This window comes from Narcine bancroftii, chromosome 3, assembly GCF_036971445.1.
Source record: "Narcine bancroftii isolate sNarBan1 chromosome 3, sNarBan1.hap1, whole genome shotgun sequence".
Taxonomy (NCBI): Eukaryota; Metazoa; Chordata; class Chondrichthyes; order Torpediniformes; family Narcinidae; genus Narcine; species Narcine bancroftii.
Window position 1 is genome coordinate 143,574,404 of NC_091471.1, and position 288,358 is coordinate 143,862,761.

The 288,358-nt window shown below is 41.0% G+C and overlaps 2 protein-coding genes and 2 long non-coding RNA genes across 20 annotated transcripts in view; 2 read left to right on the forward strand and 2 right to left on the reverse strand.

Annotated features, from left to right (window-relative positions):
* The first annotated feature begins 7,341 nt into the window (after positions 1 to 7,341).
* LOC138757652 (alpha-1,3-mannosyl-glycoprotein 4-beta-N-acetylglucosaminyltransferase B-like) lies at positions 7,342 to 187,834 on the forward strand. 7 transcript variants are annotated; one of them, XM_069925322.1, is made up of 16 exons: positions 18,484 to 18,568; positions 19,188 to 19,388; positions 61,595 to 61,777; positions 86,121 to 86,261; positions 104,810 to 104,943; positions 112,396 to 112,442; positions 114,349 to 114,462; positions 118,209 to 118,284; positions 133,121 to 133,235; positions 139,523 to 139,653; positions 162,051 to 162,158; positions 165,970 to 166,163; positions 170,258 to 170,336; positions 176,231 to 176,318; positions 182,942 to 183,054; positions 186,650 to 187,238. In XM_069925322.1, exons 3-16 carry the CDS (start codon positions 61,738 to 61,740, stop codon positions 186,671 to 186,673), a joined length of 1,404 nt encoding a protein of 467 aa, XP_069781423.1. In that variant the 5' UTR covers positions 18,484 to 18,568; positions 19,188 to 19,388; positions 61,595 to 61,737; the 3' UTR covers positions 186,674 to 187,238. The 7 variants fall into 7 exon arrangements, with proteins under 7 accessions (XP_069781420.1, XP_069781419.1, XP_069781418.1 ...); XM_069925321.1 differs by having other exon boundaries at positions 18,513 to 18,758; XM_069925319.1 differs by lacking the exons at positions 18,484 to 18,568; positions 19,188 to 19,388; positions 186,650 to 187,238 and adding exons at positions 7,342 to 8,402; positions 177,413 to 177,453 and having other exon boundaries at positions 182,942 to 183,014.
* Positions 187,835 to 198,874: 11,040 nt separating this feature from the next.
* Positions 198,875 to 207,984, reverse strand: LOC138757657 (uncharacterized). Of its 4 annotated transcripts, none has more exons than XR_011353792.1 (4): positions 207,809 to 207,984; positions 206,470 to 206,601; positions 204,193 to 204,265; positions 198,875 to 203,295 (listed from the first exon to the last, which is right to left on the reverse strand). It is a non-coding gene; the product is annotated as an uncharacterized lncRNA (long non-coding RNA). The 4 variants fall into 4 exon arrangements; XR_011353789.1 differs by having other exon boundaries at positions 206,474 to 206,601; positions 207,809 to 207,981; XR_011353791.1 differs by having other exon boundaries at positions 206,474 to 206,563; positions 207,809 to 207,980.
* The window catches only part of LOC138757654 (calnexin-like), an 87,010-nt gene continuing 6,576 nt past the window's right edge, over positions 207,925 to 288,358 (forward strand). Inside the window, exons 1-15 of one of the 8 annotated variants that reach the window (XM_069925328.1) lie at positions 208,056 to 208,071; positions 209,282 to 209,545; positions 209,842 to 209,939; positions 212,291 to 212,429; positions 213,562 to 213,635; positions 217,138 to 217,196; positions 229,185 to 229,326; positions 231,251 to 231,332; positions 253,769 to 253,961; positions 260,867 to 261,056; positions 261,229 to 261,342; positions 262,863 to 263,019; positions 276,350 to 276,565; positions 279,037 to 279,156; positions 280,241 to 280,361. In XM_069925328.1, coding sequence (XP_069781429.1) covers positions 212,304 to 212,429; positions 213,562 to 213,635; positions 217,138 to 217,196; positions 229,185 to 229,326; positions 231,251 to 231,332; positions 253,769 to 253,961; positions 260,867 to 261,056; positions 261,229 to 261,342; positions 262,863 to 263,019; positions 276,350 to 276,565; positions 279,037 to 279,156; positions 280,241 to 280,361 — 1,594 coding nt within the window. In that variant the 5' untranslated portion in view covers positions 208,056 to 208,071; positions 209,282 to 209,545; positions 209,842 to 209,939; positions 212,291 to 212,303. Of the gene's footprint in view, positions 208,072 to 208,428; positions 208,467 to 208,504; positions 208,622 to 209,083; positions 209,154 to 209,281; positions 209,546 to 209,841; positions 209,940 to 210,140; positions 210,230 to 212,290; positions 212,430 to 213,561; positions 213,636 to 217,137; positions 217,197 to 229,184; positions 229,327 to 231,250; positions 231,333 to 253,768; positions 253,962 to 260,866; positions 261,057 to 261,228; positions 261,343 to 262,862; positions 263,020 to 276,349; positions 276,566 to 279,036; positions 279,157 to 280,240; positions 280,362 to 288,358 lie in introns of those variants that run through there. The other 7 variants (XM_069925330.1, XM_069925325.1, XM_069925327.1 and 4 more) reach the window with 7 other exon arrangements.
* LOC138757656 (uncharacterized) lies at positions 227,807 to 232,249 on the reverse strand. Its single transcript, XR_011353788.1, has 3 exons — positions 232,107 to 232,249; positions 230,348 to 230,552; positions 227,807 to 228,056 (listed from the first exon to the last, which is right to left on the reverse strand). It is a non-coding gene; the product is annotated as an uncharacterized lncRNA (long non-coding RNA).

Genomic DNA, 288,358 nt, shown 5'->3' on the forward strand with positions numbered 1-288,358 from the left:
TGCAATCAGGTGGCTATAAACTTGAGTTCCGTTCATTTCTTCTGTCACATTGGCTCCAATGAGGAGACATTTTGCTCACTCTCTTTCAATAAAGGATGCCTATTTGAATTGTAGACTGATCATTTCACTCAATGAATACAACATGATCCACTGAGTGCCACCAACCTCTCTTTGTTTACGTAGGGGCAGCATGGTTGGCATTGCGGTTACCTCAATCCCTTGACAGCGCCAGCGATCGGGACCAGGGTTCGAATGTAAGGACTTTGTATGTTCTCCGTGTCTGCTTAAGTTTCCCCAGTGGCTCCGGTTTCCTCCCACCATTCAAAACATACCAGGGGTGTAGGTTAATTTGGTGGCATGGACTGCTGGGCTGATATGGCCTGTTACTGTTCTGTACATCTAAATCTATAAATTTAAAAAATCTATTCCAGCATCTACAGCAGCCAATCTCAACCTGTTTTTTGGTTATGCCCCTTAGGACTCTGCTCAAATTTTATGGCTCCTCTTGCCTGTGAAGCAGTAGTTTAGATATTTTCTACTGTACTTCTCTCCTGACTACAGGTACATAAATAATGTAAAGAAAATTTTATGATTTTAGTCTGTGACCCCCCCCCACCCCCAAATGTGTTTTGGCTCCCAGGGGAGTGGTATGGCCCCCAATGAGAATGATTGAATTTCACTACTTGTGCAAATAGTTTTTGCAGGAGCTTAGCAGGTCAAGATTTCAAGGCTCCTTTATTGTCATAAATGCTGGAGGAACTTGGTGTCCATTGGAGGTAAAGATTTATTACCGACGTTTTGGGTCTGAGACATTTTTCAAGGTATAAACCAAAAGCAGGCAGGAGCCTGAATTATAGAAGGGAGAGAAGAATAGGAGGTGTGGGAGTCCAGACCAACAGCCAGAAAGTGTTTATTGGAAATTATATGAGGAAAGGGGAGAATTGATTTTGGCTCTGTGAAGGGAGATAGAGGGAAAAGGGGAGAGAGACAAAACTAGAGGAAAGGTTTTAACAAAATCCAGAATGCTATTGTTCACGGTCACTTGGTAATTTCACACCCCTATATAATACATTGATTTAAATTTAGACATACAACACGGTAACGGGCCATTTTGGCCTATAAGTTCGTGCCGCCCAATTTACACCCAATTAATCTGGACCCCAGCATGTTTTGAACAGTGGGAGGAAACCAGAGCCCCCCATGGAAGACCCATGCAGACATGGGAAAAATGCACAAACTCCTTACAGGATTCAAACCCTGGTCCTGACAGCTGGCACTGTAACTGTGTTGTGCTAATGGCTAAGTCAATTGTGTCATCCTAATCTCCCTTATTCTGATCTCATGAGTGTGCCATGGCTTGGTATTTCAATGTCTCTCAAAGAGTTGAGTAGAGTACAACATCGTTCTTTGTCAGAGCTGTCTCCATCTGACCCTGATAGCAAGAACACCACTCTCAGAGGTGCATTGATTGACTGTCAATCTGCATTGAACATCATATTCCCAAATAAACCCATTTTCGAGCTTTAATACCCAATTTTCATATAATCAGTGATGATTGGCAACAGCACCTTTTCCACAACAATCTTTAACACCAGTGCCCTGCCAGGCTAAAGATTCAGCCTCCTACTGTACTTCCTATACACCAATGACTGTGGGGCCAAATATATCTTAATTCCATTTATATGTTTGCTGATGACACTACTTTCACGGGCCAGATCTTAAACAATGATTAACTAGGCTGCAGGAATAAGATAGCACCATGTCTCGACAAACTCACTCTCAATATCATCAAAATAAAGGAGCTGGTCATTAACTTCAGGAAACAGGGTTGGGTAATGAGGGGCTATGTGTGCCTGGCTATATCAGATGGAGATGGCGGACAGCTTAAAGTTCTGGTGAGTGAATATCATCATCAACCATGCCATGACCGGAGGAGGAGTCACGTGATGGAGTAGTGGCCGGACGGTGAACTCCAGCCCTTTCCAGAAAAGTCGGGAAAAACAAAGGAAAACACAAAGGCACAGAAATAAAAGTTACAGAAAAGTGAGTATAAAGGTGGAAAGAAGATGGCGACAAAAAAAGAAAAATCGAAAGCAACGGTAAGAAGAGAGGAAGAGAAGACAAAGGAGGAAAAAGGTGAAGGCCTTACCTGTCCGAAGAGGCCCGCTGTGGACAGAGAAACCCGCTCCCTCAGGTCAGTAAATAATGGACTACAAAAATGGCTCGCAGAGCCGAGTAAAAGTGCGCAATCGCGCATGCGCGAAGAATCGCGCATGCGCGATGCGAATGAAAAAAAACACACCGACGGGAGGGGGGACCAGCTGGGGAGTCGATCTCCACAGCCGGCAACGACAGCTGCAGAACACCTGCAGCAAGAAGAGACCACAGAAGACAATAGAAACAAGAAAGAAGAGGAGGAAAGGGCACCAAAGAAACAACAGATGGCCAACCCAGAGGAAGAGGAAGAGGAAGAGTACAGTGAAATAGAAGAAGAAAAGAAAGGCAAGATAAAGGATATACTTTCTCTTATTAAAGGATACATGGAGTCATTTAAAGAATGGCAAACACAGGAATTTAAGGATTTAAGAAAAAGAATAAACAACACAGAAGAGAAAATAAATAAAATAGAGATGACCTTAACAGAAATGGGAAAGAAAATGGACAAGATGGAAGAGCGGGCAGTAGCAGCAGAAATGGAGGTAGAAGACTTAAAAAAGAAATTGGAGGAATCTAATAAAAAAACTAAAGAGACACAAGAACTACTAGCTCAAAAAATAGATACAATGGAAAACCATAACAGAAGAAATAACATAAAGATAGTGGGCCTTAAGGAAGATGAAGAAGGCAAGAATATGAGGGAGTTTATAAAAGAGTGGATCCCTAAGACCCTAGGATGTCCAGAACTACAGCAAGAAATGGAAATAGAAAGGGCACATAGAGTATTGGCCTCTAAACCTCAACCACAACAAAAACCAAGATCTATTGTAGTAAAATTCCTAAGATATACTACAAGAGAAAAGGTACTGGAGAAGACAATGGAAAAAGTAAGAGAGGGCAACAAACCACTGGAGTATAAAGGGCAAAAAATCTTCATTTATCCAGATATAAGTTTTGAACTCCTAAAGAAGAGAAAAGAGTTCAATACAGCAAAGGCGATTTTATGGAAGAAAGGGTATAAATTTATACTAAAGCATTCAGCGGTATTGAAAATATTCATTCCAGGACAACAAAACAGACTATTCTCGAATCCAGAAGAAGCACGAAAATTTGCAGAACAATTACAAAAATAGACTGAGGGAGGAAGACGGGTAATGAGAGTTAAAATGATCACGATGGATATGTATGTGGGTAAAGACAAAAATAGACTGAGGGATGAAGACGGGTAATGAGAGTAAAAATGATCACGATTGATATGTATGCGGGTAAAGAGGTATAAGAGTGAATAGAGATAATGTGCATACGTGAATGTATCTGTACTTAGAGGAAAATATAGATAGTATAGACAAGAATTAATAAGGGAAGGTAATGGAATAGAGAGAATAAGGAGGGAATTAAAAGAGTGACCTTTGTGACATATGAAAAGTGAAATCTTTTCTGGGGGGCGGGGTGGGGGGAAATAGCGGTCACTGCAAAATCAGTTGACGCTTGCGAGTGGAATCGCAAATCCAAATGGAGAGGGGAGATGTGGTTGTCCGACAAGGGATAAAGGACAACTCAGGAGGGGAAGGGGAGATTGGGGATAAATAAGATAGAAATAGGAGAATAAGGAAAATGTTGGATGTTGTAGGAATGTTGTCTTATAAAGAGTTGAAAATATAAAAGGGCTACGCTGAACTATATGACTTTAAATATTAATGGAATACATAACCAAATTAAAAGGAAGAAACTACTAAACTTAAATGAATAAATGTATTCCATTAGAAAAAAATAACATATAGGTTAAGAAATAATATTGAAATATTCGAACAAGTATAGGAGCCTTACATTAAATACAATAGCGAAAACCTACCGGGGACAAACATTACCTAAGTTGATGGAAGGAGAAGGAAAGAAAAGAATGGACTCAGTAGAATTTCTGGTGTATTTTTGTTGAATGACAACATTGTCTGACTGGCTTAATGCAACCTAGATTGTATACCTAAAATGGATGAGAGGGGGGTGGGGGGGGGTGGCATGGGAGGAGGGGGGGGGGGGAGAAAAAGTCACTGTATATGTGTGAAAAAGAAATAGTGTATATCATGGCTAATGTGATTTATGGTGTGAAAAATAAAAAATTAAAAAAAAACCAAAAAAAAAAACCATGCCATGACCGTATAAGCTCACAAACAACTCTACTTCATGAGGAAGCCTCAGGAAATTCAGCATGCCCCTGTCTGGATGCATTACAACTTGGTACGGAAGCTGCTCTGTCGAAGACTTTAAGAAACTGCAGAGAGTTATGAACACAGCTCGGTCATCCTCATGAAAACTATCCTCTCCTATTGACTCTCTCAATACCTTCCTGCATGTCAGGAAAGCTGATGATATATTAAAGGACTTGTCCCATCCTGATCTTGATCTCTTTCCCCTTTAGTTGTGCAGAAAACACATGAGCTTGAAAACATTAACTTCCAGATTCAAGATATCGGACTCTTGAATGCAATCTGTCTTTAAATAAAGTGCACATGATTCAAAGTGAATGTTCATTGCTTCACATTGTAAACAATGCACTACGTGCTAACAACCACCAAGTGGCTCCATAACTCTTTCCAATATAAATATAATTAAGAACAAATTTCACGTCAGTTAACATCCCTAACAGTGTTAAATGTACCAAGCTGCATGGCACAGAGGTATTATGCACCTACATTTGATGAAAAAATTGTACTTACACAGACAGCCAAAAGCTTGGTTTAAAAAAAAAGGCATTTCAGGAGCTTCTCAGGAAAGAAGCAGAGAGGTTTGAGGAAGGAATTCACATACAACCTTGGTAACCATGTCACAATCACTAAAGCTGGAGTATTTACATACTAGAAAAGGTAAAGGTTCCATTATTGTCATGTAATACAACATTTAGAGTGTAACATACATGAAATTCTTTAACTTTTGTTCACTGTTAGTGAATCGCCTGACCAAGCAATCAACATTAGGGGACAACAAAATATCTTAGAGGATTGTAGGGCTGGAGGAAGTTACAAGGGTAGGATATCAAGATAAGCAAGGAAGACAATTCCTTGCAATGCTTAACCAGGAATCAATGTACATAAGAAGGTATGAGGCATTGACTAAATTGTAGGAGTTTCAAAATTATGAGGAGTTCAAATTGATTTAAGAGCTCTGGGGTCCATTAGGATAATCAAATCTAGAGGTATCATAGGGTGTGGATTATATAAGCAGCTGTTAAGATGGACCAAGGTAACAAAAAAAAATCTACTCACCCAAAACCTGAATCCAGATAAACATTCTGACAATATAAACACTGAAGGAAGGGATCAAGAAGGGTGAGAACAAGCTGAAACTGGATGACACCATTAAGTTAGTTAAATTTGAACTATTTGATGATCATGCTGGGACAGCCTGTAAATGAAAAATAAATGAAGCTAAATTTGTCATCTCTTCAATTACTTCAGATTCCCTGAACCAGACCACCTCATCATCATGATCCAATCCCTTTATACCTCTATCCCCCACACAGAAGATCTTAGACCTGACCAGTTACCCTCTACCATCATCCTCCACTGCCTGGCAGAACTTGTCCTCTCTCTAAACAACTCCTTTAATTCATCCTCTTTCCTCCAAATTTAAGGAGTAGCCACAAGTACCCACATGGGTCCCAACTACACTTGTCTGTTTGTAGGCTTTGTTGTAAGACCCTTCAATTCTTCCTCCATTATATTGATGACTACATTGGGGCTGCCTCATGCCGCTGTCAATTTCATCCACTTTGTGGCCAACTTTTACCCCAATCTCAAACTCACCTGCTCAATCTCTGATAACACTCTTCCCTTCCTGGATCTCTCTGTCTCCATCTCAGGAGACAAGCTTTCCACTGAATACACTACAAATGCATCAACTCCCACAACTACCTGGACTACACTTCCTCTCACCCTGACCCCTGCAAGGATTCCATCCCCTTCTCTCAATTTCTCCATCTCCACTGCATCTGTTCCCAAGATGTGGTCTTCCAGTCCAGATCTTCTTTCACAAACGTGACTTTCCCTCCACCACCATCAATTCAACCCTCACTCGCATCTCTATTTCCCGCTCATCTGCCCTGGCCCCTTCTACCCTCAGATTCAAGAAACATAGAATCCCCCTCATCCTCACCGACCACCCTCTGCCAGAATTTCCGGCACTTACTACAGGATCCCACGACCAGACACATTTTTCCTTCTCTCCTCATGACCTTCCACAGAGATTGCTCCCTCCGTGGTTCCCTTGTTCACTCATCCCTCCCCACCCATTGCACCCCCGGCACCTTCCTCTGTGCCCACAGGAGGTGCAATACTTGCGCCCACACCTCCCTCACCATGGACCAGGGCCCCAAACAGCCCTTTCAGATGACTTATATACTGCATCCAGTGCTCCCTTTGTAGCCTTCTCTACATCGGAGAGTCTAGTCACAGATTGAGAGATCACTTCGCTCAGCATCTCCTCTCTGTTCGCAAGAACAGCAACCTCCCAGTAGCCAACAATTTCAATTCCAGGTCACACTCCCGTGCTCACATGTCTGTCCATAGCCTTGTGTACTATCCCTCCCTGACCACCCACTGTTTGGAGGATTGCCACCTTATTTTCCAGTTGGGCACTCTCCAGTCAGATGGCATTGACCTTGACTTTACTGCTTTCCATTAAACCTGCTTGCCTTTTCTTTTCCCTCCCCTTTCCAGTTCTTCCACCTGCCCAGCCATCCCTCTTCCCCATCATTGCTGTTGACCCCTCCCTCCTTTCTCCACCTATCATCTCCTGCCTTTCTCCACCCCCCCCCCCCACTCTTTCGTTCAGGTGCCTGCCAGCATTTTCTCATACTTTGATGAAGGGCTCAAGCCCAAAACGTTGGTTCTGTATCTTTACCTTTGCTGCAGAAAGGACACTGTTTGACCTGCTGAGCTTTCCCAGCAATTTGTGTTTTTACTTCAGATGCTCTCTGGTTACAACTGGGTGAAGAATTAAAGTAAATTAAAGTACATTTGTATCACCTTCTTTCAAGGTCTCCACCCCATCGCAGTCATTCCCTTGTACTCTGCTTCTTCCCCTCCTCTTTCTCTGCAATTTAAAACTTGTTTCATGTTCAACTTTTCCCAGTTCGAAAGGTTTTCACGAAATTTTAACTAGCTCTCTTTCCATCCTTCAGGACTGTCCTGTGTTTTTTGAACGTTATTAATTTAAGGTGTCCAGCATTGGCAGACGGTGGTTGCTGGATTCCTCTATTATGAAGTGCGGCCCCGGACCAGCTTCCAGTATATTCAACAGGAAAAGGTAGCATACAAACAGGTAATAACCACATTCAAGACACTGCAGGTGTTGTAACGTTGGGTAGGAAACAAACGGATGCAAGGTTTCAACCTGAAACGACGATTACCCACAGATGTTACATGGCCCACTGACTTCCGCCAACAGTTGGATTTTTATTCATCACAGCATCGAACAAACTGAAATGCAACAGTAAGAATTCCCTCATCATTAGCCTCAAGCAAAGCCAGGAAGGCAAAGTGTTACAATTAACAAGGGAAGGCAGAGACAGAGGAACGGACAGGAAACATTATCTGAGAGACAACCCCATTGATTAACACCTCGGAGAGAAAGACACGTGGGCCAACAGACGAGAGAGGTATCGAGGCTGCCGAGGAGAGAGGGAGAGAAGACGAGAGGCGGCGTGTGTGTCCAGGACAGCGTATCGTTCAAGGAGCACTATACTGAAGGAAGGACGGAAGAAACAGGCTCGTCGAAAGATTGAGCAGTGGCGGAGGTGAGCCGACAGCACCAGGCGAACCCTGGAGGGAACGTCGTGTGTCAACTAACTGGAGAGAACAATAGTTAAAACTAAAGGGAACTGTCGGAGGAGAAAGAAATTGAGACATCTGGGAATCACCAAAAAAAAACTGGAAATGAATTGAAAAGAGCATAGAACTGAACCAACACCTGAAAGAGAAAAGGAGTGTGAGAAAATCTGGGTCACTATCTCTGTAGCATTCTTTTAACAGCTCGACGTGTCCGAAGAGTTAGTTGAGAGTAAAACTATAAGAGAGAGGACACTGCCTATCTCACCATCCCACCAGGACGATCATCCGCAGATATCTGTCTGATGTGCCCGCTTCTGGGATGGCATGAAATGAGGCTCAGGAAAGCAAGTGTCTTATCGGTGCTCTGCCTGGGTGCTTTTCTTTCCGTGTCCTGGCTCCTTTCTTGGCAGAATGTGAAAGGTAGGAGAGCCATTTCTAATTTGACCCATTTCCTCCTCGCTGTGATCGAGGTAACATCAAACCAATTTGCTGTTCATCCAACTCAGAGCAAACGAGCAATTTTGCACACACACGTCTGTTTATCTGTATGGAATGGCTTCTCATTGTTCTCCTAGTAGTAAGTTGAAAATCAATCCTTAAAACAATTGGCTTGAAAATAACACCACAAGATGGTTTAAATTGTGTGGCAATTATTAGAGGCATGGAATATGCAGAAGATGAGATATTAGGTCTTCAGTGCTTTTCTTAATCTTGTGCAGTTTTTAATTGTTAGCTTAAATATTTATTTTGTCATAATATTCTGGTTAAAAATCTCCAAATATCAACAGAAGCCAAATAAACCCTTGAATGCCATTCCCCTCTGTCCCAGAAGGCTTATATTGGGTGTCTGGCTATAATAGCCTCATCTTTGCCTGCCTCCCCATCCAATGAATTCTGAGTTGGACTTGCAGTCAAAATCTTCTTCTGTAACCCTGCCTCCATTTCAGTTCTTTGGCCAGGAACTCAAATGGTGGAACCTTCACCTCCTCTACTCCACCCCCTCAGGTCAACTAAAGAGTTTTAATCAAGTGAAATCTGCTTTATTTGTTTTACTTCTGTAATTTTTCTTATATGAAGATGATTTGTACCTTACAATTCAATATATAATGCACTAAATTGAGCAATATGGTAGTATTGAGTCTACTGCAATTGTTACGGAATAAGTTAATGATTTAACATATCTTAAAAGGGTAAGATTGTGAAGTTTAGTTATCAGGTCACATTTCACAAACAAATAACTTATTTGCCACGCAAAAGCTATGCAAGTGTAGACTTTGTAACTACAGTTGGCTTTGCAGAGACAATAAAATGCTTGTGACAGTTTCACAAGTGGGTGCTCATGGACCAGCATGTTTGAACCAGGTCCAGGCTTAAGAACTGATAACTCTTTTGCTTTTAAACTGGTGCCAGAGTTTTAAAGGTCTGGTTGAAGTTTGTTGTCCTAAGAGGGGCCATGTGGTTTTGCAAACCGAGAAAAAACAACCATTGTTTGTCAAGGTATTCTGCAACAGTTTGTGGTGAAGGCTGCAAGTTGGCAGGCCTGCTGCAAGACATCATTTCAAGACGTGTTTTGAGTTCTGCCTATTCTAAATCTCTGCAGTCAATTGCAGAGGTTGTGGCTTGTTATTGTATTTCTCCTGGAATAGGGGAAAAAGAAGAACTTCTTAACCTGGAAGAAGAGGAGGGCAAGTTTCTTTGGTAAGAAATTTCAGTTACTGATTGAAGGAGGTCAGTTTGTGTGTCCAACGAACAATGAATATCTCTCTGAAACCAACAAAGACTTTCCTGATCAGTAACAATTTAAATTAAAGCACCAGAGCCTGGTGAATATAATATCTGTTCAATTCTGCACACAGTATGGAAAATTGCCTGATACCAGTAAACTTGGAGAAGTGAAAAATGAATGATTGGACAGTGAACAATAACATTACTGAACACATAAACATGACATACATGTGTGCTTAGAAGGGGGTTAAGTTAATAGTAATAAATTAAGTATTGATCTCATTGTTATGTCTTCTTTCTTTGGCTTGGCTTCGCGGACGAAGATTTATGGAGGGGGTAAAAAGTCCACGTCAGCTGCAGGCTCGTTTGTGGCTGACAAGTCCGATGCGGGACAGGCATTGTTATGTATTAAGAAAATAAAACCAGTTTTGTTTAAGTAGCCAGTGTCTTGGTGAATTTCTGTTGCTGCTTGTTTTCGAGTCCTTTGTGCTTGTAACACAATTAATATTGGTTCTGATGTGGTGTGAGCTGTATGTGCCTACTTTCAATGAAAATTGCCCAGGACATAATTTTGATGAGACGGTTTGAATTTAATACCTGATTGCTGCAAACAAAGCAACAAGTTAATATTGTTAATCAATAGAGAGTGCTGATTTCTCACCACAGTTGTTATGCTCTTGCTGAGTGAATATCAAGGTTGCATGTAGAAAAACAGTGCCTTTGTGAAAGAGGCAGAAAGGGACAGAGGGTAGAAAGAAACCATGCTTTCGTGCTGTCCTTTGAGTTCATGAATTGTAGCAGTAATCACAACCATTCGGCCATTCAACAATAACCTCGCTCTCTTCTTTCCTCTTTTATTAAACATGACATCTTACATCATCCTCTTCCTGACAGCACAGAAGCAAAAAACACACACTAGAAAATGAAAATGTAATTTTAATTTTAGAACGTGCAGTGGTTGAAATATAAGCGTAGGTGAGAACTTCAATGTAATCACTAGCACTCAAGAGGCAGTGCTGAGAAAACTGATAGGTCTAAAGGCAGATAAGTCTCCAGGTCATGATAGAATACATCCCAGGGAACTGAAAGAAATTGGAAGAAGTTATAATAGAGACACTTGTGGTAACTTACTAAAATTATCTGAACTCTAGGCAGGTCCTGGCGTATTGAAAAACAGTAAATGTCACACCAGTGTTTAAAAAAAAAAAGAATGTGGACAAAGAGCAGGGAGCTAGAGGTCAGTTAGCATCTTTAGTCAGGTAATCTGATGAGTAAGTTTGCAAATGACACAAAATTGATGACATTTCGGGTAGTGTGAAAGGTTGTCCACAGGGCACCAGTTGGATATTTGGGTGGAGGAACGGCAGATGGAGTTAAATACAGACCGAACCTTCAATCGTACTGTGGGGGTGTAGGTCAATTGGGTGTAATTGGGCAACATGGGCTCGTGGGCATGTTGCAGTGCTGTATGTCTATATTTTAAAAAAATAAATGAGGTCATACATTTTGGAGGTTAAATGCAAGAGAAAAGTATACAATAAAGGGTAGGGCCCTTAGGAGCATTGACGTACAGAGGGATCTTGGGGTTCATGACCATATCTCTCTGAAAGTGGCAACACAAGTGGATGAGGGGCTAAAGAAGGGATATGGTATTAATTTTTAGTTTAGAGATACAACATGGTAACAGACCCTTCTGGCTCATGAGCTCATGCTGCCCAAATGCACTCATATGACCTATAAACATACAAACTCATACATTTTGGAATGTAGGAGGAAACTGGAGCACCTAGAGGAAACCCAAACTAACACAGGGAGAAGATACAAACTCCTTACAGACACCAGCTATGTTAGCTGTGCCACCTTGCTGTTTATCTTCATCATTTGGAGCATAAAGGTTAGGAAGTCATGTTGCAATTGCATAAAACTTTGGTTAGGCCACATTTTGAGCATTGAAAGCAGTTCTGGTCCATATTATAAGAGGGATATGGAGGCTTTGGAGAGGATGCAGAAGCGACTTTACAAAAATATTGCCTGGATTGGAGTGTATTAGCTATAGGGAATGATTGGAAAATTTGGTTATTTTTCCCAGAACATTGGAGGTTGAAGGATGACCTGATAGAAGAATAAAATTATAAATGACAGATGGGGTAGATAGTCTTTTCCCAGGGTGGAAATGCCAAATATCAAAAGGCATAGGTTTAAGGTGAGAGAGGGAAAATGGAAAGGAGAATTTTAAGCAGAGAGAGGAAAGTGTCTCGAAGGGACTCCCAGGGGAGATAGAAGAACCAGATTCCATAGCAATGTTTGAGACATATTTAAACAGACAGATGAACAGGCAGGGAATATAGGGAATGGGCCACGTGCAAGCATATGGGATTAGTTAAGGTTGGTGCAGACATGGTGGACTGAAGGATCTGCTTCTGTCCTGAATTGTTGTACATTTTATGTTCTAAGCTGATAAGATGCAGCCCATTGTTTCCTGTCAACGATATTTCATCAAAGTGGAAAAAAGTGAAATGAAACAAGTCTTGAATATCAAAGTCAAGTAGTTGAGCAAAGGTTTAATTAATGCAAGACAAGAGAGGGTGACGGAGAACATCATAAAGGAGACTTTCCTGGGTGAAATAAGCTATCTAATGTATCTTCCTTTTGAGCTATTATTTAATTCACTGCCACTTTCTGTCAGAAAGAGGGAAAAGGCTGGGAAGCTTAACAAATACTGTATCAGATGCAAATGCCTGGAATCATGACAGACCTGATTAAATTTAATCACAGAAAAGGTCAAGGAAAATATAAAGCAAGCAGTCCAGTGTATATCTTTATAAAACTTTGATTAGAGAACAGCTGGAGTATTGTGTACAGTTCAGGTCAGCATATTATAGGATGAGCATTATTACATAAGAGACCCAAATTCCACTTGGGATGATATGACCATATAACCACTTACAGCACAGAACAGGCCAGTTTGGCCCTACTAGTCCATGCCGTAGCAAATCCCCACCCTCCTAGTCCCACTGACCAGCACCCGGTCCATACCCCTCTAGTCCCCTCCTATCCATGTAACGGTCCAGTCTTTCCTTAAATGTAACCAATGATCCCGCCTCGACCACGTCTGCCGGAAGCTCATTCCACATCACCACCACCCTCTGCGTAAAGAAATTTCCCCTCATGTTCCCCTTATAATTTTCCCCCTTCAATCTTAAACCATGTCCTCTAGTTTGAATCTCCCCCTTTCTTAATTGATGTATTTTGGTGTTGAGGAGAGCCTGGATTTCTTTAGAGAGGAGGCAGAGAGAAAAAAATGAATGAGTTACACTAGATGGGCTAGATCAGTGATTGCTTAAGGTGGTATGTGAGTGGGAAGGGAAGGTTGAGAACCACTGTTCTAGACCCAATTGTTACTGAAATATTTTGCTTAAGAAAAATTGTCATTGGCCCATTTCCTTTGGAATTATAAAACTGTGCCTATCTCATTGTCGATCCTTGCAATAGCGCCTTTGGAAGACTACACAAAAGAGTCTGGAAAAACAACCAACTGAAAAACCTCACAAAGATAAGCGTATACAGAGCCGTTGTCATACCCACACTCCTGTTCGGCTCCGAATCATGGGTCCTCTACCGGCATCACCTACGGCTCCTAGAACGCTTCCACCAGCGTTGTCTCCGCTCCATCCTCAACATCCATTGGAGCGCTTTCATCCCTAACGTCGAAGTACTCGAGATGGCAGAGGTCGACAGCATCGAGTCCACGCTGCTGAAGATCCAGCTGCGCTGGATGGGTCACGTCTCCAGAATGGAGGACCATCGCCTTCCCAAGATCGTGTTATATGGCGAGCTCTCCACTGGCCACCGTGACAGAGGTGCACCAAAGAAAAGGTACAAGGACTGCCTAAAGAAATCTCTTGGTGCCTGCCACATTGACCACCGCCAGTGGGCTGATAACGCCTCAAACCGTGCATCTTGGCGCCTCACAGTTTGGCGGGCAGCAACCTCCTTTGAAGAAGACCGCAGAGCCCACCTCACTGACAAAAAGGCAAAGGAGGAAAAACCCAACACCCAACCCCAACCAACCAATTTTCCCTTGCAACCGCTGCAATCGTGTCTGCCTGTCCCGCATCGGACTTGTCAGCCACAAACGAGCCTGCAGCTGACGTGGACTTTTTACCCCCTCCATAAATCTTCGTCCGCGAAGCCAAGCCAAAGAAAAGATAAAACTGTGCACATAGCAAGTCAATTAGGTTCGATTAAAACAGTGGTTTTCAAACCTTTTTCATTCCACCACCTTCAGCAACCCCTGACTAATCACAGAGCACTACTGCATAGGGATTGCTGAAGGTGGAATGTGAGTTTAGGGGGGCAGTTTAAAAAGCACTGGGCTAGATACTAAGAATAGCAGAAGTGTATAAAACTAGAGGGAATATGTTTGAGAAAGAAGGCAGAGGGTTTTGAGGAAGGAATTCACTGTGGAAAAGAATCTCAGTGATTGTAGTGATGACTTGCAGCAAACTGAAAAGCTTGAGCACTTAGATATTAAGAGAAAGGATATGCTGGAGCTTTTGGAAAGCATCGTTGGATAAGTCGCTGGGACCGGATGAGATGTATACCAGGCTATTGTGTGAGGCGAGGGAGGAGATTGCTGAACCTCTGGTCAGGGCTGGTGCTAGGAATTGCGGGGCCCAATTAGAAAATTGATAGCGGGGCCTCTACAAAAGTCTAAATTGATGTTTTATATTTCGTGTAGTATGCAAGTCTTAGCCAAAAAGCATCAAATGCTTGATATACTAAATATTGAAAGACAATATAAAAGTTTTAATTTTTTAATACAAGTTAAGACAATTACAGATATACTGTTAATGCACAAGTCTTTTAGAAACAGATTTTTCTGGCTTTTTTATTTGCAAAATCTTTCAACATAATTTCAAAGTCAATGGTTTTAGTAATGTCATTTTCTATAGATAGCATCGCCAAATTGTTTAGTCTCTCTTGTGAAATTGTTGACCGTAAGTATGTTTTAATCAGTTTTAGTTTTGAAAAACTTCTTTCGCCCAATGCGACTGTTATGGACATTGTTAAGTAAATCCTCAAACCAATAAAAACTTTAGGAAATACTGTGAATCGATTGTTTACTACCAGGTATTCAAACAGAGCTTGAGGCTTAACGACACTGAAGGGAAGAAAAGTTTTCAGAGCTTCAAGTTATTTGGCCAACAGATAACCATCCACGTCTTTAGTCGTTTCAGTAACTACCCCTCCATCAGTGCTCTGTTTTAGTATGGTGTCAGTTAAAGCTGCTTCAAGGTCTGCTGTGTGTTTCCTTATTTCTGCCTTTTGTAAGCTCTGAAAGTTATTTAAAAATCCAAATAATTTTACATGGCTTTTAAGCTGCTTAAATCTAGACTCTAAAGATTGAATAGCTTTGTCTAGCACTAAGCTGAAGCACTGAACTCTGTATGCTTCTTTTGGATCATCTAAAGCTTGATCTTTTGCCTCACATGAAAAAATTCTCCTCCTTCTACGTAGTTTTTTTTTCTTGAAATTGTCTAAACTCCAATAGTAATTCAACAGCTTCAGCCAATTCATTTGCGCCTATTAGGACATCATTAAAACCGCCCTCTCTATAAATTCTTAGCCATGATAATAGCTTTTCAAATGACTCTATGCCTTCATCAATATCCTTTGTTTCACCTTGTAGTTCCTTGCTTACATAGTTAACTTTAAAAAGTACTTCATCCCAAAATATCAAAGAAACTAAAAATTTGTAGTCTTTTAGCAGGTTTGCTAAAGATTCAGCTTCTGCTTTTACCTTGGGGTCATCTGTTATTTCTGATATTTCCACGTGCATCATATACTTCTCCAACCTGATAACGAATAGCTTTAACACTATCTATCCGACACTCCCACCTTGTGTTGCTCAAGGGTTTCACTGATAACCTGGGTACATGTTTGTTAAAAACTTCCCACCTCTTAGTTGATGCTGAGAACAATATGTAGATCCTTTGCAAGATCCCAAAAAATGTTATAGCATCTGGACAACACTTGGCTACATCTCCAAGTAAAAGGTTATAATTGTGACATGCACTGGTGTAATGAAAGATTTAAACCGTGTTTTTTACTTTTGCATCCTTTGCTTCTGCAAGGCTGAGAACCTGTTTGTTTTTAAGAATCAGCAGACATGGAAAATTTGGGAGATTGTTTTAAAGAAGGTAAATTGTTATCTTTTGATCAGATGAGGGACAATTATGGTATTGATAAAAATTTTTTGTTTCTTTATTATCAAATTTGATCTTTGGTAAAGCATGTGTTTGGTAGAGATATGTCTTTACCTGAAATGACTAAATTTGAGACTTTTCTTATGAAGGTACCAGAGAAGAGTTATATTTCATCTATGTATCAAATATTACAGGATGGTATGGATAAAAAGGGTTGGGATAAATCTAAAGGTAAATGGGAAGCGGATATTGGTTTTATTTTTTCCGAGCATGATTGGTTAGATATCTGTTGTGATAGTGTAACTAGATTGATAAATGCACGTTATGCAATGATTAACTATAATTTTTTACATCATTTATACTTAACACCTGAAAAGCTAAAAAAATATGGTTTTCATGAATCAGATTTGTGTTTAAGATGTGGTAACACTGTTGGAACTTTTTTTCATGCGGTTTGGTCATACAATCTTTTTGGAAGAAAGTACAATTGTTTTTAGAATACCTGTATAAGATTAAAATACCTTTAGATCCGACAGTATTTTTATTGGGTAGTTTGCAACCTCTGAAAGGTCTGGGATTAGATAAATTTCAACTTGCTTTTGTATATTTAGCATTATCTGTAGCGAAAAAATGTATTGCTAGTACGTGGAAAGATACGAATATGATTGATATTAATAGATGGCATAATGAGATGAAATATTGTTTAATAATGGAAAAAAATCAGATATGTTTCACGTGATAACTATAGTTTTTTTATTAATAAGTGGTTGTTATATTCAGAATATTTCCATTTTGATTTACATTGATTAGATCTTAATACGTATGCATAATTTTTCTTTAATTTTTTTTTCTCTTTATGGCTCTCCTTAGGAGAGTTGGCTGAAAGGGGGGTTTCCTTTTTTTTCTCTTTTTCTTTTTTCTTTTTTTTTCTTTCTTTTTTTATATATATATAAAATATATCATTCATGCTTAGTTTATTGTTATATATGTTACTTATTATCTGTATTTTGAACAAATAAATAAAGTTTAAAAAAAAATCAGCAGACATAAGCTAAATTCCATCAAGGGGCCAGAGATGCTGTTATCTGACAAAAGGACATCTGTGTAACAAGAACATTTAATCTTCCTGCTTGTTTTGGTCACAGACTGTCAGAGGCTTAGCCTTGATGCAGAATAAACCATTGTATTCAAAGTGATAAGCTGAAAATTACGTTATTCGATAGAAGTCTAGGCATGCTAGCTTGCTCGCTTATCTTTCTTACTGTGCTGGGAATAGGTGCTTGGGTAAGCAGTTTTTGGGTAATATAAGCCATGGTCCCGCTGCTGAAGTTTGAGACTCTCCGAGAGGTGGCAACATCTCTCAGCAAGAAGAACATCGCATGTAAATAAGAAGAGTCCAGCCAATGTCCCCTTCGGAGGAGGTGGAGAAGCTGCTACTGGCGCCCTGACAACCTACTACAAGTGTGCGGTCATTGCCCCGCTTTGGCAGTTGGGACCAGTCCAGGCGTTGATAAGTATAATTGGGAAGGGCTTGCATATTGTAGTTTGATATCAGCTTTAGAATTTGAAATAAAAATTTGTATAAACTGAAGTGCTCTCAGTGTGTGTGTCTATTTTCTTTCGGTAGCTCAAACACTGTGACCAATCTAAAACGAACAAAGTGAGAGGTACAAGTTTACCCAGGACAACAGGGCACAAAGAAAGCTCTTGAATTATCCTTCAACAGTTGTGCTTGTACTCCTGATGTGTGACTTTTCATGTTGCTACCGTTGTCAATAGCCTTGGCCTTGAATGTCTTTCACCTCTAAATTTAATTCCTTCAGTGTGTTTAATAATGTTTTATATAAATCTTCTCCTGTGCTTTCAACCTCCTTAAACTTTATGAAATGTCCATAGACACCTGTAGGAGCCAAGTTACCATCAGACACATACCTGATTGTTAGAGACATTTGCTCTTGGTGACTCATATCAGGTATGCAGTCTAAAATTATGGCATAGTTACTTAGCTGCTTTTATGCGTTTCAGTATCTCTTTTAAACAGCTGTAGCCATAATGTCTAGTAGTTCATTCTGAGTATCTTTTCCTAAATAGCGATTATGAATTTTGTGGGTTTTGACTTTTTGCAAATGTTCTTCAAGAACAGGGTCAAACTTTCCAAACAGCTAAAACGTTTCCATTGTGTACATTCTCATTACCAACTTTTTCCTCTGTTCCTCTAAATGCTAGATTTTTCTCAGCAATAAACTGTGCTATTGCTACTAGCCTTTTGAATACTTGCTGCCAGTGCTTTGCATGTTCATTGATGATTATTTCAAGTTCTTTTTCAATTGTCTGTCCACTACAAAGTCTTTGGTGTAACTTCCAAAAACTCCATGTGGCTTCCATATGGTTTTTAGAATTTTCATGCTCACACAACCTTGTATGAAGATTAGACGTTGTTGAATGCACTTGTTGATAATGCACTGGTTGTGTTCTTACTAAAAAGTTTACAATAAAAGCAATAAATTCTATTAGAAGACTGAGAGTATATAATCCAAGGTCTTTCAACACACTCCCCATTTGGAAGTTTCCTCTTACAGTGAAACTTTGAAAAACACAATCCCTTTTCATTTCGTGGAAAGTTGTTCACTGGAATAGGAGGACCTTTCATTGGTAAATAATCTCTTATATTTTGATTTATGTATGCTGGCCAGTTAACTGGGTCATCATAAATGTTAATTACAACTCATGGATGATCCATCATTGCGTGATGTTTGGGCTTGGTCTTTTTTGGCTATAAGTGGACTTTCTGCTTTGGCATTGTCTTCTGGTGTATTGAGATCGTCTTCAATTTGATTGACAGGTGCGTCATCCTTTTCTAACTTGTTATCAATTTCATAATTGTATTCATCAATTGTAATTGGGCTCAAAGCTGTATTATCATTTTCTGAATTGTTTTTGTTTTCTTCATCCTCAATACATGGGCGCTTCAAAGATGGAGTGACAAGGAATTTTATGATGGCACCTCTATGTTTTTCATTTTCAGTTACCTTAGCCTTGGCCAGTGCTCGTTTCTGGTTGCCTTAAATATATCTACTTGTGCTTGCCATGTAAAATGACATACAAATTTTAAGCTGTTAATTCTCTGGGCTATATTTTTAAGGTAAAAAAGGGTAAAAAAAGTATATTTTAAAATGTTTAGATTTAAAATTACACAAAAAACTTGACGTTAGCAATTTATTATAAAATTGGACTCGACATCCCTGATAACATGTCTACATTGTTCCAACAGTGGAACAATGTTGCATCGTCGTTGGTACAACATAAGAAACCAACATCAATTCCTTGGCATTTTGCTCATTAGCTTTACATTGTTCCAACGTCAGCTGCTGACCTTGGAACAACGCACCCAATTCTCAACTTGTGAACACCACCGAACTGCAAAACAAGCGACTGATTCTGGATTTGTTGAATGACGACAACTTCGAATAAGGTAAGAATTGCTTTTTTTTAGTAATGGTTGGGTTAGTTAGGTTAGGTTAGTTAGGTTGGGTTATGTTAGTTAAGGTTACATTCCAGAACAGGGGGACGCACTTTAATTTTTCCAGGTTTTTTTAGCTGATTTTCTAGTCAAATGTCCAGTGCTAGTTTGTCGCTAGATATTTGGCTAGAAAATCAACGGAACCACTGATGCGTGTAATGTACGAAATTCGCCCCTGAAGAAAACAATTTCCGCATGGTCAAGCTAAACTGCACCTGTTCCAAATCACCAAAAACATGAAATAGGCTATATTAAGCTCTGGCAGTGCAATAGCATAGTTAGTAACAGTAGCCTAGTACTATTTTGATACATAATCAAACCACTGCAAAATTATGAAACAATGACAGAGGCAGCCTTGCTAAGAATATCCGGATCTTGTAAAGATGAATAACCCCGAGATGTACAGTACATGGCCCTATAACTGAATAACCTTGTAAACCAGCTCATAAAGATGTAGGCTATAACCACCGCACCCCCCCCCCCCCACCCACAGCGACCTAGCCTAGTAAAGATCAACTTAAACTAACCTAACTTTGGGGTTATTCATCTTTACAAGACCCGAATATCCTCACCAATTCCATCTACAATTGCTAACATTGTCAGAAATTCTACGCTTAGGCCTAGGCTATTTACGTGCAGGCTAACTGCTTAAGCCTAGGCTATAGGGTAGGCCCTAGGCTAGCATGACACTATCTCAATCTCATATTAAAGTACGTTCTCTTATTGATTAGCCTATAGCCTGTTTTGATCTTGATAATAATAAGAGATGCTTCATCAGCTCCGGAATACATCTATCTTACTGGGTCAAATGAATACGAAACATGAAACTTTTGGCTAGGGAGACAAAGGAGGCCTATAGCCTATATTTCCTAAAAATATTTCACTGAGATAATACAATCAATTAAGGGCAATAACTTGATGAGTTCACTGACAAATCCCTCAGTTTATAAGGCCTATAGTATTATTATTTTCTTACCAGTTTAAACGAAGTCCGTCACAATGTTCTCTGCTCAAGGCTTGGGCTCAAACACGTGCATGGGGCCCCTTTGAGGCGTGGGGCCCAAATTGATCAAATCGGTCAAATGGGCTCTGATGATGATCTTTGAATCATCAATGGGGATGGGAGAGGTACCAGCGGATTGGACGGTTGCCTTTTAAGAAAGGGAGTAGAGATAGCCCAGGAAATTATAGACCCTTGAGTCTTACTTCAGTGGTTGGTAGTTGATGGAGAAGATCCTGACAGGCAAGATTTATGAACATTTGGAGAGGTATAGTATGATTAGGAATAGTCAACATGGCTTTGTCAAGGGCAGGTCGTGCCTTACAAACCTGATTGAATTTTTTGAAGATGTGACTAAACACATTGATGAAGGATGAGTAGTAAATGTAATGTATGTGGATTTTAGCTCCTTCCAATTGATTTATAATCAAATCCCTTAACTGTTCTTTTTGGAGTTTTAGGAGCCAATGTATTTCATTGTCTGGTTTTTGCTCATCGGGTGATAGCTTTTACTACCCTGATGGCTTGGATAGCAATTTTTCTTTAATGAAAGGTCCCAAGTCCACCTACTATAGTTCAATGGTTTTCTCAAACCACGGCCTGTTTGAACTTGGAGAAAATTAGAAGTGCTACATTTGCGAAGAAACTTGGCACTCATTCATACAATATTTTTGTTTGATGTAATTTCTAATGTTTTCTTTGATTGTCCCTTCCTGATACTATTAAGTTTCTCTTTTAGGTGAAGACCAGGCACTTTGGCACTATCTTTTTGATGAACGCTGATGAACGTTTGATGAACGCTGATCCAAGGCTTTCCAGTTTTTTTTTGTTTTCTCTTCTTCATTAGAGTAGTACAAGGATTTTACTATAATGTGAAATCTTTCTTTGCTTTTTTTCTCTTTGAGTATGGGGAGATGAAGATACTATTATTATATACTGATTGTTGTATATTGTAATCTTTTAAATTATGTATCCTTATTCTCTGCATCTATTGTTTATATATATTAAAATCAATAAAAAGATTGAAAAAGAAAGAAAAGATTTCAGCAAGACATTTGATAAGGTTCCCCATGCAAGGCTTATTGAGAAAGTAAGGAGGCATGGGATCCAAGGGGACATTGCTTTGTGGATCTGGAACTGGCTTGCCCACAGAAAGGTAGTGGTGTTCCTCAGGGATCTGTTCTGCAACCCTTACTCTTTGTGACTTTTATAAATGACCTGGATGAGGAAGTGGAGGGCTGAGTTAGTACATTTGCTGATGACACAAAGGTTGAGGGTATTGTGGATTGTGTGGAAGGCTGTCAGAGGTTACAGAGGGACATTGATAGGATGCAAAACTGGGCTGAGAAGAGGAGTTCAACCGAGATAAATGTGAAGTGGTTCACTTTGGTAGGACATATGATGACAAAATATAGTATTAAATGGTAAGACTACTGCCAGTGTGGAGGATCAGAGGGATCTTGGGGTCTGAGTCCATAGGACACTCAAAGCAGTTGCGCAGGTTGATTCTGTGGTTAAGAAGGCCTATGGTTTATTGGCCTTTATTAACTGCAGAATTGAATTTAGGAGCCGAGAGGTAATGTTGCAGATATATAGGCCCCTGGTTAGACCCCACTTGGAGTATTGTGTGCAGTTTTGGTCACCTCACTACTGGAAGGATGTGGAAGCCATAGAAAAGGTGCAGAGGAGATTTACAAGGATGTTGTCTAGTTTAGGGAGAATGCCTTATGAAAACAGATTGAGTGAACTTGGCGTTTTCTCCTTGGAGCAGCAGAGGATGAGAGGTGACCCGATAGAGGTGTTTAAGATGATGAGAGGCATTGATCATGTAAATACTCAGAGGCTTTTCCCCAGGGCTGAAATGGTTGCCACAAGAGGACACCGGTTTAGGGTGCTGGGAAGTAGGTACAGAGGAGATGTCAGGAGTAAGTTTTTTACGCAGAGAGTGGTATATGTGTGGAATGGGCTACCACCAACAGTAGTGGAGGCAAATACCTAATAATGTTTAAGCTAGGGACAAGATCAGCCCAACCTTGTGGGCTAAAAGGCCTGTATTGTGCTGTAAGTTTTCTATGTTCTAAATTTGGAACATAGACTCTGAGCAAATGGGAAAGCAGACTCTCATCACATTAAGAAGTATTTGTATGAATACTTGAAATATTGTGACAGAAGGCTACAGATCAAGTGCTGCAAAAATGGCTGAATATAGTTGGGTATTTGATGGTGTCTTGGGTAAACTTATACCTCTCATTTTGTTCATTTTAGATTGGTCACAGTGTTTGAGCTACCGAAAGAAAATAGACACACACACCGAGAGCAGTTCAGTTTATACAAAAGTTTATTACTAATTTAAAAGCTGATTTCACACTACAATATGCAAGCCCTTTCCAACTATACTTATCAACGCTTGGACTGGTCCCAACTGCCAAAGCGAGGCAACGACTGCACACTTGTAGTAGGTTGTCAGGGCGCCGGTAGCAGCTTCTCCACCTCCCCCGACCGGGACGTTGCTCAGACTCTGGCTGTTCTTCCTTCTTGACAAGGGGTGTTCCCACCCCTCGGAGAGTCTAAACTTCAGCAGCAGGACCACAGGCTTATATACCCCAAAAACAATTAATCATGCGCCTACTCCTTCTAATATTTGTCAGCCAAAATCAAAACTGAACATTACATTCTACAATTTAGAAGATTAATTATTATGGAACCAGGATGTTATAATTTCCTGGTTTATCTCGTAGATACAAAGACTTATTAAAACTTCTCGAGCAAGACAGGTTGTGACCAATTCGTCAATTTCAGAGTGTTGCATTTGACAACTGCCTTCCCTGGGCCTCACAGTGGAATTCCATTTCAAAGTGTATCTTCAGATAAGTCCCCATGGCTGAGTTTAATTACATCTGCTAGTTCTGAAAGTAAGGTGACCTGCTTGTGGACCCAGTGTCGTCAGTTCCACATAAGCAAAAAGCATCTGGGTACATGGTTTTAATCCTCCATTACAGATGGTTACATGGGAATAATGACATCTTCTATGTTAAATAATTTTATTCACTGTCGAGTGAACTGTCTTTGTCCAAATGATGAATATTTGGCTTCAAGTGACTGCAACAATGAGTTTCATGCAAACCAAATGATAATTTTTGGAACAGCCTAACACAAGATTGGCTAAGCGAAAGACATTGCAATGAAGAAAATAATATTAGCCTTTTATACTGCACTAATTTATTTAATAATTCCATAAAATACTCAAGTAGGTGCAGACATCTCCAAATTGTACAGTCCCATGGAATACATTATCTTGCAGTGGTGTTTCATTAAATGATATAGTTGTGGTGGATGAGCAGTGTAAGAAGCACAGCCACCACCCTGAGGGTCGTTAACGACTGTTTTATTTGAATTTTGGGCATGCCGTTTAAGCATTGGTTCAGACACCACGTGCCTGATGGCATCACAATCGTTGCCTGGGGTGTGCGCCATGCGTGAGGTTTGAGTGAAGAAGAAACCCCCGACAGTGCCATCTTCCCAGGGCTGCCCGCCACATGGTTTTACAAGCAGGGCCGGTACACCCTGAGCGAGTGCACTGCCACAAAGTGGTCAATTTTACTGATTATTTTTTCTCTCCATGCTAATAATAATGGCTTGATTTTGCAGTTAGTGTTTCCCTTTCATATAGGATTAAACATTTTGCAAGTTTATGTTTTTAGCTGCATTGTGTTAAAAGAATGTGGCACTGAGCACTAATAAAGCTGCTGATGTGATCCTTGTGGTTCAGTTCTTTGTATGTCTCAGTTAGAAAATTAGACTTTGAAGTTAATAAGTTACAGCATACGTACTGTATTTGATGACATATAGGACCCACCTTTTTTTCCCCAAAAAATATTCCTGGGTCTTAAATGGCTTTGAGTTATCCAGTAGGCTAATGTTTTCCCAGATGCTGTAGACTACCAGTACTTGTACCTTGCTTAACTCCATAATACAATGATATTATTTACTCAGATATCATCATAATCCTTTTGTGGGTGTTTTAATTAAAAATGGAATTATTGTAAAAATTAAAGCTGGATATTCTGAGATGAATATCTTTGTTGAGCACCCAATTCTAAAAAGTTAAGCAGTAACTGTTCTCTGAACTTGTATGCGTGTTACTATCTACTTATGTCATACCTGCCACATATATCTTATTTTTTTACATTGAAACATCTTTAGTTTTTAAAAAATATTTGAAATTAAAATGATAATGGTGAGTAACGCTGACAGTGATCATCGTATCTGCACGCCTCACTGCCATCACTGCCATCACTGCCATCACTGCCATCACTGCCATCACTGCCATCACTGCCATCACTGCCATCACTACCATCACTGCCATCACTGACAACACTGCCATCACTGACAACACTGCCATCACTGACAACACTGCCATCACTGACAACACTGCCATCACTGACAACACTGCCATCACTGACAGCACTGCCATCACTGACAACACTGCCATCACTGACAACACTGCCATCACTGACAACACTGCCATCACTGCCATTACTGCCATCACTGCCATCACTACCATCACTGCCTTCACTGCCATCACTGACAACACTGCCTTCACTGCCATCACTGCCATCACTGCCATCACTGACAACACTGCCATCACTGACAACACTGCCATCACTGACAGCACTGCCATCACTGACAACACTGCCATCACTGACAACACTGCCATCACTGACAACACTGCCATCACTGACAGCACTGCCATCACTGACAACACTGCCATCACTGCCATCACTGCCATCACTGCCATCACTGACAACACTGCCATCACTGACATCACTGACAACACTGCCCTCACTGACAACACTGCCATCAATACCATCACTGCCATCACTGCCATCACTGCCATCACTGACATCACTGACATCACTGCCATCACTGCCATCACTGCCATCACTGCCATCACTGACATCACTGAAAACACTGCCATCACTGACAATACTGCCATCAGTACCATCACTGATAACACTGCCATCACTGACAACACTGCCATCACTGACAACACTGCCATCACTGACAACACTGCCATCACTGACAACACTGCCATCACTGACAACACTGCCATCACTGACAAAACTGCCATCACTGCCAACATTGCCATCACTGCCATCACTGCCATCACTGCCATGACTGCCATGACTGCCATGACTGCCATGACTGCCATGACTGCCATGACTGCCATCACTGCCATGACTGCCATCACTGACAACACTGCCATCACTGACAACACTGCCATCACTGACAACACTGCCAACACTGACAACACTGCCATCACTGACAACACTGCCATCACTGACAACACTGCCATCACTGACAACACTGCCATCACTGCCATCAATGCCATCTCTGACATCACGGCCATCACTGCCATCACTGATATCACGGACATCACTATCATCACTGCCTTCACTGCCATCACTGCCATCACTGCCATCACTGCCATCACTGCCATCACTGCCATGACTGCCATGACTGCCATCACTGCCATCACTGCCATCACTGCCATCACTGACAACACTGCCATCACTGACATCACTCACATCACTGCCATCACTGCCATCACTGCCATCACTGCCATCACTGCCTTCACTGCCATCACTGACAACACTGCCATCACTGCTATCACTGACAACACTGCCATCACTTCCATCACTGACAACACTGCCATCACTGCCATCACTGCCATCACTGCCATCACTGCCATCACTGCCATCACTGACAACACTGCCATGACTGCCATCACTGCCATGACTGCCATCACTGCCATGACTGCCATCACTGACAACACTGCCATCACTGACAACACTGCCATCACTGACAACACTGACAACACTGCCATCACTGACAACACTGCCATCACTGACAACACTGCCATCACTGACAACACTGCAATCACTGACAACACTGCCATCACTGCCATCACTGCCATCACTGCCATCTCTGACATCACTGCCATCACTGCCATCACGGACATCACTATCATCGCTGCCTTCACTGCCTTCACTGCCATCACTGCCATCACTGCCATGACTGCCATCACTGCCATGACTGCCATCACTGCCATCACTGCCATCACTGCCATCATTGACAACACTGCCATCACTGCCATCACTGACATCACTGCCATCACTGCCATCATTGACAACACTGCCATCACTGCCTTCACTGCCATCACTGCCTTCACTGCCATCACTGCCTTCACTGCCATCACTGAAAACACTGCCATCACTGCCATCACTGACAACACTGCCAACACTTCCATCACTGACAACACTGCCATCACTGCCATCACTGCCATCACTGCCATCACTGCCATCACTGCCATCACTGACAACACTGACAACACTGCCAACACTGCCATCACTGCCATCACTGACAACACTGACAACACTGACAACACTGACAACACTGACAACACTGCCATCACTGCCATCACTGCCATCACTTCCATCACTTCCATCACTGACAACACTGCCATCACTGCCATCACTGCCATCACTGCCATCACTGCCATCACAGACAACACTGCCATCACTGCCATCACTGCCATCACTGCCATCACTGCCATCACTGACAACACTGCCATCACTGACAACACTGCCATCACTGCCATCACTGACAACACTGCCATCACTGACAACACTGCCATCACTGCCATCACTGCCATCACTGCCATCACTGCCATCACTGCCAACACTGACAACACTGACAACACTGCCATCACTGCCATCACTGACAACACTGCCATCACTGCCATCACTGCCATCACTGCCATCACTGACAACACTGCCATCACTGCCATCACTGCCATCACTGCCATCACTGCCAACACTGACAACACTGACAACACTGCCATCACTGCCATCACTGACAACACTGACAACACTGACAACACTGACAACACTGACAACACTGCCATCACTGCCATCACTGCCATCACTGCCATCACTGCCATCACTGCCTTCACTGCCATCACTGACAACACTGCCATCACTGCTATCACTGACAACACTGCCATCACTTCCATCACTGACAACACTGCCATCACTGCCATCACTGCCATCACTGCCATCACTGCCATCACTGCCATCACTGACAACACTGCCATGACTGCCATCACTGCCATGACTGCCATCACTGCCATGACTGCCATCACTGACAACACTGCCATCACTGACAACACTGCCATCACTGACAACACTGACAACACTGCCATCACTGACAACACTGCCATCACTGACAACACTGCCATCACTGACAACACTGCAATCACTGACAACACTGCCATCACTGCCATCATTGCCATCACTGCCATCTCTGACATCACTGCCATCACTGCCATCACGGACATCACTATCATCGCTGCCTTCACTGCCTTCACTGCCATGACTGCCATCACTGCCATCACTGCCATCACTGCCATGACTGCCATCACTGCCATGACTGCCATCACTGCCATCACTGCCATCACTGCCATCATTGACAACACTGCCATCACTGCCATCACTGCCATCACTGCCATCACTGCCATCACTGCCATCACTGCCATCACTGCCATCACTGACAACACTGCCATCACTGACATCACTGACATCACTGCCATCACTGCCATCACTGCCATCACTGCCATCACTGCCATCACTGCCATCACTGCCTTCACTGCCATCACTGACAACACTGCCATCACTGCTATCACTGACAACACTGCCATCACTTCCATCACTGACAACACTGCCATCACTGCCATCACTGCCATCACTGCCATCACTGCCATCACTGCCATCACTGACAACACTGCCATGACTGCCATCACTGCCATGACTGCCATCACTGCCATGACTGCCATCACTGACAACACTGCCATCACTGACAACACTGCCATCACTGACAACACTGACAACACTGCCATCACTGACAACACTGCCATCACTGACAACACTGCCATCACTGACAACACTGCAATCACTGACAACACTGCCATCACTGCCATCACTGCCATCACTGCCATCTCTGACATCACTGCCATCACTGCCATCACGGACATCACTATCATCGCTGCCTTCACTGCCTTCACTGCCATCACTGCCATCACTGCCATCACTGCCATGACTGCCATCACTGCCATGACTGCCATCACTGCCATCACTGCCATCACTGCCATCATTGACAACACTGCCATCACTGCCATCACTGACATCACTGCCATCACTGCCATCATTGACAACACTGCCTTCACTGCCTTCACTGCCATCACTGCCTTCACTGCCATCACTGCCTTCACTGCCATCACTGAAAACACTGCCATCACTGCCATCACTGACAACACTGCCATCACTTCCATCACTGACAACACTGCCATCACTGCCATCACTGCCATCACTGCCATCACTGCCATCACTGCCATCACTGACAACACTGACAACACTGCCAACACTGCCATCACTGCCATCACTGACAACACTGACAACACTGACAACACTGACAACACTGACAACACTGCCATCACTGCCATCACTGCCATCACTTCCATCACTTCCATCACTGACAACACTGCCATCACTGCCATCACTGCCATCACTGCCATCACTGCCATCACAGACAACACTGCCATCACTGCCATCACTGCCATCACTGCCATCACTGCCATCACTGACAACACTGCCATCACTGACAACACTGCCATCACTGCCATCACTGACAACACTGCCATCACTGACAACACTGCCATCACTGCCATCACTGCCATCACTGCCATCACTGCCATCACTGCCAACACTGACAACACTGACAACACTGCCATCACTGCCATCACTGACAACACTGCCATCACTGCCATCACTGCCATCACTGCCATCACTGACAACACTGCCATCACTGCCATCACTGCCATCACTGCCATCACTGCCAACACTGACAACACTGACAACACTGCCATCACTGACAACACTGACAACACTGACAACACTGACAACACTGCCATCACTGCCATCACTGCCATCACTGCCATCACTGCCATCACTGCCTTCACTGCCATCACTGACAACACTGCCATCACTGCTATCACTGACAACACTGCCATCACTTCCATCACTGACAACACTGCCATCACTGCCATCACTGCCATCACTGCCATCACTGCCATCACTGCCATCACTGACAATACTGCCATGACTGCCATCACTGCCATGACTGCCATCACTGCCATGACTGCCATCACTGACAACACTGCCATCACTGACAACACTGCCATCACTGACAACACTGACAACACTGCCATCACTGACAACACTGCCATCACTGACAACACTGCCATCACTGACAACACTGCAATCACTGACAACACTGCCATCACTGCCATCATTGCCATCACTGCCATCTCTGACATCACTGCCATCACTGCCATCACGGACATCACTATCATCGCTGCCTTCACTGCCTTCACTGCCATGACTGCCATCACTGCCATCACTGCCATCACTGCCATGACTGCCATCACTGCCATGACTGCCATCACTGCCATCACTGCCATCACTGCCATCATTGACAACACTGCCATCACTGCCATCACTGCCATCACTGCCATCACTGCCATCACTGCCTTCACTGCCATCACTGCCTTCACTGCCATCACTGCCTTCACTGCCATCACTGCCTTCACTGCCATCACTGAAAACACTGCCATCACTGCCATCACTGACAACACTGCCATCACTTCCATCACTGACAACACTGCCATCACTGCCATCACTGCCATCACTGCCATCACTGCCATCACTGACAACACTGACAACACTGACAACACTGCCATCACTGCCATCACTGACAACACTGACAACACTGCCATCACTGCCATCACTGACAACACTGACAACACTGACAACACTGACAACACTGCCATCACTGCCATCACTGCCATCACTGACAACACTGCCATCACTGACAACACTGCAATCACTGACAACACTGCCATCACTGCCATCACTGCCATCACTGCCATCTCTGACATCACTGCCATCACTGCCATCACGGACATCACTATCATCGCTGCCTTCACTGCCTTCACTGCCATGACTGCCATCACTGCCATCACTGCCATCACTGCCATGACTGCCATCACTGCCATGACTGCCATCACTGCCATCACTGCCATCACTGCCATCATTGACAACACTGCCATCACTGCCATCACTGCCATCACTGCCATCACTGCCATCACTGCCTTCACTGCCATGACTGCCTTCACTGCCATCACTGCCTTCACTGCCATCACTGAAAACACTGCCATCACTGCCATCACTGACAACACTGCCATCACTTCCATCACTGACAACTCTGCCATCACTGCCATCACTGCCATCACTGCCATCACTGCCATCACTGACAACACTGACAACACTGACAACACTGCCATCACTGCCATCACTGACAACACTGACAACACTGCCATCACTGCCATCACTGACAACACTGACAACACTGACAACACTGACAACACTGCCATCACTGCCATCACTGCCATCACTGCCATCACTGCCATCACTGACAACGCTGCCATCACTGACAACACTGCCATCACTGCCATCACTGACAACACTGCCATCACTGACAACACTGCCATCACTGCCATCACTGCCATCACTGCTATCACTGCCATCACTGCCAACACTGACAACACTGACAACACTGCCATCACTGCCATCACTGACAACACTGCCATCACTGCCATCACTGCCATCACTGCCATCACTGACAACACTGCCATCACTGCTATCACTGCCATCACTGCCATCACTGCCAACACTGACAACACTGACAACACTGCCATCACTGCCATCACTGACAACACTGACAACACTGACAACACTGCCATCACTGACAACACTGCCATCACTGCCATCACTGCCATCACTGCCAACACTGACAACACTGACAACACTGCCATCACTGCCATCACTGACAACACTGCCATCACTGCCATCACTGCCATCACTGCCATCACTGCCATCACTGCCAACACTGACAACACTGACAACACTGCCATCACTGCCATCACTGACAACACTGACAACACTGACAACACTGCCATCACTGCCATCACTGTCAACACTGACAACACTGACAACACTGCCATCACTGCCATCACTGACATCACTTCTATCACTTCTATCACTGCCATCACTGCCATCACTGACATCACTTCTATCACTTCTATCACTGCCATCACTGCCAACACTGCCATCACTGCCATCACTGCCATCACTGCCATCACTTCCATCACTTCCATCACTTCTATCACTGCCATCACTGCCATCACTGCCATCACAGACAACACTGCCATCACTGCCATCACTGCCATCACTGCCATCACTGACAACACTGCCATCACTGACAACACTGCCATCACTGCCATCACTGACAACACTGCCATCACTGACAACACTGCCATCACTGCCATCACTGCCATCACTGCCATCACTGCCATCACTGCCAACACTGACAACACTGACAACACTGCCATCACTGCCATCACTGACAACACTGCCATCACTGCCATCACTGCCATCACTGACAACACTGCCATCACTGCCATCACTGCCATCACTGCCATCACTGCCAACACTGCCAACACTGACAACACTGCCATCACTGCCATCACTGCCATCACTGACAACACTGACAACACTGACAACACTGCCATCACTGACAACACTGCCATCACTGCCATCACTGCCATCACTGCCAACACTGCCAACACTGACAACACTGCCATCACTGCCATCACTGACAACACTGACAACACTGACAACACTGCCATCACTGACAACACTGCCATCACTGCCATCACTGCCATCACTGCCATCACTGCCAACACTGACAACACTGCCATCACTTCCATCACTGACAACACTGACAACACTGACAACACTGCCATCACTGCCATCACTGCCATCACTGCCATCACTGCCAACACTGACAACACTGACAACACTGCCATCACTGCCATCACTGACAACACTGACAACACTGACAACACTGCCATCACTGCCATCACTGACAACACTGCCATCACTGCCATCACTGCCATCACTGCCATCACTGCCATCACTGCCATCACTGCCATCACTGCCAACACTGACAACACTGACAACACTGCCATCACTGCCATCACTGCCATCACTGCCATCACTGCCATCACTGCCAACACTGACAACACTGACAACACTGCCATCACTGCCATCACTGACAACACTGACAACACTGACAACACTGCCATCACTGCCATCACTGCCATCACTGCCATCACTGCCATCACTGCCAACACTGCCATCACTGCCATCACTGCCATCACTGCCATCACTGCCATCACTGCCAACACTGACAACACTGCCATCACTGCCATCACTGCCATCACTGCCATCACTGCCATCACTGCCAACACTGACAACACTGCCATCACTGCCATCACTGCCATCACTGCCATCACTGCCATCACTGCCAACACTGACAACACTGACAACACTGCCATCACTGCCATCACTGACAACACTGACAACACTGACAACACTGCCATCACTGCCATCACTGCCATCACTGCCATCACTGCCAACACTGACAACACTGACAACACTGCCATCACTGCCATCACTGCCATCACTGCCATCACTGCCATCACTGCCATCACTGACAACACTGCCATCACTGCCATCACTGCCATCACTGACATCACTGCCATCTATCGTTGAGCACCAAAAACTCCTCCTCATGTTCACGAGCAATTGACATTTTGTGTATATTACAATAAGGGTATCCTAGAACAACGAGTATTGTCCATAACAACAACAGAAATACAAATGCATGGTGATAGCAGTGGAATATTCTACCCTCATGATGGGTACAGGAGGAATGCGCTTAAGCTCCACTATTGGAAACAAACTAAAAGTGGTAAACGATGCTAAGGAGTATGGTAATAGACTTGTATCTGACAGATTATGTTATATTTTATATTTTATATAGATATGTTTTAAAGGAGATAAATTGTGGGAGGGTTTTTTTTAGTATAGGTGACATACAAGCACTTCAAAACAGATTTCATTTAAAATGTCAGTGCTCTGCTCAAGCCAGGCTCCGAGTGCCTTTGAAGAATGCCTATAAGGACTTCAGAAGTAGGTGTTATTTGGACATGCTGTGGAGTAATGGATTATTGTTTTGGAAAGCAACAGGTGAACGAACTCAGACGATTAGGTCCGGAGCCATAGTTTGTCTGAGTGCAGAATGCTGTTCTAAGAGGATCATGTGGTTTTGTCTGAGTGACGGGGGGAGGGGGGGAGGTTAATTCAGTTCTACAGTTCAACAGCGACAGCTGGGACTGGAGCATGACAAGCTGGCATTTTTTTTTTCACATATGAACCATACTAACCAAAATACACACAAACATTTCCCTCTTGAATATACACAGAATCATTTTCTCCCCTTTTCCCCCCTCCCTTCCCTCCCTCCTCCTTTCCCTTCCCTCCCACCCACTCAACTTTCAACATATATGATACATTAAACCCATTAAACAATGAAAATAACCAAGAAATTTGTGTCTTCTACTTTTACATACTGGGTCAGTTCATTTAGTCTTCTTCTCCTTCTGTCATTTTAGGCGGTGGAGGTCTGCAGTAGGACTGTTGTGTTCCATGTACGGTTCCCAAATTTGTTCGAATACTGTGATGTTATTTCTTAAATTATATGTTATTTTTTCCAATAGAATACATTTATTCATTTCTATGTACCATTGCTGTATTCTCAGGCTATCTTCTAATTTCCAGGTTACAAGCTGGCATGTTGATGACGGGTTAAAGACGGGTTATGAGTTCTTAGTTCAGCCTGGTCAAAGTCCTTGTGGTCCATACAAGAGGAGATGGCTGGCTGTATAATGTTTCACTTGAAATAAGGGGAACAAAAATGAACTCTGTGGTGACCTGAAAGGAAAAGGTTATCATCTGGAAAACCCTGATAGGGCAAGTTTCTTCAGCAAAGACACTGAAGTGACTGATCAGAAGAAATCAGTTGTTGATCTCCAATGAGCAGCAAATCTATCTCTTAAAACCAACAAGAACCTTCCTGAGCAGTAACCATTTACCTTTCAAGCACCAAAGCCTGGTGATGATTCATAAATGTTAAATTCTATGCATAGTATACGAATTGCCTGATACGGGTGAACTTGGAGAAGTGAGAAGTGAGATTGGACTGTGAATCAAAGAACTTTACTGAACTTGTGCACCCATTACATACATGTGCAATTAGAATAGAAGGGGGTTAAGTTAGGTAAGTTAATAGTAATAAGTTAGAGTTTGATCCTGTTTTCATGTTTAAAGATAATTAAAAGCAACTTTTGTTTAAGTAACCATTTATCTTGGTGAATTTCTGTTGATGCTGGACTTTGGGGTCCTCTGAGCCCACAACAGCTAGCAAGAGTTTTTTGGCTACGGCCGACAGCAAAAATGATACGAGAATGGAGAATGCAAGAACAACAGCTATAAACTGCTTAAAAATGTAAATATAAGCTTCGTTGTCCAGCCCCACATTGGTCAGAACTTGAGGAGGAGTTAAAAAACTGGGTGATAAATGAGCGGAATTCAGGGAAATGCATTTCTTCCAAAATGATAATTAATGAGGCCAGGAGATTAGGAGAAGAACAGGTGAATCGGGGTTTTGAAGGAACATAAGGTTGGTGTTACCAGTTCATGAAAAGACAGGGTTTATCAATGCATACAAAAAGATCCATTGTTCAGAAAATGCCAGCAGATTATGAAGACAACAGGAAGAGTGAAACGTCCCACCATTCCACAGGTGTGTGAGTGGGTGAAAAAATCTTGGGAAAATGTAAGAACTGAAATGATTGTATCTTATCTTTTATCTCTACTGTTACGAGTTCAGAGGACCCCAAAACCCAGCAGCAATAGATATTCACCAAGACAAATAGTTACTTAAACAAAAGTTGCTTTTAATGATCTTTAAACATGAAAACAGAATCACACTTTAACTTATCACTATTGACTTAACTAACCTAACTTAACCCCCTCCTAATTCTAAGCGCACACGTATGTAATGTGTGTGTGTGTGTAAGTTCAGAAAAGTTCTTTGGTTCACAGTCTAATCTCACTTCTCATTCTTCCAAATTCACTGGTTGCAGGCAATTCTTATACTGTGACAGAATGTAATATTTATAAAGTTCACCAGGCTTTGGTGTTTAAAGGGTAAATGGTTACTGCTCAGGAAGGTTCTTGTTGGTTTTCAGAGAGAGATTTGTTGTTCCAGAACACCCACAACTGGTGTACTTCCATCAGTCACTTCATTGTCTTGCTAACGAAACGTGCCCCGTCAGGATTCTCTAGATGATAACCTCTTTCTTTCAGGTTAACACAGAGTTCCTTTTCATTTCTCTTATTCCAAGTGAAACATTAGACAGCCAGTCCTCTCCTCTTACATGAACCACAAGGGCTTTGACCAGGCCGTCATCAAAAAGGCTTTCCACTAGCTTGCCATCTTGTCCTGTTCCAGTCCCAGCTACTTCTGCTGGCTGTAACACACTGTACAAGTGATCTCTGTCTGTCTGTCTGTCTGTCTGTCTCTCTCACATACACACACAGAGAAAACCTGTTTGACTCTGCTTGCAAGACCACATGACTCTCTTAGAACAACAAATTCTCCTTCAGACTGTCTGGGGCTCTGACAACCTCTTTCATCTGTTGCCTTTTGTAAACAACAATTCATTAGTGAGGTGTCTTGAGCAAAGCTTTTGCAAAAGCTGTGTAGCTGATATGTATAGCATGGGACAGAGCTCCAGTATTTCAAATAAGATCTGTTTTAAAATATTTGTATGTGACCTACTCTAACAAACCTTTCCCAATTTATCTCCCAAAAACATATCTATATACTCTATATAGTCTGTCACACTACTGGCAGGTTGTTTTGATAAAACGTTTTCTGCTATAGTGGAATTGCTTTTGTTATCTCTTGTAAATTACAGCAGTATTATTTTTTTAAAAGATTTTTACTGTTGACCTAGTTGCATGTTTTAAATGCTTACCCATAAATACACTAAAAAAATTAATATTCCCTGCTGGAATGGGGGAACTTATATGCCTGTGGGTCTTATATGCCATCAAATATGGTAATTTCCATAATGGCTGTGGATTGAATGAATTGATATTTACATCTAAATTCAATCTTAGCCTATTTGCAATTCTTCCTTCTGAAATATTAATGTGTTTTAGATCATACCACTGGCATTAGTTCATTAGTATTTTAAATCTATCTCTCTATTTCATTCTAATAAGCCACATCCTTGGCAGTTTCCACAAAGGTGGCTGCATCAGTGACCTGCACTTGTTCTGCAGCTGTAGACTTTGGAACTATAACCCCAATTAAATAGAATCACTGTGCTTTATTATTTCTATTGATTTACAAAGAATTTTACTTTTTGCAATTTGGTGTCGACAATATCAAAGCACATTTTGTACTTGCAGAATCCATTTTGCAGTCCTTGTTCTGGTGTGTTATAGATATGGTGAACCTATTGTTGAACATGAAAAGAAAAATAATTTTAATAAAAATATTCTTAATACAAGTCATGACTCTCAGTTATCATTGCTCAGTCTATTCGCTCAATGTAATTTAGTTTATTCCTTGATGGTTTCATGGTGTCAGCAGATTTCTTGTGTTGACTTTGTTCCTCATATGTGTATGAGCAATAAGTGCATTGGTACCCTGCAAAATGTAATGCATGCCACGAACAATTCACTCTTCACTCATGACCTCTGTGTTTGCTGGCTTAAAGTTGTTTTCCAGAAACAAATATCTTGACTTTAAAATATTCTTCCTAGAATTTAAATTTGTCTATGTACTTTCCTTTCCCCATCTCTAACTAAAACTTCAATAGACTGGCAATCCTCCGACTTCAAGCTTTTGTACATCCCATTGTGCACGGACTTGACTTCAGCCATCTAGTACTCACCCTGGGAATTCTCCCTGTGATATTGTAGCATTTTATTACCTTTAATCTAATTCTACTTCATTAAGGAAGTAGATTTGGTCACAAGCTTTTTCAGTCATTTCCAGTGAAACCTAAGTTAATAACCATACAAAACTTTTCTTAATAAGAACCATAACTACACAATATGTGGATCAGAGCATTTGCATTTTTCTTCAGAAGCATAGCATTTAATGCACCAGTTTTGTATAATGGCCTGGTGATATAAAATAGAAATACCATCTTGCTCTGTTTCTCAGAAATATTTCAAAGCATTTAACACATCAGAATTTACTTTAAAATATCTAATACTATATACCAAGCAAACTTGGTAATACTGCAGAACATGGGCTTGTTCAATGATTGATGCCTGCCAATCCAGTGAAAGGATGAACTGGAGGATTTGATCACAATTTATTGTCATATACACAGAGCAAAGTATAGATGCACCAAAGTTCTTACTAGCTGCAGCCAAACAGGTGCATAAATCCAAGAGTCTAATTTGTGCAAAATAATATTTATTTATTTTTATAGATAAAATACTGTCCTGCATATGTATTCTTTCCCTGTATGTGTACTAGGTCTGGTTGTGTATCAGCATTTTTGCACCGAGGACTGGAGAATGCTGTTTCATCAGGTTATACTTGGGCAACCGCTGCAACCGTGTCTGCCTGTCCCGCATCGGACTTGTCAGCCACAAACGAGCCTGCAGCTGACGTGGACATTTACCCCTCCATAAATCTTCGTCTGTGAAGCCAAGCCAAAGAAAGACTTGGGCAATCAGATCACAATAAACTTGACATAAAATACATCAATTACAATAGTATCAATTAAATTGCTACAATATGCCAAGACAGAAAAAGAGTTCATAAATATAAAAGGATAGAATAATAAATATTCATATTTGCAGTTAGTGCAAGAAAAAAAGTGGCATTTCTATAATGCAGACAGATCTTTTGTTTGACCTGAAGTAGTTTATGGTTAGGGTACTATAGGGAGTTTCAAAAGCCTGGTAACTGTCATGAAAAAATGTCCTTGAACTGAGAGGTGCTAGATTTCTGATTTCTGTGCCTTCTGCCTGTGACCAGGCTGATGGGGATCCTTTATGTGGTTATCTGCCTTCTTGAGGCTGTGCCTCACAGGTGTTTTCAATGGACAGAAGGTTGATGCTTTTTTGACTTTGTTAGGTTTGCCACTTTCAGAAGCGTTTTGCATTCCTGAGCATTTAAGTTTCCAAACTGGATCGTAATGCAACTAATCAGTGTTGTGTCCAGGTTGTACCATCGGAGCTCTTAATAAACACTTGTAAGCCTTGTAAGTTTAACAGCACATTTCTTTACTCACATTCAGCTACTGGGTTGCGTATAGATACAATGTATCTCACCACGAATGCACCTCTCTCAAGTGTGATGCGCTCTTACAGTGTTAGTGTTCATGCTCCAGCATAAAATAGTCCAAGTTTTCATCAGTATATAACAGTCAGTATACTTTAGTTATTGGAGAGATTTAATAGACTGGGTACATTTTGACTAGAGTGAAGGAGACTGAGGAGTTAATGGTAGAGGTATATAAAATTAAGAGGTGTTGATGGGGTAGATAGGCATAATTTTTTTTCCCCTTGGAAGGGGTATCAAAACCAAGAGGCCATGGTTTTAAGGTGAATAAGGAGCTTTAAAAGAAGATTTGAGGGGAAAGAATGATTTGTATCTAGAACTACTGCCCAAGAAGGTAGTGGAGTTAGATAAAATCATGGTCAAAGAGAAATTTAGAAAAAAACCATAATTAGACAAGGCAGAGAAGGATACAGACTTAATCCAGGCAAATGGGTTTAGCTTAGATTGGTATGTTGTGGTGCATTGTGTTCACATGTCCAAAGTTAAATTGCCTAGTATTTTTTCTAATATTAACTCTATTTGTATCAGATACAAATCTGAAATTGCTACATTGACACAGATAATATGGTCTTGTTCATCCTTGGAAAACTATTGGAAAGAAATGTTTAATATCTTTTCAACTATACTCCAGCTGGAGCTATAACCCAATTCAATAACTGCTCTTTTCATTCAGGTTTATTCACCCAGAAACAGGGAGTCTTTCTGTACCTGTTCAAAGGGTCATGGCCTTCTCTACATTGTTGCCTAGAAGAGCCATCCTATTCAAATGGAAAGACTCTAGATCTCCAATGGTGTTTCAATGGTTTTCCCATATCATATCTTATCTAAGATCAGAAAAAAATTAGAGATCATGTATTTGATTCATCAGCGAAATTTGAAAATACATGGTGATCTTTTGTGTCTTATTTTCCTATGATGTAAATGTTTTTAATGTGATTAGATGTATTTACTCTTCCAGATGACATATAGTCTTAACTTTTTTTAAAATTTACAGTAGGAACCAAAAACTACAACGTATATGTAACCCTCAGGATAAGGTGCTCAGCTGTATATAGTATTTTCAGTTTTGTTCCCTTTTCTTCATTGTATTGTATTTCTTATAAAAACCAATAAAAAAGATTAAAAAGAAATGATGAGTGCGTAAGGTTGGTATGGATCAATGGGGCAAAGTGTCTGTTTCTGGTCATAAGACCAGGAGTCAAATGGTTTTGTGAAACACTGAACCCTGAAACAAACATATTTGGCCAATTTAAGCCCTTGATCCCTTTTATAAGAGGTTCTAAATCTGAGCCAGAGAAGGAGGAGAATTGCTCCGCCTTTACTATCAGGACATTTCTTGGAATTGACAGTTCACTGCTCATAAAAGTCTCCCTATATTAATGTAATCAATTCGATGCTAATAAGCTTTGGTAAGTACCCATAGAGCTCATGCCTTAAGAACATGACACTAAAGACAACATTTAGAGGTGCAATTGAGGTCAGGTAAACTGAGCAGTGGTAGCAAAGATTAAAAAAAGAAGTCGAGCATCATTATAAAAGTGAGGAACTATGCAGCAAAGTGGACATCAAGGGAGCAGTCATCCACAGAGTGCTCTGAGTCAGAGTGGTAAGGCTTTGGCTCAAGAGACTTCGATGAAAAGAAGCTGAGGTGATGGTGCAGGAGTTGAAATAAGGGCCACCCTGTCCAAGGAACTAAAAGGATTCAGCAGGTAGGCACAGGTATGAGCAGGTTTTATTTATCTTATATATTTTTTCCTTGAGTCATTGACAGTGGGAATACAGGCAAGGGAGGGAAATTCTCCCTAGCAGAATGTGGGTAGTCAGGGAAGCCAGTCGTGTCCCTGATGACTTCATCTGCGTGGTGTATCCAGCTGCAGCTCCTTACAAAACGAGTTAGGAAAATGGAGCTGGAGTTGGATGAACTCCTGATCATTCAGGAGGCTGAGAAGGTGATGGACAGGAGTTACAGGGATGCTATCACACCCTGGAGGTAGCAGGAGTGATAGTCAGGTCAGGGAAGGGAACAGGCAGTCAGTGCAAGGCACCCCTGTGGCCATTCCCCTCAATTACATGTATACCATTTTGGTACTGTTCTGGGAGATCACCTACTAAGGACAAGCCACAGCGATCAGGTTCCTGACTCAGAGTTTGGTCCTATGGTTAAAAAGGGAAGGGAGGAGAAGAGGCAAGCTGTAGGAATAGGTAATTCCATAGTTATAGGGACAGTTAAGAGGTTCTATGGAAGAGATCGAGAATCCTGAATGGTTTGATGACTCCCTCATTCTAGGGTACAACGTATCTCAGATAAACCAATGACATAGGAATCATTGACTTTGGCAGGAAGGGTGTTGGGGTCCTGCAAAGAAAGTTCAGGAAGTTAGGTGCTAAGTTGGAGGACAGGACCTCAAGGATTGTGATTTCAGGATTGCTTCTTTGCCATGTGCTAGTGAGAGTAGAAATAGGAGGATATGCAGCTTAACATGGCATAAGACATGGTGCGGGAGGGATGGATTCAGATTTCTGAATCATTGGGCTGTCTTCCAGGGAAGATAGGACCTGTTGCGACAGGACTGTTTGCATCTGAACTGGAAACTGGAAGGGGACTAATATACTGGCGTTAAGATTTGCTCCTGGGATTTAAATTAGATTTGCAGGGGGATAGGAACCCGAGAGTTACAGCAAATAGGGAAGTGGAAGAGGAAAAAGATGAAGTGAAGATTACATCTAACATCAGAAATCAACATGTTGTACATGGTGGGAATTTTCTCAGATGCATCTATTTTAATGCAAGAGGTATTGTAGGAAAGGCAGATAAGCTTTGAGCATGCATTGGCATGTGGAATTATGACATTGTGGGCACTAGTGGAAACTTGGTTGCAGGAGGGGCTGGACTGGCAGCACAATGTTCCTGGCTTCCATTGTTGAGTGGTATTGCTCATTGTTTTATCTTGTATTCATATGTATGAGTTCTTAGACAACACATGGATGAAGGAAAAGGTTCTTTACTTTAAAATTGTTGTAAGCCGCAATCATGAAGCTTGCCGACCTCCATTACAGATCTCTCATACAGCAGTCTCTCCATCTGTGTGAGCTCCCTGATGGCAGCCAAGTATTATCAAACAGGAACTAAGATCCTTAAGACATTGCTAGTAGCCATGCAAACATGTTCACTATCATTACATCTCCATTCCTTAAAACAAAAGTAGCTTTCTTTTAACTAACATTTTCTTTGTATTTCGCTGCAATTTTCACTTTAACACCAAGAACTTACATTTTCATTATTATCAACATTATTAACATTTTTTGAAGTTGTTTGTGTGTTCACATTTACATACACTAAAACTTGAAGAGCGAATAACATAGCACTACTTCATTCTATAACAGGAGTTTTTAAATTTGCACAATGAGTCTCTTAGGAGGATTCACATGTCTTGACGATCTCCTGTTTGATTGTCCTTGAATCTGAGATGTTGTCTCAGATGATATCTTCTTAGCTGTGTATTCAGGATGTTCAACAATATCCATCTTTCCATCTACTGTGGCTGGTCCCATTTGAAGATCTCGACCATTTCTTTGCAGAACAGCACCTTCATCTGTCTGAATGGTGTATGATCTTGGTAGGACTTCACTAAGGACAGTTCCCTTCTGAGTCCATAACCTCGTTTTGTCATTTAGCCTTACTTGGTCACCAGTGTGGAGTTCCTCTAGGTTTTCTGTTCCTGTGTCAAAGTAATACTTCTGCATTTTCTTCTGTTGTTCTTTGAATTTCCTCACTTTCTCCCCCTCTTTTATTTTTAGGAGGTTCTCCTGAATGGGTAAGTTTGATCATAGCCTACATCCCATAAGGAGTTGTGCTGGTGAAAAACCACACTTGAGAGGCATTGTGCAGTATACTAGCATGCTCTGGTAGAAGTCTGTTCCACTGTCTTTCGCCTTGTACATCAGTCTTTTTACTGTCTGTGCAGATTTTTCCACTAGACCATTGGACTGTGGAAAATGAGAACCAAGTCCCACTCTTTGGCAAAATGTTGGAACTTTGAATTGCAAAACTGTGGTCCATTATCTGTGAAGACCTTGCATACCACTCCATGTCTGGAGAATATGGCTTTCATACCTGTTATTACAGCATCTGCAGTGGTGGTGTTCAGTTTACACACCTCAGGATACAGGGAGTAATAGTTTGTGACTACAAGATAGTCCTTCCCTTGACATTTGAATAGGTCAGTGCCTACCTTCTGGTAAGGTCTTTATGGTGCTGGGCATGGCTTTAGGGGTTCTGCAGGATTGTTTGCTTGATATTTCCAGCATATTTTACAGTTTGAAACTACATTTGTTATATCATTGGTGTTTCTTGGCCAGTATATCACCTCTTGTGCTCTTTTCTTACACCTTTTGATTCTGAGATGTCCTCCATAGATTCTTTTTAGCATCTCTTTTCTCAGACTCTTTGGGGTTCTGCCCTGCAGTTCCAGTACACTGCAATGTCAGGTGAGCAGTCCTGCTTCATGTTGTGCCATCTGTCCAAGATGTTTTTTCTCAGTTGTCTCAGTGCTTCATCTTTCTTTGTATCTGACTTTATGAGGTCCATTTTTTGCATCTGATATGGGCAGTGGATTTGTGATCATGTCCGCAAATGCATTCATGTCTTCATCCATTTTGGTGTTTGCAGGCTTCCTCGTGTCCACAGCTCTAGACAACGTGTCGGCAGTGTACATTAGCTTACCCGGAGTGTACGCCACATTCAATGTATAGCATTCCAACCTCATCATCATTCTTTGTATTCTAAGTGGACATTCCTTTAATGGCTTTTGGAACAATGCAATCAAGGGTTTATGGTCAGTCTCTACACTGATTGCTTGTCCTGACACAAACTGATGAAATCTTTCACAGGTGTATGTGATACTGAGCAGCTCCTTTCCAATTTGAACGTATCTCTGTGTCTGTCATCAAGCTTGATACATACGCAATGGGTTGCCAGTCATCATATTTTTGCAGAAGAACTGTACCAAGCCCACTATGTGATGCTTCTGATATCTTGATGGGTCTCAACAGGCCGTAAAACCTCAGAACTGGTTCCTCTGTGAGCAGTTTCTTTAGATCCCTCCATGACTTTTCATGGTCATGATCCCACTCCCATTCAATGTTCTTTTCTGTTAGTCTCTCAATGGAGTCATCTTTTCTGAGAGGTTGGATATGAATTTACCCATATAGTTGACCATTCCATTAAACCTCTGTACATCCTTATTGCATTGTGGCCTTGGCATGTTCCCAAGGGTAGACACCTTTCTTGGATCTGGTCTGATGCCCTCACTGCCAATAATATCTCCCTCAAATGTTAGTTGAGTCACCCCAAGCTGGCATTTAACTTCAGGTTTGCTTTCCTTGTTGCTTCCAGCACTTTCCTTAGTCTCTCATCATGCTCGATTCTCATGGTTCCCCATACTATGATGTCATCCATTGAGGTATCATCTCCGTCCAGGATAGTTTTGTGATACATTTCAGGAGCTGAGACAATTCCGAATGGTAACCTTAGGAATCTGTATCTGCCAAATGAACTATTGAATGTGCACAGTCTCGAATTTGCTTCATCCAATTTCAACTGCTAAAATCCTGATGATGCATCTAACTTGCTGAAAAACTTTGCATTTGCAAGCTGTGACATGATTTCTTCACGCATTGGATGCTAAAGTGTTCTCTCTTTATTGTTGTGTTTAGATCTCTTGGAGCCTGGAAAATTCTAAGCTTTTCATTCTTTTTGTCCACAATGACGAGTGAACTCATCTACTCCATTGGCTCAGCTGTCTTCTGAATCACATTCAGGCTTTTCATCTTTTCCCACTCTGCCTTTAGTTGTTTTTGAAATGCAAATGGAACTTTTCTGCATGGATGTATTATCGGTGGTACACATTTATCCACTCTGATCATGTGTTCTCCTGGAAGGCAGCCTAGACCCTGAAATGGCTCATTGTACAGCAACAGGCATAATAGTTGCTTTTTTTTGCACATATTGCATGTTTTACCATATGCTGGACATTATTTTGATAGGTGTTGTTTACCACATTGACGACATGGTTTTCGATTGTCCCTTTCATTTTTGTTCACTGGCCACTCCTCTCTTTCCACTTCGGTGCTCTTTTTGTTAAATGGCTTATGTCTGTTCTTGCTCACTGCATCCACGTTGTGGCTAGTTTCATTGAACGGCTCTTTTGCCTGCACTTTTACAGTTTCTGTAGCCCTACGGAGTGCTATGGCTTTTTCCAGATTTAGATTTTGCTCTCTTAGCAGTCTTTCCCTTAGACTATCACCTGGAATACCACACACATCTTTTATCAGCGAGTTGGTCAGTCCACCAAATTTACACATTTTGCTTCTGTTTCTCAATTTAGTCATATACTGATCAACACTTTCTTCCATTTTCAGTACGCACATGAAAAATCTGTCCCTCTTGAATGTCACATTACATTTAGGTATGCAGTATGCCTCAAAATGTTCCATTATTTTTTTCCAATTTAATTTTGTCTCCTTCAGCAGCAAATATGAAGTTATTATACACCTTATAAACTGATGCTTTTACTTTATCACTTTTCCCATCAGCTCCGACTGTGCTAAGTACAATCCAAAATGCTGTTTGAATCTATTCAATTTTCAGCCACATTACCTGTTAACTGAAGTTTTGCTGGTGGGTGTAATCCCTCCATTTTTCACTTTATTAGCTTCTCTTTTTCTTGCTAATTTGTGGAGAGTGACTTTCACTGATCAGTTGCTAACTTTAGATTTTTCCTTTTAAAGTATTTCATTTTAATTTCCTTCATCCCACTTCTGACACAATGTTTCATCTTGTATTCATATATGTGAGTTCTTGGACAACACATGGATAAAGGAAAAGGTTCTTTACTTTAAAGTTGTTGTAACCAGCCACCATAAGGTATGCCGACCTCCATTACAGATATCTCATACAGCAGTCTCTCTGTCTGTGTGAGCTCACTGCTGGCAGCCAAGAATAATCAAACAGGAACTATGAACCTTAAGACATTACTAGTAGCAATGCAAACATGATCATTATCATTACACTCATCAGACAGGTGGCCTCATCTACTGAAGAAAAATGGGTGGAGCTGACGAACAGGAAAGGTATGGCCATACTAATGGGGTATTATAGACTACCCAATAGCGAGAATTGGAAGAACAAATCTGTAGAGAGATAACAGATGCTGCAGGAAACAGAAAGTTGTAATAGGAGGAGATATTAACTTTCCACATATTGATTGGGATTCCAATACTATAAAAGAGCTGGATGGCTTGGAGTTTGTAAAATGTGTTCAGGAAAGTTTCTAAATAAATATAAAGAGGTACTAACTAGAAAGAGTTAAATACTAGATCTCCTATTAGGGAACGAGACAGGACAGGTGACAGAAGTATGTGTAGGGGAACATTTTGGGTCCAGTGATCATAATGCTATTAGTTTCAAGTTAATTATGGAGAAAGATAGGTCTGGGCCTTGGGCTGAGTTTCTAAATTGTAGAAATGCCAATTTTGTGGAACTTGAAAGGATCTAGAATGTGTGGTTTGGAGCAGTTTTTTTCTGGCAAGGATGTGTAAGGTAAGTGGAAGACCTTCAAAGACAAAATTACAGAGTTTGCATGTTCCTACCAGGAATAAGGGCAAAGTTAACAGGCATAGGAAACCTTGGTTTTTGAGGTATATTAGGAATCAGGTTCAGAAGAAGAGAGAGAGGTGTATAGCAGATATAGGCCACATGGAGCAAATAAGGTACTTGATGAGTATAAAAAATGCAAGAAAAATCTCAAGAAAGAAATCAGGAAGCCAAAAAGAAGATGAGGTTGCTTTGGCAGACAATGTGAAGGGAAGTCCTAAGGGTTTCTACAAATATATTAAGAGCAAAAGGATAGGAAGGAACAAAATTGGTCCCCTTGAACATTAGAATTATCATCTATGTTTGGAGTTAAAAGAGATAGGGGAGATCTTAAATGGGTTTTGTGCATCATTATTTACTCAGGAAACTGGCAGTGTCCAGGGAAGTCATGGAACCAATACAAATCAAAGAGGAGGAGATATTTGATGTCTCAAAGCAAATAATGGCGGATAAATCTCTAGGATCTGACAAAATATTTCCTTGGTCCTTGAGGAGGCTACTATTGAAATTTTAGGAGCTCTGCTGGAAATAATTAAAACGTCCTTAGCCACAGGTGAGGTGCTGGAGGATTGGAGGGTATCTCATGTTGTTCCGTTGTTTAAAAAATAGTTCTGGAAATTATGGGCCAGTGAGCCCAACGTCAATTGTCGGTAAATATTGGAAGGTGTTGTAAGTATTTGGATAGTCAGCAATTAATCAGGGATAGACAACATGGCTTTGCACACAGTAGCTTGTACCTCACCTATCTTAGAGAATTTTCTGAGGAGGTTACCAGGAAAGTTTATGAAGGAAAGGCTGTGGATGTTGTCATCTTGGACTTTAGTAAGACCTTTGTCAAGTTCCCACATGGGAGTTTAGTCAGGAACATTCAGATACTTGGTATTCATGGTGAGGAAGTAAACTGGATTGAACATTGGCTTTGCAGGAGAAGCAAGAGCCTAGTAGTGGATGATTACTTCTCAGAGTGGAGTCTTGTGACCTGTCATGTGCCTCAGGGATTGGTGCTGGGACCATTGTTGTTTATCATCTATATCAATGATCTGGGTGATAATGTGTTTGTTTTCATTTCCCCCAACAATATATCATATTATTCTGATGGCTTTTTTAAAATACTTTCCCAGGCTGCATAAATGACTTCTTTGAATCATGCACCGAGGGCACCCAATGCCCTTTGCATCTCATAACATTGTAATCTCACAACATTTAGATCATATTTATTATCTTGCCAAAATGGATTTTCCAATATTGTAAACCATTTGCAAATATTTGCACAATCCCAATCCCTTTTTAGACTCATTATGTCCTCTTTATAACTTAGTTTCCAAAGTATTTGTATCAGAAGTAAATTTAGCATCTTTATCCTTTGTCATCGGTAAATTTCTTATACAAATTGTAAAATATTGATGGTCCAAGACCAATCTCAGTCATGCACCATTCATCATATTTTGCCAACCAGAAAGAGACTTTACGTAGTGAAGGCTGATGCAAAGTGTTCGTTTGAGATCTGTGGTGGTACACCACCAGCCTACTGCAGGGGGCAACCTCTGTACCTGCAGGAGTGTAAGGGGACAGGACAACACCTGGCCGGCTGTCAATCAGTCGGCCTGAATGGATCAAGCCCCACCCGGTCGGGTGTCAATCACCTTCCGGGATATAAGCCTGTGCCGGCCTCCCGAGGCCTCACTCAGAGTTGCTGCAGCTACAACCAGCATGGCTCTGTGGAAGTCTTAGTGAATTAAAGCCTGTTATACAGTCTTTACCTTGTGTGTGTCTGATTCTGGCTAACAGCGCACCACCACATCTTACTTTCCATTATTTTTTTTTACCTAGCTTCATTTTCTATAAGACCAACTCTCACTTTGATCCTACAGAAACTTTTGTCATTTGTTTTTACATTTCTGGCTTTTCTCTTATTAATCTTTTTATCATTATTTTTTGTTTTTTTAATTTTCAGTCAAATTTTCTGGCTTCTGCCTTTGCTACGCTTTTTCTTTAAGCTTGCTACTACCTTTAACTTGTTTTAGGTCTCATTAGAATATATCTATTCCATCTATTCTGTATGCCTACCACTGCATCTTGACTGTCTGACCTAACCTTGTTGCTAATTCACTTTAGCTAGCTCTGCTTTCATCCTTCATCATAAATTTTAAAAATATGCTTAGTTGAATGAACATAATTCACTCGATAAGAAAGCTGTGATGTAACAGATCTCAGGCAGAATTTCTCTTAAATTATTTGAGTTTGAGGTGTCCAACATTTTGGAATAGGGGCTTCAAATCAACTCAAGTTTATTGTCATCTGATTGCAAATACAACCCAATGAAACAGCTTTCTCTGATCCTTGGTGTAAAACATGCAGACATACAACCGGACATCACACACATAGAGACAAACAATACATATGCATTATATTTATATCTATTTCTATATTTATATAGATAGATAGAATCTTGAATGGTTAGTGAGAGCATTAACTTTCATTGTTTAGCATTTCACGGCCCATGGGAAGAAGCTGTTTATCAGCCTGGTGGCACTGGCTCTGATACTTCTTAACTCTTTCCTCATGGGAGCAGCTGAAAGATGCTGTGTGCAGGGTGGAAGGGGTCCTCAATGATTTTGCACACCCTCTTCAGACAATGATCCATTGATCCCTGTAGATCACGTTGAATAGGGGGGATGGGGGGGGGGGAAATACTCCAGTGATCCTCTCTGCCACTCTTATGGTCCTGTGAATCAATTTCTCTGCAGCAAACGCACCACACTGTGATCCGGCTGGCCAGGATGCTCTCGATAAAGTTGGCTGGTAGTCTTGCCTACTTCAGTCGTCTCAGGAATTATGGTCACCATTGCATCTTCTTGACAAGTGAGGAGATGTTGTGTGTCCATGATAGGTTGCTAGTTAAGTGAATTGCAAAGAACTTGATCCCCTCCACTCTCTCCACTACAGAGTAATTGATGTGCGGTGGAGGATGGTCGTTCTTGGTCCTCGTGAAATCAACAATCATCTCCTTCATCTTGTCCATGTTGAGACTCAGGTTGTTACACTCACACCATTTCATGAGAATTTTCCACCTCTTTTTCATAATGTGATTCATCATTGATGCTGATGAGGCCAACTACTGTTGCGTCATCTGCAAACGTGATGACACTATTGGAGTTGAATCTGGCGATGCATTCATGGTGTGTAGTGTGAACAGGAGTGGGCTGAGCACATAACCCTAATGTGTGCAAATGCTCAGTGTTATGGTGCTCTATGTTCTGCTACTGACCTGGATAGAGTGCAGTCATTCTATTAGGAAGATCAGGATCTAGTTACAGAGGCTCGATCAAGTTGGCCATGTCAATAAATGAAAGACTGATCCATGATGAAATGCACAATTGGTTGGTATTTGATTAATAATTATGTAAATGTTTTTTCAGCATGATATATTGTAAACTCACCATTAATTCACCATCAAGATATGAGCCATTGACTTTAAGTATTTAAGAGTAAATATTATTTCTCTCTCTTTAGATTCAGGTTTTTCTTTGATTTAATAAAGTGTATTTTGCTTTCCTTTTTAAAAAAAGATAATGAAGGTCCCATTGCAATTTTTCAAGCAAAAGTTCGTTAATTATGTTACGACCGGAGGGAAGTATAAATGTAGTTACACTGAGTCATGATAATGAATCCTGGGGAAGTTCACACAACACAGATACCTGAGAACTGTAGGTACAAACATGCTTACAAAGGACACCGAAGCGCAGGACAAAACCTCTGTGTATGTGATCCCTCCCTTGAAAGTAATGAAATTATTTTCATACAATTTAGAAGTTGATTTAAATATGATATGGTTTTCATAACCCATTGCTCCTGCTTTGAGCACCCCCCTCTCCTTTAATATGATGCTCTTTAACTAACTTGGTATGCAGAGGAATAAAGGAGTGGGCATGAATTTGCTTATTAAGTACTTCGGCAATTAAATTACTTTACTTTTTCTGTTTTTCTTAGATATTCATGGACAAGCCATTTTTGTTTGAAAATTTCTCTGTGAGTTTCTTAGCTATTTTATTGTCTGAGAATTTGTTAAATCCCCCGCCACACATTATGATTGGTCACATTTTAATTGGAGTAAATCGATAAAGTGTGATGGGAGATTGTATGAAGTTGAAATACCTGCAATTTCAAGGATTATACATTGAGCAATGTTAAATATAGGCTGTCTTTAATTAAAAAAAAGGGAATGTGCTTCATTTGCAAACTTTAATAGCAAAAGAATTCTATCACTTTGTGATAAAACGTAATGCGCAAATTTAGAGTTTTCTCTACTCCCAGCCAGAGTTGCAGAACATTTTTTTTAAATTGTGGATTCAACTTCATCAGTGTAGTTACAGATCACTTTGCACTGTTAATAGCGGGCAGAACAGAGAAAACCTGTGTGGTGTTTTTGTGCTTCAGTTGTCTACAACCCAGCTATTCATTAAATTCGGACATGGAATTTATATAAAAGCAGCTTATTTCCATTTTGTGATCTATTTAGCATTTTGAATGGAAGGTGCATAAGTTACTCAATTGCTCACTCTGCATTGTAAATGATGAGTACACAAATCATACACTTCTTTGGCTTGGCTTCGCAGACGAAGATTTATGGAGGGGTAAATGTCCACGTCAGCTGCAGGCTCGTTTGTGGCTGACAAGTCCGATGCGGGACAGGCAGACACGGTTGCAGCAGTTGCAGGGGAAAATTGGTGGGTTGGGGTTGGGTGTTGGGTTTTTCCTCCTTTGCCTTTTGTCAGTGAGGTGGGCTCTGCGGTCTTCTTCAAAGGAGGTTGCTGCCCGCCGAACTGTGAGGCGCCAAGATGCACGGTTTGAGGCGAGATCAGCCCACTGGCGGTGGTCAATGGGGCAGGCACCAAGAGATTTCTTTAGGCAGTCCTTGTACCTCTTCTTTGGTGCACCTCTGTCTCGGTGGCCAGTGGAGAGCTCGCCATATAACACGATCTTGGGAAGGCGATGGTCCTCCATTCTGGAGACGTGACCTACCCAGCGCAGTTGGATCTTCAGCAGCGTGGACACTAATCACTAGAAAAATCCTCAAGAGACAATGCAGTAGATTCTACTTGTGTATTAGTTTGTCCTACAGTGATGGATCATAAAAAAGGTCACTAGTAAAAGAACAGGCTTGGGTAGAGTAAATTAAGTTATTGGTCTTGTATCCAGATATATAGCGCCCTCCATAATGATTGGGAAAACACACTTTTTACCTTTATTTGCCCCTGTGCTCCACAGTTTTTAATTTGCAATCAAACAGTTTACATGTGATTAAAGAGCAGATTCCAGATTTTATTCATTTATTTGTGTACATTTTGGTTTGACCATGTAGAAATTATGGCACTTTTTATACAGAGTTCTCCTTTTTCAGGACACCATAATGTTTTGGAGATTTGGCTTCACAGGTATTTGTGAGTACTCAGGCATGTTTAATTGCTTCAGTGATGCAGGTATAAGAGAACAAGGCTTCCTTTGAAGCCTTTGATCACCTTCGGAGTCTGCAATTGTCATTTTTCAACATGAGGACCAGGATTGTCCCAATGAAAGTCAAAGAAGTCATTATGAGGCTGAAAAACCAGAATAAACAGTAAGAGACATTGCCCAAACCTTAGATAACCAAAATCAACTGTTTGGAACATCATTAAGAAGAAGAGTGTACTGGTGAGCTCATAAGGACTAGTAGGCCAAGGAAGACCTCCAATGCTGATACCAGAAGAATTCACATAACGGTGAAGAAAAATCCCCAAACACCTGTGCGGAAGATCAGAAACATTCTTCAGGTGGAGGTGTGGATGTGTCACTGACTACTGTCTGCAGAAGACTTCATAAGCAGAAAAACAGAGGGTACATTGCAAGATGCAAACCACTAATTAGCTATGGAAACAAGATGGCCAGATCACAGTTTTCAAAGGTGCATTTAAAAGAGCCTGCGGAATTCTGGATAAAAGTCTTGTGGATAGATGAGACCAAGATTAACCTGTATCAGAGTGATGACAAGACCTAAGTATGGAGGCAGAAAGGAACTGCCCAAGATCCAAAGCATGCCACCTCTTCTGTAGGCCTTTTTAATAGTTTTTTTAAAAAAAATCAAATTTAAAGGCAGATATTCTCCAACTTTATATTGCTTCGCTTACCTTGTTGAAAGGTCTGAGGGTGGATTCAGGAGGTGAACTCTGATCCCCCTGGGGGGTAGGCTCAGAGGTGGAGCGACTTGCTTCCCCTCCTCCATGAAGGCAATGCCACTGAAAGCAGCTGCAAAGGGGCAGGCTGATGACATCATGACGATGTTGTCAGCCCGCGACCCAAGAGTGCAAATTTTAAAGCACTCAGTGTGGTCAGATACTTAATTTAATATATATTATTATAGATTTATTTTTTATAAAGTACCCGTTTAACTTCAGTAGGTAAGAATTTTGTTCTTTTTGGTAGGAGGGAATGTTTATATTAATTTTTCACTTGCCGGCACGTATGGATGATGTCACGGTGTCGGGTGTTGGTACTGCACCACTCGCCCCGCCTCCCTCAGCTCCTAAAGACAGGTCTCAATATAAAGTGGGAAAGCAATGCTGGACCAATCAGCCTTGAAGGTCTCCATAAAAAGGTAAATTCAACTTTTTTTTCATTGAGCCACCTTCAAGGCAGCATTGCACAATAAAAGGCCTTGTGAACAATGGTGGTTGGGATGTTATGGCCTGGGCACATATGGCTGCCACAAGTACTGGCGCATTTATTATTTATGATGTAAATGATGATGACAGTAGCAGTTCTCAGGTGCATACAAGAATCTTATCTGCTCATGTTTGAGCAAATGCCTCCAAACTCTTTGAATGATGCTTTATCCTACATCAAGACAATGATCTCAAACATTGAAGCTAAGGCTTCAAAGGAATTTTTCAAAACTAATAACTGGGAAGTTCTTGAATAAACAAGTCAGACATCTGATCTAAATCCAATCAAGCAAACCTTCCATATGCTGAAGAGAAAATTTAAGGGGACAAGCTCCCAAAACAAGCAGGAGCTGAAGATGACTGCAGTAGAGGCCTGGCAGAGCATCACCAGAGAGAAGGTGCTCACTACCTGGCGATGTCTATGAATTGTAGCCTTCAAGCAGGCATTACATGCAAGGGATATGCAAAAAAAGTACAAAACATGACTACTTTAATATACTATGCGCCAAATGTTATGATGCCCTTAAATGAGGGGACTATTTATAAAAGTGCTGTAATAGCTACATGCTCAAACCAAAATGTATACAAATAATCTTGAATAAAATCTGGATTGTGCACTTTAATTACATGTGAATTGTTTGATTACAAATTTTAAATTGTGGAGCACAAGAGCAAATGGAGGAAAAAAGTGTCTTTGTCCCAAACATTCTGGAAGGCACTGTACATATTATTGATTCAGAGACATTGATTTAAATTTCAGGTAATTAAATAAAGATTGATAAAGGAGACTCTGAAACTATCATCTGCCTTAAAAACTTATGTGATTCACAATATCCCATCTGGTGAAGGTTTGCTGTCCAACATGATTTGGCTTCTGATACAGCAACTAAAATGGGTTGCCTGTTGTCTATGAATAAGTCTGTCAGAATGTGGACATAATTTCTCTATGAGATAGCTGAAGAACACTCAGTCAACGGGCTGTAGGTGACTCGAGGTGAGGAACCCATGCAGGTTCCAGGTTGCTGGCCTGAAGGTGGTAACGTTGATTGATACAATACTTTTACAAAACTTTATGATAATAATTTGAACTTAATTGTTGACTATGAATGATCATATCAACTGCAGAAGGTCCTTACGTGGCAAGAACTGATTAGGATGTGAATAATTATATCAATTACAGAATGTCTTTAAACAAATTGAAAAACAACTCCTTATAAGGAGTATGTCTAAATAAGTTGAAACTGCAGGAATACAAAAAATACGTAATCACAAATTAGAATGAATGAAATTGAAACTGCTTATCAGATGGAAGTAAACTGCTCAAGGACAACTATCCCTGACTAATGTGTTTAAATGCTAAGAATGTTAAAAAAAAAACCTTGGATGTGTAAGCATGCTTTGAATGGGTGCTCAGGACACACATGATGTAGGCAATACCCTGCATGATCTGTCCTGCCGCTCCCATCTGGATGCAAGTTGATTAAAAACCCTTTCATGACTAATTTATAATTTGTGTCTGTTCAATGAAGCAAACTTTTACAAAGGACTTACATCATATTGTGGACTGCTTGAGACTGTTTTTTTAAATATACTTTAAGATTTAAAACCATGAAACAACAACACCACCCCTTCCCCCAACACCCTCTTCCCTCCAACCCCCTACAAACACAAGAAAAGAAAAAAACAGTACAAGAGAACTACAATAGGTGTATATCACTTTTCAGTATCATCTAATTTTGTGTGTGTGTGTGTGTGTGTGTGTGTGTGTGTGTGTGTGTGTGTGTGTGTGTGTGTGTGTGTGTGTGTGTGTGTGTGTGTGTGTGTGTGTGTGTGTGTGTGCATGTATATATATATTCTAACATTTTGTAAAAATGGGCACCATATTTTCCAAAATAAATGGTACTTATCTCTTAAATTATGTCATTTTTTTCAAGTGGAATGTAACTCCTAACTTCTGTATGGCATTGATCCATTCCCAACTCAATATCCAACTTCCAAGTTATAGCAATACATTTTCTAGGCTATTACCGAAGCAATTTCAGCAAATTTCACTTGATGCATGTACAATTTTAATTTAGGTTTAATCCCTCTAATATTTCCCAGTAAAAATAGCATTGGATGGCTTGAGACAGGTTGGGTACTGGTATCAGTATGCGAGAGGATGCCAAGGGTGAGAGGGGCTCCCAAGGAGCCTCGGGCTCTGAAGGCTACCGATCATGTCAGAGATTTAGATCTGGTGCTTGGTTTGCCAGTGGTTTGGACTGAAATATGTGTGGCTGCAGAGGCTACAGGAGTGCTGAAGGTCAATCCATGGGCACTCAGTGACTCTGAAGGGACTCTCCTTTGCTTTTCTTATTCTGACTGTAAAGGGCACCAGGCAATTACTGCAGATGGCAAATTTTTGTCTGCCTTACGGCAGAGTAAATGCAAATTCATATAATATTACATCTATTTTATTACATGACAACAAAATAATCTTGAGTTTATTGCTTTTTGTTTGAAAGATCTTATTCAAATAACATGAATGTAAAATTTATATTTATATCTCAAAACATTACACAGGAATGGGGTACAATGGTTTTTCAACTGTTTTATTCCAAACTAACAAAAAATAAAGCAGTAAATAATAAAAGTAAGTGAGCAGAGTTGTTGATGTGTAATAATGCGTGGTCTTGAAACTTTGATACCTTTATTGTTCATCGTTCATTAATATGGAATGGGATGGATAGTGTAGTTGTGAGCACAATATTATCACAGCCTTAGCAACTTGGGTTTGAATCTGGTCCTGTCTGATAGGAGTTTGTACAGTCTCCCCATTACTGTGTGTGTTTCTTCCGCTTCTCCAGTTTTCACCCACATTCCAAAGCTGTACCATATGTTGGTAGGTTAATTGGTCACATGACTGCATTCAGGCATTGTGGGCACATGATCTGGAAGGGCCTCTTTCCATATTGTATTTGTAAATTTAAATTGCATTCAAATTCAAAATCATTAATTAATATTAATTCCTGGAATCTTATCCAGAATATCATTTTTGAAAAGCTGGAGAAATAACTTCTAGCCCTGTTGATTATTCCGAGTGCTGAAGATATCTCAGTTCTCTCCTGATCTTCCAAATCCCACTAACCCTGTTGTATGGGGTTTATAGGTTAATTTCTCTCATTTATACTATTTTATACATGAGTATATTTGGGAGACATGGGCTGGTGGGCCAGAAGGGCCTGTTACCATGCTGTATCTCTAAATGAAACCTTTCTACGGCTGGCTACAAGCACAAGAAATGACAACAAAATAAATGTTAGTTCCTTTTGTCCTTTAATTGGAACTCAAGTGAAATCCATTGTTTCAGATTTAACCTAACTCCTCCTTAACACCCCATGAATATAGAATTATATGAATTTTTTATATACATAAGTACACTGCACAGATGCACTGAAAATCTTAACTGCTGCAGGCATACGTGTACACAAGGTCCACCAACAATAATAGTATAAATGAGGAAAATAGAAAAATGGGGCCTTGACTCTGGTTCCTCATCCATAAATGCTGCTTAACTTGTTGATCACTTTACTTGATTCACAATCACAAGTTTAAAGTCTTTTTATTTTCTACGTTATTTCTGTTATGTCTCCAAGTATGTTAAAGACAAGCCAAATAATAAAGCTTCAGTATAAGGTTGAGATCAGTGTCATTATGAGGGAATGTGATAACATTTAGGAAAGTGAAAGGATCTGAATGATCCGTGGTTCAAAAATATATCCAATATCTATGGTAATGTCAATATTGCTAATTAACTGCACATGGTTATTTATGAACGTGTGTTGGCTCGAAATTTCAATGCACCCAAATGGTGAGCTCCTTCTGAACATGGAGCATTAGGATTCAGTCGTCAGTGGCTGTGCACTCAGTTGGAGAGTGTTGAGTTGATCAAGGTGGATAGGAGGAGAGCGTGGATTGATTAATTCTTGAGCTGGAGACACTGGAATACCTCGAGGAATCAGTGCCTAGTGTTGTGGTGTTAAGATTGAAAAGTTGTGGCTTTGGACTTTGGAGTTGGGTTGGATGGGTGTATGGGGTAACCTTCAAATATCAATGCCTTGGATTTCAGACATCTTGGAGGAAAGAGTGTGGGGTAAATGTGAAGATTGAATTGATCAGTGCCTTGAATTGAGGATAAGTTCTGGAATTAGAATATTGATAAATGAGTGCATTGGGTTGGGATAGATTTTTAAGGGGTGAGAGTTTAGAAGACAGTCCATTCGTGTCTTGATTGAGAAGGAAAAACCAGGGTGAGTAGAGTTGTGACTAATTCATGCTGGTTTGTGAAAGGGATACAGGGTATTTTCTCCAGGCCTATTCCTCATAGAATAAAATGGTATTTTTAATTATGTTTTCCTTAACAATTTCAAATCTTAGGAGATTGTGGTCAAGCTGCTTCTCAGCTCGAATGTCCAGGAGGAATGTCTATGTTTTCTCTGTGATCATGAGTGTTTCATCTCACATTCCAAGGATTAGTAGGTTAATTGGCTTTTGTAAATTCTCCAGTATGTAGGTGAACAGGAGAATCTATGGATGGATTAATACAAGGTTAGAATCAACAGTCAACATAGGTTTAATGGGCTGAAGGACTGTTTCCATGATGCATGATTCAATAATCCTCTTTAATGTGTGAAAATCAACCTTTCAATTCATTCATAATATCTACTTTAATTTTTGGCATTGGCCTACAGTCTAAAGAGCAAAATACAAGTTTGTCTTGGTGCAATACCACATGAGATGGGAAGTTCCTCATAAGATTGGAACTTTAATAATCATTTCAATTTCATTATGCCCAATGTATATTTATCAGAATCATTCATTTCTTTTGGAAAATTGCCCATGCTGTTATTTTATCACACATTAAGATATGGAAGTCTTCCAGTTTTTCCATTAAATATTTCTAGGTCAGGTATTATGCAATTGAAAACCAAAGTTAACCATTCTTTATTTTGCTCTCAACACAGCACCTATCCTGAAACTCATTCATAGGCATACATTGATGGACCATCAATTACTCAAAGACTGAGGTTGAGAAACCAATAGATTTGTATTCACTAAACAACAAAGGACAATGGATGTGCCTGACCACACACATTATTCTAACCTGAGATTATTTCCCCTATTTCTCACACAAACCAACCTGCCACCATTATGATGGTCACTTAACACTGTATTGTGCTGTGATAACAAGAGTGATAATTTTAGATACAGGACTCAGTTCACTCATTGTTCCACTGCTTTAAAAAGCCGTGGTAGCCAATTTCTAAAAGGTTTAGTGGTCAGGAACACATCAAATTGACCTATTTATATTGACATGCATTTTATCAAGATGAATCTAGCAGCAAATTTTGCACATTGAGAACTCTCTGGATGTTGACAGAATCTCTGATTGTCAAGGCTCTGGAATGAAGTTCAGGCCTACTAAGAAGGCCTTTATGAAAAAGAGACACTAGTGGAGATGGGAAATTTGGGTCATATGCTGCTGTTTTAATTTTTTTCAGTGCAACTCATCTGAAATTCATCTATCCACACATTGTAAATTCTGGTAATTCAGGTTGACATTTGCCCTGACAACCCTGTGATGCAGACTTATTTATTTATACAGCATGGTAACAGGGCCTTCCAGCCCACAAGCTTGTGCCACGTAAATACCCTAATGAACCTACATTTTGAATGGTGGGAGGATACCAGAATGCAGACACGGGGTAAATGTACAAACTCCTTACAGTCAGCGCCAGATGTTAGCCATCTTATTTGAACTCTTGGGTTTTCTGCATATGTCCAAGACAAGAGAGCAGAGCCACTTGTTGCCACCCCCAGATGTGCATCTGATATTTCAATTGCAGCCTGTTGGGTTTGGGGTTCATAGCTATGTGTTAAAGCTTCCAGGCACGATATTAGGCAAATATCATGAGTGTTTCATCTCACATTCCAAGGATTAGTAGGTTAATTGGCTTTTGTAAATTCCCCAGTGCGTAGGTGAACAGGAGAATCTATGGATGTTGGTCAAGAAAGGATTATTAACCATGACATTAACCAAATTCCCTAATAATCTTTAGATAATTGCCGGTGTCTATATTAACAGCCCAAACAGGATAATGGCTCTGTGGTTAATGCATCACTTACTTGAAGCAATTGCTTCATGATCACAGTGAATTTCAATTTGGCTGAAATGATATTTGGCACAAGTCTTCCAAAAATTTGATAAAACAGGGTAAATTGAATGCATGTTTTCCCAGGACTTGGTGAACTGAAGTCATGGTCACCCTATACTGGAGTGAATGAAGAGAATGTCTAAGCTTTAGAATAATTGGTGAAGAAAGTAGGTTGGGAGTGGTTAAAGAATTAGAGAGCAGATAATGGTCAGATGTGATTTCTCAAGCAATAGTCCATACTTTGAGTGTTGACAAAGAAATTTATTCCTCCCTTTTTCTTTCTTTATCACTGTCTGTCTCCCTAAAAAAAACAATAATTTACTGTCCAGGAAAATCCCTTGAGACTTTTCTAGCATCAAGTACTGTTATGGTAAGAATTCTTGCTATATTATATTAAATAATCAAGTATTTATTTCACTTATATTTGGGCCATGTAGAAATTAGTGAAGTCTATGATTCATAGACATCACCAGAAACTGAGCATCTTTTCTGGTGATGCTCTGCCAGGCCTCTACTGCAGCCATCTCCAGTTCCTGCTTGTTTAGGTGGCTTGTTCCCTTAGGTTTTCTCTTCAGCATTTGGAAGACACGTTCAATTGGATTTAGATCAGGTGACTGACTTGGTCATTGAAAGATTTTTCAGTTTTTAGCTTTGGAAAACTCCTTTGTTGCTTTAGCAATATGTGTGGGATCATTGTCTTGCTGTAGGATGAAGACATTTGCTCGAACTTGAGCAGATAAGATGTTTCTATGCCATCAGAAGTTACATCATCATTATCCCACTTCCTGTCACAGCCATGCATACTCAGGCCATGCTTTGGATCTTTGGCAGTTCCTTTTGCCTCCACACTTTGCTCTTGCCATCACTCTGATTCAGGTAATCTTAGTCTCATCTGTTCACAAGACTTTTTTTTCCAGAATTCTTCAGTCTCTTATAAATGTAATCTGGTCATCCTGTTTCTGTGGCTGACTAGCTGTTTGCATATTGCAGTGTAGCTTCTATATTTCTATTCTTGAAGTCTTCTGCAAATAGTGGTCATACCAGTGCACTCTTTCTTCTTAATGATGTTCCAAAGAATTGATGTTGGTAATCATAAGGTTTGGGTGACACCTCTTACTGTTTTATTCATGTTTTTCAACCTCATAATGGCTTCTTTGACTTTCATTGGCACGACTCAGACCCTCCTGTTGAAAAATGGCAACTACAGAGTCCAAAGGTGATCAAAAGCTTAGAAGCAGGCCTAGCTCTCTTATACCTGCACCAATGAAGCAATTAAACATAGCTGAGTACTCACAAACACCTGTAATGCTATATGTCACAAATATTATGGTACCCTGAAATGGGATTCTGTATAAAAAGTGCTGTGACTTTTTCATGGTCAAAAGTGTTTGACTGAATATTTAAAACTGTGAAGCACAGGGGAGGTGGGGGGGGGGGGGGAAATGTGTGTTTGTCCTAAATGTTATGAAGAACACTGTCTGTCACAACTGATTTTTATGTCAACTCCATGATGAACAGGGATTTCCAATGAATGCCATGTAAATGCTATAAACACTGCCAACCTTAGCTTGTTATCCCCTTTGATGAATCTTCCATTCAGCCAGTAAGAATTAGTCAGACTCTGCATCTTCCCTTATTATTTGGTGTTCATTTGATGCAAAAAAGGCCCAGAGCCTACATTTAGATTGCTCTCAGACTGACCTTTTCGGAACTATTTTTCCATCACTCCTCATTGACTCGACCAATATTGTTCCCTCAACATTACATTAGTTGGACAATATCACATGTCTATGTGAGAGCTTGCTCTGTGCAAATTTGGCTTTATTACTTTGGGACATCCTCATGAATGGTTTCATGTTAATGAAGCATCTTAAACTTCTGGAGTTATTGGAGGACCCTAAATTGATAGATTTTTTTTTCAAAAGTAAGTACTTAAAAAGAAATTAACTGCAATTTGCAGAAAAAACGTATGTAGAAGACATGGGGAGAATGTACAAACTCAGCAGGTATCAACACAGAAAATGTTTGGATGTCTGTCAGCTGAGTTCCTCCAGCATTTCAGTGTGTTTTTTCTAGTTTGCTACAATGGTTTTATAAACAATTATTATGTAGATTTGATTCAAATAAATCAGGCCTTTATATATTTTTTTCAGATGATGTAAATGGAGCGAATCTATACCAACGAGGACTGTATCAGAGGTTGCAAAAAATTGAGCAAGAAAATTTCATTCACTCCCAGGAACTGAAGCTTCTCTTGGATGAGATTAGACATACGGTAACTGTGAGGAAGAAGAGAATGAATAATGACACATCCTTAAACCTGTCCAACTTCTCAGGTACAGCCCATCAAAAGCACACAGGATTTTTATATTTGTGCAGTTAAATGGTAAATGGTGCTGATCTGACTTTTTAATTTGCTGGTAAAAGTTGGGGACAAGTAGCTGAGAGATATGAATTTAACAGATGATAATTATTCATCAAAAAATAAAGAACGGGGGGGGGGGGCTACTAAAAACAAAACATGCCAGTCGCAGTTGACTGACTTAGTGACATAAGAAACTTTGTCCTTCTTTCCATAAAGGTCTATTTCCTATTTGTTGAAAGTTAACAAATATGAATTGACGGCCCAAATGTTATGTGAAAATCTAGAATTATACAAGTGACTTTTTTTAAAGATCTTTAGGACTTTTTTTTAACTTGAACTATTTGCACTATTTTTGAGAAGATGAGCTTCAATGTTAACCTGGGGACTGAATATGATCAGACTGTTACTGCTTAACCTAAAAAAGTAAACCTCATGAATAGAGCAACTCTCTTTCATAGCTCTGAAGCTAGTATATTTGAATGCCAGAAGGATCCTGGATGTTTATCCTGGTGTGTGGCTAATTGAAATGTGGTTAAGCCAATATGGCAATACTCTGTAGCATGTCCTGAAGAAACAGGTTTGGTTTGGTTCCTGGAAAGACAAGAGGGGTAAGTTGTAGAAATAGCTATTATACCTCCTACAGTTGTAGCAAAAATTTCTGGATTGGGTGGAGTGGGAAGAACAAGTAAAGTGAGTAATGGAGAACAAAAATGCCAAGGCTGAAGGGTTAGGTGGGGATGAAAAAGCAAATAAAGGAATGATGGAAAGCAAAGAGTCCGGAGGTGGGGGAAGAGTTTGAAGTTGTGGAATCACCTATGTGATCCCACCCATCTCATTCCTTCAGCAGCTGTCCTGGCCTTCACTCTCACCTTGCCATTGGCCTTTTGGTTTCCTTTATTTCCTGCTTTGCCTCATACTATCTATCATACTCTTCCCTTATCTCCCAATTCTGCCCCTCTCACTCTCCCACCTGGATACATCTTAATCAGTCCATCAATGAGTTACTGACCCCTTCTCCTCTTTAATACAGCGCTCTCGGTTCTTAGTCCTGAAGCGTTTTGACTCAATCACAAATGCTGCCTGGTCCGCTGAGTTTTTTTCCTATTCTAGATCCCATAATGTGTGATAATTAAGGGTTCATTAATAAACGTGGATTTCAGAGGTCTTTAGGGGATAGGGATTGTAACATGGAATGCTGGTGCGAGCAACTTTCAGTATTAGAAACACCCACTTCGTGTGGTTAATTCTGCCACTGAAAAGTTATAATAATGAAAAAGCAGCGCAAGATTGCCAGCATTCTATTTCACTGAGTGTGATAATCTCCAAACCAGTCTTTGCATCCTTTCCAATTGACATACATGAGGGTGTATAACCAGCAGCAAACATTGTCTTCAGGACAAGAAAGTATTTGCATTTCGAAAGTATCTTAAGTCATTTTAAAATATCCCCAAACAATTCACAATTAATTAAATGCCCAACTGAAAGGTGAGGTGGGGAGGAAAGAGCAAAAAGAAGTGATGGAAAGCAAAGAGTCTGGGGGTGGAGTCAGAGGGAGGGGGATATGTGTGGGGGAAGAGTTTGAAGTGGTGGAACCACTTATGAGGTTCCACTCATCTCCTTCCTTCAGCAGCTGTCCTGGCCTTCACTCTCACCTCCCCATCCTGGCTCCATTGACCTTTTTGTTTCTCTTTATTTTCCTCTCGTTTCCTGCTTTGCCTCATATTATCTATCACACTCTTCCCTTATCTCCAAATTCCACTGCTCTCACTCCCCCCACCTGGATACATCTGTCTTTCATCCTTCACGCTTCCTCAGTCCATCAATTTAACAATTAATTACTCTCTTAGTGTAAGGTAATGGTGGAGTCCTGCAAACAGTGAAGAAAGTTAGTGTGGGAGGGCACAGTTAGTGAAGCGGTTAGCACAACACTTTTACAGCACCAGACCCCCAGGTTCAAATCCAGCGCTGTCTGTAGAGTTTGTACGTTCTCCCCATGTCTGTGTGGGTTTCCTCCAGGTGTTCCAGTTTCATGAGAACAAAAGAAATAGGAGCAGGAGGAGGCCTACCAGCCCGTCGACCTCTGCCCTTCAATAAGATCATGGATGATCCGTTGATAGGCTCATCTCCACCTACCTGACTTTTCCCAATATCCCTTAATTCCCCTATAATGTAAAAATCTATCCAACTTTGCCTTAAATACATTTACAGATGTAGCCTCCACTGCTTCAAAGGGCAGCGAATTCCACATATTTTATAGCAATATAAAATATTCCTTTTATAGCAATTCCACAGATTCACCACCCTCTGGGAAAATAGTTCCTCCCACATTTCAAAGACATGGGTTTTGTAGGTTAATTAGTCACCTGGTGAATTTGGGTGGCGTAGGCTTGTGGACTGGAAAAGCCTAATACAGTGCTGTAACTCTAAATTAAAAATAAAAATAAATAAATGAATGGACAACGAATTGCACTGTTTTAGTGCTTTGGTTAAAACAGGAAATTAGATCCCCATTGTTTTTTCAAAACATCCATGGGATCTTAAAAACATCTGAGGAGGAATGCAGGGCCTTGAATAATTATTCCATCCAAACAATTACACTTCCAATAGTCCCTCACTCCTGCATCATTATCTTATATTCAGCACTCATATCTTGGCATGGAGCTTGAACCTGTGACTTTCTGACTCAGAGGTTAGAGTTCTGCCAGCAAGCTTAAGTTACAAATAAAAATGGAAAGAACATGCTAATGGATTTTGTTACAAATTAAAATGTTGTTCAATACTCCTGTGACAACCAGGTTAAATGCTGCAGTGCTAGATAGGGATCTCTCCAAGGAAAGTCCCAAAATTAACTTTGATTCCATTGAAATGGAGGCAATCCCATCATCCCATCAAGCCATATATCACCCATCCCTAATGCCCCAATAGGCACAGTACCCAGGACGACAGTCCAACCCTCTGGTCCTGACATCTGATAATCCGAACTCTCCAGTTCCTCTTTGTCAATTGTTCTCCCCCAACTCACCTCTGCAACCACTCCAGTCCGACATCTCAATGATTCCAACAGCAGAATTGGTTCTCCATCACTCCACGGACACCATCCCACTCCCTAACCCGAGGCACTAATCCTTTTTTCCTGCTACTGATACTGACAATGACTTTGCAGTAACTCAGTCTCAAAGGAATGTTGGATTCAGGATGATGTCATCCCATTTGTGACTGATGCAGAAGATGAAACCTAAGAGACATATCTAGTTATCCTTTTATACAAAGCACATTTTTCAGTTATGTGATGATAAATAAAACATGATCATATTTTGTGGGATCCATTGTTGGCTGTAGTTTCACAAAAGGTTGCCTCTGGAAATGCCCCAGTGCCAGAACTGTGCACAAGAGGTAATTAAATTGTAACTGACAAATATACAGTACAAACTCTATGTGTTGGTAAAATTAGGAATGTTAACTTCCTTCTACAGAAGAATGCCTGGGTGAGTCAAGAATTTGTGGCATGAAAAACAGATTAAAGAAAGATAAGCAAGAGAGTTTATATTTTCTAAATTGATTTCCTGATGACTGTTGCCTTCCTTGGATGCTTCCTGACCTGTTCGTTGAGTTCCTCCAGCAATCTGTGTGTTGCTGCAGATTAAATAAAACTGCTTAAAGGTTTCTTTCATGATAATTATTGGCAACTACCAGATAACTTCCACAATGAACTGATCAAAAGGAGTAGAATAATACAACAAATTCCCTTCCTTTTATAGTAATTCTGTCTCTCACTGAATGAAATGTACTGTTTCTGCCTCTGTACTTCCAGTTTATGTTTTCTAATGTTTTGTATTCATTTGCAGAACTCTGCAAAGTAGGGACTGAGACATAAGAACCTAAGAAATAGGCGCAGGAGTAGGCCATATGTCTGTCAAACCTGTTGTGTCATTCAATGAGATCACAGCTGATCTGATGATAGGCTCATCTCCATCGACCTGCCATTTCCCCATATCCCTTAATTCCCCTACTATGTAAAAATCTATCCAACTTTGTCTTAAACATAGGATATTTACTGATGTAGCATCCACTGCTTCAATGAGCAGTAGATTCCACAGATTCACCACCCTCTGGGAAAAACAGTTCCTCCTTCTTCTTTGGCTTGGCTTCGCGGACGAAGATTTATGGAGGGGGTAAAAAGTCCACGTCAGCTGCAGGCTCGTTTGTGGCTGACAAGTCCGATGCGGGACAGGCAGACACGATTGCAGCGGTTGCAGGGGAAAATTGGTTGGTTGGGGTTGGGTGTTGGGTTTTTCCTCCTTTGCCTTTTGTCAGTGAGGTGGGCTCTGCGGTCTTCTTCAAAGGAGGTTGCTGCCCGCCAAACTGTGAGGCGCCAAGATGCACGGTTTGAGGCGTTATCAGCCCACTGGCGGTGGTCAATGTTCCTCCTTAACTCTGTCCTAAATCTACTTCACTGAATCTTGAGGCTATGGCCCTAGTTCTAGTCTTTCCCAACAATGGAAACAACTTAACTACCTCTATCTTATCTATGCCTTTCATAATTTTATACATTTCTATAAGATCCCCTCCCATTCTTCTAAATTCCAGCGATGATAGTCCCAGATGACTCAATCTCTCCGCATGGGCTAATCACCTCATCTCTGGAATCAACCTGGTGAACCTCCTTTGCACTGCCCCCAAAAGCCAGTACATCCTTCCTCAAATAAGAGACTAATTGTACCTCTAAATTAAAATTAAATTTAAAATATAAATTAAAATCTGTTGAGGCACAAATAAAATTTTGGTGCTAGTCATGGAGAGAAATAGTTCAGAAAACATGCTTAGTCATGCTTTGACAGGTTACAGCAAATATGGCATTCAGAAGCAGGAGAGTTTTTGAAGTATTGCCAAATCATATTTCATTTAACTTTCTTGTGACAATAAGAAATGACTATGGGTGCAAACATAACAGATGACCCCATTAAGTGTGGTGATATGACCACCAGCCTACTGCAGGGGCCATCTCTGTTACTGCAGGAAGTCCACCTAGGGGGCTGACTCCACCTGGCTGGCTGTTAATCAGCCAACCCGAATATAGACCTGAGCCGGCCCCTCCTGAGCCAGTTACACAGGGAGCCACCAAGGCATGAGCTGGTGTTCAGACTTTTACTGGCATAAAACCTGTGGTTCAGTCTTTTGAGTTTTGTGCTTGCTTGCTGCTACCTCAGTGCACCACATTAAGTAAGTTGCATTCAGTATACTGTAGCTACCGTCTGTTACTTAAACAACTTCTAAATGACTGCAGCCTTGCTCAATGTTCCTTCTGCTGAATCACAAGAACCCAAGAAAATAAGAGCAGGAGTTGGCCACCAGGACTTTCAAGCCTGTCCTTCAGTGCTGGTCTCGACTCCTCTTTTGTGCCAGAACCCCATGACCTTCAGATTCTCAATCTTTACATCTATTTGTCTCTACCATAACTAATTCTAATGATCTGGCTCCACACCCTTTGGAGCAGAAAATTTCAGAGATTCAATACCCTATGAGAGATAAAACTTCTCTGCACCTTAATTTTAGCATTGGCCTCTTATTTGGTCCCCTTGATTTTAATTTGACACCAGTGGAACTAGCTCAACATCCACAGTATCACGGTCATCTTTTGATAAAACCAGGAATTAGCCTGGTGAACTTCCTTTGGACCCACCCCTTTGCTGCCATATCATTTTTTTTTCAGGTAAGGGAACCAAAATTGTGCTCAGAATTCCAGGTGTGGCCAAGTTAGATGGTTTCCTTAAAGTAAAATCATGCCTGACAAACCCTTTTTTGAAGAGGCCAAAAGTAGGATGGACAGGGGAGATGTAGTTGATGTTGTGTATTTGGACTTTCAAAGTGCCTTCGACAAGGTGCCACACATGACGCTGCTAAACAGCAAGACCCAAAGGATAATAGCATGGGTAGAGCATTGGTTGATCAGCAGGAAACAGAGATTAGGAATAAAAGGATCCTACTCTGGTTGGCTAACGGCTACCAGTGGTATTTCATAGGGGTCAGTGTTGGGGCCACTTCTTTTTAAGTTGTATATTTTAAGTTGTATTTTAAGGGCAGCACAGTTGGCACTGCCTTTACAGCACCAGCAATTGGGACTGGGGTTCAAGTCCCACGCAGTCTGTAAGGAGTTTGTATGTTCTCCCTGTGTCTATGTGGGTTTTCCCTGGAAGCTCTGGTTTCCTCCCACCACTCAAAATGTACCGGAGGTGTAGGTTAATTTGGTGTAAATTTAGCAGCACAGACTCATGGTCCGAAATGGCATGTTACTGTACTCTATATCTAAATTTAAAAATGTATAGATTGGTGATGGAATAGATGATTTTTGTGGCTAAATTTGCCGATTATACCAAAGTAGGTGGTAGGGCAGGTTATGCTGAGGACACCGAAAGGCTGTAGAGAGTCTTTGATAGATTAGGAGAATGGGCAAATAGGTGGCAGATGAAATACAATGTTGGAAAGTGTACAGTCATGCACTTCGGAAGAAGAAATAGAAGGGAAGATTATGATTTATATGGGGAAAAAATTCAAAATTCTAAGATGCAAAGAGACTTGGGATCATGTCAAGTTAAGTTTATTGACATCTGATTGCATGTGTGCAACCCAATGAAACAGTGCAAAACATGCAGACACAGAACAAGACAAAACACACATAGAGACAGACAAGACATTTTGCAGGACGAGTATTTATATCTTTCTTTGGCTTGGCTTCGCGGACGAAGATTTATGGAGGGGTAAAGTCCACGTCAGCTGCAGGCTCGTTTGTGGCTGACAAGTCCGATGCGGGACAGGCAGACACGGTTGCAGCGGTTGCAAGGGAAAATTGGTTGGTTGAGGTTGGGTTTTGGGTTTTTTCTCCTTTGTCTTTTGTCAGTGAGGTGGGCTCTGCGGTCTTCTTCAAAGGAGGTTGCTGCCCGCCGAACTGAGAGGCGCCAAGATGCACGGTTTGAGGCGATATCAGCCCACTGGCGGTGGTCAATGTGGCATACACAAAGAGATTTCTTTAGGCAGTCCTTGTACCTCTTCTTTGGTGCACCTCTGTCTCGGTGGCCAGTGGAGAGCTCGCCATATAACACGATCTTGGGAAGGCGATGGTCCTCCATTCTGGAGACGTGACCTACCCAGCGCAGTTGGATCTTCAGCAGCGTGGATTCGATGCTGTCGGCCTCTGCCATCTCGAGTACTTCGATGTTAGGGATGAAGTCACTTCAATGAATGTTGAGGGTGGAGCGGAGACAACGCTGGTGGAAGCGTTCTAGGAGCCGTAGGTGATGCCGGTAAGGGATCCATGATTCAGAGCCGAACAGGAGTGTGGGTATGACAACGGCTCTGTATACGCTAATCTTTGTGAGGTTTTTCAGTTGGTTGTTTTTCCAGACTCTTTTGTGTAGTCTTCCAAAGGCACTATTTGCCTTGGCGAGTCTGTTGTCTATCTCGTTGTCGATCCTTGCATCCGATGAAATGGTGCAGCTGAGATAGGTAAACTGGTGGACCGTTTTGAGTTTTGTGTGCCCGATGGAGATGTGGGGGGGGGCTGGTAGTCATGGTGGGGAGCTGGCTGATGGAGGACCTCAGTTTTCTTCAGGCTGACTTCCAGGCCAAATATTTTGGCAGTTTCTGCAAAACAGGACGTCAAGCGCTGAAGAACTGGCTCTGAATGGGCAACTAAAGTGGCATCGTCTACAAAGAGTAGTTCACGGTCGAGTTGCTCTTGTGTCTTGATGTGAGCTTGTAGGTGCCTCAGATTGAAGAGACTGCCATCTGTGCGGTACCAGATGTAAACAGCGTCTTCATTGTTGAGGTCTTTCATGGCTTGTTTCAGCATCATGCTGAATAAGATTGAAAAGAGGGTTGGTGCGAGAACGCAGCCTTGCTTCACCCCATTGTTAATGGAGAAGGGTTCAGAGAGCTTATTGCTGTATCGTCCTGTATGGTTAGTGTGAGCAGTTTCTATGGTTGTTTGGCACTCTCACTGCCTGTAGGAAAAAGCTGTTCCTCAGCCTGGTGGGGCTGACTCTGATACTCCTGTATTTCTTTCCCAATGGGAGTCACTGAAAGATGCTGTGTGCAGGACAAAAGAGGTCCTCAATGACTTTGTGCACCCTCTTCAGACAATGATCTGAAGAGAGAGGGGTGGGGGGGAGGGAGACTACAGTGATCCTCTCTGGCACTCTTGTGGATTGACCTCTGATCCATTTCTCTGAAGCAACCATACCACACTATGATGCAACCAGCCAGGAAACTCTCAATGGAGCTCCTATAGAAGGTTAACATAATGGTGGTGTTGTGAGTGAAGAAACAGGTTTGGTAGGTCTCAAAGGCAAGGACTCTGAACACAGTTTTGATGTAGGGAAGGATTTTATTTACAGAAGGCAACTGATGCAGAGCATACCCACTCAACACCCACAATGAACTGGTACATGCAATGCAGGGAAAAACCACTACAATGCCCCACCAACCGTCGACTCATTGCAGGCATGGCTCTATGCTACAAGGGACACTAATTAAACACCCCCATCCTTTTAACAGTTCACATTTTACCAACAGTTTCTCCAGCACCCTTCCTCATTTCTAGGCCTGGAGTGAAGCAGGGTGGTCCCAAGCTAACAAAGAGAGAGAACAAAGAGCACATGACACCTTTATAGTGCTGCAGGGACAAGCCCACATCATTTACTGGGGGCCAATACCTCAATGGCAGGAGAGTTAATCTAATTACAACAGCCAATGGCCCAAGGCCAAATACAGGCAAGCTGCAGAGTGCAGTCCAAGTAATTTATATGTGTACCTTTACATTTACATGTAAATTTACATTTACCCCACCCATTAGCAAGGTGTGTGCTAATGGGTGGGGTGGAACCAAACCTTGATTGGCAGCTGGAATGTCCTCAGACTAGGTAGGGAGTAGTGCTGTCACATGACAGCCACAACCTTTCCCAATACAGGCGGCCAGTAGTCTTACCCGCTTCAGTCTTCTCAGGAAGTGCAGTCATTGTTGCACCTTCCTGACAAGAAAGGAGATGTTGTATGTCCACGATATGTTATTAGTTAAATGAACTTCAAAGAATTTGGTGCTCTCTGTTCTCTCTACTACAGAGTTGCTGATGTTTAGTGAAAGGTGGTCATTCCTTGTCCTCCTGAAGGCCACGATCATCTCCTTTATCTTGTCCACATTGAGACTCAGGTTATTACTCTTGCACCATGTCAGGATTTTCCACCAGTCCTTGTGCAGGATACCCTAAAGGTTAACCTCCAGATAGAGTCAGTGATTAAGAAGGTGAATGCAATGTTGGCATTCATTTCAAGAGCATGGATGTAATGTTGAGACTCTATAAAGCACTAGTGAGTCCTCATTTGGAGTACTGTGTACAGTTTTGGTTGCCATATTTGAGAGAAGTGCAGGGATTGGAGAGGATTAAGAGAAGATTTGCTAGAATGATACCAGGATCAGCATATGAAGAACAATTCTCAGCTCTTGGACTGTAGTTGTTGGAGTACAGAAGGATGAGGCATTTTGAATGCTGAAAGGCCTGGACAGAGTAGATGTGGCAAGGATGTTTCCCATGGTAGGGAATTCTAGGACAAGAAAAGATGTCAATTTAAAATGGAGATGCAGAAAAATGTATTTAGTCGAGGGTCATGAGTCTGTGCAACATCGCACAGGCAGCTGTGGAAGCGAGATTGTTGGGTATATTTAAGGCAAAGATTGACAGGTATTTGATTAGTCAGGGCATCAAGGATTACAGGGAGAATTCCAGGAAGTGAGGTTGCATGGAAGGATGGATCAGCTTATGATTAGAGTGGTGGAGCAGACTCAATGGGCCAATGGGCCTACTTCTGCTCCTATATATCTTGTGAAATATTAGCTTATTGTTTGCTTTCTTAACTATTTGTTAGACCTACCTACTGACTTTTTGTGAATCAGGTTTAACAGGTAGTTTGTTGCATCTGCCTTTCTAGATGATTGAATTTCACTCGTGTACTGGCTTGCCTATTAGATCATAATCTGCCTTTTGATTCTACATACCAAAGTCCATGACCTCACACTTCCCCAGATTGAATTCTATTTGATGTGTATTCACCTAATCAATCAATCTATGTATATCCTGTTGCTGAACCATGATATTCTCATCACAGCCCACCTTTCCATCTATTTTTGTATCATTGGAAAACTTGGAAACTTGATATTTTGTTCCCTCCTTCAAGACATTTAATGCAAAATTTAAAAAAATAATTAACTATCAAGAGCAAGTCTCTGGGGTATTCCACTAACTACATCCCTCCAGCCTGAAAAGAACCCATGTATTCCAATTTTTAAGTTGTGTTCGCACCTAACAATTTCTCCTTTGACTCTACCCTTTTCCTCCAGATCCAGGGTGTAGCCATGGACACATTGTGGGGCAACCTATACCTGACTTTTTTGCCAGTTACATGAAACAGTCATTGATCACCCTGTTCTCAGGTACCATTCTCCAACTCTTCCCCCACTACATTGGTAACTGTGCAGAACTTGACAATTTCATTACCTTCATTGCCAACTTCCAACTTGCCTTTAAATTTACCTGGTCTGTTTCTGACATCTCTCTCCCCTTTCTTGACTTTTCTGTCTCCATCTTAGGAGATATCCACTACAAACCCACTGATTCTCATCCTGTCCTTTGTAAGGACATCATCCCTTTTTCATAATTCACCTGCTTCCTCCATGTCTGTTTCCAGAATGAGACTTTCAACTCCAGGACATCCAAATTGTTCTCTTATTTTAATAAATGATTTCCCCCTCATTATCATTATTAAAGCCTATATCTCCTCCATTTCTTGTACTCTGCTCTTCCACCACCCACTCCCAGGTAGAACAAGGACAGAGTACCTCTGGTCTTCACTTTACACCCCACCAACCTCCACATCTGTTGCATTGTCCTCCAATCTGCCAACTTTAGCCTGATCCCATTATCAGCCATATCTTCTCCTCTCTAATCAATCCACTTTTTGCAGGGATAGGTCTCTCTGAGACTCATTTGTCCATGTTTTCTTTCCCACCCCTTAGCCACCTCCTGCTGTACCACAGAAAATACAAATTTGTCCCTACAACTCCCTCACCTCCATCCAGGATCACAAACACACCTTTCAGGTGAGTTTTACATGCACATTGTCCAATCTAATCTACTGCATTAATTATACTTGGTGTGGCCTCTTCTATATTGGTGAGACCATGCACAGACAGGGTTACTTGTTCACCGAACACCAATGCTCTGTTTGTGGGTCTAAACTTGAGTTTTCTATAGCCAGACTTTTTAACTACCCAAACCATTCCTACAGTGACATACATGTCTGTCCTTGGCTTGAACCATTGTTGGAGCAAAGCTCAATGGATGAGGCCCAAGGCTTCAGGAACAACATATTATATTCCTCTTGCACCCCTTTAAGCATAACAGCATGAATTTTAACTTCTCTATTTTTTTGTTAAACTTTATCCCACCCCACCCCCCACCAGATTCCCATCTCTTCTTTAGATAATCCTGTACTTTTTTTTTCTCTCTCCTACACTCGATTATCTCTGGGCCCCTCCCCCAGCTTCTTTCCCCTTTTTATATGTAATTTCACCTATTCTATATTAGGCTTCATAAAGGGTTTATACCTGAAACTTTGACCATTTCAGGCCTGCTGATTTCCTCCAGTAGTGCTTTGTTTGTTCATGATTCGAACATCTGCAGTGATTGTGTTTCGATATTCCACTTCTTTGTTTTTTGCGTGACAGTCAGTTTGCAATCTATCCCAGCAGACTGCCTCCAATATTGGAGATATTAATTTATGTACCAGCCTCTTATGTGATATGAGACTTTGTCAAATGCCTGCATTTACAGGTTTCTTTCTATCGAGTCATTCCATTAAGACCTCAAAAAATGTAAGAATTTAAATCTGCCGTCAAGAATGTCCTATTGACTGCAGATTCCCTTTTTCTGTTCATGCCTGTTCTCTCTATTGTTCTGACTCTTCCTCTCTCTGTCTATCTGTCTCTCACCTCATTCACATTTTTGCTTTAATCTTAACCACAAACTACCAACTCCTTGCTTGTTCTTTAAAATTACATTTTATCCTTAAATATAAATATTATTTGCTTCACCTGCATAAACCATTAGATGTTTCAGCCATTATTCTCAGATTTACTGCAGTTGACCTGTCCTTGAGGATTTGACTGCTTCCAACATACCCTATAACTACAACAGCATATATTGGGGCTATAATTGTTACATTGGTCCTCAAATTTGCACACTGACCCTTTTTCCAACTCCACATCTATTTCTCAGTTATTTTTCCCTGCCCACTTATTCCAACCGCCATTGAGCCACATTCCTCATACTTTTCTTTCTTTGGCTTGGCTTCGCGGACGAAGATTTATGGAGGGAGTAAAAGTCCACGTCAGCTGCAGGCTCGTTTGTGGCTGACAAGTCCGATGCGGGACAGGCAGACACGGTTGCAGCGGCTGCAGGGGAAAAATGGTTGGTTGGGGTTGGGTGTTGGGTTTTTCCTCCTTTGCATTTTGTCAGTGAGGTGGGCTCTGCGGTCTTCTTCAAAGGAGGTTGCTGCCCGCCAAACTGTGAGGCTCCAAGATGCACGGTTTGAGGCGATATCAGCCCACTGGCGGTGGTCAATGTGGCAGGCACCAAGAGATTTCTTTAGGCAGTCCTTGTACCTTTTTTTTGGTGCACCTCTGTCACGGTGGCCAGTGGAGAGCTCGCCATATAACACGATCTTGGGAAGGCGATAGTCCTCCATTCTGGAGACGTGACCCACCCAGCGCAGCTGGATCTTCAGCAGCATGGACTCGATGCTGTCGACCTCTGCCATCTCGAGTACTTCGACGTTAGGGATGAAAGCGCTCCAATGGATGTTGAGGATGGAGCGGAGACAATGCTGGTGGAAGCGTTCTAGGAGCCGTAGGTGATGCCGGTAGAGGACCCATGATTCGGAGCCGAACAGGAGTGTGGGTATGACAACGGCTCTGTATACGCTTATCTTTGTGATGTTTTTCAGTTGGTTGTTTTTCCAGACTCTTTTGTGTAGTCTTCCAAAGGCGCTATTTGCCTTGGCGAGTCTGTTCTCTATCTCCTTGTTGATCCTTGCATCTGATGAAATGGTGCAGCCGAGATAGGTAAACTGGTTGACCGTTTTGAGTTTTGTGTGCCCGATGGAGATGTGGGGGGCCTGCAAGCTCACACCAAGACACAAGAGAAACTTGTCCGTGAACTACTCTTTGCAGACGATGCCGCTTTAGTTGCCCATTCAGAGCCAGCTCTTCAGCGCTTGACGTCCTGCTTTGCGGAAACTGCCAAAGTGTTTGGCCTGGAAGTCAGCCTGAAGAAAACTGAGGTCCTCCATCAGCCAGCTCCCCACCATTCCTCATACTGGGTCCACTATTTCCTACCCACCCCCAGCTATACCCAACTGCCTGCCATCCTTCCCTTCCTTGGTTCCAGTCTTCACCTTCCTTTCTAATCAGATTCCATAATCTACAGCAATTTGTTGCCTCCATTTATCACCTCCCAGCCTTCACCCTTCCTTCTAAAAAAAATCCTATCTGCCAGCCAACCCCTTGTCTGCTCAATTCATCTATAGATTGCCAGCTATTGCCTCATCCCTCTCCCTTACCATTTTATACAGGCTATCTCCCCTTTACTCTTTTCATGTGTAGACTCTCGACCTGATACGTCAACTGTCCATTTCCCTTCCACAGATTTTGTTTGAAGCACTGAGTTCCTCTAGCTCAGTGGTTCTCGATCCTTTTCTTTCCACTCACATACCACTTTAAGTATTCCCTGTGCCATAGGTGCTCTGTGATTCATAAGGGATTGCTTAAGTTGGTATGTGGGTGGGTGGAAAGAAAAGGTTCTTATTTTAATCGTATTTAATTGACTCGTTATGTGCATGGTTTCATAACTCCAAAGGAAATGGGCCAATGGCAATTTTTCTCAAGCAAAATATTTCAGTGACAATTGAGTCCAGAGCAATGATTCACAACCTTCCCTTTCCACCCACATACCACCTTTAGCAATCCCTTATGAATGAGAGAGCACTGATGGCATAGGGATTACTTAAAGTGGTACGTGAGTGGAAAGAAAAAAGGTTGACAACCACTGTTAGCTATTTGTTTTTTGCTCCATATTCCACCATCTGAAGTTTCTTGTATCTCCTCTCCATAACTTTACTCTTCTATCTGAAGAATTTCACCTCAGCCCACAACACCCATACATTGAAGAAATTTGGTTTGGTCCAGGATGCACTAAAAATGTGATTTTTACATTCCAAATCAGTCTAAAGCTAGAACTAGCTGGTAAAGTTTGATAACATTGTTGTGCCATCGTGTGTGTCATGACTTATTCAGCACCAGATGGAAACTCAGCAGACCCCACTGGATGTGACCACCCTTGAGCTGATAGTTTTAATGGGAAATGCAATGAGGCAATGTAGCAGTTCTCAACTTGATGGATTGAAAATGTGGTCAGAGGTCAAGTTGTTGGTTCTCTTTCTCACCAAAATAAATCAAGTCTGTAGCAGCATTTCTCACTTTGAAGCAGTAGATGAGAACCTTGTAAGATTCTCCCTGGCTAACCTACAAAGCAAATTAAACACAAAAGGGTGTTCTTTGTTTTGACATTTCATGTTCCAAAGATAACATGCGATAGATTAAACTTCACTGAAAAATGCCATTTTTTTAGTATCTTTTGGCAAAACAAGACAGGTTCCAACTCCAGGAAGAAATAGTTGAGAGGCACAAGTGAGTTTGTACATATTCATTTACAGCTTATGGCCTGGTTGGAATGTCTTTATGATGTCACTCAGAGCAGTTAAAATGTCAGTCACACTAGGACAGACATTAGTTAAAAATAGACATCCAGTTGCCTGTGACACGCTTATACAATTATACACCTGCGTTAAGAATAAACAGGTTAAAAGGTTAAAAGTGCAAAATGTAATTTGAAGCAAAATCAGTATTGTAGTCTTTAAGTTCACATTAATCAGGTAATTAAAATTAAATTCAAACTCTAGTTGCTGGCGCTGTGACAGAATTGCACTAATCACTATGCTATCTCTGCCACCGTCATAACTAAACTCACCTTCCCCAAGTTTACAGATGAAGCCTTTCTGAAATACTTAATAATATACTAATAGAGATAAGGACTCTTCATAGGCAGGCAAAGGGAGACACTTTGGGAGAGTCGCCCGAACTGCGAGTGGCATTCTGAGTACTGCCCATGGAGAACTCAAGCAGTAGTAGCAAAGGGGGAAAACAAATCCAGGCTAGTAATTGACTATAGCCAAACTATTAATCAGTATACACTCCTGGACGCATACCCCCTCTCTCGAATTTCGGACATGGTGAATAATATTGTGCAGTATCGGGTCTATTTGACCATTGACCTGAAAGCTGCTTATCACCAGCTGCCAGTCGTTCCAAGGACCGTCCATATACGGCATTTGAGGTTAAAGGTTGTCTCTATCAATTCCGGAGGGTCCCTTTTGGTATTACTAACAGGGTTTCTATCTTCCAGAGGCAGATGGTTGACAAGTATGGGTTGAAAGCTACCTTCCCCTACCTCCATACCATCACCATCTGTGGCCACACCTTGGAAGACCATGACGCCAACCTCCAGATTTTTCTCCATGTGGTAAAAGCCCTGAACCTCACTTATAACTCTGACAAGTGCGTGTTCAGGATTTAACGTCTGGCTATCCTTGGCTATGTGGTGGAGAATGGCATCATTGGTCCCGATCCAGATAGGATGTGCTCCCTGTTGGAGCTCACCATTCCCAGGACCACAAAGGCTTTGAGGAGATGCCTGGGGTTTTTCTCATTTACACCCAGTCCCTCAATACGCTGATAAGGTTCCCCTTAAAAGCCACTAATTCCCCCTCTTGGCCGAAGCCCAAATGGCTTTTAACTACCTCTGGAACCACATTGCGAAAGCTGCCATGCCCACGGTGGATGAGAATGTACCTTTCCAAGTGAAAAGCGATGCTTCAGGCATAGCCCTGGCCGTTATCCTCAACTAGGCAGGCAGGCCAGTTGCATTTTTCTCTCGGACATTACAAGGTTCCTGAATCCATCTGTGCCATTGTAGAAGCCCTGAGGCACTGGAGACACTACCTGGCTGGTAGAAGATTTATGCTCTTCACTGACCAGTGCTCGGTCGGATTCATGTTTAATAATGTCAAGAGGGGAAAAATCAAAAATGACAAAATTGGTTGGTGGAGGATCAAGCTCTCCACCTACAATTATGACATTGCCTATCGGCCAGGAGCCCTTAATGACCCTCCAGATGCCTTATCCAGAGGAAACTGTGCCTCTGCACACACCAGCCAACTGCGGTCTATGCATAATGAGCTCTGCCATCCAGGGGTCACCCACATGGCTCATTTTGTCAAGGCATGCAATCTGCCCTAATCCATGGAAGATGTCAGGAAAACGACCAGGTCTTGCCAGGTGTGGTGATATGACTTTATGCACTGGCTGGCCTGCCCTCCGGGTGCCTTCCTGCCTTAGCTCCTCCCTTAGTCCTGCCCTTGAGACCCTGGACCATAAAGGTTGAGTCCCCTCTCTTTCCCACTCACTTTCCTAGCCTGGACCCAGGCCAGCTGTCTCTAGCTCAATAAAGCCCATCGTTCCTCTCAGTCTTCTGTCTGTGTCATTATTGGTGCTACCGATAGTGCCCAACAATTTATTGAGGTAGATTTTGGAACTCTCCGGATATGGAGAAATTGCTGCGCCCCAAACGGCTGGAAGTAGACCCCCAAGTCCCGGGTCCATTGGTACTGTTCGAGCAGTGGGTGAACTGTTTTAATAATTTCCTCGACGTCTCTGCGGAGGTGGTCGACTCGGAAGAAAAGAAGCTCAAGATCCTTCAAGCACGAGTTGGCCAGAAGGCCTACCTGACCATCCTAGGCTGTGTGACCTACACCGACACAATGGCTGAGCTACAGGCACTCTATAAACCAAAAGTGAAAGTGGTTTACTCCCGTTACCTTGTGGCGTCCCGGAAACAACAGCCTGGTGAGTCCACTGAAGAGTTCGTCCAGTCCCTGGTCACACTGGGAAAAGACTGCTTGGGGAATCTCATGGGCCCGGGCATGATATCGCTGACCCAGTGTGTGAAAGAGCTGATCAGAGACGCCTGCATGTCGGGGTTGAGGTCGGACTACATCTGGCAAAGACTCCTCAAGGAGGACCCACTCCCTCTCAAAAAGGCAATTGACTTGATCAGAACTCTGGACTCAGCCCAGCGCCACACAGTGTCAATTGCGGGCAGAAGCGGGCCAACTGTGTATGTTCCACCACGAGGGGCATCGGCCTGGGACTCAATGTCAGGCATCAGCAATCACACCGACCGCATCGTCGAGATGCAACTTCTGTGGGCAGGCCAAGCACGCGAGGCGCCTCTGCCCCACGAAAGGAGCAACATGTTTGGGCTGTGGAAAGAAGGGCCACATTAAACCAGGCAGGCAGGCCGGTAGCACTTTTTTCCCACAACCTTCACAGTCCCGAACTCCGACACTCCTCCATCGAGAAGGAGGCACAAGTGATCGTTGAGACAGAGTGCCACTGGCGACACTACCTAGCCGGGAAGAGATTTACCCTGTTGATTGACCAGAGGGCAGTGGCCTTCATGTTTAGTGCCAAACAATGGGGTAAAATCAAGAATTACAAGATTCTGAGGTGGAGGATTGAGTTATCCACCTACAACTTACACCTACAACGATCCCCTGGATGCCCTATCCCGAAGGACGTGTGCCAGTGCACATCTCGACTGTCTCCAGGTCCTGCACAACAGTCTGTGCCACCCCAGAGTTACGAGGTTGTATCATTTTATCAGGTCAAGGAACCTCCCGTACTCCGTCGAGGACGTCCGGTCCACGGCCAGACGCTGCCAAATCTGCGCTGAGTGTAAGCCTCAGTTCTACTGGCCAGAAAAGGCACACCTCATCAAGGTCACTCACCCTTTCGAATGACTTAGTGTCAATTTCAAAGGCCCCCTCCTGACCACAAATAGGAATGCCTACTTCCTGATGGTGGTGGACAAATTTTCCAGGTTCCCCTTTGCAAGCCCAGATATGACCTCAGCTATGGTCATCAAGGCCCTGAGCAGTATCTTCACTCTGTTCGGGTACCCCAACTATATTCATAATGTTTGGGAGACCTCGTTCATGAGTGAGGACCTGCGTCAGTAGTTTTTGACCAGAGGCATAGCCACCAGCAGGACCACCAGCTATAACCCTAGAGGTAAAGGCCAGGTGGAAAGGGAGAAGGCACCGTGTGGAAGGTGGTGCTCCTGGCCCTTAGGTCCAAGAATTTGCCAGTGTCCCGCTGGTAGAACGTCTTGCCCGAAGATCTCCACGCCATCCAGTCATTACTGTGCACCACTACTAACACCACCCCACATGAATGCTTCTTTGCTTTCCCTAGGAGGTCGGCGAATGGTTCTTCCATCCCTCCCTGGCTGACAATCCCAGGGCCGGTTCTCCTTCGGAAGCACATCAGAGACCATAAGACGGATCCACTGGTTGAAGCAGCACACCTCATATATGCCAACCTGCAATACGCATTTGTGAGGTACCCGAATGGCCACGAGGACACTGTGCCCAGACCTGGCAGGGGCCGGAGACTCCAAGACTGCCTTGCCGCCTGCTGTCCATGCCACGGACCCGATGGTGCCACATCCAAGCATGGCGCTGGAGTCTGAGCTGCCTGTCCTGCAGCCGGACGTCCAGGCCTCTACCTCTCATGCAGCTGTAGAGGAACCCCCAGCACTCCAGGAGTCCACCTCCATCACCTCAACCCCTACAGTTCCTGCAGCGGACACTCCACCATCAGCCCCCTCTCTGAAGGAGCGCCATATGGACAAGCTGTCTCCCCGGCAGTCCAGCAGACAGAGGAGGCTGCCTGTGCGGCTCATCCTCTAGCCGGTGAGGGCGCCCACTTCTCCCGTCTCTTTATATATAGATTGTTGAGTTCTGCTGTATTATTGCTTTGTTAAATTGCTGCTGTTATTGCCTCCAGGGTTTGTTGTTTACCAGTGGGTTCTTTTTTTTAAAAAAGGGGGGGGGGGTGGAATGTGGTGATATGACTGTATGCACTGGCTGGCCCACCCTCCAGGTGTCTTCCTATCTTAGCTCCTCCCTTAGTCCTGCCCATGTGACCCTGGGCCATAAAGGTCAAGTCCCGCTCATTTTCCTAGCCTGGACCCAGGCCAGCAGTCTCTAGCTCAATAAAGCCTATCATTCCCCTCATTCTTCTGTCTGCGTCATTATTGGGGCAACCAACAGCACCCAACACCAGGTCTGCACAGAGTGTAAGCCGTACTTCTACTGCCCCACAAAGGCGCACCTGATCAAGTCATCCAGGCCCTTTGAACGACTCAGTGTCAATTTTAAGGGACCTTTCCCCTCCATGAACGGGAACACTTTCTTCCTCTCTATCTTCATGAGTACTCCCACTTCCTGTTCTCCATTCCATGTCCAGACATGTCCACTTCATCAGTCATGAAGGCCTTAGACTCCATTTTCACCTTTTTTGGGTATCCTAGCTATATCTGTAGCAACCGGGGCTCATCCTTTATGAGTGATGAGCTACGTCAGTACCTGCTTGTGAGGGGCATTGCATCCAGCAGGACTATTAGCTACAACCCCTGGGGGAATGGGCAGGTTGAAAAGAAGAATGCCATGGTTTGGAAGGCCCTGAAGTCAAAACGCCTTCCAGATTCACACTGGCAGAAAGTTCTCCCTGTGGTGCTCCATTCCATCTGGTCACTATTATGTACTGCGACCAACGTTACTCCTCATGAGCTCCTATACACTTTCTAAAGAAAGTTGGCATCGGGAACTAACCTTCCATTCTGGCTCACCACTCCTGGTTCAGTCCTTCTCAGGAAGGAAGTGAGGAGAAGCAAGACTGACTCCTTGATGGAAAGGGTGAAACTGCTCCACGCCAATCCCATGTATGCCTATGTGGAGTACCCGGATGGAAGGGAGGTCGGCGTCTCCATCAAGGACCTAGCACTCGCTGGTCCATTACCTCAGGTGCCCTGCAAGCTACAGAGCTCATTCTCGCCTCCCCCAGTCAGGGCCTTGGGGGATCCTGTTCAGGAGGAAAGTGCATCCCCCTCCACCTTTGAGCAGGAGACCCAGCCCGCCTCTCTTCCCTCACAAGGGGACCAGGAGACCCAAGGAGTCCGAGGGCCCCCCCCCAGTGCTAAAGTGCTCCACCAAGATCTCCAGACTCCCGGACCACTTAAATCTGTAAATTTGTAAATAACTGTATAGTTTTCAACAATTTTTTCTGAACTCATGTTCTCTGTCTTCATTCACAGACCATAAATTCCACAGGAAGGGGTGAATGCAGTGAACTGGGATTCACTGGTAGTGTTTTGTGCTGATGGCTGGTCCCGCCTCCCGGCTCCGCCCCCACCTGCTCACATATAACCCTGGTTTCCCGCCTAAATTCAGAACCCTTCCGAAGACTATTGTGAAACCCTACCCATAGTTATATGTTCTCCCTTCAGTCATGAGAGCTTTTATTCATGCTACAGAAAGCTACATATATAAAGTTATTGAAGCATTTATTTCATTCAGTGGAAGTTTTACTTGATAAAAGTGTGTAACTTCAGTGCCATTACTTATTCATTGGACTAATTTAAACAAAAACTTATTTGGGCTTCAAACCCAAAGCTCAAATTTCCACTAGTTTAATTTATAAAAATGAAATTCTTTAATATTTTTTCAGGTATGAGGAGCTCAACAATAGCCTCCCTTCAGTGAAAAAAAGTGCAATGGCAGCTGCAAACATAATGTTCCTTCCCCGTTGAGACAGGATTTGCAGAGTATAATGCTTAAGGAATGAGTCAGTACATTGTCTTTCCATACTAAAGGTTTCAATTGTCTTTGAGAGTGTAATGTTGTGTAATACTTATGATGAGGTTCATTAACAATACATGTGAGTAGTGGAATTCCACGAATTAGACACAACAATGAGGAAAAAATGGGGAAATATTTCTAAGAGATTATAATGTGCAACTTGAGGCCATTTTATGTCGGGCCTCCGCGGAGGAATGGAAAAATGGGAACTTACCTTTCAGACAGCAGCCCATTCATATCCAGAGGTGCCTCATAGCACTCTCCAGATCAAAGAACAGTTCCAGCTGCGTGAGAGATTATGGGTAGGGAAGATGGCCATTGCTCTGTCACGTTTTGAGCGGCCCTGAAGGCCGAAGCGGCCTGGTGTGGCTGTTTCAGCCCACACTGGCCGCCCCCTGATGGCTCCCGCTGCCCCGCCAGTCACCGCTGTCCCGACTGCCCTGATGGTCCCCACTGCCCTGCTGACCCCCGCTGACAGCTCCCGTTGCCCCGACAGTCCCTGCTGCCCTGACAGTCCCTACTGCCCTTGCTGCCCCGCCAGATCCTGCTGCCCCAACTGTCCCCACTGCCCGCCAGCCCCCGCTGACAGCTCCCGCTGCTCTGACGGTTCCTGCTGGCCCCACTGTCCCGCCGGCCCCCCACTGACAGCTGCTGCTGCCCCGATGGTCCCCTCAGCCCCGACAAACTACTTTCTTGATTTTGGATGAAGTGTAAAAGAAAAATCTGCTTGTCATTCTTATACCAGGAAGAAAGGGATAAAGAAGAGGATTCTTCCTGAAACAACCAGACATTCTCTTTACATTGGACTCAGTACCATCTTCATGCTGCTCTCTTCCAGACACTCATGCAAAGTAAACTTGGTGGCTTAGCGAAGGATGGGGGCAGGAAGAGACAAAGTATCAAAACGCCTCAAATAGATTAATTTATTTCTCAATCAGAGCATAAAAGTCAATATTTGACAAATGTTTTACGATGTTCACTTCCTTGGCAAAGATGAGTAAAGAAATAAACAGAGTGAGTGTTTCAAGTTGGACAGCATTTGCCAAAGACCTGTAAAAACTTCCAAAGGATGCATTGACAGTGAGTACTAGTGCTATTTAGTTTTATCTAGGAACAATCTGATTTTGAGGGATACTTAACTCTCCCATCTTGGCAAATCACACATGTTCACTGTGTGTCAAAAATATGCTACCATAACAACGAGTGAGACTGCACTCTGGGGTCATGTCATAGCCCCATTTAAAGCTTCCCCTGCAACAATAGGCTTTGTGTCAGGATGCTGAAAACCACCCATTCTCAGTGGAGGCCATATGTTGCTCCCACCTGGGGCCACAACACATACAAGGGGGGCACAGATTCAAATAATGAAATTTTTTTTTAATGTAGGCAGTAGGAGAGAAATATGGAATAAATCAACCAAACCTGACTGCTTCACAGGGAAGAAGGGTCATAAAATTTGTGGCCTCAGGCAAAGAAAATGGTTGAGAATAGCTGCTGTAGACTAATCCATACAGCCAAACTATTTGCAATATTGTAGGCATCATTATACCCAAGATGAGCTACACCATGCAATCAAAGATTTACCTTAGAGCCCTGATTTTATAATTTGATCAGTTCAGCTATTACTAAAATTATTTTTCCTGTTTTTGTATCCTGCTGGTTTGACTTTCCCAACAATCCTAATCAGTTTCCTTATCTTAATGTTTGGAAACCTAAGTTCATCCAAACCTGCTGCCAAATTTAACATGCTAAGGATTTGGACCCACATCTGCATTTCCCAACCCCAACTGAATCCTAGTTAAGCTGCATTGTGATTTTAAAAATATTACCTTCGCTTTCTAATGCCTCTTGTGCCGTCTTTCTCCTTTTCACCTCTGTCCTCACCACCTTTCAAAATACCTGCACCAATCCTAGTCTCTTGATCATGCCAGAAATTTAGTATTTTCACCTTTGCATTAGCTGGCTTGGTTCAGATATCTGCTCCTGCTTAGCTTCTGAGATCAGATAAAGAAAAGCAGGCTCAGGACTGGTCAGTACTTGGAGGGGAGACATTATAGGAACACCAGGTGCTGTAGGTTTCTATGAGGGGCGCTGGACAAAGTGGCGACTCTCTGTTTTCCTTAGAGTCGACAAAAGTTAAAGAATTTCATGTATGTTACATTCTAAATATAGTATGAGGTGGAAATATTGAACCTTTACATTTTTACCTTTATTATTTCACTAAACTTTGTGGGTTTGCTATCTTTCTTTCTTCTATTAGAATATTCCTTAAGTCCTGAATATTTGAACAAGCTTTTGGTCTCTTGCCCAAATATCTCTTTGGTCGAAATATTGTTTGCTGATTTCCCAGATAATAAATTGATGTGATTTGCCATGTAGTTGACTCAAGATATTGCATGCTTACCCTTATCAGCTGGGTACTGTTTTGTACCAGAAGGAATTCCATTTCCTTAATGTGTAGGTCTTTCCAAATACAGGCAGAACAATATGAAATTTATGGTTTTTCAGCAGGGGTAAAAATTTGCAAAAGCTACCCTTGCCTCGAGTTACAGGCTCTCTCCCCTCGCAATCTCAGTCACAGGCACTGTTTGGTCTGCAAACAGCTTAGTCTGTCAACTCTTTGTGGACAGTTCCAGCAAATAATTGTTGTACATTTGTGCTAGCCTCTCCTGGATTGATATTAAATTATTATTTAGCATATGAGAATTCTATGGAGCTTGTAAACATTGAAGAACTGCAGAATTTCATTTATTTAGTATTTTGCACATTATCTTTCCATTGAGTCTCCTCCAGTTCGCAATGGTATGGCCCACAGGTTTGCACAAAATGTAGCTCCAAGCAGAGAACCACCTGTGGAATTATTTATGAATCTTATGACAATAAATGTAAAACTGCAGTAGAAATTCTTTTTCCAGTAATAGATCTTGAATTTATACAACAATTGCAAAATATTCCAAACCCTCCACAGCCAAAGAAATGGTTCTGAATTGTAGTCGCTGCTGGTTCTTGGGCTAACATGGAAGATCATTTCAGATGGCAGGACTGTATACACTGAAGTGAGACAAATGGCCAATGAAGATGAAGACAAAGAGTTGGCCAAGAGATCAAGAGGTTTTCCAAAGCAACATTGAATAATGCTCTCACAATTGTTTCCCCTTCTAGCTAATCAAACCCAACAAGAGTTCAGTGGAAGACCTTGTCTTAAATACAACGACAAAACCAAATAAGCATTTTGATTTAATGCTGAAGCTGTGAAACCGAATTTGCACAATCACTCGGAAATAATTATGCCAGCTTGCCACAATCAGTAACAGACTGTCAGGGATCTCCATTAGAAAATAAGAAAAAGCTGCAAGCTCCAATCGTCTTAAGATTCATCTCTTTGTTTTCAGATACAATGAAGTTGAAAACATCGAACTCTATGAGGATCCTTAATATTCAGCTTCAAAATATTTTCTATTACCTTCCTCATCTGATGTTTAATAAGGACAGTCTTCAGCCAAAAGTACTGATAGGACAGGGAAGAACTGGAGGTAAGAAACAAGGAATGTAAAAACTTGTAAAAATGATCAGATGCAAAATACTTTCTATGTGCAAATATTTAACATAAATCGGTCAATTTGAAAAATTTGCAATGTATTTTTTCATATTGTCTTGTCATACTCAAAACTGTTCAGTAATTAAATATTTAGTTCTTTCAATTTTGCAAACCTTTCACCATCTTGAATTTTGCATTTGGACTATTATTGCTTCTATCCAGGCTAGAATAATTTTTTTTAAAAAGCTTGGAATTTCCATCAGTGCCTTCACTTCTGTATGTCAGCCAGCCTAGAATGTCATCACTCAAAGATGCCGTGATCTGAAGCCAGGCTTCCTTGGCCCAGAGCTGTTCAGGTTGCTTTCCAAGAGCACCCACTGCCTCCTTTGCAACAGTCAGCAGCTTCCACAAATATACCTCAGCCACCGAAAAATATTGCCTGGAGCATCGGGAGAGACAGGATTACACATGAGTTAATTTGATATTTTGATGAATATTCTATGCTTTTATTTTATCAATTTAAATTATTTATTTTGTGCTGATTTTTGCCTTGTGCAATAGTCAGTTACAGACGGAAGGATGAGTGTGGGGACATTAGTGAAAGCAACCCAACAGAGAAATTCTCAATAGATTCATATCTTCTGAGAATTCAGTTGTGTTGTTCTTTTGATTTTACAGCTTTAATTAATTTAATTAATTGTTGAAGTTTTTTTTTAATTTCATCTCTCTGTATATTGCAGAACGTGCTAATGGAGTGATTCCCCGTAACATTTTCTACTCATGTTATTGCAGCTTTGTAAATATTTCAGTCTCTTGCTAATTTCTAGACCATATCTGATGAGGTTGCTTTCACAATGTTAAATTAATGGAAACATCACACCATGGATTCATGGCAATGTGAAATTGAATTGGTGTACATGATTTTAACAGAGTGTTTTACAAGATTCCCTATGACAGGCTCATCCAGAAAGTCAGGAGGCATGGGATCCATGGATTTGTAATTGGTTTGTTCAAAGAAGGCAGAGGGTGGTAGTAGATGGACCGTGTCCTGCCTGGAGGTCAGAGATGGGTGGTGGTTTTCAGGGATCTGTTCTAGAACCCATGCTATTTGTAATTTTTATAAAAGACGCTCAAAGAAGTAGAGAGTTGGGTCAGTAAGTTTATAGAAGACATGAAGGTAGGTAGTGTTGTGGATAGTGTTTAGAAAGTTGTAAGTCACAACAAGAGATGGATAGAGTTGGATGGGGAAGTGACAGATGGAGTTCCATCTAGAAAAGTGTGAATTGATGTACGTTGATAGGTTGAACGTAGGCAGATCATTAGCAAAATGGAGGAACAGGCAGATCTTGGAGTCCAAGTCCATGGATCCCTCAAGGTTGCTGCACATATTGATAGGGTAGTTAAGAAGTCATATGGTGTTGTGGCCTTCATTAGCTATGGGATTGTATTCAATTCAATTTTGTTCACCTTATTATAGGAAGGATGGTAGAATCTTTAGAGAAGGTGCAGAGGAGAGTTAACAGGATGTTGCCTTGATTGGACAATGTGTCTTTTGAAGAAAGGTTGAACAAGAGCTTTACTCTTTCAGTAACAGAAGATGAGAAGTGATATAATAGAGATGTGTAAAGATTAGGATAGGCCTAGATAGGGTAACAGCCAACACAGTTTTCCCAGGGTGGCAATGGCCAATACCAGAGGACATCCGTTTGAAGTGAGTGGGAGAAAGTTTTGAGGAGATGTAAGAGGTAAAAATAATTTATACACAGAGTGGTAGATGCCTGGAATGCATTGCCAGGAATGGTGGTGGAGGCTGGTACAATAAAGACATTTAAAATACTCTTAAGTAGGCACATGGATGCAAGAAATATAGAGGGTTATGGGTTGTGAGGGGAGGAAGGATTAGATAGATGGTGGAACAGATTCATAATGGTTTGCAAAAAATCATGGGCATATGGGCCCATACTCTCCTGTGCAGTTCTATGTTCTCAATTGAATGAATTTAGGCTACCTTAATTTCAGATTTCAGATTTATTGTCAGATACAACCATGAGATTTCTTTTACCTGCAGGCACAGCAGAATTACCACTAATTAGCGGTGCAAAACAAAAATAAACTGTACAAAAATATACATGTAAACAAAGAACTGTAAACAAATAACAATTGTAAACAAAGTGACTGCAATACAGAAAGAACAAAAAGAAAATCAACAAAGTGCACAAGTAAGAGGCCTTAAATTAGTCCTTGACTGAGTTTGTTGTTGAGGAGTCTGATAGTGGAGGGGTAGCAGCTGTTACTAAACCTGGTGGTGAGAGGCTTGTGGCACCTATACCTCTTTCCTGATGGCAGCAGCGAGAACAGAGCCTGTGCTGGAGGTGGGTCTTTAATGATTGCTGCTGCCCTCCAACAGCAGCATTCCCTGTAGATGTGCTTAATATTCATGAGGGTTTTGCCTGTGATGTCCTGGGCTGAGTCCACTATCTTTTGGAGGGCTTTACACTCAGGGGTCTTGGTGCTCCCATACCAGACCATGATGCAGCCAGTCAGCACATTTTCCACCACACTTCTGTAGAAATTTGCTAAGGTTTCTGGTGTCATACCAAGCCTCCACAAACTCCTGAGGAAGTAGAGGCACTGACATGCTTTCTTCATGATGCCATTGGTGTGTTGGATCCAGGAAAGATCCTCTGAGATAGTGACTCCCAAGAATTTAAATTTGCTTACCTTTTCCACCTCTGGATTGTATACCTCTGGTTTTCTTTTCCTGAAGTCAGCAATTATCTCTTTAGTTTTGGTGACACTGAGTGCAAGTTGGCTGTTGGTGCACCCCTCAGCCAGGTTTTCAATCTCCATCCTGTATATTGACTCATCCTCTTCCTTTATACAACCCACTTTCATGGTGTTGTCGGCAAATTTATAGATGGTGTTATTGTCGTTCCGAGCCACACAGTTGTAGGTGTAATGTGAGTAGAGCCGGCGACTAAGAACGCAGCCCTGTGGTGCTCTGATACTGATGGAGATTGTGGAGGAGATGCTGTTACCAATCCTCCCTGATTGTGGTGGTCTGGAGGTGAGGAAATCCAGGATGCAATTACACAGTAGGGTGTTGAGTCCCAGGTCTTGGAGTTTGCTGATTAGTTTTGAGGGGATGATGGTATTAAATGCTGAACTATATTCTGTAATTTGTTCCATAATGTGGGTCTCTAAAATCATGGAGGGATGTAGCATGAACACAGGCTCTTCAGTGCTCACTAAATGTGATGCGCTGCAGTGCGAACAAACAAGCTCAAACTACAGGCTTTAATTAGCTTAAAACTGGCACACAAGGTTCAGTATCCCTTCTGGCTCCATGTGCTCTCCTCCTACCCAAGGGCTGGTGCGAGCCTTTATAGGGGCCGGTGATTAGCAGAGGGTAAGTGGAGCCAGCATCCCAGGTTACCTTCTTGCAGGTACAGTGAATTGCCCCCTGCAGTAGGTAGGGTGCAAGCAGTCACAGACAGTCCAGTGGTTGTATCACCACACGGACCACCAAGCACTGTTGATTCAACTCCTGCATTGATCCAATTTTATTCTCTCTACATTTCCATCAAATCCTGCCAGATTCTATTACTCAACTACATTCTATGGGTGACGTTCAATGGCCCCATTAACCTACCAGCTTACACATCTTTGGAGTGTGGGAGAAAACTGCTACACCTGGCAGAAACCCACACAATCACAGGGAGAATGTGCAAACTCCATATGGGCAGGATAGATTCTCAGTTGCTGGAGTTGTGAGGCTGCACTTTCTGGTCAATAGAGAGGGTCTCAAACAGCTGGGATTTCATAACAACCCAATATATGATAGGAATTATCCATTTTGTTCGGTTCCTCACAATGTTCTTGGATCCCTGAAATAAGGAACCACCCAAATGATGTGGAACTTCATGTGTTTACAGAAGAGATTGATCTAATTACCTTTGGAGAGGCAAAGTGCCACATGATTAATATTGTTTTAATTTATTCTAGAATACTAAACTGCAAGGAAAATGTAATTGTTTGACTTGTTGGCAAACAATAGCAAGCCACAAAATGCTGGCTGAACACAAGTGGCTGGGCAGTCAAAAATTTGGATTGAAAATCCAGCATTGTTCTTACCTAATTCTTGTGATCTCTGTATTCTGGTTTTTTTTAAATTTCTGAGGTCACAAACTCATTAATTTGCATCTTTTTGCAATTAGGTCATCAATTCAGATTCGTTCCCAAAAAATATTATAGGAGAATTGTAGACAGGGAAAAAAAACAGCTCTGGAAACATCCACCATACAGGGGGTTGCTGGAAGTGAGATTGTGGACATGTGGGACAAAATTGGTTGAGGATCACTACCTTCCGCTGCCCCCCACCTCCCCAAAACAGGATCCTCAAGTCCACAGAGCTGGAAACTTTGCTCAGACAGTTCATTTTCTCCTCAATGAATGGGATTGGTGTGTGTGTGGGAATCCCTCTGCGACGTGCCCAGGAGTCCGCGGGCAGATCCAGCAATTTGATGTGTCAGTTGTGCTGGTATGCTCGTACGCCACATGGACAAAGGTATTATAGGGTTGACTGACTCCAATCAATACAGCTATTGTTACTTCCAGCATCAACGGTATTATCATCCTGTTGTGGGGGAGGAGGTGGAGGGGAAGACTCGCTCTCTCTGGGTTAGTCTATGATGTGTATGCAAGATATGTCCTGTACTCCTGATAACGCAACCCATCGTGTGTCCCCTGGTCCACATCCTACCACTTTACCCTTCCTCAGAGGTCCCTGTTGCAGTTGCACCCACACACTTCAGGTGCTTCCATCAGCTGCTCGAATGGCCAGGATTGGGTACTAAGTCCATGTTCGGGATGTTAGAACCTCGGATGGATGGGTGGCCAAAGTGAGGATCTGTGATTTGGGGCATCGGGAGCTCTGGTGGGCAGGTGGCCAGGGCGAAAATCAGTGGTCAAGCTGTTGAGAGCTCTGATGGTATGTGAAATTTAAGTCCGGTTCGATGGGTTCACAGAGAAGCAAGGCCAGACATAAACTGACAAACATACAGGAAAATCATATGGGGAAAGACACAAAACAACACAATTTACTAATACACTCTTACAAGACAGAAACTTCAGCAGACAACCCCTGATCCCTGTACCTCAGGATGCGGCTCATTGTTAAGTAATACATAGTTACTAACATAGTCTGACAAGACAGGGACTTAAATGCACATTCCTGGTTCCCTGTACCAACAGGGGGTGGTGGCTCAATGTTAAATACTGCCAAATAATACGATGGTCCCACTCTAAGTGTAGTGCACACCTTTTCAATGACTCCTCCAGTGTTCATAGTCAGGACCAAGAAGCAGAGAGAGTGTGCAAATCACATGGTGTGCTTTTAAAGTGCAGTCAGCTGGGGAGTCTGACCCAGGTGATCAGAGAAATGATTTAAAGGGGCCAATGGTCATCAATTAGTGATTTAAAGGGACCACTGGTCAGTTGTGCATTAATGGATGGGCAGAGTCCCACTTTGATTGGCAGGTGATGACACTTATGACTAAATTCCAGATGGAGAGATCACATGACCCTCCACAATTCACATTCACACCAAGTTCCAGAAAGGGAGCCACATGACCCTGCACAATCCACACTGCATTCCACCCCTTGGAAGTCACACCACTCATCAAACATCTATAAACATTATTAACACATCTATAATATCATCAACAAAATTATGTATAAAGGTCAACAGAATAAAATAAATCTTCGACTGACAGTTAATTATGCTGAAACTAATGATGTATACATAAACCACAAAGCAAAATATATAATGAATATAAAGGTAACACAAGTGCCTTTAAAATGAGAGACAAGGAACATCAGGGAAGGTGTTTTATTGGGAAATGATAACGCTCTATCAGCTCTCCCTATGCCCGAACAGTGTTATGGTGTTCCTGATGGAACGGGGTGCTCTGGGAATTGCCCCCCAGTGTGAAAGGGGAGGGGAGAGAAAAAAAAGCCCTTGACTCACATACGTTATCTCTCCAACTTGCCTGGGATATATGTGAACCTTTTCCACCAGCACTAGTGCCACCTCCGCCTGCAAGCAGGCAGTGCAAAGCTATTCCTCCTGGACCAGCACCTCCCGCACATTGGCCATCCATCCGGGCACTCCACCATCATTGTGAGGCACACAACCCAGATGTCCATCGCCTTGTCATCCCATGGGGAGGCAGGGATTGGCCCGGCAGGAATCAACCCAGTAGGTGTGCATCCAGGATGTGCCTGTACTTTACTGGTGGCACCTCCTTTTTCTGGGCTACCATCTGGCACCAGGATGCTGTTCCTGCTCACCTTCTCTGTACATGGACCAATGGTGACCAAAATAGGTGCAACATATCGTCTGCTCTGGCTCCCTTAATGGATGCACAGGGAGAGACACAACTGTGTATTGTCTGAACTAAGAGCATTTTAAAAATAGTTTCCTGAAGCACCCATGGCATGGCGAATTATTAGGAGTGGTGTTATGGGGTGAGTGGAGGAATACTGTCATTATTGAAATGTTAACTGCTACAAGATAACAAGCAGCTCCTCTAACTGTTGTTGAGCAGGGTTGGTGTAGGTGGAAGACCCTCAGCTGTGTGTGCTGGGGCAGCGATACAGGTGCCACAGTCTGGCACAGCGATGCTGTGCACACACTCGTAGGCGCTCACAGTGCTGATCAGTGTATGTGAGAAGAAGAGCAGTATGAGATGGGGGGGTGGGGGGGGGGGATGGATGAGAGAGGGGGGCTGGGGAGTTTGGGAGAAACAAAATAGATTAGTCTGCTGCCTCCTCTAATGGGGGAGAAGCAGAGGGTAGGCTATACTGGGTCAAGTTGCGATGCACTGGAAGCTCCGCCTCTGTAGAGCTCGTCGAAAGAACCAAAGACTTGTTGATCCAAACCAAGGCTTTTATTAGCAAAAGACCGGAGCTCTTCACAGGTGGCCGACCAGTCCGGAATGATCCGACCTGGCTAGGGACACAACCCTTTAAGGCCCAAACAATAGGTGTGGCTTAGCTCTCAGCCAATCGCTGTAAGCACAGTCTAGATACAGTAACTATATACACTATGTACATTGGTGATAGATCTGTACTATCACATTCACCCCTTCTTGGAGAATTGACCCTGGGAAAAAAAAAAAAACAAAAACGAGGGAGAGAATGAAAAGGAAGGGGTAGGTCAAGGACTGTAGCGGTCAGGGGGTCTGACCATCCGGCGTGACCGCCGTGGTGCCGGGATTGGGGTCGCTGGAGTGGTGTCGCCAGCGGGTTCATCGGGTGCGACTGCTCCGTCGCTCAATTCCCCAGTCGTTTTGTCGGCAGGGTGGCCCGAGTCATTGGGGTGCTGTTGGTCCTTCTGTTGCGGCACGGGGCCTGGAGCATAAGGAGTTGGGGGGTTTGCTGGGTCTACCGCGTCCTGAGCTAGGTCCCGCACCGAAACAGTGTCCTCCCGCCCATCTGGGAACTCCACATATGCGTAATGTGGGTTCGCGTGGAGTAGAGTCACTCGGTCGACCAAGGGGTCGTTCTTTGAGTGCCGGACGTGGCGTCGCAAAAGGACGGGGCCAGGGACGGTGAGCCATGCCGGTACAGTGGTTCCCGATTCGGATTTCCTCGGGAAAAGGAACATCCTTTCATGGGGGGTGGCATTTGTTGCAGTACATAGGAGGGAGCGGATGGAGTGTAAGGCACTAGTGAGAACCTCCTGCCAGTGAGAGGTGGGGAGACCTTTAGACCGGAGAGCCAGTGTAACCACTCTCCATATGGTGGCATTCTCCCTCTCGACCTGGCCATTACCGCGTGGGTTATAGCTCGTGGTCCTGCTTGAAGCAATACCACACTCCAGAAGGTACTGTTGCAGCTCTGCACTCATGAATGAGGACCCCCTATCACTGTGGATGGAATTGGGGTACCCGAAGATGGTGAAAATACTGTGAAGGGCCTGTATCACTGAGGTGGCAGTGGTGTCTGGGCAGGCCACAGCGAATGGGATAGTGGCGGTTGAGCTTCACACGAGGCACTGTGTTTACTGGCGGCCATTTTAGACCTACAGACTGCAGCAAAGTGGCCCTTTTTAAGGCACTTCTGGCACCTGGCTTTTCTTGCTGGGCACTGGGATCTGCTGTGCTTGTCCCTCCCGCAGAAATAACATTTCGGGTTCGCACGGGGCAGGGTAGCAGCAGCCGACAGGCCGTCAGGGGTAGGGTAGAAGGGCACTCTACTCACATCAGAACGAGGGGTCCAGTCCCTAGAGAGCTCGGTGGACTTTAAGGCTGCCTCCTCCATTGTGATTGCAATCCGGGCCACGTCCTCTAGTTTTTCTACCCCTTGTTCGAGCAAACGCAGCCTCACTTCGTTCGACCGGAGCCTGGCCACATAGGCATCCCGGACGAGGTCGCTAGTGATCTCGGCAGCAGTTTTGTCCACACAGTTACAGTCCTTGCCCAATGCCTTTAATACTTGTAAATATGCCCTGCCGGACTCGCCGGGCTGTTGCTTCCTCGACGCAAGCATGAGCCGGGCATGAACTCTGTTCACCGGTTGATCATACAGTTCCTTCAGTACCTTTATGGCTGCGGTGTAAGTGGTCTCATCCTGGATGTTCTCGTAGACTCTCAAGGACACCATAGACAGCAATGCTGTTAGACGCTGGTTATCCTCCTCTACCTGAATGAATCTCAAGAAGTTTTCAAAGTTCAGCAGCCAGAACTTAAAGGCTTTGAAGGCTGTAGCTGACTGTGGGTCGATATCAAGTTTTTCTGGCCGAGTTAAACGCTCCATCCCTTTCAAAAAAATTATTTTTGCTAATAAAATTGTAGAGCTCGTCGAAAGAACCAAAGACTTGTTGATCCAAACCAAGGCTTTTATTAGCAAAAGACCGGAGCTCTTCACAGGTGGCCGACCAGTCCGGAATGATCCGACCTGGCTAGGGACACAACCCTTTAAGGCCCAAACAATAGGTGTGGCTTAGCTCTCAGCCAATCGCTGTAAGCACAGTCTAGATACAGTAACTATATACACTATGTACATTGGTGATAGATCTGTACTATCACAGCCTCCATGGGGTTTTCTCCCCCCAGTGCTCCTTCCAGGAGTTCTGTGAGTCCGGCAGGGTGATGTTGCCGAACTTCACCTCAGCCATGCAAACTTGTGCAGGTGTTACCTGCTCCATATACTTTAGCCATCCAGAAGGATGATGGCTTCCTAGACAGTTACCAATCACCAGTCACATCAAGGAAAAGACCACCCCCTTGAGGTCAGGACAGGCAGCGGTCACTGGTGGTCCACCAAGGCGACCGTCCTGACAGAAATTGTACCCATGGGCACCCCCTTGGATGTCAGTAATGTGAGCCCATTCCCTGATCACCTTCATGCCCTCACTGACCATGTGCCACTGCGGCCAGCCATTCACGTCCCATTCCAGAAGCGTGGGGAACCTGGCCCGCACCGCAACCACCACCTGATCCTACAAGGTGGTGCCCTCATCAATCCCTTCTGCAAACAGCTGTAGGACATTGTTGACTGTCTGCTGTGCCAACAGGCTACCCAGGGCACTGGCATCTAGATGGAAGTGGTGGATATGGATTAGCCATGCGGCCAGATGCTTACCCAGCTGTTGGTGATATCTGTCTTCTAGCCTGGTTAACTCCTTGATGGAGTAGTCCTAAATCTCTAGGACCTCGTTATGGAAATTCACCCATCCACTCGCCCTTTCCCCAATTCTCTGCTACCTCCCCATCGGGGAAAGCCAGTGAGAGGACCTTGTGCGGGTCTGAGACCACGTGGTCACTAGCTGGGCATGCAGGATTTTGTGTACATGGGGAGAGGACTCCTCATGGTCATCATTGTCCATCCACACATCCCTATCCTTCGACTACATGTTGCCCTTTCCTCCATGCATAATGACCCTTATTTTAATTGAATTGACCTGCCAGTTGGATCGGCAGGCTGCCTGCAGCTGCCACACTTTGACCAATCGCCAGGCAGCCTCAGTATATTTTGCCTCAAGGCTGCAAATTGCCGCCTGGGCAGTGTCCAGTGCCTCCTGCAGGGAGCCACGGTGGGGCTTCAGGGATTCGATCTGTTTGTCCTTCTGATCACACTGTTCGGTTAAATTCTGATTGATATTGCACTGGCGCCTCAACAGGGAATATCAGCAACCATAGGGCTCCCCCACAACTCCCCCCTGGATTCGGGAAATCCCAATTTCACCAAGAGAGAGGCCACGTGGTGCCCAGTCTTTTCTCTATGGGTGTCCAGTCTGTCAATCCAATCAATCGGTATCGCGTGGCCTGCCAGCCAAACCGCTAGCTTGCTGAAATCTGACTATTGTCTGTCCACCCGTGGATCCTAAATTCTATTCCTGACCATCCCCTGCAATTCGCAGGTCACCACACACACACAACAATCTCTCACATAGATACTGTGCATGTCCTTGAACCCTGCTCGCAGCAACAATTTTTATGTGAAATTTAAGTCAGCTTTGGTGGGTTCACAGAAAAGTGAGTCCAGACATAAGCTGACAAACAAGGAGTACTCTTTATTGTACATAAACATCATTACAAGGAAGACACAAAACAATACATCTTACTAATATACTCTTACAAGACAGGGACTTCAGTGGACACTCCTGATCGCTGTACCTCAGGGTGCGGCTCAGTGTTAAGTAATATATGGTAACTAACACAGTCTAACAAGACGGGGACAGGTTCCCTGTTCCAACATGGATGGGGGGTGGGGGGGGTTGGTGGGTAGCTCAATGCTAAGTACTGCCAAACAATACTACGGTCCCACTCTACATGTAGTCCAATGACTTCTCTAGTGATGTCCACAGCAACGTGGATTCGTAATCAGGACCAAGGAGCAGAGAGAACGAGCAAAGCACATAATGGGCTTTTAAAGTGCAGTAAGCTGGGGAGTCTGGCGCAGGAGATCGGTAAGTGATTTAAAGGGGTCAATGGTCAGGTGTGCACTAACGAGTGGACAGAGTCTCACCTCAATTGGCAGATGATGCGAAAGTCATGTGACCCTCCACAATATACACTACAGAGGGGAGGGCGGTTTGGAGCTTGGATGGGTGGGCGGCCATGGTGAGGGCCTGCAGTCAGGGCATTGGGAGCTTCAGTGGGTGGGCAGGGCGAGGATTCATGGTTGGGGAATCTGAGCTCGGATGGCCAGGCAGCCGAGAGAGGAGCTTGGATGGGCAGGCTTCCAGGTCCAAAAATGGGGGTCACCTTTTACATGGGATCAACTATTACTTGAGTATATACAGTATCTGTGCAGCTCGGTCAACAGTTACATTGTGGGCAGCCTCCTTGGTATCCCAGGAGGTATGGGCATTCACATGGTAGACCATGATTGTCTGCCTTTGTGCTTAACCTCAGATAAATTCTCAATGAGGGTGTCTCCAGTGTGGGTGACCATTAAGCTCCTATTCCATCTCTTGCCACCAGGCCATCCAAACTGCCATACTATTGGCAATGGCCTATGTCAATGTAGATTCAGGGGACCTGGTAGTTTCCTTGAGGGTTAGAACCACAGCCACAAGTGCAGCCAGCCAGCTGGATGCTCCTCTGCTCCTTCTTGCATGAAGGTCTTGCGCATGGTGGGGTGGAGTGCTGTGGTTTTACATTGCTGTTTTCTGCTCTTCTGACGATAGAAGCCATCAGGAAACCAAGCCTGCTCCTGCTCTTCAGGGTTCAGGTCAGGTCACCAAATGGTTTTCCCCATGTGAAAGGGGAGGGGTGAATTATGGGAAATTCGGACAGGGACATGATCTGTTCATGGAGGTGGCTCACCCTCTCCAGTCTTGTCTCAGCATAATCTGCACATTGGAATAGGAGGCACCTTCTCCTGGCATCCCTCCGCAATGCTCTTTTTAGTGTACGTCGAGGGCAGACGTGGCGAGGACATTGATCTGGTCCCAGTGCACCCTTGCCAGCAATAGCACCATTGACAGACCCTTGCTGGTCATGCAGTGTGTCCGGTCCACTGGCTTTACTTTGCCTTGCGAACTCGTGTGGGGACTTCCCAGTCAACGTAGCCAATCCCGTTGAGGAGGTGGATGGTCTTTATCACTGTTCTCCCGGCCAATGGGCCCAGTAGGGACAGGATCACCCCTCTTAGACTGGGAGAGACAGTAGTCACCATGTGCTTGACCAGTACGGGGTGACCCAGGAGCCTTTGTGCCTGTCACAGTCAGAGGTGCCCTTGTAGAGCCCGCTAGATAGCTCTTGCTCCACTCTGCCTAGGATTGCGGATCCCATTCTAACAGGGCTAAGATCGCCGTACCATGCAGTCCAATAGGGATGTGCCCTGGCCAGCCGTCTCCGACAATTCCCACAGGGTATTGTTTACTGCATGTTGGCTAGATAGCCTGTCATGATACCTACTCCTCAATGAGACAGACTTATTCCAGCACTGTCCTTGTCCCAATGCTGAAGCAGCCATATGACCAGGGACTTTCCATGCAATTGCCAGTAGCGATCCCTCTGTTGGCTCCTTGGCTAAAAACCATGGTGGTTTTGCAGGGGACATGGTCATGACGACATGCATCTCCCCAGTCCTCTGCTATCTCCCCATTGAAATAGGGTGCTAGGGATTCCTGATACCTGGTCTGAGACCGTGTGGTTACCAGTATGGGTTGCAGGGAATTGAGCGCATAGGAGGGAAAAAGTGTGCAGGATGGTTCAGGATCCTTGTTGTCATCGCAGTCCATTGACAGGTCGGGACCATCCCCCTGCCGTATCATGGCGCGGACCATGACTGGGTCTGGCCACCATTCAGCCTGACAGGCAGCTCTTAGCTGTTGCAATTTATGTACTATTTCCACCTTTCTATTCCTACTCAGTGGCCCAGGTCTGTGCAGCTCAAATTATTTCTTCCATAGTGACTCAATGCTGCTCTAGGGGTGCCACCTTCCCCTTTAAATGAGCAATTTCCTGTCAATGTTGCACCCAATCAGGTGCCTCAGGTGAGTGGCTAGAAGCCAGAAAGCACTCATCTGCCTCCCCTTACTACCTGGGAATTCCAACTCCTTGAGGAGGAAGACCACTTGGACTCCAATTTTTCTCCCCATGGAGGGGTCGAAATGATCGGACCAATCTACTGGTCTACCGTGGTACTCCAGAAGCCTCGCTAGAGTATCAAACCTTACACTGCCATCAGTCCACTCCGGGACCCTATCCTCAGAGTATGAATCCCTTTTTGTGATTCCAAGCTTGAGTTTGTACCCAGTTGAGACTTAGCGGATGCTGCTCGCAGCACCTAATGTTATCTGAGGATCAGGTTCGGCAGGTCAAAGCGCAACAGATCTGAACACAAGTTGATTTCTGCAAATAACTTAATTTGCCTGCAGGGAAAAGTTGCCACAGGGATCTCACTCTCACACACACACACACACACATACACACACACACACACACACACACACACACACACACACACACACACACACACACACACACACACACACACACACACACACACACACACACACACACTCACAGAAAAATGTGCTGGTTGTCCACCTTATCTATGCCTCTCATAATCTTGTAAATCTCTTCTTAACTATCCTATCAACCTACACAGCAACCTACACAGCAAATACATCTATGTATTTGAACCCCAAGATCCCACACAGTTACCATAAATATTTGTGTATAATGCTTTTTGTGTAAAATGCAACCCCGCATTTTTGAGCGGGAAAAGGGGGAAAAGTTTTACCCCTGTGTATAATACGACCCCCCTCCCCTTGACCGCCCAAGTCGCACTGGTGTCTCTCCCCCCTCGCCCGCCCAATTCACACTGGTGTCTCTCCGCCCACCTGAGTCGCGCTGCCATCTCTCCCCCTTGCCCGCCCGAGTTGGGCTGCCGTCTCTCCGCCCACCTGAATCATGCTGCCATCTCTCCCCCCTCCCCCATCAGTCTGCCATCAATGTAGGCAACTGCCGATATCTTACTTAACGTTAAAACTGGCAGAATTTTTTTTTACTTTTACTTCCATGTATAATGCGACCCTGCCCCCCTCCTACTTTGAGCTCAAATTTCAGTACAAAATTTTTTGCATTATACTCGAATATTTACGGTAAATATCCTGCCTTTAAGCAAGTAAACTGGCTTCATGTTTGACCTTCCAAAATGCATAACCTCATACTCATCGGATTAAATTCCATCTGCCACTTTTCAACCCAACTCCGCATCCTTTCTCTATCCTGTTGTAACCTATGACAAACTTCAACACCATCCACAACACCTCCAACTTTCACATCATCTGCAAATGTACTGACCCATCCCTCTACTTCTTCTTCAGGTCATTTATAAAAATCACAAAGAGCGGGGGTCGCAGAACAGATCCCTGGGGATCTCCACTAGTCACTGACCTCCACTGGCTTTCTCCCATTTCCTAGGAAAAAAAGATGACTAGCTAGTTTCCCTGGCCTTGTCTTTTTTTTTTTTTTTTTTCTTTGTCTTGAGACTAATTATGAAATAAAAAAACAAGAAACGTACTCTTGTTCTGACCATGAACATTCAGGGAATGGAAGGAGATGCATCAAATACAAGCAGCAGAGCTTTCATACATCTTGGGCATTGCATTCAACACACACACAAGTCAGTTGAAGGGCCTCTTCCTGCAGTGTTCTGTGTACTGTACCTTCACTGCAGCAGTTTCAATGGATCAACTGCTACTACTACTCCCAACCACTACTACTCTCTGGTTTCTACAGGCAAGGCAATTCTGAGTTGGCACAGTCAAGGCTCTAAGACTTTCTGAACAAGTCTTCCATTTGGGACCTTGTTAAATACCTTTGAACACCACATCTACCACCCTATCATCAATTTCTTTTGTACCCTCCTCAAAAAGTTAAATTAGTCACATGAGACATGACCTTCCCCTCACAAAGCCATGCTGACTATCTCTGAGAAGACTGTACTTCTCTAAATTTTCATAAATCCTGTCTCTAAGAATCCTCTCCAATAGTTTTTTCACCACTGATGTATCACTCACTGGTCTATAATTCCCAGGTTTATCCTTATTACCTTTTCTAAACAAGAGGAACACATTTGCCGTTCTCCAATCCCCCAGCACCTCCTCTGTGGCCAAGGAAAATGCAAAGACCATTGCCAACACCCCAGGAATCCCATCCCATAGCAACCTGGGGTATATCCCATTCAGTCAATTGAGGTGTTTAAAGCTCTATGGTCATTTTCAGGACAAAAATGTAATCTCTCATATTAGATCCTATGCTGCTTGTTTTGTGTATCTAAATGGATGCATGGAATCAAATTTCTATGCCGCTGGCATTTCCCTAAATATGATGAATTCATAACCACCTATATAAAAATCCATTTTCAATGTTACCACAAATATGGGCAGAGGAAATTTGCCATCTTGTCTGTTTAGAAGCATCATGAAGATGAAGTCACCAAAATGAATTAGAAAGTGACAAACTTTCTTCCAATATTGGAATGGGTCACAAAACCCACCGTCAGCAATCCACGAGCTGACAGTAGAGGTGGTAGGTCAGTTACAATAAAGATAATTCTGAAGGAAATAATCAAGAACATTAATCAAAATATTAGTAATGTGCTTGAAAGCCAGTAAATTAATAACTGAATTGGTGGCATGGATATTGGAGACATTCACTTATTTTTAAATGTGTGACTAAATGCGTGGATAAGGTATTTTGTGCATATTGGAATGTCTTGCAGTCACATGCACAGCTAAGATCCAGCAAAGCATCAGACATTTTGCAGAAAATGCACAACAAACAATAATGTAGGAGGAAATGAGAACAGAAACAGGGACTCTTCCTACTGGAGAGTAGGAATCCTAATATCCTTGGGTTTATGTAAAATGTCACATCAAGGACAATTTGTGCATCATGTAAAAGCAGTTGATCCATTGAAACTGCTGCAGTGAAGGTACAGTACACAGAACACTGCAGGAAGAGGCCCTTCAACTGACTTGTGTGTGTGTTGAATGCAATGCTCAAGATGTACGAAAGCTCTGCTGCTTGTATTTGATGCATCTCCTTCTATTCCCTGAATGTTCATGGTCAGAACAAGAGTACGTTTCTTGTTTTTTTATTTCATAATTAGTCTCAAGACAAGGCCAGGGAAACTAGCTAGTCATCTTTTTTACCTAGGAAATGGAAGAAAGCCAGTTCCTTCCCACCATCAACTAGCAAGCAGAGTCGCAATGTTGGGCGTCCTTAGCATGTGGGAACCAAATATATACAGTGTTTCTAAGTGGCAAGAGGGCCTCCATCTGAGTTATGAACTTTAATATGGATGTCTTCGATGAGATCATGCTACCACTTACTCTAGGATTCTCTCCCCCCCCCCACCCCCCCAGTTGTAACCAAATGCCCAGACCTTTCTCACTTTAGAAATCTTTAATCTTCTTTAATATTTCAAATAAGTGAATCACTTAGATTAACATTTGAGGGTGAGTTTAAAGATGTGCCACTGAGTGCCTCCAAATTGATTAATATCTCTGTCAACATATCTGGTCAGTCCATTCACTAAGTTTTCTCATTGGAATGGTAGATCAGAGAATGAAATGCAGAGATGATTATAGTTACATCCCAGTGATACTAGCCATTCATTTAAATCACCTAAAAGGCACTGAAGATTTTCTGATTTATTTTCCTATTAAATAACATCAAAATTATTTACTACATGTATTCACTAATGTTACATTCATGGAAATGAATCAAAAATCCTTGCAAATCAACATGAAAATAATTGTTAGGAAAATCACATCAAATTACATTGTTAGCTGGGAGTATGCAGGAAGTTCTTTGGAACCTTAGTATCCATATCTATTTATTTATTTATTTATTTCCCCATATTAAAATTTAATATCTGGATTGTCAATGGTACAAGCCCATTCATCTTTTTTGTTGATAAGGTTTCTGTGTTTCACACCATTCAGGTTGTTTATTGGTCCAATATGAAGACTTCTGCTCAATGACAATGCACTAACATATTGTTTCTTCTCTGCAGTGCTGCTTTCTAAACAGTTTTTACACCTTGTTTTCCTGAACGTTAAAATTCCTGCATAGTCAACAAAATTAATTTAATTGTTGAGGAAAATTATTATCTTACCTCACCTATCAATGGGTCCAATATCTCATTGCTCAATACACTTAATTGACCAGCACTCCTTTTCTCTTTTGGGCCGTGTCTGCTGGATATTTCTGATTTGCTTTACACTCCAGACTCTGTGAATCTTGGAGATCTCCTCTAACTAAAGATACTTGTGCATCAAATTAATGCTCTAGGTGTATTGCTAATTTAACCCTGCATTTCATTGTACATATTTCAGATTTTCTTTCTCTGCCTTTATTTTAAGATTGCACACAATTGTCTTTCAGCCTTTCTTTGGAATTGCTCAAATCTTCAATTAATAAACTCAATGGAGTTGATTCCTTGATTATTACCATATTTTCTTAGCACCACCAAACTAGGCATGCAAGCTAAACACAATTTGCAAGAGGATCTCAGTGGGCCAGGCAGCATTCACAAAAGGCAATTGACAGTCATCGTTAAGGAGATTCTGACCAAAAGAATGTTTAAAAAGCAGCATTACAGAAAACATGAGTTTGGATCCTCATTTTTGGCCCAAAACGCTGACACTCTATTGCCTTCCTTGTATGCTGCCTCATCTGTTGAGTTTTTCCAGTGCCTCCATGTACACAATGATGAAATCATGTAATTAAAATATTCAAAAATATATAAACAAGAAGAAATGAAAATGCTCTTGAGTCTATACCACTGCATCGCAAGCTTGTAAACATGTTTACCCCTATTTCCACCCACTCGCACTGCCCTACCACTAACTACACATCCCATCTCTCTACCATTTGCTCCAACCCGAGAGCAACATGTTTGCATAAACTCACAGACACGAGGCAACTGAGGAAAAATTTGGGATTTTTTGCACTAAACAATTGTATCAAAACCTGAACTTTAAAGCTGGTGGATTTAGACCAGTGATAGTCTGGAAGCTCACATCCAGGTCTTCTTAATGGGTCTTCTGTGCATATGAAGCATGTATACAACTGCGAGTCAAGAGGCTCTTCACATTCCAACTGGACTCCAGCTCTTATAGTATCGTCATCAGTGATTGAACCATTCATTCCCATTCCTCAGATCACTCAGAAAAGTAGTTTAAGCTGGAAGTCTCACACAGATAGGCATAAAAACCTGTGCAGTGCTGCATTAAATTATATTTTAAAACACATTAGAATGCCCGTCCTCATAAATCTAGTCCTTTGCAAAGTTGTCCTCTGTAAACATGCAAAGATGTGCACAGGTACTGGTTACTTTGTTGGATCATTGGAGATAAAAGTTGAGATCTCTTGTTTCAATGAGTTATAAGAATCATTCAGATTATAAAATACTTTGTGTTTTCATGCAGTAGTTTTCTAATTTATAATTCAAGTTCTAGTTGTAATTTACTACTTCACTGCCACCCGCTTATTTTTCTTATTGTAGTCTCGATAGTGATGGGCATACCTACAGTAAAGAGAGAATCACAAAATTACCTCATGGACACGCTGAACTCCCTTATCTATGAACTTTCTACTGAAGAGAAAAGAGATTGTGTCATAGTTGTTCTCATTGCGGAGGTTGGTTAAGCTTTCAATATTGTTTTAACTTTAATAATGTTAATATAAATCTGATTTTCAAATGAGCTTTATTATCTATCCATGACAGCTCCAAAATAGGTTCTCGAAATTATAAATTACTCCATTGTCAGTTGTCATTCTTCACAGTGTGTGAACAAGCTCCAGCGGCTCATAAATAACAACTGTTATATTACAGTTTATGTGTTCATTAACTAGGTATTTAAACACAAGGCAAACATTTACATCAGAGAACCATTAATTAATCCATATTTTCTCTTGCAGATATCATAACATTTAATGATTATTTGCAATACTTTCTTTTTTTGCTTTGGCCAATTAATTTTCTAAATGATTTTAAGCTCTCAGTAATTCTTTGAACATTTGATAGACTTTGTTATTTGACGTCAATTTTTAAAACACAGATCTCACTAAAGAAACCAATGAAATTCCACTAGGGTGCTTAAACTCCTGGGAAATTCTTCATTGCATGATACAATGGATAAGGTTTTACATGAAACGTGAGAAACAGGAGCAGGATTAAGCCATCTTGTTCATCGAGCATGTTTCACCATTCAATAAGGACATGGCTGATCTGGCCATGAATCCACCTACCTGCCTTTTGTCCATAACCCTTAATGCCCCTACTATGAAAAAATCTATATAACTGTCATAAATATGTTTAATAGGACAGCCTCTACTGCTTCCTGGAGCAGAAAATGCTACAGATTCAATGGTACAACACTAAACTCTAAGCTAGGAGAAGCCCACAAAGATTTAGCCATCTCAGTGGCATAATTTGTTCAGTTTCCAAAAACATTAATTATCAGACAATTGTTAAGGAGGATTTTATTTATTATATTATTATTATTAATAATATATTATATCTACCTAATACCTCTTGCCTGTGGCCCTATTATAACAGACTTTTGTGTTTCACTTTATAGCTATGGGGATCTCTTGTGTGCAATCTTGAGGGATTTATGGATTTAGACCAAGATCCCTTTTATCATCAATCACGTACTCCACCTTCAAGTACGACCTGCTAATATGCATCAAATTACACTTGCCTGGATTAAGGTCTATCTGCCACTTCTCTGCCCAACTCTGAATCCTGTCTATATCCTGTTGTATCTTACAACTTTCCATAATATCCACAACACCTCATACCTTTGTGTCTTCTATAAACTTATTGACCCATCCCTCCACATCTTTGCAAAGAATAAAATGGGCAAGTCATTTTTAAAAATCACAAGACCAGCGGTCCAGAACAGATCCCTGTGGAATGTCTCTAACCACCAGCCTCCCGACATCTACTATGACCCTCTGTCTTCTGCAGGTAAGCCAATTCTGAATCCATGCAGCCAAAGGTCCATGAATCCCATGCCTCATGACATTCTGAATGACCCTACCATGGAGGACCTTCTCAAATATCTTATTAAAATCCATACACACTACATCCACCACATTACCTTCAACAATTTTTTGTCACTTCCTTGACAAATTGAATTAGAGCTCGGAGGCACGACAAGCCCCTCACTAAGCCATGCTGATTATTCTTGAGAAGACCATGCTTCTTTAAATGTTAATAAATTAATAAATCCTATCCCTAAGAATCCTCTCCAATACTGCATTCGGTTCTCCTGTTGCGGCCTTCTCTACATCATGGAGACTAGACACAGGCTGAAAGTTCATTTCAATGAGCACCTTCGCTTTGTTCACAGCAATGGCAGGGATTTCTAAGTGGGCAACCATTCAATTTCTGTGACCCACTCCCACTTCAACATGTCTGTCCGTGGCCTCATACTGCCAAACCAAAACCACTTATAAATTGGAGGAGCAACACCTTATATTCCATCTGAGCACTCTCTATCCAGATGGCATTAACATCGACTTCTCAGGTTTCTGTCTCCCTCCCTTTCCCATCCTTCTGTCTCCCTTCCTCCAACTCTCCACCCTCTTCCCTCTCCATCCAGAGAGCTATCCCCTCCCCCTATAATTTTTCAGCTTTTTTTCTTATGACCTCCCATATCTACCCATGACCTCTTGCCTGTGGGCCCATGCCCCTCCCCCCCCATTTAATTCAGGCATCAGGTTGCCCTTGTGTGGTGGTAAACTACTGGCCTACTGCAGGGGGCAACCTCTGTACCTGCAGAAGAGCATGAGGACAAGACAACACCTGGCTGGCTGTCAATCACTTTCCAGGATATAAGACTGAGCTGGCACTTCTAAGTCACTCTCAGAGCTCACAGCAACACTACGCACAGCTGGCTCTGTGGAAGTTTATGTCGTTGTACAGCCTTTTGGTTTTGTGTGTTTGCTTCTGACCGACAGCGCACCACAATTTATTCGACGTAAAATTTTTACAAGCTGCTATGGAAAGATTCCTGAGCGGCTGGAGACTCGAAATCGACCCACATCACTCGGAAGCACAAACATGCTTCGATATCTGGAGGCACACAGTCAAAGCGATCATTGAGGCTCATGCCAACGACATCCTGGATTCCGATCGAAAGAGACTTGTCTTACACCGATCCAAGCTGGGTCGGTGAGCTTTCCATGCTCTCAAAGACTGCACCGGGTACTCAGAAGCGATGAGTACCCTCTAGGCCATGTACAAACCTTCGACAAATGTGGTATTTGCAAGGTACCTCCTGAGTATCTGAGCCCAACAACACGGGGAGGCGGCTGAGTCCTACCTGGGAGTTCTTTGTGAGTTGGCCTGACCTTGTCTGGCTAAACCCAGGGTAAGTGAAAGGGAGGTTGAGAGGCTGATCAGGGACGCCTATGTCCAAGGGCCACCAGGCAGAAGCTGCCGGAAGAAAATATCTACTCATTGGTGAAAACAGTGGAGGTAGTTCAAACACTGGAGGCAGCAGCCCTGCACACTGAAGCCTTCAATTCCAGGCTCCCTCAGGCCTCCTCATGGACAGCACATTTGGCTGCTGTGGCCCTGGATCAAGCTGGGGAAGAAAACTTCACTGCTGCGGGCACCCAGTGCCCCTGTAAGTACTGTGGGTCCCGGTGTGGGTCCAATCATGCCAAAACTGCCCAGCTAAAGTCCCAGTATTGCTCGAGGTGTGGCAAGAAAGGCCACTTTGCAAAGGTGTGCCTCTCAAAGCCAGCCGGCAGCTCAGAGGCCCTCTACGATCTTACCCCCTCCCTCACTGTCCCCACCACTTGCAATTGCCGGGCGGCGGCATTGCCCCCACAGCCACTTCCAGCCTCCCCAGCCCTGGCGACCCAACTTCCAGCTTCGCTGGCAATGATCGCTGCATGCATGCCTGTGATAGTACAGATCTATCACCAATGTACATAGTATATATAGTTACTGTATCTAGACTGTGCTTACAGCGATTCGCTGAGAGCTAAGCCATGCCTATTGTCTGGGCCTTAAAGGGTTGTGTCCCTAGCCAGGTCAGATCATTCCAGACTGGTCGGCCACCTGTGAAGAGCTCCTGTCATTTGCTAATAAAAGCCTTGGTTTGGATCAACAAGTCTTTGGTTCTTTCGACGAGCTCTACAATGCCATGCGCCCGGCCCACTCCTCGCTCTCACCAAAGGCTACAATGATGTCACTTCTGGTCTACGGAATGATGTCACTTCCGCCAGCTGTGATGACATCACCCTCCCCGACAGCCAGCGGGGTGACGTCACTTCCCCTGACACACTGAACGAAGCAAGAGAAGAAGGCCGGCCATGCCTCACCTTCCAATGCGGCGCTGCCATCTTGGGCCAGACAGGTGCGGAACCCGTCGTCACCGAGACCCCCTAGGCTTCCAGTGATGATGACGTGGTCAACACGGGCATTGACCAGGCCACCCTACTAACGCATCCCATGCCTCCGGACGCTGCTGATCGTCGCACACTGCACCCCATGACTACGGAGAGCACCACTGATCGAAACTCACCTCTCACGATGTCTGCAATAGACTCCGACGACCACACCTTGCCTCCACCATCAGGGAATGACGACTTGGACCCCAGGATGGTCCTAACACCCACCACCCTGACCATGAATGTTCCTCACGACCTCGGGCGCTCCATGATGGGCATTAAAATCAATGGACAGGTAACAGAAATCGACAGTGGCAGCACTGAAAGCTTCATTCATCCGAGTGTGGCCCACTCACTAAAACTAAAAATGCACCCACCACCTTCTCGATCGCCTATCAATACCCTCGGGCACTGCTCGTCCGATCTGACTGTGGGACCCTACTCCCACTCACGCTCCATAGCGCACCTTCCAACCAGCCCTGGCCAACCTGCAGCCTCTTCCCGCTGCGCATCACCCCTCCCGCGCTCTTCTCACACTTCACGCCAGACTGCAAGCCGATAGCCACCAGAAGTAGGCGCTATTGCACAGAGGACAGAGAGTTCATTAGGGTGGAGGTGCAGCAGCTTCTGGCGGAAGGTGTCATAGAGCCCAGCAACAGCACCTGGAGAGTCCAAGTCCTCATGGTCAAAGGGGGAAGCAAGCTGAGGATGGTCATGGACTACAGCCAGACCATCAACTGGTACACCCAGCTGGATGCCTATCCCCTACCAAGGATATCTGACATGGTCAACGAGATAGCCCGTTACTGGGTCTTCTCCACAATTGATCTGAAGTCAGCCTATCACCATCTCCCCATCCACCCAGGGGACAAGTCCTATACCGCCTTCGAGGTGGACGGGCACCTGTACCAGTTCCGCTGGGTTCCGTTTGGGGTCATGAATGGGGTCTCCATCTTCCAGTGGGAAATGAATCGAATGGTAGACCTGCACAAGCTGAAGGCGACTTTCCCGTATCTGGATAACATCACCTTCTGCGGCCACGACCATGATGCCAACCTGGACAAACTTATCTGGATGGCCGAGGAGTGAAACTTCACAACAAAGAGAAGTGCGTGTTCAGCACCACCCGCCTCACCATCCTGGGGTACATCATGGCACATGGTGTCATCAGCCCAGATCCAGAACGGATGTGCCCATTAATGGAGCTTCCCCTCCCCACCACGCTCAAAGCCCTCCGCAGGTGCCTTGCCTTGTTCTCTTATTACTCTCAATGGGTTCCCCGCTTCTCAGACAAGGTCCACCCACTGGCCCAGGCCACGACATTTCCCCTCCCACCCGAGGTGCAGGCAGCCTTCACGTGCATCAGGCAGGATATCGCAAATGCCGTGATGCATGCCATGGATGAGGACCCCCCTTCCAGATGGAGAGCGATGCCTCCGATGTAGCCCATGCCGCTACCCTCAACCAGGGGGGTGCCTGGTCGCCTTCTTTTCCAGGATCCTCCACAGCTCCAAGCTAGGGCACTGCACCATTGAAAAGGAGGCCCAGGCGATTGTGGAAGTGGTCCGTCACTGGCACCGCTACCTGGCTGGCAGGAGGTTCACCCTCCTCACTGACCAGCAGGCAGTGGCGTTCATGTTCAACACCACACATGGGGAAGATTAAGAACGACAAGATCTTGCGCTGGAGAGTTGAGCTGGCAACATACAGCTATGACATGCAGTATCGTCCCGGGAAGTTTAACAACTCCCCCGATGCCCTCTCCTGGACCTGTGCATCGCTCCACGACGATCAGCTGCAGGCACTGCATAAGTCCCTCTGCTACCCGGGTGTCACCTGTTTATACCATTTTATCAAGTCCTGGAACCTCCTGCACACCGTCAGGGATGTCAGGACCATGACCAAGGCATGCCAGGTCTGCGCGGAATGCGCCAACCCCAGGCTCATGTTGTGAAGGCCACTTGGCCTTTCGAGCACCTTGGCATGGATATCAAGGGGCCCCTGCCTTCCATGAATCGCAATGTCTATTTCCTCACGGTCATAGACGAGTACTCCCGCTTCCCTTTTGCCATCCCTTGCCCAGACACCTCCACGGCCACCGTCATCAGGGCACTGACACAGATCTTCACCATGTTCGGCAACCCTACATTTATCCACAGCGACCGGGGGGGTCTAGCTTCATGAGTGAGGAACTGCACCAGTACCTGACATCAAGGGGTATCACAACTAGTTGCACGACTAGTTACAACCCGAGAGGTAATGGGCAAGTGGAACGTGAGAATGGGGTGATCTGGAAGGCAGTTCTTTTGGCTCTTAAGTCAAAAGGGTAGTCCATAGAATACTGGCAGGATGCTCTTCTGGAGGCGCTCCATGCCATTCGGTTACTTCTGTGCACGGCTACCAACGTGATCCCTCACGAATGCCTGTTTTCATTCCCCAGGAGATCGACGACGGGAACATCCCTCCCAGTAAGGCTCATGTCTCCGGGACTGGTGCTCCTGCCTAGACACATGCGGGCTCTGTGAATGGAGATGAAACGGGGTAGAGAGCTGGTGGAAAGAAGAAAAAGGGAAAAGGAAGGAATGGAGAATGGAGAGTAAGCTAGCAGAAACTGGGAAAGTCGATGTAAATGCCAACCGATTGAGGAGTGCCTAATCGGAAAATCAAATGTTGCTCCTCCAACTTATGGGTGGCCTTAGTGGGACAGTACATGAGATCATGGACAGACATGCCCAGTCTGTGTACAGTCTCTCTAATGTAGAGGAGCCCACAGCGGGAGCACCAGATGCAGCAGCTAACTCCCGTGGATACATAAGTCAAGTGTTGCTTCACTTGAAAGGACTGTTTGGGGACCCGAATGGTGGTGAGGGAAAAGATGTGGCTGTAACTGTGGCACTTCCTGCAGTTGCAGGGGAAGATTCCAACTGGGCAATTGGTGGGAAAGGATGAGTTAACGAGGGAGTAATAGAGGGAGTGGTCCCTACGGAAGACGGAGAGGGGAAGATGTGTATGGTGGTGGGATCACATTGTAGGTGGTGGAAATTACAGAGGATAATACATTGGATATGGAGGTTGGTGGAATGGTAGGCGAAGACAAAGGGAATCCTGTGTTTGTTATGCGTGGGAGTAGATGGGGTCAGGTCAGATGAGCAGGAAATGGAAGAGATGCAGATAAGGGCTGAGCTGATGGTGGTGGAGGGGAAGTCATGTTTTTATGGAAGAAGGAAGACATTTCAGAGGATCTAGACAAGAATGCTGGCTGTCTGGCTTATAGTTACCTGCCTTTTGCCCTCATCGTTTTTTAAATGGTGGTGTGACATTGACTGCCGTCGAATCCACTGGGACCTGCCTAGAGTTCAATGAATTTTGGTATGTTATCACACATTACTCTGCTATAATTTCTACAAATTCTTGCAGTGGTCTAGAATCCATTTCATCAGGACCAGGTAACTTATCTACCTTTAGTCTGACTAATTTTCTCATCACTTCCTCTTCTGTGATTGGGATTGTCTGAAGGTCCTCTCCTCCCGCTGCAACCATAATATTTGTCTTTGACAATGACTCTTTGAATGCTGAAAAAATAAAAGAACAAATGATTTTCCAATAATCATCAAAAATTAAAGTGAACGAACATGTTGTGAAACGCCTTCTGCAACATTTTCTATTTTCACTGTGTAGGTGGAAGAAAGTTACGTCACTGGACTGGCAGAAAACTTACAAAATATGTAAGTATTAAGTGAGGTATGGAAGTAATATCAACATAGTATCCTATGAAAGAAATATAAATTAATGAGCTCTAATTTCAACAAGACAGAGAAGGAGGTACTGAGCGAGCAAAGGCCAGGAGGAGAGGAAGATCCCCAGCTCTACTTAACAGTAATGTTAGTGGAGACCTTGGAACCATGGCTTCCTTATTATAGCAAATGTGTGACCCTGGGAGGCCAAGAAAAAACAAAATGTAGGGAAAATGCCATTTTGTAAAGCAGCTAAGGTTTGACAAATTAGGAAAGCAATTTTATACATGAAGCATTTTTAGCTCGGTGCTGCTGGTAGGAAATTAAGGGCATGGGTTCTGGCTGCATGGAAATCAAGGATGGAACATATGGATCACCGCTGGTAATGCTATTTTGTGAACAAGTATGTAATTATTGTCATATTGACAATGAATGATCACTTTGCATTTTGGAAATAAATTTAATGCAGTCATTTCTGATTCCTTTGGTCTTAAAGTAAAAACTCCAAATTCAAAGTTGGTGCCACCAAGATTTACTGAAAAGAGAAATGTAATTTTCATGTTTTTTAAGTTTATGTAAATTTTATTTTTGCATCCTAATTAATATAAACCATCTTTTGTGATTCCATTTACATTAAAAACCCATGATATCCAGCACCTTTGGGGATTGGTAGATGCCGGATAAGTGAGTTTTCTGGTTGCTTAAGATTGCATGATACGGGGGTTGATGTATTAACAGTGAGGCGCGTCAATTTTAAATTTCTGTATTTCATACTACACTATTTATTTTCCTTGATTGTTTAAAGTTGCTGAGGCTGCTTGCTGGTTGCTTGAATTCCAGATAACAGAGGTTTTCCTGTGTGTTTCGTTCATTTCCCTGATCTATTTTTCATGGATTCAGCAAAATATTTTTTTGTAACTATAATAATTTTTGAAGAATTTACTACTCCTAAAAGCATTGTGAAGTATATAATATATTTTGCGTGATACAAATTTGTGGAATGTTACAAAGTTATTATTGTTAAAATATTCTCATTGTAGTGATGAAGTTAATCTATTTAAACTAAAATCAATAATGTTAATATTAAGTTGGCTACAAGATCATATATGGATTATTAGCATATAGTGCAAATTCAGCCCTTAAGAACTTACAACAAATAAATCAATCAGGCAGATTTCCTAATACAGTTGCCTATATTTTTCCACAAAAGTTCCAACGTCCAACACTGAAGTGGGCTTATGTCTACCCTGGCACCTCAAGCAACATTGCCCGTGATGTTATTTTCCCTTGTGCTACACTGGTGAACATCCAGTGGAAGTCAACAACTCTCTGGAAATCTGCCTAATGAGCTTTTGCCAGGTTAGGTCCAGTGCCAGTATAACATCTCACTGACAAAACACAACTGTCAGGAGAATGGTAGCCTGTTTTACTTGATTTACTTCAGTTATTTTAAATGTATGTTATTCATTGTACATGGGTGTTTCATTTTCAATAGGAGTATTTTAAGAAATTATTTCAGTATTTCAAGGCTTTCAGACATAAGTCAATGTTTATTTTCAATGATAGCTTAAGCAACTGGTGAGTCTGGTGGCCAGGTCTCACTGGGCTGTCCATCCATTGATATTGCTAGTCATGTGTACTGGGAGAGGCTCTGGGCTGCATCGTGCTGTCTTGGGTGCTGTGTTGTGTTCTGGGCTGCACTCCCAGTGGAACTGCACTCAGGACCACATTGAAAGAAACATCTTGGTGCAGGGGCTGGTTACCAACAACCACTAGGTCAGCAGATGATCTGCCCTGTTTTTCAAAGTTGACTGCATGGGAAAATAAATGAGTGGTATTGCCTTTGATATACATGTTCTGCAAAGTGATCATTCTGGATTTGTTGATATGTTTAAAGGTACCCTAAAGAAATACAATCAGGACTTCTGGAGATCATTTCCCCCTCAGCAAATTTCTATCCAGATCTCTCAGATCTGAAGCAAACCTTTGGAGACTCTCAAACCAGAGTAAAGTAAGTCTTTCATGGATATAGAGATAAGTAATCAAACTAGTTTCCAATAGAAAAGAATTCCACAGATAACTGGATTCAGTGTTTACAAGAATTCCCATTTTAATCAGCACCATACTTTAGTAACAAAGTTCATGACAAGAGATTTGTTCAAGATGACAGCTATGCAGTGTGGATATCATAAAATTCAGTTTCATGATATATATGTCCACACCTCATTGTGCTTGGCCTTGCATTGAGTTGGGATTTCTATTCTTGCATTGTATTTAATGCAGTTATAGAAATTCTGTAGTGCAGTTGTTTTAGGATCCTGGACCAATGGCTGTATCTGTGTATGAGTATCCATTGCCCATCTTCACTAACTACTTTCCTAGTCATTTTCCACATCCTCTCCCTGTCTGAGATTATGATACTTCTTCAGCAGCTATTGCCCAACTGCTCCCTATCATTTTTCACCCCAGTGGGTCTCAACATTTTTCTTTGCACACACATACCACCTTAAGTAATCCTTTACTAAGCTCAGAGCGCCTATTGCTTCCAATGCCATTTGAGCTTTGTGGTTAGTAACGAATGACTTAAAGTGTTATGTGTGTGGGGAGAAAAGGTTGAGAACCACAGACATACCTCATACGGGTCACTCTTCAAACACATCACAGACCCATCTTACTCCTCGGGCAGTGATAAAATGATTAGCAGAGAAGCTATCACAGTAATAGTTGTAAGTAGTCCTCTGCTCTGTCCAATTAACCCATGATGCACTTGAATTTCTACCCAAAAGTCTTTCAGTGGTATACCACTTTCCATTATTTATCAAGGTAAAGGTTAAATGTTTACTACAAATTTAGACATAGCTGCTAGCAATCCTTTCAGTTTTGCTGGTCAATGACAAGGGCTTCAAAACTACATTCATAACCTACAAGCTTCACTGGTCTGTTCAATAGCAAATGTTTTCAACCAAATTATTAGCAATTTGCATTATCCGGTTGTGTTTGGGTCATATCTAGGGATTGGATTAGGAAAGTAAAGAAGTGGTTTTCCACAACTTTTCATTCAGTGTCGATTTGGACGTGGACATCAGAAACACTATCCCAAAGTCCATATTGGGGAGAGATTTTATCGGATATTGATGTAGTGAGAAGGCTGCAAGAAAGTACTGGAAGACATTGATAAAGATTAGTTGTAACTACAGAAAATCATCAGCGTAGATTGGTCTGATGAAATAGATTTTGGCAGTGAGAATAAGGAGGCCACTTAAGTCTTGAAAAACATGTAAAGTGAGGAATGTATCAAAGAGATCTATGAGTGAACATACCTAGTCCATTAAATGCAGTGATGCTGCTTCATAAGGTCATCAAAATAAAGTTAACGTTGCACTGCAGTTCATTTTCAATGCCAGCAAAATAAAGGGGTTGAACATTGACTTCAGGAAACAGAGAGAAGCATATGTCCTGTATGTATCTACAGTGCTGAGATGGAGAATGGTTTCGAGCTTCAAGATCATAGGAGTAAGTATCTCCAAAAACCTGTCCTGGTTCCTCTATATTGATGCTGTGACCAAGGAAGTGTACCAACAACTCAAATTCCATAAGGAACCTGATGAGATTTGGAATTTCCCTGAGGTCCCTTCTAAAGTTTTACCATAGGAATGGCTTGTGCCCAAGACCACAAGAAACTGTAGAGAGTTGTGAACACATCTCAAACCAGAGTACAAACCATCCTCCCCTCTATTGACTCTGAGTATACATCTCACTGTCTCAGGAAAGCTACCAACATATTATAGACCAATCCCACCCTGGTCATGTTCTCTCCTCTCTTGTTGGACAGAGGATACCATTTTATTTCTGCCGCTAACAGATACTTAAAGGAATCTCACACTGGGAAAAGATGATGCCCTTGTACTTTTGTCTACACTGTACTCTACATTTTGCCTTTATAACACTGTCTCCCTGTAGTATTTGACTTATTGTAACCTTACACCTGTAAATTTGTTCATTTGTTTATTATTGCACTATTTGCTATATGAGTTGAATCATCTGAAAAGCATGCAAAACAAAGCTTTCCACAATAACTTGGAATACCGAGCAATGAACAATTCAATACAATTTGTAGAGAAGCAAAACAAAGCTTTCCACAGTAACTTGGAATACCGAGCAATGAACAATTCAATAGAATTTGTAGAGAAGCAAAACAAAGCTTTCCACAGTAACTTGGAATACCGAGCAATGAACAGTTCAACACAATTTATAGAGAGACAGAATAGAAAAACAGAAATTAAATTGAGCAAAGCAAGAGCATGTTCAAGAGCCATTAGAGTTGGCAATAAGCATTGTCCTAGCCAATGACATCAACATCTGTCCTGGGTAAACTTGCACCTCTCACTTTGTTCATTTTAGATTGGTCACAGTGTTTGAGCTACCGAAAGAAAATAGACACACACACCGAGAGCAGTTCAGTTTATACAAATGTTTATTACAAATTCAAAAGCTGATTTCAAACTACAATATGCTAGCCCTTCCCAATTATACTTATCAACGCCTGGACTAGTCCCAACTGCTGAAGCGAGGCAATGACCACACACTTGTAGTAGGTTGTCAGGGCGCCGGTAGCAGCTTCTCCACCTCCCTCGACTGGAACGTTAGCTGGACTCTAGAAGTTCTTCTTCTTGCTGAGAGATGTTGCCACCTCTCGGAGAGTCTCAAACTTCAGCAGCGGGATCATGGCTTATATTACCCAAAAACTGCTTACCCAAGCACCTATTCCCAGCACAGTAAGAAAGATAACCAAGCAAGCTAGCATGCTAGGCTTCTATCGAATAACGTAATTTTCAGCTTATCACTTTGAATACAATGGTTTATTTTGCATCGAGGCTAGGCCTCTGACAGTCTGTGACCAAAACAAGCAGGAAGATTAAATGTTCTTGGTACACAGATGTCCTTTCGTCAGATAACTGCATCTCTGGCCCCTTGGTGGAATTTAGCTTATGTCTGCTGGTTCTAAAAACAAGCAGGTTCTCAGCCTTGCAGAAGCAAAGGTAAAAAACACGATTTAAATCTTCCATTACAACATCCCATAAGGAATTAAATCAGAAGATCATGAAATTATTGACAAGATAACATAGGTCCAGGACCAAAATGCAGGTTAGACATCTATCAAATGGGAAATTCCATATGTAAATTAGAACTTGCAAGTACAGGAAGTTACAGAGGCAACAGTGAGACATTCAAGGGGAATTAAATGATTAAATACATGAAAATGCCATACAGTCCGTCAAGCATGCCCTGCCACCCAGTAAAATCATGACTTCACTCACTTTGGGGTCAGCTTCACTTTCCTGCCTGTCCCCATAGCCCTCATTTCTCCTATAGACTGAAGATCTGCTTGCCCCCACCAAAATTTAGCCACCACAACTCCAAAGATTAATGACCCTCTGATTAGAGAAATTCCTCCTCATCTCCATTTAAAATGGAAATTTCTTATGCTGAAATTAAGCCCCCATGTTCCAGATTCCCGCAGGAGGGGAACATCCCTTCGGCATCTATGTTGTTCATGAATCAGGTCGTGATGCAGTCTCATCTGGAACTGTCAACTGTCCTTTTTGCTTCAGATTACAGCATCTGTAGTCTCTTGGGTCTGCATGACATTAATATAATTATTCCCTGAATATACTTCAGGTTCCCAACATAAAATCTTCTGCAACCCTGATGATCTGACATTTTCAATGATTTACACTTGAACATTTCTACTTTTAGGTGGAGAACAAAACAGAACTTGGACTACAGTTTTTTGATGATGTATGCTCAAGTCAAAGGAGCTTTTTATTTACAGGTAGAGTAACAGCAACTATATGGTACTTATATAAATGTACAATCTTTAAAAAATCAATTTCATTTAAGCATCTTGTACTAGATAGGCCACTAAAACAGGTAATCTAATGGGAGCTAGATTCAAGAATTTAATAGCTTTCAAATGAAATAAAGGCTGCTACTGGAGGTGTGACAAATGTACTGAATATCATTCTCTGCCCAAAGAAGCAGTAAAAGCAGCCTTTTTAACTGTATTTAAGGCACTGACAGAGATATTTTGAAGAATAGGGGAATTAAGGGTTATCGTGAACAGGCAGGTAAATGGAGCTGTCCACAGCCATATCAGCCATGACCTTATTTAATGGCGTAGCAGGCTTGACAGACCAGATGACACATTCCTGCTCTCAATTCTTCTTACCATTAGCTTGAACTTGCATCTGAATCAGTTGTGTGATTTGTTTCTTAAAAGAAGCAGTTTGACAAATCCTAACGAGGAAGTGGAGGGAAAAGAAGCTCGTATAGAAAAAAAAATGCATATCTGCGTTTATTACGACATTTAAGAAAAAAACTGTTCTCTTTCAACAAATGTAATCTGTATTTATATAACGCCCTTTCCAAAGGAAAATGTCACAGGATATTTCACTGGAAGAATATGAAACAAAAATTGCCACTGAGATATTTAAGGAGATAGAGGAGGCTGATGACCATAGCGGTAGAATTTCAGGAGGATCTTAAAGGACAACGGAGTGGTGCAGAGGTTCAGGGAAGGGATTCCAGAAATGGGACTTTTTTTGAGGTAACAGAGAGATAAATTATGGTTTCAGGAAGTTGGGATTCAAATGGATGGCATTTCAAAATTGGAAATTGACACATCTAGGCAAAGTATGGCTATGTCATCTAAACCTCATTGCTGGGTTACTTGAGTTCTGAAAAATAGGAAGAGTATTTTTGATTCTAGAAGTATACCAGGGAGTCTTGAAATTGATAGCAGGAGAATGGTGCTTTTAATGAGGTCACTAGTGAAATTGAGATCTAGGCACCATTCTCCTGGGTTTGGCTCCACCCAGACCAAACAGCCATTATTTCAATTGCATTCTCACTGTTCTTTCTATCTCTAGTAGGTGCTCTCTCCTGTACCTGAAAAACTTCCCTTATTTGTCTCCAGTGCTCTTTGTCAAATAACACCTGGTAGTTCAAACCCAGCATCTTCTGTGTTCCATGTGTCCTGGGAGATTTGACAACAACTTAGTGATATCCAGGTCTCATAGGACCCTCTACTCAGCCATGAAACTGAGACTAAGCCAGACACATTCACTGGTGGTTCTGGGCAGGAGAGCTGCTGCTTCTCTTAACCTGCCTAATCTGAGAATTCACTGTTGCCCTCCCGATATTCCAGAATCAGTTTTTGCTTCTCCTTGACTCTTGGAAACATGCAGTGACTTTCTCTGAACTTCCCCTTGCTCGATGAACTCAGCTGGTGAGATGTTGCAAAGAGATGACTTTCTATTCGCCTCTCAGGGTGATGATGTCTTCATTCCCAGCTGATTTAAATCATATTGTGATTCCTAACTGAAGCTCCCAGAACCCCTGTATGTTAGACTTTGCCAGGGTTAATAAATTGGAGGTTAGTCCAAGTAATTCTGGAAAGGAATAATGAGGTAAACACAAGCTTAAATATTATTGTGTATAATTGGGAGGTGGAACTCTTAAGCTGGATTCCTCCTTTTCATTTCCAAATCTGTTTCTCAAGGCTTTGAAAGTTTACCCTAGCAGCCTGGCTGCTTTTGCTCAGTTACCCTGTCTCTTTTTTCTTGCCACAGTGAATGACTTAGGCTAAGTAATAATGATCAGGAAATTTAGCTGAAAGGAAGAATGATCCCTCGAATCTTCTGTCCATTGTATCGAGCGCAAGAGTGCACAGGCATTGCTTCTCGCCACGTGAGCTCTGTGTCTGGGGAGTCAGTCAACAAATGCTGTTGCATCAAAACTACCTTTTAATCACCTCAGTTATATAGTACTTTGGGTTGCAACCGGTTAGGTTAAAAAAAACTGTGGTCGATATATACAAATTACTGAATAACTTTCATTTCCACCATTGAATGTTTTAAATGTCAGCAATAGCTTTAGGTTTGAATGATTGGAGAAGTGGATGTGGGCTCAATGCAAGATTTTGCTGCCTTAGTTGGGAGGGAACTGAATTGGGAACTAGGTAATGTCAGTTTCGATGCTAATGACCCACTTGGTGAGCTTGGAGGGCAAAGATAAGTGATAGTTGTGACCAGGAAGTCCTCTGAATTCATGTTGGTTAATGTGATTGGGGTGCTATGGCCTTCCCATTCACTAATGAATCCTTCTCTGCTGGATAATTCGTTACTTGTGTTGATACCTGTAAATGGATGTGTCATTAGGAATGGAATGAGCTTTTTGTGAGCTGGAACAAGCTGTAGGAGCTACTCTATGCAATTGCAATTAGACTGATAAAACCACAAATGCAAAAATGTACTAATTAGTAGTTCAATTATTTTATTATTGCAAGATCTGTTGTGAACTGTATGTAGGACAATTTGACAGAAAGAACAGAAATTTGATCTATGCATCCAGAAAATTTTCACAGACTCTTTTCATTGGGTCTGTTGGTTCCATTCAAGTGTCCACATGCTCAAATCCTTTGTCCCCAAATCCAATTCTATAATACCTTTGTCTATCAATAAAACCAAAAGCTGCCTTGATTAATATCTGTGTAACTCTGATCCAAATGCTCCAGATTTACAAATCCTATCATTACTGATGATGGCCAAAAGAACTCTCACAGGAGCCTGCCAGGGGACTAATATTATAGCCATAATAATAGCAGGCCATATGATCCTTTTGTAAAGAAATTAGATGCTATTATCCCCTGTGCCTATTAAAATATCTTCAGTTTCTTTGATAACTGTGCAATTCAAAAGCTTGAAATGTTTCAGCAGATTCAGTTACAACCTGTTCAGTGAGGATTTTTGTGTGATAAAGAAACAAAAAAACTTGAAGCATCAAATATGGCAGCTGCTGTTCCCATCCTTATTTTTAATTCATGTTGTAAGCACAAACGTAGCTTTGAAGAGTAATGTTTCTATTTGCTCACATTGCACAGCCTTTGGGCTCACTAATGTTTGCTTTCTCAGGGGCACTGAGGACTTTCCAGTTGTTACTTTTGCTATTTACCAATTTACACACTGGCTGCTTTCATAGAAATAAGCAGGAAAGAGATTGCTCTCTTGTCAAAAAATAATTTTGATAATATCTAAATGAAATAAAATAAAGATGCTCTCTAAAGAAAAAATAATGCCAAAAATACAGCAATTTTTTTTTAAATATGGCTTAGTTCAAATAAACCTGTAGGCAGATAAAATTTGTGTCACCTATTAGAAAACTTGATGTTGAGGTTGAGTGCAATGCACAAACATTCAGGAGAAACTCAACAGGTCATGCAACAACCATAGGAAGTAAGCTGAAGAAGGGGCCAGAGCCAAAAAGTTAATTGCCCTTTACTTCTGATTGATCCTGCGTGACCTGCTGAGTCCCTCCAATGCATTTATGTATTGATTAAAGGTTTTCTCTGCTTAATGATACACCTAAGCTTTAATTGTGCTGGAGATTTCATTTTTAGCTAAATAAATGATTGCAAATTTCTCAATAAAGGATAAACACTAATTAAAGTGAAAACCAAAATAGAATAATCTTGGTATTAAGACAGCAGAGAATAAATTACTTAATAAATACATTAATATGACTGAAAATCCAAATGAAAACTGTTAATACTGTACTGGAAAGAACAGGTCAGGAAGCATCAAAGAGGAGAACGTTGAAGAGTCCATGACTTGAGATGTTAACTCTATTTTTCTTACACAAAAATGCAATTGTAATAATTCTCCCACCATGAAGTAACTGAATATCCTCAAAGAACATAGAGTTGAATGGAAATTGTTTGTATTGCTGTGAGCCCAGAGGACCTCAAAACCCAGCAGCAATGGAATTCATCAAGACAAATGGTTACTTAAACAAAAGTTGCTTTTAATTTTCTTTAAACATAAAGAAAACAGGATCAAACTTAATCTAACTTAACCCCCTTCTAATTCTAAGCACCCGTGTATGTAATGTGTATATGTTCAGAAAAATTCTTTGATTCACAGTCACTTCTCACTTCTCAAAGTTCACCAGTATCAGGCAATTCTTATACTGTGCACAAAAGTTAATGTTATGAATTGTCGCCAGGCTCTGGTGTTTAACAGTAAATGGTTACCACTCAGAAACATAGAAACAGAGAAACATAGAAGATAGGAGCAGGAGTAGGTCATTCGGCCCTTTGAGCCTGCTCTGCCATTCAATAAGATCATGGCTGATGTTACCCCATCCCCACCTTCTCTCCGTAACCCCTAATTCCCATATACTGAAGAAATATAACTAATTCCCTCTTAAATATATTCAATGAACCTGCCTCTACTGCTCTCTGTGGCAATGAATTCCACAGATTCACCACCCTCTGGGTAAAGAAATTCCTCCTCATCTAGGTCCTAAATGGTTTGCCTATTATCCTCAAACCATGGCCCCGGGTTCTGGATTTTCCCATCATTGGAAACATCCCATCTGCATCCATTCTGTCCAGTTCTGCCAGAATTTTATGTCTCTATGAGATCCCCTCTCAATCTTCTAAACTCCAGCGAGTACAATCCCAATTTGCGCAATCTTTCCTCATGTCATTCCTGCCATTCCAGCTATCAGACTGGTGAATCACCTCTGCACTCCCTCCATTGCAAGAACATCCTTCCTTAGATAAGGTGACCAAAACTGCACACAATACTCCAGGTGGGGTCTCACCAAGGCTCTGTACAGCTGCAGTAAAGTATCCTTATTCCTATACTCAAACCCTCTTGATATGAAGGCCAACATACCATTTGCCTTTTTAACCGCCTGCTGTACCTGCATGCTCGCCTTCAGTGACTGGTGGACAAGAACCCCTAGGTCTCTCTGCACTTCCCCATCTCCCAATCTATTGCCATTCAAATAGTAATCTGCCCTCCGGTTTGTATTACCAAAGTGGATAACCTCACATTTATCCACATTGTAGTGCATTTGCCATGTATCTCCTGTTTTGGGTAAACTTATACCTCTCACTTTGTTCATTTTAGATTGGTCACAGTGTTTGAGCTACCGAAAGAAAATAGACACACACACCGAGAGCAGTTCAGTTTATACAAATGTTTATTACAAATTCAAAAGCTGATTTCAAACTACAATATGCAAGCCCTTCCCAACTATACTTATCAACGCTTAGAATGGTCCCAACTGCCGAAGTGAGCAACGACTGCACACTTGTAGTAGGTTGTCAGGGTGCCGGTAGCAGCTTGTCCACCTCCCCTGACCGGGACGTTGGCTGGACTCTAGAAGTTCTTCTTCTTGCTGAGAGATGTTGCCACCTTTTGGAGAGTCTCAAACTTTAGCAGCGGGACCACGGCTTATATTACCCAAAAATTGCTTACCCAAGCACATATTCCCAGCACAGCAAGAAAGATAATCAAGCGAGCAAGCTCGCATGCTAGGCTACTCATGAATAACATAATTTTCAGCTTATCACTTTGAATACAATGGTTTATTTTGCATCAAGGCTAGGCCTCTGACAGTCTGTGACCAAAACAAGCAGGAAGATTAAATGTTCTTGGTACACAGATGTCCTTTCTTCAGATAACAGCATCTCTGGCCCCTCGGTAGAATTTAGCTTATGTCTGCTGATTCTAAAAACAATTAGGTTCTCAGCCTTGCAGAACCCAGAGCTGTAAATTTAAAAAAAACAGGTTCTCAGCCCTGCAGAACCAAGAGCGGCAAATTAAGAAAAAACAGGTTAGAATCTTCCATTACATCAGCCCAGTCCCCCAATTTATCCAAATCACACTGGAGCTTCCTGACCCCCTCTTCAGTGCACACAACCCCTCCTAGCTTAGTGTCGTCTGCAAATTTGGAGATATTACATCCAATCCCCTCATCTAGATCATTAATGTAAATTGTGAACAGCTGGGGTCCCAGTACAGATCCCTGTGGCACCCCACTGGTCACCGCCTGCCACTCAGAAAATGAGCCATTTATCCCAACTCTTTGTCTTCTATCTGCCAGCCATTTCTCAATCCACATCAATACCTTGCCCCCAATCCTACGAGCTTTGATTTTGCATGCCAGTCATTTATGTGGGTCCTTATCAAAGGTCTTTTGGAAATCCAGGTACACCACATCCTTTGGCTCTTCCCCATCTATTTTACCTGTCACCATCTCAAAGAATTCCAATAGATTTGTCAAGCATGATTTACCTTTTGTAAATCCATGTTGACTCTGAGTGATCCCTTCTCTGCTAGTCATATGCTCCGCTATTACATCCTTAATAATGGATTTCATCATTTTGCCCACTACTGATGTAAGGCTCGCCGGCCTGCTTTTTCTCTACCCCCTTTTTAAATAGTGGGGTAACATTAGCTACCCTCCAATCCATGGGTACTGATCCTGAATCAATCGAGATCTGGAAAATAATTCTTAAAGCATCTACTATCTGAATGTCCACTTCTTTAAGTACCCTAGGATGTAGATTATCAGGCCCTTGGGATTTATCAGCCTTCAATCCCTTTAATTTCCCCAAGACCATGTCCTTAGAGATACTGATTTCTTTCAGTTCCTCCCTTGCATTAGTCTCTATGTTTCCCAACATCCTTGGGAGGTTATTTGTATCCTCTCTTGTGAAAACAGAACTAAAGTAAGAATTTAATTGGTCTGCCATTTCCTTATTCCCCATTATATATTCCCCTGATTCTGACTGCAAGGGACCTACTCTGGATTTCACCAATCTTTTCCTCTTGACATATCTATAAAAGCTTTTGCAGTCGGTTTTTATGTTTGCTGCAAGCTTGTTTTCATAATTTATTTTTGACCTCTTGATTAATTAAGGTCCTTGTTGGTTTCAGAGAGAGAAATTTATTTCTCATTGGACACACACAAACTGATTTCCTATGATCAGCCACTTCAGTGTCTTGCTGAAGAAACTTGCCCCATCATAGCTTTTCCAAATGATACCCTCTTCTTCCAGGTCACCACAGAGTTCCTCTTGTTTCCCTTATTTCAGGAGAAACACTTTCCTCTTGTAAGGACTACAAGGGTTTTCAACAGGCTGAAATCAGAACTCACAACCTGTCTTCAAAATGGGTTTTTCAACAAGCTGCCAGCTTGTCATTTTGCAGCCTTGAAAAGCTTCTGAAGAACTGTAGAACTGACTTCTCTCTCTCTCTCTCTCTCTCTCTCTCTCTCTCTCTCTCTCTCTCTCTCTCTCTCTCTCTCTCTCTCTCTCTCTCTCTAAGAGAAGAATCCTGTTTGTTTTTTTTTTCTCTCTCTCTGCTTGTGAAAACCAAACAACCACTCACAAGACTCCAAACCCAATCTTTGGAAGATCTTTATCAGCACTTGAGCCCAGACTGTCCATTTGCACCTGTTTTTTGAAATTCCTTCCAAAGCAGTTTCATTGCCTTTGCAAAGGCACTCGGAGCCTGGATATCTGGCTTAAGCAAAGCTCTGGCATTTTAAATGATGTGTTTTGTAAGTACCTGTGAAGTGACCTACACTAAACCCCCACAATCTATCTCTTTTAAGGACATATATATGATATAATATATAATATAATTCATAACAATATATATAATAGATGACTTGTTCCATCAAATTACTGTCCACATTATGAAGCTGGAATCATATCAGAGTAGGCTTTAAGACACTGAATAAGATTATTACATTTTGACATTTGTTTGATCACTGGAGGATCAATTTAAACATACTTCAATAAATATGCACAACAAATATAGAGTTTACTTTTGAAGGACTGATTGGAAATTGATAGAAACTATTCATTTGTCAAATAAGTAGAAATTGAGCAGACTGGGCCTGCACTCTTTGGAGCAAAAAAAAGCTGTAGATGTTTGAATTCTAAATAAGTATTTTACTCTTGAGCCTAATACCCCTTTTGTTTCGAAGAATGAAAATTAATCACTTTAGTCTGGATGAAGGTTAGTTGCAAAGATGATGGGTGATGCTGGAGTGTGCCAATCAGATCAGAAATTAGTAAGAACAGAGAATAGAGAGTCCTGGAAATTCTGAAACAGAAGGGCTGGCAAATCTCATTTGTTGAGGAGAGAAATTGATGAATATAAAATTAATGGAGGGCTTTTGGTTCAGTACAGGTATGTGATGCTGAGAAAAATAATCATCCATGGTTTGATAAATGGTGGAACAGGAATCAGGAGATGAGTGGACTTTATTCATCTAATTTCCAAAGCAATACACAGATTCTATAGTTTCTGATAAGCCAGTTATTGTATACAGGGTTACATTAATGTGAAAAGATTTTAACATTTTATTGATGGAAAGTGTTGAATAGAATTGCACAATGTGCAATCCACCACATATCAGTTTGCCCTTGCACACTTTTCCATATTCCGAAGTAAACATGCTGTTGATCTAAAAACCTCTTAGGTGGTCCAATTACTTCACCCTATTGTTTTTATTGCTTCTTCATATTTGCAGAGAGGTAATTACCTTGTTTGTTTTTCCTTAAATTTCAGATTTATTTATTTGAATCCAAAATAAGTGTTGACCATTGATTAAAGGATTCCTGTTCAAAGCTTTGTTTGGGCAGGAAAAATAATGCAGAGCCAACAGTATAATTCTCACCTTAATTTAGGCCGGTCCCATGCTGATGACTATAGCTGCGCGCGAGCGCGCGTGTGCACGCACACACACACACACACACACACACACACACACACACACACACACACATTTACATTTATTTTACTCCTTGCTTGGTCTGTCAATATGAGCTCTACATTTGTCTTATTAATCTAGATTTCATAAACTGCAGAAAACGCTGTTATCATATCAGTGTAGTGAGGTGAAGTTAATCCTTTCCACTCTATGAATTGTTTAAAAAATATGTTGCTCCTCACTCAGATCTGGGATAAAATAAAAAAGTGCAAATAGCCAAATCCTTTGTCAATCTTTTATCTCATATTTTCATGCCGTTTTGCATCAGAGGAGACAGCACTGACAAAGATTAATAAAATTGTGTGCATGACAGTAGATGATTACAGCAGACAATAATTTAATCTTGATCTGAAGATGACAGATAATAACTTGTTCTTTGTTTCTGAGTCTTATCAAGTTGCTTTGCACTTGGCTTGCTCTCTTGACAACAAGACTCTGAAAGAATCACTTCAATGAAATACATCCTTAAAGAAGAAAATATATGTAATATCTTACAACTAAATGGAGACAAGATCACTAAATTGTGCTTAGCCATGTTTCTGGAGGTGAACTTGATCCACGAGGCAGCAAGTTGTCCTTTGGTGAGAAGGACCCACACCAGGCTGTGGACTTTTGGCAACCAGGTTTCAAGACAGGGAACCATGCTGGCGAGAAGGGATCCCCAAAGGCCTTGGATGTCAACTGCTTCCCGAATTGTCTCAGATGTTCAGAACTAGGAGCATGGGTTTACCACTGGACCGAGCAGAAGGCTGTTCAATTGCTGAGGTTGCTGGAGCACAGGACACAAATTTTGCAGACACTCAGTAAAAGAGGTGAATCTAGTCACATGGGGTCTCACACAAGGGATTCTCCTTTGCTTCTCTTTCTCTTATTAGTTGGTGCTCTGGGGTAGTGGCACCTCTGTGTGCCTTTATGTATTTATGTACATGACAATAATGGAATCTGGAAACTTTGTATCTTGTGATTGCAGCTTCACTCACCAGATGAAAGTATATTCAGGTTTTCCCTCGCCTGTGCACTATAGTCTAGGCTCTCTGATGTCCTTCCTTGGTGTTGGTATTTGCCTTAACACAGCTTCTCCAGGCAGTGATTGTCAGCAGGGTTTTCTATTTATCAATGAGAATGCTGAATTTCTTGAAATCGTCTTTGGCATCATGGCTGTGTTGGAGCTTTGACCGTCCTCTTATGTTGGCAATGGAGAACAGACATCAACACATGAGCTTTTGAAGCTTGTGCTCAATGTTCTCCCAAGCAGTAAAGCCTGAAAGTGATCAGTTAGGTCTGCAGGGATTATAGGAAAGCACATTCAAGGATCTCGTTATTGGCGTTAAACAATATAGTCTGCAGATGCTGGGTTGAGTGCACAAAAGTCATGGAGAAACTCAGCAGGTCACCCAGCATCTATGGGAAGTAAAGGGTAACATATGGTTTGGGCCTGAGCTCTTTGACAAGGTATGAGCAAACAACAGGCAGGCACCTGATTAAAAAGGTAGTGGAAGGGGGTGGGGGGGAAGAAATAGTGAGGAGGGAGGAAGAGTTGGGGAAGAGCACAGACTAACAAATAAGAGATCCTATGTATAAACAGGTGGGAAAATAGAAAAGAAGAGCCAATAAGTGGATAGCTCTCTGATAGGTAAGAAAAGGAAAGGGGTGGGGAGCTGAAAGAAAGTAAAGGGAGGAATAGGGAAAGAGAAAGACTTGAGAAGGGGTTTAACAGAAATTGGAGGTCAATGTTAATGCTACCTAGTTGGAAAGTACCCACATGGAAAATAACACATTGCTTCTCCAATTTACATGTAGCCTTAGTTTGGCAATGCATGAGGCCATGGATCAACAGGTCAGTGTGGGAATGGTGTGTGGAATTTCAATGGTTGGCTATTGCAGTAGACAGAGCAAAGGTGCTCAGTGAAATAGTCTGCCAATCATTATTTGCTCCCAAGTGCTGAATATAAACATTGCTTGATCTTCAGTTTTTATGGAGCATATGACCCAACTTTCATACCCATAAACAATTCTTATTTTTTGGCTTGGCTTCGCAGACGAAGATTTATGGAGGGGCATGTCCACGTCTGCTGCAGGCTCGTTAGTGACTGACAAGTCCGATGCGGGACAGGCAGGCATGGTTGCAGCGGTTGCAAGGGAAAATTGGTTGGTTGGGGTTGGGTGTTGGGTTTTTCCTCCTTTGTCTTTTGTCAGTGAGGTGGGCTCTGCGGTCTTCTTCAAAGGAGGTTGCAGCCCGCCGAACTGTGAGGCGCCAAGATGCATGGTTGGAGGCGATATCAGCCCACTGGCGGTGGTCAATGTGGCAGGCACCAAGAGATTTCTTTAGGCAGTCCTTGTACCTCTTCTTTGGTGCACCTCTGTCTCAGTGCACCATAAACAATACTGAAGACATAAACCCATGAGATGGACAACTTTATGTTCAGGGCCAACAACCTGTTGTTCAGACAAATTAAATTATTTAGTTGGAGGTGACAGAAGCTTTGCTGATTTTGCATCATTTTCTAATCAAGGCCAAATGAGCTTGTAAGAGATGAACCAACATTTCAGCAATGATTACATTGTACACTGAGTACATTACTGGCAACACACCATTCTCCAGTTTGTCTCCTCCTTTGAGAACACACGCAGGGCTGGCCTTGAGGAGAAAAGGAGATGGAGGAGGAACCGTGACACAGCAGCACCAAACCCAGAATAGAATTTCCCTTGCAGCCACTGCAGCCGGGTAGGTCTGTCCCACATTGGCCTTGTCAGCCAACAGCAAGCCTGCAGCAGGCGTGGACAGCCCCCACCCTAAATCTTTGTCCGCAAACCCAAGCCATGATGACATTGTCCAGAGTTTCATTATTGATGTAGATTTTGGGTGTGATATTCTCAACCTGTAACATTACACCCCATGAAAAACTCAGTTCATGCATCAGAAAATTGACCTGGTCAATTGACAATTCACCTGGTCAGTTTGAGATAAATTCAGTGTCATCTGTGAAGAGCAAGTCACGAACTGAATGAGCTGACATATCTCATGTTCTGAAGTCATCTGATGTTGATCATCCAACCAGTGAGTATCAAGGTGGAGCCTTGCTTCCTGCCAGACATCAAATGGTGTTTATTTTAATACTGGATGGTTATGTTTATGACCTTATGTCATTCTTTGAAAATAGATCATGCAGATAGCTGGTTTTTGCCAGAATCTTGTAAATGCCATTTGTGATTATCACATCTGCAGTCTTTCATAGGACAAATGTTGCCTCTGCCCATTGTTCATAGATTTTACTGCGAACAAGGAAAGGTCACTCAGAGTGATCCAACTCTGAATCTACAGTCTTTCAAGATAAATCCTTCCAGCAAAGAGTTGAAATATTTTCAAGGGGATCCTTGAGAGTAGATTTCTCCAGGACATGTTGCAGCCACTCTTGTCTCCTCTGTAATGTACAAGATGCTCATAGCTGTCACCTCGTGTTACAGAAATTTGCTTCCCCGTATCTTTAGAAGTTCTAGAAATAACTGACCGTTCATCTGAATTCTAAAACAATAATGAACTGTCTCCCCAAATATTACAAAAGTATTTAGAAAGTAAACATCTGAAATATGGTCAAAATGTGCCAAAATACAAAATAACAATATGTCAAAGATGAAAAATCTTCCCTCCCCCCCCCATCAAGTATGCAGCCTGACCTGATTAATTCCAGGAGTTTCTGCTTATACTTCTTTACATTTATGATTAATAAACCCAATCACATTTTTCAGCTGTTTTTTCAGTTGGCAGTTATTCAGATTGATCATATCTACAGTATGTATGTATGAATGAATGAATGGACACTCTTAACCAAGTTAAAGGATCCAGTGTTCTAATCTCACTATTCCGACAATAACTACAAAATGCCACATTTAAAATAGAGATTTGAAAGTTACTCTATTAAAAGTCATACAATTTGACAAATGACTTTTCAATGAAGTATATAACTGTGTTGATATTTGAATGTAAACTTTTCTAGCTGTTAGTACACTCTCCCTTTGAAAGCAGTACAACTCCAATGGTGGGAGTACATTGTTACAATGTGACACATTGGCAGTTTCCCTTAATTCATTTCAAAATAGGATTATATAATGGAAGGCTGCATTACATTATGCATACTTGCAAACATACGCCTACATAGACAAGCACATGCACTAAATAGTTGATGATTTGAACCTAGTCAAGAAACCTGCCATGGCTGGGGTCAAGAGCAGAGCACAAAAGTACTAAAGAAACACAGTAGGTCATGTAGCATCCATGGAAAGCAAAAGACAGCTCAGTTCCAACCGTCAACTGCCTTTGGCTTTGCGAGGAATCTGCATGACCTGACAATTTAGAGAACATGTTGCTTTCTAGCTGTAGGAGCATTTGCACCTTGTGGCAAGGTTTAGAATCTTCCAATGACTTAGCAAGTCAAAGGCCAGATATTATGAGTCTAAATGGTGTTAGGTTTGTACATTTCCTTACCGCTTACTGGTTTTTACTGGACGAATACAGCTAATTAAAGCCCTGAAAATTAATCCAGAGGTATTCAAGATGTATCAATTGAAGACTGATATCTGGCACACACTAGCACTGATAAATGAAAGATCTCAATGGCACTGGCTATTAATTTGTCATTACAGGAGAATGCTCCACAGGCTCGAAAGAACAGAGCTTGAAGTTGAAAGTACAGCAGGGCCTCTGTGATAGGCGGGGCCTTTGAACTAGTATTACTGCAGAAATAAAAGCCTGGATCTGAGATAACTATAGAAAATGAGGCTTTGTGAAACCAGAGACTTTATATTGCATTTTCTCAGCGTATTCTCATTATCATTTTTTTAAACACGGTTTTTAAAAATTGACCTTTGTTTCATATAAAAATTAGCCCTTATAATAGAGGTCGAGTTTTAACATCACCTATTCCAGGACAGAGATGAATGCACTTCTTAAAAATGGCAAACCAGTTTGAACCACTCAGATTTCAGATGCATTGTCAGATTACATACATGACATCGCAAGCAACCCTGAGATTTTTTTTTCCTGCAGTCAAGGCAGCATTTACAAATTTGTTGATGATACCCAAGTATAAAAATGGGCAATGAGTCAGCATACAGGAGGGAGATTGAAAATGTGACTGAATGGTGCACCCAAAACAACATTGCATTCAATGTCACCAAAACTAAGGAGCTGATTGTGAAATATAGGAAGAAAAAACCAGAGGCATTTGACTCAGTGATCATTGGGGGATCAGAGGTGGAGAGCGTAAGCATATTTAAATTTCTAGGAGTTACTGTCTCAAAAGACCTTTCCTGGGCCCATCATACTAATGCCATCGTGTAGGAAGCACGTCAGCGCCTCTACTTCCTAAGGAATTTGTGGAGGTTCGGTATTGACCTTGGCAAACGTCTACAGATATGTAGTGAAAAATTTGCTGATTGGCTGTATCATGGCTTGGTGTGAAGGCACCGTTAACTCTGACTGGAAAGCCCTGCAAAAGGCAGTGGACACAGCCCAGTACATCACAAGAAAAACTCTCCCCACCATTGGAGAGGAACAGCAATCATCAAGGATCCACGCCACCCAGGACATGTTCTGGTCTCACTGCTGCCATCATAAAGAGGCATGGGGCCACAGGACTCATACCATGAGATATAGGAACAATTGCTACCCCTCCACCATCAGACTCCTAAACAGACTCAATCAGAGACTCATTTAAGGACTTAGTTTGTATATTATTACTACATTTTTTTCTGTATTGCAAAGTCAGTTTGTTTACATTTCTTTTTCTTGTGTACAGTTCATACCACCGATTCTGCCTTGACCGCAGGAAAAAGAATCTTAGGGTGGTACTTGATGTCATGGTTGTACTATGACAATAAATTTGAACATTGAAGTGAATGCCCCACTGTGAATGATGTGTGATTATTCATCCTTTATGATAGAGTATCTGACCCAGGCACTTATTAGTCATATGTTTAATAAGCAAAAAAAGCTTTAAAACATATAGTAATGCCATGATTTGTCTTTGTTGCAGTTAGAGGATGATATTATCGCAACACCCAACTATTTACAAACTATCCAGAACTTTGCTCAACACCAGCCATCTGATGAATGGATGATCCTGGAGTTTTCCCAGCTTGGATTTATTGGTAAGCAGGTTTATTCACAATCACATTTTCAAAATACATTTGACCTGCAAATAACTAGAGATATCAGAGGTATAAAACATACTATTTTTTTACAAATAAAATGACACATCGTCAATTAATTTTTATGGAACAGTAAATATGAAAGCTATTTTACCAGGCAAACATTTCCTATTTATAAATGAATGTCATCGTGACAAGGACCTTCATAGGCTTATAATACTGAGGCCATGTAATTCTTCAGCTGCCGTAAAAGTTGATGTCAATGAGCTACTCAAAATCCAGGCCGGAAAACGGGACCGTCTGCTAGAGCTCAAGGGTGTGACCAACTCAGAGGGAGGTGGGGGATTTGCTCTCTCTGTGCCTGGCATGACAAACTGGAAATTATTCAATAGCAAACCCAGAGCAGTGTATAATTCTTGACTTATATGTTAGTCTTAATTCTTTGAATGAAGGAGAACATTATGTATATGCTGTATCTATACTGTTCCATTCATTTTGGATGATCAATGTTCAAGAACAGGTTCCTTCTTTATAATAATGACAGATTCGATTGTAAGCTCAACTCTGTATTCCATTCGGCATCTGGTAGCCTTGTACCCCTTTGCCTGATCACCAAATAACTATCTACCTGCCCTAACAATATTTAAACCCTAAATATATGTAATGCAATATCTTAGAGGGCTGTGGAATCTCAGTCAATTAATGTATTAAAAATTGGGATTTTACATATTAATGAACCAAGGGATTTCAGAATCAGAATTTATTGTTATTAACAAGACACAAAATTCAGTTTGTGTTTTGCAGCAGCGTCACAGGGCAAACATTCATATCAACCACCTTACAATAATAAATAGAAATAGAGCACAAAAAGTCAAAGTGAGGCAGCGTCTTTGGTTCATTGAAGATTCGAGAATCTGACGGCAGCAGGGAAGAAGCTGTCCTTATGTCACTGAGTGCTCGTCTTTAGGCTCCTGTTCCTTTCTCCTGATGGTAGCAGAGTGAAGAGGGCATGGGATAGAGGTTGCTTTCTTAAGACACTGCCTCTTCTAGATATTGTTGATAGAGTGAAGTCTAGTGCCTCTGATGTAACAGGCCAAGTTAACAACCCCTCTAGAGTGTTTTTCTTGTCCTGAGTCTTCGGTAACATACTGAATCTCCTCAAAGACCTCTCAAAATAGAGCTGCTGAAGAGCCTTCTTCATGATTGCATCAACATGGAAGCTCCAGGACAGATCTTTGGCGATGTCGATACCTAGGAATGTGAAGTTCTTGACCCTCTCCACTATTGAGCCTTTGATGAGGACAGGATCATAAAGACCGGAAGTTCACAATCATCACCTTTGTTTTGCTAATCTTGACCGTAAGGTTTTTAGCATGATGCCATTCAACAAGCTGATCTATCTCCCTGTACACTTCCTCATTGCCATTTGAGATTCTGCCAACAACTGTGGTGTTATCAGCAAATTTGTAGATAGCTTTGGAATTGTGCCTGGCCACACAGTCATGGGTGTTTAATCAATAGAGCAGTGGGCTAAGCAAGCATCCTTTAGGTGTGCCTGTGTTTATAGTAAGGAGGAGATATTATTTCCATTTTGTACTGACTGTGGTCTTCCAATGAGGAAGCAAGGATTAATGGTGTTGAAGGCTGAGCTGTAGTGGATAAAGAGCATGTATGAGTTGTTGTTTTCAAGGTGATTCAGAGCTGAATGTAGAACCAGTGATATTGCATCTGCTGTGGAGCGATTGTGACAATAGATGAATTGCAGTGGGTCCAGACCTTTATTTAGGTACGTGTTAATTCTGGCCATGACCAGCTCCTCAAAGCATTTCATCACAGCAGATGTTAGAGCTACTGGGCAATAGTCGATGAGGCAGCTCACTCTACTCTTCATGGGTTTGATTCCCCTTGAAGCAGGTGGGAACCTGCAGCAATAAGAGGTTGAAAATGGATAGAGCACGTATGATTAACCATGATCTTATTGAATAGTGGAGTAGGCATGAGGACTAAATGTCCTGCTCTAGTTTCTATTTTTTATCCTCTTATGGATCACCCAAATGGTGTAGAAGGCCATGAAGATAATGCCCACTCTCTCTGACACTGAGGAGACTGCACTCAAAACAATAAATCCAATAGAGCAACAAATTGAAAGTAGTGGAAAAGTACATTGATAACACTCTCCTGGAAATGGGAAGAGGGTGGGAAGCTGCCATGAGAATAAGATTTGGTATTAGTGAAGTGGATGATGGTGTTCAGATGGGACACAAGAAGTGGTGGACAAGATCACCTTACTTACCCTCTTATTTGGAATTTTATCGCTTATTGTATATCTTGTGGAATATCCCCAACCTCCCGCCCATCAGACCTCATGGTGCCTTGACTACAGATCTTTGCCCCAGCTGCCCTCCCATCAGAGCTCCTGGCATCCCGAATGCCCACCCATCCAAGCTCTTGACGCTCAACTGTGGATCCTTGCCCCAGCTGCCCACCCTCCAGAGCATCAGATACCTTGAACGCCACAGGTTCTTATTGTGGTCAAAAGTAGTTTCTGTGTAAAAGTCAACACCTTCACCTACACCCCACCAAATTTGTCCCGAAAAATTGGTTCCCAAAACTCGACTATTACATAAGTGTATACAGGCATTAAAAGGGTTGGTCCTATGAATGGGAGTTCTGATAATATTTCCTAAATGATACTTGCATTAGGGGAGATCCCATTCCTGAATGATGCTTGCAACAATAGTTCTACATCATTTAATGCAAATTAGTATTCAATATATATGCAGGCAGAACAGTTAATACAATAATACATAATCTTCTCTTCTTATGCAGTTGCACAGGATTGAGGATGTCTGTTTATTTCAACATGCGATAACTGTTGCATACTGGGTATCACAGAGAATTAAGATAGTGAGCTTTTGGTCCAATAGCAAGGATAATAAAGGCAATTGGAAACAGTTGACTATCAGAGAGACTAAGTATGCAGACACTCAAACAGGATGCCATGATACACCCTAACAAATGGAGTCTGACAACACACACACACACACACACACACACACACACACACACACACACACACACACACACACACACACACACACACACACACACACACAAACACACAGACATACACACATACACAGACATGCACACAAAAATACACATATTCTTGACAACACGCCAGTTTCCTCATGCTCCCAACGATTATCTCCTTCAGTCTCCCCTTATCCCTTCCTTAATCATCTCCATCCCTCTATCCCTTCCCCTAAGCAGTTTCTCTCCTCTATTCAAACCCTTTTCTGATCCACACCCCCTGCTCCCAATATTTGGGTCAAGTTTTGACGTGAAGCAACAGTTCCCTTGAACTTGTTCCAATCTTGTGTACTGCACAGCGCAATTTCCTCTATGATGGAGCAAACAAGCACAGACTGGATGACTGCTTTGTGGAGCACCTCGATTTAGTTCACAAGGAGATTCAGAGCATCTGTCATCTCCCATTTTATATCTCTATTGCACTTCCACTCAGACTATTTGGGATCTCATACTGTTAGAACAAGGTCCAAAGTAAGCTAGAGGGACAACCTTCATTTTCTGAATGCACACATTTCAAATATTTGGAGTCAGTATTAAATTTAACAATTTTAAATAAAACATTTTCTCCTGTCTGTTTCAGAACTGGCCACTTCTGCTATAAATTATCCATCTTTACTGGTATTAATATTGCCTCAATTATTTATCAGCCCATTAGCACAGCCTGATTTGCTGGGCATGACCCACAGCTTGCATTTTGAAACTCTTACATTCCATTCCTTTGTTTGTGTTCTCACTCTCTAACAACACCCATTTCATAGCTTTTATTCAATTCTCTGTAACGGCCCCTATTAACGCACTAGTCAGATGACTTGTACAACATTATTTCCATGGTAATCATGCCTTCAGCCTATCAGATATTCTTTTTGTCTCATCCCTTCCTCCCCCACTGTCTCTGCAACTGAATGCTCTCTAATGTTCTTTCTTATCCAGTTTTGATAAAGCGTCGTGGCTTGAAACATTAATTCTGTTTCTATTTTCACAGATATTGCCTAATCTGCAATTTTGGCAATATTTTCTAGTTTTGGATTTCTGTTTTTTGAGTTTGAACATATAAGATTAAATGAATATATAGATCTACACATGCATTAGACTTTAAAATAAATATATATAGATAGGAAATGATATCTGAAATATAAGTCAGATTCTAACAGGAAATATAGTGTGTCTAGCACTACAGAATTAATTTCTATGTTATAGAATTTGCCAAACTACACAGGGATACTCATTGGAAAGATATCGGGTAGCAACAAGCTGGGACATCCATGAAATTGTTGTGGCCTATACAGGTATATTTTGCATTATGAATACTCCAATTATGAAAATTTGTTTTTACGAAGAAAGCCGTGTTCACTTTTACGAAAGGTTTTGAGGGGGTTTTCGGTTTTCCGAAAATAGCCTCCAATAGTAGTGAATGGGTCTTCACTTTATGCCATTTTGGCTAACTGCAGGTTTCCTAGGAACATTTTAGTTGCATAAAGCAGGGTATACCTGTAATAGGGAAGCAACAATTATTGGTTGGAATGCAATACACAAAAGTGCTGTAGAAATTCAGCAGGTCACGCAGAATCCATAAGAAGCAAAGAGTATCATGCTCGGTGGATTCACAGAGAGATGAGTCTGGATACAAGTGTTACAATCACACGTAACTTTTATTAACACACGGGAAACAAATAAGAGAAAATGTTAATGGTACTCAATCATTATTTCACTTAAGTGATGATATAGACATTCACCTTGGACTCCAACAATGGTAAACCTAAAATCGACCCACTCACACATACATATCCGGTTCTCTGACCAAGAGAATTGCGGCTCTTTGCGAATGCCAACCCATCATAACACTAATGGCTTTCTGCAAGTACCGACCCATCGCAATACTAATGGCATAGCTTCAGTGTAGTGGACACCTTACCCATGACACTTCCTGTGATGTCCACAGTTGGGACCTGGCATGGACTGATGTTCGGGGCTTGGAACACGAGGCAGAGAGAAAGAATATCCTGTGCGCTAGTTCTGCACATCGTGCCAATCTTTACCCCAGCCAACAGTAATTTAAGGCTTGAACTAATGGGTGGTCAAAGACCAATCCCGACTGACAGCTGATGTGACCTTTAAATAAGTTTCAGATGGGGAGGTCACGTGACCACCCACAATGCACACATTCCGGACAGGCACATTTCTTCCACACACAACAGTATATAACCAACATTTTGCTATATCATGACAGATTAGTAATAGAACTTGTCTTTAACTCTGCACACTGAATAATTGTTTCTCCCTATGTCATTGCTTTGAAAGAATATTGTAACTGTTAATAATATAAGAAAGCCTCACATTATTTTGCAGGGTCTCTCTGCTATAATACAAACAGATTCTATTGTACTTCAGAACGTGGATTAGAATTTGGATTGCAATATGCCTATCAAATTTCATACGTTTATACAGCCTCAGTAGTACTGCAGCTTTTAAGGAGCTCATCATTGATACCAATCTCAAGAGATGAATGCTGATATCTGAGCTATGCCTGCTTAATTTTCCTTACAATGAGACATTTTGTACTATTCCTATAAAACAAGATACTAATTCAAATAAGATATCTGTAACTCCTTTGAATTTGAATGTGAAGTAAAATCAGCCTTTATTATAGTCTGTAAATTTATAAAGCCATCACTGCCTGTAGCATGAATAGCAGAATCAAGGAAATAACAGCTGTTAAATGTAAAATTATTTTCTATTAAAAATGGATGTCTAATCTTTAGTAATTTAAATGCATGCTAGTCATCTTGTGTATTCTTCATATTTATTAATACTCTCATGGTTGAATATGCACAGAAGTCTATGATGACCAACTCTTGTAATTTATATATCTGTCCTGCAGAATCATTTGCACACTTATCAATTCCACAATTTCCAATATATTTAATTTAATTTAAGTAAATCACTATTTCATAGTACAGTACAATCAAAACAGTGAGTTTTTTTTAAAGTCAGGTTTACAAACAAAATAAATATTTACTTTAAAACTTAAAACTTTAAAACTAGTCTGTTTTTATAAAATTACCTTCATTTTAGTAACTTGATTAATTTGTTTTCCCTTTCTAACTCTTTTCAAATTATGTTTATGCCTCAGGTGTTATGGGAAAAAGATCTCTTCAAATTAAAACATTCTTTCTCTTATTTTTTGTTTGATTTAGGAAAATTGTTCAAGTCTCCTGACCTAACCTTAATCATAGAATTCATTCTCATGTTCTACAAGGATAAGCCAATAGACTGGTTACTTGATCACATGTTGTGGGTGAAAGTTTGCGATCCTGAGAAAGATGCTGTAAGTTTGTTTATTTTTCAGTGTAAATAATTGTCTGCTATTGTCTCTACTTCATAAACAGTTTAAATATTAGAATATCTTTGTTGCTATGAGGTTATTTGAGACTAAATAATGTAAATGAATTATTTCATTGTTACGTTAATGTACAAGCAGTTTTGGGGAGACCTATACTGTGAATTACTTGGGACAAAAAAAGATAAGTGCAGAAATAATTTGCTAATCCCTTCAATAATGAATGTTTATAGTGCCAATATCGAGATACAGGAAGAATGATCAATTCAGCCTTCTGGCCTGCTGCTTGTTTAAAAATTTAATCTTCAATGTAATTGGAATTTGCATATAATTTCTTTTCCACCTTAATTATGCCCATCCCTAATTTCTACCTGGGTACATATTCCAGCTATCCCAGCACCAGTACTAGATGTTAAAAGCAACTTATTGAGAGTAGCACAATTGAGCCCAATCCACCTTTGCCAATCTTCCCAGTAAGTAAAGGTCTGAACTAGCTAGTAAAATATTCTTACATTTCCCACTGTAGCTGAACATATCAAAATCTAGAAAAGGCTTTCCAGAGGATTTTGCACCAAATTTTTAAAAAATTACCAACTGGCACCACCATGTAAATGATATAATTTACCATGATTTCTTCTCATTAATGTCATCTAAAAGTTAAATGTTCTTCAATATTTGATCACATGAGGTGGAATTTATATAATTCTATGAAATTTGACCCAAACTGTAATAAAACAAACAGCAGAACACAGCAAAACCAATGAGCATACAACCAACTTTATTGTATTATGCTAGCAAGAATAAGAAGTACAAAGAATGAGTAAACAATGCAACTCATTCTCTGGACCTAACCTCACTCAACTCATACAGCCTTTTGGTACATCTTATGTAATACATTTGTCAGGGGATACGTGTAGTTTTCGAAGTTAATTGTACAGATATATTGCAGCTGATTGTTCCAGATTTTCATTAACATCTGTCCTTGTGGTTTTTACAGATATGCAACTTAATTAACTTTAGACAGGTTAATCTTTGTTCATTCCATGTTAATTGAGCCCTGTCTTATGGTTTTATTATCAAACCTATCAGGTAACCTTGTTCTTATGCAACCTTGTTCCAGTCTATTGCCTAATTGGGATTGTTTATCTCTAAGGCTAGCAAATCTTTATTAATCTACACACACAGGAGGCCCCTTTTCTGTAATGTTTAACATCCTTGTTGAACATTCTTTTACCTATAATTTATATAGTCCTTTAGACCGATGCCTACATGCAGTTTTACATATTTTTCACCATTTGACAATCTAATGTTTTGCTACTCCTGTCCTTCGCAGTTTCTGTGATCGATCATCCTTTCTCTTTCCCAGAATCATTCTGGTATGCCATTATCTCACACTTCAAATTCCCAACCTGTCCAAGGCTGTGATGTTTCTGCAACTGTAAACTGCTTAGCTGCATACTATACTAAACCATTAACTTTTTGTTAGCCTACTTACTACAGCAGAAGCCCCATAATTCTTTACAATTCCAAGTAAGATTGATACCTCATCCATAACTGAGACTCCAGAAAATTCACACATTTTGAAATACATTACTGAAAATTACAACAAGAAAGAAAACATTGATTGTACCCAGGCAGTGGCCTCAGCGCGACTCCACAGTGGGGGCTGAAAGGGGCCTCAACTGTGGCCTGCAGCCATTTGACATCAGGGCTGAAGGGCCTGACCCGTGGCCTAATTAAAAAAAGAAAACATTCTCAATTGCCCTTAATAAATGCAGTTTTGCTGACTTAATGTCATTATGAAAATTGATTTCATCATTCAGAGAGCATATCTATTAATTAGTTGCACTAAGAAAAGAAACCAAATTTCAAAATTGCATTAGATCTCTCACAAAGTGAAGCTACAGCTTAAAACTTAAATGTTTCAATGCTGACAATGTGCTCATTAAAAAACATTGACCTAATCATTCTTCAGTGTGTAAAGGGTGCTGGGTCTGCATAAAGTATGCACTGATGAAATTATTTTGCTTGGCATATAAAGCACCGTGTTGCATGAAGGAATATATATATTATTCAAGGAAATCAATGGTGTGATTTGAGGATCAATTTTACAAAGTGCACGGTTAGGAGGCATTAGTAATAACATTAAAGCACTAATTCTTCGACCTGCACTTTCTACAAACACAGCTTTCCTATAGGGGAGGAAGTTGTGAAATTGGTCCTGTAACATTTAGATAGAATTATCTACTACATTTTACTTTCTCCAAAGCTGAAATTTTGAGAGTACGGAGTTTGTATGTTCCTGTTAAGATTAAAGGCAAAGTTAGCAGACATAGGGAACCATGATTTTGAGGGATTTTGAGGATCTAGATCGGAAGAACAGAGTGTAGGGATTAGTAAAGAGAGGGTTTTGGAGCTTCTAGGGTAAGTAAAAGTGGATAAGTCTCCTGGTCCTGATGGGATTTTCCCCAGGACATTAAGGGAGGTCAGGGAGCAAATAGCGGAGGCACTGTCAGTGATTTTTCAACGATCACTGGAGGAGGATGTGGTGCCGCGGGATTGGAGGGTTGCTAATGTAGTTCCATTGTTTAAAAAAGGCACGTGGTGTCGGCCAAGTAATTATAGGCCTGTAAGCTTGACTTCGGAGGTAGGGAAAGTTATGGAGGGTATTCTTAGAGATGGTGTGTATAAATATCTAGATAAGCAGGGATTGATCAGGAGCACCCAGCATGGGTTTGTGAAGGGGAAGACATGTTTGACGAACCTTGTTGAGTTTTTTGAAGAAGTGACGAGAAAGGTGGATGAAGGTAGGGCAGTTGATGTAGTCTATCTGGATTTTAGCAAAGCTTTTGATAAGGTTCCACATGAAAGGTTAGTAAGGAAGGTTCAGTCACTAGGGATTAATAGAGAAATAATAAGATGGGTTCTGAGGTGGCTGGAGGAGAGACAGCAGAGGGTCATGGTGGACAACTGTCTGTCAGGATGGAAGCCTGTGACGAGCGGTGTGCCTCAAGGATCGGTGCTAGGTCCCCTGATGTTCATAATTTATATTAATGATTTGGATGGTGGGGTGGTTAACTGAGTAAGTAAATATGCAGACGATACAAAACTAGGGGGAGTTGTGGATAGTGAGGAAGATTTTCAGGGATTACAGAGGGATTTGGTTTGTCTGGAAAATTGGGCTGAAAGATGGCAGATGGAATTTAATGTAGAGAAAATAATCAAAATAGGACATATGTAGTAAAGGGGAGGACATTGGAGAATGCACAAGAACAAAGAGATCTGGAGTTATGGTGCAGTGTTCCTTGAAGGTGGATTCCCATGTTGACAAGATGATTAAGAAGGCATTTGGTCTGTTAGCCTTCATAAATCATAGCATAGAGTACAGGAGCTGGAAAGTGATGCTGTGACTGTTTAAGGCATTGTTGAGGCCAGGTTTGGAGTATTGTGTTCAGTTCTGGTCTCTAAATTATAGGAAGGATATAGATAAGGTGGTGAGGGTGTAGAGAAGATTTACCAGGATGTTGCCTGGCTTAAAATACCTAGAGTACAGAGAAAGATTGAAGAGGTTAGGACTTTATTCATTGGAACGTAGATGGTTGAGAGGGGATTTGATAGAGGTGTTTAAAATTATGAAGGGAATAGATAGACTAGATGCAAGTAGACTCTTCCCCCTGAGAGCAGGGGAGGTTGAAACAAGAGGTCACAAGTTGAGGGTAAGGGGCAAAACTTTAGGAGAAACATTAGAGGATGCTTCTTCACTCAGAGAGTGGTGGCTGAATGGAATAATCTTCCAGAGGAAATAGTTGAGACAGAGTTAATTCTTTCATTTAAGAGGAGACTGGATATATACATGGGTAAGAAGGGGTTGGAAGGTTATGGGCGGAGAATAGGCGGGGGGATCTAGCGGAGTTGTTTGAGTGAACCGGCATGGACTTGAAGAGCCAAGATGGCTTGTTTCCATGCCATAAACTGTTATATGATTATATGGTTGTATGAATAGCAGGTATAGGCAACATGGAGCAGATGAGGTACTTGAAGAGTTTTTAAAAATGCAAGAAAAACCTCAAGAAATAAATCAGGAAGGCTAAAAGAAGAGGTTGCTTGGGCAGGTAAATGTGAAAGAAAATCCTAAGGGTTTCTACAAGTAAACTAAGAGTTATAGGGATTGTAAAGGACAAAATTGGTCCTCTTGAAGATCAAAGTGGCCAGCTTTGGGAGATGGGGAGATCTTAATTTTTTTAAATCAGTAATCACTCAGGAAATGGGCATAGAGTCGTGGGAAGTAAAGGAAACAAGCAGTGAAGTCATTGAAATGTACAGATTAAAGAAGAGGAAGTGTATGCTGTCTTAAAGCAAATAAGAGTGGATAAATCCCCAGGGCCTGACAAAATGTCCCTTTGGACCTTGAGGGAGGCTAGTGTAGAAACGGCAGGGGCTCTGGCAGAAATATTTAAAATATTCTTAGCCATGGATGTGGTGCCATAGGATTGGAGGGTAGTTCTTATTGATATCACGTATGTTGCTTCGCCATCTTGTGGATTTGGCTGCGACTGTTGGGCTCTGTGTTGCTGGTACACATGTAAATGATGTAGCTTGTTGTGCTTCACATGACAGCTGCTGTGTTGATGTTTCAGTATTAGTGGTTGTGGTCTCTTCATTTGATACCTCACTTGAAATTGGTGTTGCAGGCTTTGCTGGTATTAAAGCTTTCTGCTTCATCACATCTTGTGTCAATCGAATGTGAATTCTGTTCCTCCTCAGCTGATTGCCAAAGTCTGTCTCGACAATGGATGATCTTGGTGTCTCAGCTTCTCTGATGAGCTTTGTGAGGTCTATGTTTTCAACATCGGCTCTTGAATATCCACATGCTGCCCTCTGAAGAGTTCTGGCAATGTTTGTGTATATTTGTTATAATCCTGGCGTCCTTCTTCTTGTGTGTCAGCCAGTCCTCTTCTGGTTTCCTCCTGGTCTTCTGCAGGGTGTATTTTGCTTGGCAGAGTTGTTATATATCTCCTGCCATTTAGAATTTCCACCAGAGACTTCATGTCAGCCCTTAAAGGCATTGCACATAATGATAGAAGAGTGAGGTATGGGTCTTTTTTTGTTTCCCGACACTTAACTGGTGTGTGTTTCACAGTTTGCACTTGTCTTTCAATGAACCCATGACCTTTGGGGTTGTGTAGGGATAAAGTAGTGATAACAAACCCATACTCTGCAGCCAGCTTTCTGAATTGTTGTGACATGAACTGTGTTCCATTGTCACATATTATTTCCTCGGGTATTCCTTTTTCAGCAAGGAGTGCTCTCATTTCTGAGATGATAGATGATGCTCTAGGGCTTTCACCCTTTTGACAAATGGAAATTTCGAGTTGTTATAGGCAATTATTAAATACCACTCTTGATTCTCAGTGAACAAGTCTGCTCCCATTGTGTGCCATGGCCTGGCAGCTACTTCTGTGGAAATAATTTCCTCTTTTTGTTGTGTGTTTCTATTGATCCTTTTGGATATCTTCTTCATCTGGTTCTCATAATTGACAGGATCAACTGCAACTCCCAACAGCTATCCAGACCTCGAATTGCTGGTCTATAGCTTCAGCCAGCTTCAAGCTATCCTTCCCTATTAGAGACTTTTGTTGATCAACTAATCTTTCCTCTATATTCTTAAATTTGCATTTTGCAGCGACAATTTTTAGTCCAGTGAGGAAGTTGTCAGCAGTTTCATCAGTCTCTTTCTTTAAGCCTTGAAATTTATAGAGTTTAATTCTATGATTAAACCTGGGTTCAAGATGAGAAGCAAATTTTGCAAATATCTGCACTGGATTATTTTTCTCCACCTCTCTTAAACAAGTCAAGCCCTCACTCCCCTGTCAAGAGAAGTATATAACTGACCTCCTCTGCTGTTACATTTTTTTAAATAGCTTTTGAATGCTAAATTGCACTTCTGAAACATTTTTAAAAATTCAACAATGTCTTGAGCCTTCCAGTCCATCATTGGGTGAACTGCTCTTGCTCCAGCCATTTTTTTTCCAGTAATAGTTTTTTTTCTGTTATTCCCCTTTGTATTTCAGTGATTTACAATCAATTGCATGGTTTTATTCTTGTTCTCTTATACCATGTTATGTCTCTTGAGTTACTTGGAATGCTTCTTAAATAACTTAGGGAAGTGCGATTTCATTAACAGAAAAGACTCTACTTATTCATGCCTTTTACCATCTAAGGAAAACTATTCCTTCTCACATACATATGCATACGCCATGCAGTGATGCACTACAGTTACTACAGTGAGAAGCCTGTATTCTTGAGCAGTTACAAAATAGTTAACATTACCCCAACTATATAACAGTTACCAAGAAAGATGATGAAGCAAAAGCTGTGTATATTGTCTACATGGACTTTAGTAAGGCCTTTGACAATGCCCCACATAGGAGGTTAGGAAGGATCAGACGCTAGGTATTCATGGTGAAGTAGTGAACTGGGTTCAACAATGGCTAGATAGAAGAAGCCAGGGAGTAGTAGTGTATGATTGCTTCTCAGACTGATGACCTGTGGCTAGTGGTGCTGGACCCATTGTTGTTAATCATCTAAATCAATGATCTGGAAAATAATGTGGTAAGTTGGATCAGCAAGTTTGCAGGTGACACTAAGATTGGAAGCGTTGTGCACAGCAAAGAAGGATTTCAAAGCTTGAAGAGGGATCTGGACCAGCTGGAAAAATGGAAGATGGAATATAATGCTGGAAAATGTGAGATGTTGCATTTGGGAATGAGAAACCAAGAAAGGACATACACAATAACTGAGGAGTGTGGTAGAATTGGGAATACAGATACATGATTCCCTGAAAGAGGCGTTGTATGTGGATACGGTGGTAAAGAGAGCTTTTGGCATATTGGCCTTCATAAATCAAAGTATTGAGTACAAGAGATGGAATGTTATAGTTGATGCACCAACAATTACTCAAAGACTGAGAATGAGAAACCACTAAGCTTTTATTCACTAAAGAACAAAGGCACATCCATACTGCTCGACTGTCCTGCTCTGAGGAGGGAGCTGTGGAACAGTCACCTTCATACAAGAGCCTGTGTGTGGGACCACAGGTATACAGGTACAGTGGGAGACTGGAAGGCCCCTAGATTGAAAGGTCAAGAGGACAGTTTTCCAGACAGAGGCATTCTCCCTTTCCTCTTGCCCATTCCCCTGGGGGAATTTTAGCTAGTAGTCCAGCTTGTGGCAATGCCCCTGGCCAACAGGTACTGGCGCAGCTTGTCACTTATAAAAGAGGACTCCCCGGTCACTGTGGATATAGCTGGGGAAGCAGGATAGAGTGAAGAGACTGTGCAGAGCCTTGAAGACTGTTGCAGCTGTCATGTCAGAGTAGGGGATGGCAAACGGGAAACAGGAGTATCCATCAACGACATTGAGGAAATACACTTTGCAGTCTGTGGAGGGCAGGGGTCCTTTAAAGTCAACATGGAGCCGCTTGAAGGGGGTGGGGTGGCTTTTACTGTCTGGCCAGTAAAAGTGTGGTTCACACTCAGTGCAGATCTGGTAGTTCTTGGTCATGGATCTGATCTCTTCAATGGAGTACGGCAGGTTGCAGAATTTGATGAAATGGAAGAACTTGGTAACTCCGGGGTGGCAGAGATCATTATGGAGGGTTTGTAAATGGTCAGTCTGCATACTGGCACAGATCCTGCGGGACAGGTCATCTGGTGGCTCATTAACTTTCCATGGCCAGTACAAAATATGTAATTGTAGGTTGACAGTCCAATTTTCCACCTCAGTATCTTGTCGTTTTTAATTTTGCCCCCCTCCTAGTTGTTAAATGTGAACACTACCACACATTGGTCAGTTAGCAAGTTCAATCATTTATCAGCCAGGTAATGGTGCCAGTGCCTTGACGATGGCTTGGGCCTTCTTTCTCGACCAAGGAGTGATGTATTTCGGGGCCCTATAGAGTACAGGAAAAGAAAGCAACTGGTCTGCCTGCCTGGTTAAGGGTGGCAGCCAGAGCGAAGTCTGACACACTGCTTTCCACCAGGAATGGGACGGATTCATCCACATCATGCATTGAGACCTTGACAATGTCTGCCTTGATGCAGTTGAAGGCTGCACAAGCCTCCACTGTCTGAGGGAAGGATGTGGATTTGACAAGGGCATGGGCCTTGTCTGCATAATTAGGGACCCATTGGGCATAATAAGAGAAGAACCCAAGACACCTTTTCAGGGTCTTAAGGCTGTGGGGAAGGGAAGGTTCCAGGTGCGGCCACATGCAGTCAGGGACTGAGCCAATGACTCCATTCTCATCGACACAGCCAAGGATGGTAAGGCGGGTTGTGCAAAATATGCACTTGACCTTATTATACATGATGTTGAGGAGGTTGGCTGTTTGTAGGAATTTCTGGAGGTTGGCATCGTGGTCCTGCAGGTCATTGCAAAAGATGGTAACATCGAGGTATAGGAAAGTGGCCCACAGCTCGTACTGGTCTACCATGCAGTCCATCTCCAGTTGGAAGACTGAAACACCATTCATAACACTGAAGGAGATCCGCAGGAAGAGGTAGAGGTGGCAATTCACCTCAAACCCAGTGTGTTGGCAGTCCGCCAGTCAGATAGGGAGCTGGTAGTAGGTCACGTCTCAGGAATGGAGGACCATCGCCTTCCCAAGATCGTGTTATATGGCGAGCTCTCCACTGGCCACCAAGACAGAGGTGCACCAAAGAAGAGGTACAAGGACTGCCTAAAGAAATCTCTTGGTGCCTGCCACATTGACCACCGCCAGTGGGCTGATATCGCCTCAAACCGTGCATCTTGGTGCCTCACAGTTCGGCGAGCAGCAACTTCCTTTGAAGAAGACCGCAGAGCCCACCTCACTGACAAAAGACAAAGGAGGAAAAAACCCAACACCCAACCCCAACCAACCAATTTTCCCTTACAACCACTGCAACCGTGTCTGCCTGTCCCGCATCGGACTTGTCAGCCACAAACGAGCCTGCAGCTGACATGGACATTACCCCTCCATAAATCTTCATCCGCAAAGCCAAGCCAAAGAAGTATGTGGACTTCAGGTCGATGGTAGAGAAGAACTGACACTGTTCAATTTGTTTCACTATGTCAGCTATGTGGGGGAGGGGATGTACATCTAATTGTGTGTACCTGTTGATGGTCAATGAACATCCTGTTCTTCTCCCCTTTCCTCACTACTTGTGCTCTCCAAGGGCTGGTAAAGATGTATAAGACATTGGTGAGGCCAAATTTGGATTATTGTGTGCAGTTTTGGTCACCTAACTACAGAAAAGATATCAATAACATTGAAAGAGTGCAGAGAAGATTTACTAGGATGTTGCTCGGACTTCAGAAAGTGAGTTACAGGGAAATATTAAACAGGTTAGGACTTTATTCCAGGGAGCGTAGAAGAATGAGGGGAGATTTAATAAAGGTATTTAAAATGATCAAGGGGATAAACAGAGTAAATGTAGATAGGCTTTTTCCACTGAGGATAGGTGAGATACAAACTGGAGGACATGGGTTAAGGGTGAAAGGGGAAAAGGTTAGGGGGAACATGAGGGGAAACATCTTCACACAGAGAGCTGGTGAAGAAGCTTCAAACTCTGGGCCTCCTCACTCCCTCTGCAACTGGATCTTTGATTTCCTCATCGGAAGACTGCAGTCAGTACGAATTGGAAATAACTCACTGATTATCAACACAGGCGCACATCAAGGATACATGCTTAGCCCACTACTCTACTCGTGAAACACACACAACTGTGTGGCCAAGCACAATTCCAATGCTATTTACAAATTTGCTGATGACACCACAGCTGTTGGCATTATCACAAACTGCAATGATGAAGTGTACAGGAGAGAGATAGATCAGCTTGTTGAGTGGTGTCATGCCAATCACGAAGAAGGCTCACCAGCGGCTATACTTGGTGAGTGCTTGAGGAGATTCGGTATATCATTGAGGAATCTCCAAAACTTCTACAGGTGTACTATGGAGAGCATCCTGGCTGTTTGGATCACTGTCTGGTATGGAGGTGTCAGCTCTTAGGACAAGAAAAAACTCCAGAGGGTTGTTAACTCGGCCTGCTACATCACAGGCACCAGACTTCATTCCATCAAGGACATCTACAAGAGGTGGTGTTTTAAAAAAGCAGGCCCTCTATCGTCAAATACCCCATTACCCCTCTTCACTCTGCTGCCATTGGGAAAAAGGTACAGGAGCCTAAAGACAAGAACTCAGCGACAGAAGGACAGTTTCTTCCCCTCTGCCATCAGATTCCTGAATAATCAATGAACTAAAGATTCTGACTTACTTTCCATGACCTATTTTGGTCTTTTTTAAGTTTATTGTTGTAAGGTGGTTTACATGAATGTTTACACTGTGATGTTGCTGCAAAACACAGAATTTTGTGACTTGTTCATGGCAATAAATTCTGATTCTGATTCTAGTGGCCTGGTGGGAGTGTGGAATGAACTGTCAGATGAAGTGAACTTAATTTTAACATTTAAGAAGAATTTGGATGGGAGCGATATGGAGGGCTATGGACTGGGTGTAGGTCAGCGAGTGGGACAAGGCAAAATCAATGGTTCGGCACTCACGAGAAGGGCCAAAATGGCCTGTTTCGTGCTGTAATGATCTAAGGTTCGTTCCATGCTTCTATTCTGGCTGGGCAGATTGCAAGAAGGGGGTTGGAATGAGGTCAGTGAAAGACAGGTGCCTGATTCACAGTCAGGAGATAAGTTTGTAGACTTAATTGTCATTCAGAGTTTTTTGCCCTTGTTAACAGATTGTAAAAAGTGAAAACATTGCCAAAAGCAAAATGTGGAATAGAAATGCTTCCCCTGATTATTAACAGTTATTTTATCCAGAAATAATCTTACTTCTGCTTGCATTAATTTTTCTATACATTTATTACCTGCATAATTGGATAAATATGAATTAGTAACAGTAGCAGGGTAAAAGTTAACAAAAAGGAGAATCGAGTGAAATATTGTTTAACTTTATCCACAATTTGAGTTCAACATAAATTTGCAATTTGAAATGAAGTACACAAGTAACCTTGGAATTTGTTTAGACAAATCAGAATCAGAATTTATTGTCATGAACAAGTCACAAAATTCGTTGCTCTGCAGCAGAATTAGAGTGTAAACATTCCTATAAACCACCTTACAACAATAAATAAAATAGTGCATGAAAAGTCAAAGTAAGGCACTTCCTTTGGTTCATTGAACATGCAGGAATCTGATGGCAGAGGGGAAGAAGCTGTCCTTGTGCTGCTAAGTGCTCGTCTTTAGGCTCCTGTATCTTTTTCCTGAAGGTAGCAGAGTAAAGAAGACTTAACCTGGCTGATGGGGGTCTTCAGAATAGAGGTTGCTTTCTTAAGACACCGTCTCTTGTAGTTGTTCTCAATGGATTGAATTCTGGTACCTGTGATGTCGCAAGCCAAGTTAATAACCCTCAGGAGTTTTTCTTGTCCTGAGAGCTGGCACCTCCATGCCAGGCAGTGATATAACCAGCCAGAAGGCTCTCCATGCTACACCTGTTGAAGTTTCGATAGTTCTTGGTGACATACTGAATCTCATCAAACTCTGCTGGCGAGCCTTTGTAATGATTGAATTGACATAGAGGCTCCAGGACAGATCATCGGAGATGTTTGCACCCAGGAATTTGAAGTTTTTGATCCTCTCCACTACTGATCCCTCAATGAGGACTGGATCATGTTCTCCTGACTTCCTCCTGAAGTGCACAATCATCTCTTTGGTTTTACTAATGTTGTTGGCATGACACCACTCAAGAAGCTGATCTATCTTCCTCCTGTATTCTTTCTCATTGCTGTGAGTGATTCTGCTGAACACCATGGTGTCATCGACAAACTTATAGATGGCTTTGGAATTATGCCTGGCCACACAGACATGGGTGTGTAGTGAGTAGAGCAGAAGGCTAAGCATGCTACTTGAGGTGCACCTGTGTTGATAGTCCATAAGGAGGAGACGTTGTTTCCAATTCATACTGACTTAGGCTTTCCGATGAGGAAGTCAAGGATCCAGTTGCAGAGGAGGATGCAGAGGCCCAGAGTTTGAAGCTTGTTGACCAGCACTGAGGGAATAATGGTGTTGAAGGCTGAGCTGTAGTCTATGAAGAGCAGCTGCAAATATGAGTTGCTGTTTTCAAGGTGATTGGTAAAGCATCAGGATGTGCTGCCTCATGCCTGCTAATCAGAGTGCTTGGTCCCTCTGGTGCCAGTCTGAAGTTAGCTTGGGGCGGAATGTATACTGTGACCAGGATGATGGCGGTGAACTCCCTTTGCAGGTAGAATGGGCAGCACTTGATTGCAGATGTTCCAGATCAGGAGAGCAGGCCTGGGACGTGACCATCACATCTGTGCACCACGATGAATTGATGATGACACAAATGCCGCCTCCCCTGGTTTTTTCTGATGCTGCTGTCCTGTCAGCATGGTGAAGGGTGTAGCCCACAGGTTGAGGCACTATGTCTGAAATATCTGCATATTACACAGCACTCCCTGATGTCTCTCTGATGTTGTAATCTGGCTCGGAGTTCATCGAGTTTGTTCTCCAAGGATTGTACATTGGCCAGGAGGATGGTAGTTAACAGGAACCTCAGAGTCCAGTGTGGTGGTACACCTCCGGCCTACTGCAGGGGGAAATCTCTGTACCTGCAGGAGTGTAAGGGGACAGGACAACATCTGGCCGTCTGTCAATCAGTCGGCCTGAATGGATCAAGCCCCACCCGGTTGGGTGTCTATCACCCTCGGGATATAAGCCTGCGCCGGCCTTCCAAGGCCTCACTCAGAGTTGCTGCAGCCAAGCCAGCCTGGCTCTGTGGAAGTCTTTGTGGATTAAAGCCTGTTGTACAGTATTACCTTGTGTGTGTCTGATTCTGGCTAACAGTGCACCACAATTTAATCCACAAAATGTTCCCACGGTGGTTATGGAAAAACTCCTGAGCACAGGGAGCCTCAACATCAACCCACACCATCCGGAAGCCCAGACACGCTTCAATATCTGGCAGCACGCGGTCAAGGCAATCATCAAGGCACACGAGGGCGACATCCTGGACTCCGATCGGCAGAGGTTGGTCATACTCCGGTCAAAGCTGGGTCCCCGCACCTTCCAGGTAACCAAAGGCTGTTCCACGTACAAGAGCGCAATGAACACTCTCGATAACTTGTACAAGGCCCCCCCCACCACCACCACCATGAATGTCGTCTGTGCAAGGTACCTCTTCAACATCCAAGCCCAGCAACCCAGGGAGATGGCTGAGTTTTATCTGGGACACTTGCAAGAGTTGGCCCAACCATGTCTAGCTGAACCTGGGGTAGGTGCAGAGGAGGTCAAGAGGCTGATCTGGGATGCCTTCATCTGAGGGCTATGCTCGAGGGCCATTTGGCAGAAGCTGCTGGAAGACCACATCTATCCCCTAACCAGGACTGTGGAAGTGGTCCAAACCCTGGAAGCAGCAGCCCTGTACATCGAACCCTTCTATTCCAGGTTCCTCCAGGCACCCTCTCACACTGCACCTGCAGCCCCAGGCCGAGCTGGGGAGGAGAACGTTGCTGCGGCAGGCTCCCAGCGCCCCTATAAGTACTGTGAGTCCTGGTGTGGGTCAGATCGACAATCGCGCCAAAACTGCCCAGCTAGGAACCAGTATTGTTCCCGATGCGGCAAGAAAGGCCACTTTGCAAAAGTGTGCCTCTCTAAACCTGCCGGCAGCTCAGTGGCCCTCTATGATCTCTCCACCTCCCCCGTGGACCCCCCCTCCCACGTTCGCTTGCCGGATGGCACCATTGTCCCCACGACGACATCCATCTTCCCCAACTTTGACCGTGCAACATCTGAACCCACCAGAAACTGTTGCAGCGTGTGCCCCGAGCATCTGCACCAGCCCCCGCCTTCGCCGACGCAGTTCACTGAGAACTACAGCGATATAATTTCCGGCTCACAGCGTGACATCACTTCTGGCTGACATAACAATGTCACTGCTGCCGGCCATGATGACGTCACTACTCCGGTGCAGCGGACAAGGCTGGGGAAGGAGGCCAGCCACACAGCAGCCCCCCATGTGCCGCCTCCATCTTGGACTAGGAAGCGCCTGACACGGAGGGCCCCCAACGACATTGAGAATGTTGTGGTCAACACGGGCGATGACCAGGCCACCCTACCGACGCTTCCCACATCTCCGGGTGCCATCAGCTGCTGCACGTCGCACCCACAGACTGACGGCAACATGGTCAACAAGAGCGATGACCAGGCTGCCCTATCGATGCTCCCCATCCCTCTGGATAGTGACGACTCCGAGACGGTCCTGGCCGCCACCACACTAACCAGGGACCTTCCCCACAACCTCGAGCACTCAATGATGGACGTGCAAGTCAATGGGCAGGAAACAAAGTGTCTGTTCGAAAATGGCAGCACCGAGAGCTTCATTCACCCACCACACCACACCACCCTCCAACCCAGGACGATGCTGACCGGGCATACATCCCCTTCCCCTGGCCTCCTTGACCACCAGGGGCCTTAGGAGACGAACCTGCCCCCCCACCCATCCAATACAACCCGCATACGTCGACCCCGGCTCCCCTGGCCACCCCTCCGCATGGCACCACACCAGCCACACACACACCCCTGCTGCTAGCCCCCCACTTCCCCTCTGACCAGTGACCAGGAGCCAGTCCTACGATGGTCACAGAGACCCCGGCGGCCGCCGGATCGTTTCAACCTGTAAATATTGTATGTACATAGTGGGTGCGATACCTTGTTACTGCACCCCCCCCCCCCCACACCCCAGGACAATTTTAAAGAAAGGGGTGAATATGGTACACCACCGGCCTACAGCAGGGGGCAATCTCTGTACCTGCAGGAGTGTAAGGGGACAGGACAACACCTGGCTGGCTGTCAATCAGTCAGCCTGAATGGATCAAGCCCCACCCGGTCGGGTGTCAATCACCCTCCGGATATTAGCCTGCACCGGCCTCCCGAGGCCTCACTCAGAGTTGCTGCAGCCACAGCCAGCCTGACTCTGTGGAAGTCTTTGTGGATTAAAGCCTGTTGTACAGTCTTTATCTTTGTGTGTGTGTCTGATTCTGGCTAACAGTGCATCACACCCAATGTCTTAGCTTAACCTGTAGCCACACCACTGCCCCCCCACCCCCCCCCCCCCCCCCACCATGTCCAGGTAGTTAGATCTTCTTTAAATGATCAGTGGATCCCCTGCTGGTAATCCCATGGTGTTTAAATGATCCATGCAATGTCCCTTTAAATCTCCCATGATGCTTAAATGGACTGAGCGTCTGCAGTTTGCCAGTCCTGGAAAGTTTAAATGGCCAGATTGCTGGCTGTTTGAAGCTCCTGCAGTGGTTAACTTGGCTGTTTAATGGTCCTGCAGTCTGATAGACACTGCCATTTCTGCCTATTGAGCGCTCTGCTAGTGATCTTTGGACATCCTTATTCACAGGTAAGTTTGATTCTGTGGTTCTGGGGTTGAGTTTTAACAGATCTGAATGGGAATATTTGATAATTCCAGTCAGAGTTGCATGCCAAGAATCGCCAACTGTAAGGCATCATCTTATTACATGCAAATATATCTAAGATGGTTGGCCAATCCTAAGTGAGAAAGCTGGAACTGTTTCTTCCAGAGAATGTCACATTTTGCTTTTAAGTAATATATTGTTTCCACAGTGTGTATGTATATCTTCAAAACCCTGCTTTAAGCATAGGAACTGAAAGTTAATGTTTTGATATTCAGTTTCTTTGTGTTCTTTGATTTATATTTATAAATTGCAAAATGTGTGGGCATGCTGGTTGTGCAACTCACAACATTTAAGATTAATGTGGCACATGCCACTTATTCTACTGTCTGATTATTCAACCTCCACATTGTCAACATCATCAAAGTTCTTCAGAAAGAACCAATCCGCCCTTATATTATGAAGTGGGATACAAGTGACGACTGCAGAATCTGTTGTTTTTCTGTTTTGTTTATACGTATAGAGCTGTATGTATTTAAATATATGATTAGGACTTCCAATTGACAAAACGTTAAGTTTACATCTATGTGCTAGGAAACCTGAATTGCTGAAATATCAAGAATTAATCACATATCTTTAGATCACTACTTGAAACAGCTATTGTAAGAATGTCCTGTCAATTAGTGCTGGCATATGTTACACCAGGTAGAAATTGAGAGAGCTATTAAAATAAGTCATGATTAGCAAATAATTTTCTCAGATTCCTCAGTTTTCTACATCTTTTAATTAAACAATGATGGGAAAGTTGAAAGGTAGTTTTAAAAAAAAATTAATGTGTCTTATATTGTCCCTCAGTTAAACGAATCATAATACACCATATTGGTTTATCCAAAAGTATTGGCTTTCAATCCATGTGTAATCCATTAAGTGAAAGGCTCCAGTGCTTCTATTGTTGTAGCACGGAAGTGATTAGGAATGGAAGAATAAATGGTAGGCTTTATTCAACAACTGTTCTAATGTTTTTTTAATTGTTCAGTGCTCAGATTATCCAAAATTATATTAATGTAGCTGTGATATTGGAAAATGATTGATGAGAATTAGGTAGCAGATTTAGCCATCAGCACTTCGATGGGATTGGGAACCACGTTATCCAGTGCAGGATTGTGTTATATTTCAGAGTCTTGTGGATGATGTGATCAATCAACATAAAATAATGAACATAGATATTTCTTCTGTGTTTTAAAGACATTAATCACAGAATATGTTAAATTTAGTTTAGTCAGTTCCCTCTAAATTAAACTAATATTAATATTTTAGCAACCCTGCTAAATGATTTTCAAAGCTATTTTAAAATTTAAGACTGATATATCATGGAATTTAAATACAAAACTCATTAGGTTTTCTCATTACAGAACAAAATTATATCAAAAAATAGGAAATTAAAATATGATTACAGAAAGCAGTAACCTGAACATGATCCCTAGATCTCTGATATCAAAAGTGGCCAGATTTTGTTTTAATAAAGACAGCCAATTTCTTTTAAAGTAGTCACGGATTTGGCTGCAGATAGAAGGAAGCTGATTAAAGACACAAGTGAAAGTAAAACCTGGAAAATGCCCCTTGTGTTCTGTTATTCTCTGTTTGGACTTTTTTCTAGATTGTGAAAACCTTGAATCCATGTGGAGTTTGAATAGACTATCAAGTTTTAATGTGCTTTGGGTATTATAGAAAATAAACAAAGTGAATAATGCATTTCAATCTTAATATTCAAATGACTACATTGCAGAGAAGTTGGAGTTCCTGGTTTCAAAGTTCAAAAGTCAAATTTATTGTCAGAATACATATACAACCTTGAGAGTCTAATTCATACAGGCCAGGCAGAATTTCTAATTACCAGTAACCATAGACTGAAGGAAGAAATGTCTACAAAAGAAAGAAATGTAAACATACTGACTGTGCAAATAAAAAAAACAATAATAATTAATGAGCAAAGTATGAGTCCTTAACTGAGTCTCTGAATGAGTCTGTTCAGAAGTCTGATGGTTGAGGTGTAGCAATTATTCCCAGACTTAGTGGTGTGAGTCATGTGGCACCAATACCTCTTTCCTGATGGGAGCAGTGAGAACCGAGTGTATGCTGGACAGTGTAGATCCTTCATGATGCAGTTGTTCTCCAATGGCTGCATTCATATAAATGTTCCCAATGGTGGGGAAAGTTTCACCTGTGATGTACTGGGGTGTGTCTACTACCTTTTGCAGGGCCCATGATGCAGTTGGTCAGCACACTTTCCACTACACATTCAAAGAAATTTGCCAAACCTCCACAAATTTCTTAAGAAGTCGAGGCACTGATGAGCCTTCTTCATGATGAAATGAGCAGGATGGGTTCATGAGAGGTCTTCCAAAATAGTGACCCTCCCCCCGCCAGGAATTTATAAAAATATATTCCTCCTTTTGGTTTTAGTTTTCTCACTACCAATTTTCAAGATGAAATAATGTTTCCTGTGATACATAAAGTTTCTCTTAGAAACTGCTTTCATTAATGCTACCTATGCTTTTGAATATCTGAGACTTGGCTTACTAGTTCCTGTATTTTGTATCTATAACAGCGGATGTACTGAGCATAAATTTGTTTATATATCTGCCGTCATATCTGTAAATTCTGTGCACATTCTAGTTTGCTACCTACAAGTCTGTCTGATTTGCACAGGAGCAATAAGATCCATTGGCTTTCATCATATTTATTGTTAAGCTGGATGCCATATGATCCTGAAAGCAAGTACTAATGAAGGGAAAATGTTAAAGGTTTTGATAAGTGGTTTGGATGAGAAGAAGATGGAGGGTTATGGGCATTGTGCAGGGAGGTGGGACTAGAAAGGGGTGTTTGGTTTGATGCGGACTAGAAGGGCCTAATGGCCTGTTTCCGTGCTGTAATTGTTATGTTATGTTATGACACTGAGAAAATACTGATGGGATTAGGAAAGGTTAACATAGATCAGCCATGTTCATACTGAATGATGGAATGTGCTCAAAGGGCCAATTTGCCTGTTTCTCCTCTTACTTTACTGGAGTTAATCTCTTTCAATAGACTCTGTTGAGATAACAGATGTGCACATTCTACCATCCTGTCTAGAAAGTATTTAGAATTTTGGGTTTTTTAAAAAATATTTTCTGTGTCCAACCAGCATTGGCAATGCCCATTTCTAATTGTCCTTGAGGTGGTGGTGGTAACTGGTCTTGAACCACTAGTGTCCCCAGTGAAGATAGTCCTGGGACAGGAGTTCCAGGATTGAGGTCCAGTAAGAACGAAGGACCAGAGATACATTTCCAAGTTAGTATGGTAGGTAGGCTTGTTGGCCACTGTAAATTGCTCCTGATGGATGAGGGGGGAGTGGGGGGGTGGAGCATTGATTGAGATGTGGAAAAAACAAAATTGAGTGATGTTAGTGTAAATTTAGGTGCTTAATCAGCCTGCAACATGTTGGCCGAAGGACCAGTTTCCACATGTATCTCTGAGTGGCTGGCACCATTACAGACACATTTGCAAACTACAGTGAATCACCATCATCCAGAATTCATGCGACTAGCAACCTCAAGTAAATGGCAAAACAATTTTGGAAAATAAATACCTTATATACTTATGTAATAGTCAAATTTTGGGGACCAACATTTTCAGGCCAAATTTGTGGGCGGCTGACTTTTATGTGGGTCATATTTTTGAGTGCAGTAAGTACATGTGTCATTCAAGGTGTTGTGAGCTCAGATGGATGGGACCGGGTGGTAAATCTGTATTCAGAGCATTTGAAGCTCAGATGGGCAGGCAGCTGGGGTCTACAAAAGAGTCTGTGGTCAGGCAGCTGGGGTGAAGGTCCACACTTAGGGAGATGGGTGGGCAGCCAAGGCAAGGATCCATGGTTTGGGCGTTAGGAGCTTGGATGGGTGGGTGGCCAAGGCAAGGAACCACGGTTGAGGCAACAGGTGATAAGATGGGTGGGCAGCCGAGGTGAGAGTCTGCAGTCAGGGCCTTGAAAGCTGCGGGCCACCAGGGCAAGGTCCACGGTTGGGTCATCAGTAACTCCAGTGGGTGTGCAGCTGGAGCGTCGGAAGCTCGGATTAGCAGGTGGCTGTGGCTTAGGAGAAAGTTTGTGGTTGGGGCATTGAGAGCTCGGACTGTCAGGTAGCCGGAGCAAGAGTCTGCAGTCTGGGCACTGGGAGCTCAGATAGGCGGCCGGGATGTGGGACTGTGGTTGGGGAGTCAGGAGATCTGATGGACGGGGCATCGGGGCCAAAAGTGGCGGTGGAGGGGTTGACTTTTACGCAGGACATATGGAAAACATGATTTTTTTGGCCAAAAAAGCAGGGTCAACTATTACACAGGATCGATATTACATGAGTATATTCAGTAGATAAAAAATACGCAAGTTTAAAATTGGTGCCCCCAGCAGTTAGTTCACCAATCATGCAGCACACCATCTCAAGCAAATGGCAAATTAACCTATCCAGCATCTACCAATTTATATATGTGCTGAATACTGGAGCTTTTACTGTACATTTCTTAGCAATTTATTGCTTTATTTATAGCAATTTATCTGATCTAACCCTGCTGATGAACCAAAATATGATATTGTACAGAAATCATTTCCAATATTATCATTTACTTCAGTAACTTCCTTGTCAAATATCAACTATGCTTAATATTTTTTTTAATTTGGTCTATCTCCATCACAACAAACTCAACAGAGTAAAACTCTGCACTACATTGTTAGGAAAAGAAACAAAGCAATTATTATTTTCTCTCTTTTAAGTGCAACTTTCAATATTTTCCTTTTCTGCCTTTTCCAAAGCCACTTTCAAAAGAATGATGAGGGCTGTGAAGCCAATGCACAATCACTGTTTTTAAAAAAATTTACTTTTTTTGAGGAAGGCTTTATTGTTGGACAGCAAACAATTTGCTTCTGCCTTGGTATTATCCACACCAGAATTTAAGATGGGAGTTCTCTCCTCTCAGTATATCCCATTGGTGAAAAACCCACACACCAATAGATTCCTATGTTCTGGTCTTTAGAATAATGGAAATTAGGGCACTGTTCCGCCCAGTTCCTAATTGCAGCTGTTGAGTGAATGTTTTACTACACACAATGTCTGTTAAATTTAACAGCAATGGTCAATTTCTAATTAAATCTATGGAAAATAGATGGCATTTTTTGGCAGTTTAATTAATGGAAATTGTATTAAGCTAGTTTTACTCAGCAACATTCAACATGAAAATGTTGTAAATATTTGCAGTCTCAAAATATTGTGGAGATGGAGTTTCTACAAATTTACATCTACAAATTTGTCGATGATACCACCCACGGTAGTGGGTTGTATAAAGGAAGGAGATGAGTCAGTATACAGGAGGGAGATTGAAAACTTGGCTGAATGGTGCACCAACAACAACCTCACACTCAATGTTACCAAAACTAAGGAGCTGATAGTTGACTTCAAGAAAGGAAAGCCAGAGGTATACAATGAAGTGATCATTGGGGATTTAGAGGTCCTGAGGGTGAGCAAATTTAAGTTCTTGGGAGTCACTATCTCAGACGATCTTTCCTTGTCCCAACATATCAATGGCATTTTGAAGAAAGCAGGTTAGCACCTCTATTTCCTCAGGAGTTTGCATAGATTTGGTTTGACACCAGAAACCCAGGCAAATTTCTATAGAGGTGTGGTGGAAAGTGTGTTTCCATCAGGAAAGAGGTTGGTGTCACAAGACTCCCACCACCAGGTTCAGGAAGAGCTGCTTCCCCTCCACCATCAGACTCCTCAACGACAAACTCAATCAGAGTCTCATTTAATGACTTATTTGTGCACTTTGTTGATTTTCTTTTTGTTCTCTCTGTATTGCAGTTTGTTTACATTCATTATTTTTACAATTCTTTGTTTACTTGTTTACGCTGTTGTATTGGGAGAGGTCGTGGCTGTCACGTTACAGCACTTCTCCCTACCTAGTCGGAGGATGCACCAGCTGCCAATCAAGCTCCTGTTCCGCCCCACCTGTCAGCACACACTTTGCTGTTGACCCACGTTAATTACCCTACACCCTCCAGCCTGCCTGTACTTGACCTCAGGTCATTGGCTGGCATAATTAGATTAACCTGCCTGGCACCGAGCCATTGCCCACCCCCCCCCAGTGAATCACCAGGGTTGGACTCCCCAGCTCTCCAGAACTAATAAAGGTGCCATATGCCCTTTTTTCACTCTCTTGCCATCTTTGAGGGATCCCCTGCTCCACCCTGGGCTGAGAAATGTGGACCTACGCTGGAGAAGCTGCTGGTGAGATACGGGTACGGTTTAATAGGGCTTGAGAGCACTGATCAATGTCTCTAGATTAGCACAGAGCCAATTTTGCCCAGAGTCAAGGGGTGGCAGGACACAAATTTACTTCTCTCTTGAATGTATGCATGTGTGTATCTTTTTTCACATGCCCGTTTATTAGCTGTGTGCATGTGCTTCATTGCCGCTATTATTTTCCCACACTGTCAAATTCTTATTGCCAACCAAGTGCGGTTCCCACACTAAGTAATAAACTGTACACATTTGTTCACCGTTATTCCGTCCTTCCCATGGTTGTTGTATATACCTTGTTGTGAGCGTATGTATGCTGTGTATAACCTCACAGGAAAAAAAGAATCTCAGGATGGAATGTGATGTCATTTATGTACTCTGACAATAAATCTGAAACCTGAATTCAACTCTTAAAAAGGGGTTAATAAATCATGTTTTTGGTTTTGTTATGAATAAATTACACAATTTCCTGCTGTTAAATCACATCATGGAAATGGATCAGAAATTCTAAGGTTTGAAGTTGTTAATTTCATGGAAGTTCAACTTTTTATAACTTTCATTCTCTCAGAAACATTGTGAAAGGCAGAAAGCTAATTTGCGGATTCGCTACAGACCTTCCCTTTTTCAGCATGTGGGAACTCAATCTTCATTGGCTGGGAAAATTCAGAATCTAAAGGTATATAGAATCATCTGCATAAAGATAAGCTTTCATAGAATGCCATAGGTGCTATGTTGTTAGTGAGGTGGGTGGGGGGTGGGGGGGGGAGTGGGGAAGGTTGAGAAGCACAGGCTTATTGCATATTGCTTTGATGTGTGTTGATTAAATTTGCTATTTTAACTTGATGATAAGCTGTTTGCATGTTTTGTCTGTTCAAAGTAAACTGACACAGTTAAAGCTTCAGTTGTCTCTCAGAATCTTTCTCCACTAAGTAAACCTATGCCCTTAGTATTTTACTTCCTGTGACTGACAGTGGATCCAGTTATTTTCTATGTCAGGAATCTGTAAATTATTCTGTATCAGGTAAAGGTCCATTAAAAGATTCCATTATTAGCATGTAACATTACATTTAGAACGTAACATACATGAAATTCTTTAACTTTGTTTACTGTAAGAAAGACAGAGAATCACCACTTTGTCCAGTTCCCCTCACAGAAATGAGACCCCAGCGAGCAGGTCCTTCTGGTCCTGTAATAGTTTAGAACATTCTTGTCTGCAGATAACTTTGCCTATGTCATGTAATGTTTAAATGTTTCCACTGTGGTGGGCCGCCACTGCGGAGATTAAGCTGGCACATAGCGCGGCGTGTGCGGTAGTGAACAGCAGGCATACAATACCGTAACACATCCCTTAACACAGCGAAACAGCACGGTTGAAAGCTGGAGCAGCACAAAACTGGCAGCCCTAAAATGGCGCTGGCCAAGCTGCCCAGCTAACAGATCAATAACGGGCTGAGGAAGAAGGGTATTCACATGCAGCTTAAAACATGTTTTAGTTCTAATTTTTCTCAGAGAGGTCATCAGCCTGAAACATGAACTCTGTTTCTCTGTTGTCTGATTCCTTCAGTATTTTCATTTTAATTTCAGAAACCTTAAATGATTTTATCAAGTTTTCTATCATGGTTTCACCTTGGTTTCTAAATTTACTTTGATAAAGTTTGTCATGAATGGAACTCAACACTTCAAAATTAAACTTAGAGAATGAAGAAAATTGCAGGGTTTGGTAAGAACAAAGGGAAATGCTGAGTGAGTTGCAGTTGAACTCAGTGCTGGGACCATTACTGTTCTCAATTTACATAAATAATCTCAATCAGGAAGTTTAATGCAAAGTGACCACATCTGCAATTAAACCAAATAAGCAAGTGAGATTAGAAATTGTTCAGAAATAAGTAAACTGAATAAGAACAAATAAAATTATTGCAGATAAGTGCAAAGTAATTCATCTGCCAAAAAAAAGCTCGTTTTGGAAATGAAATTAAGTGATGAATAAACTGAGCAGTTGAAAAAATGAAGTTACAAGACACATAAATCAGAACCTGGAAGATAAAGCAAAATTACAAATGATAGAATTCACTGTAGCAAAATATGATCTAAGATACTTAAAGTGTAAGAAAGAGAATATTGTTTTTTTTTGTAATGGGGAAAGAACAGGAGTTGTAGCAAAGAAATTAGATGTCAATGTCCACAATTTATAGGTGAACAAGTGTCAAAAAGCAGCCAAAAGACAAATAAGATGGTAGCATTGCAAAATAAGAAAGCCATATAGAATCAGACGCCAGGTGAGTGTGAAATGGAGACTTTTTTTAAATTTTCACTTATTGGAGGGGGGGGAGGAGGGAAACTATAACTTTCCCCAATGGCTGTAGATGCAAAGTCAATCAAAATTTACAACACATAAAAATTGATTTTTGTTTAAGGGTCAAAGGATATGAAAAGGATTAAGTATATTAAATGGAGGTGCAGATCAGTCATATCTAAAATGCTGAGTTAACAATTTGAAAATATTATTTCCAACACACTGGAGTAACCATAGAACATTACAGCACAGAAAACAGGCCTTCAGCCCTTCTAGTCTGTGCCGAACTATTATCCTGTCTAGTCCCACTGATCTACACCTGTTCCATATCCCTCCATACCTCTCCCATACTTGTACCTGTCTTCATTCACTACTTCAGATGGTAGTTCATTCCATACTCTCACCTCTCTCTGTGTGAATACATTCTCCTAATGTTCCCCCTAAACTCCTCCCATTTCATCCTTAGACCATCAATGCTACCCTGCCATTTAATCTGGAGCTGATACATTTTTCCATTCCGCCCCACTGCCTGGCCTTCTCCCCATAACCTTTGATGGCCTGGCTAATCAAGATCCTATCAATTTCTGTCTTAAATACACCCAATGATGGTCTCCACAACTGCCTGTGGCAAGACATTCCACAGATTTACTACGCTTTGGCTGAAGACCTCTGCATCTCTGTTCTAAGTGGATGCCCTTCAATCCTGAGGCTGGGTCCTCTTGTCCTAGACTCTTCTACCATGGGAAAGATTCTTTCAACATTAAAAATGTTTCAGAGATCCCTCCTCATTCTCCTAAATTCCAATGAGCACAAGCCAAGAGCTGTCAAACATTCCACATATGATAATCCTTTCATTACTGGAATTATCTTTGTGAACCTCCTCTGAACTCTCTCCAATGTCAGCACATTCTTTCTTGAATGAGGAGCCACAATACTCCAATCTAGTCCAGCTGGTCCAGATCCCTCTGCGAAGCTTGAAGACTTTCCTCACTCTCCACAACACCTTCAATCTTTGTGTAATCTGCAAACTTGCTGATTCAATTTATAATTATAATATTACATTATAATCCAGTTCAGTGATTCTCAACCTTTTTTTTCACTTTCACACCACTTTAAGTAATCCTTTACTAACCACAGTGCACCTAGAGCATCGGAACCTTCCTAACTAATTTCCTATGTGGGACATTGTCAAAGGCCTTACTAAAGTCCATGTAGATGACATTTACAGCCTTTTCTTCATCAACTCCTCAGTAACCTCTTTTTAAAACTCTATAAGATTTGTTAAACATCATCTACCACACACAAAGCCATGTTGACTATACCTAATCAGTCTCTGACTATCCAAATACATGTTTAGCCGAACTCTTAGAACACTTTTCAATAACTTTCTGATGTCAGGTTCACCAGTCTATAATTTCCTGGGTTATTTTTGGAGCCTTTTTTTAAGCAACGAAACAAATATGAGCTACTCTCCAATCCTCTGACACCTCACTCATGGCTAATGACATTTTAAATACATCTGCCAGGGCCCCTGCAATTTCTGCACTCATCTCCCTCAAAGTCTAAAATCCAAGGGAATATTCTATCAGGCTTTGGGAATTTATCCACCCTTATTCACTTTAAGACAGCAAGTACTTCCTCTTCTTTAATCTGCATAGGTTCCATGATGTCACTGCTTGTTTGCCTCAATCCCCAAATAAATGTAGATGCTATTACTAGGCGATACTATTTCAAACTCTTAAAGAAATATTTTTGGAGAGAACTCCAGGAAATGCCTTCATGTGGGATGAAATAAAATTCCAGAAAGCATAATCAAGGCAAAAATACTAGGAAAATTGATAAATGTTATATTCTTCGTTAAGAATGGATGAATCTAAGATAACCTGTCTCATCTGTAATTATCTTGTTAACTTGTAAGTAACATTGCTGGATGCTTAAACAGATAAGAATTTGATTTTCAGGCATATCTCCAACTCACAGATACATTTGCAAATTAAATGTCAAAGCAAAATTGTGACTTTCAGTTTTGCCCTCAAATCAGGCAAAGAAATTGATATTATACACAACCTCCACAGAGCTCATCTCAAAAAATTAAATTAATCTGAGCGTAACCTGTTTGTGAGAAGTTGTTTTTGTTTATCTAAATCTAATTATTATTAGTAGATTATTCTAATCTTTTTCTTTTGAATTAAAGGATAAAGATTTTAATAAAGAATTATTACATAAAGAACATTCAAATCCTACTGCAGAATCAACAAGTAGCTTGAAAATCTACCAACATCACAATTTGGAGAAGGCCTACAAAGGAGAGGATTTTTTCTGGACATTTGCTCCGGTGGCAGGAGACTTCATCAAATTTAGATTCTACCAGCCACTGAAAGTAGAAAGGTTGGCTTAAAATGGTATTATGTAAACATATTTCAGATGCAATTTGCCAAGATCACTCACCCACATTCATTTCAATTTAAGTTGCTAATAGATTTTGCCATGTACACTGTGAAGTTACATTTTATCTTTGTCCCAATGGATTATTTCTCAATTTGCCTCAAAAACGTGTGTGATTTTATTGAATTAGAAATTAGCAGAAAAGTTGAAGTTCTAAAATGTAATTTTAAAACTCATGGCTTTGCTCATCCTACAAAGGAGGAACTCAGTCAGTCAGGCAGCTCGTCCTACAAAGGAGGAACTCAGTCAGTCAGGCATCTATTTGTGAAGTCAAAAGGATAGTTGATGTTTTGGGTCAAGATCCTCATCAGAACCCACATCAGGGGATTGCTCCAGGTTCCAGTATTTGCAGTCTCCAGTGTCTCCATGTAGCTAGTCATATGCTGGTATGCTAATAAACTGCAGCAAAGAGGTGTGACAACTGTAAATCATTCTTCATGTTATGTTTTCGTCTTGGTCAAGAAAAGAGAAGCTTAGTCATATATAGCGTACAATCTGAGGATAACCTTGCCATCAAATTATACACCAAAATCCAATTTAAAACCCAGTACTTTTCCTGTACTCCTGCAACTTGCTGTACTTTATATATTTGCTCTGACATAAAACATAAGGTGCCTGCAATTGTTAAAAACATTTATGTTCTCTGTGCTTCTTTGAGCAAATTTTCTAAGCAACAAGTTATAGATTGGCTTTGCGCAGATTTGTGAATGGGTTGCTTGCTTGCCTCGTCATTCCTTAAAATCAGAATAATTGTTGATTTTGGCTTAGAAATATTTTTAAACATGACAGATGCAACAGAAATATTGCCAGATATTTTGCAAGGAATAGCTACTCAACTAAAATCTGTGAAATAATATATGGGCAGAGCCTGTTGGGGGCAATGGAGAACACGTCAAACTTCCTTAGTCCTCTAAGAAAATAGAGATATTGGTGTGCCTTTTTGGATGTTGCACCAATATGCTTGTCCAAGGTCAGGTCACTGGAAAGGTTTATTCCTAAGGAATGGAAGCCATCTATTCTTTCCACTTCAGTGCCTTTAATATAGACAAGGGTGTCGTCTCTGGTTCCTCTCCTGAACTCAATGCTAATCTCCTTCATCTTGCTGATCTTGAAAGAGAGGTTGCCACCATGTTCACTAGACTTTTAATCTCTTTCCTGTCTTCTATCTTTTTGTTATTTGATATCTGGTTGATGACTGTGGCGGCGGCATGGGAAAATTTGACGACTTGGTGAGTTGCTGCAGTGCCTCCTGTAGATGTTCACACAGCAGTCACTGTACATAGGTAGAGGAATGAGTGAAAGGATGTAGATGGGATACTTTATCTTGTATGGTATCAAGCTTCTTCAGCTGGAATCTTAGAAGGCCAAGTATAATAATTTAGAAGGTTGTATGAAAGTAGATATGCTCCTCCACATTTTAGCCCTCTGCTCTCTTCCTCCCACTCCCTCTCCCCTATAAACCCAACCTAACTTCCTGAAAACATTCTCACAGGCCCTATGCTGAGCCTCCTTCAACTCTAGTCCTCATCTTGTAGTCAGTCACATTGCATCATCATCCATGCCTTTATATTTAGATGAGAACTGGGAAGTTGAAGTAGCTGAAACCTCAATCAGCTGTGTCAATTCACCTATCATAGCAACAGGCCTACAGCAGATGTCATCTCACTGGCTCTACACAAAGCCCCGGAACACCTGGACATCAAAGATGCATACATTAGGATGCTCTTTATTGACTATAGTTCAGCATTTAACACCACCATTCCCTCAAAATAGAGCAAAGTCCAGATTTTGGACTCAACACTCCACTGTGTAAATGGATCCTGGATTTCCACACCTCCAGATCACAATCAGTGAAGATTAGTAAGAACATCTCCTCCACAATCTTCATCAGTACTGGAGCACCACAGGGCTGCGTTCTTAGCTCCCTGCTCTACTCACATGTGGCTCAGTACAACAATAACAACATCTACAAATTTGCTGACGATACCATGGCAGTCAGGGATGAGTCAGCATATAGGATGGAGATTGAAAACTTGGCTGAATGGTGTACCAACAACCATGCACTCAACATCACCAAAACCAAGGAGTTGATTGTTGACTTCAGGAAGGAAAAACCAGAGGAGCACGGTTCAGTGATCATTGGGGGATCAGAGGTGGAGATGGTGGGCAAATTTAAGTTCTTGGGGGACATTATCTCAGATGATCTTTCCTGGATCCATCACACTAACAGCATCATGAAAAAGTGCATTAATGCCTCTACTTCCTCAGGAATTTGCAGAGGATTGGTATGATACCAGAAACCTTGGCAAATTTCTATAGAGGTGTGGTGGAAAGTGTGCTGACTAGCTGTATCATGTTCTGATATGGGGACACCAATACCCCTGAACATAAAGCCCTCCAAAAGTTAGTGGTCATAGCCCAGGACATTACAGGCAAAACCTTCCCCTCTTTTGAGTACATCTACAGGGAACACTGCCATCAGAGAGCAGCAGCAGTCATCAGGGATCCACACCACCCAGCCCACACTCTGTTCTCACTGCTGCCATCAGGAAAGAGGTGTAGGTGCCACAAGATTCACACCACCAGGAACAGCTGCTACACCATCAGATTCCTCAGCAACAAACTCAATCAGGGACTAATTTAAGGACTCTTAAAATAGCACTTTATTGATTTTTTTTCCTTCTTTGTATTGCAACTGCAGTTTGTTTCCATTTCTTTATTTGTTTACATGTGTATGATGTGTACAGTTTTTTTGTGCACAACCATTAAGTGGTAATTTTGCCATGCCTTCAGGAAAGAGAATCTCAGGATTGTATGTGATGTCATGTATTTACTCTGACATTAAATCTGAAATCTAAATGTAAACTACACACATCCCTCTCACCCATCTGGGAAGACCAGGGCTGATTAATTTATTAACTATAAAATAAACAGTCGTCCAATTCATTTTTGAAAAGTTAATCTTTTTGAAAGCTATCTGAATTATAGTCCCTTGTTTATTCTAGCATTATGGCCCCATCAGGAGATGGAAGACAAGAAACAGTCTCACTTCTTTAATTGCGAGCATTCTTATGTAATAATGCACCAGAAGTGTGCGACCCAGTGATCATTGAGGGAATCAGAGGTGGAGAGGGTGATCAAATTTAAATTCCTGGGAGTCACTATCTCAGAGGACATTTTCTGGACCAATCATACCAATGTCATCATGAAGAAAGCACATTAGCACCTCTACTTCCTCAGGAGATTGCTGATGTACAGTATCTCATGGGAAATCTTGGAAAACTTCCACAGATGTGTAATGAAAAGTGTGCTGATCATCTGCATCATGACTTGGTATGTGGGTGCCAATACCTTTGAGTGGAAAGGCCTCCAAAAGTTAGTGGACACAGCCCAGTACATTACAGGAAAAATCTTACCACCATCAAGAAGGTCTGTAGGAATTCAGCCATTGGAGAGCATCAGCAATCATCAAGTATTCACACCACCCAGGACATGCTCTATTCTCACTGCTGTCATCAGGAAAGAGGTTTAAGTGCCACAGGTCTTGTGCCACTAGGATCAGGAACAGTTGCTACCATCAGACTCCAAAACAATTGATTGAAGCAGGACTCTTACTTTGCAAATTATTTATTACTGAATATTTTTTCTGCATTTGCGCAGTCGGTTTGTTAGCATTTATTTTTTTGTTGACATATCTCTCTTTGTGTACATATTTCTTTAGTACAGTTCATAGTTATCGATAAAAGATTCTGCCACAGAAGAATCTCAGGGTTGTATGTGATAACATGACAATAAATTTGAACTTTGAACCAGTTCATCCTTCTTCTTGAACAAAGGGATTAACCTATTTAAAATATGTAGGTTAGCACTCCATTATAATTGCAGAAAGGAATTTTGTAAAAGAAGCTCAGAATTTACCATCTCGTGTCATATAGTTTAACATAATCTGATTATGCAACAGACATAACAATTTTACAGCAACGTTTAAAGTTTGTTACATATTCTCTACTCAGTATTTTGCATTCTTTACTTTACAGATACCTTTTTAGAAGTGGCAACATAGAGCATCCAGGAGATAAACTTTTTAATACAACAGTAGAGGTTCTACCAGCTAATGTAAGTGCATATGTTACTGAATAGTGGCATAGAAATCTGTTTTCTATAGCAAGTACTAAATCCAAACTTCCTTGTGCATGTATTTCTCCTCTTGAAACAATGAACCTCACTTTTTGGTCCTCACTCCTGACCCTTGAGCCTGAATGGAAGGAAATGCCTGCATGCCACCTTGGAATCTACAACATCAAAACAGTAATGCTATTCATTACTACTGTGTTTTATGATGCAAGAAAGAAAGTGAAACCAGGAAACTCTTCTTTCTCATTATCTTTTTATATGTCCTTGTAGTATGGGTAGATTGTCCAGTGTTAATGGTCACCACGGCACCATCATATTTGCTCTGTGAAGAGACTATAAATGGAGTTTGGCTTTCAAATAACCATGCAAGTCTCTAACAAATTAGAGTTCTTCTAGTTTAGCCAGTGGTGAATGTGGTAAACCACTGTATGCATATATTTATCTGTCTGGGCACACCCATTGGCCAACTGTACCTGAATAAAGGTGGCAGTCGACCAGCATGGACGTGCCTTCATTCTATTGCGAATAAAAGCTTCTCAGTTTTGCTCAACTTCAGACTTTTGAGTCATTGATAGTGCATCAGTGGAATACTCTCAATATGCTCCATTTTAGGATATCCATGCAAATATAATTAGCTTAAATCTTCATTTTGCTGTCTTGTCTTGTCATTTGCCTTTTAATTTATAAATGATTGAAGAATCAATATATCTAAATTAATCACATCACTGTATATGAGTGGTTAAAAAAATTAACTATTAAAATCAGAATTTGAACATATGTCACAAAATTTGTTTTTACTGGCAGCATTGCTGCTGTAGAAATATAAAATTGTTATAAATTATATTTTTTAAATAAATAAATTATTGCAAAAGGAGAAAAAGTGGGGTCATGCCTGTGGTTCATTGTCCATTCAGAAATCTGATGGCAGAGGGGAAGAAGTTGTTTTTGTACTGTTGGGTGTTCATTTTCAGGCTTCTGTACCTCCTTCCTAATGGTATCAGTATGAAGAGGGCATGGCCTAGGTGTTGAGGGCCATTGATGATAGACACTGCTTTCTTGAGATACCACTCTTGTAGATGTCATAATGGACTGAACACTAATGCCCATGATAGCGCTGGCTGAGTTCACAACTCTCTGTAGCCTTTTCCTGTCCTGAGAATTGGCACCTCCATACCAGACAGTTAAGCAACCAATCAGAATGTTTTCCACAGTGCTCTCTGGAGAGGCTTCTTCATGATTGCATCGACATGGAGGACCCAAGATAGATCTTTAAAGATGTTGATACCCAGAAATTTGAAATTCTTTACCCCTTCCCTGCTGACCCTTGATGAGGATTAATTTGCATTCTCTTGACTTCCATCCTCCTGAAGTCCACAATCAGTTCTTTAGTTTTGCTAACATTGAGTGCAAGTTGTTGTGACACCATTCAACTAGCTGATCTATCTCACTCCTGTATGCTTCCACATTGCCATCTGTAATTCTGCCGATGACCATTAATTCCATCAGTTCATTGTGAACAGTTCATCTAATTGACAAGTTTTCATAATATGATGTTTATGAATACATTTTTTCTAATTGCTCTTGTAAAAATCTAATCCTTTCTATATTGATTTCTTACAAGATTTTAAAGCAAACATAAAAGCTACTCTCTTTGATGTAAAAGCAATAGACATAGAACACTGCAGCACAGTAAAGGCTCTTTGGCCCTCGATGTTCAGCCAACCTATAAATTCCTACCATAAATACTAAACCCTTCCTATGTCATAACCCTCTACATTTCTTTCCTCCATGTGCCTGTCCAAGAGTTTCTTAAATGCCCCTAATGTTTCAGCCTCCAGCACCACCCCGGCAAGGCATTTCAGGCACCCATAACTCTCTTGATGTAAACCCTAAACTTTCCTCCATTCACTTTGAACAAATGTCCTTTGATGTTTACTATTCCTGCCCTGGGAAAATGGTGCTTACTGTCCACCTTGTTTATGGCTCTTAGAATCTTGCAGATCTCTATTGTCTCCTCTCGCCCTTCTTCGCTCCAATGAAAAAAGTCCCAGTTCTGCTAACCTTGCCTCGTAAAACTTATTTTCCAATCCAGGCAACATCCTGGTAAATTTCCTCTGTGCCCTCTCCATAGCTTCCCCATTCTTCCTATAATGAAGTGGCCAGAACTGAACACAATACACTAAAGATGGGTAGAGTTACAACATGACCTCACATCTCTTGAATTCAATCCCCCTATTAATGAAGCCCAGCATTCCATATACCATTTTTAACTATCCTACAAGCCTAAATGGCAGCCTTAAGAAATGCATGTATTTGGACACTAAGATCTCTCTGTTCCTCCACAATGTTAAGTATCTAACTATTAACCCTCCACTCAGCCTTCTGGTTTGTCCTTCCAAAATACATAACCTTGCACTTCACCAGATTGAACTTGATCTGCCAACTTTCTGTTCAACTTTGGATCCTATCTATATCCTTTTGTAACCTACAATAACCTTCAGTACTATCCACTTTCTGAATGAGTATCTTATGGGGGACCTTATCAAATGCCTCAATTTCTTTTGTTATCTCCTCAAAAAACTTAATTAGACTCATGAGGCACAACTTTCCTTTCACAACCCCATATTGACTACCCTTGTGTAGATTGTACTTCTCCAAATTCTCATGCATCCAATCCTTAAGAATCCTCTCCAATAGTTTGCACACCACTGATTCAAGACTCATTGGTCTATAATTCCCAGAGTTCTCCCTATTACCTTTTTTTAAACTGGGGGAACATTTGCTATTCTCCAATCCTCCAGCACCTCCTCTATAGCCAAGGAGAACTCAAATATCATAGCCAACACCCAGCTATCTCTTCCGGCTGCTGGGACATCAATAATGTTTTTTAAGAAGGTCCAACACTCCCCTTTCCCTAATCTCAACATCGTCCAGCATACAAACCTGTTCTATTCCAACTTCACTTTAATTAAGGCTCTTTTCTCTGTGAATACTGAAGCAAAGTACTTGTTTAGGACCTATCCAATCTCTTCGTCTCCAGGCACACGTTGCCTCCTTTATCCTTTAGCGGCCCCATCTTCATTCTCATTGTCCTTCTGTTCTTCGCATATGCATTGAACACCTTGGTGTCCTCCTTAATTCTACTTGCCAAGGCTCTCCTAAGTCCTTTCTTAAGCTCTTTCCTAGCTACCATATATTTCTCATGAGCCCTCCCTGTTTCTGCTATCTAATATAGGTTTCCTTTTTCTTAACCACAGTTCCATTTTCCAACAATCTTTTCCCTGTCTCAGTGGGACAAACCTATCCTGAACCCAGCATAAGTGCTTCCTAAACATCTTCCACATTACTTCTCTTCTTTTTTTTCTCCTGTGAACATCTGTTCCCAATTTATTTTCCCTTGTTCATGCCTCAACCCATCGAACATAGCCCTATCCCAATTGAACACTTTCCCATTTTGTCTTCTTTTATCCTTGACCATAGTTATGCTAAAACTCAGGGAGTTGTGGTCACGATTATTGAAATGCTCCCCCACCAAGAGGTCTTCAGCTGGCCAGGTTCATCATTCGGTACTAGACCCAGTATGGCTTCTCTAGTCAGTTAGTCCACATACTGTGCGAGGAATCCTTCTTGGGGATACCAGACATATTCTGCTCCATCTATCTCTCTTGCAGTCAGGAGGTGCCAGTCAACATTAGGGAAGTTGAAGTCTCCCATGACAACAGTCCTATAATTTCTGCACCATTCCAAAATGTGCCTACTTATCTGTTCCTTGGTGTCTCAAGGGCTATTTGGGAACCTATAGACTACTCCCAGTACAGTGATTGCTCCCTTCCTATTTCTGACTTCCATCCACATCAACTCAGTAGATATTCTCTCCACATTGTCCTCCTTTTCCATAGCCATGATACTATCCCAATAATACTCCTCCCCCCCTATTCCCATCCTATTCCTTTTAAAACACCAAAACCCCAGTACTAATCCTGCTCTTCCATCAGCCAATTCTCTGTAACAGTCGCAATATCATAATTCTACGTCCTGATGTATGCTCTAAGTTCATCTTCTTTGTTCCTAATACTCCTTGCATTGAAATGGACACACTTCAAACCCTCTAACTGACTATACTTATGCTTCCCCCACACCCCCCCACCCCCCCCCCCGCCTGTACTTCCTCACAAACTCACAACACATGGCATCATATTTTTCACCTTCTGCCCTATTCTCGGCACTAACCTTCAGGTTCCTATCCTCAACTAACTAGTTGAAACCCTCCCCAACAACTCCAGCAAAACTGCCCGCCAAGATATTGGTCCCTCTCCAGTTCAGGTGCAGCCTGGCCTTTTTGTACAGGTTAGACCATCCTCAGAAGAGATCCAAATGATCCACAAAGCTGAACTCCTCCCTCCCTGCATCAACTCTTCAGCCACACATTCATCTGCCACAACTTCCTATTCCTACTCTCACTGGTGCATTGCACAGGTAGCAATCCTGAGATTATCACCCTTGAGGTCCTGCTTTTCAGCTTCTTTCCCAACTCGCTAAATTTCCTCTTCGGGACCTCATCCCTACTCCTATCTGTGTCATTGGTCCCCACATTGACCACAGCATTTGGCTGCTCATCCTCCCATTTGAGAATGTTGTGGACTTGATCAGAGACATCCCTGGGAGGCAACATACCATCCGGGAGCCTTAATCTCATTCACAGAACCTTCTATCTGTTAGCCTATTGAATTCCCAATTACTAGAACTCTCCTCCTCCTTCCTCTCCCTTCTGAACTGAAGGGCTAGAATCTGTGCCAGAGTCATGATCACTACACCTTGTCCCTGGTAGATTGCTCCCTCCCCCCCCACTCCACCAACAGTATCCAAAATGGTATAGTTACTATTGAGGGGAATGCCCACAAAGGTGCACTATCTGCCTATTCTCCTTCCCTTTCTTAACAGTCACCCAGCTACCTCCCTCCTGACTTTTGAGGGTGACTTTCTCCCTGAAGCTCCTGTCAATCACCCCCTCTGCCTCCCAAATGATCTGGAGTTCATCCAGCTCTAGCTCCAGTTCCCTAACTCAGTCTCCTAGGAGCTGCAGCTGGATGCACCTCTTGCAGGTGTAGATTGATGTGCTCTCCCATATTTCCCACATCTTGTAATCAGAGCATTCTACTGCCCTATATTGGGACAGATCATGCTGGATCCAGAATCATGCAGAATTTGGGCTACAAGGCTTGGATGAAGAAGCAGAAGGAAAAAGAAACAGATTTAGACATATAGCACAGTTACAGGCCTTTCCTGCCCATGAGCCTGTGCCACCCAAATACACCAATGAATCTACAATCTCTGTACTTTTCCAATTTGACCTCAGGCAGTATTGTATATTGCCATGGACTCAACATGCCATTGACAAGCTATTGTATTTGTGTCATCAGCTAATTTAGCAACAATTAATTCAGTGCCTTTGTCAAAGTTATTTATGTAGATTGTTAAAAAAACTCCCCATATCCTACCATTCACCTTACTAATTTGGAAAGGATTGATTTATCAACAGGATAATTAGGATCCATTAAACATATCACTTCATTTTCTGCTTTTATTACCTCTTTGATAAAACTGAAAATTTTACAAATGGTAAAAAAATAAACACGTATGTTCAACCGTTGCTACTGAAATGTTGCTTTTCTAAACTCAAAAACCTAAGCTCCCTCTATCCTGCACAAACCAAAAAGTGATGGGTTGTACGTAATAGAAGCAATGGTGATGGAACAATCTCAATCACTCACTTACAATTGCATAACATATATATTGTTTACCACAGATGTAACTGCAGTTTAATTTTTGTAATTTTGTCAATAATTTGTGATTCCTTTTTCATGATTTTTTTTCAGAGAACTAATTTTAAGAAGAAATCTCTTCAAAACAATGACACAAAATACTCAAAGTACAAAGAAACAGATGATGGCTATTATAGGATAGGTAATATTTTTAATATTTGGTAAAAATTAATCATACAATTAAATTATAAGGTTTGAAAATGTGCTTTGATATCTTCAGATATTTGCTATTAACTATTGTCTTGATCTCATTCTTTTTGAAATGTAGACGTAAATTCACCATTTTGCTTGATGTTAGGTAATGAATTAGCAAATTCCAACGCTTCAAATTCATTGGAAAAGAACTGAAATTGATGTTGACCATAGAAAACTTACAAAACAGCCAGATAGCGATATGCAAATTTGTAACCTTTGTTCCACAAAACAGATTTAGCTGGATTAAATTCTTTCCTTTTGACAATTTCATTACTCAAATTAGCATCGAAGAACGCTCTTATTTTTCTGAATTGTTAGAGGACCTCGTTGTTCTCTTGCTTTCTGAACTGCCATTCTTAAAATAATTTCTCTGTCCAGATAGCGTAAACATTTAATCAAGACAGAGCATGGTGATTGTCCTGGGTATGGTTTTTTCCTTAAAGCTCTATGTGCCCTGTCAATCTCCAAACCATTTAGAAAATTTTCCACTCCCAAAATTTCAGGTATCCATTTCTGAAAAAAACTTAACAGGTTCATTACCCTCAATATCTTCTACCAGACCAACACTTTTCACATTTTATCTTCTACTTTGATTCTCTAACATTTCAATTTTCTGTGTCGGGTTTTTCTTCACAACTTCCCAAACTGTAAAATTATCTTCAATTTTATTGACTCTAATATTGTCAGCTCTACCAGCAAAACTGAGGGAATTTTGAGTAACTTCCATTTGACTGCATTTTAACACAGAATTAATTAGATAATTTTAGAGGCCCCTGTACAAATTATAAAACTTAAACATAAACATATTTAGTACCTCCATCAACAGCAATTTCTAGACTTTTATTTATAGAATTTCTTGACAAAATTTGGTGAAATGTTAAAATAATTCTAATCCAAGCTTTGAATATAATGTTGCTACTTCATTGGCAAATTAAGATAATAAGTCGAAGAAGAATTCTGAACTAATGGTGCCATTGTTTCCTCCAATATTTTATTTAATAAATATATCTTGATTTTCATCATTTCTTTCCAATGAAACAGGCAAATTCCACTGCAGTGAACAATGAAGCTGGATGAACAGAGTGAGTCAGGCACCATCCAAGGATAGAAATGGTCCATCAACATTTCAAGTTGGGGCCCTTTAGCAAGATTAAAGTGGGAAGGGACGATAAGTAAATAAAGGGGACAGTGGCTGGGGAGCAGCGAGAGTTGATAGGATACTGGACAGAACGTGGGATAGATGGAGAAACAAATATGGGAAGAGACCTGGGGTTGAGGGTGGGGGGAGAGTTAAAGAGAACAGGAGCAGGTAAAGGAGAGCTAGAATCAGTGGAACCAGTTAGATGGGTTAGAAATTAGAAAATTAAAAGTTCGTGACTTTAGGTTTAAGAGTGTCTTGGAGAAATATGAAAAGTTTCCCAATTTTGGGGAGTAGTCATGGGAACATACATGAGTCCCAGTTCTGCCTGCTTTTTTGTTGGGGATGCAAAACAGTTCCTGACCCAATGTTTCTCCCCTACATCAACAACTACATGGGTGCTGCCTCTCGTACTTGAGCAGATTTCAACTATTTAATTAACTTCAATGCTACTTCCTCCCCACCCTTAAATTTACTTTGACTATTTCTGGCACCTCTCTTGAGTTACTGGACCTTTCTATCTTCATCTTTATCTGGAGACATCTATTGCAAACCCACTGATTCCTATATCTACATGGATTATACCTCTTCCTACCCTAATTCATGTAAGGATGCTGTCTCTTCCTCCCACTTCTCCACCTCATCTGTTCCAGGGATGAGACCTTCCACTTCAGGACATCCAAAGTCATTTTTACAACACCTTTGCCAACTTCGATAATATCCACAACTTGCCACATTTTTCCTTCCCCGCCCCTTTTGCTCTACTCGGGGATCAATTTCTCCATGACCCCCAGTCCACTTATCCATTCCCACCCATTTTGCATCAACTTGGCATTTCCAGCTGTTACCTCAGAAATGCAAAACATGTCCCAACATCTCCTTCATCTAAGACCATAAACAAACCCTTCAGGTGAAGCTGAATTTTACATGCACCTCATCCAACCTAATCTACTTTATTCCATGCACTGTGTGGCATCCTCTATATCACTAAGGCCAAAGGCAGATTGAGTGACCACTTTACCAAGCGCCTCTGTTCTGTCTGTAGGTCCAAGTGAGTACACCTGGTTGCTAGCCATTTAAATTCCCTTCATCATTCCCACATGGACATATCTGTCCTTAGCCTCATTAATTGTCTCACTAAGGCCAAACGTAAATTGAGAAGAAATGTATCATACTACAGAACAGCCTGAAGGGCAATGCATGAACATTGAATTTTCTAATTTTAGGTAACCTACATCTTGGTCTGTTTCCACTGTTTCTATCTTTCCATTACAAGGTTCTATTCTGACTTTTCTCTTTATCTTTTCCCCTTCCTCCCTTCTTCCCTTTCCTGTTGCTACACTTCTCCCATCTTCTTCCGTCCAGTATCCTATCACCTGTTAGCCCTTCACTAGCCCATCCCTACCTCTTTTTCCACTTTATATACTTCATCTCCTCTTCCTACTTTACTCTCAATAAAGGATCCTGGCCAGAAACATTGACTGACCACTCTATCCACAGAGGTTGACGTTTTGGTTCCTGATGACTGCAGCTGCAGCAAGTGTTGGTTGCTTGAAGAATTCAGGCTCAAAATTGATGGCTTAGAATCTGAGCTTCAAACACTGCAACACATCAGGGAGAAAGAGAGGTACTTGGACCCTGTGTTTCAGGAGACAGTCATATCCATTAGAATAGCTGCCTCAAATTTGGCCAGGGACAAGAGGGTGTGACTGCGAGTGAGGCAGATAGTGGGATCCAATAGACAGTGCTGGAGGAGTCTCAGTCCTTGATCTTGACTCACAAGTTTGAGACTCTTGCACATTATGGATAAGAGTGGGGGCTGTAGGAAGGATAAGCAACTTGATAAGCAACCATAGGTCAGGAAGCCATTCAAGACAGGGAGAAAAGAGAAATATAGTAATAATCAGGAATAGTATAGTTAGAGGAATAGACAAAGATCCCCATCCAAGGGACAGAGTGACCCAAAATCTGTGATGCCTGCCTGGTGCCTGGGTTTGGTACACCTTATCTGGACCACAGACGAATTTTGAGGGGAAAGATCCAGTTGTTGTGGTCCATGTGGATTTGCACGACATAGGAAGAGCGAGGAAAGAGGTTCTGCTAGGGAATTTGAGGATCTAGGGGCCATATTGAAAAGCAGAACCAAAAAGATGATAATCTCTGGATCACTATCTGAGCCACATGCAAATTGGCACAGGATCCAGAAAATTAGAGAGTTAAATGTATGGCTCCAGGATTGGTGTGGGAGAAGTGGGCTCCAATTCATGGGAAATTGGTGCCAGTATTGGGGAAGGAAGGAACTGTTGAAAGGGGACAGGCTCTATCTGAACCACGATGGGACCTGGATTCTAGTGAATTGCATTAACTGGGACTGTGGAGAGGGTTTTAAACTAAATATTAAAGGGTGGGTTCAACAGATTGGAAAGGGATGGATAAAGTAAAAGAGTGCCGAAAGTAAAAGCAAAAGTTAAAAAAGAGAAAGCTAAGAGTAGAGAGGTAAACATCAAGTATAAAAGAGGCAAAGATTACCAGATTTTAAAAGCACACGTATAAGGGCACTTTATCTGAATGCCCGTAGTATTCGAAACAAGGGCAGTTAACTTGTGGCACAAAGGTGTATGATTTAGTGGCTATACAGAAATGTAGTTGCAGAGTGGAGAGGATTGCAAATTAAATATCAAATGATATCAGGTAATAAGGAAGGACCGGCAGGGAGGTGGAGTAGCTATCTTACTAAGGATGAGGTCAAGGCAATAGTGAGAGATGATGGAAGATCTAATGAGCAAAATGCTGAGTCTATGTGGGTCAAAAGGAAAGGGGGGGAAAAATCACTAGTGGGAGTTGTCTATAGGCCACCCAATATTAACAGGCAATAAACCATGAAATATTGGAGACATGTAAGAATGAAACAGCAGTTATTGTGGGGGACTTTATAGATTGGGTGAATCAGTTTGGTCGAGGCAACCTTGACAAGGACTTCATGGAATGCATACATGTGGCTTTCTTGAACCACCTGTTACAAAATCTACAAGGGAATGCTGTCGTGTGATCTGGTCCTAAGAAATGAGACCGGTAAAATCTTGTAGTTGGGGATCCTCTTGGAGCGAGTGATCACAGTATGATTGAGTTTATCATACAAATGGAGGGTGCTATATTTTGGACTAAAACCAGTGTGTAATGCCTAAATAAGGGAAGCTACAAGGAGATGAGGGAGGAATTGGCCAGGGTAGATTGGGAACACTGGCTATATGGAGGGATGGTTGAGGAACAGTGGAAGACTTTCAAAGAGATTTTTCACAGTTCTCAACAAAAGTATATTCCTGTTAAAAGCAAGGACAGTAAGGGTGGGGACAGCCAGCCTTGGATAACTAGGGAGATCAAGAAAGGCATCAAACTAAAAACTTGTGCATTCAAAGTCGCCAAGAGCAGTGGGAAATCTTTAAGAAGCAATTAAAAAAAACACAAACCAAATAATTAAAAAAAGGGAAGGTGAACTGTGAGAAAATATTAGCACAAAATATAAAAATGGGCAGTAAACATTTTTATCATTGTGTAAAGGGCAAAAGGGTGGCTAAAGTGAAGGTTGAACCCTTGAAAGATGAGAAGGGGGAATTGATATTGGGTAATGAGGAAATGGCTGAGGCTATGACTAACTATTTTTGTGTCAGTCTTCATAGTGGAGGACACTTCGAACATGCCAAAAGCAGCTGTTATGGATGTGATGGGAGGTGAGGAGCTAGATGTAATAGCTATCACTAAAGAGGTCGTACTCAGAAAACTTGAAGCTAAATCCCCTGGTCCTGATGGAATGTATCCCAGGGTATAGAAAGAAATGACAGAAGTTATAGTCAAGGCTTTGGTGATAATTTACCAGAATTCTCTGAACTCTGGCCAGGTCCTGGTGGATTGGAAGGAAAAAAGGATGCAGGCAAAAGGCAAAAAACTATAGGCCAGTTAATTTAATATCTGTAGTTCTGAAAATGCTTGAAGCTATTTTTAAAGAACAAATATCAAGGCATCTGGAGCGAAAAGGATCCATCAGGCAGTCACAGCATAGATTCAGTGAAGGCAGATCCTGTTTGACAAATTTACTAGAGTCCTTTGAGGATGCAAGGAGTGTTTACCTGGATTTCCAGAAGGCATTTCATAAAATGCTTCATAATTCCTACAGAAAATAATGATGCATGGAATTGGGGGTGAGGTATTAGCATGGATAGAGGATTGATTAACTAATAGAAAACAGAGGGTGGCTACAGGGGTGTTTTTTGGTTGGCAGTCACTGATGAGTGGGATACCACAGGGGTTGGTGCTGGGCCTGCAACTGTTCACGGTATGCATAAACAATCTGGAAAAGGGGACAGAGTATAGTGCATCTAAGTTTGCTGATGACATTAAATTGAGTGGAAAAGCAAATTGTGCAGGGGATATGGAGAGTCTGCAGAGATATATAAGTGAGTGGGCAAAGGTCTGGCAGATGGGAATACAATGTTGTCAAATGTGAGGTTATCTACTTTGGAAGGAAAAGTAGAAGAATATTATTTAATTGGCAGGCAATTGCAGCATGCTTATGTGCAGAAGAATTGCAAAAGATTAGTTTGCAGGTGCAGCAGGATATCAAGAAGCTAAATGGAATGTGGCCCTTCATTGCTATGGGAATTGAATTAAGGAGCAGGCAGGTTATGCTGCAACTGTACAAGGTACTGATAAGGCCACATCTGAGGTACTGTGAGCAGTTCTAGTCTCCTTATTTGAAGAAGGATGTATTGGCTTTGGAGGTGGTACAGAGAAGTTTCACAGATTGATTCCAGGGATGAAGGGTTGACCTGTGAGGAGAGAATGAGTCGTCTGCACTTTGCATACTGGAATTTAGAAGGATGAAAGGTGATTTTATAGAAACATATAAAATTATGCAAGGCATAGATCAAATTGAGGTAGGAAAGTTGTTTACATTAGTGGGGGAGACCAGAACTAGGGAATGTAGCCTCAAGATTCAGGGTAGTAAATTAAGGATAGAGATGAGGAGGAACTGCTTTTCCCAGTGGGTGGTGAATCTATGGAATTCACTGCCCACTAAAAGAGTGGAGGCTACCTCAGTAAATATATTTAAAATAAAGGAATTAAAGGATATGGGTAAAAGACAGGTAGGTGGAGATGAGCCTCTAATCAGATCAGCCATGATCTCATTGAATGGCAGAGCAGGCTTAACAGACTGTATGGCCTACTCCTGTTCCTATTTCTTAGTTCTAATGATCCGCCGTGTCCCTCCAGCTTCTCAAGTTCCACTGTAGATTTGGGATCAACCAGTATTATTGTCTTTGCATCCCATTAGGGCAATAAATATGAACATCTACTTGATTATCTTTTTGTTGATAGTTAAAGCTATATTAATATTTTGTGGTGTAAATTCTGATCTTGTTTTATTTACTTTCAAGATACATTTAGGAATGGAATTTCAGAGGGTGAAATCGATGGATCGATGGGAAAAATTGAGGCTATTCGATTATTCATCCTTACAGATTCCCCTTTTTGGGTTTTACTGAATGAGGTAATATTTTAAAAGGATACATCATTCAAACTTCCCAAGGGGTCACATGCAGTCAACAATATATTGCTTGCATAAAACAGATAAAACTGCCTTTGTTCCAGCAGCAGAAAGAACCAATTTTATCAGTAGTCCTTGGATCAGTCATTATTGGCGATCATGCCCAAATTTCAGGGCCTGAACTTCTTTGCCTTTATTAAAACTTACTTTAAAAACAGGGGTTCCCAACCTTTTTGTTCCTCTGTACCCCTTGGGCATTTTTATAGATTCGCATGTATCCCTAAAAATTAAGGATTTAAAAAAAAACACGACATTGTGCAATCTGACTGCAGCTTACAACACCATGTATTGTACAGTAGTGGTTATTCTCTCAGACCCAATCTACCCACTGAAAAGTGCAAATGTACATGTACCCCAGGTTGGGAACCCCTGCTTTAAAACATCATTAAGAACTAGCCAAATTTTTCTTGGTGTGCATCCTTACATGTCCATGGTTCATTCCAGGTATTACAGGTAGCTCACCTCTGGGAGAGATGAACAATTCAGTGCTGTAACTGATATCGTCAAAGTAACCAATTTGGTTCCAAGCAATGTCTCATGATTTTTTTTATCAGGATATCAAGCCCACCAACATGAAAGCTCCTACCTTGTTGTCCCTAAATGGGGAAATGACCACACTTCTGGATTTAGACCACACCCCCCCCCAAAAAAAAATAAACAAAAGCTCCAGGTTCATTGGCTGAGCTGGTTTTTAACCCCATTTTAAATGCTTTTGAAACTGAAGTGAATTCTATATATTGTCATGTAAACTTCCTTTCCTGAAAGAGAATGAACTATTGCCCAAATTGTCAAGAATCAGCATCTCAGAAGTTTTTACTATTGTACATTGAGTGGGAGATCCAATGCTAACTTACCTTAAACAATAGAAAAGTTGTCAAATTTGTTGTCAGAATCAGTATTTATTGTTACGAACATGTCACAAAATTTATTGTTTTGTGACATCACAGTGCAAACATTTATATAAACTACCTTAAAAATAAATAAATAAACAGTGCAAGAAAAAGTATTCAAAGGGGGTGTCTGTGATCATTCAGGAATCTGATGGCAGAGGGAAAAAAGCTGTCCTTGTGCCACTGAGTTCTCGTCTTCAGGCTCCTGTACCTTTTACCTGATGGTAGCAGAGTGAAGAGGGCATGGCCTGGGTGGTGAGGATCCTTGAGGATAGAGTCTGCTTTCTTAAGATAATGCCTCTTGTAGACGTCCTTGGTGGAATGAAGACTGGTGTCCATGATATTGCAGGCCACGTTAACAACCCTCTGCAGTTTTTTTTTGTCCTGAGTATTGTCACCTCTGCACCAGACAGTGATGCAACCAGCCAGAATGCTCTCCATGGTACACCTGTCAATTGAGAATGCATAGAATCATTTGGATAAAGGAGTTTATCTAACTAATAAATTTAGTGATTGTGATGGGAAACCTAATGTCAATAAATAACCAAGTTAAAGTTATTGTCAATACAATTCCATGGTGACAGGACACATTTGACAGTCCAGGAATTGGTAGAATTCACAAGCAAGTTGCACTGAAATAAGCAATCTAGTTCTACAGACAGGGAGATATGGATACTCCCCAGGTGTTCGAGACTACTTGGTTTGCTTGTACTGCCTAGCATCTTTGATTCTTTGCATAGATTTTTGCATAAAGAGGAAAATAAAACCACAATAAAGTTATTAGAACACTATAATTACTATCTGAAATAAAATGCCTGCTTACTAATGGGCTTCTAAGAATAGTCGAATAAAGGTTTTTCTGGGCTTTTTGAAAATCATTTTGCTTTTTTCCTTTTTTAAAGTGTTGTCCCAGACTTCAATAGGGATTTTGTATGAAGGCTGCATCTGGCAAATGGAGTCAGGTGACTCAGGCAGCTGGATTTGAAAAGCTCAGATCAGCAGAAAGCTGATTGGGCAATAGAGATCAAATGATCCAGGGAACTTGTGCTACAGGGTGGTATTAATTCACTTCAACTCAGCAGTCTAGAGAGGCAGCAGTGAATAGGAATTATACAACTAATTAGTTTTTTTTTCTTATAGTGTTAAAGACCTTTTACTGATGCAGAAGTGGTATACTTAGCCTAGAAATACTGTAATACCATGGAGTTTTTCAGTGTTTGGGGCAGAGAGAATGGGAATGGTAAGGAGTGGTGTGAGAATTGTGTAATTTTGATTTAACCAGTGCAAGTTGACAGAAATATTGCCTGCTTATGAAATCTAAGTTACCTGTTCATTTCAATTTTTCCAGTAATGTGTGTATGAAAGCAAAGCTACCCACTTATTTAGTGGCTGTACTTATCCAGTGGACACCCTATATTTACAGCAAAGATCTCTTTAAGGGGAGGGAGGTTGTGACTTTAATGAGACTAATTGCTAAAATGGCAAAAGCTAGGAGAAAAATTGTTGTTGAGATGACATTGTAGAGCTTGGTTTTGGAAGTAAAAAGGAGGTAAACCTTGATTTCCCAAGAGGGCAAGAAATGTAGAAGGATGAGGTAAATATCAGGACCATTGTACCCAGGATATAGACATGGATATAATATACCAAGGTGTTTAATGATCCCAAGATGATGGTGTAAAAGCAATATACAAAAGATTTATCATCAAAACTACATTATTCAGACAAATGGCATCCAAATAATAAGGCTGATCCACAATATTGTACAGAAATAGCCGATTTCTGAAAATGTAACTGCCAGCTTTTAAACCCGATCACTATGAAATCTCAACATGAATGCTACCTTCTGTGATTAAAAATGCTGTTCAGTATTCCTCAAGTGTGCATGTATAATGATCTATGTTGGTCCTTCTGGGTCTACATTGTATCTGTAAAGTACACATAGGAAAAGTTGTAAGGAATACAATTATGAGGTTAAGACCTACTTTGAAATTCTTCAGAATCATCCCTGCACTTCTAGCAAGTCTTGAAAGATATCAAGGTTCCATATATCCTCAAATTTAACTTGAGGCCAGGGCAGAAGGTCTGTTTCTGATTGCTCACTGAAGCAAAAGAAACTGGGGTTCTAACTTCACAATGGTGATATGTGGTTATCAGAGTCATTGTGGAGTGCACCAATGGATTTACTCTTACTAACCATTAATAAAATGTTTGTGGAGTAATTGCTGCAAAAATATGTCTATTAAGCGATTCTGGTGTGGGGGGGGGGTGGGGTTCTTAACTTTATGAGAGTGAACACCTTGTGTAATGATGAACTATTTGAGAGCTAAGCAACAGTCTGCCATTATGCCTTTTCCTTTCAGGAAAGTTGGAAGTATCTCTGATACTGCTTTGTTTCCAAGTGCCCATCTGCCAATTGATCTCCATTTATTAGTGCTTGTCTGGGAACATAGGAACATAGGAAGTAGGAACAGGAGTAGGCCAAAAATGGCCCATCAAGCCTGCTCTGCCATTCAATACGATCATGGCTTTGCATGTGTGAAGTTGTATCGTATAGGCCAATGTTCAAATATGTTAAACAGTACATGATGCTGTAGTGTTCACAAATATATTTTTAAAGTATATGTTTTAAATTCTGCATTTTTTAACAGATATTCATTGAGGCAAGTGCATAAAGGAAATTGTGGTCATCCACAAAGCTGGACCTGCTCCTGTGCTTTTCAGTTTGCCTGTGATGGATTTCTTCAACAACTGCACCACCTAGTGTGGCAATATTAAATATCAACCAGAGACGGCGGACATACCAAGATAAATCATAGTCGTGGGATGCTCTTGCTATGCAATAGAAAATCTGAAATTATCTTTGACCAAAGTGATTGAAGCTTATTTATTAAATAATGTTAGGGTCATATTTTTGTTTTACAAGCCTTTCATTTCACTGGAAGAGTAAAATAAAAGTGTAATTTTAGTGAAACTTCAGTGACATTCAGGTTAATTTGTAATTAGTAATAAGTACTTTGTAATTAGTTCTAAGATAAATACGTTTACATTAATTGTAGTGAACTGTTATGATTTCTACCAATCACATTACCTTTTTCTGGAAAAGAGGTGGTTCTTTTATACTTCCTCCTTGTTTCTTCTTGCATAATGTTATTTCTAATTCAAAGTGAGCTGTTTTAGATCATTGATCTGACCAACTGCATTCAATAAACTGAGAGTCTATTTTGTGCCTTTTTTAATTTCAGAGATGAAGGACTCCACTCTTTCATCAATCATTGATTTGCTATATCTGCCAAAAAATAGACATGGTCACTGTGGACTTTAGCAAGGTGTTACACAAAGTCTTTCCTGGACAGTGGTGTACAGCAAAGATCTGTATTAGGTCCATTGTTGTCTGTCTTCTAGATTAACTATTTGGGTAAAAGTGCAGTTAGCAAGGTCTGTAAATTTGTAGATGATTCCAAAATTGATGACATTGTGAATGGGGGAAGAACAAAAGATCATCTTGTAGCGGCCCGCTAACCAGGACGTGACTCAGTACAAGATGGCTGACAACTGCGCAGACCCTGCAGGGGCCAACGACCATCGTCCCAGGTGACCACCTGCATGGCAGGAAACAATGAGCAACAGCAGGAACACCAACAAATCCAAGGCCAGCACTACTGTAATGTCACTCCTGTCAGCAGCAGGTAGAGAATAAAAGCAGAGCTGCTAGTGCAATAAATCAGTCTTTGACTTCTTTGGTGTGTCTCATTCTTTCCGCACTTTGTGGTAGAATGAGCACATCAAGCTCTTGCATCCCGTCCATCTGCAGTCTAGAGACCAAGATATGTCCTGTCATGTTTGCGCAGGGAAAAAAATCTTGCGCGTCACCACGCAGCGGTCCAGAGGAAAAAGGGGCCTCATCTCATAATAATAATAAGCCTGAGCTATTTTTTTTCCTGACTTTTGAGTGCAGGAGGGAGTTTGATCAAATTAATAAGGAGTTTCGACCTAAGAACATTCCGTTTGCCTTACTTCATCCAGCAACAGTGAGGACCACACTCCCAGATGGAGGGAAAAACTTCTTTAAACACGCGGAAAAGTGGCGACATACCTACATAGCTCACCATGAGAAAAATAAAATAACGGTCATGAGCAAGTGGACAGGAAGTCGTAGTTTTTAATGAGTTATCGTGGATATATGTTTTACACCTTTGTCATATTTTCAATTTACATTTGATAGATGAGTTCCAATTTAAACTAATTTCTATAGTAGCTAATTTTTATAGTAACTAGTTTTGAGTTGTTTTCTTTCAAAATTCACCATTTTATTCGAAATTGAATATTTTAATGTTTTAAAACTCATGTTTTCAGATAAGATCCCTCGGCTGGGCAAAATGTTTGCTCATCAGTCAGACATATTGTGTCTAATGGGTGCAGAGTGAACGTCCCATTTTGATGGGGAAGGCAATGCTGAATATTTGGAAGTCAGCTTTGGGTAGGGGGGAGGTTTATTAACCTTGTCATTGCTTTAACCTACTTTTTATTAATTTATCACAAGAGACACATTTTTGCTTGCATAGAGATTCTACAAAGAGGTCATAAAACTTTGGTATATGTATACGACTATCATTGATGAATAAGGTAGTGAAACTTATCAGCTTTAATATGAATGGAATAAACAGAATGGTTAAAAGGAAAAGAGTCTTGGCACACTTTAAAAAAATGCAACTGATCTTGCTTTTCTACAAGAAACTCACCTTACTATACAGGAACACAAGAAACTAAGGAGAGAAAGGGTAGGGGGGTAGCAATCTTGATAAACAAAAACACTCCGGTAACAATTGGAGAAACAATTATTGACCCATCAAGCTGATATGAATTAGTTAATTGTCAGATTTATTTAGGACCTTGGATGCTTTTAAACTTGTATGCACCTAATTATGATGATGAATCCTTTATTCAGGATATTTTTCTTAAGGTATTGGAGGAATGACAAAATATACTCGTGGGGGAAACTTTAATTTCTGCTTGGATCCTGTTCTGGACAAGTCAACACTGACAGTATCCAAAATAAAGGTGGCCAAAACAACCTTGGCTTTTATGAAAGATTCAAATTTGATAGATGTGTGGAGGCAAACACACCCTCAAACTAGGGACTGCTCTTTTTAATCCTATCCCCATAACTCTCATACTAGGATTGACAACACAGTTATTTAATTGAACATTAGAATCTGAATACTTATCCAGAACCCTGTCAGATCATTCACTCCTGACACTCTATTTTTTTTTGAACCATACTGACCAAAATACACACAAACATTTCCCTCTTGAATATACAGTGTCATTTTCTCCCCTTTTTCCCCCTCCCTTCCCTCCTTCCTTCACCCCTCCCCCTCCCCACCCACTCAACGTTCAACATATATGATACATTAAACAATGTCATCACACATTGAAAATAAACAAGAAATTTGTGTCTTCTACTTTTACATACTGGGTCAGTTCATTTCGTCTTCTCCTTCTGTCACTTTAGGTGGTGGAGGTCCACGGTAGGACTTCTCTGTTGTGTTCCATGTACGGTTCCCAAATTTGTTCGAATACTGTGATGTTATTTCTTAAATTGTATGTTATTTTTTTCCAATGGAATATATTTATTCATTTCTATGTACCATTGCTGTATTCTCAGGCTATCTTTAGAAAATGGGAGAGAAAAGGGATCAAAAGAATAGAAAATTGTTTTTCGGGAAATAAATTATCTTTTGAACAAATGAAGGACAAATATGGTATAACTCACGGTACAATGTTTGCATACCACCAACTGAAAACCTACTTGAAGGACAAATTGGGAAGCAGGCTGAGGTTACCAGAAGGAAGTAGTTTTGAATATATGATTACAGACACAATGATAATTAAAAGATTTATAACAAACATGTACATCAAACTGCAAGAGAAAGAGAATGAGGAAACAAGCTGTAAACCCAAACAAAAATGGGAACAAGATCTAAACATAAAGATAAAGAATGAAACATGGGAAAAGCTATGCTCTGGAACTATGAGAAATACAATAAACACGAGGTTACGCATGATACAATATAATTGGTTACACAGGCTATACATCACACCCCAAAAGTTAAATAAATGGGACCCAACAGTATCAGACAGATGTTTTCGCATAAGAAGGAAACAGGAACAACAGTACATGCAATTTGGGCATGCGAGAAAGTGGAAAAGTTTTGGGAAGATCTAAACCAGGTATTAAATAAAATCACAAAAAGCAACATACCAAAAAATCCAGAGATCTTTCTTCTAAGTAATATAAGAAGTAAAGAACTTGGACTCGTTTTGGATGGAGCACAAAAAAAGATTTATTATGATAGCCTTAGCTGTAGCAAAAAAATATATTATGTCAACCTGGACACTCTCTATTTTGATGCCAGAAAAGCCAACTAACTCAAAAAGATGGTGTTTGAACCCCACCCTTTTTCAAAAATCAGAATTTTCTAAGTTTATTAGAGAACAGATAAAGTTATTTTGTAAGACAAACTGTTCCAATAGTTTTATATAAAAGCGTATATAAGAGAATGAATAATCTAATTTATAAAAGATATTAAGAAGAAATACATGGCAGACATAAAAGGACTGGAAACAGAAATTCTGAAATTGGAAAAGGAATTCCAACAGTCTGGTTCCAAGGAAGTCCATAAATTGCTTGTAAACAAAAAGCTCAAGTATAATACACTACACACTTATAGAATTGAAAAAAAAATCATTCTAAAAACTAAACAAAGATATTATGAGTTGTGAGAGAAGGTGCACACAGTCTTGTCCTGGCAACTGGAAACAGGAAAGTTTGTAAACAATTAATACAATTCAGACTGAAGTGAGTTCAGGCTCATATAATCCAATAGAAATTAATGACACATTTAAACAGTATTATGCAAATTTATATACATCAGAATCCCTTTTACCCAAAAAGAAATTGAAAAAGCCTTGGGCTCACCAGGGGAGGACAGTTTTCTGCCTGAATTTTATGAAGAATTTAAGGATTTATTCATCCCTCTTATCATGGATGTAATCAACTTAGCATCTAAAACCCAAACTCTCCCTGATTCATCCTCTATTGCTATAATTACTAGGATTCATCTTTCCACTCACATTCCACCTTAAGTAACCCCTATGCTATTGGTGCACTGTGATTCATAAAGGATTGCTTAAGGTTGCATGTGAGTGGGAAGAGAAGGTTGAGAATCACTGATCTCAACCCAATTGTTACTGAAATATTCTGCTTGAGAGAAATTGTCATTGGCCCATTTCCTTTGGAGTTATGAAACCATGCATATAATGAGTCAATTAGGTATGATTAAAACAGTGGTTTTCAAACTTTTTCTTTCCACCCACATACCACCTTAAGCAATCCCTTACTAATCACAGAGCACCTATGACATAGGGATTACTTAAAGTGTTATGTAAGTGGAAAGAAAAAGGTTGAGAACCACTGTTCTACAACTTCCATTTGGCTTGATACTAATTAAGGAAGTAGATTTGTGCCAAGCTAAGAGATTACAAGTTGTGGCTGTGTATCATTTTATTATTACTGGTGGTCAGCATTGCTTTATAAATACTAAGGTTTGAACTGACAAATCTAATGGTATTGCATTACATAACTGAATGTGTTTTCAGCTTAGGTAGGACTTGATCTACACCACAACTGTTTATCAATCATCCCCACTGATATGCTATAGACATGGACCTGACAAGTGCTATACTAATACAGGACTTTTATTAACAGACTCTCAGCTACCACTATACTGACCAGTGGGAAAACATCTCCATCTGTTATACCAGTAGGGTGGAGCATCTCTCCAGCCATAGCCAAAAGCAAGTAACTCCATGCATGAGAAGCAGTCAGTATAATACTCCCCCCATTACATCATCACATCTACCCCACACAAAAATTGACCGATTTTAATAAAATATTATACTGACCAAAGCAAAAGATGGAAAAGCAAGATGGAAAAATTTCAAAGGTAAAGGGTTACAGTAGGATAATTCAAAACCAGAATTAATTGGCATACCAGGAAACAACCTTCAGAGATAACAGTAAGTAGCCTTGGTAATTATGTCTATGACTAGAAATGGCCATAACACATTCTCTGGGGAGGTTTAGAAATATGAGTAGATCTGCGCAAAGGCACTGGTGGGAGTGGAGCTTTATCTCTTAACGAAGGACTTTTTGCACCAGCTGAGGGAGTGGAAAGCAAGAGTTAACATTCTCACACGGAGAGTATTCTTCCTTGGGTCATGGATCAAGTAACTGATTTTCTCGTGATGGGGAGGGCAGTGAGGGTGTCAGAATAGTGGAAAGGCTAGCAGACTGCAGACCAGGAGAAGCCAGGTCTCTAAGTGAAACAGTTTCCTCTCTCCCATCAAGAAAAGCAACATAAGCATATTGTGGGGTAGCATGAAGCAGTTGAACACATTCTACAAGCGAGTCAGATTTGCTGAGTCTGACATGTTTTCTTAGTAAGACTTCTCCGAGCTCAGATAGCCAAGTCAGCAAAGTCGGTCCAATCTTCGATTTTCTAGTGAAAGTAAAAACACATTGGTGAGGACTTTCATTGGTAGCTGTACAAAGCAGTGTGTGAATAGAGTGCAATGCCCCTGGCAGCACGTCAACATTTTGACTTCAGTGTAAGAGTGCTAGCTTTCCAGATTGTACCATTACCACACTCCACCTGACCATAACAACTATTAGCGATTCCCCTATCAAGAAGGTATTGCTTAAGTTCTGTACTCATGAAAGCTGATCCTCTGTCACTATGAATGAAGTTAAGATAACCAAAAATACTGAAAATCATATCAAGATATTTAATAACAATACTAGCAGAAACATCAGCACATGGTATAGCGAAGGGAAAATGAGAGAACTTATCGATGATGTTAAGGAAGAAGACATTCTTATTGTTTGAGGGTAGAGGTCCTTTAAAATCCACGCTGATGTGTTCAAAGGGTCTAGACATCTTAATCAGCGTAGAAGTGGGAGGTTTGTAATAGCGTGGTTTACACTCCTCACAGACTGGACACTCACTAGTCAATTTTTTGATATCTTCTAATGAGTATGGCAAATTGAGGGACTTAACATAATGATAAAATCTAGTGACCCCTGAATGACATAATTCATCATGAATGCCTTTCAAATGGTCCAGGTGCAGACTTGCACAGGGCATGTGAGAAAGAGCGTCCAAGAGGTCATTGAACTTTCCCGGGTGATAGAGTCTATCATAATCATAAATAGAAAGCTCATTCACCAACACATGATCTTAACATTTTTAATCTTGCTCTTCAATTTAGTGTTGAACATGTTGCTGTGAATTTCAAAAGTGCCTCCAATAGTGAATGGATTCTACAATGACTCGTGCTTCCTTTTCTATAGAGGATTACCTGACCTCTGGCCCATGTAATGTCTGAGAGTAAAAACCCACAGGTCTACCAGCTTGATTTAGTGTTGCTGCTAAAGCCCAATTGGATGTGTCAGATTCCACTTGGAATGGTAAATCCTCATCAACAGCTGTCATTGTCACCTTGGCTATATCCTGTTTGATGTGTTCAAAAGCACAGAGGGCTTCTTCAGAGAAGGGAAAACTGGTTGTTTTAAACAGTGGTCATGCCTTACCTGCATAATTCAGCACCCAATGAGTGTAATAGGAGAAAAAACCCAGGCAGCGCTTGAGGGGCTTTTGTGTCGCAGATGGGGACAGCTCCATGAGTGGTCTCATTCTTCTGGGTCAGGGTTGATTTCGCCTCTACTCACAACATAGCCCAATAGAGCCAGGCATTTAGTGCGGATTACACACTTATCATTGTTAAGGGACAAGTTCAGATCCTTGGCCACCTGGAGGAACTTTTCTAAATTACGATCGTGATCATTTAAGTCCTTGCCACATATGGTGACATTGTCCAGATAAGGGTAGGTGGCTTTCAGATTGTGAGTTTCTACTAGCTTATACATTTCTCTTTGGAAAACCAAAACACCATTGGCAACTCCAAAAGGGACCCTTTTAAATTGAAATAGTCTGCCGTCTGCCTCAAAAGCAGTAAACTGCCTTTCATCTCTGTGAATGAGCACCTGATGGGAGGCTGATTTCAAATCAATTGTGGAGTATATTTTGTATTGTGTAATCTGGTTTACCGTGTCTAAGATACATGGCAGGGGATAAGCATCCAGTTGCGTAAATCTGCTTATAGTTTGACTGTAGTCCACAATCATTCTATGTTTTGTGCTATTTTTGACGACTATTACTTGTGCACGCCAAGGACTCATACTGGGTTTGGTGATTTTTTTTTCTCTCAATAAATGACTAATTTTGTTCTTAATAAAGAATTTGTCCTCTTTGCTATAGTGCCTACTCTTTGTAGCTATAGGCTTACAATTCAGGGTTAGATTGGTAAAAGACACGGACGTTTAATCTTAAAGGTTAACAACCCATAGCCTCTTGGGGTACTGTGATTGATGGTAGTGGGCCATTAAATGCCAGTACAATACTTTCCATTTGGAACTGGAAATCTAGCCCTAATATCATCAGAGAATACAGACCGGGTAACACGTGTAATTTGAAATCTTTGTATTTGTTCCCCTGAACTTTCAGGGTTATCCTGCAGCAATATGTAATGTCTAATTTTAGTCTAGAATAAGCCATAGAAATTTTGCGCTTCAATGGATTCAGGGAGCTTGCGGTCGTAGAGTGGATATAGCTGTCAGTACTGCCCAAATCAAACAAACAGTCAACAGGCTCCCTGTTTACCTTCACCTTCATCGTGGAATGCTTCAGCCCATGGGGTTCATCCTGGTTTATTGTCATTGACGCCAGAACAGGTCTCCCCGTAGCAATCTATCAGAGCTCGCCTCGTCACTGGCAGTTCCACTCACAATTTGGTAGGAGGTGTTAGATGAATTGTTGGCGCTCCAAATCAACTCAGCAGTCTCAAGGCAGCGCCCCTGCTTATTAGCAGCGCTTGTGCACTTCTTATTCCCTCTCAACTCAGTGTGAGCTAAATGAAGAATCTTGTGCCTCGCAGGCTCTGGCCGAGATGGCACAATCGGCTCGTCACGTGGGGCACTGTGAGCATTTATGCAGCGCCAATCCGCAGAAGTAGCAACTTCTGTGGCGGCCTCTACACTGAGGATTAGTGGTGCTCAGCTGTGGATAATCACTGCGGATGGGCTTCGGGAGTGCCGCTTCAGCACCTCTTTCCTTCTCAAGGGCTTTAGCACTTTGTAGTGCAGCCCTAAGGGTCTTGGATTGTTGTAGAGTGGCATTGTTGTAGAGTGGTCCCGGGTCTCCAGTAAGCATTGTCTGATGTACCCCGACTCCAATTCACATATGAATGCATCCAATATTAAGGATTCTCGGTGGGTTTCGGCTGTGACAGTAACTTAGACACAGGCGCTGGATAGCCCTTTTAGGGTGAGCTTGAAAGCATCTTCGCTCTCCCCGGCTTGTTGTCTTGAGTTTGAAGTAGATGTCTTGGAAAAAGTATTTTGTGGCTTATCATAATAGGTTCTGAGGAGATTCAGTGCATTCTGGTACACACTTGTCTCCCTAACCATGGAGTAAGGTATTTCTCAGAGAGCCATGAGATTATCCATCTTCACAGCATCTTGGACAACATTGTTCACTCACATATATGCTTTAAAACACTGGAACCAATGGTGAAAATTTTCTCCAGCTTGGGTGGCATCTTGATCGACCTAGAGTCTTCCTGGTTTCAGGGAAGTATCCATGATTTAATCTGTTAATAAAATTGATATGCCATAGACATGGACCAGACAAGTGTTATACTAATACAGGGCTTTTATAAACAGACTCTCAGCCACCACTATACCGGCCAGTGAGAAAACATCTCCATCATTATACCAGTAGGATGGACAATAGCAAGCAGTTCCAATACATGAGAAGCATTCAGTATAATACACCCTCCCTCCCCCCATTACATCATCACACCAACCAAATTTATTATGTACATATTTCTGGCATAGTTGGTTACTTGACACTTTGCCTAATATCACCAGTAGTGAAGACGGCAAAGATATGGTTGAGGGAGAGAGGCGGAGTTCTCACTGACACCTTTAACATCTCCCTGAGAAGCGCAGTGGTCCCAATGTGCCTCAAAGCAGCCACCATTGTCCCCATGCTGAAGAAGTCATCTGTGTCCTGCCTCAATGATTACAGTCCTGTCGCACTCACATCCATCATCATGAAGTGCTTCGAGAGACTCTCAATGAGGCACATCAAGCTCCTGCTGCCCCCATCACTGGACTCCCTGCAGTTCACATACAGACCCAACTGTGCCATGGACAATGTCATTGACACCACCCTCCATCTAGCCTTCACCCACATGGAAAATAAGGACTCACATGTTGGAATGCTGTTTATCACCTTCATTTCGCAAAAGGAAGTTGAACCTACTGAGTCTAAACACTTCCCTCTCCAATTGGGTTCTTGACTTCCTGTCGGGGAGACCTCAGGCAGACAGGATCAAAAACTGCTCCTCCAGGACCATCACACTGAGCATGGGGGCCCTCAGGGCTGCCTGCTTAGTCCACTGCTGTTCACTCTGTTGACCTACGACTGTGCAGCTAAACACAGTTCGAACCATATCATCAAGTTCGCTGATGACATGACCGTGGTGGGTCTGATTAGTAAGAATGAAGAGACAGCATTCAGAGATGAGGTGCAGTTACTAATAGACTGGTGCACAGCCAACAACCTGTATCTGAATGTTAAAAAACCAAAAGAGATGGTTATTAACTTCAAGAGCACCTGGGGGGACCACGCTCCACTGACCATTGACAGCTTCACCATTGAGGTTGTAGAGTATAATAGTTAAACCAGGTATAAAATGCACTGATTTTGCATACTGATGCTTTGCAACTGATTTTTGATGATATTGTGGAGTAATTTAAAAATGGCAGCACTGCTGGAGGTACTGTAATAGCTGAGGTAGCACAGACCCCCCAGGAGAGGAGGGAGTGGATGGAGCAGCCTCCATGGGGTCCTTCTGCCCAGTTGCAATGCCAACAGCATGGCACAGGCTTTGAACAACCTGATAAAGTTCCTAATGGTATTTTTTGAACTATCCTGAAACCACAATGGTCCATGCTCAAGATGGCTGCGCCCATGCAAGGCAGCGGACCACAAGGGGTCGCAGACTCTGGGAGGGTCAGTGAACCAGTACAGAGCACCAGAAGCAGAACACCCCTTCACACTCCGCTGAGAAGGAGAAGCCTGGGAGACAAGTGGGAAGGTGACAAGGCAGCAGAGCAGAATGGGGCTCAGTGGTTGAAGGACCCACACAGGCTGCAGGCTGATAGAGACTAACAAATCTCAGTCCTGATACCCAGTTCCCACAGCCAGTCTCTGGCAGATCATGACCTGGTGTTTACTTTGCAAACTAAATCCCTGCCTACAGACCACCACTGGGATGGGGAATTGAAATATTCGAAAATATTTTTTTTCTCTCCAGGGGATGTGGGCATGTTTTCCTTCTCCTTCCCTAGCTATGTGCCACCTAACGGTGAGAGTCACTTCCCGCACGAATGAGGGCAGTAGTACTGACTTTTTTTTTGGCAGTACTTTTTGGGCTTTTTTTGGATTTTTTTTCTCTTTCTTTTTTATATTTCTTTTCTTTTTCTTAATGGAAATGCCAGGTGTAGTTAATGATTTTGTGAAATGGAAGGCCCACAAGGAGAGGCAGAGGGGAGTTATGAATTTTTTAAAATTTAATATAATGGCAAATAGTAAAACTTTGAATTTTATGTTATAATGTTAATGGGCTTAATAATCTGAAAAAATAAAGTGTTAGCTTATTTGAAGAAAATTATTGTTGATATTTCTTTTTTTACAGGAAAAGCATCTATCTGAGAAAGAACATCAAAAATTGAAGAGATTGGTTTGGACTAGGGCTGTGACAATTTTATTTAAAAAGTTACCTGTTAAAATTTATAATGTGATTACTGATCCTGTGAGAAAGTTTGTATTAGTAAATTGTCAAATTTATTCTGAAGATTGGACTTTGATGAATATTTATGCACCAAACATAGATGTTGAAGGATTTATTAGGGATAATTTTATGTATTTAGCTGAGACATATGGAAAAAATTGGTAGGAGGGGATTTTAATTGCTGCTTGCATCCAGTTTTGGATAAAACAACCAAATCAGTTACTCGAGCTAAAGCAGCAAAGGCAATTTTGAATGTTATGAAAAAAAAAGGGGGGGAATATTCTTGCACTATTAACAGGCTCTCCGTCCGCGAAGCCAAGCCAAAGAAAAAAATTAACAGGCAATGTAATTATAAAAGGTTCACCTAGAAAATTTCCAGTAAATATATAAGGGCATGAATTTAAAGAAAAAAAATACACAACATTCCAAAAGTCTAAGTTGCTAGCAGCAAAAGTGCTGTAGTGCAGGCATGGTAGAATGTAACATTTACCCCTTTTACACTGAGATCCCAGTAAATTGGTGGGTCAATGATCCATGTTTAAAGCAGAGCACTCACATTGAACCATGAAATGCCAGTTCAGTGCAACCTTTTATATAGAGACCCGTTATTCTGGTGCAAAGGTGTCAGGACCTGCAGCATTACAGTGTTGGAGTCCCAGGAAGGCAAGTAAGCCTTTTACACTGGAGCTGATGCAAAATGCATCGACTCTGATACTACATACCTTGGCAGGTAAGTAACCATTTTGGTCGTGTCCACACAGATAAGTGAAACAGTAAAAAGGCAGTTAATTACTGTCTTTCAAGGGCAGTGTAAAAGGGCTATTGATAGTGCCTGAAGTTGATGATGGGGTTCATAAATGAGTCATATATCACATTTCTCAAGTCATTAACTCTTTCTCTTTAAAATATTTTTTATTGAGTTTAACAAAAACCCTTTACACAAGGTATACTAATGATAACATAAATCAAATCATACACATATCACTATTGCAAATTAGAAGCAGAACCATAATGTTATAGAACTTATTTCATTCAGGACATCATATTCTATAATTATAATAATTAAACAATCAAATCATAACTCATTATGTCCAAAAATAATATTGAATAATAAAATTACACAAATAATACATATTTTATACTTCTTTGATGTGATCATGTTGTTCTGTAATTAACTCTAATTACTCCACCCTTTAACATTCATTCTTCTCTGCTCAGGTTTGGGCTCTTCTATTATTTACAATTACCATCCACACTCCACTTAATTACCTTTCATTTAACTTGTTGACCCATTCACACTATTATATACTCTTCTTGCATCTAGATCCTAACACAACCTTTTCCATACCTGCATCCCACCTTGTGCCATTGTTCTGTAACCCATGTCCCACTTCACATCCCATTCAGTACCTTACTATAGACCCTTTTCCCATTTCCCACTGGGCATCATCCAAAAGCCCACTATAGACACTCTCACCCTGTTCCAAACCCCAGTGGCATCCTCTCCAGTACCCAACCGTTCCTCACATATCCACATCCTATGAGACACCCTCTTCCCATACCTACTTACCCTATTAGACACCCTCTCCTGTATTCATGCCATTAGCCCATTTTTAATTCAGCACTCCGCATATTCAATTACACATTCTCCTACCACATCACACTTCTTCAGACAACCTCCTTCTATATATATGCCCACACACTCCATGCGAAACCCTCCCCGTCCCATACCTGAAACCCTCCTTCTGTACCCATACCATTGTTTGACCCCTCCTTCTGGGCCCACTCTTCCTGATACCTTCCTTTCTTTTAAAAATCTTTATTGAGTTTAATTTTTAAAAAAATGCATACATATTATCCAATACATGAACTATAAGACAGATAATTTGTACTTCTCAAATAATACGTTAATCATACATAGTGTGGTGTCACACCATAAGGCAGGTGAACCGGTCCTGCTTGTAACACATGCGGCAGGGCAGCCGGCCAAAATGGCGCCGATGGGGGAATTCCCCTTCGACCTCTGCACCAGGATCAGAAGCCCATGCTTGGGGACCCACGTGACGCCCTGGTGACCTCAGTGCCCCCAGTGCGGTTCTCAGCCAAGTCCGGGGTGGGAGTATAAGGCCAGCCAGGCAGCCTGCAATAAATCAGTTCTGCTCACTGAGGTCAACCCGTCTGGTTGTGTGTTATTTCAGTTAGCAGTGTTGCTGCTGCTAGAATAGTATAAATTGTGTATACCATTCTCAATCAAACCAATTTTGTCAAAATATCTTGAAAGAAAAAAAGGAAAAAAAATTTTTAAACCCTATTAATTAAACCCCTCCCTCTAACAAGGTTAACTTGCATATCTAATATTACTGAGGAAACGAAATACGACATTCGGAAACCAGACAACACTTTTCAGGAGCACCCAAACACCCCAATTCTTTAAATTATGGTAATATTCCATAAATAGGCCCCACATCTTGTAAAAAAAAAAAAAATCACCTTTACATCTTTAACATTAAATCTGATTTTTTCTTTCTAAACTTAGGAAGGACATGACCTCCTGTAACCATTGAGTATGACTAGGTGGAGTACTATCTTTCCATTTCATCAGAATTGCCCGTCGAGCTATCAATGAGGTAAAAGCTAAAATTCGCTCCTGAGATGAAGTCAATAGTATATCCTCTTGTTGAGAAAAACCAAATCAAGCAATTAAGGGACACGGTTCTAATTTGAACCGAAAAAATGACTGATAAAGATTGAAAATAATTTTTCCAAAAATTTTCTAAATTAGGGCAAGCCCAAAACATGTGTATCAATGAGGCCTCAAAAATTTTACATTTATCACATAATGGATCAATATCAGAATAAAAACGAGATTGTTTAACTTTAGAAATATGTGCTCTGTGCACCACTTTGAATTGCAACAAACAATGTCGCGCACAGAAGGAGGATAATTTATCAAATTTAGAACAATATCCCAGTCCTCATCTCTAAGTGACAAATCCAAGTCATGATCTTAACTGGTGAAACTATTCTCAAGTCCATCAAATTATTATAAATAATTGATATTGAGCCTCTAGGAGAAAATTAAAAGTCAAAAAGTAAATCAAGAATGTTTGTTTCAGAAATCCATGGAAAATCAGACTGAACAAAATGTCTGACTTGTAGATATCTGAAAAAAGTGACTATTGGGTAATTAAAATTTTGCCCTCAATTGTTCAAAAGAAGCAAAATGATCTCGAATAAAAGATCATTAAAATTTTTGATAGCAGGTCTACACCACTCACTAAAACCTGTATCTAACAAAGAAGGGGAAAAAAAAGTTAGCTATAATGGAACTGGCAAGATAAAAGCTATGGATCCCAAAGAATTTTCTAAATTGTGCCCATATTCTCAACCTATGCCTCACTATCAGAATGCTTGTTAATTTAGAAAAATAAAAAAAAGTTTTAAAAAACCCTAGGATTGCCAACATAGATGTATTTTTGGAAAAATTCCTTTCTTTTAAAAATATTTTTGAGTTTAATATTTAAATCTTACATACAAAGTTATCTAATAATAACAAACAACTGGTCATATCATATACATTTTAAACATATAATGCATCAAAAACCTATCCGTGATTGTTTATTTGACTTGTTTAAGACATCAAATTCTATAAACATAATATTTAAATTTATCCCTTTCTCATAATATATCCCAGTATAATTCTGGATAAAAAATAGATAAGACAAAATTAAACAATCCCTTTATATAAACAAAGAGTATCTTAATTAATTAATTAATTGAGATCCATAATAAACCATATTAAAACCCATGTTTAACTTGTTAGTCTAAAAAAGATAAAAAGAGAAAACAAAAATCCTCTGACTAATCTAACCCCTCCCTCTAACCAAAGTTAACTTGTAAAATTATAAAGATATGGATTGAATAGTGATTTTCAGACACTAGCATCCAGACTTCTTAAATCTTCCAATTATGATAGTATGTTAATGGGCCCCATGTCTTGTCAAATTGAAACTTTGCATCTTCAATGTTTTATCTAATTTTCTCCACACTTTAATAGGACAGAGCATCATGTATGAGTGAATGGAGAGTTATCTTTCCATTTCATTAAAATTGCTCATCTAGCTATCAATGAGGTAAAAGCTAAAATTCTCTCTTGGGTTGAAGTCAAGAGTATATTCTCTTCTCGAATAAAGCCAAACAAAGCAATTAAAGGGCATGGTTCTAAATTTGATCTTTAGAATCATTAATAAAGATTGAAAAATATCTTTCCAAAATTTTTCTAATTTAGGGCATTCCTAGAACTGCAAAGATTTTACACTTATCGCATAATGAAATGACATCAACATAAAAACGAGATCATTTGACTTCGACATGTGTATCCTACGCATCATCTTAGATTGCAATAAACAATGTTGTGCACAAAATATGAAGTTATTAAGCAAGTTAAGAGTGAAAATCTAATCTTGGTCTGAAAATTATATATTCAAATCATGTTCCCCATCATTCTTAATCCCAGTCATTGAGGCTGTTCTTAAATTGATTAAATTATTATAAATAATTGATATTAATCCATGCTGTGAAAATTGCAAATCAAAAAGAAAATCAAGTATTTTTTTTCTGAAATTCAAGGACAATCAGAAAGCTGAACAAAATGCCTAACCTGTAAATATCTAAAAAAAAGTCTATTAGCAAGTTTAAATTTAGCTTTCAATTGTTCAAAAGAAGCAAAAATCTTTTGAATAAAAAGATCATTATAACTTTTGATACCTAATTTATACCATTCTTTAAAACCTGTATCTAACAAAGAAGGATGAAAAAGACGACTGGTAAGAGAGAAACTATTATATCCAAAAATATTCCTAAATTGTGTCTATATGCCAACATTCTCAACCTATTTCTCACTATCGGATTGTATGTAAATTTAGAAAAGGAAAAGGGTAAAAAAGAATCTAAAATTGCCAATATACAGAAGGGCAGTTCACTAGTTTATCAAAATGTATCAATAAGAGTAGATTACATAAATTAACTGCCCAATAGGAACAATTAAATTCCACTTCCACCCAAGAAGGGTGGTCAACTAATTTATCAAATTTTAACAAAATAAGCAGATTACCTATATTGACCACCTAATAGTAGAATTTGAAATCTGGAAGTGACAGTCCTCCACTGCTTTCAGTTTTTTGAAGATGCGCTTTGGGAGATAAATTGGGGAAAGTTGTTTTCCTTGCCACACCCGTGTCTGCCTGTCCCGCATCGGACTTGTCAGCCACAAACGAGCCTGCAACTGACGTGGACTTTTACCCCCTCCATAAATCTTCGTCCGCGAAGCCAAGCCAAAGAAGAAAGATATGAAGAAATAAACAAATCCAGTGAATTTAAAAAAAGATTTTGGGGTAACGATTGGTATAGACTGGAAAAGATCTAAACATTTTGGCAATATATTCATTCTAATCGAATTAATACCTCCAATCATAGTAAAAGACAAAGGTGACCATCCCGATAATAGTACTGTCACCTGATTAAATGTTGCAGAAAAATTTTACTTCAATAAATTCTTATAACTCATAGTAACTGTAATTCCAAGTTATCTAAACTGATCATACACTAACTTAAAAGGGAAACTGGAAAATCTTAAAGAAGACCCTTTAGTGATAACAATTCTTGTGCAGATTTAATTTATAGCCTGAAAACTAGCCTATATGGGCAAATAAGATTACTATATTTGCTATAGAAACATCTGGATTTGAAATAAAAAGCAAAAGATTATCTGCATATAAAGAAACTTTGTGTTCAACACCATTCCTAATTATCCCTGAAAAATCTCTGCACTCTTGTAAAGCTATAGCAAGGGGCTCTAATACCAAGTAAAAAAGTAACAGGCTTAAGGGCAAGGTTCCCCGATAAAGCCTAAAATGTTTTGACTGCTGTAAATTGGTATGAATTGTAGCTGTGGGACACAAGTACAGTGTTTTAATCCATTTGATAAAATCTGGCCCAAAATTAGACTTTTCTAAAATAGCAAACAGATACCATTCCACCCTATCAAAAGCCTTCTTGGCATCTAATGAAGAATACATGCAAGAGCAGAAGTGGAGGGTAAATATATTTAATAATTAATGAATAGAAATAACAATTTTTAATAAAACATTTGATCCAGACCAATAATTAATGGTAAAATATTATAATGGTAATAAATCTCATGGAAATTTACCAGATTGTAAGGAGGAAATAGCTGATAGTATTTCTTCCTGAGAAATAGGAGCCTCCAGACTTATAAGACTGTTCTGAGAAAGCAAAGGTAAATTAAGGCAATCCATGAAGTTCAACATTAAAGTATAATCTTTATTAAATACAGAGGTGTAAAGGTTGGAGTAAAATTCTCTGAAAGCATCATTTATTCATTTAAAAATCAGTAGTAGTCTTGCCATCTCCCTTTCAAATCTTATTAATTTGTTTTTAAGCAGACATTCCCTTTAATTGTCTGGCCAGCAACTTACCCGATTTTCCCCATTGAATGTAAAAATAACTTACTTTTCAATAATTGCTGTTTAATAGGGTAGGTAGAGAGAAGGTCGAATTTAGCACCTTCCTGTACTCACTCCCTTCTTCCATGCCCATAGATATCCACCTCTTCTGCATAGTGGGCATTTTCACACAGCAGTGTAAAATGAAGATTCTCGGGAAATTTTCCCGGAACCCACCCTGGAGTGTGAAAAGGTCAGCTTGGAAATTTTAAATGAGTCTGAGGCCCTACCTCGTAGGTAGGCCCACGACCCTGGGAAACTTTCCCAGACCACCCTTTCCCTGCAATGTGAAAAAGCAAATGGCTGAGCAGGGGAAGCCTTGTGACGTCAGCGCTTGTGTTTTGCGTCACGTAGGTGATTAAAATATACTGTGATAAAATATAGACATATTTTGGGGAGATAAATTGGGGCAGGTTTGTGAGTGTAGGTCACATACAAACACTTTAAAACAGATCTTATTTAAAATACTGGAGCTCTGCTAATGCTAGACATGTCGGGGCCTCAGAGCCTTTGCAAAAGCTTTGGAGAGTGCCCAAGAGACTTCACTAAGGGATTGTTGTTTACAAAAAGGCAACAGAAGAAAGAGCTTGTCAGACCTGCATTCTGTCTGGAAGAGAACTTGCTGTTCTAAGAGGGTCATGTGATTTTTGCAAGCAGAGAGTCAAACAGGCTTTCTCTGTGTGTGTGTGTGTGTGTGTGTGTGTGTGTGTGTGAGGGAGACACACATTCACACAGATCACTTCTACAGTGTTAAATCAGCAACAGCAACTGGGACTGGAACAGGAACAGGACAAGCTGGGAAGCTTGTGGAAAACCCCATTTGGAAGACAGGTTGAGTGCTTAGTTCAGACTGGTGAAAGCCCTTGTGGTTCATGCAAGAGGAGAGGACTGGTGGTCTAATGTTTCACTTGAAATAAGAGAAACAAAAAGGCAGTCTGTGATGACCTGAAAGAAAGAGGTTATCATCTGGAGAATCCTGAGGGGGCAAGTTTCTTCGGCAAGACACTGAAGTGGCTGGATGTCCATCGTACAACAAATCTTTCTCTAAAAACCTACAAAAATTTTTCTGAGCAGTAACCATTTACCTTTCAAGCTCCAAAGCCTGGTGAACTTTATAAATGTTAAATTCTGTGCACAGTATAAGAATTGCCTGCAACCAGTGAACTTAGAGGAATGAGAAATGAGATTGGACTGTGAATCAAAGAATTTTTCTGAACTTACACACATATTACATACATGTGAACTTAGAATTCGAAGGGGGGGGTTAAGTTAGGTTAGTTAAGTCAAGTGATTCTGTTTTCATGTTTAAAGATAATTAAAAGCAACTTTTGTTTAAGTAGCCATTTGTTTTGGTGAGTATCTATTGCTGCTGGGTCTTGGGGTCCTCTGGGGTCATAACAATACTTACCTCCTGACAACAGCGGGCAGCTTCAGCAAGCCGCGACGGTGGCATAACGAAGGATGAATGGCCATCCTCATTAACCATAATCCCTCACGCAGCTGTATTTCCCAGAGCAGTTCCAGCTACGTGACGGATTATGGGAAACAAAGTCGGCCATTCATCCACCATTGTGCCATCATCACCATGAGCCAAAGCACAGGGGAGCTGGATGTAGGCAGCTGTTGTTATGGCTGTCCTACTCCTGCTGCAATTGCACTGCAGCCTCCATATTTACAGTGGTGTACTGGGCATGTGCGGGGTACCTAGTTAATTAGTAAAGAGTATAAGGAAGGCTGTCGATGCAAGCTGTAATCTCTCCCCCCCTTCCCAGTAATGTGAATGCGTTTATCTTGTTAGTAAAGTATTTGTTTTGGTTCACTGTATCTGCCGACTCGACTCATTATTTTAAGCACAATAATGAACTCTGGGGAGGTGCAGTGGGGGTTGGGGGGGGGGAGGGAGGGAGCTAATGAGTAAGCAGTCAGGTGGGCGAGTGACCAGCGGATGGACGAGGTAAACTTACTTACTCCTGTAAGTGTGTAATGTATCATCAGTTGGGGATGGGACCACTTAGGAATTTGGACTGCTGTGTGAAAGGCCTGGGAGGTCCTGAATTCCTGGGAATTTCACAAGACAAAGTGGGGTCACTGTTTGCCTGCGGTGTGAAAACAGCTATTAGACACCGCCTCCTGTACCCACCATATTAAAGACCCTTCTCCTGAGACTCTCCTGTCTACCCTCCCTTCCCCTATACCCAGAGATCTTCCTGTGCCCACACCCTTCTCCCGGATGCACAGACCCTCTGATGCTCACACCCTTCTCCCGGATGCACAGACCCTCTGATGCTCACACCCTTCTCCCGGATGCACAGACCCTCTGATGCTCACACCCTTCTCCCGGATGCACAGACCCTCTGATACTCACACCCTTCTCCTGGATGCACAGACCCTCTGATGCTCACACCCTTCTCCTGGATGAACAGACCCTCTGATGCTCACACCCTTCTCCTGGATGCACAGACCCTCTGATGCTCACATCCTTCCCCTGGATGCACAGACCCTCTGATGCTCACACCCTTCTCCTGGATGCAGAGACCTACTGGTGTTCACACCTTTCTCCTGGATGCACAGACCCTCTGATGCTCACACCCTTCTCCCGGATGCACAGACCCTCTGATGCTCACACCCTTCTCCCGGATGCACAGACCCTCTGATGCTCACACCCTTCTCCCGGATGCACAGACCCTCTGATGCTCACACCCTTCTCCCGGATGCACAGACCCTCTGATGCTCACACCCTTCTCCCAGATGCACAGACCCTCTGATACTCACACCCTTCTCCTGGATGCACAGACCCTCTGATGCTCACACCCTTCTCCTGGATGAACAGACCCTCTGATGCTCACACCCTTCTCCTGGATGCACAGACCCTCTGATGCTCACATCCTTCCCCTGGATGCACAGACCCTCTGATGCTCACACCCTTCTCCTGGATGCAGAGACCTACTGGTGTTCACACCTTTCTCCTGGATGCACAGACCCTCTGATGCTCACACCCTTCTCCTGGATGCACAGACCCTCTGATGCTCACACCCTTCTCCTGAATGCACAGAGATCCCTGGTACCCACACCATACTCCTGGACCCCTGGATACAGAGACCCTTCTGTACCCATCCCATACTCCCGGATGCAGAGACCCACCCTCTCCTCCTGTACCCATGGAGGGACTCTCCTCCCGTGTACGGACCCTTTACTTGTACCCCAAAGTTAGTCACTCTTATGCACTCAGTCACCCCTTTATGCATCCACCTCTGATTACTTTCTTCCCACGTTAAAGTGCCATTGTCCCGTGACTCTACCTACCCTCTCCTGGTCTTCTCCACGAGCATTCATTTACATTCTCTACTTGGTGGGTCCGCTGACATTCACTTCCCATGTCCCCTCGCGCCCTTCCGGTCGCCTCGAGCTCGGTCGACCCACCACCCCGCTCCGGTCGCCATTTGAATCTGACGTCTGTCTTGCATGAAGTGCGCATGAGCAGCGGAGTCTGGCGGTTATAAATGAGGACAGGAGGCGCGAGGTAACGGCATTAGGATTAGTGGGGAGGGAGTGCGCGAGCAGGCTGTGTAAGTAATGTAGGGTAGAGGGGGCGGTTGAGGCCTGCGGTGGAGGAGGTAGTCATTAGCTTGAGGCCAAAGCTGCCGCTGTCCCATCCGCTTTTGCTGATTTTTTTTTCTTCTGCAGGGCTTGCAAGGAGCTCGGCAGATAATCTCTTCCCATTCATTGCTGAGATCGGTTCTCTGCTGTAAATTAAAATCTTGATGGCATAGTTTTATGTGCTGATTGCAAGTTTTGTTTTGAGTGGCTCATTATATACCTTTGAATACTAGAACTGTGCTCATTTTGCTTAAATGTTTACCAGGTTTCTTAATTTTTAGTAGGAGGCTGGGTGATGAGTGTAATTAAAGGAAAGATGAAGGCCATCAATGCTGCTGAAGATGATGAAGATCAAACCGTGGCTGTAACTATTTTTCATTCTGAAAAGGCCTTCGGCCCTCCCCATGTTGTACTTCATGGCCTATTGTGGCCGGATGCAAATCAAATAGCTTAGAAAAAACATGTTGGATTCTGCAGTCCAGTGAAGTGACATTTATCCTTTGTTAAAATGATGAACAGGTGGAAAATTTTAAGTTAAAGACTATCCAATTGGATTGAGGTGGTCACTCCAGTTTATAGTTTATCAGCAGATGTAGTTAGTTTCTTAGCTGTAGTTATTATTAAAGGGGAAAATATTTTTTTTTAAATACTGGTTACAAATGCTTTTTAACAATATCATGGACCAGATTTATGATTTGAGTAAAGGATCTTTAACCTGAAATGTTAACTGTTTCACTTTCTGCAGAAGCTGCAAGTTTGCTTAATAGTTCCAGCACTCTTTTTATTTTGGCTTTGCAGTTTTTTGTTTTCTACAATCTGTATTTTCATCTTTATTTAAATTGTTTTGTGCCTTTATACTATTGCCACATTCAGATCTGTACTTTTGTGTAAATTCTGCCTTGTGCATTTATTTCACTTAGCCCTTTGTTTGCTGTATGTGTTGAAATCCTTAATTTTATTCTTTTCTCCTCAAGATCATCCTTGAAACTAAACCGATTATTCAAGAATATTGTTATTGCCATTTAGCTGATGATAATTAAACATTTTTGAGGTATGTTGTGCTAATCAAAAAAAAATGATCCGCTATTGAAGTAAATACTTCCAAGTAAGTGCATGACTGTTGCTAGAACTTGACTAGCTAACTAAATGCTCTATAAAGCCTTATTTTATTCTTGGTAGCTCATTTGGGATACGCAGTTGAAACATTGGATCTGCAGGTTTGATGCAAGATGGCTCTGCTGAGAACTTTTCCAATCATTCACTTTTTAATTAAATGAATAATACAAGGTGACTAGGAGAGTCCTTGAAGTTCTTAACATCTCAAGCTGTCTATAACCTAATATGATGAGGTATTTAAAAAATCACCAGTTGGCATGTTAAACTGCACTAACCTCTGCATTAAATTTGAAAGCAATACTACAATCTGAAATGCAGTGAAATTTGGTAAGTGAAGATGTCCAGGAATACTGCTAGTAGCTCAATGTGTTGCATGTGCTTTCCCCTATCAAATAGCCATTATTCTATCCAAAATGAATGTAGTGAGAGGTGGTTGTGGTGTAAAATTTCTTGTTGGGTGGGGAGGATATTCCTTTTGCACCTAGTATTAAATCTTCCAGTAAAGTGAGGTTTTAAATGTTGGGTTTAATTACAAAATCTTGCACAAACTGCAAATAGGAAGTTAAAAACAAATGTTCCAAAAAAAAGTGATATACAAGATGGACAGGCAATCTACATTTTAGGTTGTGGCAGACAGTGGCTGATGAGGCATCAGGTTTTGTTGTGGATGTGTAGGAAGATGGTGAGGACTGATTCACTGGAGACATGTTCATGGTTTAAGGTAAGTATTAAGAATACTTTACCAAAGGAAACCATTAGTGCTGTGGGCAGTCTTTGTTAAATTTCAGCTTGGGATTATCTTTGCAAATTGCAAAAGATCTCTGCATTACAAAATAAATCTTTCAACACCTTCACTAAAAGTTTATTGAATATTTGAAAATTCTGACTTGGCTGTTCCTTAACCCTTGAATATTCTCTGTAGGTTCCTAGTACATGACCTAACAATCACCTTGATACCTTCCATGTGGACTCCAATACCACTCTAACCTGCCAGAAAAGTTGTCATGCCTGGTACAGTTTACATCATAAAAGCCTTTGAAGTACTTCACTGCTTCGTGCTGTTATTTCTGACGAGTACTTTTCATCTACAGTTGCTTCCCTTCATCCCAAGTGGCTGCTATAGTATTGAATAACATATTTCCTGAATCACTTGATGCATTAAAATTGCCCTCGAGCAAAGATCAAACTGTCCTTGACTGCTTTAAATTCCAGGGCAGAATTTCTCAGTCCAGGATATAAATGGAAGGTCTAGTCATCCTTTCAAAGACCTGCCTTGTCAAAATTAAAAGCTTGTTCTGACACCAAGCAGTATTCTGAAAAATATGTGCATCACCTTCAGGATATTGTTGAGCAATTGTAATATCTACACAGGCAGCCTCTCTAGTTGTCTTGACTGAATGAAACATACACTAAACTTTTTAATCTGTAATGTTCAGTAGTCTATGCTGGAATAAAAGATTTTCCAGACTGTTGGATTTCAGTAAATGCTCATCTGCCTCCTGCTCCAAGAAAAATCTAGTCTTTCTTCATAGATTGCTGACAACATCCTGGTTAATCTCCTCTGCAAGCTTTTCAGTGCATTCATGTCCTTCCTTGAGTGTGGGCAATCAGAACTGAATGTCATAGACTTACTGTGGCCGATTGATGTTTATGTTACCAGTTCCTCCCTGATATTTTCTATACCCAAGCAAATGAAGGCAAGCATCCTGCCACCTTCATAAATCTTTGAACTTGTATTATCCTTTACATAGCTCTGGTATTTGCTCTCCAATTCTGGCTGCTTGTGTTTCTCATTAATTCACTCACAGGAGTCCTAATCTCAGGAATTCTATCATTAAATGTCTTCTGTTTCATTTATAAAGTGCATCTCTAATCCAAATTATTGATCAATTGTTGCAAAATCATTTTGAGTGACACAGTTATCAAAAAAATAATAATTCGCCCCATGAGATCTTGGGATGTTTTGCATTGAAATGCATGGCTCTAAATGACCACTAAGTAGCATGGGCTTACAAAAAATGTCCCAGATTCAATTGTAATTTGCATTACCGACACTTGATGTGTTGACAGATATTAGTTTAACTTTAAATATGGTTTAAGCTTTTTTTGTTAAAGTTCATTTGTTGCACATCCTTGAATAAGTATCAATATCTAGAGCAGGGTTGTCAAACTCAAATTCACAGAGGGCCAAAATTAAAAACTGGGACTAAGTCGTGGGCCAAACTAAATATTTATTGAAAATTTTCAACAACATCTGCATGTTTTCTCTTCTTTCAACATATGTGATGTTAAACTTTTTCTTATTAAAATAAATGTTTAATAATAGTTTTGGTTAAACTCTTTCCAGAAGAAGCATTAACAAATGAGAAATAAAATATTCAATAAATAATATTTCTCTATAGCCTTTAAGCTCCTTTTAAATGTAATTTTTTCACAAGCCAACAAGTCAAAAAAATAACAACTTGCTTCAATGAAAATCCAATCTTTCAACTATGAACAGTCCAAAGTTAACCAAAGAAAATATTAATCCAAGCTTAGGTTGCTACACTGTGATTTACTCTGAGGCACCTGGGTCTAAAGCAGATACTTGGCATCTCTTCTTAGATGCAAGTTCATCAAACTCTGGGGTCAGAGTTTGCCTCCCACCTGTCTTGAAAGGTCCTGTTTTCTGTCTTTCGTTTGGCCATTTTTCGTGAGGGGTTTATTACATGTGAGTTGGGCGACAGGTCACAGATGCTAATGAAAGTAAAGAGAGGAGGTGGGGGCGATTAGCGGGCTGACGGGCTGGCGGCAACACATTTGCAAAGCATTCTGGGATTTGTAGTATTAGCTGTGCATGCGCTATACTGGCGCGACGGCCAGCGGGCCAGTTCTAATACATATTTGATATGATCTTGCGGGCCAAATATAATTATATCACGGGCCAAATTTGGCCCGCGGGCCTGACTTTGACATGTGTGATCTAGAGGGTGCTAGAAAAGAATTAGTGACTTCTGGAGCAGAAGGAAATTTGGGGGAGGGGAAAATAAATAACTAAATAAGATTCTCATTGATTGTGTATCTTCTACACAGGCAAAGGATCAAAATGAGGCCGAAATGGGGTTATTTTTTTCTCGGAATTTTGCTCATAATAGCAGCAGGCTGGGCTGATGATGAACTGGATTCCTTGGAGGTGGAAGAAGCAAATATTGAGAGGAAATATACAATTCAGGTGACTGTTCATTTTGAGTACTATATGCAAGATGACTTGAAGGTTCAGTAGAGGAAAAAGTGATCTGTTTGTATGTGTTATTAAGAAAAGTTGAAACTCAGCCCTTATCACATAATACATCCTCTTTATAGTTTTCATAGGAGTCAATCACCGGCCAAACCATTGCATACCCTTAAAGTAAAATAATTTCCAATCTGCTAGAGCAACTGAGGTTCAGGGAGCATCAGTGGGACATCATGAAGCTCATGCCCAAAATGCTGACCATTCATCCTCTCCCATTGATGCTGCTTGACCCTCTTGGTTCCACCAGCAAGTTGTTTAGTTTCAGATTCCATCATTTGCAGTCTCTTGTTTCCACAATTGATCATGTTGCATAAAATATGATTGCATGTGCAATATTTTCCATAAGCAAGCTTCAGTCCAAGGGTAAAAAAAAACATAGAAACATAGAAGATAGGAGCAGGAGTAGGTCATTCGACCCTTCGAGCCTGCTCCGCCATTGAACGAGATCATGGCTGATCTTAAAGTTCAGTACCCCGTCCCCGCCTTCTCTCCGTAACCTTTAATACCCTTATACTGAAGAAATAGATCTAATTCCCTCTTAAATATATTTAATGAACCTGCCTCTACTGCCCTCTGTGACAATGAATTCCACAGATTCACCACCCTCTGGGTCAAGAAATTCCTCCTCATCTCGGTCCTAAATGGTTTGCCTATTATCCTCAAACCATGGCCCCGGGTTCTGGATTTTCCCATCATTGGAAACATCCCATCTGCATCCATTCTGTCTAGTCCAGAAGTCAGTAATATCTTGGACAATGCAGCTTTTCATTTCTTGCACTTAACGATCTCCATGAGGTTCAATGTATGGAGAGGGGTTTTTTTTGTACTGTCTTTATTCTGTTCCAGTCAAGATGTCACATCTTTTTGTACCATGAACTGCAAATGTTCATAACAAAAATGTTCAGAAATACCTGTACCAGAACAGTTTGGGATTCTAATGGTGTGTAGATAATTTGAATTTGGTGGGAGTATTGAAGGACTAAAAGTATAAATCCTAATGACTGTTATTCCATAAGAACTGATCTTCTGTTTTATATAATTTTACTTTTGGTACACAATGAAATTGCAGGTACCCTACAAGACACCAGTGCCCAGTGAAGAGGTACACTTTGCTGACACATTTGATCGAGGAAATTTAGATGGGTAAGAGTTTTTTCACGTGTTGGCAAAGATCCAAATAATTTCTACTAAATAATTATTGCATTTCTTATTGCTTTGTTAATACACTGACATCCTGGGCCAGATTAATGTAGTAGGAAAAGTTGCAAGTGGTATGGGCCCCAGGGTGTGTTATATCTCCTAGCTGCTGTTCAGTAGTCTGATTAAAGGTGATAATAGACTAAAATCGTTAACCTTAAAAGGGAGGGGGGGGGCACCTTGACTGACCGCCTCACTCCTAGTCCAAGCTGTCTGCCCACCCCCCATTCTAACTCCAACACAGCAGCAGGGGTGCAGAGCTCCAAGAGTTTACTGGAGTGCTGCTCCGGCAACTAATCGGGCCGCTTTGGGTCTTCCCAGCGTGTCGCGATAAGGCTCGATGCGGGAGCAATGGCTGTCTTTGTTATCCATAATCTCCCACGCAGCTGGAGTTTCTCTGACAGTGCCACCGGGCCAGGGAAGTACAGAGCAGTTCCAGCTACGTGGGGGATAATGGGTAACAAAGACGGCCATTGATCCTGTGTTGAGTCAGCCACCACCGTAAGTAAGCTTGTTTTAACAAAATGTGTAAGTTAGTTTAATGGGAGAGGAGTGAAAGGGGGCGCAATTTCAGTGTAAGTGCTAAATGTATAAATAAGTTTGAATGGGGGGTGCGCACAATTTCAGTATTTGCCATAGGTGCTATGTTTCCTAGATCCGCCACTGGTAATCACTGAATATATAGTGATAGGAAAAAGCTAGCATCATTTTGTTAAGAATAATTAAGACTATTTTCTAGACAATTCCATTCTTCATAGTTTGTATCTAAAATGACAGGTTGGAATAAATGATTGAGTAGAATAGGAGAAGTAAATATAATTCCCTTAATTCCAAAAAAATTCCAACATAGACTCCAATCTGTCTCATTATTAAATTCTTTGTTAGTTTTGGAATAGAGAGAGGTAAAAGTGAGCCAAATACCACCCATAAGGAAGTATTCTTAAGGGATTTCAATTCAGTTTCCATCCAATTGGGGCAGTCATCTCTATTATCAAACTGTAAGAACAATAGCATTCCTTGTATTCATTGCCCAATAATAAAATCTAAAATTAGGTAATGACAGTCCTCCATCATTTCTTGTGTTCTGAAGATGGCTTTTATTTATTCTTGGTTTCTTTCCTTGCCATATATATGACATAACAGATGATTCCAATGTGTCAAAGAAAGACAGAAATAAAAATTGGTAATGATTCAAATAAGTATAAAAACTTGGCTAAAATATTAATTTTAATCAAATTAATACAGCCTATCATGGTTAGAGAAAGTGGTGACCATCCAGAAAGTATTATTTTAGTCTGATTAAATAAAACTACAAAGTTTCCTTTAGAGGTTTTAAAAATTCTTAATTATCATAATACCTAGATCTTTCACTATTTTAAAAGGATACTTGGAATATAGAGTAAGTGGGCCTTTTAGTGGTAATAGTTTGCTTTTATGCAGTTTAAGTTTGTATCCTGCAAATTTACTGAAGCATGTAAGTAATGACGATAACTTTGGTATGGATACCTGTGGAGTGGACACAAAAAGTAAAAGGTCATCTGCATTCACGATGCTCAATAAGTCTTCCAAACAAGCCTCTAAAGTCTTCTTTTGCTCATATAGCAACAGCTCACGGCTCAACCACTAAATCAAAAAGCAGAGGGCTTAGCGGGCAACCTTATCTCATGCCTCGGTGTAATTTTAAAAACTTTGAAAGTTGAGGATTAGTACAAATTGATGCTATTGGAGGCATAAATTAAAGTTTTATCCATTGAATAAATTCTGATCCAAAATTAAATTTACTAAATTGGCAAATTATTCTACTCTATCAAATGCTTTTTCAGTGTCTAAGGAAAGAATACATTCATTAGGGTGAATAGAAGGAGAATATATAATATTAATTTATGAATATTATGATAAGTCCCCCGTTTGGTCTAAATTTATTATTTATGGTATTCTTTAATCTATGTGCTAAAATTTTTGATTTAAAAACTTCATGTCCATGTTGAGTAAAGAAATCTGTAGGATACACAATTATCAGGATTTTTCCCTTTTTTAATATCACAGAAATGGCAACCTCATTAAAAGGAGGCAATTTCTCTTCACGAAATGAATCATTAAATTCTAGGTTTAGTTGCGAATAAGTTGTTTACAGAATAATTTGTAAAACTCCACTAGAAATCCGACTGGACCCAGAGATTTGCCTGATTGTAGAGAGGATATTGTGTTTTTGCAGTTCTTCTTGTGAAAACTTTGTTTTCCTGGGATATCATCGGTATCTCCAAATGATCCAAAATATTTTTGCCCTATTATTGGATTTATTTAAATGTTCACTAACTTTAGGTCGGGATTTTAACTGTTGTCTAAATAGAAAGGTTAAATCCCTCCAAATCCGCTTTGGCAATAAAAAGGTTTCTTATCCAATATGTGAGTGTCTGATATATGGAGATTTTTAAATCCCACTAGTAAAGGGGTTTTTTCTTGAGTGTGCACAGTGCTTATACCAGGATTGACCATTTTTTTAATTGATAATCAATTAATTAACATGATTAAATCATGCAACTATCAAGGCATAGTTATATCAGACCACACTCTAGTAATTTTAAATTTAGAATTTCCAAGTACTAAACAGCAGTGACGATTTAATACCATATTACATTAGAGGAAAGAGTTTTTGACTTTTTTAGGAAAATCAGATTCATTTTTTTTCTTGATGTTAATTCAAGCCCAGAGATTTCCAATTTGATAATCTGGGGCACAATGAAATCCTAGTTAGGTTGTCAAATTATTTGATCAATAAGATTGACTTACAATTTGCCTAAAGTAGAGACTGGGAGTTAATCCTATGCTGCCAACCCAGATTTCAAGACCATAACCAGAGAACTGAATTTCCACTAGTCCAATTAAACAACAGTATTGAAAACTAAGAGTCTATTTTATATCCATGGAGAGAAATCTGGCAAATTACTAGCCATTCAATTGAAAACTATTTTGATATTTAAAAAAAAATCCAAATTAATAAGATTTCTCTCCCTGATGATACAATAACCACTGACCATTCTAAAATAAAATATGCCTTTAGAGATTTCTATTTTAAACTTTATTCTTCTGAATTTAATAATGAATATGATCTGATGAATGATTTTTGTTTAGATCATTTGGATAATTAAGACTATTTCAAACTTATTAAAATGGGCATGCATGGCCATTATCAGAAAGTCTTTTGTGGCAGGGGGGGGGGGGCGCACCACAGTCACACTTCCCTCTCAATGCTCATGTGCCAGCTGGCATTTCATTCAGTGCTGTCACACTTCCCCCTCACCGCACATGCGTCAGCTGATACAATTTAGGGCGCCTTTAAAGTCAATACTATAGGCCCTGCAATACCTTAATCTGGCACTGTTAGCATCGGAGAAGAATTATCTTGGAACAAATAACTTTCCAATCTTGTATGTTATTTCATTTAAAGATGGGTTTTCTCCACAACAAAGAAAGATGAAGCAGATGAAGATATTGCAAAATATGATGGTAGGTAACATTCAAAGTCCATAATGACCTAAAAATATTATAATTATTTTCTGGATTCCCTGAAAGACATTGTCTCATGGGGAATTAAAAGTGGCCCATGAATTGTCTTGTTGTGCTATTATTGTTATTTGGTTTGAGTAACATTTAGGATGAGTAATTATTTCTTCCTGTATATAGCTCAGATTAAATAAAATACTGTGGTGAATTAAAATAATTTTCTGCAGTATAGTGTTCTTTATATATTTTCCAGCATCTTGTATTGACTTGAGTATTCTTTATTTTACAGTATCTAATCTAAGGACCTAGCTAGAGTGTTAGTGCATCATTCTTTCTTTAACTTGAAGTATTGTCAGTTTGAGGAGGGGAAAATATAGCAGAGGGAACAGCGAAATATAGAAAATGTTTTAAATAATTTTTTATTTTTCACACTGTGAACCATATTAACCAAAATATATACAAACTTTTCTCATTAAATATACACAGTGGCATTTTCTCCCTTTTTCCCCCTTCCTACCTCCCTCCAAAACCAATAAATATTCAACATCTACAATACAATAAAACCATTACACAATGTCATCACACAATGAAAAATAAACAAGAAAAATGTGTCATCTACTTTTACACACTGGATCAAGTAGTTTTGTCGTCTTATCATTTTAGGGGATGGAGGTCCGAGGCAAGCCCTCTCTGTTATGTTCGATGTACGGTTCCCAAATTTGTTCAAAGAATGTGACTTTATTATTTTTAATTGTTATTTTTTCCAATGGAATACATTTATTCATTTCCATGTACCACAGGCTCTCTTCCATTTTCCAAGTTGACATTATACATTTTTTTGCTACTGCTAAGGCTATCATAATAAATCTTTTTTGCACTTTATCCAATTTGAGGCTTAATTCCTTACTTATATTACTTAGAAGAAAGATCTCTGGATTTTTTGGTATGTTATTTTTTGTGATTTTATTTAATATCTGATTTAGATCTTCCCAAAACATTTTCACTTTTCTACATGCCCAAATTGCATGTACTGTTGTTCCATTTACTCTTCCTCACCCAGGAAGAGACATGAAAGGTAATTGAACAACTGAAAAGTGGCAAAGCAGCAGGTACGGATGGAATCTCCCCAGAGGTCTGGAAGGCTGGTAGCAAAACTCTGCATGCCAAACTGCATGAGTTTTTCAAGCTCTGCTGGGACCAAGGAAAGCTGCCTCAGGACGTTCGTGATGCCATCATCATCACCCTGTTTGTTTTGTTCCTATTCTTGCAATTTCAGCAGTTCAATTTTAGCTAAAAATTCCTCTATTTTATCATCTTTCCCCTCATTCTCAGTTTGGTATAATTGTTCATAAAATTCCTTAAAGTTCTCATTAATCTCCATATGTAATTTGTCCTTTTTCCTTGATGCCAATAGTTCTCTTAGCTTGTTCTGTTTTAAGTTGCCAGGCTAATATTTTGTGTGTTTTTTCTCCTAGCTCATAATACTTTTGCTTTATTTTCATTATGTTCTTCTCCACCTTGTATGTTTGCAATGTTTCGTATTTTATTTTTTTGTCCGCCAATTCTCTTTTTGTTATATCATCCCTTGTTGCTAGTTCTTTTTCTGTACTTACTATCTCCCTTTCCAACTGTTCTATTTCCCGATTGTAGTCCTTTTTCATCTTAATTACATAACTTATTATCTGCCCTCTAATGAAGGCTTTCATTGTATCCCGTAATATAAATTTGTCTTTCACTGATTCTGTATTTATTTCAAAGTACATTTTAATTTTGGCACACCAAGACACAAGAGCATCTTGTCCGTGAACTACTCTTTGCAGACGATGCCGCTTTAGATGCCCATTCAGAGCCAGCTCTTCAGCGCTTGACGTCCTGTTTTGCGGAAACTGCAAAAATGTTTGGCCTGGAAGTCAGCCTGAAGAAAACTGAGCTCCTCCATCAGCCAGCTCCCCACCATGACTACCAGCCCCCCCTACATCTCCATCGGGCACACAAAACTCAAAACGGTCAACCAGTTTACCTATCTCGGCTGCACCATTTCATCGGATGCAAGGATCGACAACGAGATAGACAACAGACTCGCCAAGACAAATAGCGCCTTTGGAAGACGACACAAAAAAGTCTGGAAAAACAACCAACTGAAAAACCTCACAAAGATTAGCATATACAGAGCCGTTGTAATACCCACACTCCTGTTCGGCTCCAAATCATGGGTCCTCTACCGGCATCACCTATGGCTCCTAGAACGCTTCCACCAGCATTGTCTCCGCTCCATCCTCAACATTCATTGAAGTGACTTCATCCCTAACATCAAAGTACTCGAGATGGCAGAGGCTGACAGTATCGAATCCATGCTGCTGAAGATCCAACAGCTGCTGAAGGTCACGTCTCCAGAATGGAGGACCATCGCCTTCCCAAGATCGTGTTGTATGGCGAGCTTTCCACTGGCCACCGTGACAGAGGTGCACCAAAGAAGAGGTACAAGGACTGCGTAAAGAAATCTCTTGGTGCCTGTCACATTGACCACCGCCAGTGGGCTGATATCGCCTCAAACCGTGCATCTTGGCGCCTCACAGTTCGGTGGGCAGCAACCTCCTTTGAAGAAGACCGCAGAGCCCACCTCACTGACAAAAGACAAAGGAGGAAAAACCCAACACCCAACCCCAACCAACCAATTTTCCTTTGCAACCACTGCAACCGTGTCTGCCTGTCCCGCATCGGACTTGTCAGCCACAAACGAGCCTGCAGCTGACGTGGACATTGCCCCTCCATAAATCTTCGTCCGCGAAACCAAGCCAAAGAGAAAAGAGAGAGATATGTTCTTGGTGGGTTCTATTGCTAATAACAGGGGTGAATGATCACTCAGCAATCTAGCTTTATATTCAGTTTTCCTAACTCTCCCTTGAATATGGGCCGACAACAAAAACATATCAATCCTTGAGTATGTTTTATGCCTACTTGAATAATATGAGTATTCCTTCTCTCTTGGGTGCTGTCTCCTCCATATATCCATAACTTTCATTTCCTGCATTGATTTAACCATAAATTTGGCCACTTTATTCTTTTTGCTTGTCTTTTGTCCAGTTTTATCCAACATTGGATCCAAATTAAGGTTAAAATCCCCTCTTATCAATATATTTCCTTGTGTATCTGCAATCTTCAAAAAAATATCCTGCTTAAGCTTTTGATCCTCTTCATTAGGTACTTATATATCAAGCAAATTCCAAAATTCTGAATATATCTGACACTTTATCATTACATACCTCCCTGCTGGATCTATTATTTCCTCCTCTATTTTGATTGGTTAATTTTTATTAATTAATATAGCTACACCTCTAGCTTTTGAATTATATGATGCTGCCACAACTTGTTCTACCAAGTCTCTCTTTAATTTGTTATGTTCCACTTCAGTTAGATGTGTTTCCTGCACAAATGCTTTATCTATTTTTTCTTTTTTTCAGTAAATTTAATAGCCTCTTTCTTTTAATTTAGTTAAGTATTCCATTAATGTTTATAGTCATATAGTTCAATGTGGCCACCTCATATCCTGTTTACACCTCATTTCCGCTTCCTCACCACCACCATCCCCCTTTTTCCCCATTTTCAAGTCTGTTTTAACCTTTTTAAACTCAATGTATGACAACACATTTAAAACATTAAAATACTCCAACAACTCCCACATCCAATATTCTTCTTTTCTTTGGCTTGGCTTCGCGGACGAAGATTTATGGAGGGGGTAAAAAAGTCCACGTCAGCTGCAGGCTCGTTTGTGGCTGACCAGTCCGATGCGGGACAGGCAGACACGATTGCAGCGGTTGCAAGGGAAAATTGGTTGGTTGGGGTTGGGTGTTGGGTTTTTCCTCCTTTGCCTTTTGTCAGTGAGGTGGGCTCTGCGGTCTTCTTCAAAGGAGGCTGCTGCCCGCCAAACTGTGAGGCGCCAAGATGCACGGTTTGAGGCGTTATCAGCCCACTGGCGGTGGTCAATGTGGCAGGCACCAAGAGATTTCTTTAGGCAGTCCTTGTACCTTTTCTTTGGTGCACCTCTGTCACGGTGGCCAGTGGAGAGCTCGCCATATAATACGATCTTGGGAAGGCGATGGTCCTCCATTCTGGAGACGTGACCCATCCAGCGCAGCTGGATCTTCAGCAGCGTGGACTCGATGCTGTCGACCTCTGCCATCTCGAGTACCTCGACGTTAGGGGTGTGAGCGCTCCAATGGATGTTGAGGATGGAGCGGAGACAACGCTGGTGGAAGCGTTCTAGGAGCCGTAGGTGGTGCCGATAGAGGACCCATGATTCGGAGCCGAACAGGAGTGTGGGTATGACAACGGCTCTGTATACGCTTATCTTTGTGAGGTTTTTCAGTTGGTTGTTTTTCCAGACTCTTTTGTGTAGTCTTCCAAAGGCGCTATTTGCCTTGGCGAGTCTGTTGTCTATCTCATTGTCGATCCTTGCATCTGATGAAATGGTGCAGCCGAGATAGGTAAACTGGTTGACCCATTCAGAGCCAGCTCTTCAGCGCTTGACGTCCTGCTTTGCGGAAACTGCCAAAATGTTTGGCCTGGAAGTCAGCCTGAAGAAAACTGAGGTCCTCCATCAGCCAGCTCCCCACCATGACTACCAGCCCCCCCACATCTCCATCGGGCACACAAAACTCAAAACGGTCACATCCAATATTACCTTAACCCCAAATACCCCCCTCCCTCTGAGTTGCCCCTTATCCCTTGCCGGGCAACCACAACTCCCTTTTCCATTTGGATTGTGATCCTGTTCGCAAGCTTTAACTGATTTCACGGTGACGGTTATTCTCTCCCCCACACCCCCCAGAAAACACCTTTTTTTACACATAACAAAGTTCTCCCTTTTTTCCCCTTCCTTCCTTCCCTTCTCTTTCCCTTCTTTTGTTCTTTACATATACATTGTTTTTATATTTTTATATATACTTTATCGCTGTTCTTCATTTTTATTACATCTCTTCATCTCTCCTGACCTGCATGCAAACATTCTGCAAATTCTTGTGCTTCCTCTGGATCTGAGAACAGTCCGTTTTGCTCCCCGGGGATTAATATTTTAAGCACAACTGGATATCTTAACATGAATTTATAACCTTTTTTGCATAGGATCGATTTTTACTGTATTAAACTCCTTCCTCTTCTTTAAGAGTTCAAAACTTATGTCTGGGTAAAAAAAAAAAATTTTTGACCCTTGAATTCCAATGGTTTATTATCTTCTCTAATTTTATTCCTTGCCCGCTCCAGTATATTTTCTCTTGTCGTATATCTCAAAAATATACTAAAATGGATCTTGGTTTTTGATGTATCTGTGTTTTGGAGCTAGTGTTCGGTGTGCCCTTTCTATTTCTATTTCTTCCTACATTTCTGTCGTTCCCAGGAGCTTTGGGATTCATTCTTTTATAAATTCCTTCATATCTGTGCCTTCTTCATCTTCCTTCAGGCCCACTATTTTTTATGTTGTTTCGCCTACTATAATTTTCCAACATATCAATTTTCTGAGCTAACAACTCTTGTGTCTCTTTAATTTTTTATCACTTTCTTCCAATTTTCCTCTTAAGTCATTTACTTCCATTTTTCCAGCCATTTCTCGTTTTTCTACATTTTCTACTCTTTTCCCTATTTCTGTCATGACTAGTTCTAATCTCTGCATTTTATCTTCTGTTCTTTTCATTTTTCTTTTAATTGTACTAAATTCTAATGACAACCATTCTTTTAATGCTCTAATTTGTTCTTCAAAAAAAGCTTTATCTATATTCTGTCCATCTGTTTTGCCTTCTATTTCTCTGTGAAGATCTTGGTCTTCTTCCTCTTCTTCTGTGTCTGTACCTGTGTTTGTGTCGTCTTCTTCTTTGTATCTGTGTGTCTTCTGATTTTTCTGATGAGTTGCTTGTCTCACTTTGTCGGGCCTCTTCTTGCTTGGCTTCTTGTTGTTGGTCCTCTCCTTCTGAGCTGCTCATCTGTCAGGCCTCCTGCTGCTGCTCCTCTTGCTGTTCACCCCATCGACTTTCTTTCTCACCTGGTACTTCACTCCCTCTCCTGCTGCTTTCCTCATCTTCCAGCAGAGAGCCCTGGTGTCGGGCGTCCCTCAGCTGGTCGCGCCGTGATTGCCCGCTCCTCGGCTGAGCCCCCCTCCTGTCGTACCTTAGATTACGCACTGCTTATGCGCAACTCCTCGCACGTGTGCAGTTGCGCACTTTTGTTTGGCTCATAGAGTCCGCATCGGACTTGTCAGCCACAAACGAGCCTGCAGCTGACATGGACATTTTACCCCCTCCATAAATCTTCGTCCACGAAGCCAAGCCAAAGAAAGAAGAAAAAGAGAGTCATTTTTGCAGTCCACCGGTCGGGGGGGGGGGGGTTCGCGACTCCCCAGGACCGATGGCAACCTCAGAGATTTGGCGCTCTTCGCCACCACGGCTCCCTGTTCCTTTGTGCAGGTAAGGCCTTCTCCTTGATTTTCCGGTGTCTTTTCTTTTTTTCCTGTTGTTTTTACTTTTTCCTTCTTGGGTGCCATCTTTTTTCTATTCTCTGCAACTTTATCTTTTATTTCTTATATTTTATATTTGTTGAACTTTGTCTTTTCTTGACTTTTTACTTCTTTTCTGGAGAGGGCTGGTTTTACCCTACCGGCCACTACTCCATCATGTGACTCCTCCCCGAAATATAGAAAGTTGATGGAAACTTTGACAAGGTGGATGGTTAGAAATGGAGAATATTCAGTTCTCTGGTTATGGTCTTGGAATGTGGGCTGGCTGCACAGGATTAAAATAAGGAGCCATTTCTTGAGGACTAATTCCTTGGAATTCTCTCCCACAATGCAAATGCTTAGTTTGGTTTTTGAGCATGGAGGAAATACAGAGATAGGCTTGGAAATTAGTTTAGCACTTGTCCTACTTGAAGGAATACAAGATGAAGTGCCCAAGCCCAAAATGTTGGTTACCGTTTGCATCCTTTGGGTGCTGTGTGACCTGCTGAGTTTCTGCAGCATGATTGTGCATTGCATGTTGCTTTTCTTTCTTTTCCATTTTTATTGTTTTAATAGAAAAACAAACAATAAAAGCAGTAAATCAATTGCAATGAAACCTTTGCAGATTTACAAATAATAACATATGATACAGTAGCAATACTTAATTCTAAATCCAATAAATGATAAGATAAAAGTAAGAAAAAAATGAAAGGAAAAGAAAATTCAAACCCACAACAAGAGGTTAAAATACATATTGTACATGGTGTTAAATTCAAACAAGCAGCCTCAGTGGATCCAAACAAGCACACCCAGTGACATCCATAATTTGACTAATTAGGAGCTATGATGAAAGTGAGCTGTAAATGGGCCCCAGGTTTTATCAAAAGAAATCTTGATTTTCGTTCCATTATGCCTAATTTTCTCCAAATTTTAAAAAAGACATAATATCTAATACCCATTGATTATGTGTTATGATTCCAGAGGACCCCAAAACCCAGCAGCAATACAAATTCACCAAGACAAATGGTTACTTAAACAAAAGTTGCTTTTAATTTTCTTTAAACATAAAAGCAGGATCAAACTTTTCACTATTAACCCTGTTCTAATTCTAAGTGCATGTGTATGTAATGTGTATATGTTCAGAAAAGTCCTTTGATTCACAGTCCATTCTCACTTCTCCAAGTTCACTGATATCAGGCAATTCTTATACTGTGAACAGAATTTAACATTTATGAATTTTCACCAGGCTCTGGTGCTTAAAGGTAAATGGTTACTGCCCAGCAAGGTTCTTGTTTGTTTCAGAGATTTGTTGCTCGTTGGACACACAAACAAACTGATTTTCTCCGATCAGACACTTCAATGTCTTGCCAAAGAAACTTGCCCCATCATGGGTTTTCCAAATGACAACCTCTTCTAGGTCACCACAGAATTCGTCTTGTTTCCCTTATTTCAGGAGAAACATTCTAGCCAGTAATTTCCTCCTGTAAGGACTTCAAGGGTCTTCAACAGGCTGAACTCAGAACTCTCTTTCTTTCGTTTCCAATCTTTTTATTATTATTATAATTTATAAACACATACAGTTCAAAGAGATATGAAAAATACATAGTAAATAACGAATTAATACAGAGATATTAAACAATAATATTGCAGAATAAAAATATATCATAAAAAATTTTTTTAGATCAGTTTAGAGTATGAACTATCTCTAAAAAAAAGATATAATTAATAAAAATATATTAAAAAAAGAGAAAAAAAACCCCAAAAAGGAAGAAAAAACATCTGAATTAAAAAACTTAAAAAAAAACCTACCGATATAGCTAAGCCACGCCGATCACTCCGATCTCATCTAACAGCCCAATTATCATACATAATCATAAAAAGAAAACAGAGCCAGATCAACTCACCACAAATGAAAAAATTGAATAAATGGTCGGCAGGTTAACTTAAACTTAGAAGGGGATTCATAGACAGAGTTTCTAATTTTCTCTAAATTTAAACATAGTATAGTTTGGGTAAACCATTGGAAAACAGTGGGAGGATTAACCTCTTTCCAATTCAATAGTATAGATCTTCTAGCCATTAGTGTAAGAAAAGCAATCATACGATCCGCAGGAAGAGATAAATAAGTCAAATCTATCATAGGTAATCCAAAAATTGCAGTAATGGGATGTGGTTGTAAATCAATATTCAAAACGGTAGATATAATGGAAAAAATTTCCTTCCCATAATTCTGTAAAGAGGGACAGGACCAAAACATATGTGTAAGGGAAGCTATTTCCAATTGACATTTATCACATATAGGATCGATATGAAAATAAAAGTGATGGAGTTTATCTTTAGACATATGAGCTCTATGAACAACTTTAAACTGCTCAGAACTCTCAACCTGTCTTCAAAATAGGATTTTCAACAAGCCTACCAGCTTGCCATGTTCTCTCGCTCTCGCATAAAATATATATATGAATCACATGGTTTTTTTTTTGCCCCTCTTGGAACAGCAAACTGCAACCAAACAGATTACCAGCACCAGAATCAGTTTCCTGAGCCTGGCCATCAATCCATTTGCGCCTGCTTCTGAAATTCCTTCCAAAGTAGTTTCATTGTTTTTGCAAAGGCACTAATGCCTCAATGTCTATTTTCAGCAAAGCTCTTGCATTTTAAATGAGATGTCTTTTGTGAAGTTTTACTCTGAAGTGACCTACACACTAAACCTCCACAATCTACCTCTTAAAGACCTACTTATATAAAATATAATACACCCCGTAACAGTGGGAACTTGTCTTTTTATTTTAACAGAATTGCCCTTCTTACTAATAAATAACCTGTTTTTGATTAGAAGATAAAATAATGCAATTACCACACATGGATCTAAAGTGAACCTAAATAAGGTTGGAAAAAGTTCCAAAAATGTTGGTCCAATATTTTTGCAAGTTAGGGCAAGTCAAAAACATATGTAACAAAGAGACATTGAATATTTTACATTTGTCTCAAAGTGAACTAATATCAGAATAAATTCGAGCAAGTTTGACTTTGGAGAAATGTACATGATGTAGCACTTTGAATTGAATAAGATTATGCCTAATGCACAATGATAAATAGTAAATCAGACCCAAAATTGAAGTCCATTCTTCCTCTGAGGAAGAGATAATGAGATCATTATCCCATTCAGTTTTGATTCCACTTAAAGAAATTGATTTCATGCTCAATGGTTTAAAATATAAAGCAGATATTATGCCTTTATGAGTAAATTATAGCTCGAAGCGTTCATCGATTTTATATTAAAAAAAATTGGGTCAGGAAGAGTAGGAAATGTTAAAAGCTTCAAACAAAATGTTGAATTTGATAGTATCTGAAATGATGTCTATTTGATAGGTTCAATATCATCTTAATTGTTGAAGAGATAAAATGTATTTTTTTTAAATCATCGCTATTAATACAAAAAAAATTCCATTCTTGAAAACTGGCATCTAAAATAGCTGGTTGAAATAAATAATTAGATATTATAGGAGTTCTAACTATAAATCCAGTAAGTCCAAAAAAATTTCTGAATTGACTCCAAATCTTCAATCTATGTGTCATTATTAAGTTCTTTGTCAATTTTTGAATAGAGATAGATAAAGATGACCTCAAAACCACCCATAGGAAGGTACTTCTGAGCGACTTCAACTCCATCTCAATCCAATTAGGATATTCTTTTAATAATGCAACAAAAGTAACATATTTCTTATGTTTATATAGCCAAGTAGTAAAAACGGAAATTAGGTAAGGCTAATCCCCCATTATTTCTAGTGTTCTGAAGATCCCTTTTATTCAATCTAGGTTTCTTGTTTTGCCTTATGGCATAATAATTGATTTGAAATTGTCAAAAAAGGACTTGGGAATAAATATGGGCAGTGATTGAAAAAGGTATTAAAAAAAATGTTGGTAGAATATTCATTAACCAAATTAATACAACCAATTAGTCAATGATTAGTGGTGACCATTCTGTAAGAATTGGTTTGGTTGACTAAAATTGCAAAGTTGCTTTTCTATGTTTGGTTATCAATGTGCATTTGGTACTCTGTCAGAATTTGAGGGTCCTGTAGCGTTTGCGCTACGTGAGTATGGAAAAGAATGACACACACCAAAGCCATGAAGTTGAAATTGGTTTATTGCACTGGCTGTTGTGTTTATATGGGCCCCAGATGCTGACATCAGGGCACCACCTCAACGTAGTGCTGGCTTGGGAATTGGCCGATGTTCCAGCCATAGCTCGCTGTCTTCCTGACGTGCAGGGGATCATCTGGGACAACGAGTGGCGTCACCCCCAGGACCACACGGTTGCTGTGTTCATTGGCCATTTTGTGTGCCAGCCGCGTCTCTGTGCATAGGCCGCCACAGTCCTGTGATTCATATTAGCATATGTTTGCAGAATTGGCCTTTTTTGCATTCTACATTTTTTCAGTAGAAGGCTAAGACAGAGGTACACTTTTTGTGTGTATATTTGCTTTTGGTCTGTCATGACATTTCTTGTGGACCTAGGTTGCATATCCCACCTCAAAATTTGAGAAAATGCATAATTCATTGTTTTGATTGAGATTACTCATATTTTTACAAACCAGGTAACCTACTGTGTGGTATATGCATGTGCACGCTATGTGAGACTATATTTGCAAGTTGAAACAATGCATACAATTTATAGTGGGTGTGGGACAGTCACACTGGCAGTTTACAGCAAGCGTGTGAAAAGTAAAAGCAGTGAAAGAACTCACAAAATTTATAGCAAGCGTGGGAACTAGGTACATACAAATGGCAAAATTCACAATTTTGATTTTGAGAATATCTCTTTAGCCTGAATGCTATTGTATTTTGAGAAACAGGATATTCTGGCTCAGGCACTGCACCCTATCAATGTTAGTTGCCCAGACATCTCCTCTGAGGGAGGAGATTAACATCATAAGGTTTCTTTTAAAGAAAGGCTTTTTAAATCATGACAGAATTAAAATCCTGTTTAACTCTAAGCCTGTCTTCGATCTATTTAATTGATTCCTCGCCAAAGCTTGTTAATGAGTGGCAGGAGGATATCATTGATATAATGGGCAATTGACACTTCTGGGGGAAGTTGAATGGATAAATTGCAGGGGAATTAACTGTGCAGATAGTGGGACTATGGAATGTGTTTTGTCTAGTGTCCCAAGTAAACGCAAATTGCACTTGAGCCAAAATGTAGAATACTACACCCGCGCAGTATATGCATGTGTGCGCTATACAAAAATATTTTTACTCAATTTATGATTTTCTGCACATTATATGCTTGTGTGTTATATGTGTGTGCGTGTTGATTGAAAATACAGTAATTACATATACATTATACAGGGTCATTTTCTTAGTAAGACACTATCAAAGGTAAAGTATCTATCTTTTTGGGTGATGTTGCCAAATTCAAAATCTGAAATTAAAATGGATTGTTAAATAAGTGCTTTTCCAAGTTTATTTAAATGAACCAGTGAATGTTTTGATTTATTTTGTAGGAAAATGGGCAGTAGAGGAGTTGATGGAAAACAAGGTACCTGGGGACAAAAGTTTAGTATTGAAGTCCAAAGCAAAGCATCATGCAATTTCAGCTCCACTGACAAAACCCTTTACCTTTAATGGAGAACCTTTAATTGTCCAGTAAGTACATTGTTTTGGAACAAATTGCAAGCCCATTTCTAAAATTCATGCAAGCCCAATGTAGCTTGAGGAACAACACCTTGTGTTCCACTTAAGTGTTCTACAGCATTGATTTTTCTAATTTCATGTAATGAGTTCCCTCTCCTTTTTGTACCCCTTCTCTTTTTTTGTCACCCAGCTCTGCACTCATTCTCAATCCCCCTTTTTGACTTCATCTCCCTCCACCCTATTTCCCCATGGATTCTTCTGCTCTCTTCTTTCTCTCCCCTGCCCCCTTCAGTTCGATCTGGTCTCTTTATACCATGTCTTAGCTTCTCACCAGATTCTAGGACTGGCAGTCTGCCTTCTTGGCACAAGTTGTACCCTGCCTGACTCCTGTTCCACCTGACTTGTTTGTTTCTCTGGCCTCTCTTTCTTTCTTTGACTGCTGCTAATCCTCCGTCATGATTCACCAATCCCATATGGGCCCTGGTTTCACCCCTTCCTACCCTATCCTCTTTGCTCTGCTTCTGTGCTACATTTCCTCAGCCTTGATAAAGAGGCTTGAAACATCAACCATTCTTTTTCTTCCACTGATGTTGCTTGACCAGCTGAGTACCTCCAGCAGATTTGGAAGAAAAAAAGTAAATCTGTTTCAGATCAGTAGACTCTTAGATGAAAGAAAAGTTGGTATGAAAAACACTTTACAATGCAGAAAAGGGGAAGGTAACATGAGCAAACAGCTGCAGAAGAGTGGATAACAAGTGAAATTGATAATGAATGTAAATAAGAACTAGAATCATCTATAAATTGCAAAGGGAAACTGGTGGCTGGAAATGTAATGAGAATTCTGAAAATGCTTAAATTGTTGAACTCCAATTTTTCATTCTGGATTATTGTAATGTGCCTGTGTTTTGGTTTTTATAATTTAAAGTAGGTCTGCTTCTTCCCATTACAACTCTTTAAAAATTGAACTTGTTACTTTTCCTTGCACTAAATTCACATTGCTGATTAATTTCTTGCCTTCTCCTTTTGATCTTACCTTCCCTTGAGCCTTTGTGACTCAGTATTAAATCATTTCTCCCACCATCTGAATATTGGAAACATTAATTGTTTTTTAGACTTCCAGCATTGTGGTCTTCTTGCTTTTGAAGGTTCAATTGAGGGCAAAACATTTTGAACTTGATTTAATGATCATAAGGGAGTTCTGAAAATTTTGTTCATAATCCCAAAGTTGTCCGTATTGTCTGTGATTGGAAAGCAGAGAAATACAACATGGCAGAAACCAAGATGTGAACTACCAAAATTGCTAAGATAATTTGCCAGGAATATCTAATAAATTAACATTGAATATTTAAGTACCCATAAAAGGACAATGTGCCAACAGGGGTAGACTCCTATGGATTGAAATTGTCCACATTTTTAAATGGGTGCTGAAAGAAATCAAAGATTTTATTGCAGTACTCTAATATACATGCTAATTGCAGTAAAAAAAAATGGTTACCATCACAACTGGCAGGTAAACTTAATGCTCTTCACCCATATCTGGCCATCAAGAATTATTCATAAATTGTTTTAAATTTAATCAGCTCTTTAATAATTGCCAAAGATTTACAAGGGTTATTGAAGGTGGATAGCTCATGGCAGAAGCTGTTTTTCAGAAATGATAAATGGAGAGAAGCAATAAAATGGGCAGTAAGTTGAGCTAGGAGGAAAATAAAAGGAATAGATTTGAAAAGAATAAGTTTAAATTATTTAGATGAGCTTTAATTTGAGACTTTGTTGTGGAACAAAATTGTAATTTGAGTATTTCCTAGTACAAATCAGTGGGTCAGAGGAAGAGTTTTCAGGTTCAGAAAATGAAAAATATCTTGTAAACTGTTTCCTGTTGAAAGGTTAAAAATTTGGTGAATACTATGCATTTATACCTGAAATTGTTTTACAGGTATGAAGTGAACTTCCAAAATGGTATTGAATGTGGTGGTGCTTATCTAAAGTTGCTTTCTCATACTGAAGACCTGAAGCTTGTAAGTAATAAATGTAAACTGCTCTTTTTCACCCTTTTTTTAAAAAAAGTGGGAAAACTACACTCATGAACAGTTTATGGTAATCTTTCATGTGTGTGTTTATAAATGAGTGGGAAGTATCAGAACTGAGAAAAATCTTCTCCTAACTTTTTACTTCCATCAAAACAATTCATAAATGATCATCAGGAACCCTTTGATATTTTAACAATTCTATTTTTCTCAATGGCTGAGGTTTTAATTTTTAAAAAAAATCAACTCGAGGAGTATCCATTGTTCAGAAATTCTGATGGTTTGACATCTCATTGAATGATTTTCCTCAAACTGTTCATGGCCCTGTTGCCATGTTTCTCAGCAACCTCCTGTGATACTGAAGAATTTATCTATTATGTAACATCTTAAAAATAATTAAAAGTGGGTTGAAGTATTAACAGGAGTAACATCTGTTAATCCAGAAATATCTACCAGGCTGGCACCACGTAATTTTTGAAGGTACTGGAATACTGGCATTTAGTTGCAATCCAAAAATTACAAATGGTGATCCCACTATGTTAGTTTGATTAGTTTTAACTTGACTCTTTGTTATAGTAAAATCAGAAAACTGTTGTTGTCATTTAACATCATTGATGTTTTGCTGCTTTCCCTTTTTAAAGAACAAAACCTACAGTACCATCATTAAGCAATGTAACTTCAACCCCATTGAAACTCCCCTCTTTCTCCCCCCCCACCCCTCTGACGACAACCTCCTTGTTATGTGGCCCAATGAACCACTTTTACCTTGATTACACCTCTTATCAGGTCTCCTGTGAGGATAACATCCCTTTCTCCCAGTGTACCGCGTCGAATGACTCAGACTTGTTGACTCAAAGCAAGGCTTTTATTAACAAAAGACTGGAGTGTATTACATCGAGGTCGACCAATCCAGACTGACCTGGGTCTGGTTAGGAGCAGCCCTTTATGACCTGCCAGTGGGCGTGGCTATGGCTCTCAGCCAATCACTACTACTCTATGTAAATATATACACTGGTGATAGTATCCTGTACTATCACACCCAGTATCTCCACTTTTGCTGTATCTGCTATTAGGATGAAGCATTCCATTCCAAGGGATGTGAAATGTTTTCATTTTCAAATGGTGCAGCTTCCCTTGTACAATGATCAACAGATCTATATCACATTTTCTGCATTTTAGTTCTACACTGGTTCTCCTTTTCCCCCCATCCCTCCCCAAAAAAAAGAACAGGGATAGGGTTCCTTTTGTCCTCTCCTTTCACCCCACAATCCTCTGCATTCAGCACATCATCCTCTATCATTTCTGTCAGCTGCAACTGGACCTGACCACAGGACATAACCACTGCTCCTTTTCCTCCTCCTCCTCCCCCCCCCCCAAAAAAAAACTTTCTATCAGCCTTGGGGTATTCCTCTCTAAATCCCTTGTCTGCCCATTCTGTCCTCACCTACCTCTGCATAGCCCGGTACCTTTGTCTGCAACTACAGGAACTGTAATACTTTCTCTTGCACCGTCTCCTTCACCATTCAGCGTCTCAACCAGCCTGACCATTCGAGGTAAAGATTCATTTGTGCTCGCTGCTCCTGACGTAGCCTTTTCTGTGTCAGAAAGACAAAATGCAGGCCTGGAGGCTGTTTTTCAGGACACCTGATCTATGATCAATCTACAGTGACCATTCCGAGCTCTTGATTGCATGCTGTTTCAGTTTCCCTTCCCAATCTGATCTTTTGGTCCTGGGTCTTCTCCACGGCCAGAGTGAGCTCAATGTAAAGTAAAGGAACAATCTATAGGTCATTAGTATAAACAGAATTTTCCAATTTCAGGTGACCTGTGCCCTCTTTGAACTATTTCCTTTTTTTCCTCATTCCACTCCCCACACATTCTCATTCATCTTCCACTCTGGTTCCTTCCTCTTCCCCACTATTTTGCCCCTTTGGAATTCTTCCTTTCTCCCTTCCGCCTTGCATTCAGTTCCATCTGTTCTCTCCTTATAACACCATTTTCTTCTAATCAGATTATAGGTCTATAGCCTTTGACCCCACCTATCACACACCCTCCCCCCCCCCCAACTCCCCAAGCCATGCAAGTCTTCCTCCACCTTGTTCCTTTCCTTCTATCTCCCTCTAGCATCTTCCTGTTGACTCCCTCATTCTGGCATCTTTCACTTCTCCCTGGCCCACCAATCCTCCACTTATGCTGACCTCATATTGGCACTGTCTCCTCCGCAATCTATTCTGATGAAAGATTCCAGCACCCAAACATAACCAGTTTTTTTTCGTCCCACTGATGCTACTTGACCACCCGAGTTCCTCTGGGGTAAATTGTGTTTAACTAACCCACTGCTATATGAAATACTGTAGATGAGCAATTACTGATCTTGATCAAGAATAGAGAATGCCAGAATTTTCATTTTCATACTATACAAATTATAACTTTCATCATGCACTTTTGCTAGTGAATTTGTACAAATTGATGGTGCAGAAAAATTTTATTTTGCTTTTTCCTAAGATTGTATATGATTTATTTGAGAGCATTACTAAATAGTTGACATCAAAGAACTAAAGCTAAAAAATGTGAACATTTTGAAGAGACACAATTACATGAATAATTGTAATTATTATTGTGGAAAATATTCACAAAAAGCAACTAGACTACGGGGTGATTTATAGGTGGGGTTAAGCAACAACTGAAATACTGTGAGGACTGGAGCAGAAAGAACATGAGAAAATAGGAGCATGTTCCTTTGGAGAAAATTATTTACAACTTAAGAGGGAGATATGACACATTCATTAAGGTGTGGCAGCCATACTTGCAACACATTGAAGCACAGGTGTGATCAACCTTCCCAGGGCCTTTCTCAACAGGAATACAGTGAACATTAGCATACAATTGGAAGTGCTGTCAGCCTTCTCCCTCCCACCCCCCCCACACTTTTTTCTTCGTGCATTTGTAGTGTTACTTTTAGTAATTGATGTTCGTGTCTTTATTGATGAAGCAGGAGGGAGGGTGAAAGATGGGGGAGGGGGGAAGGAAGAGAGGACTCAACAAAGAATGGCGCATTAGGGGAGGAGTGTTCCCCTATAATGCTTGTATAACATGAATTTGTAAAACTACAAATAAAATTTTCAAAACAAAAAAAATAGCATGAGTAATTTAAGTCTGCTCCACCATTGATTATGATCTGGCTGATCTGTGCTTGCTTCAACTTTTCTGTGCCTTTCTCTGTGCCTCTTAATCTAATCATAGACTATTTTCTGACAGAATATAGCATAGAATGGTGGACATTCTAAATGCATCTTGTAGTATTGACTGCCTGTTGAAGCTCCTGCCTCAGTGGATATACTTTTTTGTTGTCTTAATTAACCACAGTAGTTAGTTTGATCTTCAGGATGTTGGTAAGGCTTGCAGCCTTTAAAATGTTTCCATCAGTCATGTATTCATAATTTCAGGTCTTGTTTAACCTAAACTGCTGATTCTGGCATTATACAACGTTCTGTTTGTGTCCCTTGGTGTTGCCATTCCAGTGATTGGCCAAGTAGATTTGGCTTTCATTCGTAGTGTTAGTGCTGCTGTTTCAATTAGAATTTGCATAATTTAGTAATGTTTTCATTTGTTGAAAGATTAAATGTTAGTTTCATAACAATGTGGAATTGGGCTGAACTTTCAAAAATGAAAGGTGTTATGAGCCCAGAGGACCCCAAAACCCGGCAGCAAATAGATATTCATCAAGACAAATGTTATTTAAACAAAAATTGCTTTTAATTATCTTTAAATATGAAAACAAAATCACACTTTAACGTATCACTATTGACTTAACTAACCTAACTTAACCCCCTTCTAATTCTAAGTGCACTTGTATGTATTGTGTGTAAGTTCAGAAAAGTTCAATCTCACTTCTCATACCTCCAAGTTCACTGCTAATACTGTGCACAGAATTTAACATTTATAAAGTTCACCAAGCTTTGGTGCTTGAAAGATAAATGGTTACCACTCAGGAAGGTTCTTGTCGGTTTTCAGAGAGATATTTGTTGTTCCAGGACATCCACAACTGATGTACTTCCATCAGTCACGTCAGTGTCTTGCTGAAAAAACTTGCCCCTTCAGGGTTCTCCAGATGATAACCTCTTTCGGGTCACCACATAGTTCCTTTTTGTTTCTCTTATTCCAAGTGAAAAATTAGACAGCCAGTCCTCTCCACTTGCATGAACCACAAGGGCTTTGACCAGGATGTTTTCCAAAATGGGGCTTTCCACAAGCTTGCCAGCTTGTCCTGTTCCAGTCCCAGCGACTGTTGCTATCTGTAACACTGAAGGGATCTTTGTGTGTGTGTCTCTCTCTCACAGAAAATCTGTTTGACTCTCTGCTTGCAAACCATATGTCCCTCTTAGAACAAATTATCTTCCAGACAATCTGTGGCTCCAACAAGATGTTTCATGCGTTGCCTTTTGTAAACAACAATCCATTAGTGAAGTCTCTTGAGCACTCTTCAAAGCTCGTCCAAAACCTGTGGAGCCAATATGTCTAGCATGGGGAAGAGGTCCAGTATTTTAAATAAGATCTGTTTTAACGTGTTTGCATGTGACCTATTCTAACAAACTTTTCCCAATTTATCTCCCAAAAACATTTCTATATGTCACAAAGGCATATTGGTAATGAGTGAATATGACAATAGATAATGGCAAACATGAAAGGGAATCCAAAAGTTTTCTGAAAGAAAAATAATAATGAACTTTTTGAAGGGACATTGTGAATGATTGGGGACCTAGATTAATAGATCTATTGGAAGCAGAAAGAATTTCTAAGGTGCTAATTTTGCTTCTGGGAAGAAGAAAGAAGGGAACTTTTGTCAAGCTCTTTCTCAATGTGAAGATATAAGAAATCAGAATGAAATAGTGTTGACAAAGGTGCTTTAGTTCTTGATCTGGATGAGTTGCTTCCCACATTGCTAAAGGAAGTTAGTGATGGAGTTACTTTAGAGATAGAGGCAATGGCAGAGTTTTAGAGGATTGCAAAGATTGCATCTTTGCACAAAAAACAGGAATGTGTAAACTTGGCTATTATTGTTTAGTTAATCTAATATTGGTGGCTTTAAAAAATAAAAATTAAAAGCAACTGGGGAGAAAATTATCAGTCACTTGGAAAAACAAGGATCAATAAGCAAGATCCAGCATGAATTTAAAGGGCAAATTACATATGGCTAAATGGAATGCAGTTGGTACTGTTAATATGACCTTGCAAAAAAAGCATTGTACAAGAACAAGGGGCAGTAGCAATTTGTGAAGTGGTTCAGGAATGCAAAACCTGGGGTGTCGCGTGATGTGAGAGATAGGATGTGGAACTGCAGACCTCTCGGGTTTTTTTAATATATATAAAAAAAGGATTTTTATAACTTTTTTCTACAAGAATAATCAATTACTGGAAATTTAAACCTACCTGTAGATGGGTTGTAAAAGAAATAGAACTTGACTGGCAGCCCTTGGACCACAACCAGAAGAAAGAAACTAAACAGGGACAAGGCCGACTACACGACAAGAAACCTGGAGAAGAAGTTTAATTTATCTCCTAGCTGCAATCACCTCCTCCTGGGCCTACTACTGTGAGGTCGCTGCCTCCTCCGTCCGGTCATTCGGGAATCTGGCTTGATTGGTAAGGTCTGGACTCAGTGGGGAAGATAAATCATCACAGTAAGGAGACACAGACTCCAGCTCACCAATTCAACTTAATTGGAGGAAGGAACAGAGGCTGCCAGTGCCAGAAGAAGGCAAAGAAAACCAATTCTAAACATAATAGAGATGTGTTGAAAGCTTTGAATAAGAAGGAAAAAAAATTAAAAACTGGATAACATTTGAAAAATAATAACAAAAATGGAAGGTAATAGAATCTGAGTGACACAATCTTGTAGAAGAAAAATATGAAGTTATTGTTAAAGTTACAGACTTTGACAAAATCCCAAATTTTGACTTGATCCCAAGCTTTGAGGCTAAGATTGATGCTCCAGAGAACCACAGTAGAAGAAATAATGTCAAAATTGTAGGACTCAAAGAAGAAATAGAAGGTCTTGATGCAATAACCTTCTTTCAAGAGTGGATTCCAAGAATTTTGGGACAAGACAATGTGGGGAATAATATAGAAATAGAAAGAGCACATAGAACATCCATGCCCCCATCTTCTCAAGGCCAAAAGCCCTGCTCAGTATTAATTAAATGCTTGTAGTGGCAACTGCAGTAGAGCTACTAAAGAAATACAAACACACGACAAAATAGTCAACTCAAGACTGATTTATTGAAGCTTTTCAAGAGGCTTTTATTCCCTCCCTGTCCTGAGCTCCACGGGACATGGTGGGACCTTGTTAAGGGACAGCTGGTTTAAATTGAGACTTATTAACGTCCTGTGCCTTTCAGCAGGGGACCCAGCTGATCAACGTGCCGTCCCTCAGCACTCAGTAGAGCTAGCAAGCCAGCCCTTGGGTAAGTCCGTGCACTGCACTGACGGTGGCGGTTTGCATTACTGCGCTGAGTGCCTGCTACACAGCCGCTACATCACCCCCCCCTGAATTGTCACTGTAAATTAAAACGCCAGACACGCACGTCTTAGGAGGACACCCACATCACCTGGGCTGAGGGCACTGAATGGGTGTAGTCGGGTCCGTATGGGCAGGCTTAAGTCTATCTATGCTGAATAGTTGAGAATATCCAGCAATGTCCAAGGTATACATGACTCCGTCTCTCTTAATGATGTTGAATGGTCCTTCGTATGGTTTTTGTAACGATGCCCCTGGGACCTGCTACGAAAGAATACAAAGTCAGCATTCAGGAGTGATGGGACACTTGTTGTCTAGGGTTGCCGTGCCAGTTGGTAGAAGTTGGCTTGCTGTTAGTAATACCACTGCGGAGTTGTTGAAGGACATCCAGGTCAGAGTTGGCTGCGAAATGACATTTCCCAGAACTGTAAGGGCCGGACCATACACCAACTCTGCAGATGATGCATACAAGTCTTCTTTTGGAGCCATGCCTACCCCCAGCAGAACCCATGGTAGCTCATCGACCCAGTTGGGGCTGGTGAGTCGGGCATAAAGCACAGATTTAAGCTGTCAGTGGAAACGCTCCACCAAGCCATTGGTATACAGTGGTGTGGTGTAGCTGTGTACCACAGAATCGTGCAAGGGTAGACCATAATGCCGAAGTGAACTGTGACCCGCGGTCCAAAGTTATGTGCGTAGGGACACCGAATCTAGCAATCCAATTCAGGATGAATGCTCTAGCACATGTTTCAGTATTGCTGGCTGGTAATGGGATGACCTCTGGCCAGCATATGAAGCAGTCTACCACTGTTCGAATATACTTCATGCCCTGCGACACTGGTGATGGTCTGACCAGGTCCACGTGTACATGTTCAAACCTCTTGAATACTGTTGGGAAAGGCTGAAGTGGTGCCTTGGTGTGGCGGTGAATCTTTGCAGACTGGCAGGAGATGCACGTTCGTGCCCATTGAGCGACATCTTTCTTCAGTCCATGCCATATGTACTTATTTGACATGATCTTGATTGATGTCCTGAAGGATGGATGTGAGAATCTGAATGTCGTCAAAAAGATGTCACCTCCATGACACTGGGACCAATGGTCTAGGATAACCTAATGATACGTCACAAAGGAATTCTGGTCCACTGTACTGCGGTGCCACCTGCTGAATGTCCAGTCCAGTAATGGCTGCACTGTATGCCTGTATTTCATGCCAGTTCAGCAATGTTGATTCCACCTTGAATATGGTACACCCTTGGTCAAGACAGCATATTCGCGACTAGATTGTCTTTTCCTGAAATGTGGCGTATTTCCGTAGTGAATTCTGAAATGTAGGACAAATGGCATTGCTATCTTGCCAACCATGGATCTGTCATTTTGCTAAAGGCAAAAATGAGTGGTTTATGGTCTGTAATTGCAGTGAAATGTCGACCTTCCAAGATATAACGGAAGTGCCATGTGGCTAGATATAATGCCAACAGTTCCCAATCAAAGGTGCTATATTTTACTACTTTTGGTCTTGAATGGTGACTGAAGAAGGCAAGGGGTTGATAATGGCCATTGATGCACTGTTCAAGAACTGCACCCACAGCTGTACTTGAGGCGTCGGTGCTAAGCGTCAAAGTAGCTTCAGGGTTGGGATGTGCAAGCATTGCTGATTTGGCGGACATAAATGCGACTTCTGCCTTTGAGGTCCAAATAATGTTCTTGTGTTTGGTGGAGATGATGTTAAACAGTGGTTGCAGGATGTCAGCAGCTTCGGGGAATAAACCTGTGATAAAAGTTTATCATTCCCAAAAAGTTCTGTAGACCTTTGATGGTGGTAGGTTTGGAAAAGGTACGGATTGCGTTTGATAATGGGGAAATGTCGTCTGCTGTGATTTTATGCCCTAAGAACTCCATGGTTGATCTGCCAAATTGACATTTGTCGGTGTTGATTGTTAGACCAAAGTCTTGGAGCCGTTAGAAAAGGCAATGCTACAAGGATGTTGTCCAAGTAAATGTATGCAAAGTCCAAATCCTTGCCCTGAGCGTCCATAAGCCGCTGGAAAGTTTGCGCGGCGTTCTTTAATACAACTGGCATTCTAAGAAATTCAAAAAGTCCGAATGGGGTAATAATTGCTGTTTTGGGAATGTTATCCTCATGAATCGGTATCTGATGATATCACTTTACCAGATCAACCTTGGAGAACATGCGGCAATGATGTAGATGGGCGGTGAAATCTTGTATATTAGGAATTGGGTACCTGTCAGGTGTAGTGACATCATTAAGCCTACGATAATCGTCGCAGGGTCTCCAGCCACCTGTCTTCTTGGGTACCATGTGCAATGGTGATGTCCGAGGAATGTCGGAGCGCTGAATGATACCCAGGTCTTCCATTGCCGTAAACTCTGCCTTTACTTGCAGCAGTTTATCAGGTGCAAGACGATGAGCCCTGACATGAATCAGTGGGCCTGAAGTATCTATGTAATGAGACACACCATGTGCTGTTTTCGAGGCATTGGAATTAGGAGTGAGAATATGGGGAAATTTGTTGAGCAGGGCAGCAAAGGCATTTTTGTGCAGCGTATGCACCCCCAGCTGGTAAACTCTCCCTTTGCTGCATGCCAGTGGGTATGTCTGAAAGGTGATGACATGAACCAATTTCCTCTGTTTCTCGTCTACCAGTAAGTCATGGGATCGTAAAAAGTCCACACCTAAAATTGGTTGAGCAACAGCAGCTAAAACGCAATTCCAATGGAATGTGGTCCCACCTATTCCAATTATGATCCGTCGTGTGCCAAAGCTGGGAATGGTAGTTCCATTCGCCGCCCGAAGAGCCAGGTGTTGTTTTTTATGCATCCTTGCTTAGGATCTGTGTCTACAAGAAACTTGCGCTTACCCATGTCATCCTGAAGATACAATAGGCCCGTATTTGTGCCAGCTGTCGTTTCCCACCTTTTTCCTGTAATAGGTACATGGCTGGACGCATTTATGGGCAATTTTCGCCACCCAACGGCGATGGTACAAACACCACTCTTGACGTACATCTGCACGATCTTCCTTTGATTGAACTGCAGATACAGGAGGCTCGTAGGACACGGGAGATGTATCTGCTGCCAAAACGGGCTGTATTTGAGCAGACTCTTGTGTAGGAGCACGACATGCTATGTCATGGGGATGGCGGAAATCCATGTTAGCAATGGGTATGGTGACATGAGCTGGCAGTTTTGATAGGAATAAGGTTTCAAAAAGCAGGCAATGAGAATGACCAGTATCTCATTCATTAGATCTAATGGATTCCTGTCACCCAGGCCTTCCATGTTCAAAAGCCGCATGCCACACTCATGCCTTGTCAATTCCAATGTATCCAGAAGAAACTGGCGGAACCTGGTGTACTGGTTCTTTGCCAGAGGATTGACAATAAATTTGCTCACTCAAGATGCAGTAGCAGCGTCCAACACACCTACGACATGCCAGAACTTTGTGTCCTCTGCAGTTATGCCCCAAAGACGAAACTGGGTTTCAGCCTGAATAAACCAGACCGACATTGATATCCAGAAAGGAGACAAATGAAGTCCAACTGCATAAACTGTCGCTGTGGCGGCGGCTGCCACTGCTGCTGTAGCTTGCTCTATTGTGACTGGAGCAGGGGGTGGGGAGATGGGGGAAGGCTATGACTTTGCTTTATCTCACCCTGCAATTTTGAAAATTATGGTTTTTAATACTGAAAACAGATATTTCATGGATATAACATGTGCCACTGACTTTGTAAATTGGCTACCAGACCTAAAAGTTGACAGAATTTAATGGACTTCTATTATTAGATAATTCCTGTGATGTAATTATTTATTTCTCTTGTAAATATGGAATATTAAATATGGGGATTTGTCAGGGGAATCACGCTGCTCTCCATTGCAGGCAAAATCTTCGCTAGAATTCCACTAAATAGAATAATACCTAGTGTCGCCGAGAATATTCTCCCAGAATCACAGTGCGGCTTTCGCGCAAACAGAGGAACTACTGACATGGTCTTTGCCCTCAGACAGCTCCAAGAAATGTGCAGAGAACAAAACAAAGGACTCTACATCACCTAACCAAAGCCTTCGACTCCGTGAGCAGGAAAGGGCTTTGGCAAATACTAGAGCGCATCGGATGTCCCCCAAAGTTCCTCAACATGATTATCCAACTGCACGAAAACCAACAAGGTCGGGTCAGATACAGCAATGAGCTCTCTGAACCCTTCTCCATTAACAATGGCGTGAAGCAAGGCTGTGTTCTCGCACCAACCCTCTTTTCAATCTTCTTCAGCATGATGCTGAACCAAGCCATGAAAGACCTCAACAATGAAGACGCTGTTTACATCCGGTACCGCACGGATGGCAGTCTCTTCAATCTGAGGCGCCTGCAAGCTCACACCAAGACACAAGAGAAACTTGTCCGTGAACTACTCTTTGCAGACAATGCCGCTTTAGTTGCCCATTCAGAGCCAGCTCTTCAGCGCTTGACGTCCTGCTTTGCGGAAACTGCCAAAGTGTTTGGCCTGGAAGACAGCCTGAAGAAAACGGAGGTCCTCCATCAGCCAGCTCCCCACCATGACTACCAGCCCCCCCACATCTCCATCGGGCACACAAAACTCAAAACGGTCAACCAGTTTACCTATCTCGGCTGCACCATTTCATCAGATGCAAGGATCGACAATGAGATAGACAACAGACTCGCCAAGGCAAATAGCGCCTTTGGAAGACTACACAAAAGAGTCTGGAAAAACAACCAACTGAAAAACCTCACTGAGATAAGCGTATACAGAGCCGTTGTCATACCCACACTCCTGTTCGGCTCCGAATCATAGGTCCTCTACCGGCATCACCTACGGCTCCTAGAACGCTTCCACCAGGTTGTCTCCGCTCCATCGTCAACATCCATTGGAGCGCTTTCATCCCTAACGTCGAAGTACTCGAGATGGCAGAGGTCGACAGCATCGAGTCCACGCTGCTGAAGATCCAGCTGCGCTGGGTGGGTCACGTCTCCAGAATGGAGGACCATCGCCTTCCCAAGATCGTGTTATATGGCGAGCTCTCCACTGGCCACCGTGACAGAGGTGCACCAAAGAAAAGGTACAAGGACTGCCTAAAGAAATCTCTTGGTGCCTGCCACATTGACCACCGCCAGTGAGCTGATATCGCCTCAAACCGTGCATCTTGGCGCCTCACAGTTTGGCGGGCAGCAACCTCCTTTGAAGAAGACCGCAGAGCCCACCTCACTGACAAAAGGCAAAGGAGGAAAAACCCAACACCCAACCCCAACCAACCAATTTTCCCCTGCAGCCACTGCAACCGTGTCTGCCTGTCCCGCATCGGACTTGTCAGCCACAAACGAGCCTGCAGCTGACGTGGACTTTTACCCCCTCCATAAATCTTCGTCCGCGAAGCCAAGCCAAAGATGGGGGATTGATGTTTATCTGCATCATGTTAGATGTGCTGTGCATTAGTCACAGCCCATTATAATATTTTGGGTGGTTTTGTTTCTTTTTCTCAACACCTATTGTGGGGGAGGGGGTTGTTGTTTTTTTTGTTTAATCTTGTGTTGTAGATATAATGGTATCTTTTTTCTTTTTGTCTTCATACCTTTCAATCTTACTTTTCTATCAGAGCTATTGACAGATTTGGGTCCATTACTGGAGGAACATAATGGAATTTCAGGGAAAAGAATATTGCAAGGAAATAAATTAGATATTAGAATTGGATGTTATCAAAATTCTGTGGTAATGGCAAACCTAGTTAAGTTTATTAGTATTAATGTAAATGGTTTAAATGACAATATTAAAAGGAAGAGGATACTTTCTTTATTTTTTATAAAAAGGGAATTGACATGGACTTCCTTCAGGAAACTCACTTAATGGAGATTGAACATCAGAAATTAAAAAGAGACTGGGTGGGCCAGGTCATAGGGTCTTTAATTCTAAAGCAAAGGGAGTGGTAATATTGATAAAGAAGAATCTTCCAGTTACAATTCAAAATGTTACAATTGATCCAGCTGGCATACTGTCAGATATATTCTGAATATTGGACTCTGTTAAACTTGTATGCCCCAAAAGAAGATGATGAAAGATTTATTACAGAAACCATTTTTTAAATTGGCTGATGCTCATCATAAAATAACAGTAGCAAGAGATTTTAATTTGTGTTTGGACCCGATTTTGGACAAGTCAACTGGAACGATGGTCAGGACTAGGGTGGCTAAAGCTACCCTAGTTTCAATGAAAGTTCTGAATTTTATGGATACTTGGAGGAAACTGCATCCGAGATGAAGAGACTATTCCTTTTATTCTACCAGACATAATTCATATTCCAGGATAGATTTAATTTTGCTATCTGCACATTTACAGGATAGAAACATGGATGCCAGATAAACAAGACATGATCTATAGATGTTATTTTAATCCAGTGTTATTAAGAAGATCGGAATTCTGATTTTATTAGGAGACATATTGGGATTTTCTATGAAACCAACTGTCATTCTGTTGCCAATAAATTTATTATATGGGACTTCTTAAAAGCTTATTTAAGGGGTAAAGTAATTAGTTACACTTCAAAAATTAAGAGATTATAATAAAGAGGTAGATAAATTAGAAAAAGATGTACATTATTTGGAGAAGGACAGTTAAGAAGCTCAGAACAATAATGAAGGGCACTCATTAGTAAAAGAAACTTGAATATAAAGCCTTACAAACATAAGATAGATAAAGTAATAATAAGAACTAAACAAAGGTATTGTGAGTTTGTTTGTGGGGAGCTCATAAAGCCCTATCTTGGCAATTGAAAACAACAGGTTGATGGGATCTCCTATTAACCATTAGAAATTAATGAGGCTTTTAAATCATTTTATACAAAATTGTATAAATAGGAATCACAAGATGCTAATAGATTAGATGATTATTTGTCACGATTGGTTTTTCCATAGATTTAACTGAGCAGAATGAATTAAATGTACCCTTTACTCAATTGGAAATAAAGGAAGCATTGAACTTATTAAATGTTACTAGATCTCCTGGCGAATATGGTTTTCCACCAGAATTTTACAAAGAATTTAAAGATCTGCTAATGCCTCTTTTTATGAAGGTACTGAACCAAGTGATAGAATTCATTGCTGGCATCCTTCTCAACAGCAATAATAACAGTGATTCCTAAGAAAGATAGGGATCCATTGAAACTGTCATCATACAGACCGATATCTTTGTTAAATGCTGATTATAAAATATTAGTTAAGGCTCTGGCAAACAGATTGAATAAATTTCTGCCTATATTGATAAACAAGGACCAAACAGGATTTGAGAAGAAAAGACAATCAGCAGATAATGTAACAAGACTTCTAGCCTAATCCATTTGGCCCAGAAAAGAGTGTGGCTGTTGACTTGGATGCAGAAAAGACCTTTGATAGATGGAACTTTTTAAGTACTGGAGAAATTTGGAGTAGGTTAAAAATTCATACATTGGATTCAAGCTCTTTATAATGAGCCAATGGCTAAAGTTGTGACCAATGACTAAATATCTTCAATATTCCCACTATCTAGATCTAGTGGACAAGGATGTCCACTGTCACCAGCTCTCTTTGTACTGGCCATAGAGTCCTTGGCTGAAGCTATTTAACACAACTCAAATATTAAAGGGTTCAGATGAGCACAAAATTAATCTTTTTGCAGACAATATTTATATATCTGATAGCTGGTAACATCTTGTTAGAAGACTGCATTTGCAATTGGAATATTATGGGAAAGTTTCGGGATATAAAATAAATTGGATTAAAATTGAAATAATAGCTTTAACAAATGGAGACTACACAAATTGCAAAAGAAATGCACAATTTAGATGGCTGGGGATTAGAGTAGATAATGATCTTTAAAAAATTTATGTAGAATTATCTCCCCTTAGGAAAATTGAAGAGGATTTAAATAAATGGGTCACTCTCCTGATGATAACATTGATTGGTAGAGTGAATATGAATATATTCCCATGTCTACAGAACCTCTTCCAGACCCTCCTGACACCACTACCACAGAAATTCTTTCAAAATTTGAATAAACTAATTAGGAAATTTTTATGGAAAGCTAAGTTAGCTAGAATCTCCATGGAAAAAACTAACTCGAAAGTACAATAAGGGAGGATTACAACTTCCCAACTTTAAATATTATTATTGGGTGGCCCAGTTGAAATTTGTGTCTTCCCTCTTTTTTTGAAAAAATTATTTAAAATTTTACAAAATACAATATATAAAAGAAACCCCCTCTAAATTATTCACCCCCCCCCACCCTCCAACCCCCTATCCCACCCCTTATTATCCCTCCCCCCCCCCCCCACCCCGGAGCTTAACATACAAAAAAGAGAATTTAAAAAGTGGGTTGACTTACAGTAGATCATTACAATTCAAATAAGAATACTAATAAAAAGAAAACTATTTACTTAATGTCCAACTTCAGACATTTCAAATAAGGAGTCCACATTTTTCAAAAAAAGAATAATTATTTCTCAAATTATATGTAATTTTTTTCTAAACGTAGACATGGTTGAATTTCATTTATGCCACCTCTGAATACTTAATTCTACATAACTTTTCCAAGTTACCGCTATACATTTCCTGGCTATTGCCAAACTCAGTCGAATAAATGCAATCCCAGATTTATCCAAACATGTTGTTAATAGATTCATATATCCTAATAAATATAGACATGGATCTAAATATAAATTTATTTGAAGTAAATCTCGCAAAAAATTAATAATCTTTTCCCAAAAAGATTTAACTTTTGAACAATTCCACACAGAGTACCTAAATACATAGAATACATAAAAGTACCTATCTGGTCTCCACATCTAAAGCACAAATCTAAATCTCTAAAACCATACCTCTTCAACTTTTCCAGAGTTAAATATAACTGATGTAAAAAATTATAATTAACTAAACTATAACACATATTAACTAATTTTGTAACACTATGCAAACATAAATCAGACCATACTTCCTCAGGAATAAACATAGCTAACACCTGTTCCCTCTTATCTCATATTCGCAGCACGTCAACCTTCTTCATTTTTGATTGTAACAACAAATACATCTCTGAAACAAACTTTTCTTTCCCTTATCCATAAGCAATCTTTCGAACTTCGATTGTGTTGGTAGTATTATTTCTCGACCAAACTTATTCATTAAAACATCCCCTATTTGATAATGAACAAACATCGACTTTGACAAAGGGGACAAGCATTCATGGGTAGAAATTGAACTGCACAATGTCGGGGAAAGAGTGGCAGAAGATTTTACATACAAATGGGCTGTTATTTTTATAGCTGGAAAAGAAACACCAATAATTAAACACATTTTGAGTATCTGGTATAAAATGAATAATTTAATTGGTACAAAAAAATTATTCCAAAAATGCCCTTGAGACTAAATCCTCTAACTATGGATAATTTAATTCTACATGCATGGTTCCATAAAGGGATCAGATATGTAGAAGATTATTATGTACAAGGGTAATTAATGTCTTTTGTACAATTGAAAAATAAATGCAATATTTATTACAATACAATCTTTTGTTACTTTCAATTAAGAGCTTTTCTTGGAGAAGAATTAGGTCCGACTGACATTACCAGAGGGCAGTGAAATGGAGATTCTAATTCGAAAAGGGACCACAAAGAAGTTCATATCAGTTGTGTATTCTTTAATCCAATTGGGTACTCCTAAATAGGAGTTACATAGATGGGAATCTGACTTGAATATTAGTATTGATGATAAGACCTGGTTGAACTTGTGCTATGACTGTATGACCAACAAAATTAATACACTATGTAGACTGGTGCAATATTTTTTTGCATCAGCTATATCTTACCCTGCAAAAAATACATAAATTAAATCCTAATTCTTCTGATATGTTTTAGATGTGGGAAAGAAACGGGTACCTTTCTACATTCCATCTGGTCAAGTTCCAAATTGAAACCCTTTTGGGGAATCTTAAGAGCTTTATTAAATCAAATTATTGGGAAATTATGGCCTCAAAGTCCAGAATTGTTTCTTTTAGGAAACATTATGGATGTAAGACCTAAAAATAGGCTATCCAAATATCAAGAGTTTCTTAAAATTGCATTGGCAGTGGCCAGATGTATTGCAGTTACCTGGAAGTCTGATTCTCTCTTGGAAATAGCCCTTTGGAATACTGAAATGCATAGCTCTGTTCCCTTGGAGAAAATTACTAACAACTTCTTCCCTCTATTTTTCTTCCTTTTATTGAAATTTAGATAAAAATAATTGAGCCTCTTTGTTGAATTGGATTTCCAATCTAGATAGCTCCCTTTTCTTTTTCTCTTTTTCATTCTCCTTTTTACATTTCTTTTTACTTTTTTCTTCATGAGGGATTTTGTGTGAGGTTGGGGGAAATAGGGGTTATATTTGGAACATGTATTAATGATTCACATTTAATTACTTATCTGATGATAATTTGGTATTGATTGTTGATAAAATCAAAAATAAAATATTTTTTTAAATAAAGCAAAGGAATTCTAGTGAATGGCTAGTAACTGACTTAATTTAAAAAAAAAACAAAACCCCGCTTTTTACAACATTGTGATGCAAACTTTATAAAACAATTTTTTTTCTTTATTCTACATTTCAGCTGAAAAAGTTCATGGAAATGCAACAGTCAATCTACACATGGCCAAATCCCACAAACACCAATGCGCAATTAACAGACTGTGTTTCGTAGTATTTGTTAAAGGCTAAAAATAAAACACTGGCATCCAGTAGAATCTAGCAGCTTTTATTATTGGGATAGAACTTCTTGCAGGTTCATGAGGCCAAAGAGGAAAGAGAACCATCTGTTATGAAAAAAATCCAAATAATTTTATGTTATGTGTATGTCTCTGAATAAAAGTATCTCAATTTATATTGACCTTAAACCATCAACTTTTATACTTCTGTATTATCCTGGGTCCTGAATTCACATTCTGTAGTGGGCTGTCTAACAAGGCATAGGAAATGCAAGATTTTCACTGAAATCACAAGGGCAAAAGATTATCAATTAACCAAGCAGATGGTAATTGTAAGATTTGAGTATTGTGGATGGTTAATTCCATGTCAAATCAAAAAGCAAAGAAAAGGATTTGATTTTAATATAATTTTAAAATTCTCCCAATGATCAAGTTCAAGACATTGTTTCCTTTCCAAGCTAATGGGTTTGAATGGCAGACTTAAATAATCATTGCATCACTGTAAATTTGTGTGAGTAATTTCCTAAAATAGTGTAGATGATATGCATCTGAAATCAAAATGCTTGGAAAAGATGAAAGGACATTTCTTTGAAATGTTGTTTCTCATACCATGTCTGAGCTCCTGTGTCAATTTCATGAATCCTGAGCAGATGTTGAGGACAAAATAACTTTGTTGTGATGGTAAATTCATTCCAGAATCTTGCAGGAATTAACAATCTGAGGAATCTCTTCTCCATTTGCATAAAACTAATGTTATTCATACTTTTCAGCAAATTCTTACTTCAGAGGCATTTTATTCCATATATTCATAATAGATTTATGATGAATTGCATTCTGTTTGCAGCTTTATCCTTAATTTGCCATTGGTAGGTGTTAGTCCAGTATTATTCATCATTCTTATTTTTCCTGTGCACATGATTAAGTCTGTTTCTTCACAAGAACACTATAGAGCCAGAATTAGGCCCACTGGGGCATCGAGTCTGCTCTGCCATTCTAATCATGAGTTGATCCATCCTCCAACTAGCCACATGCCCTGGCTTTCTCCCTGTAACCCTTGATGCCCTGCTTAATCAAATACCTGTCAATCTCTGCCGTAAATGCACCCAATGACCTCACTTTAACAGCAGCCTGTGGCAACAAGTTCTGCAGACTCTCAACCCTCTGACTTTATATTTAAAAAAAAAAAGATTTTTCTGCATCTGATTTAAATTGTTGCCCTTTTATCGTTAAGTTATGCCCTCTTTTCCTAGAATCCCCTACTGTGTGGAAACATCCTTGCCATGTCTACTCTGACCAGTCCTTTCAGCATACAAAATGACTCTTGGGTCCCCCACTCATCCTTCTCCTCACCAACGAGAAGAGTCCAAGAGCCTAAAATTGTTCCTAATATGCTAACCCTTTTATTCCTGGTGTCATTCTAGTAAATCTCTGAATCCTGTGTGATGCCAGCACATCTTTCCTCAAATAAGGGGCCCAAAACTGTACACAATACTCCAAGTGAAGTCTCACCAGTGTTTTCTTTCTTTCTTTGGCTTGGCTTCGCGGACGAAGATTTATGGAGGGGGTAAAAGTCCACGTCAGCTGCAGGCTCGTTTGTGGCTGACAAGTCCGATGCGGGACAGGCAGACACGGTTGCAGCGGCTGCAGGGGAAAATTGGTTGGTTGGGGTTGGGTGTTGGGTTTTTCCTCCTTTGCGTGTCAATATTACATCCCTGCTATTCCACTAGTAATGAATGCCAATATTGCATTTGCCTTTTTCACCACAATTCAACCTGGAGGTTAATTTTAGGGTATCCTGCATGAGGTCGTGTGTCCATTTCCTCCTTGGAGTTTTGAATTTTCCTCCATTTAAATGATAGTTTGCCTGTCTATTTCTTCTACCAAAGTGTATGACTCTGCACTTTCCAACATTGTTTTTCAACAGCCACCTCGTTCTCCTCATCTAGCCAAGTCTCTCTGCAGCTTTTTGGTGTCCTGAGCACCACCTGCCCTACTACCTATTTTGGTATCATCTGCAAATTTAGCCACAAAGCCATCTATTCAAAAATTTGAATAATTTGCATACAGCATAAGAAGAATTGGCCCGAACGCTGAGATTTGCAGAATACCACTGATAACTGGTAGCAAACCAGAATAGGATCCCTGTATTACAACACTGTTTCCTGCTGATCAGCCAGTGCTCTACTCATTACTAGTAATTCCATGGACTGTCCTCTTGTTTAGCTGCCTTCTGTGTGGCACCTTGTCAAAGCCCTTTTGCAAGTTCAAATACACAGCATCCACTATATCTCCCCTGTCTATCCTACTTGTTATCTCTTCAAAAAATTATAATAGGTTTGTCTGGTATGATTTTCCTTTGAGGAAAACATACTGACTTAGGCCTACCTTTTCATGCATCTCCAGGTATTCTGTAACCTCATCCTTGACAATCAACTCCAACAGCTTCCCAATGGCTGACAGGTCTATAATTTATTTTCTGCTGCCTTGCTCTCTTCCTAAACAGCAGAACAACATTCACAATCCTCCAGACCACCAAAACCATGCCAGAATCCATTGATTCCTGGAAGATCAATACCAATGACTCTTCTTCTTCTTTCTTTGGCTTGGCTTCGAGGACGAAGATTTATGGAGGGGGTAAATGTCCACGTCAGCTGCAGGCTCGTTTGTGGCTGACAAGTCCGATGCGGGACAGGCAGACACGGTTGCAGCGGTTGCAGGGGAAAATTGGTTGGTTGGGTGTTGGGTTTTTCCTCCTTTGTCTTTTGTCAGTGAGGTGGGCTCTGCGGTCTTCTTCAAAGGAGGTTGCTGCCCGCCGAACTGTGAGGCGCCAAGATGTACAGTTTGAGGCGATATCAGCCCACTGGCGGTGGTCAATGTGGCAGGCACCAAGAGATTTCTTTAGGCAGTCCTTGTACCTCTTCTTTGGTGCACCTCTGTCACGGTGGCCAGTGGAGAGCTCGCCATATAACACGATCTTGGGAAGGCAATGGTCCTCCATTCTGGAGATGTGACCCACCCAGCGCAGCTGGATCTTCAGCAGCGTGGACTTGATGCTGTCGGCCTCTGCCATCTCGAGTACTTCGATGTTAGGGATGAAGGCGCTCCAATGAATGTTGAGGATGGAGTGGAGACAACGCTGGTAGAAGCGTTCTAGGAGCCGTAGGTGATGCCGGTAGAGGACCTATGATTCGGAGCCGAACAGGAGTGTGGGTATGACAACGGCTCTGTATACGCTTATCTCTGTGAGGTTTTTCAGTTGGTTGTTTTTCCAGACTCTTTTGTGTAGTCTTCCAAAGGCGCTATTTGCCTTGGCGAGTCTGTCGTCTATCTCATTGTCGATCTGATGAAATGGTGCAGCCGAGATAGGTAAACTGGTTGACCGTTTTGAGTTTTGTGTGCCCGATGGAGATGTGGGGGGGCTGGTAGTCATGGTGGGGAGCTGGCTGATGGAGGACCTCCGTTTTCTTCAGGCTGACTTCCAGGCCAAACATTTTGGCAGTTGCCGCAAAACAGGACGTCAAGCGCTGAAGAGCTGGCTCTGAATGGGCAACTAAAGCGGCATCATCTGCAAAGAGTAGTTCACGGACAAGTTTCTCTTGTGTCTTGGTGTGAGCTTGCAGGCGCCTCAGATTGAAGAGACTGCCATCCGTGCGGTACCGGATGTAAACAGCGTTTTCATTGTTGAGGTCTTTCATGGCTTGGTTCAGCATCATGCTGAAGAAGATTGAAAAGAGGGTTGGTGCGAGAACACAGCCTTGCTTCACGCCATTGTTAATGAAGAAGGGTTCAGAGAGCTCATTGCTGTATCTGACCCGACCTTGTTGGTTTTCGTGCTGTTGGATAACCATGTTGAGGAACTTTGGGGGGCATCCGATGCGCTCTAGTATTTGCCAAAGCCCTTTCCTGCTCACGGTGTCGAAGGCTTTGGTGAGGTCAACAAAGGTGATGTAGAGTCCTTTGTTTTGTTCTCTGCACTTTTCTTGGAGGTGTCTGAGGGCAAAGACCATGTCAGTAGTTCCTCTGTTTGCGCGAAAGCCGCACTGTGATTCTGGGAGAATATTCTCAATGACACTAGGTATTATTCTATTTAGGAGAATCCTAGCGAAGATTTTGCCTGCAATGGAGAGCAGCGTGATTGCCCTGTAGTTTGAGCAGTCTGATTTCTCGCCTTTGTTTTTGTACAGGGTGATGATGATGGCATCACGAAGGTCCTAAGGCAGTTTTCCTTGGTCCCAACAAAGCTTGAAATACTCATGCAATTTGACATGCAGAATTTTGCCGCCAGCCTTCCAGACCTCTGGTGGGGTTCCATCCATACCTGCTGCTTTGCCACTTTTCAGTTGTTCAATTGCCTTATTTGTCTTATCCTGGGTGAGGACCTCATCCAGCTCTAGTCTTAGGGGCTGTTGAGGGAACTGGAGCAGGGCGGAATCTTGGACTGAGCGGTTGGCACTGAAAAGAGATTGGAAGTGTTCTGACCATCGGTTGAGGATGGAGATCTTTTCGCTGAGGAGGACTTTGCCGTCTGAGCTGCGCAGCGGGCTTTGGACTTGGGGTGAGGGGCCGTACGCAGCCTTTAGAGCCTCGTAGAAACCCCTGAAGTCGCCAATGTCCGCGCTGAGCTGGGTTCGCTCTTTCAGAACCTGAGGGTGCATTTCATCCTGTCCAGGAGACTTAACTACCCATAGACCATTAAGTTCCCAAGTACCTTCTCTCTTGTGATCTTGACTGCACTCTTACCATGATCTTCCCAGAGAGTGATGAGAGTCTGCATGCTACTAATGTCAGTACTGATGTTCTATTCCAGTTCATTGTTTTTTTTTAATTACTTGCATGAGAACATCTTGGTTATTAATTTGATATTTAGGTCCATCAAGAGGAATATTAGTGGGCTGGAATGCCATAAGGATTTGGTTTGGCTTGCTCTTTAAGCATTTTCTACAAATTAGCAATAAAATTGCAAATTTGACTATTTAAATCTTGAATTATTTTGATTCTTGACCTGGTAAAACAAAGCCAATGGGCTCCAATATAAAATTGATATGTTTTGAAGATGATTGTTGAGGTAGAGGAGTCTGTTGTGCAAACAGTATGAAATCTATAAACAACTTGTAATCTTATTGCAAATGTTCTTGTATTACAAAATTAATTGGAAATTTTTGCTTTCCTCTCTAGGTAGAATTCTTTGACAAAACTCCATACACAATAATGTTTGGACCAGACAAATGTGGTGAAGACTACAAACTGCACTTCATTTTCAGACACATGAATCCCATTTCTAAAGAGTATGAAGAAAAACATGCTAAGCGCCCTGACGTAGATCTTAAGAAGTTCTATGCAGACAAGATCACACATTTATATACTTTGGGTACTGAATTCATTTTGCCAACATCCATTCATTTTTTAATGATTTTATTTATTTGTTTTGTCCATTTCTGTTCAAATTTTTAGAAGTTAAAATGGTGTTGATGTAGATACATTTGTGGGTTAGAGGAAGGAAAATAGAAGTAAATTCAATTAATTGATTTTGCTCTACAATCCAAAAATGCAATATTATTCAGCAGCATTTTTTAATTGTATTTGTGCTGTTTTATTATTTATGCCTACCATGGAACATTGCAACACAGAAACAGGCCACGTCTACAGATACATTCTAGTCTGTGCCAAACTGTTTTTTTTTTACCTAGTCCCACTGACCTGCGCCCAGTTCACAGCCCTCCATACCTCTCCCATCCATGCACCTGTCCAAATTTTTCTTAAATGTTAAAACTGAGCCCACATGTACCACTTCAACTGTCAGCTCGTTCCACACTCCCACCACTCTTTCTGTGAAGAAGATCCCTCTCATGTTCCCCTAAACTCTCTCCTTTCAGTCTTAACCCATGTCCTCTGGTTTGTATCTTACCTACCCTCAGTGGAAAAAGCCTATCTACATTTACTCTGTCTATTTCCCTCATAATTTTAAATACCTCAGTCAAATCTCCCCTCATTTTTCTATGTTCTAGGGAATAAAGTTTAAACTTCCCTGTAACTCAGTTCCTAAACCCTGGGCAACATCCTAGTAAATCTTCTCTGTACTCTTTCTATCTTATTGATACCTTTCCTGTGGTTAGGTGACCAAAACTGCAAGCAATATTCCAAATTTGGCCTCACCAATGACTTGTACAACTTAAACATAACATTGCAACTCCTATACTCAAAAATTTGATTTGTGAAGACCTATGCCAAAAGCTCTCTTTACAACTCTATCCACCTGGGATGCCACTTACAGGGAATTGTGTATTTGTATTCCCAGATCCCTCCTCACTGCCCTACCATTTACTGTGTGTGTCTTTTCTTGGCTTGTCCTTCCAAAATGCAACACTTCACACTTGTCTGCATTAAATTCCATCTGTCATTTTTCCAACTGGTCCAGATCCCTCTGAAAGCTTTGAAAAGCTTATTCGCTGTCCACAACACTCCAATCTTCGTGTAATCCGCAAACATGCTGATCCAATTTACCACATTATCATCCAGATCATTGATATAAATGACAAACAACAATGGTCCCAGCATAGATTCCTGAGGCACACCAGTATTCACAGGGCTCCAGTCTGAGAAGCATCCATCACTACTCTCTGGATTCTCCTTTCCAGTCATTGTCAAATCCAGTTCACTACTTCATGAATATCTAGCATCTGAACCTTCCTGACTAACCTCCAATGTGGGACCTTGTCAGAGGCCTTACTAAAGGCCAACATCAACAGCTTTTGTTTTGTCAACTTTCCTGGTAACCTTCTCAAAACCTTCTATCAGATTGGTGACCTACTGCACACAAAGCCGTGTAACTATCCCTAGGGCAGCACCTTTACAGCATCACCAGACAGGACCCAGATTTGAATCCTGCACTGTCTTTAAGGAGTTTGTATATTCTCCCCATGTCTGCATGGGTTTTCCCCAAAGGCTCCAGTTTCCTCCCACCATTCGAAACATACTGGGATTTTAGGTTAATTGGGTGTAAATTGGGCAACGTGGACTTGTGGGCTGAAATGGCTTGATAGTGTGCTGTATATTTAAAATAATCAGTTTCTGACTATCCAAATAATTGTATATCTGATCTTTTAGAACACCTTCCAATAATTTACCTACTACTGATGACAGACTCACCTGCCTATAATTTCCAAGGTTACTTTTGGAGCCATTTTTAAACAACTGAATAATGTGAGCTACCCTCCAATCCTCTGGCACCACACCCATGGCTAAGAATAGTTTAAATATTTCTGCCAGAGCCCCTGCAATTTCTACACTAGCCTCTCTCAAGGTCAAAGGGAACATCTTGTCAGGCCCTGGGGATTTATCCACTCTTGTTTCAAGACAACATGCACTTCCTCTTCTTTAATCTGTATAGTTCAATGACTTCTCTGCTTGTTTCCCTTACTTCCCACGACTCTTTGCCCATTTCCTGAGTGAATACTGATTGGAAAATATACATTTAAGATCCCCCCCCCCCATCTCTTTTTGCTTCATACAAAGCCAACCACTCTGATCTTTGAGGGGACCAATTTTGTTCCTTACTATCCTTTTGCTCTAATATACTTGTAGAAACCCTTAGGATTTTACTTCACATTGTCCGCCAAAGCAACCTCATGTATTTTAGCCTTCCTGATTTCTTTCTTGAGGTTTTTCTTGAGGTTTTTCTTGTATTTTTATTCTCCTCAAGTACCTCATTTGCTCCATGTTGCCTATAATGCTATGCACCTCTCTCTTCTGAACCAGATCACTAATATCCCTTCAAAACCAAGGTTCCCTGTGTCTGCTAACCTTGCCTTTATCCTGACAGGAATATACAAACTCTGTACTCTCAAAATTTTAACTTGAGAAGGTCTTCCACTTACCTTGCACATCCTTGCCCAAAAAAAACTGGTCCCAATCCATGCATTCGAGATCCTTTCTCATTTCCTCAAAATTGGCCTTTCTCCAACTTAGATTCTCAACCTGAGGCCCGGATCTTTCCTTCTCCATAATTAATTTGAAACTAACAGCATTATGATCATTGAACCCAAAATGTTCCCCGACACATAGTTCTGTGACCTGTCCAGTCTCATTCCCTAACAGGAGATCCAGTATTGCACTTTCTCTAGTTAGTACCTCTATATATTGATTTAGAAAACTTTCCTGAACACTTTTGACGAACTTCAAGCCATCAGCCCTTTTACAGTATGGTAGTCCCAGTCAATATGTGGAAAATTAAAATCTCCTACTATCACAAACTTGTGTTTCTTGCAGCTGTCTGCTATCTCTACAGATTTGCTCCTCCAACTGTCGTTGACTATTGGGCAATCTATAATACGACCCCATGAGTGTGGTCATACCTTTCCCATTCCTCAGCCCCACCCACATATCCTTGGTAATCCTGCCTGAGCACAGCTGTGATATTTTCCCTGATGAGCAATGCCACCCACCCACCCCCCCCCCTCCACTGTTCGTCTAACACAACGGATACCAGTCGTACCCCTCCTGCAAAGAAATTTCACTGAAAGCTACAATGTCATAATTCCATGCATTAACCTACACTCTAAGCTCATCTGCCTTTCTAACAATACCCTTTTCATTGAAATAGATGTAATTGAGAATATTTTCACACAGTCAACCTGTTGACTTCTAACGATGCATCCAGTTTTCACATAATTTCCCTCCTCCATTCCTCAATCTGCTAGATTCCCCTGAAAATCTAGTTTTTAAACTCCCTGAACATCACTAGTCATCCGTCTGCTGGGATATTAGTACCCTAGTCCCCTTCCAGTTCAGATAAAAACCATCCTGTCAGAACAGGTCCCACCTTCCCTGGAAGAGAGTTCAATGATCCAGAAACTTGAAGATCTCCCTCCTGCACCATGTTTTTAGCCATGGGTAAAGATGCATTATCTTCCTGTTTATAACCTCACTAGCATGTAGCACTGGTAGCAATCCTGAGATCACAACCCTAGAGGTCATGTTCTTCAATCTAACACCTAACTCCCTGAACTCTCCTTGCAGTTCCTCCTCACTCTTACATGGACATCTGGCAGTTCACCCTCTCTCCTGAGAATACTGTGAATTTGATCTGAGATATCTCTGATCCTTGCACTAGGGAGGAAACATATCCAGGATACTCGATCATTTCTACGGAGCCTCATATCTGTCCCCATAACTATGGAATTCCCTATCACCTCTTCTCCTCCCTTCCCTTCTTAGACATAAGTCCATAGTCCATGCCTGAAACCTGATCAACATGGCTTGTCCCTGGTAGATTTTCACAATATTATCCAAAATGGTATACTTGTTATTGAGGGGAGCGGCCACAGGGGTCCTCTGCACTGCCTGCCTGTTCCCTTTCCCTCACCTGACTGTCACCCAACTACCCTCCTCCTGCCTCCTAGGTGTGATAATGTCCCTGTAACTCCTGTCTATCACTCTGTCTGCTTCCCAAATGATCCAGAGTTCATCCAACTTCAGCTCTGGTTCCTTAACTTGGCTTGTCAGGAGCTGGAACACTTCTTGCAGATGAAGTTGTCAGGGATATTGCTGGCTTCCCTGACAACCTACATTCTGTAAGAGCCTTAGCTGCCATTCCCACTGTTGATGACTAAAGGAACAAATTATGATATCTAAAACTTGCTCTTAGCTGTGCCTGTGTGTGAATCTTTATTTTTCTTCAAAGAGAGTGGCCTTTTTTTTTACTTCAATTCCTGCATCACCCCCTATTCACTGAAGCCCCTTGAGCCAAAGCCTTTCCACTGTATCTCAGCCTACTCCAACAATGACTGCTCCTTCAAGCCCAAATCGGCAAAATACAGTTGAAGAGGTAATTGTTCAGGATATTGGTTTCTCAAGAGAAAGTAATCTTTTAACAAACAAATTCCTCTTCTTTAGCAACAGCTTGTGCGCATGAGGCTGAACATGTGACTGAAACAGGATCTCGTGACAAAGATGGAGAATTATTTGTGTTCTACTTCTGAGAAAATGTTAATTCATTAATAGAACGTGCTATACTATAAGGGATTCTCCATCTATGAAACTGCGTAGAGTTGTTCATGCAGAAGGAATATCTGTGAAACCTATTTGACTCAAAGTTGACCTCTCGTATACTAACATGTAGCCCCCTTTTTTTTAAAAAAGAGATCTGGTCCTCAACTGCTTCATTGTTGCTGACCACTATCAGCGAATTGACTATTTACCCAACCAACTTCCACCTACCAATTCCCACAGCCTAGTCCTGGTCCAGAACCCTCTGTTTTATAGCCCAATTGATGATCCTACTTTATTCCTACAATTTTTATTTTTCTCCATCTTCTGACATACCTGACTTCAAATGTAGCCAATCTAAAAAACTTGGTCTCTCGGGAGTTAGGAGAGAAATTTCTTCATGCACTTGGCGCTGATAAGCTTCCCCTTTTTAAAGGAGCCAAATGCATTTCTGAATTTCATGGTAGTGAATCCATGAACAAAGTGTCTTACCTCTACAGCTGCTAATCATATTTAATGACTTTCTTGTATTCTAGCTACTGGGCGAGTTTTTAAATTTTGTGATATTTTAGAACAGAATACTACAGTACAGAACAGGCCCTTCGGCCCTGGATGTTGTGCCATCTTTTTTTTTAAAGTACTAAACCCTCCCTACCCAGTGTGCCTCTCCAGGAGTCTAATGTTTCATCTTCCACCATCATCCCTGGCAAGGCATTCCAGGCACCCACAACTCTGCATGTTTTATTTTTTTTTTTTAAAACTTGCCCTGATGTCTCCTCTGAACTTCCTTTCCTTCGCTTTGTACTCATGACCTCTGGTGTTTGCTATTCCTGCCTCGCATAATCTTGTAGACCTCTATCATTTCCTCTCATCCTTCTATGCTACAAAGAGAAAAATCCCAGCTCTGCTAACCTTGCCTCCTAAGACTTGTTTTCCAATCCAGGCAACATCCTGGTAACTCTCCTCTGTACCCTCTCCACAGCTTCCACAACCTTCCTATAATGAAGTGACCAGAACTGATCACAATTCTCTAAATGTGGTCTCACCAGAGATTTGTAGAGTTGCAACATGACCTCTCTACTCCTGAATTCAATCCCCCTATTAGTGAATCCCAATATCTCACAGGGCTTCTTAACTCCTATTAACTCGTGCAGCGACCTTGAGAGGTGTATGGATTTGGACCCCAACGTCCCTCTCTTCATCCACACTCTTAAGTAACTGACCATTAACCTTGTACTCAGCTCTCTGGTTTGTCCTGCCAAAATGTATCGCCTCACACTTGCCTGGATTGAAATCCATCTGCCACTTTTCTGCTCAACTCTGCATCCCATCTATATCCTTTTGTAACCTTCGACAACCTTCAGCTCCATCCACAACTTCTCCAACCTTTGTATCATCAGCGAACTTGCTGATCCATTCTTCCGCCTCTTCATGCAGATCATTTATAAAAATCACAAAGAGCAAGGGTCCATGAACAGATTCTTGCAGTGCTCCATTAGTCACTTGACCTCCAGGCAGATTACTTTCCTCCACTATTACTCTGCTTTCTACCTGAGGCTGGTTTTTTTTAAAATCCACACAACCAAGGTTCCATGGATCCCATGGCAAGATATTCTGAATGAGTCTCTCATTGGGGGTCTTTGTCAAATGCCTTACTAAAAATCCATGTAGACCACATCTACTGCCTTGCTCTCAATTTCTTTTGTTACCTTCTCAAAAAACTCATTTACGCTCGTGAGGCAAGGCCTTCTCTTCACAAAGCCATGCTGACTATCCTTGAGTAGATTGTATTTCTCCAAATGCTCATAGACCTACCCTTAACAATCCTCTCCCAATAGTTGCACACTGTTTTGCTTTGCCTGTGAATTCCCCAATGAAGAATGGCATACCCTCCATAATCTTTTTTAATTTAAATTGCATAGACATCTTGCAGATGCATAGAATTAAAACGTTCCCACACCAACTTTAAAAAAAATGAAGAAATTGTGTTTTTTCCTCATAGATGAGTGTTGTGTTATTTTTGCTATTATGTAGTGAGGTTGTGATATCAATTGGGAGTTGAGATAACAGAGAGTGCAATTTAAACTTTTTTTTAAAAAGTGGTAAATTTGAAGAATATTGCAGCATACATTTTGAACCTCGATGACTTTTTAATGAATTACAAATATTTTTTTTTAATTTCCAGGATATGATTCTACAGTTTTGGCTGGAACTAGAAAGTTGTGTTCAAAGTCATATAACTAAGCTTTTGTATTGATGAAATGACATAATTTTTAATATTTTTTCCAGTGGTGAACCCAGATAACAGTTTTGAGATGTTGATTGATCAAACTGTTGTTAATAAGGGGAATTTGTTGGAGGACATGACTCCACCTATTAATCCCCCAAAAGAAATAGATGACCCTGATGATAAAAAACCTGAAGACTGGGATGAAAATCCAAAAATCCCTGATCCTGATGCACACAAGCCTGAAGACTGGTGAGTAGAGTCTTCTGTGCAACTTCTCTCCTGCTTTATTTTAATGTTTTAAATAAGCAATAAATGCCATCGTAAAATGTCTGCATTTTTATCAGTTTGCACTTGTATTTTATAGTGTACAATTTTGAATTCTTCTACAGTTGCAAGTTCTAAATAAAGGATCTTCTTTCAGGGATGAAGATGCACCAGCAAAGATAATTGACCCAAATGCTGTTAAACCAGAGGGATGGCTTCATGATGAAACAGAATACATCTCTGATCCCAGTGCAGAAAAACCAGAGGACTGGTAATTTTTTTTTGGGTATTTTTTATTAGTATTATTTGTTCTGAAATTTAAAGTCCTGCATGGTTTTCTGCAAGATTCTTCCAAAATTGACTTTTCCCTTGGTATCCATTTACTACTTGGATGATTGCTAAATGTTTGTGTGTTGGACAAATATACAACAGGTGATTTTCAGATATACCATTTTACATGACTTTTTTTATCCAGACACTAGCAATGCATTTGTTTTGGAACAATTGTTTGATTGGCTGTCGGTATGCATTGTAAAACTGGGTAGAAATTAAGGGTTTCAAGTAAAATTCATAACTGACCTAATCTTTATGGATTTTATGATGTAGTCTGCAGGGTAGATTATCCCTATATTTGGTGTGTGACAGAATATGAGTTTTATATTGTATATAGATATGATTTTGGGAGATAATGTGTGGCAGGTTTTTTTTTAAGTGTAGGACACATACAAACACTTCAAAACAGATCTCATTTAAAATACTGGAGCTCTGCATAAGCCACACAAGCCAGCTACAAGAGCCTTTGCAAAATCTTTGAAGAGTGTCCAAGGGATTTCACTAATGGATTGGAAAGGAATAGATGAAAGAACTTAGAGGATTAGGTTAGAAGCCACAGTCTGTCTGCTGCCTGCTGTTCTAAGAGGGTCATGTGGTTCTGCAAGCAGAAGGAGAAAAACAGGTGTTTCACTGTACATGAGAGAGAGAGAGAGAATTCAGTTGAGCAGCAGCAACTGGGACTGGAACAGGACAAGCTGGTAAGCTTGTGGAAAAACCCCATTTTGAAGACTGGTTGTGAGTGCTTAGTTCAGCCTGGTCCATACAAGAGGAGAGGACTGGCTGCCTAATGTTTCACTTAAAATAAGAGAAACAAAAAAAAAGGAACTCTGGTGACCTGAAAGAAAGACGTTATCATCTGGAAAACCCTAATGGGACCTTTCTTCAGCCAGGACTGACCTGGCTGATTAGAAGGGATCAGTTTGTGTCCAGCGAACAACCAATCTCTGAAAACCGACAAGAAACTTCCTGAATGGTAACCATTTACTTTTCAAGCACCAAAGCCTGGTGAAATTCATAAATATTAAATTCTGTGCAAATATAAGAATTGCTTGCGACCAGTGAACTTGGAGGAATGAGAAGTGAGATTGGACTGTAAATTAAAGAATTTTTCTAAACTTGCATTACATACACGTGTGCTTAGAATTAGAAGGGGGTTAAATTGGGTTAAGTAAGTTGATAGTGATGTTAAAGTTTGATCCTGTTTTCATGTTTAAAGATAATTAAAAACAACTTTTGTTTAAGTATCCATTTGTCTTGGTAAATATCTATTGCTCCTGGTTTTTGGGGTCGTCTGAGCCCTTAACAGGTGAGATAGTGATTTCATGAGATTGGTATGTGAACTCAGCAGTTTCAAAGTAGTTAAGGTGTTCGTGTAGTCCAAGCATTTGTTTTTGGAAGCATAATAACTTGGAATCATCATTAAATACAATGCATGCTGAATGTCTTTTCCATTTCCAGGGATGAAGAAATGGATGGTGAGTGGGAAGCTCCCCAAATTCCTAATCCAAAATGTGAAACGGCACCTGGCTGTGGAGTTTGGGAACCACCTATGATGAGCAATCCTAACTATAAAGGAAAATGGAAGTCACCTATGATTGACAATCCCAATTACCAGGTATGAAAAGATCTTAGTTGTTCAGCACTGCAGGAAATGTGTGTAACCATAAAACCTGTGTTTTATGGTTAGCTGGGAAAAAGCTAGAAATGTCCTCATCATTGAGCAGAATGGTGTGTAGTGACTATTTTCCTTTGTAATTGCTTGGAGAATATTAGTTTGTTGTTGTCTATGACTCGTTCAAACAAATCCATACTAAAGTTGAATTTTCCAGAGTTTATCAGCTGCTATACATTGTTAAAACTTTGTAGATGGTACTAAAACTTTGTTTAACGGTCAATAAAATTGACAGATCATTCTAATTCCTTATCATTTCGTAGAACAATGGAAACTAAAACTAACGTAATCTCTAACAAGCCGAAAGACTTTGCCTCAAAGGAGACACTCAAAAGAATATGTAAATAACATCTTGAAAGCTGTATACAGAATTTGCTTGGTAAAATTTCTTTTAATTTATCAGGCTTTTTTTTTTGAGGCCACTCCTTTTGAGGCTGTAAAAGAAATTTAGGCCCTGTCACCCACATTTCATTCTTCGGAAAAAAACTTGGCTTTCAAATCTCGGAAAAACAGATTGGCAAATTATTAACTGCGTAAGCATCTCTCCATTGTATATGATGTGAGACTACATCAATTTCATTGATTCTGTTAGCCACAAAAGTTCAAAACCTTATGGTTTTATTATTGATGTATTTGAGCACAGAGGTGCTATCAGTCCAAAATGTAGAATCTGTTAGTTTCATCCACAACTCTCTTAAACATTGTGCTCTCCATGGTAGCAGTTGTCAGCTCCATTCGTGGAACAGTGACTGATTTCAATGGAGCCATTCTATCCTTTCCCATTGCAAATCCACAATGTACCTGATCCTAATTAGCACTACAGTAATAGGTAACTAATTGTTCCATAACCATCTTCACATCCATGAGCAAAATGATGCAATTGAGCAGATGTCACAGTTCTAATGTTTGTGGGTTTAAAGCATCTGTTAATCTTGAAGATCCTGAATCCAACAAGTCCATTCTTGTACAATGGATTCGGGTATCTCATCATCCCAACCAATCTTTTTCCTACATAAAGTTTAAAGGATCTTGAGAGTCAGGTGACAATATTCCTAGAGGATCATATATCTAACTGATTGTTGATAGGTGAGAGGTTGGTCCTTCAAAATGATTTTGAACTTAAAGATGTCACACTAAGCAAACCATTGTCCACCTAACACCCTCCACAGGAAGCTTATCAAATTCTGTCCAAATTCTTCATTTCTTTTGCCATCTCTCTTTCAGGTATGGCAGCCAATACCTGGCAACTGTTACTTTTACATTTATGAAGTAGAAAGCCTCCTTTGTTGTAGATCATTCTTAAATCGTGATAAAGAGCTATTGCTTTTAATGTAACTACAGAAACGAGACAGTCATCCACATAGAAGTTATTCCTGATGGTGCTTATATCTTGAGAGCTAAATTGTTCCATATTTTTTGAAAATTTACTTTATTAAATCATGATGCATGTATTGAAACATACAATAAATACATACATGATATCTTAAAACTAACCCACTAGGACCCCCCCCCCCTCTAACCTACCCCAAAAGAAAGAAGGAACAATAACAGTAAAATTCATCAGTTAATTACCATGGTTGGAGTTACACTACTACTGAGTGGTAAAATTCAAATCCATATAATCCAAATACGATTTAAAAGGTTTTACAATATAAAAAATAATTATCACTCCAATTATATGTTATCTTCTCCAATGGAATACAAGACCTCAACTCTATATGCCATCTCTGAATACTCAAATCAGTCTCATTTTTCCAAGTAATTGCCAGACATTTTCTAGCTACAGCTAAGGCCAATCTCAAAAATTCAATTTGAAATCTATTTAATTCTAAACTCAACCTCTTAATATTACCTAACAAAAATACTAAAGGATCTAATGAAAATTTCATTTTCAGAATAACTTCTAAAAATTCCTTAAGTCTATTCAATAAAAGTTTTACTGTTTCACATAATAAAGTAGAGTATAAAAAAGAACCTATATCCTTATGACACCTAAACATAAATCCAAAGAAATAAAATTATATATCCTTAATTTTTCCAGAGTTGAATTTAATTGATGAACTAATTGATACCTTGCATTACAATTTTAGTCATACTATCCCTACATAAATTCATCAATCATCCTGAAAAATAAGTATAGCTAGATCTTTCTCCCATTTCAATCTAGATTTATGTAAATCCAACTTAAGAATTTTATTCTGTAATAAAGCATACATCTCAGATATAAATTCCTTCTTGCCACCCTCAGTAAGTAAAATTTCAAAATTAGACCATCTAGGTAACCGTAAAGTATGCCCAAAATTATCTAACAATAAAACTTTAATTTGTTAATAAGAAAAAAAGAGTATATGAAGATGTATCATATTTCTCTTTCATTCTTGGAAAAGAAATAAAATATCCTCCTTCATAGCAATTTAATACCCTTTTGATCCCATAACTTTAAAAGCTGATTATTAAGTGTGAAGGGGAAAAGCTTATTTTGATACAAAGGAGTTTTACCTGAAATCTTATCTTGAGTACCTATAACTTCATTTTTTTTAAATTCCATAAATCCATTAAGTGCTTCAAAACAGGTAAATTATAATTACTCAATAACTTAGGGTTCTATCTATAAATAAACTGATCCATCCTTTTCTCAACAATTTGAGATAATTCAATATTAGCCCATATCAAAGGTTTATCTATTTCAAACATCCTGTTAATAAATTTCAATTGTGCTTCATCATAATAATTTTGAAAATTAGAGAGTTTCAGACCTTCTAATTCATATTTCCAAATTAATTTTTGTAAAGATACCCTTGTAGCAGCACTGCTCCTGCAATAACACACACAACCAGACGGGTTGAGCTCAGTGAGCAGACTAGTTTATTGCAGGCTGCTGGGCTGCACTTATACTCCCAGCCTGGACCTGGCTGAGAACCATGCTGGAGGGCGCTGACGTCACCTGGGCGTCACGTGGTCCCCCAGCGCGGGTTTGAGCCCCGTGCTGGAAGGAAGGGAAATCCCCGACAGCGCCCTCCAAGTGGCTTACAAGCGGGGTGGGTTCGCCTGCCTTATGGTGATCCACCACACCCTTACCATTTTATCCTTCCATTAAAAATTTCCTCACCGAAGCATTTTTTAAAAGAATCATTTTTTTAAAAATTGAGGAATCTTACAAGGAAAAGATTGAAATAAATACTGAATTTGAGGAAAAATATTCATTTTAATACAATTAACTCTTCCTATTAATGTAATGGGTAAATCTTTCCATCGATTCAAATCATGTTTAATTTTAGACAATAACGGCAAATAATTTAATTCATATAAATGACCATAATTACAATCTACCTTAACACCTAAATACTTAAACTGATCCAACCATTCACAATATGCCTACAAGAAGAATAATCCATTTCAGCTAATGACATAATCTCACTCTTTTTCCCTATAAATTTTATAACCTGATATTTCACCATTCTATTCCAATCTGTCATGTAAACACCTCAGAGTTCTGAGGTTCTGTTAAATATATCAAAACATCATCTGCAAACAAATTAATTTTAAATTCATCAGATTTCACCCTAATACCTTTAATATTACCATCTTGTCTAATCATCTGAGCCAAAGGTTCAATGACTAATGCAAGTAGAGCTGATGACAAAGCCTTGTCTAGTCGATCTGGTCAACATAAAAGATGAAGATAACTGTCCATTTGTCACAACTCTAGCAGTAGGAATTCTATATAAAGCCTTAATCCAACCAATAAAAAGGGCCAAATTTAAATTTCTCTAAAACTTTAAATAAATAAAAATCCCTCCATTCTACTCTATCAAAGGCCTTTTCTGTATCCAATGAAATAACCCAAGAAGTGTTAATTAAAGAGATCAACTTCACACTATTATCTGCTGAATAACTTTTTAATAAAACCCGCCTGATCTAAATGAATTAAATCTGGTAAATATTGAGCCAATCTATTAGCTAGAAGTTTCATTACAATTTTATAATCAACATTTATTAACCAAATTGGTCTATAAGACCCAGCTTTCAATGGGTCCCTATCTTTCTTAAAAATAACTGTAATAATTGCTTGAGAAAAAGAATCCAGAAAATAATGAACCTCTGTTGCCTGTTTCAATGCTTCCATCAATAATGGAATTAATAAATCCTGAAATTTTTTAATAAAATTCAAAAGTAAAACCATCATCCATCCCCTGGAGACTTCCCATTTGGCATGGATCGAAGTGCATCTATCACTTTAGCAGTAAAAGAAGCATCCAAATCTTTAACGATCTTGCCCCTCAAAAAAGGTAAATCTAGATCAGATAAAAAATTACAATTTTAACCTCATCCTCCACTACTTGAGGTATATAATTTTTCATAAAATTTTCTAAACACGTCATTAATGAGGTTTATATGTAATCTTTGATTCATCCCTAATAGCATTTATTGTTCTAGAAACTTGTTCAGTTTTTAACTGCCAAGCTAATACTTTGAGCTCTTTCCCTTAATTCATAATATCTTTGTCTAGTTCTCTGTAATAACTTCTCAAACTTATGTTTGTAATGAATTATATCGTAACTTCATGTTAGTTAAATGTATTTTCTTAACTTCCGTTGAATTTTGCTGTAAATCTTTTTCTCATATCTCTATCTCCTTCTCTAATTTACTTACATCAACTACATGTTATTTCTTAATTTTACCAGTAAAACTAATAATTTGTCCCCTGAAATATTCTTTTAAAGCATCCCATAAGACAAATTTACTATTAACTGAATCCACATTTATTTTCAAAATCAACTATTTGATCTCTTATAAAATTACAAAATTCTACATTTTTCAACAGCAAAGAATTAAATCTCCATCGATAGTATTATCAATTCTCTCTGAACCAGTCCATGTTGTTAATAACAAAGAGTTCTCTTCTATTCAGCCTTCAATACACAACCTTGCAATTGTGCTGATACCAAAAATAAATCTATTCTGGAATAAGAATCATGTCAAAGTGAATAAAAAGAAAAATCTTTCTCTTTAGGATTTAATCTCCTCCATATATCTACTAAATTCATATCTTTCATTAACACCATCAACTGTTTAGCCATTTTAGTCCTAACTACTGTTTTTGGAGATTTATCTAATAATGGATCCAAACAACAATTAAAATCACTTCCTACCATAATTTTTTCATGCGCTTGATTTAAATTAAGAAAAGAATCCAACATAAATTTCTCATCCTCTATATTAGGAGCATAAATATTCATTAAAGTCCAAGACTCTGAACAAATTTTACAATTAACAATCACAAGTCTACCAACTGACTCAATAACTGATTCCAATTTAAAAGATAACTTTTTAATATTCAAAATAGCTACTCCTCTTGCTTTTGAATTAAATGAAGACACTGACTTGTTCAACCCAATCTCTTTTGAATTTCTGATGTTCCTTCTCAGTCAAATGTGTTTCTTCCAAAAAAGTAACATCAACCTTCAATTTTTTTAATATACGCCAATACTCTTTTTCTTTTCATCAGTGTTAATTATTAACATTAAAAGTAGTAAAATTTAAATTAGCCATTCCAATTCATTTCAAAAACCACCTTACAACACATGATGGAACTCCTCTCCATGGCAATCTCTCAAAAAAGACTAAAAAATCTCTGAAAAAGAAAAAAACCCCAAAAGAACAATAATGCTGGAGTACAGTATTACCTCCCTCAATTATGCGGGAGTGACCAATGCCACAAAGTGGCCAATGACTTCGGAAGGGTCAGTAGTCAAACCACACCCCCGCCCCAAACAGAATGAAAAACGTAATAATCAGCAAGTCATTTAAAGTATGATATGCTTCCTCCAGATCTCTATTAACTTGATCATTGTTGATATGAATTTCTTCTCTTGCCCTCCATTCTTCTCCTGAACTGGTGCAGGCTGTTGAGAAAATCTTTCTTGACTTTTCATCTGTTTATTATCCGGTAGAGAATTAGCAAAATGTGAGAGCTTCAGCATCGTCACTAAAGAACTGAGATTGAAAGTCTCCATAAAAAAAACTATAAATACAGCAGGGTACCGAAAAGCAAACTTGTATCCTGCATGTTGACGGAAAATTCTCAAAATAAAATATTCCCCAAAAAAAAATATTTCTTGAACCTTCTTTAAATTCAGTGTATTGTTGTTCGACAGCGCTTCTATTATTAGGAATGCATATATCCCTTTTCTTCAAAGGTAATCTAATGCAATAATCATGAATTAGCTTGGCAGTTTTTGTCACCAATTCCAAGAACTGCTGGTCTTCTTTTGTATTTTTTTCCCCCTGGACGATGTGTAACATTTTGGGATGCTTTTGACTGCATTTGTCGCAGCTGAGTTACTTTTTGCAGTTTTTGCTGATATGTCCTTTACACAGACAGCCAAAGCATACTCCATTTTCCTTCAAAAAAGCAATTTTCTCGCTATTGCATCTTTTCCATCCATGCACACTTTTCCAAAGCACGCTTATCATTACAAAACAAACATTTCTTCACAACACGTAACCTTTCATTTTCCTTAATTTCTTTATCTGGCACTGCCAAGGAGGTGGCAAATTAATTTTTTTCAATTTTGGTTGAATATATAATTTGGACCTCTCAACTTCTTTACTTCAAACTCTCATATATGGCTGATCTCCATCGTAAAATTGCAATATCCTCTTAGAACGAGACCGTAAGCTTGTAAAGTGTCATCCCATCTTATTGACAACTATGAAAGAGCCTTCTGTATACAAGCTGAAAATGTTTCTTTAGTAAAAACAGCCTTTTCGAATCCTTCGTTCAGGGCCTTATGATGGCAACTCTTTACAAGTTCATGTGGTTGTCCTCTTGTGAACTGCTCCAAATAATGCAGACAATCCACCAAGCTTTGGCTCTTATTTCTATACTGCATTCAAAGTTTTTTATAAATGTTTCAAATTGAAGTTTTTCCCCTCAAAAACTGGAATCTTTCTTTTGGGCAGAGAAGAGAGACTAACTGTGTTAACGATGCAGCCATTTCATCTTGCCTTCTCGTGCCTGGACGTAAGTTACTTTGTTCACCCAGATTTCTATTACCTGCTGTGAGCGAGTAGTATTTAGCTTCATAAGATGATGGCATTAGGCTCAGATCTCTGTACACTGAGTTCATTATTTGGGTTTGTGATTTGGCACCATTGTGCCATAATCTGTTTAGTTTGGGACCATGAAAGTCTCATAACCGTAACACTGGTTCTTCTTTGATATTAAATATTTCATTTTTCTGTTGTCCTCCCTCAAAACGTGACTCCAAAAACTTTAAACACTTTAGAAAATTTACTTTGAGCACCAATTACTTCAGAGCCTTCGAGTGCCCTCGACTTGGCCTGATTAACAGCAATTCTTTTGTCCAGTTCCAGTTGCTCCTTTTGCCTTTTTATCTATACTTCCTCCTTTCTTAGCTGCTCCTCCTGCAGCTCCTTTTCAACCACAGCTGCTCCCATCTTATCTGGTTCTCCCACTCATCTAAGGCCAATTTAATTTGAAGCCTTTCTTTTTCTGCTTCAAGAGCTCCTGCATCAGCCTGAACCTTTATATGTGTGGATGCAGTACTTGAAACTCTGGAGCCTGCTGTAGAACTCCTCTTGCTTCTTCTCCTGGTTCCAATATTTGATGTCATATCAACTTGGTAATATTTTATCCTGTATGTCAGATGTCACCTTAATATCTGATTTTGTCTCCAATTTGGATTGCCCATCCTCCGCACCACCACCTTGTGATGCAGCTTCAGCCATTTCCATGTAACTGATCTTGGTTTCTCTTGATGTTTTTTGCAGTAATTCTATGGGATTTATACTCCGAGCAGCCATTACCTTCTCTCTGTCTATTGCCTCATTCAATCTTGCTTGGAGTAGTTTATTTCCACTTGTATCTAATTGTCACCTTTGCAATTCTTCAAGTTCAGTGACCTTCATCTTCTTGACACGTAGCTCATCAGAGGCAGCCGCTTCAGCGGCGGCCGCCATATTACCCATTCAGCTGACCTTTGCACACAGACCATCAAACATACATAACAATAACTCCAAAATCAAAACAGTCCTCAAAGGACAAGCAGCAAATTCTCCAAACTGTTTTCTAACTTCCAATAAACATAATGGAAGGAATCCTTTATTATGGCTTGCCGTTTCTTCAGTGGCCTTGGTGATGCTATTGACGATCATACCTCTTTGAGTTTGGATTGCTCCAAATAGCCCAATCGGTCCAGTCTGAATTCCAAATCCATTTTCCAACTTTATATTGTCTTAAATTCTGTATTTTATTGTCTTGGAGGATATTAAAAGGTGGTTGTTGTTGTCTGACTCATTCAAACAAATCTATACTAAAGTTGAGTTTTCCAGAATTTATCAGTTGCTATACATTGTTACAAGCTGCTAAAACTTTGTTAGACGGTACTAAAACTTTGTCTAAGTCAATAAAATTGTCATATCAATCTAATGCCTTACCATATCGTAGAACAAAGGAAACTAAACTCAAACTCGGGTGTAATCTCTAATAAGCCATAAGACCTTGGCTCAAAGACTTTGCTAGGGATACACTGAAAACAATATATAAACAACATCTTGGAAGCTGTATACAGAATTAGCTTGCAACTTGCAATTCATTTTAACCCTTACAGTTGTGAAGGAAATGAAGAATGGAGTGATGTTAACGACTGTTGAATTGGGAAGGGTGATGGGATAATTGTGCCCTATTATGCAATTCACTCTTCTCTTTCTAGGCTTGTACAATTGGATGCTTTACCAAGTGATAATTGTCTCAGATGGAAATGTATTAAAAAAAAAATACAGAAGTTGGACCATAAGACTTGACATTAGATTTTGGCCATTCAGCCCATCGAGATTGCTCTGCTATTCACATCACAGCTGACATTTTTCCTTTCAACTCCATTCTCATGCCTTCTCTCCATCACCTTTGACTCCCTTAATAATCAAGAACCCAATGTTTTGGTCTCCATAGCCATCTCTGGCAATGAATTCCACAGATCCACCATCTGGCTGAAGAAACTTTATTTTCTATTCTAAAAGGGCACCTTTTAATTCTGAGTCTGTACCATCAGTTCCTAGACTCTCCCACTACTGGAAACATCTTGCCCACATCTACTCTATCCTGCAATTTCAATATTTAGGCACACCTCATGTTAACCCTCTCATCCCTAGGGTTATTCTCGATAACCTTCTCTGAACCCTTCAACGCCAGTACATCCTTCTTTGCATTAGGGTTCAAAGCTATTCTTAACGCTCTAATTCCATCTGATCACTGCCTTGTAAAGCTTCACCATTATATTTTTACATTTCTGTTCTAGTCCTCTTGAAAGTTAACATCTGCTTTCCTTGCTACTGACTCAACCTGTAAATTAACCTTTAGGAAATTGTGCACCAGGATTCCCAAGTCCCTTTGGACCTCTGCTTTTGAATTCTCTTCCCCATTATTTTTTTTTAAAAAAGGCTACTTTATTAATTATACCAAACTGCATGACAACGTACTTCCCTACTAGTTTGTAGAGTTCCAGAGATTAACTTTATTTATCTATTTTCTCCCTGTTCTGTATTCAGACATCTAATTTTAATCGGATGATTCAATGCAACCATCAGCACTGAAATGGAAATGCTAGATTAGGTGGCATTTTTTTTTGGCATATAGAAGTATTGTGGCTTGCAGGTTTATACATTTTTTTCACAGCCAGATTCCCACCTTGATTGGCAGATGATGCGATTTAAGACTAAATTTCAGACGAAGCGATCACGTGACCCTCCTTAATCCACATTCCCATTAAGTTTGATGGAGAGGCCACATGACCCTCAAATCCACACTACATTTTACCCCTCAGTAGTCACACCACTTGTCAACCATCTATGTTGATAATGTTATAGATGTGTTGATTGTAATATACAATGGTTAACAGAAAAAGAAAAGAAATCTTCAACAAACAGGTAGCTCTACTTGTACTAAATGACGTATACATAAACCACGCAATCAAAATACACAGGTAACACAGGAGCCTTTAAAATGAGAGACAAGGCACATCAGGGGAAGATGATGTTTCTGGAAATGACAACGTTTTACTAGTTCTCCCCACCCCCCAACTGAACTGAGTCATTGTGTTCCCAATGGAGCAGGGTGTTGCAGGAAATGCTTCCCAGTGTGAGAAGGGAGGAAAAATAAATTTAGTCATTGACTCACATGTCATCTCTCTGACTTGCCTGGCATATGTGTACCTTTGCCACCAGCATCAGCACCAGTGCCATCTCCATCTGCAAGCAGGTAGTGCAAGGCCATCCTTGGAGTGCTGTAGCCCTTCCTTGATCAGCACCTCCCTTGTATTGGCCATCCATCTGGGTGCACCCCTTCATTGTGAGGCACACAGCCCAAATGTCCATCGCTGTGCTGTCCCATAGGGAAATAGGGTTTGGCCCGACAGGCGTAAATCCAGGGTTTGCCAGTGGATCCTTGGGAGTGCGCCACTTTCTGGGCTACCATCTAGCACCAGAATGCTGTTCCTGTTTACTTTCTCTGTGCATGGACCAGTGTTGACTGAAGTAAGTGAACATATCTGCTCTGGCTCCCTTAATGGACTCACAGGGAGAGTCAGAACTGTGTATTGTCTGAATTAAGAGTATTTTTTTTAAAACAGTTTCCTGAAGCACTCATCCCATGGAGAATTATTAGGAGTGGTGTTATGTGGGGGGGGGGGGGGGGAAGTGTCATTACCTCAAGATTATCTAGTACAAACAGCTCTGGTAACTCATAAAGCGGGGTTGGTGTATGTAAAAGACCCTCAACTGTGTGTGCTGGAGCAGCGACGTAGGTGCTGCAGTCTGGCACAGTTATGCCAATTACCGGAGGTGAGAAGAGAAGCAGGTTGAATCATAGTCCTCTCCTGTTTGGTGGGGAGGGGAGGCAAGTAAAAGAAGGAGGATTAGTCATGGAGGGAGAAGCAGAGGGGAGGCTGGTCTGGGTTGGGGTGGGAAACTCATTGGAAGCTCAACTCCTACAAGGTTTCCTCCCCACAGTGCTCCCTCCAAGGAGCATGCATGTCTCTGTGAGTCACTGGCAGGGTGATGCAATCGAACTTCACCTCAGCCCTGCAAACCTGTGTGGGTGCTCCCTGCTCCATATACTCTCACCCCCTCCAGAAGGGTGATGGCTTCCTAGATAGTCCTACTGATCATCAGTCCCATCAAGGGTAAGACCACCCCTTTGAGGTTGGGGCAGGCAGTTGTCACTAGGTGGCCTGCCAAGGTGGCAGTTATTCTGGCGTCCTTGGGGAAATTACACCTGCGGGTGCCCGGTAAATGCAGGTAATGAGAGCCCATTCCCTGATCATCTTCATGCCCTCACTGACCGTGTGACACTGTGGCCAGCAATTCAGGTCCCATTCCAGGAGAGTGGGGAACCTGGGTCACACCACAGCCACCACCTGATCTCACAGGGTGGTGCCCTCATCAATCCCTTTGGGTGGCACCCGCAGAGAGATGTTAACTGTCTACTGTGCTGACAGGCTGCTCAGGGCATTGATCTCTAGATGGGAGAGATGAATATGCTCTCACAGCTGGAGCAGCCATGCAGCCAGATGTTTGCTGGGAAGCTGGCGATATCAATCTCCTAGCCTGGTTAACTCCTTGGTAAAGTAGTCCTGGATCTCTCTGACCTCTTAATGGCCACTTGCCTGCTCCCAATTCTCGGCTGCCTCCTTGTTGTAGGTCCGGGACTGCATGGTCACTGACCAGGCTTGCAGTATTTCAGGTATGCAGAGGGGAGGACACATGTAATAGGACTCGGCTTCCTCGTGATCGTCATCGTGCATTCACGCATCCCCATCCCCTGACCACATGTCGCCCTCTCCTCCATGCATGCAGTTGGGTATAAAGAATATATTGACACAAAATGAATCATCCTATGGGAAATCTGATGAGGAATCATTTTAAAGTCAACATGAGCACCTTTTGTTCTCGTGAGCCTGTTAAGTTTGTTTTACATCAATGGACTGTAAGCCCTAGTGCATTGTTTTGATGCTCCCAGAATTTCTTCCTCTTTGATATTTTGTACATTTTTAATGTCTTAAGAAAGCGAATACTGAAAGCGAATGTTCAATACCTGTATTGAACATTTTTGGGCTGAGAAGTGAATCGTCCAGAGCATAACATCTCAATTAGCTGCACTTCTCTAATAATCCCATAGAACTGATGTACAACTGGAGACCGGAAAGTTCACATCTGCTGCAGTGATTTTTTTTTTTAAACATTTTTAAAATTTGGATCCTAAAATCTTGATGCCCAACATTTTAAATCGACCTGGATGAAGGTCTCAGGCCTTGGTTATATATCTTTACCTCCTATGAATGCTGCAAGACCTGCTGTGTTCCTCCAGCATTTTTATATTTTTATTTCAATAAGTGTTTGCAGACAAACATGTTTCCCCACATTTTAAATCTACCACCACTTTCCACAATTCTTAACTCCCAATCAGCAGTGGTGGGTGAGGAAATGTTTTGAAAACCACTTAGACCCAGACGTTTTAAGATTTATTGATAATAATGCTGGATTCTTGGTAAGGCTACTGCCAAAGGCATGCTCCTGTCCTGGAACTTCAATTTTAATGTTGCATCACCATGCCAATGATGTAGAGAATATCCTGGTTGATGACACAAATTAATTGGAAGATAGAAAATAGAATAGGAAATGTGATTTGAAACCCTCTTTAAATCCTGCATGGGGGTATGTATTAGTGCTTTCATTGGACTCTTTTAAGAAGGAATTTTGGTACTCTAAACTCTCTGCAAATGCCTTAGAATTCTTTGACCTTCAAGAAAATAATGCTCCCTCCCACTGGCCAGGTTTTACTTAAATATGCCATGCTACTTAATGTGGCAGGGTTTAATTTTGGTTTGGAGACTTGACCAATATCAGACTTGCATGTAAAAACAAATTAAGGATTACTAATTATTAGTTTGTGAAAGGAGACAATACGATTATTTAGCCCTCTGTGGGGAGAAAAATTAGTAGATCTATTTTGTGATCTGGTAAGGAAATCAGAGTTTCTATACAAAGGGTAAACTGTCATGCAGAATGTATCAAGAGATGCTGAGCATCTTATTTTTGGATTAAAGATTGGTTAAGTAGTAACATTTAGATGTGTAATTTGACTTGGAATTCTTGTTTGTCAGGGATGGTAACTTTTTTAAGTGTGCAGAAATATGCAAGATGAATAGACTTAGAAGAACTGCTTAGATTGTATTTTTTTTTAAATATACAGGGTCTATGGACTCCAAGGAAGATCCAAAATCCTAATTATTTTGAGGATTTGCAACCTTACAAGATGACTCCAATCATTGCTATTGGTCTCGAACTATGGTCCATGACTTCTGACATTTTATTTGACAACTTTATTATTTGCACTGAAAGGAAAGTAGCTGACCAGTGGGCAGCTGATGGATGGGGTCTAAAGAAAATGGTGGCTACTGCAAATGAGGTATTTTATCAGTATATTATGAAATGGGCCAATAAATTGGGTCATTCATATTAAGTAATTATAAAATTAACTCTTTGCTTTGTTTTTTTAAAGTCTCCAAAGGAGAAATTTGTCCTTCATTGTTTCTATTATAGAAAACATATAATTTATTAACAATTGTGTGATAAACTTACGAACTTTTGTAAAACCAAATCATGAAATGATATTTGTACAACCATTCAGTAGTCTGAGATAAGATTTTTAGATATGCATGAGCGTTGCTTTAAATTATATGTTTTATCTTGAAGATGTACTCATCCCAACAAGGCATGAAATGTTCAATGAAAGTTGAGTGGGCAGCATGTGAGACAGCTCTAATACTGCAACAGGTTAAGGCAGTACTGTGGCATTTGATCTTGTGATATGTATCCAATACAAACATTTTCCTTTTTCTGTAGGTATTCTAGATTGCCCTAACTCTCCAATGCATGGCATAAATTCACACAATCATTTCAGCAGGGAAACAGGCCCATCTTGGACATGTTGACCAAGCTAGTCCCATTTGTCTGTGTTCAGCCAGTTTCCTTCAAATCCTTGCAATGTCTTCTACCACTTCATCTGGCAGTTCCTTCCATATACTAACCATCGTCTGTGTGAAGAAGGTGCCCCTTTGGACCCTTTCAAATCTTCGCTTTCACCTTAAACCTATGCTGTTTAGTTTTAGATTCACCTTTGACTACCTTATCTATGGCCTTCATGATTTCCCCTCTTCCCCCCCCCCCCCAACTCCGGCCCCCAAATTGACTTCCTCCACTCCAGGGAGAAAAGTCCCAACCTTTCCTTGTAACTCAAGCCATCCAGTCCTGGCACCTTTCTCTTGAATCCGATCTGCATCCTTTGCACCTATTGATATCTGTTGCTACTGACCTCTATTGAGGATGCCTGGATGTTTTGGGGGCAGGTATTCTCTCTTAGTTCTTGAGTAATAATTTTGCCACAATTCATATTGTAATTTTGATGGTGGGGGGAGGGGGTGGGAAAAGAACTGCACACCATTAAAACTTATTTGGAACTTTAATGTTGAATCCTGAAAGAGATTCCTTTCCCAACCTAACTGGATTTATTTAAAACAGACTAAATTTTACAGATGAGCTAGCACTAATTTTTATAGACTTTTGTGCTTCCGTGCCTTAAAGTGGCTGACTAGAGTTTGCACATTAACCGTAAACAAGATGTAAAAATTATTTTGATGAAATAATCCATGTATGAGCACTGAAACCTATAAATTTCCACCAGTCTGCATTTGATGTATGTGAGAATTTCTTGTCAGTGCATAATGTAAAGTTCTATTTGGAACATACATGGTGAAATGAGTATATTCTGATCAGTCTTAATACTGCTGTACCCTAAACCATAAAATATTCCATAAAATAGCTTTGGGATATCTTTTTGGGGTGAGTGGTAATTTTATGAAAAAAGACTTCAATGGATTTTCATTAGTTGCGATTCACACCACTTGGATTTGATATCAGATATAGCCAATGGAGCTACTGCTTTGCACACCTTCGGTGACACATTTAATCCTGTCCTCTGGTGTCTGTGTGGAGCTTACACATTTCTGTGAGGTGTTCCGGTTTCTACATCAAATTATTCCTTGTAAGTAGATATGTGGTAGTCTGAAGGGAGATGAAATAAATGTAGGGAGAATAGATTAAGGGAGGAAATTGAGAGATTGCAGCAAGAATTAAAAGAGCCTCTTGTGTCATGTCCCTGGAAAGGTTACTAATATTAACCTGGGCAAATCCTTGAGGTTCATCTCACGTGTTTATTCACGTTTCAAATCTGTTGTGAGCATTATATCAAAAGAAACATGATAATGGAGAAATGTATGCTCCAAAAATCTCATGGATTTTGTGTATTTTCCCTGTCTTGATTCCATTTCAAGATGTTCCAAATTCTATTTTTGTTTCCTGTGGCTCTGATTATTGATGTACCTCATAAAATATTTTCCTGAGCTTGACTGTTTACCTGGGTGAGTGGGTATTAACTAAAAGATGAACAAAAAGTAAACGCTGTGCCTCAGAGACTTTTGTTGTAATTTTATGTAACTTTCTTGTGACTAATCTTTCTACTTTCCTGCTTTTACACATAATTCAGTCTTGTTGTATATTCATGGATGTAGTTGTGTAATTTATCCACAGCAATTCTGATTATTTCCATTTTTTTTAAATCTTGGTTAAAATTTAAAAATTAGACCTACAGCATGGTAACAGGCCGGTTTTGTGCCACGAATCCATGCTGCCCAATTTACACCCATTAACCTACATCCCCAGTATGTTTTGAAGGGTGGGAGGAAACTGGAGCCCCCAGGGAAAACCCACATAGCGCAGGATTTGAACCCTGATCTCAATCGCTGGCGCTGTAAAGGTGTTGTGCTAACAATGAAATACAAAAGTTGACTCCATCTGACTGGAGAGACTTTGCTTTTTCAGCCTGGTGTGTTGGGCCAGTTGACAACTGCTGCAGAGGAGCGTCCGTGGCTTTGGATTATTTACATCCTTACAGCTGTTTTGCCTTTGGGGCTAATTGTGTTATTCTGCTGGCCAAATAAGGTAAAAGAAATATTTGAAAACTTTTGCTATGGTTCTTGACTTTTTTTTTAGACAGTGAGTAGCTTGGCTTCAGGCAAGTCCCAGGTTTAATTGTTTTGCTCTGGGGTGGTACTTTGATTGGATTTGGCAACCCTCACCTTGTGGAATAATTGGGAAAAATAGATGATTGGATTAAAGTTCTGATTTGTCATCCTTGCTAGAAATATGATTTTTTTTTTTTGCAATGACTTCCCTTCACATTGTTTCCCAATACTTTATCATCTTCAATCAGGAAATACTTCCTACATATTCATTCACAGATATTATAAGCTACAAGGGTCCCAGCACTGATTTCTGAGGGTATTCAATACAACAAACAGCCTTCGATTCTCTCTCATATTGGCACGTCAATTTCAGATTCAACTTCTCCTGATCTCATGGGCCATTATCTTTTTGACCAGTTTTACATTCAACTTGTTAAACTCTATGTAAACCACATCCACTGCACAGCCTTCATCAATACACTTTATCACCTTTTTTTAATTCAGTCAGATTGGTCAGATACAATCTGCCTTTGGTTGCTTGACTTTTTCAGAAACTTTTCCATGTCTGATGTCAGACTCAATTATAGAATTGCCCTGCTACCCATCTTGAAAAGGGGACCAGATTTGCTGTCCTCCAGCCATCTGGTATCTTGCATGTGGCCAGTGATCATTTAAAAGTCTCAGCCAGAAATGCAGTAATATCTTTCCTTGTGTAATATACAATAGCTAAATGAGATTTCTCTCATGCTGTTATGGGAATTTATCCATCACTAAGGTGCCTTTATGGCATCAAGTCTCTCTTTACATGGAGAATTGCTGTAGAATTTCACCTTCTCACATTGATTTTTTTTAACTATAGTTTATTTTGTGGGAGGACAGAAAATGTATTTTTTTTACACAGTTGCGAGAATTGTTATTGTTTCCATCTGTGCTAATATTACTAGAAACTAAATTTAGAATTTTTTTTCAGAATTTGACATTAGGAGATGTGTAAAATTGTTCAGCCAAAAGAAATAGAAGTGTTTTTGATAAAATTATCAAGTTTGAAAATATTTCTTTAGAAGCAAGATTCTGCAGCTGAATACAAGAAGACTGATGCTATGCAGCCTGATGTTAGAGAAGAACAAGAGGATGAGCAGGAAGAAATGGATGAGAATAAAGAATGTAATAATCTATCAAAAGGTAAAAGGATATTGTATTTTGGATTATAAAATTTGAGGTATCAGTGAAAGTACATTAGTTTCTGCACCACTTGTGCATTGGCATCCACCACCTGTCTTGGCTCCTCCACTTCCTGTGTGGCAAGATGACTTGTTCAAAATCCATTCTTGGATGAACTGCCAAATTTTTTTGGTAAGATTAGATGTACTAAAGCCATTGCCTATTTTTATCCTCGCAGTTAAAATTAACACTGTTTAAAAATGTTCTTTGTTCTCTATTTCTTTATCATATTATAGCTGAGACAAGGACTACCTACTTGGCTGCTAAATTCAATGTTTATACTTTGTTTATTGTTCCATTGTCCTGATTGTAGATAAATGCAGCTTTGGTTTGGGATGCACTAAATTCTGCTCGTTCATTAACTTTCACTGAGCTTCTTTGTAAAGCAATTGGGTTTCAGATTCTGAATACAATTTTAAAATCTGCCATGGTCACCCTTTCCAATCTCTGTAACTTTCTTCATTGTAAAGCGTACCTCTAATCCAGGTGACATCCTGATGTATTTCCTCTGTACTCTGTTCAGCATGATCACATCCTCCTTGTAGTGTGGCAACAAAAACTGTAAGGACAGCCTAATATAAAGTCTCAACTTTTATATTCTATGCCCCAACCAGCGAAGGCAAGCATGCCATGTATTGTCTTCACCATCCTATTGGCGTATTTCTATAATAGTTACAAGGATGTAGAGACCAGGACTTTTTGGTGTCTGTTCATTAACATTCCTTGATAACATAACATATAACATAACAATTACAGCACGGAAACAGGCCATTAGGCCCTTCTAGTCCGCACCGAACCAAACACCCCTTTCTAATCCCACCTCCCTGCACAATGCCCATAACCCTCCATCTTCTTCTCATCCATATACCTGTCCAACCTTTTCTTAAATAATACAATTGACTCCGCCGCCACTATTTCTCCCGGAAGATCATTCCACACAGCTACCACTCTCTGAGTAAAGAAGTTCCCCCTCATGTTACCTCTAAACCTCTGCCCCTTAATTCTTAACTCATGTCCTCTTGTTTTAAACTTTCCTCCTCTTAACGGAAATAGTCTCTCCACATCCATTCTGTCTATCCCTTTCATAATCTTAAATACTTCTATCAAATCCCCTCTCAACCTTCTACGCTCCAAAGAATAAAGACCCAATCTGTCCAATCTCTCCCCATACTCCAGATGCTTAAACCCAGGCAACATTCTGGTAAACCTTCTCTGCACTCTCTCCACTCTGTTTATATCCTTCCTATAATTAGGCGACCAGAACTGCACACAGAACTCCAAATTAGGCCGCACCAACGTCTTATACAATCTCAACATCACCTCCCAACTCCTATAAAGGCCAGCATACTAAAAGCTTTCTTCACCACCCTATTCACGTGAGTTTCTACCTTCAGGGAACGATGTACCGTCACTCCTAAATCTTTCTGCTCTTCTGTATTCCTCAATGCTCTCCCATTTACCACATATGACCTATTCTGATTCTTCTTACCAAAATGAAGCACCTCACACTTATCAGCATTAAATTCCATCTGCCATTTTTCAGCCCACTTTTCTAAGCAGCCCAAATCCCTCTGCAATCCTTGAAAACCTTCTTCATTATCCACTATTCCACCTATCTTAGTATCGTCTGCATATTTACTAATCCAATTTACCACCCCATCATCTAGATCATTAATGTATATAATGAACAACAATGGGCCCAATACAGATCCTTGAGGCACACCACTGGTCACCGGCCTCCAACCTGACAGACAATTATCCACTACCACTCTCTGGCCTCTCCCTTTCAGCCAATGTTCAATCCATTTGACTATCTCAAAATTTATACCTAAAGACTGCACCTTCCTAACTAACCTTCCATGTGGTACCTTATCGAAGGCCTTACTGAAGTCCATATAGACAACATCCACTGCGCTACCCTCATCCACATTCCTAGTCACCTCTTCAAAAAATTCAATCAGATTGGTCAAACATGACCTTCCTCCCACAAATCCATGTTGAGTGCTCCTGATCAGACCCTGTCTATCCAGATGTTTATAAGTACTATCTCTAAGAATTTTCTCCATTAATTTACCTACCACAGACGTCAAACTTACAGGCCGATAGTTGCCAGGCTTCCTCCTTGAACCCTTTTTAAATAACGGAACCACATGCGCAATGCGCCAATCCTCCGGCACTATCCCCATATCTAATGACATTTGAAAAATTACCGCCAGAGCCTCTGCTATTTCCTCCTTCACTTCTCTCAATGTCCTGGGGAAGATCCCGTCTGGTCCCGGAGACTTATCCACCTTTATATTCTTCAAAAGCCTTAAAACTACACCTTTTGTAATCTCTATATTCCCCATATTTACCCAATTTGCTTTTTTTATCCCACATCTCCCAATATCCTTCTCCTTAGTGAATACCGAAGAAAAGAAACTGTTCAATATCTCCCCCATTTCTCTAGGTTCCACACACAGTTTTCCACTCTGATTTTCTAAGGGACCAATTTTGTCTCTAGCTTTCCTCTTACCATTAACATATTTGTCGAACTCTTTTGGATTAGTTTTCACCCTGCTTGCCATAGTTTTCTCGTACCTTCTTTTAGCTTTCCTAATTCCTCTCTTAAGATTCCTCTTACATTCAATGTATCTTTCAAACATCTCCTTAACTCCATGCTTCTTATATCTAATGTACGCCTCCCTTTTTCTTCGAACCAAGTTTCCAATATTCCTTGAAAACCACGGCTCTCTCAAACCTTTTGCCCCTCCTTTTAACCTAACAGGAACATAAAGCTTTTGCACTCTCAAAATCTGATCTTTAAAAGACTTCCATCTCTCTACTACATCCTGCCCACATCCTGCCCATAAAACAAATTGTCCCAATGCACACCCTGCAAGTCCTTTCGCATCTCCTCAAATCTAGCTTTTCCCCAATCAAAATACATCATCACTGTTGGGATTAAATTCCATCTGCTAATGTTTTGCCTAACTTTCCATCCGATTTCTATCCCTTTGTAGTCTTGGACCTCTTCCTCTCTCTTCATAATACCAGCAACTCTTGACACCCACAAACTTGCTAATCATACTTTGTTTTAGTGTATGTCATTAACACACATCACAAACACCAAAGATTCCAGCATCAGTCACTGAGGTACACTATTAGTCACAGACCCAATAAGAGAAATATCCTTCCACCACTACCTTCTGCATCCCATAACCAGGGCAACTTTGAATCCAGTTAGCCAGCTTGTGTAAAATCTCATGTGCCTTAAATTGGACCATCCTGCCATGCAAAAATGTATCAATTGCCTTAAAGACAATATAGACTAGATCTACTGTACCACCTTCATCAAGCTACACTTACTTCCTCAAAAAAATTTTTCTCAAATCTGTGAGACAAGATTTTTCCCACATAAAACCATGTGGATTGTCACTAAACAGTCCCTACTTTTCCAGATGTACATAAATCCTCCTTTAAAAATTTCTCCAGTAATGTTCCTACCACTAACATGAGGCTCACCAGACTGCAGTTGTCTGACTTATCACTGCAACCCTTCTTAAAGGAGCAATATTAGTCTTCTGGTACCTTGTCTGTGGCTAATGAAAATGCAGACATCTCTATCAGGGTTCCAGAAATCAACTCCCTTGTTTCCCATAGCATTCTAATTTGTATCTCAACTGAAATGCTTCTATTTAAATTTCCTTGGTTTATACCTAGTTTAGCAGCTATTATTGAAGAATTTTGGACAATCTTGAGTTTGTATCCTAGCATCCCAATGGCAACTAAACCCAAGTAAGCTTTTGTCAGTGTCAGTATTAACTGATACATTGGAATAACTTTCATAAGAAACACTGGTTGGTTTTAGAATGCTTGGGAATAGTTGCAGATATGAAGAGTTCAATATTTCAGATTTATTGTCAAAGTACATACATGATATCATATACAACTGTGAGATTATTTTTCCTGTGGGCCAGGCAGGATTTCTACTTGTCAGTGATGCAAAAAAAAAACTGTTCTCAAGAAAAGATGTGTATACAAAGGGAACAAATGTTAACAAGTGAAAAAAAAACTGCAATGCAGAAAATAAATACATTAAAATCCCGATATTCCAGAATTCAATCAACCAGAAACTCAAACAACTGACAGAAAAAGGAAAAAAAAATTAATATGACTGGGCAGGTGGACCCTGCAAGGGAGCACTGAGACTTCATTGGACACATGCAGGTTTGCCCTGATGAACTAGCAATGCCCCTCAATGCATGCATTCTTTTTACTGTCGCCACTTGCATGGAAGTGAGCAGGGTTATCAGTGTGAGGAAGGTGCGCAGAGGATCTGACTGGAACACTTGCATGGAAGTGAATCAGGTTATCAGTGCAAGGAAGAAGGTAGGGCCTGACCAGGACACTTGTGGGGAGATGAGTTTGGGTTGTCAGCGCGAGGAAGGTGTGTCAAGGGCTTGACCGGGACATTTGCATGGAGGTAAGTCGAGTTGACTTGGGAGCAAACATTCAGCTAGCGGAACACCCTAGTTGTGCCCCGCCCGGAGCAGCTATTTGAATAAAGTTGAGTTAGAATGAAATGGCTACATCCAGGATAATGAGCTGACCGATGCCCTGGAGTGACTCTCCCAAAGTGTCTCCCTAGTAAGAGTCATTTTTATTAGTATTAAGTATATGAAAAGTATTTATCTGTAAAGTTTGGAAATAGGGTTAATCATGATGCCAGCACAGTTAGTATAGTGGCTAGTGCAACACTTTACAGCGATAGTGACCGTGGTTCGAATTTAAACTTTATAAGTTGCGGGAATTACACAAGTAATGTGAACACTACATAATTAGAGATGACAATACTGACTTTTTTTTCCAAATGGCTTTACATTTTGCACTGTCTTATCTTTTAAATGGTGTATTCTTAATGCAGATGTATTGGGTGTTGGAAGAGTGAATCTCAATCAACCAGAAAGTTTGCATTTCTGACATCTGCAATCCCCGTAGATGCCAGATAATGTATTTAATAGTATTCAAAAATATGGGCAGTGCAGCTAAGGACCCGCAGGAAGCGGAGATGCAGTGCTCCTGCAGGGTCCAGCTGTCCGGACAACTGCTGTTGGCTCTGCACGGGCTTTGAACAGCCCATTGTGGGAGTTGATGGTGATTTTAGTTGAAATCCCGTGACTGCGGGTCTGTGCCCAAAATGGTGGCACCTATTAATCGACAGGAGCAACTAGGGGCTGCAGGCTCCAGGGAAGTGGAGGACTGGAGCAGGGAACCAGAAGACAGGAAGATCACACACTGTCTGAGAGGGAGAAGCAGAGGAGACGACCCACGGGCTAATGACCATGCCATCTGAGGGGCCAGTGCATGTGCCGGGCAGCTGGCAACTCGAGGCAAGGAACGAGAGAAGCTGTGGACTACTGGAGACTGCTGTCGGGAGAATTGTGCTGGGCTGCAAACTGGCTCAAACTGGCTGGTGGGGTACCAGGTATTGGAACCAGGATGCTTCGAGGTGCCGGGGGTGCTGGAGGCCCCTGACCGTGTCAGAGGTTCAGATCTGGAGCTCAGGTTGCCAATGATTTGGACTAGACTCTATGTGACTGTGGGGGCTGTGGAAGCGCTGGAGGCAAATCTACGGACACTCAATAACTCTGGGGGGGACTCTCCTTGGCCTCTCTCTCTCTTTCTCTCTCTCTCTCTCTCTCTCTCTCTCTCTCTCTCTCTCTCTCTCTCTCTTTCTCTCTGATTGTAAGAGGTGCTTGGGCAATTTCTGCTTATGGCGAATCTGTCTGCCTTGCAACAGGCAAAAGAAATTTCATGTAATATGACACTGATTTATAACTATGACAATAAATTGGATCTTTATATTGAAATGTGCAAAGTAAGAATCCTTAAATTAGTCTCTAATTGAGTTTGTTTAGGAGTCTGATAATGGAGGGGTAACTGAATCTGGTGGTAAGAATCTTGTGGTACTTATACTTTTTCCTGATGGTAACGGGGAGAACGGTGCATGTGCTGGGTGGTGTGGATCCTTGATGATTGCTGCTGCTCTCCGACAACAGAGTTGCATGTTGCTTTTTTTTTCTACAGTGGGGAGAGTTTTGCCTGTGATGTACTGGGCTGTGTCCGCTACGTTTTGCACAGCTTTCTGATCAAGGGCATACGTGCCCCAATACCAGGAGGTGATGCAGCTGGTCAGCGCACATTCCACTACATGTCTGCAAATATTTGCTAAGATTATCGATGTCATATTAAACCTCTGCAAACTCCTGAGAAAGTAGAGGTGCTGATGTGCCTTCTTCATAATGGCATTTGTGTGTTTGATCCAGAAAAACTCCTCCAAAATATTGACTCCCATAATTTTAAATTTGCTCATCCTCTCTGTCTGATTTTCCCCCAATGATCACTGGATCATTTACCTCTGATTTTCCCCTCCTGAAGTCCTCAATCAGCTCCTTGGTTTTGGTGTCATTGAGTGCAGGGTTGTTGTTAGTACTCTATTTAGCCAAGTTTTCATTCTTCCTCATGTCTGCGGTCTCACACCCTTTTTATACCACCCACTACCGCTGTATCATCAGTAAATTTTTAGATGTGTTATTGTCGTACCAAGCTACATAGTCATGGGTGTAAAGTGAGAAGAGCAGAGAGCAATGATTCTTTTTTCCAATATTGATTAGATTATCTCTGAATTCATTTTTACTCTAAATCCTCCAATGCATTTGCCTAATAATGCATCTTGAAAACTTCAGTTGTCCTGGTCTCGAGCAATTTTTAGGGCGAGGGTGAAGTACTTCCTGATTTCATCAATGGCTCCCCTAATTTAATTTTTATTTGGAATAGTAGCCCTCTCTAAAAGCGCTCTATAATTGTCGTGGCTTGCTCTGCTTTTGAAATGTGGGTTTGAGTGAAGTGACAAATTTTTGACCCTTTCAACAAGATTACTTCAATGAGATATAATGGTGTGTCACATTTGTGGTTTTAAAATACTATGTTTTAAGATCATCTACAATGCTAATTTCTCTCCTGTATTTGAACTTTACAGCCAGTTTTGGAAAATGTCCTAATTAATCACTCGTATGCCTAATTTTCATAACTCTGCAATACATTCCTCCCAAGACTAAAGTAACCTTCCTGAAGTGTCATCTTCAAATTGATTATAATTCTCCAAAGACAGCTGGAAGGTGGTCACAGGAGGCTGAAGAACGGTTACAGAATTTCCTCGAGTCAGCGGATTGGGTGGTGTTCAAGGACTCCAATAAGAATCTGTGCAATTACACCAGGGTTGTCACAGACTTTATCAAAACAGCTGTGGATGAGTGAGTCCCCACTAAATCGATCAGGGTTTTCTCCAACCAGAAGCCCTGGATGAATAATGAAATCCAGAACCTGCTGAGAGCCAGATCACAGGCATTTAAGTCCAGAGATCCAAATCAATACAGAAGGAACAGGTATGGACCTGTGAAAAGCTATCTCCTGGAAAAAGTAGAAATTCCAGATGAAAATGGAAACAACAAAGGACACCTAACAGCTGTGGCAAATGCCATAACCTGCTACAAAAATAAATCCGGTAAAGTTGCAGATAGCAAAGCCTTGTTCCCAGAGGGACTCGATGCCTTCTATGCCCAATTGGACAACAGTAACAATGAAGAACCACCCCTCCACAACCATGCATCCCCCGATGATCCCATCCTGTCGGATTCTGAGGATAACGTGTGTGCAGCCTTCAGAAGAGTGAATCTGAGGAAACACCAGGGCTGGATGGCTGAGTTTTAAAAATCTGTGATGACCAACTTGCCAATGTATTCATGGATTTCTTCATTATCTCACTCAAGCAGAGTATGATGTACACTTGTTTCAAACTGGCATCAATCATACTGGTGTCCAAGCAGTGTTGTAACCTACCATAATGACTATTGACCAGTAGCACTTGCATCAACAGTAATTTGAAAGCCTGATGTTGAAGTATATCAGCTCCTGAC

Excerpts from the sequence above, each read along its gene's own strand:
- LOC138757652 (XM_069925317.1), top strand. The coding sequence starts at position 8,285 with ATGTGCCCGCTTCTGGGATGGCATGAAATGAGGCTCAGGAAAGCAAGT. Across the intron at positions 166,164-170,257 it reads CAGCCACTGAAAGTAGAAAG|ATACCTTTTTAGAAGTGGCA; the intron begins GTTGGCTTAAAA and ends TTTACTTTACAG. Across the intron at positions 170,337-176,230 it reads TAGAGGTTCTACCAGCTAAT|AGAACTAATTTTAAGAAGAA; the intron begins GTAAGTGCATAT and ends ATTTTTTTTCAG.